This window comes from Balearica regulorum, chromosome 5, assembly GCF_011004875.1.
Source record: "Balearica regulorum gibbericeps isolate bBalReg1 chromosome 5, bBalReg1.pri, whole genome shotgun sequence".
NCBI classification, from domain to species: Eukaryota; Metazoa; Chordata; class Aves; order Gruiformes; family Gruidae; genus Balearica; species Balearica regulorum.
This window is the reverse complement of record NC_046188.1, coordinates 60,274,152-60,531,280: the sequence shown is the minus strand read 5'-3', so window position 1 is coordinate 60,531,280 and position 257,129 is coordinate 60,274,152. Positions and strand designations below refer to the sequence as shown.

The 257,129-nt window shown below is 41.2% G+C and overlaps 2 protein-coding genes and 2 long non-coding RNA genes across 12 annotated transcripts; 1 reads left to right on the top strand and 3 right to left on the bottom strand.

Moving 5' to 3' along the window:
• Nucleotides 1–33,304: 33,304 nt before the first annotated feature.
• On the bottom strand, nucleotides 33,305–104,499 carry PARVA (parvin alpha). 3 transcript variants are annotated; one of them, XM_075755203.1, is made up of 14 exons: nucleotides 70,302–70,331; nucleotides 64,271–64,430; nucleotides 60,837–60,926; nucleotides 60,668–60,738; nucleotides 59,927–60,029; nucleotides 57,880–58,020; nucleotides 53,605–53,720; nucleotides 48,097–48,155; nucleotides 47,043–47,062; nucleotides 45,624–45,685; nucleotides 44,881–44,949; nucleotides 43,157–43,258; nucleotides 42,323–42,395; nucleotides 33,305–38,333 (listed from the first exon to the last, which is right to left on the bottom strand). In XM_075755203.1, exons 1-14 carry the CDS (start codon nucleotides 70,314–70,316, stop codon nucleotides 38,257–38,259), a joined length of 1,158 nt encoding a protein of 385 aa, XP_075611318.1. In that variant the 5' UTR covers nucleotides 70,317–70,331; the 3' UTR covers nucleotides 33,305–38,256. The 3 variants fall into 3 exon arrangements, with proteins under 3 accessions (XP_075611318.1, XP_075611319.1, XP_075611320.1); XM_075755204.1 differs by lacking the exons at nucleotides 64,271–64,430; nucleotides 70,302–70,331 and adding an exon at nucleotides 104,195–104,499; XM_075755205.1 differs by lacking the exons at nucleotides 64,271–64,430; nucleotides 70,302–70,331 and adding an exon at nucleotides 72,028–72,073.
• A 1,244-nt stretch (nucleotides 104,500–105,743) lies between these two features.
• LOC142601931 (uncharacterized) lies at nucleotides 105,744–109,684 on the bottom strand. Its single transcript, XR_012835507.1, has 3 exons — nucleotides 109,425–109,684; nucleotides 106,364–106,409; nucleotides 105,744–105,840 (listed from the first exon to the last, which is right to left on the bottom strand). It is a non-coding gene; the product is annotated as an uncharacterized LOC142601931 (long non-coding RNA).
• Nucleotides 109,685–110,035: 351 nt separating this feature from the next.
• On the bottom strand, nucleotides 110,036–242,465 carry MICAL2 (microtubule associated monooxygenase, calponin and LIM domain containing 2). 7 transcript variants are annotated; one of them, XM_075755184.1, is made up of 36 exons: nucleotides 241,916–242,230; nucleotides 218,387–218,744; nucleotides 198,254–198,461; nucleotides 197,477–197,593; nucleotides 196,294–196,395; nucleotides 194,327–194,482; nucleotides 193,278–193,378; nucleotides 191,323–191,580; nucleotides 190,424–190,539; nucleotides 189,087–189,213; nucleotides 188,799–188,889; nucleotides 188,556–188,703; nucleotides 186,152–186,351; nucleotides 185,534–185,643; nucleotides 181,217–181,288; nucleotides 180,482–180,631; nucleotides 179,217–179,321; nucleotides 177,472–177,690; nucleotides 177,125–177,226; nucleotides 176,386–176,517; nucleotides 168,187–168,294; nucleotides 167,676–167,756; nucleotides 166,062–166,248; nucleotides 164,960–165,048; nucleotides 164,539–164,638; nucleotides 144,636–144,828; nucleotides 141,023–141,195; nucleotides 139,936–140,010; nucleotides 135,879–135,976; nucleotides 132,323–133,676; nucleotides 125,272–125,366; nucleotides 123,112–123,204; nucleotides 121,092–121,185; nucleotides 115,583–115,682; nucleotides 114,272–114,345; nucleotides 110,036–113,359 (listed from the first exon to the last, which is right to left on the bottom strand). In XM_075755184.1, exons 2-36 carry the CDS (start codon nucleotides 218,648–218,650, stop codon nucleotides 113,175–113,177), a joined length of 5,877 nt encoding a protein of 1,958 aa, XP_075611299.1. In that variant the 5' UTR covers nucleotides 218,651–218,744; nucleotides 241,916–242,230; the 3' UTR covers nucleotides 110,036–113,174. The 7 variants fall into 7 exon arrangements, with proteins under 7 accessions (XP_075611299.1, XP_075611301.1, XP_075611303.1 ...); XM_075755186.1 differs by lacking the exons at nucleotides 176,386–176,517; nucleotides 177,472–177,690; nucleotides 179,217–179,321; nucleotides 241,916–242,230 and adding an exon at nucleotides 242,330–242,465; XM_075755188.1 differs by lacking the exons at nucleotides 168,187–168,294; nucleotides 176,386–176,517; nucleotides 177,472–177,690; nucleotides 179,217–179,321; nucleotides 241,916–242,230 and adding an exon at nucleotides 242,330–242,465.
• LOC142602110 (uncharacterized) lies at nucleotides 143,525–146,688 on the top strand. Its single transcript, XR_012835805.1, has 3 exons — nucleotides 143,525–143,871; nucleotides 144,028–144,435; nucleotides 145,808–146,688. It is a non-coding gene; the product is annotated as an uncharacterized LOC142602110 (long non-coding RNA).
• Nucleotides 242,466–257,129: the final 14,664 nt, after the last annotated feature.

Genomic DNA, 257,129 nt, shown 5'->3' with positions numbered 1-257,129 from the left:
CATATTAGCAGTCACTTCAAAAAATACATACCTGGAATCCCAATGAATTTCTGACAGAAAAAAACTGCGTACTGGGGAGAGAGAGGTCTGTGCATGGTGACAGAAGGTGAGGATGAGGAAAGACATTAGTATCATCCAGCCTGTTCAGCCACTGCCTTCATGCAAGGGTAGGCTGCTTTGGAGGCCCTGTGGATGAAGAAGGAAGGAACATGTGAGACACATTCATACACAGAAATTGGTCTGATGAACTGCCTACCCTGTGTTTATTGATGGATGGCTTCTTCAGGCACACAGGTGTGCTGAGAATTGCAAAAGCTGAAGAAAACAAAGGGGCATTGGGACAAGCCCAGACAGGGGCAATTCCTGGGGACAAATGCTTATCTCAGCTAGAAAGGAGACATACAAGTGGGGAATATGGGAAAATATATCAAGAAAGAGAAAGAATGAGATTCAAGAGACGGACACCTCTCTTCAGGGAAAGAGACTGAGGAAAGAGAAGAGACACAGAAAAGAAAAGAGAAGAGAAAGGAAAGTGAGAGAAATATTTGTGACTACAGAAGGAAAGCAGGAAGAATAAAAAAGAAAGTTAAAAAAGGAGGATAAAAATGGAGAAAGGGAAACTTGCAGAAGAAAAGGAATCAATGGGGCAGAAAAAACAGCTGAAGGGAAACCAGCTGGGAGAGCAAGGGAGATTGTAGTTTATGAGAATAGAAATGGGAAGTAGTAGAAACAGAAGGCAGTGAGGAAAGGGAATTAGCTTAACAATGAAAGGAGTAAGGTAAGGAAGGGTAGAAAGAACAAGCAAAAGAATATACGATCAGAGAATAAAGGTCTGTAATACTATCAAGTCTTGCATTTGTCAGTAAAATACTACTTTCAGTGCAAGTCTTATTGAGACTGGTGCAGAAGCAAGTGTGACCATACTTAAAGATAAGATGGAGGCTGGGTTGTGGTTTACATATAGGAACCACTTTTGTCTTCATTAATGAGACCACTGATAGTAGGGGGCATTCCCTTTCCTTTTGCCGTTAGCTATGCCAGGTACAGGGCACATAACTTAGATGTTTCATCCCAGCTACCTAAAGACAGATGATGCTTTTAAGTCTCCCAGAGATTAAATGGTACCCAAAGATACAGGGTTAACAGAATTCTTAGCTTACTCTAGGAATAAGTAAACTCTCATCGGTCTAGAGAGTATTGGCAGATGAAAACAAGACGGACTTTGCAAATTCTAGATCCAGAGCCCCTTTTGGACTTGGAATGAACCTCAAAGCTCAACAATGCTTGGATACAGCATTTTGGTTACAAGCACTGAAAGAATGTTACAACTTTGAATTTGGATTGCAGTTCAGATTAGGAAAACCGCTAATCTTAGGAAATACTTAAAAGCAGTATGTAGATTAGGGTTAATCTATAGTGTGCAGAGAATGAAATACCCAAATCAATATGTAGTTGAACATGCCAACAAAAATACTATGAGGAAGCTGTAATGTAATGGAACAGAGCTCTCCATATTATAAATCTAGCTGCCGAGCTTTGTAAAGCAGCAGAGAGTGTAAAGAATGAAAACAAATAATAGTTTAATAATGAATTACAATAATTGAGTCAAGAGGAAGCCAGGACATGAACCATGGCCTCAGAGCCCAACTGAGTTAAAATAGTACACGTAGTGGAACTATATAATTTCAGACAATTCTGGTTGTTTATTTCTAAAGGTGAACTGAGAGCTTTCTAAAATTACACGACCAGAGTCCAGGGCTGTGTATTTCTCCCATTGATGAAATCACTAACATCAAAATGGTGTGGCTCTTGTCCTGCTTTAGAGCAAACAATATAAGCACAGCAGCCTATTCCTTCTACTGATAGCAATAATTCTTAACACCACTGATTGAAACAAATTGCTGTGAAAACCACTTGGGTGGTTGGGCTTTTAAAAAATATTTTTCACTACAAATTTTATTGTGTTACCATCATTTTCTGCTAGGGAAAAAGTAGAACAAAAACCCCTATTTGAATTCCCTAAGAATCTCTTCTCTTTGATTCATCAAAATTTCAGTTTTCTGAGCACTTGTCAGTCTGCTTAATATGGAAATGGCATATTTTGTTCCCTCCCTTTGCTTTGGCCTTCTAATGGCATTTGGCTGCTTGAAGTTAGGTGTAGGTATTTTTAATCCTCTTCAGTACCTAAATGGCTAATTTCCTTTGATTTCAATGTTTTTTAGGTGGCTACATATTCTGGAAATCTCAGTATTTATCTAGACACCTGAATAATAATAGTAATAGCAATAAAAATAGCAATAATGATAATAATAGTAAAAGACACCTTAATGTTTGTCTTAACCACCTAAGTAACATTAGAGGCTTCCTTTGGATGATGCTCAAAATCTACATCCAAGGAATAATTCAAGGCATTTAACAGTACCATTTGCTGTCTGTTGTACAAGGTCATTCACAAGCATTCGTTTAGCTCACCAAAATGACTCCACGGGTGGCTTCTACAGGGACACACAGGGGCCAGACTTTCTTTTTTCCAAAATGAATTATTTCTAAGTAGGCCTTTTCCAGTCACTGAGAAGGACACAGAAACAAAATGGCGTCAGTTTGTCCCAGCACACCCCTGTGGCAGCCCAGCCAGCTCTTCACTGCCTGCCTCCACCTCAGAGGCTACGGCGTGTCCTTTCATGGGCAGGCCTTGCCTTTCTCCCCTGGAATGCTGCTGCTTCCAAACTATCCCGTGGCCACTTTGCCACCACCACAAAGGCAGCAGGTCTCACAGACCCGGCTCCCTGCTAGGCCTGGCTTAGGATCTTTCCACACAATTTGTAGGGAAAGAAGCATGTTGTGGGATGGTAAAGTCATTAACCAACCTGACAGCCAAATTTCAAAGAGCAGCAGCAAACGTGGGAGTCGTTATACTGTCTTAACACATGGATCTGGGCAGGCTGGATGGATGGGCCAAGTCCAACTTCATGAGGTTCGACAAGGCCAATTGCTGGGTCCTGCACTTGGTTCACAACAACCCTAGGCAATGCCACAGGCTTGGGGAAGAGCGGCTGGAAAGCTGCCCAGTGGAAAAGGACCTGGGGGTGTTGGTCGACAGCGGCTGAATATGAGCCAGCAGTGTGCCCAGGTGGCCAAGAAGGCCAACAGCATCCTGGCTTGTATCAGAAATAGCATGGCCAGCAGGACCAGGGAAGTTATCGTCCCCCTGTACTTGGCACTTGTGAGGCTGCACCTCGAGTACTGTGTTCGGTTTTGGGCCCCTCACTACAAGAAAGACATTGAGGTGCTGGAGCGTGTCCAAAGAAGAGCAACGAAGCTGGTGAAGGGTCTACAGCACAAGTCTGATGAGGAGTGGCTGAGGGAACTGGGGTTGTTTAGCCTGGAGAAAAGGAGGCTGAGGGGAGACCTTATCACTCTCTACAACTATCTCAAAGGAGGTTGTAACGAGGTGGGTGTTGGTCTCTTCTCCCAAGTAACAATTAATAGGACAAGAGGAAATGGCCTCAAGTTGCGCCAGGGGAGGTTTAAATTGGATATCAGGAAAAATTTTCTTCACCAAAAGGGTTATCAAGCACTGGAACAGGCTGCCCAGGGAAGTGGTTGAGTCACCATCCCTGGAGGTATTTAAAAGACGTGTAGATGTGGTGCTGAGGGACATGGTTGAGTGGTTGGACTTGGCAGTGTTAGGCTAATGGTTGGACTCGATGATCTTAAAGGTCTTTTCCAACCAAAATGATTCTATGATTCTATGAAATGGAAGAAATTTCACTAGAGAAAGTGCCAGGCAGCTTCACCAGAGATAGCAACGCCTTCTGCAATACGACAAATTCCACTTTCACAATTGACTTTGCTGAGACTGCAAAAGGTGCAAATCAGTGCAGCAGTTGGACCTATCTGCTTATAACCCATTTAGGGCATAGGCAGACACTCAGGTGACATGGAGCCATTGGCGGAAAGCTGAGCTGCATTTACTGCTGAAGCTCCTCGGCCTCAGGTCAGGAGTGCAAAGGCTGCTTCCCCTGTCACACCAAGGGCAATGTGCATCAGCTCCCCTGGCTGCTGCTTTACCTAATCCCTGGAAAACCACATGCTAAGGGAGAATTTGCCAGATATTGGGAAAGGCTACCAAAACCAATGAACCACAAGTGATAGTGTCTAAAGCAAAAACAAACTGTCCCAGACAAGGAAGAATTGTTTAACGCTCCTTATCCATGCAGAGTCCAAAGTATCACTGGAAGTTCGATAAACACAAAACCAAACCTCATCTGAAGTGGAAGGGATAGCTGGGATATGATCAAGGCAGGTAGGGCAGATTGCACACTGAAGGCCCAACTAGATTATAGTTACCCTTATTATACACTGATTTTTCCATTCCACCATTCATAATGCAGGTAGAATCACACGTGGTAAATAAAATTGGGAGAAAACCAAAGTGAGAAAGTCTGAGCTTTGCAGAGGTGTTAAGGGTGATGTTGCTAAAAAAAGAAAAATTTGGAAGAGATACGTTGTCTTGTCATGCTGTCTTCTATGTCATCTGCATAATGTAACCTGCAAAAAGTACCTGAGTTCCTCTTGCCTCATTATTTTCCCAGTGCATATTCTTCTGGTATAATACAGAAACTTGTTCCACATGCAAAGCTCAGGGATTGTTCAGGGCAGAACTGGGGAGCTGAGAGAGCACAGTACTATTTCCAAAGCAATGCAAACCTAGCAGGTTTCAATCTTTCTACTTCTGAAGGGAGGAAGCCAGAGAGGAGAGGTGAAGGAAAGGGACTCTCAAAAGAATGTTTCCTGTTAAACTTGACTATTTGGATGTTGAAATGAGTATAAAAGGAAATCTAAAGAGAGGTAATGCATTCCTTACTGCAACTAATCCTTGAAGGCCAGGCTTACATGGCTTTTTGGTAGGAAAATTACAGTCATTTGGAGTTGGTTGGGTAATGAAAGAAGAAAAAGTTACCTAAAGCTGCCGGGAAATCATAATGGTGTATGGGTATGTAGTTAGATGGACTCAGTTCACAGGGATGAGAACTGCTGAATCAAGTTTCTGGAACGGCCATTACAGAATTCGTAGTAGTAAATATCACCATGTAAATCCTGACCTTTCCTCATCCTTCCCAGAGGGAACCACAGATACTTTTCATCTAGCTTGTATTTAGGAAGACAGTTTTGGAAACAGGAAACAGAAAAGTCATCTGAAGATGTAGGAGCCACTGAGGCTAGCTGGTGCTCTAGCCTATCAGAATAGGATCTCCACTGTTAATTTTCATATTGGACTGTCTCTTCTCTCACTGCTTCTTCTCCACCATGTTTCAGTAATGACAAACACGGAACTGACAGTGTTACTTACTTGAAATTAAACTAACTGTTTAATGCTCTTAAAATTCAGAGTTTTGCAGCTTTGCAAGCTCCAGTGGATGGACTAGATGCTGTGAGGCTTAATCCTGCTTGCAAATGCTCTTTTCATTCTGTTTTTTTCTGCTCATATGCTCATGATGCGTTACATCCCATAGAGAGGCAGCCAGGACAGTTGCCAGTGTTTGAGATGGTCCATGGAAATGGAGGACCACCTCAAACAGGTAGCTTGCAGGAAATGCAATGCCTCCCAAAGGTAGGGGAACAGCTGTACAGTCTTAATGAACAGGCATTGGCAGAAGGAAGACAGGGACGACTGCAAGTCACGCTAGTCAGTAAGTGTTCACGGCTCAGGGCTGTGCGCCACACAACACACAGGGCAAAGTGCTCTGCCCACAGTAGGTGTCACAGGTAAGTGGGACACATAAGGAACTGTGAATCAGAGGTCCTGTAAATGGTCATTAAATAGTTGGGTAGAAGTGTGTCAAACAATAAGATGATGTAATGGGCAAATGCTTATCATAAACATAGATAATCCTGACCTTATTTCACATATGATTTCATCTGAGGTGACCTCACAAGTGCAGTTACTCTACCACCTGCACAGCCTTGTATGTTTTATGTGCTTCTTTTACCCTCTAGATCCTGAAGAAATTAGTTAATTTGTTATTTTCCACAATCAGTCCCAGATGGATGATGTCTGTCAGCATTTCCTGATTTACATAACATTTATCATTTTCAAAGCACTTTATAAACACTAAGCAGTTGATCCTCACACCACCCCTGTGCCCTAAGCATTAATACTTCTTTTTTACCAACTGGAAATTGTGATGGGAAGTCAAAGCAATCCTCACAGTAGCTAAGGTAACAGCAGAACTCAGTACCATCCAATTTTTTAGCTGGTCTTTACGCCTCTAGCACATCACACTTTCCTAATGCCAACACATCTACCACACTGCCTTCCAGTAATTCTTTTTCCTTTTTTATTTACATATAAAAATCCTCTCCCCAGCTCTGTCAGGTCTTGCAACTTTTTGGTCTCTGGTATAGTTGAAGAGCCAAGCCCCCAACTTGTCCACAAGTCAACTTCCAAAATACTTTAAAGCAAATAATTACAACTTTTGTGCCTTAAGATATTGGTAACCCAAATGTCTATCAGGTACAATCAATAGTTTTAGAAAGTCATCTTTTTAATTTAGTCACTTAACATTGTGTCACAGATCATCTGAATTCCTTGTGAGTACAGAACTGAGGTTCACTGAAAATCGGGGTCCAGCTGAGCTTCTGTGAATTTTTCAAGTAAGCAATTAAATGGCTTATAAGATAGAGGCATTTCAGAACTGACATCAGTAACTGTTGGAAAGAACTGAAACCCAGAACGGCTGCATTCTTAGCACAGTAGAGCATTCACCAATGGTAAACTCCTTCCAAGCATATACAAAGGGAAGTAGTTTGATTTATTAATAATAATACTTAGAGGCAGGTGAAGGCTTTTGAGTCACTTCTAACTGCCGAAGGCAAATAAAGAAGAAACACTGGGTAGTAGTTAGACAAAATTAGAAGCCTGTAACCCCTTCCTTGGGCAGTGTTTCTTCATCTAATCTTGTCCGTACTAGCAAAGAGTAGTGGTACATGGCTGAACTCTGCTAGTACACTACCACCTGCCAGCCCCTCAGCACAAAAAGGCTCTTTGAGCCCTCCGCTCATTTGAGTCATACCATTTGCACAAAAAATTACCCGAACAAAAACACAGTGCAAGAACTTTTGTTTATGATATTGTCTTTTCCTTCCTTCCTTTTTAAAATGTTTTCCCCATACTGGCATAGGTGACCCCAGCCCAGACGTTCTTAAGGATAAACTCCCCCAACATTCAGTGTTGCAGTTCATGCCTTATGGGTTTGCTTTCATGTTAGATGCAATGGACAATCCATGGGAAAAGCCAGGTGCCTAAGATTCACCAGAGGTAAGTTAGAGGTACCTAGAACTAGCTAAAAGGAAAATCCTTAGGAAAGGAGTTAGAGGTCTCCCCCTGTCAGCACGAAGACACCTTGTTTGGCATAACAGGGGGTGTTCTCTTGCAATTCAGACCCTAGCTGCCTCTGCTGAGGGTGGCTGTCTCTGCTCTTGCTTTTCAAACTGGCAGCTGGCCTCCATGCTTTACAGCGATGAGAGGAAGAAGGTGACATTGCTATTCACTGTCCTTCCCTAGTAGCAAAGTCCACCAAAGCTTCAGTCCACTCAGGACTGAAAGAATTTGAGTTTAATGTCCATCTCTGCCTGAGATAAATACAACCCCCCAAGCCCCAGGGAGAAAGCACTGTCTGGTAGGAGGCAGCTCAGTCAGAGAGCAGTAGGTTCTCCTTCAGAGTCTGTTCCAGCTTTTCTCGGCAAGCCATTAAGTGGATGTAGCCCTCCAAACTGGGAACTGAAATGACACATCATCTCTCCTTTCCACACAAACCAGGAGCATGGACACCAGTATACCTTCTCAAACAGGTAAGCGGGCTTCATCAATTTTGTTGCCTTGGCATAGCCTGAGCAAAATTTACTTGTTGGCGATATCTGGACTGGAATTAGCCATTAAGATATCTCTGCATTATAACTCCTGCTCACTCTGTTCCCTTTTGCAATAAAAGAATTAAAGGTTGAAAATGGGCCAGAAGGAATGGGAAATCTAAAGCTGGTTGGAAGGGCCACCTGCTCAGGAGGAGCGTTCATTGACTTTACATTTTATATGAGTCGGCTAAGCATGCATGCTCCTTCTGACCATGCATTAGAGCCAAAGAACGGGGAAAATAAACTCGCATGAGATCAAGTTGGCTTAGTAATATATCAGTATAAACATTCTGCATGTATAAAACATTGTCCATACCTTTTTGTTCTGTTTTCTTTTTTCTAGGTGACTGTTACCTAGCCTGTAGGTGTCTCATGAATTCAGACCAGTGGAAAACAGTAACTAAAAACTGTTTCTTTGAGACATGGGTTTGTTCTGCTGCCCAGGTTTGAAGGGGGTGAGATATTTACCTGCATTTCATTCCAACATTGGCTCAGACACACAAGCTAGTTACAGTGGCTTAGCAAGGCAATGCATTATCAGTTGCTCAGAGCTCTTCGTGGCATATATGTGAATCTTACATACAGAATATGAATTAGACATCCAGGCTGCAGCACTGGGAAGGGACTTTTTTACTCCTGCTTATATAGTTTTTAATCTCCAAAACCATGAAACGAACTGTTACAATGTGGCAAAGGAATGACTGGGTGACACGTGTCATGCTTCTTCTATTGCACCAGTATGAACAACTGATGGCTTTATGTTATTGGTGAAAAGGAGAGTTAAACTATTAAAAACCCAATTTATGTCTCTTTCTTCACTGTGTGACTCAAACCAGTTTTGCAATCTGTTACAGGTTAACTAGCCAGCGTTAGGCAGGGTGGGGCCGGTAGCAGATTGCAAAACTGGTTTATTCAATTCAGAGAGCAAGAAAACATCCTTAAAAATAGGCATTCTAGAAGAAGACCAGATAGCTTCCTGTCAATTATGGCACATCATGCAACAAAACAGATTTTTCAGGCCCTCAGCTTTTGCTGCTGTGTTGAGCGAGACACTGCGTGCAAGTCACGTGCAAGCGGAGGCCACCCAGTAGTGTGCTGCAGCTGAAGAGCGTGCCTTTCTTTCAGCTTGGGGCTATGCTCAGAGGCACACCCTCACCTGCAGCCTCTCTCCTCTCCTCCATAACTCTGTGTGCCAAGTGCAGCTGGTTAATAGATCACAGATCAGACCGACCAGCTGCTTCCAGCATATGGGGTCATGGAGGAGGGGAAGCTGCAGGGCTGCTCTGCAAATGTGTGCGATGCAGGTCTGGAGCTGTCTGGAGATCAACAGGTGATTTCAAGTAGGGAAAGAAATGGAAAAGAGCTGTACTGTTTTCAGCAAAAGAGAGAAGGAATGCAATCTGTTGTCTCCCGCAGTTTTACTCTTTTTGAGAGGGTAGGGAGAAATGCAGATGATGAGAGTTGCAGGCTTACCTTTTGGGGTATCTTGTACAGCTTCATCTGGACATGGGATGTACCACACAAGGCAGCGACATAGGTGTATACGAAAGCTCTCCTTCGATGTTAAACTGAGGAAGATGGAATACACAAAGCATAGGAAAAAATTATTAAATTGCATCAAAGGTCTATTGTATATGTGTTAAAATATGTGACAGATGGTTTCAGAATCTTGCACCCTTTCTTGTTATCAATGCAGTTCTTTTTTATTGCTTCCAGACAATTCAAATTTTGGCACCATACAACACTATCAGAGAAGAGATGAAGTATATGATCTACTTTTCTTCATGCAGCCAATACCATAATTGTCCTAGGGAGCTTTCCTAGTCTACAGCCATAGAAAGATCACCAGAAACTGAGCACCTCACTTTCACATACATTAGTGGGCTGTTCATATTGCTCTGGCAATATAAAAAAGTCCTAAAGTTTAAGCTAAACCTAATGTGAAACTCACTTTAGCAATCCTTTACATTGTCATGGCAGTTCAAATTTGTCCCTACTATAACCATAGCACATCCATGTTCTGAATCTATGTTATGATATGTTACGTTATGTTGCATTATAATGGTGAGACACCAGAACAGACCAACTGGGGAGCCAGAGAAGCTTCCTTCATGGGAAGTTTTGGAGACGTTAGGATGTGCATGTGCCAGGGTGGTCTGGGAGTATCTGATCCTGCCTCAGTGCAGGGCTAGACTGAGTGATTTTTTTTTTTTTTTTTTTAAATCACTCACAGTTCTGCAGTTCTAAAGGTTTATGTTTTCTAAAGAGACAATTTCTTGTGTCAGTCAGTGTGGTCTGGTCTTATCCCCAGAATGTTACTCCATATTTTTGCACAGGCTATCAGTTTACCCACTGTAGTAGTGAAAATTAAAAACTACATTCCTGAAATTGGTCCATTTCCTAACAACATACCAAAGAAAAGCAAACAGAAAAGGTATCACACATAATTTAGTTAAGATTGCTTCTTTTATATTTGCTACAGTGTAAACATATATTCCCTTCTTGCTCCCCCAAACTATCCAGCCCAGCTGAATTGTGAACTGTGATTCTAAGGACATCCAACTTTTGTGCTTTTTAAAAATGTAATTAAAACTTCACCCTTTCATCCATAAATTCCCCAAAACTGCTTCAAGTCCTGCTCTGTCTAGATGGAAGACTGGGGGTTTTTTCTCAAAAGATGTCAATTTTAAAATGAGGCTGTTACCTTTGTTTCTGAGCATAGTAGCCCTACTTGTTGCACACCCTTATTTCTTTCACAGCAACAATTTTTGGGAAGGGACCCTCATGATGCCTCTCAGTGAAACTCCAGATTTAACAGCTATAACATCTAGAACCATAATCAATGATGTCAACTGTTAATCCACAGCTCTCCTGCCCCTTCTCCATGGAAGCAGCCAATTTCAAACCCAAGCTGTTACAGGCTCTTTAGGAAGGACAGACAGGGCAGGCAAGGAGGGGGTGTCACCCTCTACATCAATGACCAGCTGGAGTGCATGGAGCTCCACCTGGGGATGGATGAGGAGCCCACCAAGAGCCTATGGGTCAGGACTAAAGGGAGGGCTGGGGCAGGGGACATCATAGCAAGGGTCTGTTACAGGCCACCTGACCAGGGAGACGGAGCAGATGAAGTCCTCTATAGGCAGATAGGAGCAGCGTCACGTTCACAAGCCCTGGTCCTTATGGGGGACTTCAACCACCCTGACATCTGCTGGAGGGACAACGCAGCTGAGCGCAAGCAATCCAGGAAGTTCCTAGAATGCATCGATGACAACTTTCTCCTCTAAGTGATAGAGAAGCCCACAAGGAGAGGTGCCATGCTAGACCTTATTCTCACCAATAAGGAGGGCCTGGTCGGGGACGTCAAGCTCAAGGGCAGCCTTGGCTGCAGTGACCACGAAATGGTGGAATTCAGGATCCTCAGGGCAGCGAGGAGGGTGCGCAGCAAGCTCACTACCCTGGACTTCAGCAGGGCAGACTTTGGCCTCTTCAGGGATCTGCTTGGTAGAGTACCATGGGACAAAGCCCTGGAAGGAAGAGGGGCCCAAGACAGCTGGCTAATATTCAAGGGTCACCTCCTCCAAGCTTAGGAGTGATGCATCCCAACAAAGAGGAAGTCAAGCAAAAACACCAAGAGGCCCCTGTGGATGGACAAAGAGCTCCTGGGCAAAGTCAAACAAAAAAAGGAAGCCTACAGAGGGTGGAAGCAAGGGCAGGTAGCCTGGGAAGAATACAGAGAAACTGTCCCAGCAGCCAGGGAGCAGGTTAGGAAAGCCAAAGCCCTGATAGAAATTAGTCTGGCCAGGGGTGTCAAGGACAACAAGAAAAGCTTCTATAGGTATGTCAGTGATAAGAGGAGGATGAGGGAAAATGTGGGTCCCCTCTGGAATGAAGTGGGTGATCTGGTTACCCAGGATATGGAGAAGGCTGAGGTACTCAATGACTTCTTTGCCTCAGTCTTCACTGGCAAATCCTTGAGCCACACTGCCCAGGTCACAGAAGGCAAAGGCAGGGACTGGGAGAATGCAGAACCGCCCACTGTAGGAGAAGATCAGGTTTGAGAATGTCTAAGGAACCTGAAGGTGCACAAGTCCATGGGACCTGATGAGATGCATCCACAGGTCTTGAAGGAACTGGCGGATAAAGTGGCCAGGCCACTCGCCATCATATTTGACAAGTCCTGGCAGTCTGGCGAAGTTCCCGCCGACTGGAAGAGGGGGAACATAACCCCCATTTTTAAGAAGGATAAAAAGGAAGACCCAGGGAACTACAGGCCGGTCAGTCTCACCTCCGTGCCTGGCAAGATCATGGAGCAGACCCTCCTGGAGACTATGCTCAGGCACATGGAAAATAAGGAGGCGATTGGTGACAGCCAACATGGCTTCACCAGGGGCAAATCGTGCCTGACAAACTTGGTGGCCTTCTATGACGGGCTTACAGCGTCCGTGGATAAGGGAAGGGCAGCTGACGTCATCTACCTGGACTTGTGCAAGGCATTTGACACTGTCCCACAGGACGTCCTTGTCTCTCAGTTGGAAAGACATGGATTCAATGGATGGACCACACGGTGGATAAGGAATTGGCTGGATGGTCGCACTCAAAGAGTTGTGGTCAACGGCTCAATGTCCAAGTGGAGAATGGTGATGAGTGGTGTTCCTCAGGGGTCGGTACTGGGACCAGCACTGTTCAACATCTTTGTCAGCAACAGGGACAGTGGGATCGAGTGCACCCTCTGCAAGTTTGCCAATGACACCAAGCTGTGTGGTGTGGTCGACGTGCCGGAGGGAAGGGATGCCATCCAGAGGGACCTTGACAGGATGGAGAGGTGGGCCCGTGTGAACTGCATGAAGTTCAACAAGGACAAGTGCAAGGTCCTCCATGTGGGTCGGTGCAATCCCAAGCACAAATACAGGCTGGGCAAGGAATGGATTGAAAGCAGCCCTGAGGAGAAGGACTTGGGGGTATTGATTGATGAGAAGCTCAACATGAGCCAGCAGTGTGCGCTTGCAGCCCAGAAGGCCAACCGTGTCCTGGGCTGCATCAAAAGAGGTGTGACCAGCAGGTCGAGGGAGGTGATCCTGCCCCTCTACTCCGCTCTTGTGAGACCCCACCTGGAGTACTGCATCCAGCTCTGGGGGCCCCAGTACAGGAGAGACATGGAGCTGTTGGAGAGAGTCCAGAGGAGGGCCACGAAGCTGATTGATTGGCGGGCTGGAGCACCTCTCCTATGAAGACAGGCTGAGAGAGTTGGGGTTGTTCAGCTTGGAGAAAAGGCAGCTCCGGGGAGATCTAATTGCGGCCTTCCTGTACCTGAAGGGTCCTACAGGAAAGATGGTGAGGGACTGTTTATCAGGGAGTGTAGTGACAGGACAAGGGGTAATGGGTTTCAGCTGAAGGAGGGTCGATTTAGATTAGATGTTAGAAAGAAATTCTTTACTGTTAGAGTGGTGAGGCACTGGAACAGGTTGCTGAGAGAGGTTGTGGATGCCCCATCCCTGGAAGTGTTCAAGGCCAGGTTGGATGGGGCTTTGGGCAACATGGTCTAGTGGAGGGTGTCCCTGCCCGCAGCAGGGGAGTTGGAACTAGATGATCTTTGAGGTCCCTTCCAACCCAAACCATTCTATGATTCTATGATAAATTTCCTCATGCTGCCCCACAGAAGAGGCATGGGAATGCCTTCACTGCAACCTACACTGTAGCAGAGAAGAGCCACGTAAGCAATCTGGCTTGGGAAACAAGAGTCACTTCACTGTTGTCCCACAATGCTGCTTTGCAGGTTAACTAGCTCACGTGGTGTCTTGGCTTGCTGTGGCTGGGCTACCTGTGGTACTCAATCAAGCTCTGTCACCCCCCCTACAATATCAGATACCCCTACAGTGCCAGTGTAGCCCTGCTCCCAAGTTTCGATGATGAAAAAAACCCTTCAATTTGCATATGCATTAGTGTCAGCCTTTTGTAGTGCCACATTCATGCTAGAGATAACTGTCCCAAAGGAACTGGACTATAGCTAGCATTTCCCTTCCCTGGAGTCAATGAAGCAGCCCTTGGTTAGAGCTGTGGTCTGGGTGACTGGAGAAACAAGGTTCTGCAGTCCATAATTATGCACTGTGCATTTCCTCCCTAAGGAGTCACGTGGCTGGTTTATTGAAATCACACACAAATAGGTCTTAGTGCATTTCTTAGCAGTTGATATTAGAAAAAACTCAGATAGCCTAATTATGAAACACGCTCGTGGAACCTGCAGAAACACGGGCTTTATTTCTGGCTTTGTGACCAGTTGGAGGGCTGACTTCAAACACATCTTTTAACCCCTTTGTGCTTCACTTGCCCTCACCTGTAGAAGAGGGGTGCTCACCCCCTCTATGCTACTGCCATGTGCCAGCATGGGCTGAGCCCATTCTGGGAGCAAGGCTGGGCAAGCCTGTCCTGCTGCTGACCTCCAACACCTGTTCCCTGGATAACTTCAGCTCCAATGGCAGCCAATACAAGACCTTTACCAGCACTCCATTCACTAGACAAACATGTCTTTTTATTGTTATGATTGCAGTGGGTTGACAGAAATCCTATAAAACTTGATGTTATAAAAAATAATAGAAATATGTCATGTTACAAAAAAGTTACTTTTATACTAAGCATCAAGTTGGCATCACTAAGAGTGCAGCATCACACATAGCAAAACTACCAATGCTCCTTACACTCATGGAGAGGCTTAGGCTGCTCTGGCCAGGCTCCTTGGGTCCCCTCACTATACACTTTCCAGGTGGAATCTTCAGCAGACCCTTCTTCTGCTCTCAACCGAAGCTACTTTAGTAGCTTTAAAAGTGGCTCTGGGCTGTGCTGCTCAACTCCCATTTAGAAACTGCACTTAATTAGGCAAAAGACACTTCACTTCTTGCCACCACTTCATGCTCTGGACCACAAGAAAACCTCTGTCCACGTAAGAGCCGTATCTGGTCATTTTTGTAAGCTGAGGTCCTAATTTTTAAAATACTACTCTGCAGGCTAGTCATTAGATTTGATCTTACCTTGGGATGATCTTTTATAACATATGAAGTATTATGAAAGTTAGGATTTTTCCAGGGCAATAAAATTTGCATTTCAGAAACTTTTGAATAAATATTTAAGAAATAATATAAATAGGTTTAGTTTATTTTAATTTTTGTAACTCCTCTGGATGGCAGGACAGCTGTATTGGCTGCATAACATATTTTTTAGAGTTAGAAATACATAGCCATCTGTTCGGCTCATAACATGTGTTAATAGGTATCTCAAATTTCAATTCAAGAAATAACCATCTTAATAAATAACTTAACAGCAGGACACTTGGGTTAACTAATGGAGACCTAGCTGTAGTAGTACTCCATCTGTTTAAGTTAGTCATTACAGAAATATTCAGGTACAAAGTACTCAGCTTAAATGGGACCTTTAGCTAAAAAGCATTAGAAAACTGCATTTCCTGGAAGTCTGGGACTGAGAAAAAGATCTAGCCAAAAAACTTCCAGCTTTATGTTGATACTTGGATACATTTTACAGAGATGAGCGATCTTTACTAACAGTATACCCACCCAAGCTTCATAAATTTCTCCTATGAACTTGGTGTGCCAGAGGTGACCCTTTAGATAACTTCAGACCTAATGGCTTTGAAGTTCAGACCACTAACTCTAGAGAAAGAAAAAAAGGCCATGCAAAATGCCTGAGTTAAGATCACCATTAAATTAATTACAAATTGTGCAGCCCCTGTAGGACAGTATCCTAATTAAGTGGTTTCAGTGCAGATAATGGTCAGCTCTGAATTTAATCTGAAAGGTGAATTAGAACTGGATGATAGTACCCCATACTTGCATGGGTATGCACAAAGCCAGACAAATTCCAAAATAAAGTAAAAGTATAACCTTTCTTTCTTTTTTTTTTTCCTGCTCCAAAAGGCTCTTTCTGCTGCACAGTAACAGGCAGTGTAAAGGGTTGTAACTCTAGGTCTTTCGTTGCCAAGATAATGAAAATGTCACTCTCAAGCAGATGGTACTGCTGATGCAGAAGGTCATGGAGTTAGAAATTCATTTAAACAACCCAAAACAAAAGCAAGGGAATGGTACAGGTAGTCTGTTATTGTCTTTGAGTATTCAAAAGAGGTTTGAGCAAGCACAGCAAAAAAAGGAAGGCCGGTTTATCCTTGGATTAGCTATAGAAAATGCATTTGATTTCCTTAACAAGAACTAGAGGGGAACATAAGCCACCAAAAGAAATCATGGTCAGATACTTGGACTTCTCCAGATGAGGATCTCATCTGAGTATGGGGAACCCCAGAGGTCACAGTGTCACCATAATTGATGGTCCTTATCCCATTTTCCACTGCAGGGATGCATTCCACTCTTGCACCAACCAACCGGATGCTGGAGGGGCCTAAACACCCTAGCTGATGCTGCTCCTGGTTCAGCCCTTAATTTTAGGACTGAGAAGCACAGCGAGCAGTTTACATCTTCTTCTCCCATCTCCAGTCACCTTCCAACTATAGCTCAGCAGACTGGTGCATTCCAATCCTTTGTGGCTAGCATGGGGCAGATGTCATACTGGAGAAGTTACAAGAATATGACTTTATGATTTCATAAAGTACCTTCACAGGAACTAATTAGGGGGTAACTTACTAACAACGGAGAAACCACCAAGTTATGAATGAACTGTCAGTTGCTGTGCCAAGTAACTTGCATCAGCAATTACAGTCATAAATGTTCTGGGTAAAAGCACACTTAACAGGACCCTTTCATGGGCTGTGCAGTCTCTGTCACAGGAACAATTTAGTGATTCCTTTGTTTGTGTCAGCTACAGACGGCACTGGAAGATCTGTGATCTCTGTTCAATTTCTGTGACATGAATTTGCACCCATCTTTGCTATTCATTAACCACTCCCCTCCCCCAACACTTTAGCTCTTATGGCTGCGGAGAAAATTTGATTCAAACATATTTTGAAACAGCAAGACCTTCCTGAGTCTGTGGAGAACCTAATAAGATGCTTGTGAATATGAACTGCCCTGTTCATATTAATCTAGCGCTTCATTGGTCTCACAGCCACAGAACTGGTAATTTTTAACAACATACTAAAATTAATTGAAGTCTTCATGTGGGTTTTGCCAGACACAGGACATTTTACTTTGTTTCTATACTCTGCTGGAATCTCTCAGCAGCTGTTTCTATCTCAGCACTCTTCCTATAAGCAGAAAATCTGTGGGATTATGGTACATCACTCCCGTTCTCTCCCTTCAGTTAGGCAGCTGTATAACTCACGTCTGGCTCAGCCCCCGGCAGCGTGGCCACACTGAAGTGACACCAGTAACCTGGAACCCACTTCAACGTTGTATCTCCCACCACCTACACCATGCCTCTGTATCTTTAAGCTTGTTCACAAACTGGTATTATCACAAATTGCCAAACCATCTATCTATAAGAGGCAAAATCAGCCAGTATATTGTATTGTTTCATGCTCTCCTTATCACTAGGACAATTTGTAAACATCTGAGCAGCTTTAAACAGTTGCACACTAGGGCACGCGAATTTGACAAGTTTTCAAAAATACACAGCCCCAAACATAGAAATACTTCCCACACAAATAGCCTTCCATAGCTGAGCAGCAGACACAGTTTGAAAACTCTTGCGAAGAGAAAGAGACATGGCATCTGACTGAAAGAACAGCTTTATATCTTAAATTTAAAATGCAGTAAAATACCATTTTTATCTTCCATTCCTGACTTTCCCTCCCAGACTGCATTTTGTATCTGTCCCTTGTTAAGAATCACATTAAAAAAACCAAAACCAAACACTCACCGTAAAGTTTCCTAAGTAAGAAACTAGCTGTTGGTACAACATTTCCTGTGTTAGTATTCAAGGACTTCCAGAATATGATTAAAATATTATGAGCTGCTTTTATGAGAGCTGAAGTCATGTAAGGAGATTTATATAGGTCATTGCAACCTTCCTATCAACTGTAACTTTGCTTAAGGCTACTGTTTATGCTTTCAGAAAATACTGGAGATATCTACGGTCTAAGGCACCAGAAAAAAGGAAAGGAAGACAAGCATCTGTCATGGTACATAGAAAATGAATCCTTCTGGCAACTCCTGCCCAGCCCTAGATTAATATGGATTTACAATTAACATCATCAGTGAATCAAGCAGCGTTGTAATTGTTTTTGCAGCTATTCCAAAACTTTCTTCTGCACAGACATAACCTAATTCTAACTTAGTGAGACAGAACAGCTTGACACATTTGTTATCTAAAGACCACTTCAGCCAAAGAACATAATGAAAAAGCATGGGAACTTGACTCAGGAGCAAAGGCTCTTCTTTAATATTTGTTCCAAAAATAAAAAAGCCTCTCCCCCCTACATCTCATTATTTCTTATTCTTGAAGCTCTAAATTTGCCCCAAGGACTGCTTCAAAAATACATTCTCTTTGATAGGATTGCTTAATACTGCTCAGTCAAGTGGGATTAGAGCCTTCTGAGGGAAAGAACATATTTCTTATTAATTTCCTTGACTAATTAGTAAAAATGACTTTGGGAAACCTTAGTTATAGAAGTATCACTCACCTCTTCTTCACAGTGGGAATTAATAACCAGCGCAAGCTATTGTTCGATGCCCGAGTGCATTTGGCAGGCAGTTCTGTGACTCCAGCCCCGCAGCCTCACGGAGGAAGGTGCTGTGGCTGCAGTCTTCATGCAGCGGCTCAGCTCTCATGCATGCCAGGAGCAAACCTGGTATTCCCTCTCACAAGCACACTCTTACTGACTTAATCATTACAGTATCTAAGGGTTGCTACAAAGGGGGACTAACCAAGTGTAACCCTGTTCTGGAGTCATTCCTCCAACTAGTCTTTAGGGAGAATTGAGCGAATGCTCTGCTTATGGGTAGGGAATATACCTGTGCCCCAGATTCTGGAAGTAAAGTGGCAGCAAGATGAGCTAGAAAAGACTGGACATGATGATGGAAGCAGTTTCATGCCCTTCCTTCTCCATGCTATGGCCAGACATAGCCAGTCTTTGCTGAGAATTAGTTAGCTAGAGAGTCCTCCAAAAGCCTGTAAGTTTCTTTCCTTAATCTCAATGAATTTGTAGAGACACACATAGTAAATAAACAGAATGTGCCTGAATCATGCAAACATTGAAAGCTTACTCCAATAGTTTGTTCAGCTATGAAGTTTTAGAAGAAAACAAGGACTATCACTATGTGTGGTACAATGTTTTCACTGTGTATTACACCATCGATACTCTGAGGTATTGACACTTGAAACCATTTCCAGTAAGGCTGAGACAAGACAAAATCAAACCCACAGATACAAATCTACAGTCCTCAGTAAATCAAAAGCAGGATTGTTGTTGACATGTATACAAAAATAATGACTCAGACTTCAAAAATTCATGATGTCGACTTACATTTGTAAATTTTTTTTTAATACACAAGACTGTATTTAAAGTTCTTTACATGGGTCCAAGAATATGGCCTGGCCATTGCATTTCCTACAGTTGATTTGCTGGACTTTTTTGTACTCCAGTACGTAAAACTGTCAGGGTGTGATGCAGAAAAGCAGGCTTTATGAAAGAGCATGAGACCAAATTGAAATGAACTTCCCAGCAAAGGCAGAAAGGTTTTTTCCTTATTCCTCAGCACCACTGTCCACTGGCTGAGCTCAGCTGGAATGGCTGCACTACAGCCAGCCACCTCAGACATTTGGTTGAGCCATGAGGTCACAAAAGGTCTCCTGACTTCCATGGAAAGCTGTACCTCTTAAGCATCTCTCTCTGCCTCTCTGGGCTAACTGTGGATGTCAAAGCAATGCTCAGAGTTAAGAAAACACAGATCCTAAAAGAAGGGTTAATCTTTTTTGCTGAGAGAGAAAAGTATTCTAGATTAAAAAAAAAAAAGCCAACATGCTTTGGAGCATATCTTCCACTCTGTAGTTACTAAAGAAAGGAGGATTCCTTCCTTTGCCTAAGTGTCCAGTCATTAGGAACACACTGAAAAGTGGTCTTTTTTGTATAGAACCATCTGCACCAATCTAGGTAATGGCAGGGTAACAGGGTGGGAATTGTCATTTCCTCATACCCAACCAGCATTTTCACTTGCCGTTACAAGTCAATAGATTAAAAAAACCCCCAAACAACCAAAACACAAAAATCCCAACCCAAATAAAAAGAACCCAACAACATAATTCTTAAAGCACAGCCAGAGCTTTCACTTAGACAAGAGCAGTTGGGCCTATTCTAGCAGGTAACGAATTCCACTTCTCTGACAAAATGGGACCTGATCATACGATTTTATTGTTTGTTTCTCTTTATTGAAGTTCTGTCCTCAAAAACGGTCTCTGAGCTTGACAATGTTAATAATATTGATTCTGCTAGACAATATTTCCGGACTTTTGCAAAGACCCCTTGACTAGAGCTGAGCTATAAAAAAATCCTATTTTTTCAAAAACGTAGCAGAATATGACATGTTGCCATGTCCACCAACTGTGAACATGACTTTTCATCAGCTATAGGGATTGATTTAATACAGCTGTAACCATGAGGTTTCTGAAAAGCACAATAGGACCTCTGGGACTCTGCAAGACTCCTTGACACTTCGAGAGAGGCCCTCTATGTCCAGATTTCTCTCTTAGGACTAAAACTATCACACCAGGCAAAAAGGAATCTGTGACAGCTTCAGAGCAATTCTGTTCCTGAACAGAAGCACTGGCTCTGGGAGGGTGAAAGCAGGAACCACAGAGAAGAAGGGGCTGGGAATTACTCCCTTTCTTCAACAACGCACAGCAGTGACAACGTGTGCAGAGTGAGCACAGGGTGGAGTGCTAGGCATAGATGCTATACATATCCCACATGCCCAACAGAAGAATCACTTCACCTTCATCTTGCTTCACCAGTACTGTGGAACAGCGTGGGTAGAGAAAGACGGAGCCTATGGGAGAGGTGGCTTTAGGGATATTTCTGGGCAGGCCTTCAAAGCCTGTTTCTTAGCTGTATTTCCACGGGTGTCCATGAAGACTACAAAAAATAGTCATCTTGATCCTTCCACGAGTCAATGCAACAGAGCCCAGGGAGAAGGGACTCAGTTCCAGATTCTTTTTAGCGCTAATGGTATCTCACAGTTGTTCCATTCATCACACCCTGCCAGCATGTGTTAGGGAAACATATGACACTGAAGGCCTCTCTCCATCTCATGACAAGTCTGAAGAGATCAAGAGTCAGTCAGTCTGGGGTGGGAGTCAGTAACAGTGATTCAAGGAGATGACCTGTCTGCTCCTCTGTGTATGGCATAAAGAAAGGCAGTAAGGACAGCCCACAAAGCTAACAATCATAGAGTGCCTCTTCTGCTTCTGGTAGGTACAGTAGCTACCCACCTGTAATTTGCCTGGCCCAGCAAACTAATTCTGAGCATGCTGGGGATGGAGGAACCAAGATCTTACACAAATCTGAGAGATACAGGCGTGTATGCAGTCCACCATCTGTGCTAGTTCCATGTCTGAAAGATTCCAATGCAGCATTTTACCTTCCCCCAAAATATCAGAGCTAATCTGAAGAGGCTGATATGTAAACCCTTTGCTAATACACCTACACAGAGCAAAAGACCATCCACCAAGGACGATATTAGAAACGTCATATCACAGAGCTATTCCTGGAAGAGCCAGCACCAGTGGAAATGTGGCATGTTTTGCTCCGTTTGGTTGCATGCTCACCATGGATCAAGTGAATGGCTCTGAGTTTACAGTTGTGGGAGCACAACCAGCATCTTTGAAGCTTGCTACTGACTCCACTGTATCGAGGAAGAGGGTAGCCCCTTTTCTTGACAGATATCCTGTTGACATGAGGCTGCTGTGGTGCAGGCTAGCTGTGCTCTCTTGCAGGCTGTTGGAAGCCCTTGGCTGTCTGTGTATTAGCCAGACTAACACGGGTGCATTTGGGAGGGTGACAAAAGGGCAAGGGTTTTGCTGAACATCTTTTGAAATTTGTGAGGAGTTGAATGTTAGCAAATGTGCATATTCGTAGGGTTTTACCTCCAAAGATGCTAAAGTGACAGTCTAGAGGGTGAAGGAACAAAAGCCTAGTTCTTCACAGTATTTGGGCACCTAAATCCCATCTGTGTTAGCAGGCACTGGGCCTTTGCGGATGTAGGACAGCAGAGTTCAGATTTGTTTAGATCAGTGCCCACCACAGTCCTAGTGCTTCAAGCTCCTGGTTGACTAAGCCTTGGAACCAGACAATAAGGAAAGCTTGACATTGGCAGTGAGGTGGACTCAGACAGGTCTGAGTAAATTAGCCATGGTCATGGTGGAAAGGAAAGTGGCAGAGTAAGGAAAGGAAATAATCTTATCCCCAGAGACATGGTTCAATGCCTAAACTACAGTACTGTACTTCATTTCAGAAGTCACAAGCAGTCCTAACTGAAGAACTAAACCAATCAAACTCTTCTCAAAATATTTCACTGATAATAATGTAACTGGCTGGTTCTTTGCTGCAACCAGAAGCAGATCTAGGTAAGAATAATAATATGATGAACTGATGGTACAAACCAAAGTTACAACAGTAACTAAACACCGAACTCCATTTAGGAATGCAGGTTTGGTTATTAATCTTGCTGGGTTAACGTTTTGGCTGGGAGGCAGTCAAACTTTTGTATTTTGAATTTGACCTTGTTTTGTCATGGAGTGAATTAGAAAGTTCTGTAGGTGGTATCTATCAAAAAACCTGCAGTCTGAAGCGCATGATTAGCATAGCACACATGTTCTATGTTGATATGCATTTCTGATCACATTCAAGATTTTCCTTAAATCAAGACACTTTAATACCCACACATTCTCTGTCTACTGAAAAGCAGGTCCTGTGAGGTCAGGTAGACCACTCTGGACTATCTCATAGCAGAACAGTTAATCCACATCACAACAAACTGCCACACTTTAAGAAAAAGCAGTTCTACCATGGTATATTCTGAATTATAGACAGACCTCAAATGGTCTCCATAGATGCCAACTCACCAGTAGCCTGATTCAGATATCCCATCTGTCCAAATATCTATCACATTTCTACAGATACTTGCGTACATTTAAAAAAGTAGGCTTTGCTGCCTCTCTTCCCCCTCTCACCCTCCTCCTCTAACATCACCTCCTCTAGGATGTAATGCCCCCAAATGGCTTTGGGGCAGCTTTTACAAAGGAGTCCCATTTTGCATGCTGGTCTGACTCACCACAGAAAGAAGAGTCCTCTCCTCTCCTCACACAGTAGTGTGCACTCTCAATTTTGTAATGCAAAAGCCCAGAATCAAATCCATCCCTAGTGTAACTCTACCGAAGTCAATGAAATTACTCCAAAAATTGGTTTGTCTCTTGGTTTTAATACCAGAAAAGTCCCTCATTCAGCATAAAAGTAGAAACTTAGTACACACTTTGGTGTGTTAGACAGCCTTGTCATCACAGCACTGTATTTGCTTTTGAATAGGCTTATTATCTGTGTTACTTCTAAATCTGGATATTGCATTTGTTATGCAAAGAAAAAAGATTAGTTTTACCACTTGAGATAGGGACTGCTGAGACAGCTGAGTTTCAGCATATGTTAATAGTACAACTGTCCTCATTTTCAGAGATATTCAGACCTTTAATAAAATTTTCATTTTTAAAGATTTCCTCTACTAAAGTACACATAACTACCATGTACCATTGCCATCTAGTGGAAAGGTAAGTAAGAACACAGGTTTCCTTCACTTTAATAGCTATCAATGATGATCATTGATGATTATTTTGGCTAATTTGGGAAACCTCTAGAAGGTGTACTGTACAGCCCATACATCTCTCAATGCATACCCTCCTCTCAGGGAAATCAATAGCTTCCTGTTTATCTTTTGGTAGGGTAAAAAGCAGTGTTTGACTGCTGTTAGCGATCTGACTGATAAAGAGTTTTTCTTCTGAAACAGAGGAAACTTAGCTTGTTCCCTTATCTTTGATTGAATATAACATTCACTAACTTAATTGAACTACAGCATGTTAGTGGATTCACATAGTCAATAAGGATGTATTTCAGAGACAACTGCTGTGAAAGGGGAGGTGGTGGTACAGCAGAAATAGAAATAATGCTATAGTAATGCAGCTTCTCCTTGGCTTGTCTAAAAGAACAAAATTAACACAGCTTTTTGTGATTAAAAGCATACACAAGATTTGAGCAAGCTGGCAGATTAAGCATTAAATTGAGGAGCTTCTACACAAAAACTCTGGTCAGACTAAAAGACTTATTTCTTGTAGCCATTTGTTTAATGAGTTTACATCTGCTGTAACATTCAAAGAAGTGAGTAGAGCTCAAGTGTTTGACAGCTGCTCTTAAAAAAACCAAGGAGGATGCAGTTTGCTCATCTTCCTCACAGACTTTAGATAAGGATGAGAAATGTTACAGAGATCCACTGGAAAGCCTCAAAGGCAAAATACATGATATCTAGTTTTACTAGATTCTTGATCATTTACAGTTCACCCTAAAACTCCCACACATTTGTTTCTTAATGTCCCTCATGCTCCGTTAAACCTCACTGCAGCAATGTTCCCATAGGAATGTGGCCACTTGCCAGACTCTCTCATGAACATTTCATTAATCTTCTTGGCTCTCATACAAACTACAAAACATTATTTGTTAGCAATTTAACTGTTTTGCTCCCAAATGTGCCAGAAATGGGATCTTTGCTATGCTTTCATTGAAGAAAACATGAGGATAATTATATAGTAAATGAAATGAGTTTTTTTACATTTAGCAAGATACAGTGCCAAGAAAGGTAAACTGATTAGATCTTGTTTCTGGAATTAATTCTCAAGCTATCCTAAACACCAAAATCATTCTCAAATGTTAAGATTTAACTTATACTTTGCAAAATACATCTTTAGATACAGTTTTATTTCAGTACGTTACACAGTGATCTCTGACTTCTTTAATAATTCAGACCATACAATACAATCTACCTACTTCAGAGGATAACTTAACAGAAAATTCTGTTTTCTGAAAGTCTGGCCTGACCCATGTCCAATGATATCGAGAAAAGACTAGCACTGGCTTTGCAATAAATATGAAGAGTCTGTTAGAATGCAAAGCTTTGAAAGCACACGATTTGCTAGAGAGGAGGAAAAAGATTTAGAGAAAAGCAACTTCATCCTCTGCAAAGCAGAGAGGACTTCATTCTAGATATACAGATACTCAACTTTTAGTTCATAAAATGGGAAGCTTCAGAATGGTATCAGTGGATAAAGCTGTCCTCAGGTGCATATAACACTAATAGCATAGATGCAGATTTTATCACTCAGTTTCATCTGAGCTTAAAAAAACAACAGTATGACAGACAGACATGCAGATGCAACTCAACTTCATGCGAGAAGCGTAACCTCTTCATTTTCTGACTTGGCAGTATTGCAAGTAATAACCTTCATATGTGTCAACCCCATGGTTGGGTTTTTTTAACTAATCTCTAAGAAGGTCAGTTAATTCTTCAAATCCCATTTTCACTTTGCAACAATGTGACTGTTTTCAACAATTTGCTTCCATGGCACTGTATGCAAAGTGGTATGCATCTGCAGCGGAGGGGTGAAATGAAGAGTAAAGAGCGAATAAAGACTGTAGCCATTTAAAAGGACAGGATCAGAGAATTAAAGGGAGGGGAATGAACATTTAGAGGTCTTTCTGTTTTCTCTTCTGACTTCTGTAAGTGCACACAAGAAACTAAAACATTTGGGGTGTATCCAAACTCAGGCACTTTTGAGGTTTTCCCAGCCCTTCTCTGCAATGCAATGGGCAGAGACATGCAGCCATACACTCCGTATTGTGCAGTCACTAAATTGCAGTCTGTGTGAACAGACACATATTTGACCAGCCAGGAATAAAGTGACAGCCATAGGCTGTTTGCTGGGTCAGAATCTGGATTTTTTTTTCTTAGAATAATCCTTAGGGGAGAAGAAAAAGGTCTTGCAAATTATGTTGCAGAATGTGCTGGATTGTGGCAAAAATCGATTGATATATGCTCTTTCAATCCTACCTTTTAAAATTACAGCAGGGGGATGAGTGGAGAAGTGTTATGAGTGTGTCCATAGAACATGAGAGGTGGATGATAGAAATATGAAGCTCTATCAGTTGTGTGCAGCAAGATGAAGAAACCATTCAGAGATTTTAATGTTTCTTGGAGAAAAGGAACAGGAATGACATACTGCTTTGGGGAAAAAATAGGGTTTTGGTGAGACAACGGCGTGATCAGCTGCATGATTTTGATTGTTTGGATGTTGGGTTGATCGACTACCTTAACCAGGGAGAAGGGACATTTAGAAGATGAGGTAGGTCATAAGGTATGACTAGATGAAGGGGGGTTTGAGAGCTGGGCATTTTTGAAGGTTTAAAGTAGGCAGGAAAAAAATTGGTATAAAGGCTCATACAAGATTTCAGGAGGAAATAACCAATGGAGGGTGCACGGCATCCAGGAAAGTATCTATTGTTCTTAGATGGTGATGGGAGAGCTGATGCGGCTCTTTTAGCACTGGATCGAGACTACTCATCTGCAGTGTTGCAAGGGTTAAAACCAGTCCAGAGACAAGTACATATGTAATTTGCCATTTGGAATGAGCATTCCCAATTTAGCTTTCAACCGGTGGCAAAGTCTAGTCATAGCGGTGAGATGCCAAATATTAATTTAGGCAAAGCTACGCTGCTCTATACTCTTGGAAGCTGTATGATTAGAAGAAGTCAATAGAGTGTAACTGACCTAATTTCTTATTTTTATTTCATAACTAAAAGCAACTCAAGGGAACTCTGAGCACAGAGACTTGCTCAACCCACACCATAATTGGACTGGCTGATTGAACTAGCTGGTTGGCTAAAATTATATTCTGATTAAATTGTAAGACCTTTTTTCCAAATGGCAAAGCTTTCCTCCCTGTAATTCCTGAGAGCCCCATCCGAGAATTACAGCGTAAAGAGAAAGAGAGTGCACAGTGTCAGACAGCCTCTGTTGTTCCCCCCAACAAGTTATAAATAAAGATAGGATACTTACAGTGCTCTGTAGTAGAGAAAGCCAAGATCAAGGCCAAGTGTCACAGTCCTCCCTGAAAATAATTGCAGCATGCAATATAATCCTACATACTGTAGCAATATGTAGTCTAAATAGAAATGAACAGGATAGCACTGGATTGTGGGGAATTGTACCAGACCCTGGGAATTTTATGTTAATTAAGAAGTACTGATTAATAGAGAATGGTAATTTTTAATAAGCCAGTAATAAAAGAGAAATTGCATTTAAATAACAGGCATGCCTTGATTCCCTGGAACAAATCTTCTGATTCTTAATCGGGGGAATTCACCTAGTGGAAAATTTTGCCTGACTTAAGACAGCAGAAGTTTTCTGTTGGTGTTACTCACTGCGGTTTAACTCCCTATCCCAGAGGTCTGCCCGGGTAACTGAGCCATTGGGAAAGAGGTCTTAGAAACAGCAGAAGTTACAATCTTGATACCAAAATTACTGGGTGAGGTTGTGTCACGCTAGAGGACAGAATAGAAGATCACAAGACTTCTGACGTTAATGTGTTAAGGTACACGCAAAAGACTCAGCAACACAAGATAGTTCAGCTTATTTCCTAAAAGTGCTCAGAATGCAAGTTACAGATCTGCTAGGAAAGTGGTTACTAAAGGTGCTGGGACTGTGCTTAACCAGCAAGATCCATCCTCTATCTCACATCAGGATACAACTGCTTCTTCCCCCTTCTAGTAGTACAACTACACATAACTTCCTTAACCACAAAGTGAAGGAGAGCCCTGGATCTTTTCTGTTACTGAGCAAACATGGTGACAGGGGCATCCTGAGGTTTGATGCAGGTCTCCTAGTACATATACCCCAAAAGAAGGCAGAGCTCACTCAGACAAACTTGCCTCTTAGTATCCTATCTTTACATCATGTTCTGCACCCTGGTGGATCATACAATACTTTGTAGATTATGTATATAAAGGAGCTCTGTTCAATGGAGGGGCATTATTTTAAGCATAAAACAGGAATCCAGGCAGTTCTAGTAATCCAACCTCGAACAATGTGGACATAGAAAATCTTCTGTGGCTAATGAAAAATGAAAAGCAAGGTCTAGTTATCAGCAATGGAATTTTAGAAATTAACACTCAAACCTTTCAACTGAGGAATATGTTCCTGAAAAGCAGAGTAACTGTTCAAAATATTAATAGATAAATCTGTGCCCTAAATCTGCTTCCTACCAACTTGGTAACTTTCCACAGTGATTGGGATGTGCATATTGTAGCAAATTCATGGCCAATTTTTCTTGCATGGAAGGACAATGTCCGTCCAAGACAGAAAAATCTCCGAATCTGGACATGGAGCTCTGGCTAAATGAAGCTGAGTCTGCTACGTGCCTCTCATTTCTTTGCTTTGATGGAAGTCCTAATGTCATCACTTAGGCAATGAGAAGGCAAGTTAGGGCTTTATCAGGACTAACTGGTGGCAGGCAGAGCTGAAGGCAGATCTTGATTAAGTGCTCTAAGCAACTGGAATTAAACTGTGGGACTGCAGAGTCTGGGAAGTAGTGGTCCACATGCAAGTTATCATTTCAGAGTCCCTCAAACTAAGCCCCTTTTAAAACCTGACCTTTTTCCTCCAGCTCTCCTCTTCATGCTACAAGTAAACTCATGGAACCTGCCAAAGTAGAAAACTAACTTATTAGTCACAGGACAGTTGGTGGCACACAGAGCATACTCCTGATTAATTTATCAGTTTAGGTCATTTTACGGCCAGCTGGCCCACCCTCATTGTTATACGAGCATGTTGCAAACTATAAAGTGTTCACACAAAGATACATTTCTCTCTCTTCCCCTCACCCTCTGCTTTTATTCTGAGCTTGTTTCTTTAGAGCAAGTGGTGTTGTGGGAAGGCTCCACCAAGTATCTGTATGCCTGCCTCTTACTTGCATTAAGAATCCCTAAGGTGCCATGAAGAAAGTATAGTGTTAAGTAAGATTCAGGCCTTGATTTCTGTGAGGGTCAGAGAGGGGTGGATGTGTTTTCTTGTTTTTAATTTTTTTTAAATTGTGTAAATACAATTAGTATTGCTTCCATTTTGACAGGCTACACTCAGTAGGGGCTCAGATTACCCTCTCTGCAATTTGTATTTGAGGAGTTTATTTGATTTTGGTATTGCTTTATTAAGAGAAGGCACAGTGACCCAATTAGAAATACTGATAGGGAGCCTGACCAATTAAATATTTACATTTTATCTTAAAAAAAGAAAGAAAAGTTCCCAGATAGCAAAATTGCAAGTATCACAAAGGGAAGTGCCACCCAAGAGTACACTTCTATTGAAAACGTAACCACCACAAACTTATTTTCCACTCATCTGAATCAAGACTGGGACTAATTCCCAATGTGTTAGAATTGTGCATTTCTTTTTTTTATTCTCTTACAGTTTGCAAGGCAAACAAACAAGATTAATTATAGTACTTTAACAGTCTGTCAAATAAAGCAGTTTTGTTGCTTACTTTTTAAGCTAGTGCATTGATGGGAATCTTCTTTTTGTAGCATTATCTTATAAAAATACACATGTAAGTTTAGCACAAACCATAAAAGTGTATTGTAGACTTCAGCTAATCTAGTATCTTTCATTCGTAAGGAGGATTTGGGTAGAGGCCAAGTTAATTAAAACCAGAACAGAAATGTGTTCTATTCATATGAGTCATATATCTCTGACTCACAATAGAGTCTGTGCAGCTAATGGGTTAATTTGTCCCGATAACACAGAAAAAATGAAGCTAGAGGTTATGGCACTGTTTGAACTGAGTGCTGGTTTCAGACAGTAGATGTACAAGGTTTTTATGCAATTAAGAATACAGATCTGCTCTAATGATGTCCTTTCTGTCTATTCAAGTGCCATTACAAACAGTTCAGAAAGATCCGGATGTACAGAAGGCTTAGAAATCCAGGACTGACACCTTCAATACTCTATTATTGTAACAATATGCACATGAAAGCATTTAAACTTCTATCACATAGAGGAAAGTCTAAATCACATACATGTAACTTGTAATGCTGGCAATTTCCTCCTAGCCAATGGCCACGCAGCACTTCAATGGGAAAAATTCCACCCCAGGCAACCTAATAAACCCACCCACTTACTTGCCTCAGTGGCCTGACGCTGAGCACCTACATCTTCAGCACAAGAAGTGTGCTCATCTTTTAAGCTAACAGCCTTTGAAACTCTCCTGGTCCCTTTTCCCTTGGAAACTGGAATTCCACGCAAGCCTCATCAGTAACTTTTTAGCTCCTTGCTTTATACCACACCTTAAAGGCACAGATAGGGTACAGAAAGGGGAACCTAGCTCCTAATCCATACCTATCACGATCTTCTGCATAAAGTTAGAGAAGTTCACTTACAGCTTTCCTACTCCCACATTCCTGCAAGACTGTGAGCCTTTCAAGACCAGGACTGTATCACAGCATGCATGCATGGAACTGCTAGTGCAACAAACCCTGTAGGCATGGATATAAACCAAACAGCAATAATAAGCACACCTGAGGTATATCTGCCTCAAACTTAGTGCCAAGGTTGAGAGCAGACAGCAGCATTCTGCTGTTCTGCCGTTGATTTAGTTATCTGATCTCCAAGGGCCTCACAAGAGCAGACATAAATTATCCTCGTTTTTCAACTCTCATGCAGGTGAAACTCCTAATGAACACTAGAGTGGACAAGAAGCATATATCTTCTTATGAGGTAATTTACAAAGCAGCTATAAGGGATCCTTTGAGGAAAGCAGGCCTTAAAAGCAATGGGTTTGTGGATGTAATTATATAGGATTTAGCTAGGATGTGAAGACAATACAATGCAGGCCTCAGTGTAAATGTGACTGAGGCTTCCCACAGTGACATGAACATTTATCCATTTCTAGGTAAAACAGACTCAAAAAAACCCACAAGGACTTTTCTCACATATTTAAAGTTAATTCAGTATTTTGCTGAATTGAGACTACAGTCCTCAGCACCTTGCAAGTTTCAGACTGTGCATGGGAATATAGGTACTCCTCCCCTTACCTAAGTATTGCCTCCCAAAAAAACAAAAAAAAAAAAAAAAGGAAAATTACATTTAAAATAAAGAAGAAAAAAAAAAAAGTAAGTTCTGGTCACAGAGATTCCCCCTTCCCTCTCCCCCCCATGTAATTTAATAGACCTCATCTGTTCATCTAACATAACAGTTATAAATTTGGCATGTGATCCAATGGACTGATCATTCAGAGACATGACTCAGTCAGCACCGTTCATTCGTCCCAGCATCAAAAGCCCTAAGCAGTGGATGGGGCCGATTAGTCACAGCTGAAGACTTTAGAGCCTCAACATGCTAGTTTAGTATTAATTTTCACCTAACTGGAACAGTGCAAACATCCAGGAGAGGGAGGAATAGTTAACGCATGTTTTCAGGCTTATTCCAAATAAAATTAAACTGAGCCAAGTAGGAAACAGTCTGTGCAGTCTGCCACAGCATGGAGATCTCAGAAGGGAAGCAGATGATGCTCTTCTGGTTTTCTTCCCCAGCCCACGTGAGGGGCATGGCCCCAGGCAGATCTTCTGCTCTTCACACAACAGAATATAGGCACCAAGGTTGCAATCCTGGAAAAATCTGCTTGAGCACCACCTCCCCTGAAACCATCTAAATTTCACCCTCGATTTTAATTGAAAAAATCCCTAGCATTTTACACCCGCAGATGTTCAGAGCTGACCCAGTCTCAGTAGGACTGAGTAGTTCTAGTTCTAATCTGGTTGGGATCCAAAAATGAGATGTACCACTCAATCCAGTACTTGTGCTCACAGAAGACCCAAGAAAGCTCAACTGGTTTTACAGACAAAATGCAGTCGTGTCTGTTGTTTTCCTAAAACATAGCTTGCAGATGATGTGGTGCTCACCTTCCCATGTGAGCTCACCTAATGGCTAGAGAACAGGTAGGAAACAGGGGATGACACTATTACTTGCTTTGCGTCAGGAAATGCAAACCTAACTCAGGCTGCAGGTTGCGTCGGGTAGGAATACCTTCTCTTGGGGCTATTTTGACAGCAGAGTCCTGGAAGAGAGTGACCAAAACTCAGCAGAAACTTTGCACTGAAACAGAGGCGATGTTAGTTCTGGTTCCTCTTCAAAATGTGTTTTGGTATTTTAGCACCCTCTGATTGAGTTAAATACAAGAGGCCCAGAAGACAGGTTCTTCCCCCAAATCCTTTTCCACCTTTTCAACAACCTAACCACCAGTTATGCTCCCTCTTTTGTTCTCATTCTGTGTCAGTTAATGTGGAATTACTTTATACACAGAGTTGCAACTTCAGCTTATGAGTTGACGGTGCCCCTCCAACAACACTAAAAAAAGCATATTACCTTGAATTCATACTGCAGGTTATGGCACTCTTCTAAGAAAGAGGAGAAATAACTCCCACAGGTGCAGAAGGGCATCAAACCCAGATCCTTTACTTTCTGGGTGAACAGCGATGAAGAAATTGAGGTAGCCAGACTGTGACCTTTTTGTTGTACTGCAATGTTTGAAGAAGAGCAGGTTTACTTGCTTTTCAGGAAAAAATCCACAAAATTCAGGACAAAAGCCACAAGTCCATATGGTAAGGCTTAAGGATTAAGATTGTGGATCCTAAGCAGACAGAGATACTTCTTTCCAGCCCTGAGTAACAGGCTGGGATTGAAGAATGGCATTAAAACGCACCCTGTCCTTAGTGTTCCCTGTTGATTAGGCAGCTCTGCTTGGTGGTTTCAGCTTTACAAGCAGACCTAAAGATCAAACACCTGCTTCTGGATTCATTCCAGTAAGTCAGTGGCTAAAACTGTTGATCTGTAGCACTTTAGATGCCTATATTTTTGACTGGTTCCAAGTTCTGCACTGAAGCTCCTGCATTAAAGGGTCACAACAAACACAAGTTTATAAAAAATAGATATCAAAAATCTTCCTAAATGCAGTTATTTTCTGAAATGAACAGTTTAATTTTGATAATTTTAGCATTTCACTAACATTTTCTTAAATTTCAAATTAACAAAATTACTCTGCAGAAAATTGCATTATACCCAGCTGCAATATCACCACTGAAGTGTTCAGCACAATAATATTAAAGCAAAGGTATACTTTGCTATTTTGAGTCAAATACAGCATTTTCCTGATCTGTTGCTGTTAATCATTTCAAGCATATGTTTACATGGCTGTTTTTGCCAACCCACTTTCAGCTGTCACAGCCCCCAGAGAAAATAAACACCAAATACACCCACAAAGAATGGGTTAGATGCATAGAGAGCTCTGAGAACATAAACCATACAGCCTTCCTAATTTTTCATCATATATCTCATACTTTGACCCAACACAACATACAGTGTTGATTTTCAGGTGCAAATTTTATTGTGGATCATAACAAAGGTTTCAGAATAAGCACAGGGAAAAAATCAACAATAGAGTGTCTCTCGTTTACAGAGTACATAAAATATATTCTGTGAAAGCTACTAACCCTGCAGCTGAAGGCAATGCAGCTTGATTTAAACTAACCATTATTTTCAGATGGACATGTTAAGAAACAAATTTTGCAAATATTCTTTTTTCTCAATTAGTTTGATATTGAAATTGAAAACCAAATATTTGAATGACACTAACATTGTTGCAGAGTGTGTAGTATTAAACTGTTAGACAGAAAATAAAATCTCGTTAATGCAAAAAGATATAGTCACATAGAAAATATTGTCAAAATACGTAAAATTAGCCCTAGTAAATGTTAAATGACTCAAAACCTCTTTGGAAAATCTGTGGATGCTGAGGTATGCATAATTCTGGAATTTTGGTGCTGCTATCTCCATTTTTCATGCAAAACATCAAAACAAAATATCTTACTTTAAACTAATTATAACTCTCTACAAAAGATTTCTTCAGCCTTTAATTGTACTTTTAACTGTAAAGAGAAAACCCACACTAATTCTTATAGTAAAATGAAAAAAGTCTATTAGTAACAGTGTAGAAAATCTTGCAAGAGGTCTTCAAGGCACTGTTCTCTCTTTGGGTGCTTGGCACACACACAGGCCATTCATGAAGGCTGTTTTGATAGGAAGACAAGAATAACAAAACCTAGACCTAAAGCTAGTATCTAGTATATTAAATATCATATATATCTTTCTCTAATTAAAAAAAACATTACTTTTAAAAGACATTCTGCTTTACAACACTGTGGCTTTGCAGTAATGTGTCTGCTAAATTAATCTGAAACATGAATTTAAAAACATATTTTAAGAAAATAAGTAAGAACAAAAGTCAACCAATATAGTCTGCCTGAATGTAAACCATTCCTGAGTACTGTAACCCTCTGTAAAACAGAAAGGACCAATGCTCTGTTGATCTAATGCCACTGGTTTATATGGAGATATGCCAATCAACAACTTGGTCCACAGTCAGTTGAAGTAGATTAGGACCTTATCCAGTGCTCACTGGTCCACTTGAATTCCTGAACTACATAGCTGCAAGGGCTGCTGCCCCCCTATAACAGGAAGATATCTACTGCCTAAGAAATGTAAATAACTAGACATTCTGCAGTCAGCTCATTTAATAAGAAATTTGGTGCATCTGTACTTCATTGGGAATATGGAGCAATCCAATTCTGGACTTTATGTGTGTGTATCAGGTAAAATTACGCAAAGATTCCTTTAATACCTTTTTTCTAAGGCCTATTCTTTAAGGCAACTAAATGCCAGTCAGCTGGCAAAAAAATCTGAAAGGAGTTGACCTCAAGATCTTAGGATTTTAGACAATCATTTTGACAACATCTTTTTGACATACTATTAAGAATCTGCAGCTCCTCTTTGAAAAAATAAGTTTTGTGTGGCTGACAGAGTACGTCAGCATCCATCAATAGGGAAAGGATGCCTACCTCCAACCGCAAAACAAATCTGGTTACCATATTGCTGGATGCAATGGATGGATTAGAAGTCAGAGAAGCACAGAAAACTCTGTTCTTTTGGCAGTTTTATAATGCCTCAGCAGCAGCAATGTTTACTGTCTGTTACTCAGGGTAGGCTAATAATCTGCCAGTTGTTGGTGGACTCAGCTACCTATAAGTCTTCATGTGGCAGAGCACAATAGACAAGCACACTGGTCTGGTAGATGAGATCCAAATACCACCATGAGATCTTAACATTCATAGCTGGCTTTAAAAACCTACCCCACTGCTGATACAGCATCCTCAAGAACAGAGGCTTCCTCCGGGACCAATAGAGAAACTGGCCTCTCCAGATGACTGTATCTTACATGGGCTAAATCCGTTGATTTGGATCTATTTAATCATTTAAGGTAATTATAAATAAAACCAGGACTGATGTAAAACTTAAAACAACTTCTACCTGAATATAGACAGTGAGGAAAATTCTGCATTCAGCTGTACATCAGTATACCCCGCTGTGTATCAAGAATAAAAGAATCACAGGTGTCAGCAGAATTTGGCCCAGCTTACAATATTTCACTTCCGTAAAGGAAGGTGCTGGCCTACACTGATGGCTGAAGAGCAAACTGTCTACAGTAGTATATGATATTTCTATAATATTCTGTATCAAAGCAATAAATATTAGATATAATCTGTATATTATATTTCATAGTTATCTGATAGCTATTTAAATCTACACTGTCAAAAATATAAGCAGTGACCCACTCCTACATGGCACCATATACTATTTGTGTGAATGTGTTAAAACTATCATATGGGTCTATATTTACATAAGACACTCTTGATTATATAGCACATTTTAATTTACATAAATTCTTACCATAGGATAGATAATTGTGTAAAGGTTGGATATTGTTTAAATGTTTCAATGGTTCTGCATAACTGCATTTCAGCATGAGGATTTCATTGTTCTGTCTCAGTTTTATGGATTTTAAGGATGGAAAATCGAGTCTGACAGACTTCAAAATTTCCAGTAATGTTATACCAATATAGCACAGGAATACTTATTTTCAAGTCCGGGCAAAAACCAGTTTCACTGTTCCTAACCTTTTTCCTTTATATATGTAAATCTCCTCTCTAAAGAAAGTGCACTCCTGAAAACAAGGGCAATCAAAATGTTTTGGCATTGTTGAGCTGTAAAAGGTATTTCAGCTGAGCATGATATGCAGAAAAACCATCATACATTTTTTAATTAACAATTACTATTACTACAATCTAGGTGTGCAAACGAAAAACTTACATGTGAAACATTAAAATAAGCTGAAATTGTTGCTGGTATATAGGTGAGAAGTTCTGCCTCAGTTTGCTCAAAAAAAGTTTTGTTAATTCCTATCATTTAGCTTCTCAGATATTAAAGATATAATGAAAACGTTCATTTTCACTGAGGTCATAATGTCCGGTTATTTACCTGTGTAAAAGGCAAGTAATTGTTATTTTCTGCACCTCTAATTTCAGAAACTCGGTTAAAAATACAGAGATAAAAAAATACTTTAATAGAGATACTTAGAATGTTTATAACAATCAGATAACAATTCGAGTTCAGAATCCTTTGAATTAAATATTGACTTTCCTTTGCAAAAGTTGATATTTATTTCTCAGAATAATAATTTCTGTGGCCCCCTGGCAGAAGTCAGTATCACCTTGTTATTAAACATCAGTTAGTGTTCATCAAAGACAGAACGTAATTGCTTGTCTTTCCTTTATGCTAATGTTGCACTGGAAAACTCAATATTAATAATAAAAGCCCTGGAAAATTGAAAAATGTGTAATGCTTTATATACTAAGTAATACGTAGCTGTTATTGACTGTTCTTGCCAGCACTACATTTCTTGAGATAAACAGACTCAAGAGTTGACAGATTGCTTTCCCTTTCACCTATACCAGTTCTGCCATAATTGGATGACTATTAACAAGTCTCCTTCCTGCACTAAGCAGTCCAAAGATTTCTAAACAGTCGTCCAGTAATTTCTGCCTAAGGATTTTTTTCCTTACTGTGTAACCCAGGATCTCAAGAATCTGTGGTTTCATTGGAACACTTCTTTTAGAAAGGTATCTAATACTAACATCAAGACTTTTAGCAAATAATTTATTTACTCTTCATCTTATGCTAGTGCAGTTTTTGATGATTAACACTCGTGTCAGGCAGTCTCTGTCAGCTTTATGGAAACATAACTGGTGCTTGATATGAAGTCTAAGGGAAGAATCAACTCCCATTTCTCTTCTGTGTCTCTGTTAAAGCTAAAACCAAACAGGTAACAGCTTATACTTGGTTGTGATTAGAAAAAAGTACTCTTTATAGCCATGCAAAATGACCAAAGAACCTTACACCGTAACAGAGTCTTTGCAGATGGGAGCAGTTTTGACCTAAAAGCAGTGCTTTTGTATCTCAAAGGCTACAGGAATGTTTCTGGAAAATAAATCTTGTTTTTTTGTGTTGGACATAATGTAGCAAAATACATTCATCATAAAATCAACAGATTTAGACAGAGTCTAAATCCTATTTAGCAATAATTCTATACCTGCAACCTAGTAATCCTGTGTTTAAAACTACTAAAAGAAAAACAAGCTGTTGTTTTACTAATACTATATAATAATGCAAATATTATACGGAAACTGTATTATACAGGTGTTTTCTCCTGAAATGTGCACTTGGCAAAAAAGATCTCTTCCTTGCACAAAACCAAGTGACAAGCTGCGAAGTATGCCTATGTGGAATGCTCAATAACACATATTTAAAGCAGAGTATCACATTATAGTAAGTCTGAAGGAATGAGTAGCCACTTCAGTTTGTACCCATAAAATTCAAGCCTAACAGCACTGGAAATATAAATTAATTAGGTTAAGAGCTTGACAAAGTCTCTTCTTTTTAGCAGTGAACAAGAGTATTTAACTGTTTCTTCCCATGCACATTTCTCATAATTAGAATGCAACCATTTTATCATGGATAGAAAATCCTCAGATTAGAAAAGATATATGTAAAAAATATTAAAATAGATACTCAGTGGTGAATCTTCCTATGATTGGTTTCAAAGACTGATTTGAATTAAAGTTACTAAATCTTTTTTTCATTCTTGCTTCACCTAGTACAAAACAGTGTGAAGACAGTTGTTACTGAAACATGAATTCTCCCAGAATATACCCAAATACCTTACTCCAAACATTTTTCTTCATAATTTATATTAGTTTTAAATCTACTATGAAAATAGTAGTGCAAGAATAATCAATTAAAAATTCTTCAGATAAATGGTTTAGTGCCTTTTAGGATAAAGATGCAGAGGAATACCGATGAAAAATATGCTTAATGATGATGCTTGCTTTCGTAACACTCCTTTACATCCCAAATCAATTCTTCACTCCACATTCCTGTATGTAGTAAATAAATTGTACAGTACTCTCAGTGTAGACTTCAAGTCACAATTTACAATATCTAGAAAAAAAGACAAGGGAAAAAAACATTAGTAACTTCATTACCTCAAAACATTTTCGGAAAAAGTGCCTATTCTCTACTCCCTTTCCTTGCTCAGACCCATATCCACGGACATTCAAATCACAAAGATAGTAAGACAGAGTAGAAATAGAAATAATGCACAGTTTTTAAACTGGTAACTCAAAAATCGTTATTTCAAGCACTTTTAGTTAGTGATACAAATGGCTAATGCTGCTGATGTAGAAATGCAACCAAAGTCTCATGATTTAACCCAGCAGGCAGCTAAAACAACCACGTAGCCGTTCGCTCACTCCCCCCACAGTGGGATGGGGGAGAGAATTGAAAAGAAAAAAAAGGTAAAACTCGTGGGTTGAGATAAAGACAGTTTAATAGGACAGAAGAAAGACGAAGAAAATAAATAAATAAATAAACAAATGAATAATAATTGAATATACAAAAGTAGTAATGCATAGCACAGTTTCTCACTACCCAAAGCCCATGCTCAGCTAGTTCCTGAGCCATGCTGCCTCCTGGCCAAACCCCTAGTCATGACATCATACGGCATGGAATATCCCTTTGGCCAGTTTGGGTCAGCTGTCCTGGCTGTGTCCCCTCCCAGCTTCTTGCGCACTCCCCACCTTCTCGTTGGCAGGGCAGTATGAGAAGCTGAAAAGTCCCTGACTGCTTGGCAACAACTAAAAACACCAGTGTGTTATCAACATTATTCTCATCCTAAATCCAAAACACAGCACTAACCAGCTCCTAGAAGTAAATTAACTCTATCCCAGATGAAATCAGCACACAAGGTTTAGATGTCCATGAAACAAATTGTGTCTAGGATTACATGTATTTGTATGACTGAATCTTCAGTCAGTTGTGACTGAAAAGTAATTATTTTGAAAAAATCATCAGGCAGGAACCAATGGAACTCTTCTTTTATGTAACAATTGCAGGACTTGAGCCATTCTGGGCTGCAACATCCTTTATTAGGCCTAATTTCAGCAAGATAGCCAGAGGCAAGTTTAAATTTTCTAAAGGATCTAAAGAAGCTAAGTATACAAGTGCCCCTCGAAGACACTTCTGAAAATGCTTTGGGTTAGCTGATGTACATGGCTGAATCAGTCCTTAGAAACTCAACATCTAAAGTAAAGGATTTATATGAAACAAAAAGCTAATGAATACCTGCTGTTTCCAAGAGAAGTTGTTGAGAAAGTCAATATTATTTCACAAGAAATCTATAAAACAAACTGACAAGTACTACTGCAGCAGTCTACACTAGTGCTTCAAGGAATATTCAATCTCAAATAGGGACTTAGAATTGCCCTCTGAAAGAACAGACTAGACTAGAATTATAATTGTCCTATCTCTTTCTGCTGACTGTATAGGAACTCAATCTCCTAACTTTGGTTCTTGGAATTGGCCACAAAGGTGTAAAGCAGATAGTGTGCATACTCCTATTATCTTCAAAATCTCCAAGTAAGCCTAGTAAATCATGTATGTAATCATCAGATAGTTTTGCTATTATATTTATCTATACTAATGTTTCTCATAGATTGTGAATGAGTTATACTTTGAAGAATGAATCCAATCAAACCTACGCATGGTTTCCCAAAGCATGCAAACTCTGAAGAGCTAAATATACTAGCTATATGGCAAACTGACATCCACAAAGGGTGAAAACACTCAAACCTAGATATTATGCTGAGCCTCCACGTGGTCATGAAACTATGGCCATATGGTTTTGTGGCTCTTAATAAATCAGATCAAAAATACTTGGTATAAAATGAAGAGAAAATGCCAAAAGCTACAGGAAGGGAACATTGCTCCCACAACATCATGTTATACTCTGCAATACTGTTTGCATATAACTTGGGAAGTTTCCTCTTTCAGGCCAGCAGCAAGCTGCGTAACACCTTCATTTCCTAATACAGAACTTCAAATGAATAAAAAGGTAACTTTGACAGGTCTTTGCAAAGTTATCAGAAGACTCCATCACCACAACAGAATTCCACAGAAAGGTCCAAACTAAAAAGTAGCATGCTCCCAGAGAAAGATGAGTTATTTCCATTGCTACATGTGTTTGACCAACATGCATAACATTTTACTGGTTGCAATTTTCAAAAAGAGAAACTTGAGTTTGGCTTTGATGTACACATTTCAAGAAGTAATCTGAAAAAGCTCAAACTGCAAATGAATTCATTATAGACTCAGTAGATTAATGTTCCGGCCATTTTTAAAGTAAAAGGTCACGGAAAGCTTTTTAAACCTTTTCAATTATATTGCAAATAACCCAAATAAACTGTTGACCCCATAAAAATCATTGGTTTTCATACTCATTTATTTAACCACATTCTTTTTTCCACTAAATATGTTTTTCATATTCTAAAGCACTTTTCAGCATATTTTTTCCTCAAGAACCTCAAAGAAACAGTGTAGGAATTTAAAGAGTATTTAGTATACACATTTAGGGTAAGATCCTTTTCAATACTCTTTTGCTCACTGGAAATTTTAAGTACGGGCATTGTGCCCAATGTAACAACACATAAAACAGATGTGTTTTTCCATTCACATTGGGCAGGAAGTTTCATATTAAGCATTTCAATAATTGCACAAGAAATGTCTTATATATGCTGAAATATCCTTATGGCTTGATTTATACTGGAAAAATTAGCTGTCCCCTAGAGCAATAAATACCTGAAAAATTAAATGCCATAAGAATTTTAAACCTCCATGGGGAATAAGGGATCACAGATACTCTCTGTTTTACTTGGATCCCTAGATTTCACTATTTCCCCCTTCTCTCTTTGACTATTTCAAACATAAAAAGTTTGTGATACAGTCACCACTGGTTTAGTTAAGCATGATTGTGGATAAGAGTTCAAGCAATCAAAAGAAGTGAAAAATAGGCTGGGTAGGTCCAGATTAAACGTATAGGCAGCATAAGCTTGAGGCGTATTTTTTTGTGTGTGTGTATGTCTGCAGCTGTTATGATCTGGAAGTTGGGAGGGATGGAAAATAAGGAGAATGGAGCAGAACTTGATTCAGTGATGTGTGCACGAATCTCCAGAGAGCCCTTATTATTAGAAATAAAACTCTGAGCATTAGCTTATATGAACTCCTCAAGGAATGACAATCCAATATTATGGCAGGAAAAGACTGCACACCATAGAATGTGAATTTGCAATAGGTCTTGAAAACACATATATATATCAATTATTATGCTGGGTAACTAGCAGAAGCCCCACTACTACCCCTGTTGGGAAGAGTGGGGCAGAAGCTGCACATCCAGCTCCTGCATGGTAAGAAGCAGTAACTTCTCATGGGAGGAACCACAAGAGTACCCTATAACATGGTGAATCAAGGGCCCTATATTCAGCCTGAAAAGCTTAATTTAAACCCTGTATTTGTATGAGCAAAGAGGAGTGGAATCTTGGTCCTGCTAAAGTCAGCAGCAAAACCTTCATTTTCCCTGAAGACACATTTTACTTTCAGTTTCCAGCTCTAAATCTAATTTAAATATGCACGATTAGGGCCTGCATTCCAAGGCAGTTATGTGAACATTTGAAATTCTTCTTCCACAACATCCACTCCTTTTGTGAAAATCTTGTAAATTAAACTGGAATACTTGAGGTATAGTATGAAGATGTGGGATGGGGAAAAATGGAGCAATTGGAGCAATTCCCATCTGCCAGTGACACTATTTACAACTGTATTCGTCTTCTTTCAGTGAATATCTGAGTATTACTGCATATGCTTGGCCATGCGAATCTTACCCTGGTCATTCAAGAAAGGAAGCCTTGCAACATTTGAAAAAGGCTTATCTATCAGCCATTTAAAATACAAAGTTGCCTGAGCACTTCAAAACGTATCTTGCCTTTCGCTCTTGGATTAATGTTTTAATCTTCATTTAGCTATACCATAATCCTATGAGATAAGATCTGGATCCAACACAAATATTTAAGGTGATACAAAAAATGTAGAATAGATACCTTCTGGTCTTGGCTTTGGTTTTTCCAATCCACCATCTTGCATTAGCTCAAATGCAAAGGATACATTGACGACCTAGTAATATAATAAAGGTAGTCATTACTGTGAACTATATACAGTATAGTAGAAATGGTCAAAACAAGATGTATTTAAAGCTGCAGACCCAGATGCCTGGAAAGAAAAATTAGTCAGGGTTCCATATATCAATGGAAGACCTGGTCCATGGAATCCATTGTTTTGTTTTTTCTGGGTGGTGACGATGGTTTCAGAAATATAAAACTAATCAAAAAGTAATATGTGAACTAATATTACACATAGAACAATTACTTACAAGTAAGAGTAGCCCACCTTCCGCAAGTTTAAAAATTGGAACATGATAGACATGAATAGACAGCTGAATTGCCTGGATAGCAACAGACACTGGGATAATGGTTGGTCTTGAAACGATACATAGTACATATATGACTTTATGCTTCCAAAAAACATGAAACCTTTCAAATGTTAAATTCTTGGATTTTGGACACAAAATTCACGTGTACAATTCTTTATACACTTAATGAACAGTAAAGTCTGGTTCAATGACAGCATCACACAATGGCTGCCAAAACCAGTTAATACTTGCTAACCACCCCATCATTAACATAATTTTCCCTTTTATCCTGTGTAAGCATTAATATCAAGATCTTAAAAATGCTTGGAAATAGCTACCAGTACAGTCCTCTCTTGATTTCACCTATTTACATCAAGCTTATGCGGAAAAGTTTGTGTCATCCTTTTACTACTAGACATGTTTGTATGTTTATTTGTTTTTAACAGAAAAAAATAAATCTAATTACCTTTTGTTCAAAACTATCAGGGGTCAAGAAAAAGCTGTGTAGTGGAACAAAATAGCCTTCTAGAAGACCCATTAGCAGGACTAAGTATACACCATCTGCAAACTGTAAAAAACACATTTTTAGCACATTTTCTGAAGAATAACTCATTGCTTTGCTTAATGAACAAAATATATATTGTCTAATGCAGAAGTGTCAACAAACTCCTAATACAAATATTTTAAATTACAACTAAAACATCTCATCTCACTACTTTGGTTCCTTTTATTTAGTTAGTATGTTCTGTTATGTCTTCTTCAAAACCAGCCTAATGCTGAAATATACATTCAGAATAAAGTTCCTGGAAAGAGAGGTGCTCAGTGGCTTTGATCTGTTCTTTGCTTTCTGTTCTACTAGTTGTGGGGAATCAGAGCCGCCACCTTTCAGGCTCTCAAATGGCATGCGTTCCCTGAGCAGAACGAGGGTGCAATCTCATGACTGCACTGAAATTCAGTATATTGGAGGAAATAAAGGAACAAAGAATCACTTTGGTCTGTGCTCTCCAAGTCTGAGTCAATCTAATTTTAAGTGTATGTAATTACAGATGGAAGATATCTAATTGCTATGATATACGTTCATTTCTATCTTAAAAAATAGCAACATCCATAAGATTTTATTAAAGGCCTCTTACTTACCCCTGTGGCATCAGGTCTATCAGTGCACTGAGATATCCTCACAATCAAACTGAGTTATCTTAAGCAACCCCTCACCTTCCTGAAGTAGATAATTTTCTTTCAACTGACAGAAATACAATCTCTCACCTTAGGGAATACTGTTTTGGATAAATGCTTAAGGGGTTTCTAGGTACATTTAAATAATACATTTTTCCCAAAAGTAAACAATACAATAAGCAGGCATAGGGAACACTTTTCTGAAAGCCCTTACCCGCTATTTCCACCTAAATCTTAATTTTACCTTTGAAAAAAGCTCTATCAGATTGATAGCTATAAATCAGAGATTCTTAATAACGTGAATCAAGACATAAAATAAAGTCTACCCTGAAGACATTTGGGGGTTTTTTTTGATAGTGTGAATACCATCCTTCCTGCCTGACCTTGTAATTTTCTTATAACTGCTGCAATTGTATACATGGGGAGGTATTAATACAGCAGGATTAAGCTTTTTAGCTTCTGTCCAGCCAATTTAGCAGCTGAGAACAAGAAAGACGACCATGTACCACATTATTTCTGTGGTGCAATCAAGCCTGCAGCCCAACTGTACAGCTGCCTAAACACTTGAGTAGCTTTACTCTCAAGAACGTATCTCACTGAATAGAGTCATTGTAATCCCATGCAATTGCGAGCTTGTGTAAAGGTAGGCAGGAAACAACTGTTCAGCTTGACGTTGGATCAAACCAAGCGGACGCAGTTCTTTCCTGACCAAAACAAGCACAGGTTCTGCTTACAGCACTTGGCAGAGTCCGAGAGGTAACATCTGTTAATTAATTTTTATGTTAATAGAAGTACAATACTGTTTTAGAGAAATTTAGCTGCCCTCACGATTTCTCTGCTTAATTGGTGAGGGTCTTCTTCATACCAACATATTTAGAATTGAAGGGTTTCCTGCTGAAATAACATTTTAGAGCTCAATCAGTAATAATTCGATGAAATTTCTGGATAAAGTTGGGGGCATAGTGCAGAACATAGTGCGACTATCCCTCTCCTTTAAGAAAGGCTCTAAAATCCTACCTGGGTCTCCAGTTCAGTGACCTCCAAATTCAATTTATTCAGATGCTTGTTCACAAAGGTGATGAGAGTCTGAAATACGAAAACAATGTAGTGAAGACCTATTCAGTAGGGCAGCAGTTAAATGCATGCAGAATGAACCCCACTCAGAAGAGAATCTGCATGAGTGAAGAGACTGCAACACAATTCTTAAGTTTTAAAACTGAAATGTGACATAAAAAACCCCTTTTTTTGTCCCAACAATAAAGGACAGAAATAAAATGAACGTGATGTATATAAATAAAAACACACTGTTAAAACATAATAAATTGTTAAAAAAACCTTGTAGCAGACTATAGGGAAGTGAGTAATAGACTCCACTCAAATCTGACAGCGGCCAACAGACTCTAGATCAGACCCCTGGCAGTTGTAAACTGGATACCTCTTTGGCCTCAGTACACTCAGTCTAGCAGTTGGGTTCTACTCGACATACACTTGGTGAAAACTTCTTTTTGATGGAAACTTTGATAACTACATGTTGTTCTGTGTTCCAAAGTTAAGTTCATGCTGCTAAGTATTAATAAAAAGTAACATTATAGTAATGAATTTACGTATTTGTTTAAGGATAAGGCTTAATTGTATTTAATGTATGCAAACTATACTAATTATATATTACATACATACACGCTCGCTACATATGTATGAAGGGATACACACAAGCATGCACATGCACACGTTACACATTTTAAAAGTAAAAACCTTCCAACCTTTTTCACTACATTGAGCTTGTCTGGAGCATGGTCAAATAAAGTATCAAATGCATCTCTTTCTGGAAAACATTCACAGGCATTAATATACTAGCAGCAGTTGTCCAAATACAGAATAAACATGTATTAAGGCACATATTCATTTAAGACAACACAGTCAGCAAAAGGTTTCAATATAGTCTCTTTATATTCCAAGCACCACGTATTTTTGCATATTGCTCTCTTGCTATAAGCTGCTAGTAACTTATTGACTATTAGTTACAAAAAGCATAATTTTCAAGTAGGATCTGGATTATCTAATAACCCTGTTTCTCAAAACTGAACAAAGAATGGTATCTTTTATGCATAAAAACTTAAAACAGTCAGGTACTGGGAGATAAGTAACCAAATCATTTTGCGCAGAAGAACATGAGTTTACATCTAGAATCTCCACATCTACAGAGGAAGATTTTCCCCATGGGCCACTGACTGCATTGTGGCATTCTATAGTATTAACCACCTCAAGCAAACTTATGATTACACCGCTGCAATACAATCCTTTGTATAGATGTTTTTGGGCCATTCTGATATGCAATTTAGGACATTATCAGCATGACTGGAGTGCTACTGTAGCCATCTGCTGAAGAAAACAGGAAAAAAAAAAAAAATATAAAAAGGCACCAGAGCCTTTTCTGAGCAATTTCCATTTTGACAGTCACCTGAATGACAGTGAATGAGTCCACAAAAAGCTACATTCACATTGCTCAAGAAAAAATGCTACAGTAGATCCAAAGGCATTTGGAGAAGGCCAAAGGAAGACTCCTCAGGGATATCACGGGGAAAAGATGTCATGCATGTAGCCTTTTAAATCAGCTGTGGAGCAGCTATTGAAATAATACAAGAAGCAAATGCTAAATTCTTGGTGGGATTCCACCTAAGCTCCTCAGATGAGTGTTTTCTGTTGGCCACGCATTTGGCCAGTCTCACTACTAGCAGTAAGACAAACTAGGCACATGAACTTGCATGGTGTTTAGGCCTGCTGCATAATCACCCAAAGTCATTAAAGTGTAAGTAGGTAATGTATGCAAGAATGCCAACAAGTTCGCCAGCTGGTTTATGATAAGACATCATCTTCTATTATGCTGGGAACTTATGACCATTAATACTATTACAGTAATGTTCTGGAGGTTAAACCACAAAGCACCTGCAAATTAACATGTGCTGAAAAGCAATGAAATGTGTTTTAAAGATGGGCAGACTGATTTTAATGCTTTTTTCCTTTTGTAAACTGCCACAATAGCCTGTGGTGCATATATTTATATATTTGCCAGGGCAACTTGAAATCCTCTACTTCCTTGCAGTTTGATCAAAGTGACCACCCATTGCAGAACTAATGTATACTTTGGCTGCATCAAGAAAAGGATAATCAAATGAACTTACCATGCCTTCCTGATAATGCCCTATAAAAAAAAAAAAAAAAAAAAGAACAAAACACAGTTATATATAATTCAGTTGCAGACACTGTGCTGCAAAAGAAAACAGCCTACATGGCCAGATTTTCAGTTTGGTGAAAACTGGAGTAGATCCACAAATTAAGAAAACCTTCATCAAGTTACTCCAACTGAGAATCTGTATTAGTCTGGAGTCCATCAGTATATCTCCTGGCTTCACTAAAGTCTCATGGGAGGCCAGATCTCAGATTTCCTACTGTTGAACCAAATCAACACACCTTGCCCAAGCAAAGAAGAGTTTTTCATGTTGATTTAGTGAAAAATTTCCCCTTTACTTTAAAGATGCATTTACCACACCAACTACAATACAATTCCAGCCAAAACAATGCTCAGACTAGGTTCTTAAGAACTGTAGCATTTTGCTCCAGTTGATCCCTCATATAACTATTACACATAAATAAATCCATAAAGATTGATAATAAGACAATAGCCTGGCTTCTCTACATTCTAGTAGAAACTAAGATATTCTATTATTGCTTTCTGTTGGTTTGAAATAACTTTTTTATTATAAATTGCTTGGTAAGATGACATGTAGAGGGCTTACTACCATCATTTTGCATCCCCAAAGTCCAAATGCCTGGAATAGTCATAACGCATTCCTTTTTGAAAGAATCTAGTTCTCTATCAAATAAATACCAACATAAGAGAACGAGGCGTATCTTTCTTCTTTGTTTGAAAGACTTTTGAATGAAACAATAAGAAATATAATAACTTAATAAAACAGAGATTTTGTATATCTTCACTCTGTCTTCTTTTTTACCCTGGTCTCCTGCTTTTAGTTCCCCAGCTCTGTATTTCCTCACCCTTTTGTATTTTTAGATGCATGTTTGTAACTCTCGAAAAGGCTAAAATACAATCACTGGCTGATGCATCATCTTCCCTGGAACCCCAATACCAAAATCTAAATATCAGCAAATGGTAGAATTTCTGAGATGCAGCTGTGTTCAATTACTGAACTGCTGGCAAAAGTGGTGTTGACATACTCAGTGTTACCAGTTATTTCCTCTTGGATTTGTCGAGACTGGAGGATTCCTTCTCGTTTCTGGAAAAAATTAAAAAAGTGACATTTTTGTCAGTAAAGTTCAATGCTTAGGGTACAGTAAAAATGTATTTGTGATCAACAAACATAATTAGATAAGAAATCTGCAAAACAAGAACTTTTTTTTAAACAAACTTAGAGTAATATTATTTCACCTTGCAAGTATTCCAGAAAACTCTTTTGTACATTAACAAGAAACTTGAAACTCCACCTGTAGAAGGAAGTATTTCTTTTCCTTTCTCCATTGTTCTTAATTCACTTTTCTTTTAAAGGCCCTAATTCAGCAAGACATTTGAAACACCTACACCCATATGTAAGTATTTTAGTAGAGGTATGTCTAGGTGAGTTGAATTAAACCTTGTATTTCAATGAACAGCTTGGCAGATGGTGCCCATGCTTCTCTTCTGCAAAAATCCTGCTCCCAGGCTAGCTGTTCTTTCTGCCCTATCCATACACTTTCTTTTTTGCCTCAGTATTCTCCTTTTCTCACTTCTCTCCACATAAAGAGCTCTATTTGCTTGTGATAGAAAACCAAAATGGAGGACAATCCAGACCCTAGTCATCTTGGTGTTAATACACACATTGACTCCAATGTTTTTCAGACGCAGGAAGCCCTTCATACATGGTGGTGAGTGGCCTGTGTCTAGAAGCTGTACACAAAATGGCAGAAGCCAACTCAAATGGTTGCTATTTGAGTCAGCTGGGAAATGAAGGCGTTTAAAAATTTGACATTGTTTCCAGGATGCTGATCACAGTCAGCTGGTGGTGGTGTAAATACCGCACATATGTTTTGCCTCTCTTTGTGTTCTGTTAATTCTATTCACTGAATTAGTAAAATTTTGCAATACAGAAAGTCAGGCAAATGCTGACGACTGCATGTAAAGTCTAGACATTAGGCAATTATTCATGATTCTTCACTCCCCGTCATACAAGGAAATGAGAAAAATAAATTTATGCTGGTCCTAGATTTGCCTTCTAAGTGGAAAAGAGAAAAGAGTAATAACCTTTTGGAGAAGTCCTTCATGGCACGTGAACTGGGGCTGCTGCTATTCCCTGCCTTGGCAAAACCAGCTCATCCCTACCTGAGGCAGTCCTCAGCGTATGATGTGCTGAGGATTTGGGCAGGCCCGAGTCTATTACTTCTGTACTGCATTACTGAAATGTATGAGGATCAAACTTACTTTCTGCAAGAAAGCCATACATGGCACCCTCTGGGTCACACCAGAGTGGCACTTGCAGTAATAGAAACTGTCCTTTTAGCTACATGATAGTTTCAGAGGTTTTCCACTATACTTTTTAAAGCCCCTTAAACTAAGTATCTTGCATGTGGTTAAAAGCATATTGAGAGAGGACCTATGAGCATTAAAAAGAGAGAGTGGAGTCCAGTGTGTTACATACTGGAACAAGGGGCACAGAACAGCTGCTGAGACATCTTCTGTCATGTATCTTGAAAGTCTGAAAAAAACCCTACATCATTTAGGGCTATTTTCATTTCCAGTTTGTGCACTTGAAGTTACTATCTAGTTCATGCTAACTCAAGTTAGAATTCCACTCTGGGATTTTTCTTTATTTTTCCCCTGGCTGCAGAGTGAAAGGAAACTTTTATTTCCTCCTGATGATGACTCTGACATGCCAATGATGTCTTCTGGAGCAAAAGTCCTATCACTCTTGGCTCCTAGAGGAGTTGAGCTTCGTAGCAATGGCAACTGTACTTCTCAGTGCCCAGTCTGGTGATATGGGACAAGAAAAAGGCTTCTAATACCCTACCTTCCCTCTGCAAACATGCAAAAATAGCCTAAAAACATACTCCAGTACCAATATAAAACATATTTCCCTTTTTGATGAAGCACAATTAATGTCCATAGGAATCCTGCACATTAAACCTATTGTTGAACACACACACACACAAAAAAAGGCACCATCAAGTCCTAGTTTTTTGCCTGGCATCTGATAACTAACATTAATGGAATTTCCACACTGCCCAAATATGACATGCATCTGCTGGACACTTATTTGACCAGCACATGTCAAGATAAGACTTTCTTATGCTTTTGATTTGTAAAAACACTGGTGAAAAAGTCCCAACAGCAACAATCAGAATGGACCTTAGAAACACTAGTCTAAGCACCTTCTCTATGAAGGCTGCTTCCCATGCATCTTTTGCACTTTAAAAATTCTCCACCTCAAATTGACCCTAACACTGATGTCACCTGTTCGGAAGTTTGTTTTATACTAGACAAAGAATGACACAATATTCCTAAAAATACAAAGAAGTGCTACTGAGGACTGAAAGACTGACCAGCAATGTTCCTTAAAGACAACAGTGGCTATAACTGAAATAACAAATGATAAAAATGAATACCTACTATTTGAAAGTCACTGAGAAATGAGGCATGAATTAAGATTCCCCATTAAAAAGAAAAGCTGGGCACACATTCCAGTGACCACAGGTGACTTTATTTGGACACGCTTGGCATTTTCTTCCCTCATAGCTGAAAGACTGCACTAAAGGCCATGAAAGATCTTCCTAAATAACTTATAATTTTAAATTGGTGACTACCCTTAGAACAGAAAAATTGGGTAATATGTCTGGAAATGGAAAAGGTGTCTTCATCTCTCTCTTCACATCAGCTACATGTCAACAGTTTTATATAACTGAGGGTCAACTGCTTAATTTCCACACAAAGTCTCATTCTGAAAACCTTCCCACTATTTGAATGGGTTCTGCCTATGTATTGCTGCTACCCATTTCATCTGGAGGATCATGTTTTACAATTGCCCCACCAAGATGAAATTCACGAGCTTGAAAGAACAAAAAAATTTGTTGTAGGTTCAAAAAAAGACTTCTCGGGAACCTGGAGGCAATGCTGCTTGGAAACATTTCAGACCTTCCCAGGGTTTTCAGAGAGGCAGAGACACCAACGATCTCAGATTAAGCTTGTGATGTACACCTTCTTCTAATCTCATTAATTTCCTGGCTTTGCTTAACAGTAGTTTATGCACCCAAGAATTGCTGTCCCATTGCTCAGAATATGCTGCAGCCATTCTGGCTGCTCTGCCAATGCATTTTTACACTCTCTGACTTACAGCTCTTGCACACAAAAAAAATCTGTCATTTAACCATTTGTGAATGGCATAAATAAATAATTTTTAAAAAGAGGCAAAATGATGGCAAGATCCAGCTCTCCACAAAAGTTCTCACTTGTTTCAGTAGAAATGATGAAACAAAGCCTGGACTTTGTTCAAAGTTATTCATTATATTAGTATGGAAGGAAAAGAAAATAATATAACAAAATAGCTACAAAAGGTCCAACTATCACATTTTTTCCCAAATCAGCTTATAACCCAGATTTCATACTACTCTTATTGCTAACAGCTTTTGTACATAACAGCCAAAGGAAACAAGTTTTTGTAAGAACTGTGCTGATTACCTGTTGGGCATGAGCACATTTTTTGTTTCAGAACTATCTTTGTTTCTATTTCAATAAACTACACGCAGCCAACATGGCAACCCTTGCATTTTATGTGTTTCTAAGCCTAACAAAATCACAAAATTAATTAGGACAGTCTTCCCTAAAGACTTCATGAAAGTACTTTGTTCTTTTCTTTCTCTCTCCCTCCTATTCCCCTTATCAAACTGTATAGAGTAGAATTTAAAACCAGCTACTACGCAGTCTGTTGAGTTTCCCTACGCATGACCTTACTTTACAGAACGTATGAGGGTTTAGAACATGAGGCGTGCAAGTTTGAACACTTAAATTAGATTCCAGGATCTGCTGATTGTTGATTAAAACTTTCATTGAGTTCAAAGGGTACATGATGAATTATATAGAACCAATCCCACAGGACATGAAAGGCAGATTTAAAAAATAAAAATAAAAATCCCACCCACCATAAAATAAAAATGAAAAATGTCTCAAAGACAATTACAGTAAGAATACTGGCCCCCACCCTATGTTAATAGGAATCAGCATAGCCTTGGAGTTCCACTGATTGGCTTTCACCGAGAACTGCGTCTGCAGGGCGAAACCTTCTGCAACATTACTTGGATTTTATTCTAGTGCAACTGCTTTCTCTACAATTCACTGGCGCCTGAGCTACAGCTGTGTAGCTAAGAGGCAAAGCAGTGAGCCAGATTCTCCCACTACTTATTGTTTTTAAATTGGTTTATCTCTACTGACTTCAGTGGATTTGCTGTTGAACTGCATTAGCCTATTAAACAACAGGACAAGTACATCCATTGATTTCAACAGGAATTTTGTCTGGACATATGAGGCAACAGCAGAATGCAAGATCTGGTTCTTTATTTTAAGACTGTGTTCTTTTTCTGGTTTAGTTTCTCATCTCGAAGATACCCTGACCACTGCACTCCTGATTTCTTAGGCTAGTTTTGGTAGAACTTTGAGATAAACTAGTGTAATTAATATAACAGTCAAAGGGAAGTGCTTGAAAGTAATGTTTCTCCGAAGCCTTAGACACATAAGTGCAGATTTGCTGGGGTTCTCTTTCATTGTCTATAAAGAAACCTTCAAAGCAGAATCTGAGACTCAATGAGTCATTATCAGGCGTCAATGATACATCTACCAGAGACTCTCCCTCAGATTTCTCCCCAAATTACAAAACTTGTCTGATTTGAATGCTGGAAAAAGGAGTGGTTACCTTCTCAGATCTGTCCCACAGATTTTCAGTCACACAAAACCTGAGCAACAGCTCTCTGCACGAGAGACTTCAGGGTAACATCAGTTAAAACACATAAAGACAGTTACAGTGTGAAAAATAAAGGCAAAGTTAATTGGAGAGAAAGAAAAGCAGACTAAATGGGAAGAGGCCAAATAAGATAGAGCAAGCACAAGTCCAAGTGAAAGAAAAACGATGAACAGAGTAACATGAAGAGTTTGGATGGATGAGGCTCTACTAAGGAGACTGACTGACACAAAATATTCAGTTGACGGGGTTTTTTTGCATGCTTATGAGAAAGCCAATACTGTAATCAGACTAAATTAGCATGCACAAGGCTGAAAAAGAATATTTAGTCACCTAACATGAATCTGAATGTAATAAACAGTGACAATTCATCATTCAGCGCCAAGAATGATTTGAATCTCTACACAAGTGAGAAGACTGTCAAAAATGGGAAAAGTAATAATTCTAGAGATCATATTGGGTGATAAACAAACATATTCCAACAATAATAATGCTTCATATATTTTTAATGTCAGAGTCTGGCCACTTCACAAACAAAATAAGATATTCTGAGCCACAGCTCAATCTGGGAAAGCACTTCTGCCTTTTTCTGGTTGAAGCATTGTCAGCGGGGTAGATGCACGTGTGTTTCTTGTCAGCCAAAGAGACACACGCATGCCTGCCCAAACAGAAACTCTAGATGTGTTTTTCAAGAAACCACTCAGTCCATTTCACAACACTACCAAGAGCTGTTTAACACCTCTCTTACCTGCACAACAACCACCTGAATGGACACATGATCTGGGAGTCTGATTGGTGCTCGAAAATACTGTGATAATGCAACCAGAAGATGAAGTATTGCTACGAGACTTTTAGCATGAACAGCTGAAATAGATATTAAAAGCACAAGTTACAAACTGCAAAGTAACTAGGGCACATATTTTTACTTTTTAGGATGTAGGGATTGTGGGACTCTCTTCCTCTTGCTGCCTGAAGCCAGGGGACACTTTCAAGGCACCTCTCCTTTACTAGTCTTCTCCTGCTTAACAGGTTATGAGAATGCAGCCCAGTCAGTAACATAGGTCAGCACCAAAGCATTACTTTTTGCAACATGTCTGGATGCCATACGCTTGTGTAGATGGAAATCTAAAGCTAATCCGAAAGCCAGATTTCATGTACAGCAGTTTAAGTGCTGTCTCTGCATTCGCCTTTCCTTTCCTTTATTCCCTTTATTTCACTAAGGATTTATAGACTATCAGAAAGATATTTTTGTACTCATAACATGCACTTATTCATTTTTAAGTGTCACAATGTCTGCAGGATGATAAACGAGCCTATTTTGGCAGAAGCCTTAAGCAATAACTTACTAAACTCAATGACTCAAACATTCCTCATGAAGTTGTTACAGTTCTTGTTATTGAAGCTTTTTCACAGCAGGTTTCATTGGGTAGTTAACACTAACACGACTTACAAGATATCAAAAGCCATACTGTAGGAAATCCTTAATCAAGTATCAAACCATCTGTATGAAAGCGAATAATTTCTAGTTCTTATTTTGCCTTTCTTCTTCTATTTTGTTTTTGCATTTATAGTCTTCCCCAGAGCAGTATTTCTAAATGATCTTTGATAGCTACAGTACAGTGCACTTATGTTTTGTTGTACCTGAACTAACCAATAACTACTACCTTACTGCATTGGTAAAGCAGGATCAGATTCACTAAAATATCCTTCTTCATTATCTCCCAACGCAAGTCTCAACTATGCCATGGAGATGCCCATTCACATACAACGTGGTATTGCTGTCAAATTTTGCTGGGGTGCCAGTGGTCATGGATGAGGTGCTTTAGCAGAACACTAAAAAGATGTCTGTCTGCCTAGCACCAGTGTGCGCTACAGCTGGCTCCAGCTGCTGCTATCTATCTCTACTTTAGCTCTAAAACACATGTAAAACATTAAATTTAAACTAGAAGTTAAATTGTAAGGCCACTCCAAACACCCTGCCTCCAGCTGCACAGCAGAGAATGGAAAAAACCTGGGGGGAAGTTGAAAAGAGATGGGGACAGAAAGCTCAGTGGGACCACACGAAGGGGAAAGTCAGAGATGCCTAATGTTCACTCTTCCTCCCTCGAACTACTACTGTCCCTCTCACTAAGTTGTTGTGAATGGAACAGGATACAAAACAGCTCAACTCAAGATAGGTATAGGAGACAGGGAAACTGCTATATACTGGTCAAGGTATTCACGAGCGTGAAATAGTTGTGGATACCAAACTTAAAAGACATTGAGAGGCCAAATTTTCTAATATTGCTGATACCCTGCTTTCTGCAAGCTCACTACCCTGGACTTCAGCAGAGCAGATTTGGCCTCTTCAGGGATCTGCTTGGTAGAGTACCATGGGACAAAGCCCTGGAAGGAAGAGGGGCCCAAGACAGCTGGCTGATATTCAAGGGTCACCTCCTCCAAGCTTAGGAGTGATGCATCCCCACAGAGAGCAAGTCAAGCAAAAACACCAAGAGGCCCCTGTGGATGGACAAAGTCAAACAAAAAAAGGAAGCCTACAGAGGGTGGAAGCAAGGGCAGGTAGCCTGGGAAGAATACAGAGAAACTGTCCCAGCAGCCAGGGAGCAGGTTAGGAAAGCCAAAGCCCTGATAGAAATTAGTCTGGCCAGGGGTGTCAAGGACAACAAGAAAAGCTTCTATAGGTATGTCAGTGATAAGAGGAGGATGAGGGAAAATGTGGGTCCCCTCTGGAATGAAGTGGGTGATCTGGTTACCCAGGATATGGAGAAGGCTGAGGTACTCAATGACTTCTTTGCCTCAGTCTTCACTGGCAAATCCTTGAGCCACACTGCCCAGGTCACAGAAGGCAAAGGCAGGGACTGGGAGAATGCAGAACCGCCCACTGTAGGAGAAGATCAGGTTTGAGAATGTCTAAGGAACCTGAAGGTGCACAAATCCATGGGACCTGATGAGATGCATCCACAGGTCTTGAGAGAACCGGCGGATAAAGTGGCCAGGCCACTTGCCATCATATTTGACAAGTCCTGGCAGTCTGGCGAAGTTCCCGCCGACTGGAAGAGGGGGAACATAACCCCCATTTTTAAGAAGGATAAAAAGGAAGACCCAGGGAACTACAGGCCGGTCAGTCTCACCTCCGTGCCTGGCAAGATCATGGAGCAGACCCTCCTGGAGACTATGCTCAGGCACATGGAAAATAAGGAGGCGATTGGTGACAGCCAACATGGCTTCACCAGGGGCAAATTGTGCCCGACAAACTTGGTGGCCTTCTATGGTGGGCTTACAGCGTCCGTGGATAAGGGAAGGGCAGCTGACGTCATCTACCTGGACTTGCGCAAGGCATTTGACACTGTCCCACAGGACATCCTTGTCTCTCAATTGGAAAGACATGGATTCAATGGATGGACCACACGGTGGATAAGGAATTGGCTGGATGGTCGCACTCAAAGAGTTGTGGTCAACGGCTCAATGTCCAAGTGGAGAACGGTGACGAGTGGCGTTCCTCAGGGGTCGGTACTGGGACCGGCACTGTTCAACATCTTTGTCGGCAACAGGGACAGCGGGATCGAGTGCACCCTCAGCAAGTTTGCCAATGACACCAAGCTGTGTGGTGTGGTCAACCTGCTGGAGGGAAGGGATGCCATCCAGAGGGACCTAGACAGGATGGAGAGGTGGGCCCGTGTGAACTGCATGAAGTTCAACAAGGACAAGTGCAAGGTCCTCCATGTGGGTCGGTGCAATCCCAAGCACAAATACAGGCTGGGCGAGGAATGGATTGAAAGCAGCCCTGAGGAGAAGGACTTGGGGGTATTGATTGATGAGAAGCTCAACATGAGCCAGCAGTGTGCGCTTGCAGCCCAGAAGGCCAACCGTGTCCTGGGCTGCATCAAAAGAGGTGTGACCAGCAGGTCGAGGGAGGTGATCCTGCCCCTCTACTCTGCTCTTGTGAGACCCCACCTGGAGTACTGCATCCAGCTCTGGGGGCCCCAGTACAGGAGAGACATGGAGCTGTTGGAGAGAGTCCAGAGGAGGGCCACAAAGCTGATCAGAGGGATGGAGCACCTCTCCTATGAGGACAGGCTGAGAGAGTTGGGATTGTTCAGCCTGGAGAAAAGGCAGCTCCGGGGAGATCTAATTGCGGCTTACCAGTTTCTGAAGGGGGCCTACAGGAAAGCTGGTGAGGGACTATACATCAGGGAGTGTAGTGACAGGACAAGGGGTAATGGGTTTCAGCTGAAGGAGGGTCGATTTAGATTAGATGTTAGAAAGAAATTCTTTACTGTTAGAGTGGTGAGGCACTGGAACAGGTTGCCCAGAGAGGCTGTGGAGGCCCCATCCCTGGAAGTGTTCAAGGCCAGGTTGGATGGGGCTTTGGGCAACGTGGTCTAGTGGAGGGCGTCCCTGCCGCAGCAGGGGAGTTGGAACTAGATGATCTTTGAGGTCCCTTCCAACCCAAACCATTCTATGATTCTATATGCACTGAAATGTCTTGTGCTGGGCCAGTGAGGGCATTTCCCTTAGATCTTACTATGTTCATTTTTAATACACTAGAACAGGAAGGGTGTAATCCTAATCTTAAGGAAAGTTTTGTAATCAAAATCAGTAGTTCAGACTTAGCCTTAAACGATCAGAAATATTATTCATATTTATGTTGCAAAATTTTACACAAATAAAGAGTTCTAGGACCTAACTCTCCTTCTGACTGTCTACTACATTTATGGAGGTACTTGCCCATTCCAACAAACCAATTTAGTACCAGAAAACTTAAGCTGGTATGCATATGGACTTAAGAGCAGCAATACTATACTTTGACAGACTCTGAAAGGACAGTTTATTTAAATTGGAGGTTGAGCACCAGTAAAGAGCATAGAGCGTACCACATCTGGAAGTGCCCCGCAGAGGAACTCCTACCATAAATACCAAGTTTCAGCCTTCCCTTATCACTGGATATTTTAGAATTCCAAATAGCAGCTATAAACTCTTGGCTATCAACAAATGAGAACAGCATAGAAAACACACAACTTACAGTCAACGTTCCATTTAATGTTTCTTGGAGGGAGTTTAAGGGTTTCATTGATCTTTTCAAGCACTGTCTGTAGCTTCTGTTTCTGAGCAATTTCAGACTGAGTAACTTCAGCAACATTCAGCTTCTCACTTTCAAGTTTCTCTGAAGTGATAATAGATGAAAAAAGAGAAGAAAACCATTGTCAACTCCATGAAGAACACAGACATTCTGTGCACCCAGATGTACATTCAAGAGATATTAGACTTCCTAGTTCTAAAATTGCTTTCCTTCCAGAGCCACCTTCCCCCACACTTCTGAACTCCTAAAGATACAGTTCACATTTTCCCTTTATTTACCCATTGCCAAGGGGAAAGCGAAGTATTAATGAAAGCCACACTACTGGCTAACAAATATTTGCTACAACTCCCTTTAGGGAACACCAGACTCTGATGTAAGGCCCATTACTTCTATTGCTACTGGATAAAGGGTATTCTATATGCAAGTGGCTTGTACAGCAGGCATCAAACCTAGGAAACAGATACCAACTTTAAGAAGATTTGTTTCATCAGTCTCAGCCTCCCAGCTTCTCCCTCAGACTCAAGAGATTTGAAAATTTTACTTGGCCCATTCGCGATAAAAGTGAACTGACACCGTATTCACAGAGGCAGAGGATGTACCCAAGAAATGTTAACAAGTATTTCTGGAGGTATGAAACCAAGTAAAACCTTCAGCAACATGTTTCTGTGAAACCACAGCCCATTTCTGCACTCAAAATTTGCAGTAGATTTTAAAATACTTTATGAATTGGTTTGTTAATAATTAGTACAGATTGCTAGGTGTATACATACACAGCTTAGTGTTTACCATTGAATAGTAAGCAAAGAAAATTTAGCAGTAAAAACTCCCTGATAACATCACCACAAACAAAATGCTTGGTTGCCTATCAATTTACTTCTAAGAAAGAGTATCTTACTAAGCTTGGAAGAGCTGACCTTGTTCTCATCACACCCAACTGAATATCTTCCCAAAGAGAGTGTGCCTATGAGTCCTGCCTAAGAGACTGCTGTCTCCATGGGTTTCTTGTATTTCCACAGAAATCAGTCTGGACATAGCCTCACATCAAGACCAAAGTCTGTAGTTAGCACAGACCTGATCCATAAGGAATTAAGGGTAAAGGAAAAGATTCCACTGAAATCAGTAAGTACTGGATCACTATATGCATATTTAGACTCAGACTGTATCTGATATGCATTTTTTGGGTTTTGAGTGAAGTCACTGGAGGTCTGCCCACGAGAATCAAATTGCTCAGTCTGGAGCATATCCAGTCCATCACAATATATTCAATAGCTTAACCATTCATAGAAGGGCATAGTCTGTGTAGTCTTTATTAGAAGTGCTCACATGAAGTTTCAAGATTCATTTAAGATACTGAAAAGAAATTTACTGGAGACTTTATGAGCTGTAATAACTAAGAAAATGGCTTCCAAGCCAAGAGTTAAAAAAGCACATGCCAGCTCTGCATTAGCAGTTTCTTTTCTCTATCTGTTTCTCAGCTGAAGCTCAGTTTGCAGTCCACTGGGTACCATTACCTTAGTAACATTAAAAGCCAGACATCAAATTAGAAAGAAATTCCAACTTTCCAGAGGAACTTCGCGATGTGAATAAACTATAGTATGGAATCAGCAGAGATTAAAAACATCCACCGTTGTACTGAAAATACCCTTGCCTTCAAGCTTACTTTCCACTTGTAACACGGTTAAGTTTGTACAGCACATATGCAGATAATAAATTTAATTGGAGTGAATATTGTTGCCAAGACAAGAACCCTCCCTCTCTAGCACCCCAGGTAGGCTTTATGCTGTTCTCATCAACTACAGAGCACCACACATCGCACTGTAGCTATAAGGATTGTGCATACAGCCTATTGCTCAAGGGTCTCATAATACAATGCTATTTTTATATCACTTAGTGGCATAAATGTAAGATGATACCAAGGCTCCTAAGTAGGAACAAGTGATCCACTTACTGACAAAGTGCCCCAACGGCATGCACATATATTTTTTCTTACCAAATAATTTCTGCAATACTTGTCCATCATACAGGTCTTCAGCCAAGTCTTTCACAATAATCCTCTCTCCTACCAACACATCATTAATCCAGTCAATTAATACCTATATGGGAAACACAAATTTGGCAGTATTATACACTATTCATTTGCAATTTAAAACACATGTCATCTTGTACAATGATGAAAATATTTAGCAGGAAGAATACCAAAGCTGCAATGGCTCAAAATACAATCAGTCTGAAATGCCATCAGAAGAAAATACGAAGGATTTAGGAAGGACTTTTCTAAGGTGGCTGTGTCAATGCACCACAAGGTCTAGACAAATACCAGACTGATGTAGTGCCTTCTGGAGTGAAATCTGTCCTTTGCTTTCAGTGCTATTTCAACATTTTATTATGAAGCAAAAGGTGTTGAAGTTGATTCTAATGAATCTTCCTGCTAAAGTTCTAACCCCAAGAATCAGAAAGACTATGAGGTAAGTCGGTGTGATCTTAGATTGGTGGTGAGATGGGCCGAAGAATCTGGACTCAGGATTTTAATCCAAATTCTTAAGTCTCTCTTCGTCACATCTCGAGAAAGATACCACAACAAATGACCTGCCCATTTCACTGGGGTGTACGCACCACGTGGTTTTATTTAATTAGTATCTAAACAGTATTTTGACGTGTTCAAATGAAAGAGCCAGGGAGAGCATTAAAAATAGCTTCACTTTCCTGAAAGCGTTTACATGCTTTTCATTACCTTCATTAGTTCTTGTAATTTTGGGTCATTTCTTGAATTTGGATCAACCATTGTTCGGACTTCATTTTCCTCTGGAAGGTTTAAAAGAAAGATATTAAAACTATTACGGGCATGACACTTTATTTTACATCAAGCTTTTATGTTGAGATGTAAAATTGTTGTAAATTACCTAGCATAGTGTCCTCAGGGTCTAGTTCGAATGGAATTGGACTGAGAGGTAAATTAATGGCATTTATTCCTTCTTCCTGTAATTCGGATACTAGGAAAAAAAAAAAAAGAAGAGCGTGGTCAAATTTCAGTTCAATTTTACTTATTATTTCACTCTTGTTAAAAGTAGCATTAATTGTCCTAATTTCTTTATAAGAACATGACTCTCTTAGATAAGCCACTAGGTGTAATTACAGCAATAAAATATAGCTAACAAAAATGGGAGGGCCAGCCAACAAACCTTTACTTGTATGAGTACAGTTTTTTGTACTGGAATCAACACAAATTCCTCAAATCTCTTCCAGGATAAGGCCCATTGTCCTCAAATTTTAAAAGGCTCACTTGCATTATTTCAACACTAATGAATCATTTTAGCTGAGGGAAATGCTTACTGCTTTCAGCTATGTCACCCTTGCTCTGGAGATGCTTCGAGTTCAGCTACTTGAGAAGAGCTGGGTCTGGCTATGTATCCACACAGGAGCTATATATCCACACAGGAGCTGCCAGACTGATAAACTATTTAGGACTGAAGGTGCGGTTGCAGCACACGGCTGTCTTGGTTGCTCAGGTCAGAGACCAGCTACAGCAGACCGTGGGATGCTTCTGGCCTGTGTTCTTGGCCTTTCTTCAGCAGAAACCATGGCAGCAGAACACAGATATAAGATGATGAACCCTCAAAAGTGGGGATTCCTTAGTGTGGATTCCACATATCAGTTGAGAAAGAACGTGGACACGGGAATGGGGAAGTAATCCAAGATCCCATAGTTTGGAGATGCCCACAGTTGTCAGGAAATATGGACAAGTTCTTACTCAGCCAAATCCCCCTAATGCTGCAAAAATCAATGTTCTTGTAATACATGCTCTGAGAGCACAGGAACAGAGAGATCCAGAGAAGTGTAAAAGCAGACCTGCTGCTAGTTCTGTACTGTAGGGGTTCTGTACCTGGTACAGGTCAGAGCAATTTCATTCATTCCTCTGGGTGACTCAAACTTTAATAGTTTGCAAAGACAAAACCCTTCCTTCACTGCCCAAACATACCTCCAGAACAGAAGAGAATAAATACAAACAAGCCAATATACTAATCCTACTGCTATGGAAAAACACATAGCACTGTGCAGGGAGGGTACCCACTTTGGTGATCAGACCAGTTTGTATCCACTTTGTGATCAAGAAATCAGCACAAACCTGAATTACCACACCAGGAAAGAGGCTCGCTGTCTTATGAATGACAAGTAATATTGTTTACAACCACTCACTCTCCAGTGTACAGACCTTCAATAGAACTGGTGGTTAGCACAACTGTTGCAGAGTTTAAACTTAAATAACTTAATTCAACCATCGTACATGTGTCCTAAAGATTCAGGTAGCTGTATACACCTTCTGACATGAACTACAATATATGATTTACGTGCAGATGCAGATTCACTATCTACCATTTCAGATTTACTACCTGAAGCTTTCCTCAGATTATTTTGAAAATTACAGAAACAATTTAGGTTTGGATAAAACAGAAAAGTAGAACATGACAGTAGAGATCTTGTGTTTTGTTCCTGGCCCCGTGACTGCCTCCATAAGTTAGCTTTTGAAAAAGAGTTATACCTCTCTGCCTTAACTTCCTGTATGCAATAAGCACAGCTAAGTTTCACATGAACACTGTGATAATTAGTCTGTTGGTGTGATAACAGTACTTAATACTTTTCAAATGTTTTCTACACTTTGTGAAATGTTTTGTGCTTTGCCAGATGAAACGCCTGTGCACATTTCAAGTCTGTATACCTGTATTCAGGCATCTGTGTAAGGTTCATAGCTATAATGGCTGTCAGAATTCTTAGTACTTTTAATTGTATAAAAATAACTTTGAAAAATCCACTACCTTCAATAATGAAACACTAACTTCACTCCATACACTCACCCTGCTTGTGTATCTGTAAAATACAAATACTGAGCAGCTCTAAAGAGTCATAAAATAATGTTGACAATAATAGTTCCCTGGATTGCTGTATATCCTCTAAAACTGATAGCTGAGAGCAATGGACCAAATTAATCCCTCATGTAACTTCACTGAGTTCTGAGGAGTTATAACAAGGATGAATTTGGTCTAGCATGTACAATCTCAGGAACTGTTTACACTTAATGGCAATTTTTTGAACTGTTAGCACTCCTTAGAGAAAATTATTGTTGGTTTTATTAACCTCTTTGATTTTTTTTTCTTTTTTTCCCATTTTGGTTCAAAATGGTTATGGGCATAAAAATGTCATTGGATAGAAAACTTCCATGTGGAGGTCCTTCCGTTCTGAAATGTTTAGTTCATGGAGGACTTCCACACAAAGATTCCTAGGCAGAAAACATTTTTTTCACATCAATCTCAAGAGGGAGCATAGTAAATAAAATCTGTTCAAGCCAACTGGCTCCACTGAGCTTTCCACTCTGCACTGAGCAGAGCTGGATGCTCTGCTTGGGCAAGACACACTGGTGGAAGCAGTCAGCTCATTTTCCTAGTGAAGGACAGTGGGGAAAGCTTTTGGCTTCCCTCTCCAGGGAGTGACCCACTGGCAGAACTTGCTGACACTTCTGCAGGGAGACTGAGTCGACCTTTCAAGGCTGAATGTTTTGTATGGCATTCTTTACAAGGCCCACTGAACCTCCCTATATATGTCCTCCAATATGCACAACTATTACATTCTACATGGCCTTCATCATAGAATGGTTAGGGTTGGAGCGAGTCCGGAGGAGGGCCACGAAGCTGATCAGAGGGCTGGAGCACCTCTCCTATGAGGACAGGCTGAGAGAGTTGGGGTTGTTCAGCCTAGAGAAAAGGCAGCTCCGGGGAGATCTAATTGCGGCTTACCAGTTTCTGAAGGGGGCCTACAGGAAAGCTGGTGAGGGACTATACATCAGGGAGTGTAGTGACAGGACAAGGGGTAATGGGTTTCAGCTGAAGGAGGGTCGATTTAGATTAGATGTTAGAAAGAAATTCTTTACTGTTAGAGTGGTGAGGCACTGGAACAGGTTGCTGAGAGAGGTTGTGGAGGCCCCATCCCTGGAAGTGTTCAAGGCCAGGTTGGATGGGGCTTTGGGCAACGTGGTCTAGTGGAGGGTGTCCCTGCCCGCAGCAGGGGGGTTGGAACTAGATGATCTTTGAGGTCCCTTCATGTTATCAGACTTTCTGAAAATAAGAGAAAACAAACAAAAACCCACCATATCTTTGCATGGAAAGGGAACATCAAATACAAATAAAATAAATATATATGAGAAACTAATACATTGATCTGTTCTAAAATGCATTGCATTTATTAGCAAGGGATAAGTTCTGCTTTGATGTATGCAGGTATACACACACAAGCAGTGGTCTTGTTCCCCCAGGCAGATCACCTGAATTGTACACATTTCTCACACCTGCAGAGCCTAACCAACACACCTCCGGATGATCCAAAGATCCCAGATGGATCCAGTTTGCCCGAGAGGACAGCTCCTCCTCAGCCACTGCATTCTGTAGTGCACAACCCAAGGTTGGTATTAGTCCCGTAATAAAAGACTTCTCCTGCCCTCCTGTCCCCTATAGGCAGAAAAACATGATGGAGAAACTCTAAGCCTGATAGCATCTTTTTTAATTTCTTTCCCAGTACTGAAGAGAACAGATTTAACTACAGATAATACTATTAAAAGCAGCAGGTAAGAACACATGCATTATATCAAGTTGTATGCAAAGGGAGAGAAAATGTATTATGTAGTTTAGCCTCACTTTCTAAGAATTTCCATCAAAAAAGTTCCATGACAAACCACTATTCTACACTTAGGTGTTCATAGAGGAACGACAAAAATGTGACTGAGGTTTGCATACCACAGTTGCAGCAAAGGAAACCATTTTTCAGCTGCTTTTCATTAATTTCTTTCAATTAATTTTCATGAAAATTACTTTGGCAATTTAGTATTTTAATAAAAACAAAGCACACAGGTTTGGGACAATTTTTGCAACAGCTGAAATAAAAATAACATCATCTAATTTCTTGAAATACTTTGAAGTATCAGTAAGACCTCCATGCAGAGTCTTACAGTGTAAAGATCCAGGAAGGGAGGAGGGGACATAGCTGCAGCACTTCACCTATACCACACCAGTTGCCAGGGGCCCGACCAGTCTGCTGGGACCTGTGGCAGTTCCTCTGAAGGACGATATCCACAGAATTGTCTGCCTGACACTGGGCATGCTTGGCCACTAGACAACCCCAGCAATTGGAGTTTAAAGCAATTTTCTGTTCTCACCCTCTGCTGTGGCCCAGACATAGCCCAGTGCGTTGGCTACCATGGGGCTTGTTCTCATCATGCTTATATTGGCATGATTAGGGACTTTATCCTTTTGGACGTCAGAGGGAAATCCAGTCCTTCATGGTTTTTTTTTTTTCACAGTCACCACACTGAGTGAAACTGGGGGCTGAATGCACTTTTAAAGCAAGACCCTTAAAAGCAACAGTTACACATGGCCCAGACAAATCTCTGTGGATTGGCAATGTGAGAGTTCCAGTTTTAATTCTGGATAAGGGATGGACGCTTCTGCTCAGACTTCTGATTCAGCTCCACATGCCAAATTTGTTGTGATGTAATCAAGTGCAACTCCACTGCTATCAGCTGTCAACAGACTTCCTCCTATCATGCCAGCACCAAATTTGGCCCCAGAACTGGGGAGCCCACAAGCTTGTATCAACAGTAACTACAGCAGCTATTTTAAGCTGGATAGAGTTCTTACTGTTTTAGATGCTCTACGATTACAAGGTCATAAACCTATGCTATCAAATCCACACGGGTGCTCTGAGCCAGACTTTGCCCTTTGATGCATGCATCCAACTGCCATTGAAACCACTGGACGCCGAGCAGATCTGAAAGTGGAATACTGCCCATACGGTTTAAATTGGCTTAATTCTGCTAGTACATGCAGCTTGTTGCTCCACATTGTATTTATTAGACAGTTTCATTTGGGTTTTTTACTTGTTTATTTTGTGTGCTGAAGGCTTTTTGCTGCCCCGTTTAGTATTCAGGGTTTAATGTTATTCTGATTTGAATAAAACACATCATATTATTTAACTGAGCTCAGAAATGCCACATCACCCAATGCACTCTCTGTGGTTTAGACGTATTTTAGCATATCTATTCAAAGAATCATAAATTAAATACAGCAAGATGTAGTGTTAAATGGTCTCTCCTCTGAGTGCTACAGTCATGTCTTTCCATGTAATTGATTCTGTACTTACAAAGCTAAAACTACTCAAGTCCTACAACACTAACGGATCATTTCTGAAAGTTTGTGATTAACTAGAACCGAACTCTAATGTTGAAGGAGCATAGTGACACAATGCTTCTAACCTCAATCTTTCAAAATCAGAAATTTAAATATATGCACATATACCTACATAAATACATACATCCACACTTCTGCAGTTCTTTAACTGCCTGTCTGCCTTGAACGTAAGGGTTTTCTATTCAAGGTCTTCTCTGCCATTTTTAAGGTTGGAAATACTTTGTTTTGGTTTCATGGAAGCTGAGATTTGTTGACATTCATATGACTCCAGGAGCTTAAGATTTCTATAAAAAGTCAAAGGACAAACTACCTGATATTATAAACTACTATGGTAGACAGTAGCTTTATGTGCCGTGTCTCTATCTTAAGCTACTTTTTCCTGGAACAAGCACAACTTGGAAGGCTAGCTGAGGACATCACATTGCCAGAGTAACACTGGATATTTGTATATACACCCACATTCAAACATGCATGCATATGCTACATATGTTTACATATGTAGCCAGAAATTACAGCCAGTTTAAAAAACTCCTGATTTTCAATGTCTTTCCTGCTCTTGTACAGAGATATCCACTCAATTTAGTTCAGCCAAATTTAGATGAATTGGTTTTGATTTCATATTCTCTTTACTGGGTGCAAATTTCTGATAAATGCTCATGACCTTGACGCCTTGCTTTTGTAACCACTTGTGCACAAGAGCAGCTTTACTTCTACTGACTCGATAGTCTGCAATGCAGACTTGAGTGTAAATGACTGTAACTGCACAGATTTCAGTGGATTTATGCTGAGTTATATCTACTCACTGTCTCAGTGTGATTCCTATTCTCCCTCACACACTCCAGTTTTATACCCTGATATAATTCCAGTGGAGTAATTCTGAATTTGTAGTGGCAAATGTGAGAAGAGATCTAAATTACCTAAGATGGTCAGAGAATGAGAGAAAAAACAGCAAAAGCATTTTCAAAAAGTCCTAGTTTAAGCTTTTACAGAATGATACTACTTAGTCAAGCAAACTTATGCAATTGCTTTCGGGGCCATCCATCCAAAATGTTTTCTAATGCTTGTGTGTGTGCATCTTATAAGTCCACAAAGGGAAAAGAAAATATTAATCTAAAATGGTACTAATTTTCTTGAATACATAATTCATCCAATATGGATTTTGGCAGCTCAGCTTTAACTCCGAAACAAAAGAAATCCACACAAAAGACAATAAATCTGCATTACACATGGTACTAAAATGATCCAATGGATTTATAGATGTTTACAAGTTTGCAGAGTGTGACACAGCGTCCACCAGAAATTTGATATTCACAGCACAAAACATCATAAACATATGTCTGCAACTACAAAGGGGCCTTTTTATGTGGGGATCATTGTTACAATTGTCTTCAGAACATAAACCTTAAGTTGTAAATGCTACTCCCCATTTATTCTCCAAGACATAACAAATGAGGAAAGAAAAGCAGAGATATGTTTGTAATTGAAAATGTTTCTCAGGAAATGATCTGTACAGGAACATCATTCTCATTCCATTAACTGCTGACTCCAAGCCAACCATTTGTAAAAGCAAATAAATATGCAAACTGGCTGACAACAATGTGCCTGCCTTTAATGTTACTGCATTAGTACCCAGTTTCCAAAAAAGATTCTATTTTCTTTTCTCATTTCTCCATTAAACCAAACATGGCATACACACAAAAGAATGGGAGAAATGCTGTTCACAAAAAAGAATGGGAGAAATGCTATAATTTAATTTTCATATATGCAATGGAAATTAAATGCGTATTGCCTTGAACTTTCTTGAAAGTCCAAAGCTTCTCCAAAGTATCTCAGTGACTAGTTCGCTGTTCCTTTCTTTTTTGCAATTAGGAGGGGAAAAACCCTCCATAGATTGATAGATGTCCGGTCTGGAGTAGGTAAAAAACACCACCAAAACAGGGAGCAAACTCAATCCTTTTAAAGAGTACACGTGATTTTCTTCACCATGTCACAAGCAGCTCCATTAAGCCTTACACGCTTTCACATTTAATTTGCGATGAAGGTCCTTTCTCAGAATTTTCCTGTAGTTTCTAAGAGGTAACAAGTGGTACAGTGTCAAGCTAATACAGATGCCAGTCATTCCATTCATTCCTTCAACACATCTTTTAAAATACATAAGCAGTACTTGCAGATGTTTTGAAAAGCCTGCCACCCTATAGGAGTGTTTAAAATATCACTGAAAAAAACCAACAAGACAGCGTTGGGAACAAATGCAGACAGGAGTTCAAATGACACTGCTTTTTTTTCCCCACTGAAGAGCAAACCATGCATATGAGAAATGCTGTGAATATTCCAAGTCCGTATCAAAATGAGCTGTGCCGAACCTGATCACAGTCTGAAAACTCCTCAAACAGTCTCAGATACCTTTTGCACAAAGACCCTACCAATGTACCTGCAGGTTGTTAGCTGATCTGCACATGGTATCCCTAAATACAAAATTTTTTATTGAAACAAATACTTTTACAGCTAAGAATTCTGATTTATTGAGGTATGTATTGAGATATCTCAGAACTACATGGGGTGTTTGGGGCTATATGGAGACAGAAGGGAGAGCATTTGTATCCTCCTCACCAATATTTTGGTATGTCTCGAGTTATCTGTACGTCTCGAGTAATCTGCAGGTAGCAACATCCAGAATAAAGTCAGACAGACCTATTGGTGTAGTCCTAACCATGGTTCATCCTACATTCTCACAAGCTTGCTGCAACAGTTTTTTTCCAAATACTGTGGAGAAGCTGATTTTATAGGACTGACTTGCCTCGTTCTCTGAATCACCAACCAGCTAATAGTAGCTATTCCAACATCAACAAGAGGCGCTCAAGCAGAAAAGACAAAACCAAAGATCTGTTCCAAGAAGTCTTTCCCAGCTCAACAAGTTCTAGCTATTCCTAAGGGAAAACCCAAAAATAGTTCTTAGGAATGCGAGGGCACACTAGTAGCAAGCTGAGGATTTCCTGAATTTCTTGCTCTTTTCTTCTTGTGTATATAAGCGTTATATATATATGAGAAAAAAATTGTCAGATCCATTGCATCTGAACAATCTAGATGACTACTTCTTCTTGGAAGAATTAGAAAAATTACTACATTTACTGGAAAGTTATAGTTCCTTTTCAAGGACTGTGAATTGGTTTATTTATCACACATGGCCACTATTTTCATACTGTAGTTCCTAGAGCTACTTGTATTTTAATATAAACATCTGGTCATCTTCAAGGAATGACTTTGTGACAAAGGATCAAAAGATTTTTACTAAGTGGCCAAGTATTTCTACATCCCAGAAGGAAAAAACAAAAACAAAACCACCTTAATATCCTTCTGAGAGCTTCTCATGCTCCAAGAGCTTTGGTATCAAAGTCAACCAAGATAAAGTTTGAAGGTGACACCAAGGCTGGACAAGTAGCAAACATAAGTAAGATGGGTTAAGAGTGGCCCAGAGAAATTAATAATAATAGATACAAAAATGCAGATGTATTACTTATTTGCATAACCGGTAGCTTGTAGTCCATGCTTTGGTACCTTCTGCATCAATCCTGAGCATCTAACTGTAGTTCTCAGTTTCAGCACAACAAATGAGAATTGACCTGCAACATCTACTTCTTTTTTTCCACTCCATTTTAAAGATTTTCAATTTCTCGCTATGTTTAATATTTGTGCCTAACACAGAGATTGTTTCTAAAAGTCTCTGCAGCGTGTCCTAGGGAACTGAAGTTTCTTGTCAAGGACAGAATCAGGATTTAATTTGGGAACTGGGATCCAAAGACAGGCCTTCGACATGGAAAAACTAGGCTGTGGCTTTGGCTGAGTGAACAGAAACCCAGCTACATTCTTAAAGAAAATGGGCTGGATTTGGTGAAGGGCAGAAAAATGAAACCTTAGAATGGCAGAAATATATCTTCTAGTATACTGAAGAATAAACTATCCTTTGGGGTTCTCTTGACCAATGTGGAGGTTAGGGTGTTTAACAGCAGAAAAACTTCAGCCTTGGACTGTTACAGAAAGGACTACAGACAAGGTAAACTTGTTTCCCCATCCTTATTTCATATAAGTGTACATCATCAAGATGAACATCTGATGTGTAAAAAAACCTCCTGTTCTTACCCAGCCGTACAGCATGAAGGGTCATTTCAGGGACGGAGAGGAACATATTAGGGCTGTGGCAATCTCTGACTAGAGGGAGGACTTTGGTCAGCTGGCATAAATCACAGTGTGGTGTGATCAATAGTATGGCTGTGGTATTCTCCTAAAACACATTTACACAAAAGTGTAAGATGATGATGCAAGACAGGACTTTGGTAGCACAAACTGGAAACTATGTTTGCCTTAGGAAAGCAGAGCTAGTTCTCAATTTGCACAGGAAATAAATCAACACTTTCCAGCCTAGGTTCTCAAATCCCTTAATCAAAATTAATTACTTTAACATCCCACCACAGAAGAAAATAGCATTATCCCCATTCTGCAGCATAGAAAGTCACACACTTCTAGATTAAAGATACATTTACATGTTTCCTTTCCGGAGACACAAATTGCACTTGTAAAATGGAAGTTAGGCACTTAAAAATACAGCCTTAAAAACCTGTTTGTAATGTCACATGTGGCCTGACATAGAATGGACAGAAATACCCATACCTCTTGTTTCCCAAACCCGTACCATAGCAAAGAGAACACCCTTCTTTTCACATAATCGGTAGTAATGATTTTCATCCAGCCCTGTGCCCTGTCTATCAAGGGCACTGCCTGGTACCCTCGTCTGCATTCCTGATCTTGCTCATTTCCTTATAAAACTCAAACAGCTGCTCCAATGCCCCGTCTCAAAAAAATGACCTTACTAAACTGTTCATCTGATTATGGTGTTCACATGTTTCTTATGAGGAAACAGGCTTCAAGCAATGTAAGCACCAGCACTCCAAGGGTAAACCCACAGCTCTGAACTGCACGTGCATTGCAACCATCTTTTCCAAGAGGTCTCAAACAAGCTCTAAGTTGGGAGCAGCACTTGGTACCACTGTCAGACAAGGGAAGCACCTCTGTGCAAACTCCTACCTGTTAAATGCATTTCAGGGGTTCTTGTCATTACCAATGTATCAATTTCAGTGCACAAAACATTCATACCAATAGTAGCTGTGACTGTATTTCCTACTTCGCAGGTGAACGCACCAAAAATTGCAATTCAAGCATCCAAATAAATAACCTTACATGGGTTTTACTTCATAGCACTAACATATTCAGAGTTTCCCAGAAATAATCTGAAGCCTTCAGCTGTCGATGTCATAAATGAGTTTACGTTAATATTCCTATTAGAAAGTGTTTAGTAAGACAAAATTTTCATTTTAATAAGCACGAATATTAAAACTTACCTACTGCATGATACATAGCCCATTTCAAAAATTGCTACCTCAAGCATGCTTTTGACTACATATGACAATTCTCCCTGAGTGGAAATTCAGCTGATAAAAATCACTATTTTCACACTAGATCCAGTACTACTTAAGGACTGAATTTGTACCAAACTGAAGTTAATAGAAACACATACTAATATGAAATATCACTACGATGAAAGAGTTAATTCTATCTTACTCATAGTGCAGAAATATTTTCATGGAATAACATTCAGAATTAACAAACTACTGTATTTTCTTTCTCTTTCACACAGGAAAAACGAAGTCTGACAAGGGCAAGAAGAAAATAAACTCCTATTCTTACCTTCAAAATATTACAAAACAAAAATAACTACCATTGCAAAAATATAAGGTCAGAAAACAATACTTCTAAAGTATCACAGAAATGAAGATGAAAAATAACTGAATGAGTCGATCTAGTCTCCTACCTTTAGGGCAAAATGCTCCGCAGCCCATCATAGGGTCGCTGGGCCACCCTCATAGTGCATCGCAGGGAGAACTGCAATCTTCAAGGTGTTTGAAGCCCCTTGCTTTGCAGGCCCCTTTGCTGCTGCTCTTCAGAGAAGCTGTATTAGCTTTAGAGCCTGTTTTCCAACAGAGTGGTCCAGGCACATCACAACTCTCAGCTCAGAGCATCGCTTCAGAACAAGTGACTGACTGCCTATATAATTTAATATGATGCCACATGAGACTCGTAGACCATCTGCAAAATAAACTAAATCTGCTTTTTGCAGCTTGGTAAATTGCATTCTGAATGCTGGGATGCAGTTTTGACCGTGTGTTTTTCATATCAGCCATATAATACTGAATAAAATGCTCAAACAGCAAGTGTAAAGCACATGTTTTTACCAGTTGCAGCCTGTTTCTGCTGTAGGTAACTTGTACCTTTTCCCCTTACAACCGAATAAAGTCACAATTCCCCTCAAAGCACAGGAAAGGTCTAGGTACAGACACAGGAATATTGGAAGTGAAATTTCCTTTTTTTTTTTTTTTTTTTTTTTAAAAACAAAGGCTGGTCAACAAGAGCTACAGAATCCTTGAATCCTGTTGCCAGAATTGAAATGGACATGTGATATTATCAAATTCATCTCCTGCTCACATACTTCCCTATTGAAATAATTAGCAAAACTCACATGGAAGGAGGATTAAGCTCTAAAACAGGCAAAAGCATATAAAAAGCTAAAAAGCAGAGGAAAGGAGAGGTATGAGCCACCAAAAGAATAATAAACTACTGGTAAGAAATGAACTCGTTTTATGGGCTATGGGTACTTCCAAAGAGGGACAGTAATGAAAAGATAATATAAAGCAATTACTTGGGCTAAAAATCAAATTGCTACGAAGTTTTCTACAGACTAGAACTTTTCAGAAGCTGTAAAACGTTTAAGTGTCTGTTTTAACTTGGAGCAGGATGAAGGAAGTGACACATCCCTGGCTCATTTCTAAGTCATGGAAAGTGGTTACCTTTCTAGTTTCCAATTGAACTTAATTTAAAATACCAGTGCCAAAAGGCAAGTACAGAGAACTGAGAGGTATTTATCGTTTAGGGTTATTCAGCTGTGATACACAACATTCCTCCCCTAGGTTTCATATCAGATGTGATTCCTTGCAGAAAAAGACATGGAGCTCTCATCACTGTTCTGAAAACACATTCTTCGCCAGTTCTAAGGAGTCTCTGATACATATCAGTCTGCAGTTACTGGGTCACTCCTAAAAGCAGCTTTTCCCTGCCAACAGTCCTATTTCATGCTGTACTCACAAGTAGTAATGGGGCTCCTCATTCTGACTCCTGGAGTCCCATTGCTTTCTGGCACTGGGAAACTGGATTGCTGAACTGCTGAATAACAGCATTCAATTACAGGACAATACTGAGCTGGCAGTTCTTTACCAAACTTTCCTTAATTTCTCAATAGAACCGTAAGTGTCCCAGATACTTTATTATGGCAATCCCATTTGGGAGGTAGGTACAGCTAAAGGAAAACCACACTCCACTTGAAACATCATGGAGGATGCTGAAGATGATTATATGTTGAGAAAATTCACAAAGTCTGAAGCCACAGCAACCTGCATCATCAATTCAACCTATTTATAAAGTGGCACTTTTCTGCATGCACAAAAATAGCTATTTTACAAAAACAGTAAATTAAAGGGGTTTTTTTACGATGAGTTTTTGTACCTACAGTAGGAGCCAAAAAATCATGTCCAGGTAATCTGTTTTAATAGATGTAGTTACAATAGAATAAGAAAGCTGTAAATTAGCTAAAGCAGAGCTGCTTTCTTAAAGGGCGTAATGTGGCAAGGAGTTGACAATAGCAAGTCTGAAGTGCATAGCTTGGGGACTGAGTAGAATAATTTCTAATCATACTCTCTCTGTATTCCATTTTCACCTGCCACAAACATAAATTCAAGTGGGACTTAATTTCTAATTCCTGTAACCTAACAACAACAACACAACCATCATTCGAAAAGCCTGTGCATGTCCTCCTTCCCTTAGCAGAGATCACTGCAGGGAAAAACAGCACATTTGTAAGATGCTTTGGGCCTAGACTTCCCCAAACTGTTCCTAAGGGTTCACTTTCAACCCTGCAATTTTCAGCTTTGTAAAAACAAAAGTATAGCCAGGGAGGACTAAAGTCTTTTTCAAGCGGTTTTGGCCATTAATACAGGAAACAATTCAAAGGCAACATGACACTGATAGCTTAATTTGTGAAAATGGATAAATACCGTATCTGCCACATAGCACATTAACCCATGTAACAAATAAATATAGAAATAGCACTGCAATACTTGGTTAAAAGGTTTCAGTTCACAGAGGAGGAAATTTAATTAAAGCATGTAATGTCAATTACTGTCATTTGTAATTTTATTTTGCCTCTCTAGAAACAATACAGATGCAGGATTCTAAAGTTACCTGCATGTTTGATGCAAATGGGATAAAATTATCTAGGTACTGAGAAAATCCAGATAGTAGTAGGAAAAAAAAAATGCATTTTTACCTAACCTCATTCATGGATCTTCTTCAAAGTGTTGATTACATGAGTACTGACATACCTCCAATTTAAACATATAAGCCAACAACCCAGATCTGAAACAAGACTTTTATGTTTAAAAAATTGTGTTAAGTCATCAGAAAGGTTGGGAGGGGAGCAACAGCCTAATTCTCAGCTACTGCAAATGGGCACAGCCTTACTAAAGCCAACAGATGAGCATTGATTGATATCAGAAGAGAATTCGGCTTACTGTTTATACTGATTGATTTCAACTGGAAAATTACAAGACCAGGTCCTTAATGCTTCTGTCTCCTTTGCTCTGGTCTGCGTAAAAGTGACAGAGACCCAGGAGCCACGTAGAAGACTCCAAGTATCTCAGCATCACAGTAATAAACATTGCCAAATCTCATCAGTCCTTCCTCTCTTTTGCCATATGCAATGCACTGAAGTATCAGCATCCATTTCTGCTTTTACACAAACTGCTTTTCAGCAGTAGAGCTCAGTGCTGCACAGAGCATCCTACCCATATTGTATGCTGTTGAAGTCAGGAAATAATACCAGAAGTTGATGAATTAAACTTACTGCCAGTGAAATACATGTCAGATATATTTCTACCTTGCAAACTATCAGCTGAGCTACCACTAGAATCAGCAGGAGAAAATCTGCTGTAAAGACCTCCGAGCCATTTTCCTTTAAGTACCACCACTTCTAAATATGGCAAGCATCCTGCATTTGAAAAATCATACTTTCTTCAATAATGTAATGCTACAGTAAAATGGTGATTAGAATTATAGGAAAGAGCTAACAAAAGAAAGACAAAACCAATCAGATGCTTTCTTAGGTCTCTAAATGATACACATAAATCGTGCCTATCAGGTTCCCCCAGGCTATTTCAGGAGTATGCAGAACACGAAATGATGCAGATTCATTACAAAAAGTCTCAATCTAATCTACTTGAATTTAAAATGCCAGGAATCACGTAAATGGAAGATGAGAAGACAGAACTCATATGTTATACATAAGCAGAAACAAGAGTCCTACAAACTGGGAGTCACATAAAATGCTCAGTTACCAAGAAATCATAGGTCAAATCTCTGGCAGTGCTGAAGCCTACTGGAGTATAACTGCAGTGAGGAAAAAGGTGTCTCCAAACTGCCTTTGTGCCTTCCCCAGTCCTCAAAAGCATGACACAAGGCTGGCATCTGGGATTTCAGAGGTGGCTTTGCGAGCATGAGTGACGCTATTTTGTCATTGACAGTCTCAGAGGTCTGCTATGCTTTCTGAAATCCATCTGTGGAACTCTCCAAAAAGTTCATTACTTTCCACAGTCCACTTACATGACACACACAATATGAAACTTTTTGCATCCTAGGTCAAGATTTCACCATCCTGAGGAATCCTCAGCCGTTCCAACAGACCTGGTGTAAGGCCCCTCCACATCACTTTCACAACCAGCACAAAAGCCTACAAAGCAAAGCCGAGAAGCTGCCCTAGCATAAACACTGCACTAGTTATTCACAATTCACTTAGCAAAATAGAAATGTGAAGAGTTAATTGTGATTTTCAAAAGCACTTGCTATTGGGTAAGCTCTGCTTTCTTGGAAATCAGTTAAAAAAAAAAAAAAGATTTTAATCTTTATGCCTACCATCAATGCTCATGTAAACTTAACCTCCCCTCCCCATTCACCAGGCCTAAAATCCAGAACTGAATAATTCCAAAACAGACTGTGTAAAGCAAAGGGAGGAGGTAGATACCAGTGTTATATTTTTAGATGTGCAAATTATCAAACTGTGTCCCTCCTAAATAACACAGGTGAATGTTGACAAATGTCATTCAAAAGGGGCAATTCCAACTAGATCCAAGTGGCAGCTGCAAAAAATTAGACTGTTGACAAAAATAAAATACCATTGACATGACACAGTTCACCTATAACTGACAAATGGCTAAAAATACATTGCAAGATCCTGAGGGATTACAGCTCCCCCAGTATGTTACTACTACTTGTAGTGAGCACACCTTCAAGGTCCAAGTGTTACTGAACACAGGCAGGTCCATTGCCTTTTTTCCTAAACGCACAAGAGAAAGAATGTTATCGCTATAAATATACACATTTCTAAGTGTGTATATTTATAGTGATATTACACAAAATCTTCAATACAACTGGAAGCACACACAAAATCAGATCATTTGGAACACTCAATAATACAGCCTCTCTCTCCTAACTAGCAAGTCTCATTGCTTGCCATTAAATCAAGTCACGCTCGGGTCTAAAACTTTCACCTGGAGCCAGCCTTGTTGACTTGTTACGTGCTGACATTTTAAACTGAATACAGGAATTACTCTCCTCTCATTTTCAAAGGAACTTACACTGGATTGAAATCTAAACATCAGCAATGCTACTGAAAATACAGAAACAAACTCAAAGTCAGCAGAATCTCAGTGGCATAAAACTAGTATGCAGATCAGACTTAAATCACAACTCCTGCTGATTTCTCGTGGCACAAAAATATTACTCAGCAAGAGAAAAGGCAGCACAATTGGTTACCAAATAGCTTGCTCAGTGTTATCATACTGTTTCTCAAGTGAAAACAGGGTACTGATTTACAAGGATGTCAAAAATCAGCTCAAAGTTTGTGCCAGAGTAGGGGAAAAGCCCTTGATTTACAGACCTGCGCATTAACAAGCCACTCTTTCTTGTTACCTCTCTCTGCCTTCCACTTAGTCTTCACATTACTTGAGTTGGATTTCCTTTAGGCCTGGGTCCTATTCACTGAACTGCATTAATATACCAATTCCATCTTGAGATCTCCTTTTCTAGAATACTGCCAAGCTGGCAATATGGTTCCTGAGAGACTACTTTCCCTGACATGCAGTAAGCTATTTATTGACACACCACCGTTCCCATGCAGTTTTGCACCTAAGCAGTGAACTGGATAGCAGTTCCATATGTTGGAGCTGTTACACTTCTCTGGAAAACTGTATTACTTTGGGTAAATAAAAAGCTAAGAGCAGCAGGAAAAATATCATAAAAATGCAGCCGAATTTGTTTCATCCTGCCTCCATCAGCAAATTTGGTCTATGACCTCTGCATATGAGTCATGCAAGTGTTTTAAAACTTGCAGTGATTTATATTTTCAGGATAGGAAGTTCAAGGCTTATATTTCTATTCCCCAACCATACATTATTTTTCCCCATACACAATTTCTTGATAATTATCTATGAACTAAAATATATGGGCATCTTTTTTTCTACTTTGTGGTGCATATTAACCAAAACCATTCATCTCAATAACCAGTCTCTGTGTTCTTGGCAGAGTATAGCTGATGTGTAGGTTATTCCTGGAACCATACTAGGTTGATGCTCTCATCACAGTTTTAGTCATGGAAACAGGCTTCTACCAAGACAGGCATTGTTTGTGAAAAAGGAAATTCCCAGCATATCTGTCAGAAACAAGAAGTAGTAGGGTACACCACTTTAAAAATAAAAGTATCTAATATTTACATAGTGCTGTTCAACAGAAGACCTTAGTCTGTTCTACAAATCAAGTAATGCTTGTTAGAGCTTAGGGCTCACGTCCTGCTGAGAAAGCACTCTCTATTCACAGTCCCTCTGCAGCACCGCTTCGCTCCTTGAGTCCTACGCTTATAAACCGATGAAAAGCAACAAGTCAAAATACCACACAGGCACCAGAGAAACAGAGATCTTCTCACCCATCACATGAACACAGACTATTTCTGATTCCACTTTCAGTAACCTAACTTTCAATTAGTTTTTCAGATAAAATCATTAGTATACACACTACTGTTTTGCTGCCATCCTGCTGACCAGAACCAGTGACTAACTCTCACTGAGGCAACTCCAAACCAAGCAGAATTCAAGTAGAGCCCTGTAAGACACTCAGGAAAGTGTTAGGTCACTGACCACCAGATTGTTCCTTAAAAACACCATATGCTTTGAACCCCAGCACTACCATTTCTGGGATTAAAATCCAGATCTCAAAGATGTAGAATTGGTACCAGGTTTACACAGTGGGTTGTAGAGTTACCTTTCCAGAGTGCACCCACATAATATAAGCGTTGTGAACTCCTGGAAATAGGCTTCCCAGTTCACTGAGCCTTTCATGTAATTCTGTAGCAGCCTACAGAAGTCCAGACTGTATCGTGTGGCACTGTTGCTCTTCCTGTGTGCTCTCTTTAACTGGTCCTGCCCAGAAAATAAGAACTTTTCCATCTTATTTCTCTAGAGTACTAACAGTGATCAATAGTTCTGCTTGATCTAATGGGCAATTAGGGGTCTTGTGAATCATGTGTTGGCAGCTTGATCTAGATGGAAATCTGTGTTCATCCTTGGAAAGCCTTGCTTTAGAACTATTTTCTGAAACATTCTGACTTTAATTGATCTTGGTATTTATTTCTAGTCTGAATGAGTTAAAAGGCAGGTGAGGCTCCCCTGCTGAATGAATGATCACCTCAAGCATAAAACCTGATCTCTCTGACCAATCTGGATCAGTTTTAGAACTCTGCTGCAAAATGTTACATCTGTGAACAAGTTAATCTTAGTTTTTCCATTAGGTCTCCAGATACAACCAAGGACCTGAAAAGCTGCTGTTTTTCTTCAAATGTGTCTATTTTTATTAGTACTACAGGGCACATCAGGCAAATCCTGCCCTTTGTTATCTGTGCAGCCCAAGTGCAATTAAGTTAACAAGTCTGTTGTAGTAGCCAGGATGGTCTCCAAAACCTTTTCCATAGCTGTGGTTGCTCTATAGTGTTAACAGGAAGAAGAAAGCAAAACCTTAATTTGTCACGGAGGTAAGCCTCTATTGACTGTGGGCACAAACAAAGGTCAATATATCTCTGCTGTTTAAGAACTACAGTAGCACTTTAAGCCTCACTATATCTCACTGCATACTGCCTCAGAACTGAACCAGAATGAGCACTCAAGGGCTACTGGCTCCCAGACACAGGCACTTCAGCAGCAGTCCCCCGCCCTAAGCTTCACCAATTTGCCACAGCATCATTCTCCTCTCACCCACTTCATCCTGATTCAAGCTGGTCACCTCCTGAACACTCCTGTCACCTTGTCCATCTGTCCATCCCCCCCTCCAAGCCCTTGTTTATTGTCACCTTTCCACTCTCCTACACTAGTGCTGCTGCTGCCACTTCCTCCCTACCTGCACTTTCACAGCTTCCCCCTTTCTCCACCCTACAACCGCAAGCACAGAGCCAGAGCTGGTATGTCCAACACATCTTGTTTTCCAGAACAAGAAGTTAAACCACAAAAAACAGTGCCCCATGCTGCCAATCCAATTGATCATATTTTGAACGCAGGTATTAAAAATATGAAAAGGACTATTAACTCTCTCTTGTTCCATTTAGTGGCACCTAAAATTAACCATTGTAACTTTGCCTTAGAAGTCTGTTTCCTCCTCAGAAGGAGAAAGTGCTAACCGCTGATTTTACATTACATTCTAGATTGCGTAGTTCTCAGCATAATCTCCAACCCCCTGTGATTCACGTAAAACACTTTTTCCTGACAATTTTTTAAAAAGTCTTTAAAAAAATATTAGAAAGAGGATCTGATAGTCTATGCTTCTAGAAATCAATGCCATCAGAATTAAGTTTAAAAGCACTGCACAGGCAAAAGAAAATATTTCCTGGATCAATCAAGGCTTAGTGTAATAAAGAGAAGATGTTGCCTTTAATAGTCAAAGGAATCTACCACCTTGTTAAAGAGTACTAGCCAGCTAATCCATGCTGATGAACAAACAGGAGATTTTCAGTTTCTGGGCCCTCACACAGTAAACGTGTTGGTTTATAATTACAGCTTTCTTTGCTTTGCCAGGGCAGGGGGGAAAGGGCAGATGAGAGGCTGTGCTCCACCACAGTAGCACCTGCATGCAAATGCAGCGATATCAGCTTAGGGGCTCCGAAGGGAACCACTTGCCGTAAGTAAAGGCAGTTTGACAGCAGCTCCTAATAAGAGGAAGGAAATGAGGGAGAGAGAAAAGTGATAGGAGACAAAAGGACTTTATAAAACGGGGCTTTATTGCTTTCATTTGTAGCATTTTCTCTTTGTTCTGTTTAAGCACTGAGCTTTCCAATTCCAGATACTGCACAAAAGAGATACCTGTCTAAAAAAGTTTATTTCAATCTGGAACTGTCTTGCAAGGCGCTTCACAAACTCAGCAGTCCATTATTAGGAGTAAAAATGAGCTACCTCTAATTAATTTGGCACAGCCTTTGCTTCTGATACCAATCAAATCAATATTAATGGGGAGTTTGTGCTCTCTCATTACAGCACAAAATGGGTACCAATCTTCTCATGAAGATTTTTGGACTATAAACTGTGTTTGAGGTCAGTGTAGTTGGCTTCTTCCCACTCCCCTTTTTTCAACCAGGATGGAAAAAAATATATAATGATGTGCTATTTAGTACCTGGATAAAAAATCTACATTCAGTCTGCCTACATTGAGAGACTGAAACTAGTTCAACATGAAGAAATCTCAGTCTAAGAAAATAAAGATTTTAGTAGCTCACAGAGCTCAAATTAAACACTTAAATAGGTAACACTAGATATTTCTCATGCTGCCTCACATTTCTCTATTTATTTTTATCTGCAGGATCAGGCGTGTTAGAGAGGGAGGCCTGGTAAGAATTGCCTCAGCCATCATTCTTGGTTACTTACATCTGTGGTCAATTTTCCACACTTTCTTCCATAAAAGGTAAACGAGGCACTGTACTTGCAACAGGATAATCTAAACAATATGAACAATGTTACTGTTAAAGACCATCTGGCTCATCAAGCACAGCTCCAGACTTTTAACTCCTTGAATAAAGTGTGGAACCCTGCAGTGTATTTTTTATCCAAAAATCATTTTTAAAACGGTAAAAGTAGAACTGGAGACACAAGAGATTCAGAGTGCAAAGAAATTAATTTTCTGGTTTTATCCCTCTTGTTTCTTATACATGCCGCAATCTAGGCAAGAAACAAATGCTTAGACATCACATTTTTCTACAAAAAAAAGCCATCTAAAATCTTCTGTGAGAAGCCTCTGCGCGTAACTGGTATGTGTGTGGTTGACGTTTCAGAGAGGAGACAAGAGGGTTAAGTATTTCATAATTCACTTCAACTTAATGGCCTGATCCTGCCACTTCTTAAAAGTCAAAGCAGGGTCACCAGGAATTAGAAGGAAAAAAAGGGGGGGAGGGGTAAGGGTGAATGCAACCAAAGGCGGCTTTTGTTAATTGTACAATTTCTTATCTCTTTGATAAATTAACAAGTGGTTGGTTGGTGGGAGAAAAAAGTTAAAGCAACCCAGGAACAAAATAACCCGGAAGAAGGCAAGCCGTTAGGGAGTAAACAGAGTGATCCCGAAAGTCCAAAGAGCAGAGGAAGGTTTGGAGCTGGCTGTACTCTGCGCCAGAAGTCAGCTCATGGCTCTGTGCCTCAGTTTCCCCACCCACCCACGGGTAATCACAGCCCACAGAGGGCACTGCCAGGATTCACTTCAGTTCTGTGAAGCACTCTGAAATACAAAGCAGCAGCATGCCCCGTGCCTTGAAGCAAAACAGCTCCACAGACATACATGAGTTAAATATGCTTATACATTTAAAAAGCTATGGACTTCAAAACACACTTGCTTTTGAACTGAACAGATAGATTTAAATCTTGTCATCGGTCTTTGTTCAGTTTTCTCTCAGCTCTAACTCTGTGATTACTCTGCACAGAGTGGGTTAAACAGCTCTGCAGCCCAGTAAGTGCTGGGCTGTAACAGAGGGCAGGGTTTTGGTCCTCAAGAGTTTGGTTTTTTCCTCCAAAGAAGTCTTAATGGCACTATAAAAAAAAAAAAAAAAAAAAAAAAAGAACCCCAACTGGTTTGTTGAAATACTTTAATGCTTTTTATTTTGATTTCTAAACATATTTTTGGAAGGCTAAGCAAAGAAAATGGACTAGAGCATAGTTGGAGTTTTTCTTTTTGAGTAAACACAAAAATTAATTTTCATATCCATTGGTTCCTTGCTTTAAATTCAGCATCTTGCTTTAACCAGAAACATCACCCTATCTGGTTTCTAGGTAGAGTGCACACATGACTGAATCTTCCCCTACAGTAAGTTCTTCCAGCCACTCCTAGAAACATGTGCCCACAACCCTTTTTCAAAGTCTACTCTAATTTGGATCTAATTTTCATTGAAGCTATTATATCATAAGCCCACTGCAATATGTAGTGACACACATATGCTAAATTCTTACCTTACAAAATCTTTTTAAGATGCAAGCAGAGCTTTTTTTGATTTTTCAAGAAATTGTATTTAATATATGCTCATGACTCATCAATTAAAAAAAAAGCGGTGTTACAGTATGCAAGATAGGTCAGGCAGTTTTATGATTAATGGGGTCAAAAAGTTAGAATTCACATTTAAAACTTCGGTTGCTCACACTGAAACAATTAACCCTATCTACTGAGCACCAACTATACACCAGCCAAAAAAACCAACATAAAATTTGAGAAAGCAGCAATTATATCACAAAATATTTATTTTGGTATGTGTTCCTCCTCTTAAAAAAAAAAAAGGCAAAAAATTTCTCCAATTTAATCAAGAGATTTTCTGGGTGTACCTTTTTAAAATAAAAATAAAAATCTAGCTTTTAAATATGAGATGTTAGAGTACAATGTGTAAAGTAGACATGCCATTTTGCTTCAAAAGCGCCCTGTTTTCTGGTGTACCAACTTAAAGTCCCTTTCCTCATACTAAAGCTAATATTCAGATTTAGAAAAGGAAAACGAATAATTTCATCAACAAGGAGTCTCTTGCCGAAACCTCCTGTATGTTAATGATAACATCAGTTACAAATGCATCTGCCAATTATATTGTACCTCCAAGAAAAATCATGCTTATTTTAAATTTATTTTTCTGCTAACTTGACTGAGCACTCATGATAGTAAGCATCAAATGCACTGTAAGCAACTACTGGATTTTAATTAAGAGCATTCCACAGGAATAATACTAACACGTTCTGAGTGATAAGCGTATATGCACTAACACTGTTCTGTAAAGCCTTAAATTACATGCTTCAGTGCGTTAGATTTAAATCCTAGAAGACATTGGCACCAATTGCTGGGATTACAACTTTCAATTAAACCTAGAACTAAATTACTGGATTTCAAACCATTTCTTTAAGCCACACTTGTCCGCTAAGCCTTTCACCACATTCACATTTAATAACCCTTAACTTTCTTCATCTAGAAAGCTCAAACAGTCTTTCAAATTGAATCCTACTCACTGCACCGCTTCACATACCTGGAAACTGAGGCACACATTAATTAATATCCAAATCTAACACAGGAACTCGTGCCATGGCCACTGCTTTTGAAATGATTGATTGCACCTTGTTCCCAAACTTGTTGCTCATTCTTACTCCCACATGATCATCATCTCTCGCACAAGCATTCACATGGCCTTATGATAAATTACATCAGGAAAGAGCTTCAGATTAAAACTAAACAGGCAACAAAAAAGGTTGGTTTTAACCTACGTCAGTTCCCAATCCCATTCATTTCACAGCCACCCAAACATTTGAATTTGCTCAAGGGAGGCGACACCCCAGGGGTTACGATCAGAGTGAGACTCCATCTTTCAGTCAGCTTGTAAGAGTCATGAAACTACACCATTAATGCTGGAACTTTCTAATATCCTGCTGTGCACATGAAATCATGCACATTCAGGACCACGTGATCATTCTGCAAAGAAGGCAAAGAGGGAATGTGCACTCAAAAAACAATATTCCAGAAAATACAACCAACATTAAGGATCTTTGGAAAGCTCACGGTAAAACTGAGAAACTCCTTATGCAGCACAGTAAAAGGTCCGAAAAACTTCACATGGTCAGAAGCCAAATGGGAAAATTCACCCAAAAAAATATTTGGAGAGAGTTTTAGTAAATGTACATAGAAAGAGTTGCCAATGACAAATTGTTGGAGGCTGGCAGAGCATTCTGAAAAGCCATCATATGCGTCTTATACTTGCCTGCAGCTGTACATCTCTGGCCAGTAAGTGCTGAGCTGGTTGGGCCTTCATTTACCTGTTTTTATGTTAACTAGGCAGATATAAGAGAGAGAGTTGCTATTTATAAAAAAATGCTTATTAAATGCAACACTAAATTAACAAAAAGAGTCAAAATCTAACATTCCTATTTAGATTACAAACATTAGCAAAGTGTCAGATAATTATACCCACTGGTATAATTCAGCTTTTCTTTCAAGACCTGAAATGGTAACATTCCTCTGGAGCCTTTAGATGGTCTTCTCCAATGTTACACCCAGAGGAAATATTTCCCTTTTGGGAGCAAAGGGAATAGAAATTGCACCCTGGTCCATCCATGTAAATTAATACAGCTGAGTCTATAACCATTATTTAGGAGGCATGCTCTAGGTGGGCACATCTCAGGTTGGGATTTTCAGAGCCAAATAGTAGACTTGGCAACAGAATATTATATTGAGTCAGCGCAGCAAAATTCTCTAGCTGGCTTTGAAAACCTCAGTTATGTTTCTGTCTAACTGAAGAAAAAAGAAGGAAGGAGGGGGAAAAAAGAAGAAAAATATAAATTCTTTCCTCCTGATCCAGGACTATTCCCTATTTGAAAAAGTGGTTAATTACTCTTCTAAATAATGTTAAGCTTACTCAGACTAAATCTCACCAAGAAACATTTGACCAACTTCATATGAATTTCATATGGCAGCATACTCAAATTTTCTTAAAACCTCACGCCCATACTCTTGGCCAAGCCACAGCTGAAGAACTGCATGGATGTCGGGCATGGTGGTAAAGCAGGGGATACAGGGGAGAGATTTGCACATGCACTTTCACATGTGGAGTACCATACCCAGTTCTGGGCTCTCCTGTGCAGGAGACATAGGCAGTTACTGGAGAGAGTCCAGTGAAGGGCCACAAAGATGACAATGGCCTGGAATGTGTCTCATGAGGAGAGGCTGAGCTAGCCAGGACTGTTTAGCCTAGAGAAGGCTCAGGGAGATCTCATCAGTGTGCACAACTATCTGAAAGGAGGCTGTAAAAAAGGCAGAGCTAGGCTCTTTTCAGTGGTGCCCAGCCACAGGACCAGAGGCAACAGGCACACACCAAAACACAGGAGGTTCCACCTGAACATCAGGAAAAACATTTTTACTGTGGGAGTGACCTAGCACTGGCACAGGTTGCCCAGAGAGGTTGTAGAGTCTCCATCCTTGGAATATTCAAAAGTCACCTGGACATGCTGGCTGTAGGTAGCCCTGCTTAGGCAGGGGGGTTGGGCCAGACGACCTCCACAGGTCTCTTCCAACCTCAGCCATTCTGTAATTCTGTGACTCCAGTACACAGTGATCTTTGTAGCTCAGCAGCAACACTGCCACAAGCAATTGTGAATGAATGGAAACACATCACCTACCTCCCATCACACTGCCTATATGAACCCAAAGTCCCAAGGCTCTAGTACATTTAATGATACATAACAGGACTCCCACTGCAAGAGCAAAGAATTGAGCAAAGAATCCACCAGGCCATGCATGCCCTCAACCACTCTTTACGCACACAGACATCAAGTAAATAACTCACATTAATGAAAACTAAGCCATGTGCATATACAGGAACACCTCACTCTTTTCTTGAATTCCTCCAAAGAGTTAGATTCATTTAGTACCCTGGTAAAAAGCAGTATTGCACAAATATGCTCTGGGCATAGGATCTGTTACAAATCAAAACTACTAAGAATTATTTTGGCTTTTCTCTTATCTGATGTTTGACAATATACACACCAGGAAGTAAACGACCTGTGTTCTTTGAGATGAAAGTGCGAAGCTGACATGTATCACTTCTGAATAAATGATCCTCTCCTTTTCTGGAGATTGACATTACAAAACTGGGTCGTTCTTTTCTGCAGATGAAATCCCTGAAACTGCACATTCTAGCGCATACTCTGTAGTAACTGCTTTGAAGCAAAAATAAAAGTGGTTGGGTTGCTGCTGCTTCTGGAAAGGTTTCAATGATGGCAACAGCAATGTATGCTAACACTTTTAAAGCCTGATCAAGTAAAAGACAAGGAGGACTTCACTAAATAGAATCCTCTACAGTGCCCGGATGAATCAACTGAAGAAAGCTGCTGCAGCTGATTTTACTGTCTCTAGGTCTTGGCATTCATTATTTAAATTCAGTGGAAACTGTTCAGCCTTGAAGTAGACTGACTCACGCACTTTAACTTCCAATTTCCTGCAAACGATCCATTAGTTTTTGGCAAGTTTCATACTGCACAGTACTTCCATGAAAAGAGTAGCTTCCAAACTCTTCCGATTTCAACAGTGGTTTTTGTAACAGAGTTTAACGAAAGTAGAATTTGTACTCATGTCCTTACAAAACTGAATGTGATCCCCACCTGAAGATGTCCACCACACTTACTGAATGACTTTGTTCCTAAATGTTTTCTTCAAACGTACTTGTTGGGACAAATCCTACTGGGCTATACTATACTCTCCATATGAGGCAGTGGGCATTTATCAGAGAACAGAAGCTGGGTTTAGATGTGCAGTGTTAAGTTTTATCTGACAAGGAAAGTAAAAAAATATTTTCACACTACCTACACTTCTCCCAAAAGTGCACTACTTATTCCTATACTTCTCTGGGTTTACCACAGCTGAACGGAGCCACTTGATAAATAAATGCTAATTCCATCATTTGCAGCTACAATTGTTTTTAAATTTACCATTCCCTTTAAATATTTTGTCACCAAGTGGTATCTGAAATATGTCAGTTAGTCAAAATGGAAAATAACTGTGGTATCTCCAATGCCACCATTTGGTAACTGTAGATAAATGTGGTCTAGTAAACAGTGACTAGTAAAATTCTTCTTCTTCCATCCCCAGGATATAATTATTTAAAAATGAGAAAACAGATGAAAGCGTCAATATGCATACATTTGAATACAGCTTTCAATGTAGTTGGTAGGATTCCAAATCCATATGTGCTTCAGTTCAGCTAATGCAGTAGAAAAGCTTTCCCCTCTAAAATATTTTTAATTCGTGCATCTTGCAGAGTGTGGGGCTGGACTCTTTTGTTTATCCATACTCTAAAAATACTACAGTAAGCAGCAGCACAGATTTCCTCACCTCAGCATATCAAATCTCTATCTACACAAGGCAATCATAAACAGGTTGCAGAGTTTTCATGTTCATTCAGTTCCCTAGCCCTCTCTCCTGGGACTGTCAGCAAGCACAGATTATTAACTGAGATTTTAAAATTTGAACGAAGATGATGAGAGTACTGGAACACCTGTCCCAAGAGTTGGGGTTGTTCAGCCTGGAGAAGGCTCTGGTGAGACCTTTTAACAGCCTTCCAGTACCTAAAGGGGGCCTACAAAAAAGCTGGAGAGGGACCGTTTACAAGGACATGAAGTGATAGGACAAGGGGTAATGGCCTTAAGCTGAAAGAGGGTAGATATAGATAGACATGAGGAAGACATTTTTTACTGTGAGGGTGGTGAGGCACTGGAACAGGCTGCCCAGAGAAGTTGTGGATGACCCCTCCCTGGAAGCGTTGAAGGCCAGGTTGGATGAGGCTTTGGGCAACCTGTCTATTGGAAGGTGTCCCAGCCGCAGCAGGGGGGCTGGAACGAGATGATCTTTAGGGTCCCTTCCAACCCAGGCCATTCTGATTTGCAAGATATTCTACTCTGTGTAAGAACTAACTCAAAATCTCATTCAAATAATTTTACTTAATTGATACAACCATCGAATGGTAGTAGATTTTTGGCCACTATGAGAAAGTTTAGATGCAACAAACTAGGCAAGTTGGTCTAGTACCAAAAAAACTTTTACAAAATAGAAGCAAGAACCAGAATATTTTAAAAGGCTCCGGAATGTTTTTAAGTGTTTTAAAATACATTGTGTTAGATTGACAGGGGATTAGACATGATGGGAACTTAAGTAGCTATTTAGGCACCTAGATCTGGTATGTATTTGGGTGTCCAAAAGACACTTACCAGCTCGACAGGTGCCTGCATCTCAGCTGGTAAAGTCCACCAGATATCTAATTCCCTATTGCTGGACATGAACATAGACATAAACCTGATTCAAAAAGCAGGTGCTTATTTCCCAGTCTCCTTCGCCAAGCTAGACTTTACACAAGTATTTCCACTGTAAATCAGATATGCAAAGATGGCAGATCAAAGTTATAATAATTATTACCTACTGCAGAGGGTTACCTTATTTTCTGCACAAGCAATGTGGCATTTGATGTTTCATGGCAATGCTAAGTTTTCCTTACTTTCTTGGTATGTAAGTTGTTATTCTCCACTTCAGAAAGAACTCTTTCCTACCTTGCTGAAACCACTAGAAGTATCCCCAAAGACTGGTTAAATGCTCAAACAAGTAGCATAATCCTAACCCTTCTTTCTTTTTTTAATGGACTCTCATTTCCTCATTTTAAGAATGTGTAATTTCTTACAGCTATGCCTAAGGTTCAGTCTGACAGATCTGCTTCACTCTTTCTACTACATTTTCAAGTCTTAACATAGCATGTGCCTGATTTAGTCCTTAAGCTCTGCGCACTCTGACTTGATCCACGTATGCACTTCGAGCACATGAATGGTTTCTTGACTTGTCTACTTGACTTGTCTACTTGCATGCTTATTGTTAAGCAAGGAATTAAGTGGTTTGTCAGACTGATCCCAAGTGCTTAGCATCTGAACAGCATGAATTTTTACTCGGTTGAGTAAGAAAACCTTTCTCAGAGCTTCATCTCTCTATCCATGCTAACTGCCCACATAGGATTCTACTTTCCTGACAAAAGAATAAAGTTTACAGACATTCTTATCTCTCTGGGATTTATTACTGAAACTGGAGACCAGTGGTTTGAACTGGGGAATCAAAAGAAGCAGAGCTGATATACTAGTCATCTAGGGGTTAAGCTAATTTGTTAGTGCCCTTGCTGTTTCTTGCCATCAACCACTATGCATCCACTCTTGAAATTCTGAAAAGAACACCGACCTTTAATCTGTGGTATTAGTTCTTTTGACAAAATGGAAGATTATGTCTTTTTCCCACAAGCCTTCATGCGAAGCTTAGCCAGCTTCCATCTGGTCTAGCTAATTAAATGTAAGTTAACATTAAGTTAAGAGCCAGCTCCAGCCCACAGACCTTCTATTCTGCAACTGCAGATTTATTAATTGGCCAAACTATTTGAGTATTTAATTCCAATTTTTGATTACTTCTATTTTCTTCACTCTCTCATGAAAACAGGGAAATGTTTTTGAAGACACATTTGCATAATTTCAGCTCAGAAACACAAAACATTAAGACATGCTAATAAGATTCTGAGCAGCCATAAAATTGTCAGGTTTTTCCTTCCTTCTGTATTTGACATGTTAATAAAGTAACATAACAGTGTGAAGGATCTGCCTATTATGCACAAGATCTGGAATCACTGGAGCTGTACACTTTCAAGCTGGCTGTGACCCACAATCTGGCCCTATATGTACTAAAACTAGAACCACTTGTTGTATTCCTTATTCAGTCAAAAGTTTCTTTGACCTAATGGATGTTGTATCTGAATGAAGAACAAAGGGATTAGATTCAATATGGGGAGTTACTAATTGTAATCATGCTCACGGTTAACTTTTGATAAAATTCACTTAGAAAACCAAAAATACAGAGAATTTACTAAGTCAATAATTATTAACTCTACATAGGTCTTGTACCTAATCTGTTTTGCTGTATTTAACATTGGATGTTAGAGAGTAAAACTATAAGCTTCAAGACTTTTAAAATAATGTGGCAAAGTTAGATTTATGAATTTGTTTTAACACCTGACATTACTTTGATAAAGATTGTTATTAAGTAAAACAGCTTAAACCTCTTAACCAAATCCTCCTTCTTTGGGATAGGGGCAAAGATCACAATAAGAAATGCTATTTCTTCATATATTTATCTAATATAACGTCTGCTGCAACAGTATGTAAGGCAAATTAAAAAAATGCAAAACCCAGAAAACTTCTGGCCACTTCACACAAACAAAAATATGAAACACCAGATGAGCTGCTTTTAAAAAAAAACAACAAACCAAACACAAACCAAAAACCCCAAACAAAACAAACCCACAAAAAACCCAGTTAAAAGTTCAGTTTCATATAAAATTCTAAACCATATCAAGACATGCAACAGAGATTAAAATAACAGCAAAAACTGTGAATGGCACAAAGCCCTTTGAAATTAGGACACCACTGCTCATTTCCACTTCTTACCCTGCAGAAGATCACTAGTAAACCAACTAAATCCACCTTTTTCTGCCTCAGTCACCCCAAGCAGATGCTACAGATAGAAGAAGCATTTCTCTCTTTCTGTCTTCAATCAAAAATTCTCAGGTGTTTAGAAACACAAAGAAGATGATGTTCTGTGAAAGGGCAGACTATTAGCAGCTATTATTATGTTGGAAATAGAAATGGACAAGTAATGCACTTCTAAAAGACTCTGGAAACAAAAATGCTATTGTTATAGAGTGCATGACCTACAACAGACACAAAGCATTTTTGATTAAGTTTGGTTATAATATGGGATTTTCATATCAACTTATTCTGTTATCTCCCCTACCCATTAAATTTTAATGACCAGCTAGAGAAAAACCTTTGAATCTCTGTTTTATCCTCTGCCTAGCTTACTTTACATTTCTGCTCTTACTGTACACACCAGATCTGTTTTCTCTGTAGCTTATCCTGGGAATGCTGCTCTGCACATAAGAGTTGTTACTTTTTACTCAGACAAAAGCAACTTAGCTCAGAACATCTGATAAAATCCAGTGGGGTAACTCCTTCAAAAATTAAATACGAGAAGGAAAATGCAATCTAAATTTACTAGTCCTGCTCTAAGACTAGACACAGTCTTCTTCCAGAGATCCAGTAAGATTCAGCTCATATTCAAAATACCAGACCTGCAATACAGCAAAATGTTGAGCTCCATTCTGACACACTTCTAGCTGATTCCCGTGAACTAATTCCTGGCACTTACTCCACTCACGCCAACTTTCCTCGTGAACTGGAGCCACCTTGTGCCCTGTAGAGCACCTGCACCCTGCTGTCCGTTTAGGAAAATGTTTATTTACAAAGCATACTGGCATTCTGTGCATGAGACAACTCCGCCAAAAAAATATTTATTTGGATTCTATATAAATTGTTTCATTTGTGAGTAACTGTTTCAAGTCAGTTTAACATGAACAAAATAATAAAGATGCAAATCAACTGGATGCTCATTGATTTTTTCCAACCCAACCCCCACTCTAATGAGTTCTTAGGAAGTATGCAAGACACAAAGTCACTCTGAAAGCTTGTGGTATAATGAGGAACACCACCACTAATTTCCAGTTTATTATCTGTTCTTACCTATAATTGAGAATTATAACAAAGCAGTGACAAGAATCCAAGACCATGAGCTGCTTTGCAGTATGTTTTATTTTGCAGTAAAACAGTAAAGTCTCTTCCTCTATAGTAATGAATTTGAGTGCATAGCATACAGCCTTAAAATGTTTACAAGTGCTATAGTTCAGATTTGGCCTCTAGCCATAAAATTTAGATCCAGCTTTAAAAAATCCCCAAAACTCAGAGTTGTTGGGGGTTTTTTTCTGGTCTCATTATAAAATAGGGATCATACGCATCAAATAGATATAGACATATTTCCAGAGGCTACTGGGGCAAATTCTGACTCAGGGCCAAATCTATCATATTCATGTTCTTTTATTCTAATAGGATCAATATCAAGTGTGTTGTGGGTATGAGAATACTGAGCTGATACATGTTTCCTTTCCTTCTCAAAGCAAGGGTGATTTTCTTTATTCCAGGTGGGAAGGACAGATGTGACCATACCTTTTAGTAAAATTAATACACATCATTGAAACACATGAGACCTGACATTTCTTCTTAAGGCTGAAACCATAGGCCACCAAAAAAAAACCAAAAACAACCCACCACCAACCCCAAAACCCTGAACTACATAGTTACAACAAAAACTGTTCTAGCCTTTTACCATTCTTCTTCTTCATGTACTCTGACGACAAGTTAGGCATATCATCTTTTGAATCCAGTACTGCAATACATTATACTGCATTTACTCTGAGCACTCTGACATTATCATTATCTTCTTTTGTGCCCGACAGCAACTGCAGCTCCTATAATGCCATTATTGTAATTAAGAACAATCTGAACCATTGACAGCATTGCCTCGTTTGCTCTAGAATCCCCTGTGCATTAGTGTTCTTCTAAACCAATATTTCACTATTAATAGTTTGCTGGTTTAGAACCGCCTACGGTTAAAAGAAAAAAAATTATTAGGCCTCAGCCTAACTCGATGGTTGAAGAAGAAACTTGTTAAGAAAAAATAAAGGCTGTACACTGGCAAACTGTTAAGCTTTTCTTTAAACACACTGAAAATGGATTCACACCCTGCCAACCTATTCAGGCCGTTACCCAGGTGAGGAAGCTTATTTTGGCTTGCTTCAGAAGGACCACCTGTACAGATACAAAAGAAAACATACCTCTCTTCTCTCACTAAATGTACCCAAAGTACTTCTCTGTATAAACTCTCCCTTTCATTAATCCAGGTCACAGTTGGATAAGTAGGGCACAGCAATTTAGACATTCTTGTCCAGGAAATTCTGACCTTAACATCCACCCTCGCTGCACACGTGCTCTCTAGGCTGCCTGTACCCCCATCCATCTGTTTGCAAAGTATGATGCCTGCTTGTTTGCTGAGCCAGGAAGGTGGTCCACCATAGCCCTATGATTGCTTAACACCCAAGTCTTTGTCATTACAGGGAAACAATCAATCCTGAGCTAAAGAATTGCAGACACAACTGGCTGAACAGCACTGACAGACTAACATGCACCTCTTAGAAGCTAGGGCCAGAAAGCCCACGGCCAGGCAATGAGAAGCAACTTACATTTTCCCTCTGTAGTAAATGAGAAGCTGGAGTACTAAGTCCTAATATAAAAGAAACCAGCAGTCAGTATCTGCACGCTATCTGAAAAGGGCTACGTTGAAGTCTACCTATTGAACATCACTGGTAACATGGAGCTTTATCTATTTTTAGTAGACATGAACACAAGAAAACACTATACGAAAATGACCAAAGAAACACGGCTCGTGCAAGAAGCTGGTATCTCCAAAGGATAATACAGAAAAACACATATGAAAAAAAGGTATTTCATAACTCCCTTTCTCCATCCTCCTTCTAGCACAGTTAACTTCACCTAGATTGTTTGCTTGTGCACTGCTGCAGCCACCAAAGCCAAGAGGCCAGCTGTAATTAGAGCACTTAAAAGGTGTCTTACTGCATGGAAAGGCAGACAAAGACACTTCAGTACAAATACTAAAGATGTAGTAATGGATTTTTCTTCTTGTGAACACACATTCCATTAAAAAGTATGAACCCTATACTAAAGAAACATTCAGGAAATTATAATGTTTAGACTACATTTAGGATTTCTGAGGATTTCAAAGCCTTTGCAGTACGAGATTGTATTTTCATGTCTGGGACATCTCTACAATTCTGAACAGCTGCTTCTCACTCTACCATGCCCTTGAGTCTCTGCTCAGAGCTTCTGGAGGGGAGCAGTGGTCACTGACAATTTGCACCCCCTCTCCTACCACTTTGACTAAAGTCCCTTTTTCCAAGTGGAATTTCATAGGTTTCACTACGAATAAAGGTTAATTTCATCCACCACTGGTCAGTGCCATAGACTGCTCTACCACAGGAAGGGAAAAGAACAAGATCAGCTCTATGCTAAGCAGAAATCAGAGAAGACAAAAAGAGTTAACCATGACTACAACTACCAAGAATGACTCACAGAAATATATATTACAGGTGAGTTTTTTTGAAAAAGTAATTATCTAAGAAAAACAAGACGAGTAAGATATTGTCAACCATGGTACACTATGTGGTGGTTAACATAAACATCAGTAAGAAGTCATGAAGAGAAATTAAAAGGCTAAAAGAAAAGAAGTATCACTAACTCATGGTTAAGAAGGTTTTACAGCACCATATGCAATTATTTCACAGGGACTACTACAAAACTAAAAGCAAAGCAGAACATTTGGGAGACTGTAGAGCCTTGTTACTTAACCCTGCAATTCTTTAATATTTTGAGCAAGATCACCACTTGGTTGAATAGTGGCGCAGTCTAGAGCCAGGTGCAGGATTAGGGTGAACAGATGGTGACTAATCTTCCTAATACAGCTCTGCCAATACAACCCACTCTTGACCAGTCACAACCCTGGTTTTTGTTTGTTTTTTTTTCTGGTCCTTGGTTTTCTCTGGCCTGAGCACAGGTTATCAAGAGGTGGTTGCATGGTACGCTAAGGATTCACATAAGGCTGCTGATCTGATTTTGCTTTTGGTCCAAGACATCTTTTGTTTGTATTTCAGTCTGGTCACCAAAGTGAATTACCTCACTGGCACACTCAACACACACGTACACACCCAATCCCAAGAGGGACGAGGGTATTAAACCCAAGTAATGTTACCTATTAATAAGTATTAGCACTCCAGACAGAAAACTTATCACAATACACATAAAGAGCAAGGTTCTAAGTGCCTTGCTACTCAGTGCTCTGAGTACAGCTACACATTCAAAGAAACACAGGAACTACTACAAGCCGGTGAAGGCAGAAGGAACATACAGAGAGCAAGCCAAGCCTTCAGCCCCACCCCAGCATTTGGAAGAGCTGCAAGTGAAAATGTGAAGCACTGCAAAATATCCTGCCTTCCAGCTCATCCTCTCCACACAAAATGGCATCATACTGCTACCAGCACAGCACGAACTGCACCTAGTGCAGCGTTAACTTCCTTTCAAGGATCATCTTTTTGTATTTGGCTGCAGTTTAGCTAAGAAAACAGCCTGTCATTAGGGACACAAGTCAACAGCACCATACATTTTAACAGGAACTGGTGTGGGGAGGAAGAAGACAAAAGCAGCAGATGGGAAAGCAACAGTATTTTAGGTACACCTCAACCACTGCTTTTCTAAAGCTTTACTTTGCAAAAACTGTGCCCCTACAACTGCTGATTTCTCCTTCAGCAACAGCAGCACTGTGCTAAAAAAGACTGCAGAACTCTGGATTAAGATAATAGGAAGCACTTGATCTCAGAGATAGTAAAGTAACAAAAGAACTGGACTGTCCTTATCTTAATCTCAGTGAGAAAGGCAGAGAGCCCAGTATTGAACTATTCGGTCTGTAGGCAGGGCATGGTTTAACAGTTGCAGAAGGCATTAAAGGGAGAAAAGAAAAAGTAGGATATATCCCAGAAATACTATCCAAGACAGAGTCACAGAAGCATAGACCTTTAAGCTGAGGGGTTTCAGAAGATGTAGAACCCCACAAGCAGTAATCAAACCCAGCGACAACTTTTCTATTTGTCAGTCTTGGTCTTCTTTTACCTTCAGGACAGGTTCCTTAAATGCTAAGGGAAATGTTGGAGTTCTAAAATTACGGATTTGCTTGACAGCATGCTCACTTTACTGATGATGAAAATGAGAACTTCATATTTACTCTCTTCTACAGCTTCACTTGGTTATATCCACCTTCATGTTGAAGACTGGATGCACGTTTTTATGAGTCTGATATCAGGGACAGTATATTTTAAATCTGGAGATGTAAAGAAAAAGTTAACATTGAAATAAAGTTACATCAGTCTGAGCTGGTCTCTGGCTTTTTTCTTCTTTCCATGGCTCTGTCCTGTAATTTGGAAGCACTGGAGGCTCTTCAACTACTTGTTTAACGCTGATTTTACTTCGCCACTTTAATCTTTTTTACCTTTCATCTAGATAATTGCTATGCATCTAGCCAACTGCAGTAGATACTGAAAAGAACTGACAGAGTATGCTGTCACCATGCCATCACTACACCTGGCCAGTCAGAGGTACAAGCCTGGTGGACCAGATCAGTCCACCTTCTCTCAGTTGAGATCCTGAACAATCAGACACCTGAATCTTTATAGATGATCTCCAGAGGTCCCTTCCAACCATAACTATTCACTCATTCTGCAACCCAAGCTTATCAGTGTCTATGACAGTGCAGTCCAGCTGACAGCTTGCGGCCACCACCCCTTCCCCACAGATGGGGAACAGCTGCTGTAGCAACAAGCACTGCCAAACCATCAGCACCCTCATCCATGTCTGCTCACAGCACCCTAAAGAGCTCAGCAGTGACCACCGTGACCAATGGAGCACAAGGCGGGGGCGGGGACGGGACGGGAGCAGCTGCTGCTGAAGAGAGGAGAGGAAGGGATGCACACAGCCTTACGGGCAAACATCCTCCCTCCCCCTGCCCTCCAGCCCTGTCCCTCCTCCGTGCCCAGCAGCGCCTCAGAGAGCAGCTGCATTCTGCAGCCAGACCCCTTGCTCTGCTTCTCTGCTCCTCTTCACCACCACTCCTTCCTTTAACCCGTTCCATGCATGTTTAGTTTTATCCTGTATGAAACCTGTAGGCTCAGATGATGAAGAAACTGCTCATATGGGAAGAAACACAGGAAATAAAAGGCATACTTCTGTAGCAGCTGACTGGCCCACATAATCTAAGGCTGCTTTTGGAAGTCAAATGCAGAGACAGGGTTCAGTGGCTCTATGCCCATATGCAGGTAGTCAGAGAACAAAGGTATTAATGGCTGTATTGGGTCAGAACAGCAGATCAAAGCCCACGGTCCTGGCCCCTCGCACAAATGCATTCTTAACAATACAAGCAGGGAAAGGCAAACCAACAGGGGTTTTTTCCCTTGGTGTAAGATTCCTAATAGCTGTGAATTTGAATTATCTATGATGCCTGCACAATTCACATGTGGGCCACTGCAGACCTTTTTTTTAATCTAGAATCCACCCAGAACCATTTTTAGCCCACCCTCCCTTTTAAAAAAATATTTCTGGCATCCAAAACATCCTATAGCAGTAAGTTTCAGAACTTAACCATGCATGGAGTAAAAAAAATAAATTATGTGTCACTTTAGTTATTTCAAAAGCAACTGGATGGACTTAACAGTTGGGGGTGCTCTTCTGGGAACAGGCAGGAGAGCCTGGCTCTGTGTCCTCTTCACACACCTCCCCTGCTGCATGCATGGGTCCTCCTGCCTCCAGCGAGATGCCACCATGGGCTCCTTCACCTCCTCTCTGGCAGAGAAGAGGTTGGCAGTGCTGTGCTTTGTGCATTTCAGAGCTGTCGTTTCCGTATATGCTAAGAGTTGCATCTGGTGGACTACTGCCATCACAGCGTAAGCAACAGTTGGGTGTTCTGTCTACACTGACAGAAGTGTTTCAGAGGCAATTATCTCTCTTTCTACTGAGCAACCCCTTCAAGGGTCAGAGCAGAGAGGCCTCCCCAGATATCCCCTGACAATCTGGATTCAAAGGATGGAAACAAAAAACATCTCTTCAGTAGTTTCTTTTCCTTTCATATGCTGTAGATGTGCTCAGAAGGCTCATAGCAATGAAATGACAACAAACAAATCAGGTGAACCTTCCCTCTATTTTTCTTTTTGCTTTCCACGTTCCTTCCACTTAACAGAAGTATTTTATCTACTTAACAGAACTAGCTCCAAGGCAATAATTATGTCAGTGGTGGTACTAATAGGTTTTGTCCAGCATCAGCTACACAGCTGTCTATGATGTGCCCGTGGCAGTACATCAGGGACACGGGAATATGTAACGCAGTATATAGGGGAAAGATAAGTACATTTCGGTTGCTACGCACTAAGGTTGAAAGTAAAGTGCATTATGTCAGACATCAAAAACAGCTGTTCAGCTATTCTGATGGCATAAGGCAGCCTAGAGATGATGTACTGATGTGCTGCAGTAAAAGAGAGAAACTCAAAAGTACTGATATTAGAGTGACGATAAAGCCTTCCCCATGCCATTTCCTTTTCATAGAAAACACTATATGCTGTCTTTGAAGCACCACATAAAGTATGAAATTAGCATTCAGTGGCCCATTTTCATCCTTTGCACTACATACTAGCAAATACAATGGTAGGACATATATCAGTTCTTCCTTCAGCTTTGTCTGCATTTTAAACACAGCATCAGGTGAGAGCAGTAGAAAAGAAAAAGCCTGCAAAGCATTTAAGCTAGTCTGGAATCTCTCACATGAGAAACAGACAAGCAAAACAAAAGATTACTGATATAAAAATATAGTCCTTTGCACCAGTAGTGCACTACTGAAAAAGAAGTTGCAGAAATAGGTCCAAAGAAAACAAGTCAAATATGTCAATTAAAATTCAGCAGCACATTTCTTGTATACTAAGAAATACATTTCTTTCATAGTAAAATGCCCATAGCCAGACTAAGGCATGATGTCTTTGTCAGTGAGTTACTCAACAAGTCATTGTAGTCATGGATTCCAGAAAGACAAAATTTTACTTAAAACACCTCAAAAGCTCTCATCACCCTACACTTATTCTTAATTTGTATTTTTAATTTGTTCTAATTTCATATTATTCTGTGAAATGCATGATGGCAACAAAGTAAAGATTAAGAAATTAAAGGTTATTATCAATAGCAGAATCTACAATATTTTACACTGTTAACATACTCTTCCCTATACAGAGAATACAGCCTACTGTGACCTCATACACAAAAAATGAAATCAAGACATACAGAAGAAGAAATATCATAAGGTGAAGCTTGAAGAAAATTCATTCCTTCTCCTGCCCATCAACACCAAATAGACTAGGCAGAAGAGCAGTCAAATTACTGAAATTGATGTCATATCAATTGGAAAACTGACTGAGCCCGTACAATGAGCAGTAATTCCTCTCTACCAAATTCATGGGTCCAAGCTGTCTGTTTCCCATCTGCTCCTACGCAATTTAAGCAATTCCGAACTTTACTCTCTGTTGCCAAATGTGTCACAGATTTATTAGTATGTCATGGGTCAATTCTTAAGATTCTCCACTAAGGTAAGCTATCAGCAGGAGTGAAATTTCTGTGTCTATAATTGCCAGGCCAGGAAAATTCAAGGAGAGCAATCACACACGACCTTACTGAACCCAACATGAAAAATTCATAAGGTAACACAACGCACAACCCTACATCTAAAAAAAGAGATCATTCCGTTCTCTCCTTGCACTTCTACAGACATGTTCAGTACACAATGCAGACTACTATAAGGAGCTTACAAAAAATTTTAATTTGTTGTTGGTTTTTGCTAATACAATGAGCTACCCATGCATCTCAACTCATGCTAGATAAGGACCGGAATCCTCTGGTAGCATATATGGGGTAGCTCAATCTTTGAATGCTTTTTGGGAATGAAATGGACAGAATCAAATAATTTTTGCATATGACAGTTCAGTTGTAAACAGGTCATCAAATATGCTAGTATTATCTCACAATTTTCTCATTAGATAAAAAGCTAATTATAATTAATTCCAAATATACTTAATCATTTGTCATTTTTGTTACCTTAACAGAATTTATATACTATTTAAAGATGCAGCTGCTCATACTCTCACAGGAAAGACTTAAGTACAATGTTCTCATCCTTGAATTATATCAATGGTGATGAGATACCGTAAATGAAAACCAGGCTATGATCCTACGTGACAGATGATGACATAAGCAAATTTTAGCCCCAAATTTCAGATTCTATGAAATATTCTCTAATATTTAATGACAATGTATTTTCCAGATTAACATGTGTCTTAAGGTATGACTAATCGCTGCTTACATCACGTGTGATATCTCAAGTAACAGTATCTCGGGTTACTCTCTCTGTTTTGGTCAACAACTTGTATTGTGATATTACAGAATTCATTTCACTTGTCTAAAATATTCTCATCTCTAACATGGGTGGAATACCTACCATTCCCAAGAACTTTGAAGTTCATAAGGAAAGGCTTGCTATATATTTTTATAAATAGTTATACATATAAATAAATGTTATTACAGAGAATCCATTTTATATTGTACTATAAATGACTTTTGCTACATCTAAAACTACATAGACTTTATTGTCCTTATAAATAATCTGCATTACTCTTCACCATAATGTCACTTCAGTTCCTAATGGTTTGGTAGAGCATTTTGGCACTGGCTCTACTGTTGCAATATATAAAAGTATCATTTTGATTATGATCAAAATGCCTGTTGATGACATAAATACAAAAACCATACATGTATAATCATCTATCATCTACAACAGTTAACTACATATATAACACAGATAGAACTAAAATGTAATTAGTATACTCCATACAACAGATAAAACTTTTTTGCACTATTTAAAAACATTAATTCTTAGACCTTGTGGTAAAATACCAAAGTAAACCAGTAAGTTTCTGTCCTCTGTGTAACAGCAGAACTTACACCAACTGAAAGATAGGGAAACGTTCAGTTGTCCCTTATTTATCACAAGCACCCCAATTCCCACTGACTTTCTCAACCTATTGCTAAGCTGTAAGACCCGGGTATGCTCCTGTGTTTTTGATTCCAGGTGTGCATCCTGAGCATGGTCTGGCTTAACACAAACAGAGGGACATGCAGCAGAGGAACAAAACAGAGGTGTGTGTGTGCAGCAGCCCCTTGGTAGCCACCAAGGGTGCGCAGGTTGGAAAAAAGCCATAGCAGCTCTAGCCAGGTCTGTAACCCAGTTGATCAGGAGACTGGGATGAGAGAGGCATCTTCTGCATAGTCTACATTCATCTAAAAGAAAAATACTTGTTCTACCACCCATACATTAAAGATAACAATAAATTGGAATAATCAGAATTGTTGCCTCATGAAGACATACCGACATAGATGAAATCCAGAATATGGATTTTCTCTACTGGAATATTAAAATCACAAAGCACAAGACTAAGTAGGTAAAAGAGGAAATGAATACCCCATACAGAAAAAGCCACAGCATTGTTTCTAAAGAGTTGCTAACAGTTCATCATATTTAGAGACCTTACATGACCAGAGATCAACATGCACAACAAAATAGCGTATATCATATCAGGGATATAGATCCTGATGTTATACAAAAATTATGATGAGAGTAAAGGTGCCATCTAATACTACTTCATTCTAGTTTACAGAAGCTGAAGGTCTAAAGATGGCCAGGAGAAAAATAACATTGTTTTCCAAATGCCTATGACTTATACTTGAACATTTTCTAATATGCGTGTTAACAGTTGAATAGCTACATGCAACCCTATGACCAAGACCTGTCTCTGTAGGAAACCTGCCACTAGATAGGTCGATTAAAGCAGGGAGAGAAAAAAAATTTTAAAAATCAAAGAACAAGCAACCTGACCTCCTATTTGAAGTTCCTAGCTAGACTTCAAATACACCTGGATCCATACAAACTGTGGCAGCAAAACTTAAGATGGAACCCGTGTGTGTCACTGCCTACAAGAAACAAGGTGACTCATTAATAGTTTGCAAACTCGTATTTATTTCTAGTTGAGGAAAGATTAGAAAGCATGAAGAAGACAGGCTTCACAGTAAGGATTTACCAGCTTTGAATCCATGTGAATCTGCTAAAAACAAACACGCAAAAAAGGAAGATAGCATAGTATCAATCTCACCTCTGCATGTGCTTCTAACTAAGGAAATGTGACAAATATATGCAGAAATAAGAAGGATATTAAGGTGAATTTAATAAAATACTTTTTCTTCCATCAGCAAATAACAAACTCATCACAAAGTTAAAAAAAAAATTCTCCAAATCACTGTTATTTTTAAATAGACTTCAGAAAATTGGGAAACAAAAAGTTCAAGGACAGCACTAATGTTGTTCCAAAATGTCAAAAGGGTAAATATCAACATGATGAGATAATGAAATGGCAGGTGCAGCTTTTAGTTGATAAATTTAACACAGACATAGAAGTAGCAAGAAGAAATAGGATTTCACAGAATACTTCTTTTTGTGAGATTACAAGATTGTGGATAAAAGTAACTGCTGCCTTTAACAGTTTGCTGGAGATTTGTAACTTCCTATCTGTCAATGAGGAAAATAGCGTTACTTAATAATAATGGACATACTACATCTACTACAAATAGGCTAAATTAAAGATCTCTAAACATAACTACCATACAGCCTCATCACAGGAAATTTTTGCTAGTTCAATGTCGCTAATATTCATGAATACCCCAATGAATAATATAACAAAGTGGGTAACTAATAAAGTTTGTCATTACTTACTATTTCATCAACTTCTGGGCCATCTGCAATGACCAGAAAAAGCCAAATAACGTGAGCACAATAGTGCAACATGCATTTTAATTTAAAAGCAAGACCATGCATCTCAGAAAGATGACATGATAGTTAGAGTGACACACTATACTCGCCGAAGTTCTATCATCCTTGTGCTACTCTGAAATACCATGCCTGTTTTCATTACCCACGTACACATCAGAAGCAAGGGTCTGCTGAGCATAACATACCCTTCTTCACACTTGCAAGCAAAGAACGTTGCTTGAAAAGCCGTTTGGAAGTGACTTGTTACTTTGGCACTATTTGCATCACATTTAAATTAAGATCAGATGTGAAAATGATGGGTGAGTAAGGTTAAATTCCAATTCTCTGTCTCATGGGATTTTAAATAGGCAGATTCAGTAGGGGGTGGATATTAATTCACATGTACGGGCAAAGAACCAGACTGTTGTACACGCTCAGTGTTCTTCAAAGGTCCACTGTCGCAAGGCAAGGGTCTTTTGCTTAGTACAACAAAAATCAGGTTAAGTTTTAAGCCTTTGAGGAACGAATACTATTACAAACATTACATCAGTCATGTGCATTACACTGCTTGCTCACAGCAATATATACTGACCACACTGTACACCAATATAAACCAACACATTACGAGTTAAAGAGGATTTAAGCATCAAGTTTTCGGGGTTTTCACCGTAACTTGAAAGGCAAGCACTCCTGACGGGCTGCGAGGCGCGGCCAAGATGTGCACCAAGCCCCAGGCTCTCCCCAGCTGCGCGGAGCTGCGAGGCGCACGGGCCCGCAGGCCTGGTGGGCCCGCATGCCGCCGCGGCCCTCGCCCGCCGAAGCGCTTCATCTACTGCGAGGAAACACTCTCCTCCTCCAGCCCGGGCACCACAGTCCGTCCTGTCCCTCTCTGACCCAGTCCGGCACTACGAGCTCCACACTATCCCCCCGACGGAGGGAGGGCACCGTTCACCCGGCCTGACCTCCGCGGCTCCCCGCCGCCGCCGCCCGGCCCGCGGTGCGGCGGGCCCGCCTCGGCCGCAGCGCACAGCCTGCCCTGGCGCGGGGCCGTTAGCTGCGGTAGTGAGGGTGGGGTGTTTCCCGGTCGGCGGCCGCCCGCGTTCCCCCGCCGTGACGCGCTGGCACTGGGGAGCAGTACCGGGGAGAGGCGCCGCGGCCCCCTCCCGGCCCCGGCGAAGCCACGGGGACCAGGCGGCGCGCTCCTCCCTCGCCTCTCGCCTGCCCACCCCACCCCGCGCGTCCTTCCCCAGTCAGCCCCTTCCTCCCGCTCCCCAGAGCCTTTTCCTCTCCCCCTGTCTCCTCCTCTTCCCCCCTCCTCCCCCCCTATTTTAAGGTAACTCCCAGGAAACGTGCAAACCTGTAATTTTTACCTTCTTTGGCTTTTTTCCTCCTCGCCAGCGTGCCGCCGAGCTTACCCAGGAAGGAGTCATCTTTCTTTCTGGACGGGGGAGATTTAGGGGTGGGGGACTTGGGAGAAGAAGGGGACTTCTGGGGGGAAGTTGCCATGATGGCCCAGCCGGCGCTCCGGGATGGAGGAGACGGGTCCGAGGCCCCGATGCCGTGGGAGGCTGCTCCCGGCTCTGAACGGAAGCGGAATTATTTCAAGCATTTGAGGCAGCTCCTGCTCCGCTCTCCCGGCTCTCCCGCTCCTTCCCTCCCTCCCTCCCGCCCTCCCGCCCGCTCAGCGCCCGCCGGGGAGGGCCCGCTCCTCTCGCATGGCTCCCTCCTCAGCCCAACGCCCCCCCTCTCCCCAACCCAACGGCCTCTCAACAGCCCCGGCTGCTCAGCCCAACGGCCCCCTCCTCAGCCCAACAGTCGCCCAACGGCTGCTCAACAGCTCCCACTCCTCAGCCAACCGGTCACCCAATGGCCCCGCCTAGCTCAGCAGCCCCCTCCGCAGCCCAACGGCTGCCCAACAGCAGCCCCTTCTCAGCCCGAGAGCCCACTCCTCAGCCCAACAGCTGCCCAGCTGCCACCTCAGCCCAACAGCCACCCAGTGCTCTCCTTCCAACAGCCACTCCTTCTCACCCCAACACTCCCCCCCCCAGCCCCAACAGCTGCTCAACAGCCCCCACTATTCAGCCCAGTGGTCACCCAATGGCCCACCCTAGCTCAACGCCCCCCCCTTCTCATCCCAGTGGCTTCCTCCTCAGCCCAACAGCTGCCCAATGGCCTCTGAACAGCCCCTGCTACTCTGTCCCAACAGTCACCCAACAGGCCTCTCTAGCTCAATGGCCCTCTCCTCAGTCCAACAGCCGTTCAATACCTGCCCCCCCCTGCCCAACAGCCACCCCTCCTCAGGCCAACGGCCACCCCTACCTGCCCCTCTCAGGGTGTTCAGCCATGGGCCAAAGGTCCTCGTTTAACCTGCCTGCGGGATCTGGTCCTTCAAGCTCAGGAAAAGGGTGTTTCACACAGCCCCGGGAAGGAGAAAGCCTGGCAGCGGGAGCCAGGCTGGGCCTCGGGAAGCCTGCAGCCCCAGGGTGGTATGAAGGCCATGCTCCCTTCCTAGCTGTGGCACCCACCACTTTTTGGGTGGCCAGCTGTACACTGAGGCACAGGACAGTGCCTCGCTCAATGGCCCATCTGCCTTTGCATTGCCTTGCAGAGGAGCCGGTCACTAACTCAGGCTGGTTGGTCAAATGCACCAATGTAGGTGATCACACACGAGAGCACTAGTTAACACGGGTGCCAAAAGTTAAACACAGGAATAGACAGGCAGGACCAGGGCTCAGATGGCTCAATTAATCCATAACTATTCATAAGTGAAGGTTCTGGAAGGATTGGGGGGGGGGGGGTATCACAGATGCAGGCAGATATTTCTACACCCTGTGGTTGACACAGATAGAAAAGAACTAATGATGTAATAAAGCATCACCAAATAGTTTTATGCAAGTTAAAGTTCAAGCGTATTACATACACTTCAGTCTTGAGCACATTTTGCAAAGCAGCTCTTCTGCCCGTATGTTTCAGCTACATCTGTGGTCAGCGGCGGTGGGCATCGTCATATCCACTTCTACAAAAGAAACCAGCCATTGTAGTCAGACCAGTATAAAAGCTAGCAGGAAAGAAAGGTGACTTAGCATGATAGATTGCCTATACCAGCCCTGCTTTGATTTGCAGATGAGTAGCTTAAGAGAGAAGTATCTTTAAAACCAATAATTTGCTGTGACTGGTTCAGGAGGCACCCAGGATTGGAACAGCATTAATGTCATCTGGATGCACTACTTTCACTTACCACTTAATCACTCGATTAACAATTCAGGCAAAAAGCCACGCACACTTCATGCAAATATCTAGCTATCTATTAGGCATAATAAGTGAAATGAAATTACCATGAGGATATTTCTAAATCAGCTAATAATTGTTGTGTTTTTACAAGCCACTAACATTGGTTAGCTGATGAGGGGTAAACATCAATGCGTATTTGTTGCATGCAGTTAGTATATGCCCCGGAGAAAAACTTCATTCATCCATACTGCCATCAGTTAAAAGCAGGAATGAGCCCAAGCCGTTAGCACAATCTCGCATTTCCTTACGTGTGCTCTCTGGCTTGTAGTACCGATTGTGTCTTGGGGCTGTTGTCTGCAGAATAGTCCAAATTTCACACATTAATCTCTTTTTATACAAGTGCTGCTTGCTCACTGTATGGATTAGGATATGAACAGTTTTGAATAATTTTAAAAACATAATAACAGACTAGTTCAAAAGAAAGAGAAACAAACATGTCAAGCCATTTTTATATGTATGTGAATCTGCGGCATTTACAAACAGAGCAATACTCAACTAAATCTCCATTTGGACCCAAATGACCATACATAGATGTCAATATAGGCCTTTGTGGGCACAGCAGAAGAGGCAGCATTTTCGCAAACACAAGTGCACTTGCTTTTGTACCACTACGTTTTGTGGTAAAGACAGAAAGAACAAGCCAGATACCTCACGAACGGTAATGAAAGTCAGAATTCAACGTGTATTTGCCAAGTCTCACACAAAATAGCTGAAAAGAGCTAGCATCTTTCTTTCCTATTTCGCTACACTCAGCATATGTAAATTATGTAAATTAATGACAAATACAGTATTACTTATTTAATAGCCTCATGAGCTATGGGTGTTTCACATCACAAGGAGAAAATAAATTTTAAATGAAATGTAATGAGTTTAAAATCAGCTTTATCAGATCTGGAAACACAAATACTGTGTCTTGTAAGTAATAATGCTAAAGCAACAGACAGACAAGTTTACTGGGGTTTTTTAATGGGTTTCTTTCAGCACTTTTTTGCAGTTCTTTTGGTAGAATATTATTGCAGGGGTTTTCCACTTAGAATGTTTCTCTTTGAGGATAGTTACAACATTTTTTTTTACCCTGGATCTTAAATTTAGAACTACATATGCTACTTTTTTTTCTTTTGATCTGGGAATATATATGGACATATGACCTTAAATTAATGTTGCATTCAGCACAAAAGGCCTTACAGGTAGGCACAAGGTCTAAGTTATGGCAGATATAGGAATGTTGATTTTTAAATGCCTCTTATTTATACAGTATTTTAACCACAAATAAAAACTGCTTATAAATTCACTGGGGATTTTTGTTTGGCTAGGTTTTTGCTCTGCTTTATATTTGATAATTGAATATTTTCATGATCATGCTCCGTGATCCCATGCACAGGACACAGTAGTCAGCAGGCTGCCGTTCAGGCTGGCCCCGCTGCATCTGGCGTATAGAAACCTGGAGCAGACCATGAGAGCTCTCACCGGGCTCCCTGTCTGACTCTTGTTCTTACAGATGAGCCAACCAGTAGCTCAGATTAATTGTATCCTGATCTGTATATACTTTTGCCAGGCAATAAAAGAAGGTTAAATACGCATACTTCAAATAATACTTATTCACCTCCATATCTGCCCATGCACAACTAGGTTTTATTTCTTTTACTACAGGATTCAGAATGATCACAGAGTCTTACTTCCCAAATGAGGTGGAAGCGGCAGGATATGTGATACACTGATCATGGGCTAGGCGTGCACTGCAGCAGCCAAGCTGGTTAAGGCCATGCAATAAATTATTCATTTGTCTGAGTTTTCACCTAACATTTTTCTCCTAGGTGTACCTCTGCTCTAGCCTTTTGACCATTTGGTCATTTAAAGAGTGGAAGGGGAATTTTCAAAAACACTCTATCGACCTACTGCTATTGCTGCAATTGCCTATAGTAACACATTTCACAGACTTCAGGAAGAACAGAACTAGACCAAAGTCTACCCTCTTTATTTCACTAAGTACTTGTGGTCAGCTTTCTACTGACCTGACAGTTCTGTGTGGTTAACTGCTGAACATGCCCACCCCACCCTGAGTAGTAGTTAACAGCACATTAAAAGAACCTGCTTAGAAAAAAGGCATTTCCACACAGGTTACTTTGTGGATGTTTAATGTCTATTCCTTGACTGAGATTTTCCTGAGAGTGCCCCAAAATACTTGGGGATAACAGGTCTGGCAGGACCTGGTGCTTCTGCATGTGTCCATGAGCAAGACACGCCAGGGACCTGCTCCTCCGGTAAGGTAAGGCCATGGCCAACGATGGCACCCCAGGAGCATGGGAAGCATGAGCTGCATCCAGCTTTGTCCTGCAGGAAAGCTTTTCTGAATTTCACCAGGAAGACCCACTCCTCTTCACGTGATGGCTGGCAGCAGCCACCTCTGTGCGCTGCAGGAAGAGGCAGTGCAGGGAACAGACCAAAGCACAGCCACACCTGGCTGGCATTTGTACATCCACATCTCTTATCCCATATCCATACAAGAAATTTTATACATCCCAAAGGACCTTGCTGCACGTGAATTCAGACTCTGTAAGACTGCAGGGACAGTATTTGCATGCTAACATGGCAAACCCGTCATGCTAAACTATGCAAAAACTGCATGGTCCGTGCAAAACCAAGCAGGGACAACTCTAGATCTTAGCAGCAGCAAAATCTTAAAAGATATACAGAATCTCCAATTTGCTAAGCCGCATCCTGTTACTTGGTCAAGCAAGAAAGAAAACAGAGTGTATCCTTCTGGAAAGAGGCTACTAAACTAAAGAGAAATTCTTAGTTGAAATCAGATATGCATTGGGCTAAAAAGCAGAGGTTTCAAAACATAAGATCTCTAAGGTTGTTGCCTGTGCCCAGAGAAACCTGGCCTAATACCCTAAAAATCAGTGAGGCATTCCTTTACCTTGGGGGCAAATGGATTGATCTTGAGTCAAATAATGGCTTAGAAAATCCCTTTCCTGAACTTCTTGTTGAATTGAGTTTCTTTAGACCTATAATCTTTTGAAGAGGGGATGGGTGTGTGTGTGTTGTGAACAGGAGGAGAGGAGTCTCAGTAAATTGCTGGCATTTCTACCCACACCCTGCTCCTGGGCCAGCCAAGTCCGCCAGTCTGACCTAAGTACTACCAATAAACCCAGCAGGCAATTAATTCCTGTGCAGTTCCTGAGAACTGATGTGTGGTATTATCGGAGGAGTCACCACCACACCCATCTGCCTCTGAGGCACACAAGATGGAAGGGAAAGGACATAATAGTAGAAGAAAAACCTCAGATCAAATATGCCCCAAATTACCTTGACCTCTGAAGAGAAGCAGCTGTCCATCTATCCTCTGAAGAGAACTATTAATCAGTTCACAGTCATTGAGAAGGGGACAACGGTGCAGGCACTAACATAAGCCCAAATCTTGCTTATCCACTTCTCTCATCTCAACCAGCAGGTTGTCTTGCTCTGTAAGGGTCTCCCACTGGTAAAAAGCAACAAAATGAGATTACTTGATAGAGGTGAAGTTAGTGGAACTTGGAAATTGGCAATCAAGGTTTTGATCACCAATTCTTATTGATCCACATAGTGACACTTTTCCTTCAAGTCTTCAAGGAGCTATTATAATTTGTATATCATACCTAAGGAAATTAGGTGGTGAATTCCTATGCAAGAATGAGGAAGTTGTTGATCTCATGGAGTTCGCAACCTCTTGTGTTAAAGGTAGAGTCAACTGCCTTCTAACTTCAGGGTGTCATTATTCCTAAGCTATAAAATGAAACTGAACTGCAAGATGGTGTCATTTACTTACCAGTATACGAATTAAGAAACTGATATAATTTCTTACCTATACCTAAACACGTATTATTACATTGTAGATATAGGTGGAGAGAAATTACTATGGAAATGATTCAGGGACTTCAGAGAGTGAGATATAATTTTATTTTTTCAAATAGAAAATTGCTTACATCTAGTCCGTTTAGACATAGTCAATATGTTCCAGCACAGGACATTATACCCAACAATGACAGCGCCATGGACTTAAAAATGAACAAGTCTATTATAAGTTAGTGAGTCAATTTACAGAAAAATTGAGCAGCAAGAAGTCTCATAACCAAACCAGTGTTGAAATTCATTTCTAATACAAGCCAACCATATTAAATTGACCTGTGAACAGTGCACGTAGTTACTCTTTTTTTTTTTTTCCCCTCCTCCTCCACTCTTGCGATATATGAAGACCTGCTTTAAATGACTTAGGAGTCTATTACTTTTCTAAATCACTTGCACAGTTCATTTTTGGATCGAATCTTATGAGGTACTTAATAACAGGCAAGGTAAGAGTAGCCTGACAGGTTTTTCCATGCAAGAGCAGACACACAGTTTTGGGTGGAGCATATGTTATGACCACATGGCATCCCGAAAAGTATCATTTTAGCAAAGAGTATTTTTGAGGGCCTTACAATGCTGATGGCCCTCAGCTTCTGTTGACTCAGATACTCTCAAGAACTCAAATCTTTGGAGCTAAAAGGAAAGCACCCTTTCATATTTGATTTTACAGCCGAACAGGTATCTGCTGTAAACTGAAATCTCAGGGCTTATATACATCTCAGAGCAGCCTGAATCTGACCGATCGCCATGTGTGCACCTCCCCTGGGCAAGTGGGTCAGACTTTGGAAGAGGAGAGCAATCTCCTCCTCAAGACTAGGAGCATCATGTTTCTCTGAGGCTACCCTTTCTCTTCCTCTTTGTTCGGCAGCAACACTAAGGAGAATGGACTTTTTAGATTGTAAAAGTGAGGTGAAAAAAAACAATCTTTGACTGATATAACTGGAGGTTTCTGCCGAATTCCCCTCTTGTGCAAAGGACTAAGAAGTTTGCTTTAAAACTTTTTTAAAAAATACCTTGAAAGCATTATGACTCTCAGTTTTCTATGGAAAACTGTGATAGATGTTCTGGACAGTCTTGTTCTAAGGGATTACATAAGGCTTCTGGGAACAGTGATAAAATCCAAAAATTTTCTCCGCAAAACTGGAAATACCAGCAGATCTCAACTGAGAAAATTAAAAAATTTATTGCTGCCCTGCCTGCTCCTACTTTGTGTCAATCTTAGGTAATAGAGTTAGTTTAAGAGATCAATCAATCACTGCAATCCATCTCAATAAAAATGTAATCTGAAGATCAGGCATGCTTAGACTATGAATGACAGAAAGAAAAAAAGTCTGATGGTAATTCTGGAACACATTCAAGGATTCTGCTATGTCTTTCCACTACGATGAAAGACAAATTATATTGTTAAAGCCCTACATGCTATGTTTTAAGGGTAGCCCCTCAAGTAACGGTAACCAAGAGTGTTGTTTAAAAATCTTATTTCATATTTTATTACTAATTATTTACCAAATCAATAAAGCTATCTACTATGCTCAGCTTCACCTATACATAGCTGTTAGAAATACACATTTATCAGAGACAGCATCCAAACTCTTGAATGTAACCAGACACTCTTATCCTCTTTAAACAGTCTAATAAATAAATATAAATACATAAATATTGCAGAACAATAGTATATTCCTTGCAGCAATAGAGGTATATTATCTATCTATGGTCAATAGTAAAATTTTGGTTTTATCTTTAGAGAGAGTATTTTAATTTTCTTACAATACAGCAAAAACTTAAGATCATTCATAAATTACTGTGACAGGATCCAATGTGCTTGTTACCCTATAAATACTTACCAAGAGGTTTTTTAGTTTAAAGCTTTTGTAACAGGAATACTTCTAGCTTTGGCTGTACCATAGGCAACTGCTGCAAATTAGCACCATTCATGAAACAATGAGAACATCAAATCTTCTCAGAGCACGAGGTAAAACAATATTCAGAAAGAAAGAGTCTTTCAGATTCTCCTTGGTTTTTTTTGAATTTGAAAATGTAGTGCATCATACGTACAGCTGGGAATACCACCAATCTTGAATTGCAGAATTATCTCAGATTTAAATAAGTACTTAAACCACATTGAATACTTAGGAGAATTTTTGCACATCTGCTTTGCCAATATCTACAAATGAATGTGCAAAAAAAGATAGGACATAGTTCCTTTAAGCAAAAAATATGCATGTATATATTCCTGAGCAGCAAGATAAATGTAGTTTAAATATACACAACATTTTCTATCAAACGTTGACATTACAAACTCAACATTTTTTGCAACCTTTTTGAGGAATTATTCTCAGGGAGATCTTTAACTGCTATACCACTCATCACACACTATGATACTATTTGTGATGTATTTTATCAAGCAATTGTAAAGCAGTTAGTCTGGATTACTATTTAAAAATCATAATTTAGCATATTTTAGAGAAGACCTTAATCTTTGACACACAAAAGCTTTTTTGAGCATGTAACAGTCTTAAGGGTAGTCACTTCTTGATAGTCCCTTACCATTTTACAAAATGTAGGGATTTAATATTGCTCTTCTTATTCAAAAATACAGTGCACTAAAATGTAAAAATACTGGAAAATTAATTTCTGACATTGCATTTACAGTAATTTTAATGAGTGCTTACACATAGTTATTAGTCAAACAACCCTTCCTCCACCAGAAATAAAAACTAACCTCATTTTTATATGAGATGCTTGGTTTCTGACCTTTACATAGTTCACCATGGGTTGGCTGTGCCAAAATATTAACAAAACCAGAAACAGATTCAAACAGATGGAAAGTAATGCTGTCTCAAAAATACTAAATGATGTCATCATGTTTCTCAGGAACACTATTCTCAGCGTTAAAATAAAATTCCAAGAAAATAACAGAGCTCTAATTTCACTTTCACAGACCCTGATGCTCATCAGACAGGTAAATTCAGTCCTATTCTGTATTCCAGTGATCCTTTAAGCTGGTAGTGAAATGACTCCGGTACGAGCAAAAGAACTGCTTAAGAGCTGTTGATAACAAAATGACGTTTCCCAAATATGTTGATTTTAAATTTGAATTCCTTCCTTTTTCAGAAGATTGTATGTCCATGATTACAAATATTGCTGAAATCATGTTTATTTGCATGTGGCTGTTTAAATCCTGCTCAGCTGATAGCCTCTAGATAACATAATGCTTTCAAAGTGCTGGTCTTCTGCTTTTTCTTTCACTCTCTGCTCCTCTAAGGTAGACACGAGTTTGTCCCTTTCTTCAACCACTTTCATCATCTCAGTAAAAATTTCATCCTCCTCATTCAGATCCATCTCATCTTTAAGGCTGTCTAAGAGATCACAAAACAAGAGGTTAAAATCCAGATCACACTGTTGTTACACTTTGCCTTTTAACTGTTGCTGTACAGCTTGTATTAATATTGTAGTCAGTGACAAATGAAGTCAATAGCAGTTAATATTTTTCTTGTTACAGTTCAGGGAAAATTCCTCCTGCATTTGGGCCATTTAGGATTGATCATTAAGGCCTCTGATGTCTTGAGTAGATCTTTTAGCAAAACTTAGACTGAACAAGAAAAACACTATTTGTTTATTAAAACATTTAAGTAGAGTTTAAGTTTAGTTTATACTAGGTAAAAAGCCCAACTATGAAATGCCGTACCTATAAGAAAATGGAAAGTGTTTTTCAGGAAATGTATTGAAAACTGCTGCCTCTTACAATCCACATGCTTAGAACACAACAGGATATTGTGGGGTATTCAGTGCTATGTAACCCCCCTTCTCCCTGCATGCCTCCTCCCCATGCTCTCTTTTCTAATACCAAATGAAAGGACAAGCCCAAACCGTAATCCCAAGAACCTAAAAGCAGTTCCAAAATACTGCAGTAACCAGTAATGCTACAGTTATCATAAAAGCAGATAACATCTTTTGTGTTTAGGTGGTTGAAGAAATTACTTTCCATTGCTGCCCATCATCACATGTTAGCTGGATGTTCCTGCCTGCACAACACAATTAGTGGAATTACACGTGGAATCCTTCTGAGTTATGTTCAGTGTAAGACTGGGCAGGTTAGCCTAGCTGTCTTCACTGGAAGTCGGATGAGAAGATCTCAAGTTGCATTTTGCTGGCTGAACTGCACTCACAGAAGAGCACAGGAGGAAGAGCCTCAGCCACTCTGGTCCTTTTTGGAGCAAGCAGGGACTCGTATGGGCATAGTCTGCAGCGTACTCTCCCCTTTGACTTACCATCAATGGCCATTTTCTCTCTCAGCTTTTGTTCCAACCTGCTTTGGTGATCCTCCAGTTCTAACTCTTGGGCTCTGCATACAATAAAAAGTACATTAAAGAACAAGTTTTTTCAACAAAGACATATATGTTAATATTATTTCAACCAAGAGATTCTGCATTCTGTTTATCCGGTATTTTCTCCTCACGGGTTGTCAAGGCTAAAAGCTTTACCTGTGCCTACGTTGCCACTGCAAAGCCAGAAGTACCGCTGCCACCTTTTACATTAAGTATCACATTAAGCTCCCTCTCACATCGCAACACTTCAGGCTTTAACCAGCTGTGCTTTGTTTGGGGCACCCACAATGGAATTCTGGACAGGACTGGATGCTCTCACACACGAAGGACCCTGCCAGGCCCTCTGCACAGGAGCAGGTCCCTGAGGCAAGGGAGTTAATCCATGTGAACACATCCAGACAACAGCATTTTGTGTCCTGCAGTGATAAAAGCAGCCTGGTTTTGTTTTTTTAACTCTGCTTTGCAGACAGTGTGAGCAGGAAGCATTGCTACTACAACATCCAATGGTGATCGGAGGGGAAAGAAAAGGTTTGGCCCCTGATGGGATCAGCGCAGCTGGGGAGAAATTGGGTTGTGGCTGGAGCTAGTGGCTGGGCTGCAGGTCTGCACGCAGCGCTGGGGGCTGACTGAGCGATATGGAAATGATAAATGGCACCGAGCAGCCTGCACTGGTGTGAAATCCAGGGGTGAGTAATGACTGCTGCAGCTCTCATCGCCTTCCCACATTGCCCAGAAATAGTGGGGAAAATAGCCGAGAGTCACCTCCGCCTATCTGCTGAGCGCATTTCCAAGGAGGTGAGGTGAGGGAGCTACAGCCAATATTGTTTCCATCAACCACAAACAGTGGCATCCAAGACAGTTTTTATTTGCTTGGCGTATCTGCTTGTTTCATCGCTGTAGTGAATTCCTAGATCTTTTCTCCTATGTCCAATAAAATCTGAGATAAACTTGTCAGACTGTTTTTCTTCCACAGGACAAAGTGCCTCAGTGTTCATTAGACCCGCATCATATAAAGGCAGAGCATCTATATGCTAAACTGGCTTAGAGCATTGTATAAGATTGAAGTGATTGAATCACTGTGAGAGAGAAGGACAACTGGAAATCTGTGTTCAAACCAGATTGTAGCTACTCTGGGTATGTTTATTCCACGGCAGTCTCAAACTGCAGCTCGCAGTAAGGCGTTCAGGTGTAACATGAGTACACTTTTCCCCTGTTCCCTCCCCATCGTCAGCACTAATGCTTGTCCTTACGTACATAATCAGGAGCTCAGACTCGTAACGCATTAATTTATTCTTCTCCAGGACCAGCTCAAACCATTCATGTAGCATCTGAGTTTCATCCTTTGTGCCTGAATCTGTTTAAAATAGGAGAGTTAAGTGTGCATTACCAGATTTCCTTCCAAAGCTCTTACCACTTAAGTTCACTTTAAATAGTTCTCATTTGTAAGCCTACTTGAGTTCAAATGTAGATTTTAAATTTTTTTGCTGTATGTAACTTACATCAGTAATGTCTGGGTATAACAGGTATAACAGTCTTGTCTACATTTGGTTGAATATTGTAGCTGATTGCAGTTAGATGCATCATTTAAAAACACTATTGTTTTGGAAGTTAAGTTTTTCTTTCAAATAATCATTTAGACTTTCTTTTTTTTCATGAGCACTTTTTCTTTCTCTTAGTTCTGCCTTTGATAACATAGTTTCTCTGTTGATACTGGAGTCCAACAGCTGAACTATATGTATAAATGGATACCCTATTAACACAATCAGACTTCAGGACGTACATCCTGGCAAGTATCAACTCAGTCCCTGCTTCCAGGGGGCATCAGACACAATCAAATCTCCTACAAATTTCCATTCATTTGCCAACTGGCCTCTAAATCTGCACCTGCTTTAAATGCTGGGAAAGGCCTTGGGACAGGACAAATCCATTATTACTGGGTGGTTCTGTAACACTTTGGGCCAGGGTATCACTGGCAGGCACTATACAGACATGAAACACGAGATGGTCTCTCTCCCAGAGAGCTCACAGCTTGACTCTGCCTTGCTGAAGAAGACAACGGATTTCTCTTTCACCAGGTGAGGGTCTTTACTGCTGCTAAAATGCCGTCTGTACAAAAATCTGCGGCAATGGAGAACCCCTGGGTGTTTCCAAGTGGCAAGTCAGAGCACATATGTATTTCTTTTCCTTACTATCCTTTCTAACACGCTCATCGCTTCACATTTTCCACTCATTTTCTTCACAAAACCACTTCACCACCCTTCGATGCAGAATTACGGCAGCAGCGGTGGCACTGCAAATGCACCTCCCACAGCATCTGCTCTGCCCAGCCGCTCTCTTCTGCCACAAAATAGCGATCACTTGTAGGAAGCAAGTATTTCCAGGCTGAGACCACAATGTAGGTGGCGCGCTGACCCCTTTAGAGGCATAAACCCAACAGCCAGCCTGTGCTCCTGCCTCAGCACGTGGTAGTTGCACACCCCGTACGTGGAGGCAGGGGCAGCCGGACCTGGGATAAAGCAAAAGGAGGTGCCGCTAGCAGGCAGGGGAACGCTGCGCTCTCCTCCTCAGTCCTTACATCACGCTGCTGGACATCAAGCATAAAATCCCCGTAAACCAGCCTGGCTATTTTCTGTGGATGCAGACTTACATGATTTCTCCTGCTTTCAGAGGACTGCACCTTTATTTCAGAAACGACTGAGTGCACTGAAATTTAAGCCCAAAGGTTCCAGGTTCAAGCTCCAGAGATGACAGTTACAAGAGTATCACTAAACTAGGTTACCAAGTGGAGAGAGAGCCAGAGTCCTGGACAGCTCAGCAGCGTTTCAGATGCCTTTCTGTTGCCGTTTTGAAACGCACTTAGTCCTTGGCCCCAGGAATTACCCTCTTGCCTCTGCTCCTTCAGCTGTCCCTCACTTCAGTGTCAAAGTGGATGTCACACCATTCAAGAACAGCAGCTTACAGCCCGTCTCCCGCAGGCAGTAATGATCTTGCCCGATACGGCCCTTTAGCAATCTTCCTGAGCAGGAGGGAAATTGTTGGGTGTTTTGGGATCACCAGCCCATTTGCGTGCCCTCACCAGGCACTGTTATCCCAGAGAGCCCAGGTCACCTCCTGCCAGCATCGGAGGAACCGCACAGGCCCTCACACCAAGGATGGGATTCTGTGATTTCCCGTCAGGATTTGACCCCAATCTGAAGCTACCATAAAACGGGAGGATAAAGCAGCAGGAGAGGGCAGAGCAACATTGGTTTGATTTCTGCCTGATTCCATTAAAACACATGTGTTCCTGTGGGATCTTCCAGGTCAGGAAGTGGTGATAAAAGATGCCTTCTCCGACTGACTGCTGGAGCAGTTCTTGCTGGGACGTGCCAACAGTGGCTTCTCACAGATCCAATGCAGGGATGCAGCATTAGCATTGAGCCTTAAGTTCTTCGTATGCCACCATCAGAAATTATCACCAAAATTTGATCTATCTTACTGTTAGTAAAAACATTGCAATTGCAGGTATGCGTGTGTCCTGCACACATACAGAGGGTTACTGTTGCCTTTTTGCTGTTTTCTTGATTAGGCAAAAATATTCTTTTTTTTAAACATTTCCTCTTTGCACTTTAAAATCTCTCTATCTGTAATAAAAGACTGTGTATTATAGGTTGATTGAGGTAAGCAGAGACTAACGCACTTTGCAAAAATGCCACTCATTTTTGCAAAATCCTCAGTGCAAGCTGAAATAAAAACAGCCCTTGTTTTTCCTCCTCCTCCATCCCACAGAATGCCCCCCCCCAACTGTCCCCAGGGGCATTTTTTTCCCTGAGCTTTTCAAAAGTCTGTTAATGATAATGTTAATAGTTATTTAAGTCTTATGGACAGCTTTATACCTTCCAAAGGCAGAACAAGCCAGCGAAGTCTTTTGCATAAGACAGTACGACAGATGTTTTTAAAGGTTAGAGGGAAAACAGTTTGTGTGCTTGTTCTGCGAGCCATGCTGGCTTTTTCTTACTGCATTGCTAAAGCAAAACTTTCCTTCTGGTTTACCCAAGTCTCCTTTAACCTGGATCCCATTTGAAAGTCAGATATTCTTCTAATTATATCATGGCTATGTCTATATTAATCAGTTTTGAGGGAACGACAGAGGAGCATTTACTGAACACTCTTCTCAAAACCTCAACCTTCTGTTCTCCAGTGACGTTACACTGTCCATCCGTACAGCAGTCACGCAGCAAAGGGGACTCGGCCAGTTTGTGCCTTTTTAGGACCAGCTAAACCTCATATTCCTTATTCCTACAGCTTTTCAGCAGATCTCTTTTGACCCTGTGGAAAGTTCTGAGAAGCCTTGGGTATGCTCCTTCTGAAATAAAAAACTAGCTGCAACACATGCAGATATTTGTTTACCTTCCAAAACACGGAAAGATTTCTTAACATTCTCTCAACACAGACTTTTTTCTTTACCATCATTCTTCATGATTTGTTTAGTCAACTGATCGGTTATGCTAATTTCAGTGGAAAACGTGTTTCGAGATTTTTATTTCTGTATTTTCTTGTAGGCAGAAGATCTCCATAAGCCTCCACAAATGTCAGTGGAAAACAAAGTGACGGTACATCAGTGATTTATTATTTGGTATTTAGAACCAGAATAAAGGGAATAAGGGGCATGAAAAATTATTCATAGGACTGATTTTTTTTTTTTTTTAATGCATGAATTGTTGTCACTACAATTAGAAGATCATCAAAGCCTCATTTTGCTCATCAGTCTTCATGGCAGTTGTTTCACACCCACGCATGTTCTTTTCTAATTCAGTTGAGGAGCTAATGAATAACTCCCCCTAACAAAGGGCCATTCATCCCGGGCTTACAGAATTATTAAAGGAGAGTTGCGTAAATGTCACTGAAGACTAGTGTTTGCAGGCCTGTCTCTAAATTTGGTTATTCACAACCTTTGCAGCTCAATATTATTGCTGAACTGTGATCGTTTTCTAATTACCTTAATAATACCTATTAAATCACTTGAATTGCATAAGCGCAGACCTGCTTAAATACAACTTAACCTAATAAACACTGGTCATTCATTAAACAATAATGCCCATTATTTTTAAGACGGTTGAACAGAATATTAAACTCACCGATTCCTGCATCATTACATGTATGTTATTACAAGCAACAAAGCACTCACGTTTTGTTTGGGAAACTTATGGCTTCATGCTTTTGCACCAGAAGAGTTATTAAGACACAGTAACATCCTACGTTTCAGTATCTGCCCTATTTGTAACTGGCCACCTACACACAAACAATCAACAGGGAGGAAAAAAAAATAGTACTTTCACCTTAATGAGGGCAATCCAATTACTAAGGATGGGAAGAGAATGAAAAGCATCAATCTGTTGGCAGACAGCCTTCTTTAGGAAATGTGATTGTCAAAACAGCAAAAACAAGAGGTGGCTCTAGGCCATTTATCCTGGTATTCAGCATCTATCCCAAGACCTAGAAGTCTCTTGTCCTTCTGTATTTTTGATGTTTCCAAAAAACATCCACCCTTATACAAATCAGCAGTAAAGAAAAAAGCTAACACTCCAAATCCTCAAAGTCTTTTTTAGCAGACTGTCTCATATACGGTAAGGTGGATGCCATTTGGTAAACAGTTATGTTTTCATTTAAGAAAAAAAAAAAGATGCCAGCCTTTAAAATAACATTTGAAATAGGTTGGCACTATCAATTATAGGAAATTAGTTAATAAATATAAAAGGTTGGACAAACACTCTCTTGGTGAACAGATTAGTTCAGTGTTAGAATAGGGGTGACAACTGCTACGAAATATGGCATTAAAAAGCCAGCATGTAGAGATTTTGCCAGTTGCCTAGCTAAGGCAACAACAAGATCAGGTGACAAAACATATCTAGGTTTTCAGCATTGTGCAACTGCCTGTCACGAAAGCATGAGGTTCAGCTTTCTAAAACGGAGGTAGAGACACGTTTGCAATCGGGCTGTCGGCTCCCCAGAGCCCTTTCAGCACAGAACCGCAGCCCCCTCAAGTGCCTTCTGTGCACGGTTCACACTCCCTTCCCTGTTTTGTGCCTGGCAAGAGCCCCCGGATTCCCGTTCATATGTGGGAGGTCTCCCCAGCTTCACCCCACGCACGCTGGGGAGCACTGGTAAGGCTGGGCTGGTGGGAGGACACCGCAGTCCTGGGTGCTTGGGACTGCTCATTCGGGTGAGTGAACACCTCGCCACCGACCGGGGCCAGGACAACATCCCCGTTATCTTCCACCTGTCTGGGGGAAAGCTGTGCGGTTCGGGTCTCCGTGCCTGCATGCTGCTGTTGCTATAGCATGGCCACTGGCTCTAATTGTATTAATGGCATTTCACACTCTGGGAGAAGTCATTAAGGACTCTGTTACTAGGCACGGGCTGCTGCTGGCTTGGTAACTGAGATACAGCTCCTGGAAACCTCGCTGGTTCCCTCCAGAAGACAAAATGAAGCTCAGGATGGGATTTTTAAAAATGGGGGGGAGGGGGGCGGAAATGTAGATTCAGGTTCAATAGCAAGGCAAATAATTCCAAATCTGCTAACCAATAGAGAATTAATAGCATTCAGCCTAAAAAGTGCTTGAGCTAACAGTTTGAGGAAAAGGGTAGACAATGATTTTTCTCGTTTCGTTTCAGATTTTGCACCGAACTCTACTTCTATGACCATCATTAAAACCCCTCCGCTTTGAAAAAGATTAAAAAAAAAATAAATAATCACCAAACAAACAAACACTGCTTCATTTACCTGATTCTCCTCTTAGTTCTCTCTCCAGTTTGACACCAAAAATCTCCAGAGCTTTTTGTCTTTCCTCCAATTCTTCCAGTTGGCGCTGGATTGCCTGCAAGATTGTATATTGTGATATAAAAGCTACAAACATAGCTTAAAAATTCAGAGACAAAAGATGGTGGTTTGAGAAACAGCTTGAAAAGGTCTCGAGGAGTCACGGGATGTGCAAAAGCGTATTAGGCGCATAAGCAATTTAATAATTCCACTAAGTATCTATCCACATTTTTATGTGGGTACGTATCGTAGGTACTAAAAGAACCTCAGTTTTTCTGAACCTTAGCTCTCCCGCTGTAAAACAGAGACCATAATGCTTCTGTGTCCTACAGGGTGTGAAAAGTCAATACCTTACACATTCAGAGGTACATATTCTGAGATGCTACATGAATAAAGCTCATGTAAATATTGAAGGTTTACAGGTAGAAAGCTTTACTAGCTATTTTGTTGTCCAAGGGGTTTTGTTGTTTGTTTTGCTTTTATAGTTTACAAGCTTTTGACGCAGGGAGGAAAGGGTCTAACAGCTAAGAAGTGATAATTCAGTGGCACTTCAGGAAGGACTTGTACATTCACTGGTCCATCCCCTTTTCAATGGGAATTTCAGAGGTTCCTTGTGGATAATAGGCATGCAACACCTTAACAGGTTGAATTGTCAAAGAGAGATGCTCAGCAGTTCCCATTTCAGGCTATGTGAGGGCTTACCAAGCCAAGCCCTCAGGAACAGCCTAACAAACATGAAAGATGGTTAAAAAAGTTTGGACTGGGTTAGTTTGACAGAGCAGTAAAAGAAAAGAAGGCACGTACACATCTACTTTTACCTTGAGATACTTTACAATTCTCAGATAAAAACTATAACATTGTTGCTCTTACTTTGGATTAAATAAGGTACTGTTCTTCTTTCCCATGGGTTTTTTTCCCTGTCATGGATTTTATAGTAACAGCTAGATACCAGCATTTTCTAAAATCCACTGTCTGGTTCAAACACAAAATTTCTCTCCTTTTCAGTTATACATTTTGCAAAAGCAGTGATGTCTACAAAAACAGAGATTTCAGATTCACATCTGAAAAACAACTTATTAATTTTCTTTTTTGAATTTAGTATTGGTACAGAAATACTAAGCGGAAGCTCCATCCAAAACCACCCACCTGCTGTAGTAATACAACAGAAGATGATGGAGAACTCTGCCTTCAAAAAGCCTGCTCTCCCCACTACCATATCTTGATTACCATTATAACCTGAATTAATGAGATTAAATCTAGCTCACGTTTCTCTGCCCTATGCTACAGTACAGACACACACACAAAAATGCTAATGGCAGAATAAGCCATTAATCTGTGCGTGTGTGTATGCCTAGAGATGTGTAAGCCAAAGAGATAAACCTGAAAATTCTGACACCTGAGAGAACACAGTCTGAGATCAAGCCATGCAGAAGTGCCTTCCCAAATCTTTGAACTGTAATTGGAAACAACAAAAGATGAGCAGAGTCCAGAACTCTTCCAGCATTTTCCAAAGAGCTGGACCTGTATAAAGTGAAGTGACTTTCCATCATTAAGAAAGAAAACGGTTGACTTTCACTGTTATGGCAGAGAGAGAACAAAACCCATCACTGCGTTTTTGTACCCCCCTGTAGTACGTAGGGGTAACAGCTGAGTTTCTTTCATTCTCAGGGGCTGATATGATTTCCCCTTTCTATCTCTTTCCCTCTTCAGTGTCGTCTTCTCTTTTTGCCAGTCACTATTCTCTCTTGTTCTTCATACACAATTACGAAATTGTGATGATCTCCTGGGGCACACGTGGAGTTGTCACATATAGAGATGCAAGGCCCTGCCACATACATCTTCCTGCTCTGGATGTTTTGGGGGTTTTCAACACAGAAGGCAGCGGGCCACAGCGCAGGGAGGTGCAGAGCCCACACTGGGTACCCCCCGGCCTCGCTAGTCACTCTTGGGAGACAAATGGGACATCTGTGAGCTATGTTTTCACCTGTGCTTTGTGAAGCCTCTTCAGCTCCTCTTGTTTAATTAATTGCTTTGTCTCCTTCTCGAGCTTCCTTCTCCTTCTGAGAGTCCTTTTTGCCTACAAAAGAGAGAGAGAGAGAGAGAAATGCAATCAAAGCATAAGTATGCCATTACAGGTTTTCTCAAACCTTCCGCAGAATCAGAGAGTCGTTGAGATTGGGGAGACACCTCTGGAGACCGTCTAACCCAACTCCCTGCTCAAAGCGGGGTGAGCTACTGCAGGATGCTTGGGGCAACCCTTACCGAAATGAAAATATTCACGTGGGAGTATTTTCATATATTTGTCTACATTGACTGTAAATGATTACAGGCTCTTACTGCAATCCTAAGAGAGTGTGAATTGTGTCTATCAATAAAAAAATGTCTGAATCACAAAGTTGACTATATACAACATACCACTATACATGGCTTCTGCAGACATCCCCATGATCAGGGAAGAAGCCAGGCACAGGGGGTGGGAACCACCAGTTTAAGGAAACTCAACCCGTTTCTATTGCTGTAGCTGCTAAGCAGTAAAATTCACTTTGGATCGCTTGTAACACGGTAAGAGAGATGTATCCAAAAGAAACAGCCATCACAGGGCATTACCTGAAACCCTGCGAAACCTTCCCAGTGCTGTTTCTCTGCTGCCTTACAGAGGTGTTTTGCCTTGCCCTGGGGCACCTGTCGCTGCTGCCGGAAAGTGGGGCAGCACAGGCAGGGCTGCCCGAGGGCATCGCCTGCGCTTGCTCCGTCTTGCTCTTGACCCAAGCTATCTGGAAGGGCTTCAAGGCTGTGGCTTTCCCATTTCAGAGGAGACAGAATATATGAGCACCGTAGACAAGACAATTAGAAAACTAACAAGGCAAGAAGCAGCTAAATTTTTTCCCACCGAGTTTTGCCAGAGAAAAATGGTGGTACTGGCAAAATAGCAGCCAGAGCTGGCATGAAAAGAGGTGCTAGGAGATAGCTGAGAGAAACAAGCCGAGCACAGAATGTGCATCAAAACTGAGTCATTGCTAATGCCCGTGTGCAACAGCTGCTCATTCACCCCATTTCTGGCAGCTGCCCCAGCAGTGCTGCCTGCTCCTGCGGCTGCCTGACCTGCTGGGAGTCGCTCCTCTACAGTTCTCTCCCACATCTCCCATTTTTTCTCAATTTTGTTTAAACTTTATTTATTTCATCATAACATTATCTTACTATAGATTGTCTTTCCTGTAATAGGAAAGGTGAACGATGAATTCTGACATCTCAGTGCATCCTGACACAGACACCGGTGGGACGTGCCACCACACATTGCTGCATTTCTGCCTCGTGGCACTTCAGTTCCTCTGGAGCTTTGCAACTGGGTTTCCATCCAAAGTCCCACTTAGCTTTCAGCTCGGCTGTTTTTTCAGTGTACTGGGCAGCCTCTTGCTTTGCTTTCTGTACCCCCGCAAAGGCAACAAATCAAAAGGCCACCTCATACTATTAATTCCACTTACTGATATTCCTTCCACAGGAAAGAGGTAAACACATTTCTGATGAGCTATGCAGGCAATAAAAGCTCTGTTTCTTCAAATCAGAGCTGGGTATCAAGAGTTCACTGGTGCTTTAACCCCATGACTCCTGCAAGGCACAGGAACTGCGTTAGGGCTCAGAGACCCCCGTGGCTTTTGGTGTACAGGGTCTGGGCACAACTTTGTGGCTCATGCAGCCATGTTGATTAGGATAAACACAGCGTTTTCCATGCAATCTGCCTGTAGCGCCTCTCAAATGAAGTTGTATTTCCCCAAGGGAAACCTACATCTGTTTGGTTTAATTTTTTCAATAGTTTGCTTGTTGGGCTACATATTAAGGCCACTTAAGAATGGAGCTTCAAAGTGGTTTCAGTGAAACATGTCTGCTTGTCAAATTAAGACCTTCTCTGTCAACGCTGGTGTAACCTGGGGGAATTAAAGATCCAAAGAGGAAACAGAAATTTTGATTTTCTTCTGTCTGTAAGAGTTTTAAAATTCATGTTTCTCCCCATGACACAAACTCCACTGATAAAGCATTCCCATCCCCACTTTGAGAGACTATGGTGTGTTTTAGATCAAAGTCATATGATAAATCTTAAATGCAGTCCAACTGAGGAAATATCTTTCTGTTTCCAAGTCAAAGTTACCTTGTGTGTTAACGAAGGCTGGGATTGAAATTCATCATCGGAGGAAGACGTAAAATACTCGGTAGCTTGTTTTCTGACAGGTAGGCGTTCACATCCTAAAATGCAGGAACAAAGTAGTGAAGCAAAAAAATACTGTTCTTTAACTTAAACAGACACTTTGCACCTGCCCTGAGTTCTAATCAGCAGCACCTAAAGCAATTTGGAAATTTGGCTGACAGCATTAATTAAATTTTTGATCCCTGTGAAAAAACTCTGTCTGGGTATATTTGATTTTTTTTTTCCAGGTATGACGTACAAATAAATTAATTCCTTGAGCACCCCGCATGTAGCATGCTATTCTGAACGCACTCAACATTCATTAAAATGTATATCTGAAGTTAGCCATATTACCCAAATGATTGTATAAGGCTTACTATACAGTGTAATTGAATGCAAAAAGTCTGAGCCAGCTCTTAAACAAATTACCCTTATGTGGCTTGTAGCATCTGGCACCCATTTTTACTACATGACATCTGCTCAGTGTAAAATAGTTGGCGTCAGAATGTCTGGTCATATAAAAAAATCACAAATGTAATCAGAAGCAAATGGACTAAGAGAACAAGGCTTTATCACACAGCCTCATGCAACATAAATATTTCATTAATTATGTCTAAACAAACGTCACTTATTTTTCTGCTTTAGGAATATTATCACATCATTGAACTGTTGATTAAAATGCCATAATAAGTCAGGAAAATCCATACATCACAACAATGCACTCCATAAGGAAAACTCACAGGCTGCCTTTGGAAGAAGCATGCTTTCAGAATTATAAATTAAATTACATTTAATTGCAGCAATTTTATCATGCCTGTTTTTCCAGCATCTTGTTTCAACTGGGTGTAAATATTTGAATTTCTTTTTAATTTGTCTAATTCATAGCTTCATTTTCTTTATTTCAGAAAATAAAACCGCTTTTGGAACATCTGTCTCTACCCTTCAACCTGCTATAGGGTTAATGATTAACAGCTGGGCAACATCTTGGAAACGTACGTTATTTAAAGCTAACAGTGCCGTTTTTCTTTGTATCTGCGAGGTAACAGTTGGCTTTCTACGTGCAAGTTGTATTCACATTAAAATCACTTCCCATTCTCCCAGTGTAAATGTTTCTTCTGTGCCTTGTCCTGGATCCCAGTCCTGAAGTAGGTCTTCTGTCTCAAAACCTAATTTAAAATCAGGGTCCATGAAACACATTCATCCCAGGTGGTAAAGCAATGAAAACAAATCCAAGTCATTTGAGGCAGAAATTCTGATTTTTCTCCGCAATCGCAATTTTAGAAGCACCCGGTCCTTGTGTCAGTGAAGCTGCAGGCTCAGAGGGTCCGGTGGAGCAGACCTGGGTTTTGCAGGACAGGTCCTTGGGCAGCAAGAGCTCTGCCCAAAATGCCAGGTGGGTCTCCAGCTTCCAGGTGAATCCTGTGCTCTGGAATCGCCCAGGCTGCCACCCCACACCTCTCTGCCTCACCACACTTGGAGTGGGGACACAGCTCCTGCTCGCTGACCTGCCGGGGACTGTCCCGTGGCTCTCAATTGCTGGGGTCACACCGGTGCCACACACTGCCCCACGCTCTGCGGACGAGAGTGCAAACCCAGCTCTGCCCCTGGCAGGGACACTCGGCTGTAAAGCCCTTCCCAGTGCACGAGATGGAGGAAGGCACGAGGGTATCACAGTTACTGTTTCTTTTGCGGAGTAAACTCTCCTACCTTGCTTTTCACTGTGCAATCAAAAGTTTGCAGTAACTGCCCTGCAGTCAGGCCGCTGGTGGAATCAAATTCCATAATATGCAAGCGGCAAAAACCTTACAGCCTGGCAGGGCTGGAAACACAAGCAATTACACGCTCCCTTTCTTCTCTCAGCTGTGGGAATAAGTGACTGCTTCCCCGTGTCCTTCTCTTGGAGTGGTATCAATAATTTAAAAAGCATTACAAGGTCTAGAGGAAAAGCAGCTTGCTGTAACACAAGGGCACCTGTCTCCTCCTTGGCCGTGTGACTCGGGGGCTGTTCGCCTTCCTGGGACAGAAAGGGGGTCAATGACTTCCCCAAGGACCATCTCATGAGCACAAGGAAGCTGATGGAATAGATTTGTAAACTCCACAGTCCTCCCAATGCCTATCTGCTCTGGAGAGCCACCTTGCTCTGCAGAGAAAAGCCATTCAGATTGATCCAAACCAGCTCAGCCTTTCTAGGGATGTGGTGCCCGCAGCCCTGTGTGACAACAGCCACCCGACTGTGATCATCAGCATCCTTCATCGTGTCCACTCAAGAAGCCTACAGGATGAAGGACCACGTGAAACCAGTCAGTGATGGGGCATCTGATGAATCTACCTGTGCACGTTTACAGTTATGGTCTCTGTCACATTTATTGCTTATACATTTCACAGCACTAATGTTCTCTGCTAATATAATGTGGATAATTGAAGCATGGGTTGCTCCAAGGAGGTGCCCAGAAACACAAAACAAAGAGTGACAGAATTGGGGTGAGAATATAGGTTTTTGGCTCCCAGATGCGTGGTTCTGCCGCATTTCAGGGATATAGAAACAGTGGGAGAGTACATTTCTTTCAACATTAAAAGGGCAGCCACTCGGTGCTCTGCTCAACTATTTTTGGCTATTTCTTTGTGGAAGAGGCCAGAAATATGCTCTAAAATGTACCCCAGAAGCTAATTTCAACTTCAAGACAACTATAACAAGCATAGTAAGAAATTACCTCACTGAATAAATTTGCTTTATGCAAAGCTAGAGAAAAATACCACAAGTTTATTCTATTTTTGAAAAAAAACAAAACCAAAAAACCACCACCCAAACAACAAAACCCAACACCACTACCACCCCACAATCACAAACCCAACACTATTCTGTATTACAGCATCTATATGTTCTACTATAGATGACGGAACATTAATCTTTCCCATCTCCAAAGGAGTGGGATAAGCAGAATTTAGCTGCCAGCTCTGAGGATCTGGACAAAGAGTTAACACAAAAAAATGTTAAAAACTTAGGGACTTTTACACTTACTGGGTCATTTAAATTTGAAACTTAGAACTACAATAGTAAAGTTAGGTAATAATAATTTTTCTGCTCCAAATATGCCAAGTCTTAAAGCTCAATAGGTACAGAAAAGATCTCAAAAACATATGTGTTTTTCCAAATATTAACTCAACTCTTCTAGACTTGGGTTTTCTCTTTCCAGCCATCTCATTCCTTCAAAATGGGAGTTATTTATTACCTATTTCTTAAGTACTGTAGCGTCTCCCTAACTTCCAGAATAACGTGCTATAATAGAACTTTTCCTCCACAGCTAATACAACTTCAGATCACTAGGAACGGTCAACCACAGCTTTAGTTCTTAATTATAAAGGAGAAATGAACAAATACTTCTGAAATCTCTATTAATCTATTCTTGATTTCTACCTCACAGTAGATTGCCAGCAATCCTTTTTAAATCTAAAAGTGCACGAAACCAGCAAAGTGGGTTCATAACACGTCTAATTTTCTCATCAGCTGACCTGGTAGTCCTGCATAATGAAGTGAGACATGTAAACAGTACACAGTCACAAACTGAGTTAGAACAACTCTCATCTAAGGATGTTTTCACATGATTCCTACTCCATCAGGGACAGAAATATTCCTCCCACATCTCCATCACTATCAAGAAGCAACTCCCGAGTCCCAGATGCCTGCCAATAACCAACCACCTTTGGGGGCTGGTCTTCAGCAGGTCTGCGCGTAAGCCAAAAGTAAACCCTGGACCCACTACTGCATCTCATTACAAACACTCTGCTGACTGCAAGTTTCTCATATAACCTGGCTTAGCTCTCTGTTTACTATTGGTTTTCAGTGGTATTAATGATTTTTACTATCTATAACTAACATAGCACTTTGGTATTTTTTTTAATTTCAAAAGGGCAAGTAGGCTTAGGAGAGATCAGTTAGCTATCTGATTGATAGATTTTATTGATCAAGTTTTGGGTTTCTTTCCTTTTTAAACTGTGGGTTAGGACCCAAAGAAGCAATCAAAGGACAAAGGCCTCAAAGATATTTGTGCAGCAAATCAAAAATCTGGAATTGCACCTAGACATTGCAGTGTGGCTATTTGGGGACATTTGTATATTCTACAGGCAAACTTTGATGGGATTCTACTTTTTTAAAAAAAACAATCTCTTACTGAAATCAGTGCACAAACCCCCATTACTTCAGTAAGATTTGTCCTAGGTCCCGCACAGGTTGTCTGTGCAGCCAGATCGTCGCACAGCCCAAAATTTCCAAGTGGCCCTGAGGAACAGCTCTTATAAAACAGAAAGAAAGTGTTAGCCAGAAAGCCTTTAGACCTGGTCTGGATATCAGCAACTGGAATGACCCATATGGGAGGTGTAACTGCAGGTGTAAGTTTGAGTGACAGGCAATCCAGCTGATGAGTAATTAAGATCTCTGCTTCCTTATGCTGAGCTTCAGCTGGTGGCTGAACACTTGGCAGGAGATGACAGAAGGACAGAATACAGTTTTAGTTTGGACAGACACCTAGGTCTGAAACACAGAAGTCATCAGCATAGGAAAGACATCTGGACATGTATTTGCAGATGAAGTAACTAAGATAAGGTGTGTAGGAAAAGATGAGCAACATAACATAGAAGTAGTTGCGTAGGGTGAGACTGAAGGTCCTGCTAGTCTGTCTCCAGCAGTGGATGTCTAAAGGAACGCTGTAGACACTGGGCAGTCCAGTGATTCCTCCCCTTGACACTCGCCCAGCCTCCAAATGTTTTTTCAGTTCAGGAGCTTTCTAAATTGGAAGTGGTTCCTAAGCATTTGGTTACTCCTCAGTGGATTTCTCTTCAATGAGCTTGCCCAGTCTCATCAAGCCCATGGCCTTTTATCACCGTTCTTCGGCTCCACAAGCCAACAGCCCATTGAGGAAGAAAACACCGGCATAACATGAGAGCAGCCGTACTTGCACAGAACAAGTTTGTCTGGCCTCAAATGGGATAGAAAAGCCCTACTGCAAAGAGCCAAAAGGAGAATGAGAAAGAGCCTCATTAAATTGGTTTCTGCAAAGTGCTGGGAGTATTTTTTTTCTTTAAAGATTTTCTTTCTGAGATCCATGGTAAATTTCAAGAGAGATAAAAAAATAACATGTGATGTAGGCTAAAGCTCATCATCAGTTCATGACTGAAGTTTGCCAAGCCTGGGCCTGAGACAAGTGCCAATGTGAGACAGAAATGCCATTTGAGAGAGCCAAGCAGGACTTGGCTTTTTACCAGTTTGATTTACTCAGATATGAATGTTTGAAAAAGTTCAGGGAGCTGCAGTGTTGAAAAAGACAGATTATTGGGCGAATGGCTACATCAAAGCTGCATTTCTTTCTTCTGAACAGACTTTACAATGCCTATGTTCAATAAATATAATAATTTAATAATGCCTCTTTTAGCTTGCACAGCAGAGGAACGCAACACATATTCAACCAACATGTTTTTCCAAAATATTTAAAATATAGTATTATTCAAACCTGACAAGAACTTTTCCCATTTTAATAGGAACACAACATACTAATTATTGCATTACGTCTAGTTAAGCGCAAGTCAGCTTGGCTTTGGTTGATGGGTGATGACAAGGTATAGAGTCAGACAAAGCCTGACTCAAAGCCCGTTTGAGACCACAGCGTGAGAAGCGTGACCACCAGCGACTCTCTGTGGCTTCAGCGCAGTCCTTAGCATCCTCTGCCTCAATGGCGATGCCTGGTTTTGCGAGCTGTTAGATAAAAGATGCTCCAAGAATCCAGCCCAAAAATTCAGGAACGAGAGCAGGAGTTAGTCTATCAATTTGAATGAATTTTGGATCAAGTCTCATTTCTACTGTATACCTTTCTCACAGTATGCAGTACTTCTGAAGCAGAAAGGATGCAAAAAGGATCTGGCAGCTCACTAGGAGCATTTCAGTGACTTCACATTTTACATGCAGATCGTTACTTTAGTACTGTAGCATAGCAGCAATTTGGGGGTTACAGTTTGGGTTGCAATTTAAGAAAGATAAGAAACAAATGGGTATGCCAATAAAAATCAATAAGGTTTTGAGTTATTTAACTGTGACTTTCTGCAATGGGCTAGTGGAAAGATAGATCGTGGAGAAAGACAGGTGGGTGCAGCTCTCATACATCATATTTTATACCTGAAACTGTGCTGTACTTAAGTCTTTGTGACCCTATGTTCAGATTACTCAGGTTGCTCTTTGTCTGACATCCATATTTCTTAGACTCATCTGCAATTTTAATAGTAACCTTGTTCTTGCAAGCAAAAATGAAAATTGATGCCTTTTAATCACTGCCCAAACAGACTCACAAATAGGTCAGAGTAGGTCAATAAGGTGCTATCTCCTCTCAAATAAAAGAACAAGGGGATATTAATGACACCACAAAGCTCCCAAAAATATGTCTACAGTTCGGTCACCTACGACAGCAGACAGAGCTGAAGAGACACCTGCTGAGAAAGCAGATGCACAGAGCAAAGCTCCTTGCTGTTGCCACTGTATTGCCTCAGTCTCCGAGCTCCTCATGGAAAGGGCAGCAAACGTACTCTACACTGCGCCGGAGTTTTCGGCGCTCGGCCTTCTGCTTGCCCGCTGTACTCCCCCTTCCACAACACGCTCAATGTCACAGCAGCAGCCGTTGTGCACAGCATCCCGCTCTGTCCCACCACTCCTTCCACCTCGGTGAGTACATTTTTCTGGCCCAAACACATTGGAACAGCAGCGAGCAGCAGAGCAAACAGTTCAACGAGCTGCGCTCTGCTTGCAAATCCGCTCTCCTCCTTTAAACTGAAGAAACTCCTGAACCTTAACCAAAAAATATATTTATGAAGTCTTCCTATGTAGAAAGTAACTATAAATTAAACATAACATACAACAGATATGTGTTTGCGTGATCACACACAGGTCTTTTAAATGTTAAGTGCTATTACTTAATATAATAGTAATAATAATGATTAATAATAATTAAAAAAATAATTCCATTCAAGTCCTCACCTGTGGAAGGATAACACAGCCTGTCTTCTGGAGAACGGTCCTTCATGAAAGGCAGAGATGACACAAAGGAATTCCCTTCTCTGTCACGAACTTTACTTCTCAGTCTATCGAAGAGTGACCCAAGACTACCCTTCTGGGCAGAGTCATCTAGATTGTCCTTGGAGGTGTTCTTGGGCTCTGGAGATGAAAGAAGGAGGTACTTTTCATTGCGGATATGCATGTCATCCATGGGAGTCCGTAGAGGAGTCTCTTTAAAGCTAAACTTTTCTAGGAGTCCTGGGACATCCTCCATCCTAGTGCAAGATGATTTCTGAGGTATACTGGTTGTCTTGGAAGGCCTGGTGTGAGGACTGTAGACTGGGAAGGATACCTCCTCACTGTAATCCCTTAGAGATCTCTCTTCAGAACCTACAGAATAGTTAGATGGATTTGAGAAAGGGCTCCCATTTCCTAAATATTCTCCTGCCCACTCCCCTACTTTAAGGTCCTGTGGCTGAGTGTTATTTGCTCTGTTACTGTTCCTTTGGCTTAGGGAACAGCCAGGAGTACTGGGGAAGCTGAAGAAAGCTTGCTCTGAAGAGGCTTTGACTTTGCTGTCCGAGTCCTGCTTTAGTCCTTCTGGAGATGAGGTTAGAGGCTCCAGAATGGACCTTTTGATGGCATTGGCTATGAGCCTCAGTGGTGATTTCGGTCGGCCAGCTGCGTGCTCCCTGGCAACTGCATCTGGACGCCTCAGAGCATCTTTCATGTCAACTGGCAAAGCTGATGGAGCATCATCTGCAAATAAGTGAGGCATGGGACAAACAGATAGTTTGAACACATCTTTTCTCCAGTCAGCATCCTCCTCTGAAGCCCACAGTGCTCCTTTGTTTCGATACCCTGGACTGGTTCCACCTAAGTTCGTCCTGTTTGAATCGTACGACAAGGGTCGCTGTTGAGTACAAAGCACCGGCCTCTTTTTTGCCTCCTTTAATCCTTGTTCAAGCTTGTCTTCTGGGTGCCTTGTATTTATGCCATCTTTCTCTTTCAAATCCAGAGATGACAGTACTTTTGTATTCCTATTAAAATCTTCTGGTTCAGACATATATTTCTGGGTTTTTTCTTTCCAGCTCTGGGCTGTGTATGTCCCAATGTTACTATCTATATCTTCAGGCTCAGAAAAATCAGCAGCCAGTGTCCCATTCGCAGGAGGGGTCCATGAAGAACCTCTTGTGCTGCTCTGAAGAGGACAATGAGGCACATAGAGACAGATGTCTTCAGGCATCTCTCTGTCTTTTTCTTTTCTTTGAAATACTGGGCTGTAGGGTTTGAAATGTCCTCTTGTAACTTCTGGTGGTTTCTTGTAAGAAGCCAACTGTGAAGTGCATGAAAAAAGATATTTTAGGGGTAGAAAAATACAGTTTAGTGTATCTTTCATTTCATATAATATTTTAATAAATTTTAATCTTAACACATTACTAATAAACATAATATCTAATTTATATATACACACATACATATGTAAACGATAATACAATAAGAATAAAAACTTTCTTCCCCTAAAGGGCTAATATTTCTCTAGGAGTAGAGATCTAATACTATTGGAAATTTTAATAGTCTAAAAATAATGTTATTCATGCTAAGAATCTCTCATATCTTTATGAATCACCTTTAATACTTTCCTTAGAAAGAAACAGTCCTACCTACAGGAAAATAAACAAAAGTAGATCTGCTCTGTTCTCCCATGTGCATTCCAGTTGTATCACCTTAGAGTTTCCAGCAAGCACAAGAGACCATCCTCTATGCTCTCCAACTGCTTTTATATAATTGCATGCTTACATAGTGCACACAGGAATGAGATGACCCAGAAAAGATTGTAAAATGCAACATGGTAGTTCTAAACAACTTAATTAGTTCTCTCTTATGATTATATTTGCTTTAGTGAAGACTTAAATTCATTAATCTAGCCACCAAAATCTTCTGCTGGAGAGAGTAACATGGATAAATGCCTTATCTAGCCAGCAGACCAAAACTAGAGGGTTTTTTCCTTCTTGAAAAGGAAGGCATTTTATCCTCAGTGCTATGTGATAACGGCTGGGGAGAAGATTTAATTCCTGCTTCCACTTATGTGCCAGATTCCCAAATTCACACGGGTGAAGCCATTAATCTGTCTGACTTCTCATTTCCCAGAAGCATCAGAAGTAAGGCAATAATGATCACTCCCTGTTTCACAGTAGTATTTGATGACTAAAATTCATATTGGCCAGGATCTCAGATAGAAAAACACGAGAAACACCAATAAACAAATAAACACCCTCTTAATCCTCTCTCTTTAGAGTAAAGAAAATGCCACTAAGAGCTGCTTTTAAAGTGGGAGCTGCCTGGAGTCACCTCTCCTTGCAGGCAGCACGGCCAGGCAGCATTGTGCAGCTCTGCTCCTCTGGGACGTTCCCTTCCTGGCCCTATTGTCCTGGACCGGATTTCAACTACCACCGTGGACGTGGAAGACTTGATTTTTTTCTAACACAGACCCTGAGGTCAAGCAATTTTAATCATGTTTAACCCAAGGGTGAGGACAACAGGCTAGGACACAGAGGACACGGGCTGGTCCCCACTCCGAGTCCAGAGGACACGCTGCCCTTTGCTTGGGACGGTCGGTCATGACTCCTGCTGCAGCACCACACTTACAGCAGGCCCAGGCCCACCCTTCCTCAGACTTAAAAAAAAAAAAAAAAAAAAAAAAAAGGCAGAAAATACTATGGAAATCCTAGGTCCTGAAGGAAGCTGAAGATGCTCCTGAGCTGTGGGAAGTGTGGAGCCGAGGGCCTGCTGCAAATAAAGAAGTCTTCTGCCCATCAGATGCAAGGTGTAAACATGAGACATGGGCACACCTACGTCTAAGGGCTGTAACGGCCTGAAATCCCCCAGCCTCCTACACCAGGTTTCCTATGGCTGGCACGATGCGAGCCCTTACCTCAGCTCCTGGATTCGCTCTCCAAGGCCAGTGCTGGCACTTGCCTTTCGCCCAGTGATGCACAGCGACCAAGCAGCATTTAAACCACGCAGATGTGATACTCTCTCACCCCACCGCTGCTGGCACATGGCCTTGCCCAACACGCCACACAATTCCGTCCAGCCCTACAAGCACACGAGCAGACCAACAGCCAGCTCGGGAGCACCGGGGGACAGAGGTTTGGGGGATTTCCTCCGCTTTGGGCAGAAACTGTGGCACAAAGGAAATCCCAGCAGCAGCTGAGCCCCATGCTGTGATGGACGGGCAGGGTGGTGGTGCCTCCACCTTAACTGATGCAACAGATTAGTGCCTAACTCTGAGTGGGATCAAGGTCTGAGTCCCACAGCAAGTGTGACTTAGCCACATGATTTGGGAATGGTTAAACCAGTCAGAGCATCAAAGTCTCTTCCATACATATAGCACAGGCATAACTCCAACTTTAGCTGGTTACCGTGAGGACCAAAACTATTTGAAAGAGCAGAGGACGCTCAGACAGCCTGCCAAGAGCAGACATGCCCCAAGAGTAGTTACACTCTGTTTGCTCTGCACAATTCTCCTTCGTACCTGTGTTTGGGAGTGATCCTCTCCAGAACTGCTTTGACAGCTGGCTGAGCTGTCCTTCCAGTGTAGCCCGGGTTTCTTGCTGGACAGTAGAGGGAAACCTGTTAAATACACAAGTTTTACTATCACATTTGTATTGGTTTTGTCTTAAAATTTACAATAAAGAACAAGAGTAGAAAGTTAAACAGTCATCTGGATGCAGTTGTACCTCAAGAGCTGACCTACAGTAATGAAGTTTATGGCCTCACTTACGTGTGTGTGCACGCTGTGCCAAACACATGTTCACATTTTCAGTGGTGGACCTGAACTGCTTCCACTTTTTGGCTGGACGTAGTGACGCAGCTTTTGAGTTCCAGGAAACTTTCTGGAAAACTATCCCTGTTTAGAGGGCTTTCAGGCCTTAAAAGCAGAGGCAGTTGAAACAACCAGCAACTTTTGAAGCTTTGGGTAGTTCCGAGAAATGAAGAAAATGGATGACTTCTGAGAAGGTTGTCCATCAGAGTGAGAAAGAAATGAGTAATGCAACCGCCCACAGGCAGGAAGGACAGAAGTTATCCTGCGGTCTCCCACGCCAGGCCAGCAGGCAGCGAGCGGGGGGGCTCTCCTAGGATCGGGCAAGGTAGATAACTGCTAATGGCCTTGAACCAAAACCAGCACAGACTTAGACCTGCTGGAAGAAAAAGTAAGGAGGTAACTTGCACCTGAAGGGAGCCAGGAGAGCCCTCTAATTTTGCGTCTGTGGGAATTTTATGTAATAAATAATCTTTGGACAGAACAAAAGTATCCCTGAGCCAAGATATTACTATGTCAAGCTATAACATGACAAGTATATTTATAGCTGAATTATTAACTCCCAAACCCAATTACTAGTTCCGAAACCCACGAAGGTTCCCAAAGCAAAACTTGGTGGTTCTACACGGGGATTAAAAGCTGCGTAAGGACAAAAGTAACACACCAGAGCGAGAAGACAGTTCCTGCACATGGACTTCAGAAAAGGCAAGCCAGGGACAAAGGCCAACTTTCCTTTCCCTCAGCGTCTCACATATTCGTTCCCACTCTTGACACAATTTGTTACGTTTGGTCAAGAACGGAAGAAAACAATGCAGTGGAGTTCATTAAGGAACAAGGGGATGACATTTATATTCTGCAAAGTGAACTGAGCCATGGGAAAACGTGAAAAACCAGAATTAGGATTAAAAAAAATCCCACTATCACTTGAATAAGTGAGCTAGGGGGGTTTAGCCTGATCGACTAAAGCCCTTCGCTTCCTGACACAGGCAAACACCATGGCTCAGCACACCAACGGGAAATTCAACCACTGCAGCAACAGCCGTAACACCGATGAGGGTGTAAAACCCACAGCCCACAGGTCTGCAGGGTGATGGCACGTGCCCATGGGGAGAACAACTTCCCGCTACAGTTCTCATGGACGTGCATTAGCTTACAAGGACTGCACATGAGAACATGGCTTCGCGCAAAGCCACAGCTTGCCGTCTTTCATGGAGATAATGGGCTTACTCCCGCCGCTGAACCCATATTTGCAGCTTCATATTCAAAACAGGATTTTTTTTTAAAAAAAAATCTCCTAGGGCACTATCATGATCTGCTTGGCCCGAAATATACTCAAATAGACCAAGACAAATTAAAAGCATGGTATTCCCTGTGGCCGTGCGATGGGGATTAAAGATTTTGAAAGGTAATATCCTGCTCTGAGCCTTTCAGCCAATATAACCATGACACTGATTTCCTTTCCTTGGCCGCATACCTCATGCTGTTGATGAAACATATGTGTTTTGGGAAATAAGTCTGAAAAAGAGGCAGATTTTTCTTTCATGTGACTGATGATCATATGAATTCTTGTAACCAAATTTTAAGTGGATTAAATATAGAAACTAAGATTTACAATGTTCCTCCAGAGAGTAAAAAATGCCTTTATTCTGTTCCCAGTATATGGTGAATGTGCTTTACACCTCATTTTAACAGCGTACTTGAGGGTCGGACAGATTCATGCAACGCATCATTTCCCTCTCAAAGGCTTTTAGCTCCCTCTAGAGCCCTTCGGAGGCACACGGAAGATTTTAATAAAATTATGGGAAAATTAATTGGCAAACGATTAAGTAATGCACTTGCTGAGAACAATCTGAAGATGAGTCAAAATTAAGAGTGACTCTTGGTCTTCTCTTTCCTTTCTCACAATCTTTCTTTTTTCCCCCTCAAACCTGGAATAAGCATCATTTTTTTTTGATCCTTTAAAAATTGAGATCAATTAAGGCAAGACTTTAAATCCAAGCCTTAGGTAAAGCGAACACCTGATTATAAGCCAATCCTCAAACGCTGTACAGTGCTCAGAGACAGCCCCTGAGACCGACACGGATGCCACGAGACTTTGAGGGCACCCTGCTCTGCCTCCCCATCCTGGGCAGGGGACAGCCGCCCCCTGGGTGGGACATCCCAAGCAGCTGCTCCAGAGGGGACTCGCAAGTGCGGTGAATCCCAGAGAATGCAGCCCCTTCACGGCCCGTCTGCCACAGCTGCCTCTCCGGGGCAAGCCCATCACAGAGGATGGTTTGCTGAAGTCGAGCTTGGTGGGAGCATCCTCTCAGGACTGTGAAATAGCCCCATGCATCCTCTACTGGGTTTTACTGGGTTATCCAGATGCGTGGCACCAGGGCCCTCCGAGGGACTGCAGGGTCGGTAGTGACAGCACTCACGTGTACCTGCAGGCATCTGACTCGGAGGTGAGCCCAGTACCAGGAAGAAGAGATGCAGCTTTTCTCCTCTTTTGACATAAAAATTTCTTCCTACCCCCTAGGACAGCGGGTACTAACAAATAATCTTGAAGTGTGTGCATTCAAACGAAGCAAGCCAAGAGGCCTCTGCTTGAACGCTGGTCCCATAACAGACATGGGGCTCCTGCTTGCTTCAGGAGCAGAGCCCTTAACTTCTCTGAAGGCAACTGGGACTCTGAGCAGCAGCAGAAATCCCTCCCCTCCGTTGCAGAGGGCAGCTGAGGGCAGAGTTAAAGAGTGGCTGTCACCACCATTCCCCAAAACCCGCTGTCTCCGTGCCCAGAAACTGTGGCGCTCGGTCACATGCACAAATCCCTTCTTTCCACTGCTGTACATTCATGTTTTGTACTTAAGGCTGTCAACACCCCAGTCTAACAGATACGACTGCATTTCTAACCCAGTTTTGAGAGAGTCTGGGATGTTGGTAAGCTCACCCGGCTCCCAAACTCATACGATCAATCCCAGCAGGTACCTGCGAGTCCTTAGCGGGGACTGGGCAGACACTGTGTGCGCTTGCAGTGGGGCTGTGCCAAGGTGGGCGGGCAACCCTGTGAGGAGTAGCAGAGGTGTGACCGAGGATGGCTGGCTTGTTTTGGGACCACAGCCCAGGAGGAAGATTACCTAGATGCAGCCTTAGCTTTGAGGGGGGACCACACCGCATTTTCAAAGTGAATTGAGCACAAACCTGATCGCCATTTAAATCATTGCATTCCTGTGCGATGCCCGCGGGCAGGAACAATCAGCCCAAACCAAGTGAAGCTGCTAGAGGACAAGAACTAGTCACGCTTATTTTCACCAGCTCGCCTCTTAGGATGGCTACTAGTACTTTTTTCCTTTCTGTAACCCAGAAACATCACCTGCTCTTTCCAACGAAAAAGAGGTGATAGAGCACCTGTAGGTGGGTGCAAATAGGCACCTCCAGGAGCATTTCTAATAAGTGATACTCAAAATGTCAGGCCCATCATCGCACCTAATCAAAAGCAATCGGCACACGCAGGGCTAGAGACAGGGGTGCATTTTCTTAGCTGGAGAATTACAGCAGACATCGCTTTGCTGGTGGGTGTAATAATGTAGGTAACAGTCACGTAAAATGGGAATTTGATCTTTTTAGGACAAGAAAATGGAAAATAAATATTTGTTGCATTTTAGATGTCTGTTTTCTTATCTATTGACTCAAAACCACAAAACTTTTAAAGGAAAGAAGGAGGAAACGTATTTAGGAGACAAGAAAACAAAACGGAAGAAACAATTGCTTCTCAGGCTTTACTCACTCGTTTGGAGTTTTCTTCTCCAACTCTGATACTTGTTTAATGCTGTCGAGTGAAAACTGTTGGCTCTCTGCAGTGCTGAATAGAAAAGGCACACGGTCAGCTAAGGTAGCAAAAACCAGAGAGCGAAACTAGAGGGGGGGAAATGAAAAAAAGAAGTAAGCCAAGCGGTGGGGGGGGGGTGTGTGGTGGTAGTTTTCCAAGCAGCCTCCGCTCCCCGCGATGCCGGGAGGGGGCAGCGCGCACCCGCCGGCGGCCCCAGCCCCGGCCCGGGAAGGGCAGCGGGGGGGTGGCGGGGGGGGCTCGAAGGCAAAGAGCTCATTCATCCTTCTCGCTTATCCCCAAACCAGCACCGGCCCCGTCCTCAAGTGAAGTCGGCATGAGCAGGCAGGCAGGCAGGCGGCCGAGGGGACAGACGGAAGGGGTAGAAACGTAGCGATGCTGTAAGGCGGCTGGGTGAGGATGCAGAGCTAAGAGACGGGCTGCTCGGGAGCATCTACGTAACCCGGCTGGCATGGTGGGCACGAAGGTGACATTAGCAGCCACGGGTGGGGAGAGCATGAAATTGGGGAGGAAAAAGGATAAAAACTCCTTCAGCGACCGCACGGGGTCACACGCTGCTGGGCACCCTTTGGGGCTTGCTGCTGTGCTTTTTTTTGCCCTAAACAAGGCCTTCATTATTCAAGAGTCAATTTAAATATTTGTATGAAATCCCCTCTTTTCCATTTGGATTAAAAATGCATATATAGATGTGGGGGTGGTGGGTGACAGGAAGAAGTGAATGCTGATGGCCTTTTATTTTCTGCAAAACTATTTCTTTGGCTGTTTTTAGTACATCTTTTAGTTCTGACCTTCTCCAGCTCCAAAAAAAGTTTCCATTTGGAGGCAGACTGTTCCTAAACCTCTCTGCACCTCCCCGGTAGCTATAGATTTTTCTCCTTGTGCTTTCACGGGATACAAAAATTTTATAAGCAGCTACTGATAGAAATATTGCAGGCAACAGACTCCACTTTGAAACCTCTCCCCCCAACCCTCACTTCAGCCCTCAGGAGAGGCTGCTAGAGCATCCCCAGGTCAGGATGCGGCTTACCATCAGCAACTCTGGATGTTTTGGGGCTTTCCTCTGGTACCACAGGGCTCCTGGTGAGTGATGCCCACCTCTGGATGGGGCTCGGGCAGACGGGGGGCTCCAGCAGCGAGGTCCGTCCTTCACTCACTTCAGAGTTTGACGAGTCGCCGTTAAAATCAGACTCCAGCTCAGAGCTACGGGGGGAAAAGGGCGAGATGGAAAGAAAACGGGACATCTCAGAAGACACACAGCATGGAGGTATTCATTCCCTTTCAGTGTAACGAGCACCAGTATCTGCCCTGACAGCAGTGCAGGTCACAGAGAAATGGATGCTTTGCAGCCAGAGCTGGTGTCTTCATTTTGCTTTTTTTTTCATTGCCATTATTACAGGATTGTAATTTGCAGTAGGTGCTATGCAGCTGATACATCCCTATTGCCATCAGATTTCTGCTGCCCAGATTTGCACCCACGACTGCTACGGTCAGCACCTGGAATCAAACCGCCATCAACAGAGACTTGGGGTGAAACACCACACTGCTCGGTTAGCAGGGACGGGCCCTTCCGCCCGCAAAGCTGTACATCAAGATGAAGAAAGGGGAATAGCAGCATTAGTAGAAGCAAGGCATGAAGGTCAAAACTCTACACTTTTCACCCTTTTCCCCACAGATTTTTGGAAATAAGGGACATGCTGTAGGCAACTTGCAGGAGGCTAAATGCAGAGCAGCCTGCTGCAACCAGGAGGCGGGCTTCACCCGTCTATTCAATACTGTTATTCAATATGGTATATTCAATACTCCTCACCTCCCATCTGGGACCTGGAACCAGGTCCCCTCTCCGGGCAGCAGTGGCTGCCAAGTACCCGACACTTGGCAAGCAGTGGGGGAGGCACAACCCCCTCCTGCAATGCAGATGCCTCTGCACTGGCAATGCCAGCAGAAGATAAAGCCAAGGACAGTGAGGAAATGCCGAGGGGTGGGAGGCTCTCCTAGCCTTCAGCAGTTTGGGGGAACCCATGCTGGAAATCATGCAGCATCAGCCATTTCGACCTCGAGGTGACAGATGATGCCATGCTGGCATCTGCAGCTCTGATGAGACCTCTGTAAAACTTAGGTATTTCGTTATTGCAAAACTTGGGTAATTTTGTTATTGTACCAGCATAATTTCTTATTGTGTGTCAGGCACCTCACAGAGCCATGGGGAGGGGTTTGGATCACAGGGAGCTGCTGCGCTTCATCCTGACCCCACTTCTGGGTGCTGCGATACAGGACGAGGAGAAGAGGGGTGAGGACAGCCACAGGCCCAGCAAGAAGTCGGAGGAAGTCGTAAGCATCGCTCTAGAGAGGAGAAGGCCAAGTGAAACTACGTGAACAGCCATCAGGACCTGCAAATGGTGCCTATAGGAAATAAGGAAACAAACTCTTTGGGAGCTCCTGGGACAGCCCATTGAACAGCGAGCGCAGTGAGGCACCTGAGCTGATCATAGCAGCAGATGTTGGCATCACCTTCCTTAAATGTAATTACAAATACGCCACAGAAAAACATGTGAAAGGCACACACATCGTGACCTCGCCTCTGGGCAGAATGACCATTTGAGGGGATTATTAGTCCTTTTTTCAATAATCGTGGGATTTCTTTCATCTCTAAAGGCCAGACTGTAGGGAACAGGCACTTTCAGGCCTTTTGATGTGACCACATTCCCACTGCCATAAATAAGCGTGCCACCATCCCACTCGGCCTATTTTTAATGCAAACAATACTGCTAACCTAATTCATAGATTTATTGTGATGATTAATAGCTCTACCTTAAAAAAAGAGGAGCTTACACTATGAGTAGTCCTGTTGGCGTGGCAGGAGAAAACTGTGCTTATATAGCACTGCCTTGTAGAAAGTAAAAATTTATTGTAACAGCCCAAGGCACAGCACAGGAGGCAGGGGGAAGAAGAGCTAAAGGCAAGGCTGCAGACAGCGTAAAGCCAGGGTAAATGCCATACGGGTAGTGCCCACCAGTCCTGCACCCCAGCTTCACCCAGATCAAACCAGCAGTGCTGGGAGGCTGGGGCCAGCAAGGATGGGAGCACAGCTCCAGGTGCGTTGCTATCTCAGTAGGCTGAATCAGAGTGGCCTTAAATTTCACCACTAACACATACTTTTTAGGTGGCTTTCAAGCTGTGTCAAGCATATAGATATATAGAAAATAAATACAAATATATGAAGTCTTTGAAAGTTGAGATGCTGTGTGGATGGGGAGATACCCACTGAGATTGGGCAGAACGCCACACAAAAGAAAGAGACCTGTCATTACCATTGATTGATATATTTCTGTTTTAAAGAGCAAAATGCTTATTTTCCTTGGCTGGCAAGGATGTAAGCGCTATAGTACGAAGCTTCTCCTCTGATCTCTGCTTGATAGGCAGTGATTATTCACAAGTATGTAAAGCCTGAACTGCAAAGCTGTGTCACCAAGCTGGTCATTTTCCCCATCCCACCGAGTGCCCCACAGCCAGCTCTGCAGTGTCGTTTGTAACGTGCTATTTCTCTCATCCCCCGTTTTTAGGCAGGGGCTGGCCTGCTGGAGCGGTGTGAGGCGAAGGGCCGAGGTGCCGCAGCAGCGGGAGGCTGACCTCAGAGCCGCTGGCACCGAGCTGGTGACAGATGCGGCGTCACCCCTCGCGCCGCGTCACGCTGGCGGGGAACCAGGGGCCTCGCCATCCAGCCACGGGGGCTGCCGCAGGGAAGGGAGCTGATCCCTCAGATCAGAGGGATTAGCTGACTCTCATCGCTGCCCGGGCGCCGCGGGGCACCACGAGCCGAGCCGGAGGGTATTAGCGAGGGATACGAGCACATGCTCCACAGGGGCGTCTGTCAGACAGGTAGAAACCCTTCCCCGAGCCCTCCGTCCCCTGAGGGAGAGGAACCCTGGAGAGGCTCATCCTTCCCTGGAAGAGCACCCAGACCCATGCGGCAGAGCACAAACCTCATTTAAAACCATTTTCTTCCCCCCCCCCCCTCCCCCTCCTCTTTTTTAGTTCTCAGTAAGGAAAACCGCCTTGCTCGGGAGCTACCAATCTGATCTTTACACAGAATGAACTCCCACAGAATCCTGCTCAGAAAGCCGATGTATGCTAATTTGCACGCAAAAATCGGGCTTCCTCTGACAGCTCCCCCAGGCTCACCAAATTCCAGATTTCTTAGGGGTGGGCAGACCCTCAAACGCCCCAGGAGAGGCCCGGGGTGCGGAGCTGCAGGATGATGCCAAAGGTGGGAGGTGGCCACGTCACAGGATGCACCTTTTGCCACAACACACCCACTGCCCTAATCCCTGAACCGACATTTTTTGGTGCACAAAGAGCTGAAGCCGGGCTGATCAGGGCAATGTTTTTCTCTTTGATTCAGGCCCCTGTGTGGGATGTGAATGTTTGAAGATTTCCTGCAAAGTGAGTCATGTGTCTGGGGGATTTATGGCTGCGGTAAAGAACAATTGTTATTCTGAGCAGTTTGTCTTTTTCTTTTTTTTTTTTCCTCCCAGTTTCATGTACATTCAGTACTATATTTTGTTATATTTTTTCCTTAGTGTTCCAGAGAAAACCAAGCTGCTCTTATGGGGGTTTTATAGGCTTAGTCGTATTTTAAATACCTGCTTGCATCACTGGTGACCATGACTCGGATAGCGAGAAGGTTGTGCTCGGTCATCTCCTCCTCAGGGATGATCCTCACGGTGGCCCACTCGGGGGAAGGGGGCGAGAACCAGCTCTCCAAGTCACGGCACTCGGGGACGCTCTTCACCTTCTTCGGGGAGGTGGGCTCATCGGCCGCGGGCAGGCAGCGGTCTGGGAAAGCACAAAGGCGATAGCAGGGCATTAGGGGAGGAGGGAGTCCACGGGGACCTCACCCCCATGTTTGGGTGGTCCTTGGCCATCGCAAGCAGTTTCCGCATGGGGCCTCATGCTGTCCCCACGGGTGCAGGCGAGGTGCGTGCACAGCAAGAACATCGCCTTCAACCCCGTACAGCCCTGCCAGGGTTTGTCAGCTTGGTTGCAGAGAGAAGGAAACTTCAGGGGCAGCCTCAGCTTTTGCAGCTGCAGGTCCTCGCTCTGCTGAGTGGGACGGCCATCAGGCTGGGTGCCTGGTGGCAGCAGTAAGACACGTGCCAGCCACACAAGTAGGGATTTACGGTCTCTTCTCAGGCCCCCGATGTACACGTGCGTGTGCCAGGAGGAAGATGGACCAACCTTGCTTGGGTGGTCAAAGCTTCAGCTTTTTATTGCAAGTTTAAGTCAGTTTAGGACAGCGGGAGCGAGCAAAACAAAGGCTCTTCAGGGGTTTTTTTGAGCGTGTACAGCAAATGCAAACACTGATTTGGAAAAGCAGCAGCATCACAGCAGTTAGACAGCACCAACCCTGAACTTCACGTTCAGGCAGGAGGAATAAAGTCAAGCAACCCTTACTCACCCCAGGTGATGCAGATGGAGCGAAAGACAGGAGATCATCTCTCCCTGTGAAATCCTTAATTCCTGAGCAACCTCATCTATCCACAACCTCCTGCACAAGCAAATACAAATGTAGCAGCTGCACAAGTTTCCCTGGGGCTCAGTACAGAAGGGACAAATGACAAGCTCTGGGACAGTGACTTTGCTTGGGTCACCTGCCATGTGTGGTGCTGTCGCCACATTTAATTCAATACTGTTGCTTCTAATTTACAGTTGTACAAGTGGAAAAAAAAAATCAGACCAAGGACATGGCTTATTTTCTCATCAATTAGAGCAAACTATCTAGTAAACACAAATTAAACTCCTCTTTAACTTGCAGCTCCTCCACTTATTGCAGAAGTGCACTCACCCCTGTCCTCCACCTTCCAAGTATTTTTAACTCGAACGCCAAGCATTGGCATGGATTGAACGCGGAAAACAAACCTGCCAGGAGCAAGAGTGCTACAAGCAAATCCCAGCGGCATCAGGAGGATTATATACGCTGCAGAGCCTGAGCACTGGCCCACGGGACCCTCCAGAGCAGCAATTCCTGCCTGCAGTCCCTGTGCCCATCCCTGGGCTGTCGCACACTGCTGCTCACTCACACCCGAGAGGCAGCGGCCGCCGGGCACTGCTGCTCCTGGGAGCAGACACAGCAGGGACTGCAGGTGCACAACCCGCACACCAAGCTCTAACCCCATCTCGGATCGCTTGGTCCGTCCATCACTGCCCCTTCCTGCTGCTACCATTTCTGTGGAGCTGTGAAAGAAGGTCCTCAACACAAGCTGTGACTGCAGAGCTACAATTCCAGTAGCTCCCAGCTACTAGACTGGTGTTCTGAGCTTCTGCACCTCTCCCAGTTAGCAGTTGTGCTCACCCCCTTTCTATGTTTGAAAAGAAGCAGCACTGGGGAAAGCCCAGCTGCTGGTGGCAGGGGTGACTGCTCTACAGGTACGACTCTTGTGCTGGCCAGGTGAAGGTCCCTGACTTGCACTCACAGACTAACATGGATTTGGAGTCATTGATTTTTTTAGTAGTTTTATGGATTATGCTTTTCCTGAGCAGCACAGAGCATTGCACTTTTCAAAAGGCTGGGGTGAGCTCTGGTTTTTCACCCTTCATAAAAGTCAATGTATTTTCTTGGCTTGGAAACTCCTCAAGACTTTACTGCTCACAAGAGATCTGTGTGTGTGTGGGAGGGGTTGTTCGGTTTGGGGTTTTTCGTTTAATTCTTCTACTCCTCCATCCTCCTTGGCTTCTTGTACATAGGAGCGGCTCACCGCTTCTCCAGAGCAAGATGCTCCCATGTGAAAACGTGTACTCAGGCTCTACGTCCAGCTCACTAGCACCACAGCAGCCTCACGTTTCTTGACCGCAGAGATTTCATTTCCTTTGGGAGATGGAGGAAATTCATCCCTCTCTGATTTTTATGTCTGACTTCTACTTTGACCAGGCCACTCACCCCAAAGCCACTCGCGGGCAGTGCACAGCAAGCCCAGCGGCATTCAGGTGACAGCTTGGGAGTCCACGGGTCAGCGGGGCACAGTTTCCCTTCCTCGCATGGGGGCACAAAACCCTCCTGGGAACAGCCCCCTCTCCCCCAGAGCTGGGCTGGATCACAACATGCCATATCTACTCTCCAGAAGCAAAGTAGAAAGCAGTACTGTGAGCCAATTTGTAAACCCTAAGTCCTTCAACTCAACTCTCTCCCTTAAAAGATGCTGCATTTTATATGAAAATCAGAGCAAGCAAAACCAAAAAGTTTGCCAGCTCTGTCTGTAAACTTTGTACCCACGCTGGCAATAAGCACTGCCCGAGGTCACTGCGAGAGGCTGTTAAAGTCAGTTTTGCCATTTGCTTGCACGCTCAGTACGTATTCCCTTCCCATCCTGTGCCACGCTAACAGGAAAGAGGAGAAAACATGATTATGACTAACAGACACACAGCTGGAGAGCATCGAAACCCACAGACAGACAGACTACCTAAACCAATTCCCAGAATGGTTCCTGAATGCAAACAGATTTCCAGTCAACAAGTCCCTCTGCAACAGCCTGTTGCACATCCAGTTTTCAATCATTATAAACATAATAGTCAGAGCTGGTGAAGGTCCTCAGGATGTCATCCAGGGCACTGGATGACGGTGACGGATGGCACCATCACCTCTCTCTGAAGAGTTACATTCCTGTGCTTGCTTTTTTTTTTTTTTTAAACCATGGTATCTCCTTTTCTTGAATTCTGCACCTAGAAGCTGACCCTCTCGGGGATCTGTTAGACAGCCATGGACAGCTGAGTCTTTTCTGACCAAGATAAGTCTGCATTCACAACGATACTAATCAGGTTTGAGATCAGCATCCTGCATTAGCATCCACCTGGATCTAGTGAAATATGGCCCTGCCCATGGCAGGGGGGTTGGACTAGATCGTTAAAGGTCCCTTCCAACCCAAACCACTCTAGGATTAGAAAGCAAACCCATTCCTTACTAACATATTTAATCAATATTTGTCTTGTGACATATAAAGTTGAATAAACTACATTGCAGAAACTGGACCACCTTGGTGTTTCAGTGCGTGGGACGCCCACGTGTGTGCGTTAACTCGAACGCTGGGTTACACATTCTGCAGGACATTCGAAAAGGTTAAAGTTAGTATCGCAGCTGCACCTTGGGTAACAGGCTCAAACAAGAGGCAAAGATGTCCCAGACGCCCAAGTGTCAGGGGTTTTTGTAAGCTCTGATGACATTACACAATTTGACTGGTCTCTCCCAAAAAGCAGCCCTTTCTGCAGCGCCGGACCGAACCCCCAGCCCCGCAGGCAGGCGCTGCATGGTGAAACGCAGCCCAGCACAGCACTTCGGGCTCCCGTGAGAGAGAGATTCCGATCCCCAAGAACAAGAGGGGTACGGACCGAGTGCAGAGAGCAGGGCCAAGCTGCGGCTGGATTCGTGTAAACACCACGGAGGAAGAACGTGGCCAGTTCAAACAAAAACCTGGAGGCTCCGCAGGCCTGGAGTTCGCCTGGCAATTACTACCTGCCTCTCCACAGCAATGCAAACGAATCCCATCGGCCGTCAGCGGTGACTTCACCGCTGGCCATTGCTGCCGTTAGTTTTAAAGGAGTATCAATAAGAAGAAATATGATCTGATACAAACAAGGAATTTAAAAAGCAAGCTAGAACTTCCTTAAAGCTCTTATTTTGCACAAAAAGATAAGAAGGGCTGTCTGAACCAATTTCTCCTGAATCAGCCCAAAGGCTGAGTACTTACCCAAAGGTGAGGCATACATTCATGCTCCTGAACAGATGTTAGGCTAAATAAGAAGCAGCCCTCACACCTCTCCATTCCAGCTGGGAGACTCGCAGCTCTCCCTGCATCCTGGAGAGCCACCCATCCTTGGAGCACCAGCAGTCAGATCCTCAAGTGAGATGTCAGCACAGTAATGCTGAGCGGGAGGACACAGATTTTTTGGAAATCTAACTCCAGGGTGTAAACCAGGCTCTAAACCCCAGTGCCCTGATTCCCATCACACCGCAGGTTAAGCACCTCAGACTGGCACCTCTAGTGACCATTGCAATTAACTGGTCACGCGCCGGGCTGGCTGATACAGCAGCCCTCGTGGAGGAGACAGGCAGAGCCTTGCTGGAGGCTGAGCTGGGCTCAGGCAGGGGAGAAGCCCAAGTCGTTTGGCACTTCTGGGCACGTGCAGCAGCCACCCCCGCTCTCTGAGGAAACTCAAGCTCTTACAGAAGGATTGAGGTGGATATTCAGCTCCTAAATCCAAGGTACCAATTCCCACATAAGCTATCTAATTTTGCTAGTGGTTGAGCCCTTTCATAAGTCTGTGCCTGGCTCTATTTACCACGTTATCCCATTTCTTCACCAGAAGACAGAGAAATGGCCATATTGCGATTCCCAAAGGGTAAGGGGCAGCGGGTTGACCAAGCCACTTATCTGGGATTACCCAGGCAGCCGGTGACGCTGCAGGCACCTCAGTGGCCAGCCGGCACGCTCGCTCCGCATCAGGTTTCCTCCCCAGGACAGGAGGTTTTCTACCAGAAGCTAAGAGACTGAGTCAGAGGAATTGAACTTTAGAAGATAAACACATACACTGTAAAAGCTACAGAGGCATCCGGTCTGCAGGACAGAAAAGGGCACAGCCCCGTTTCCTGCTGATGCAAACTGGTGCCATGCCACTGACCTCCGTGGGGCAGCACCAGACATTATCAGAGGAGAACCCAGGCCTCAGGAAACAGTCACTCAAAATAGCATTTGCGTAAGATCTTACTTAATTTCCATCATGCTCACTTCAGATTTCCTACTATCTATGTCTCAGCGTGCTAAAGACCTCCCACAGTGAGTACGCCTGCTCCGCAGCACAGTTTGGACCAGAGTCCCTACTAATCCTTTGCCAAGACGTTCAAATAATTTACCCGAGGGAGGCATGGGCAAGCCGTGCATGGGAAGGCGCTAATCTTAGGTCGCAGTCAGCCGACCAGATCTGTCACGCGAGTACGGCTGCAGGGACAGGCAGCGTACGCCACAAGTATCTGGCAGCACGCTGCCAGCCAGTTAAAGTGGAAACGTCCTAACAACAACTGACTTGGGTTTTTTAGCTGCTGAAGTTTCCTAAGCTAGTCAGTACAAGTCAGCCAAGGAGCTAACGTGCTAATTTCCAAGTCCTCCGTATCCTTCGGTGCTTTCCTGCGCAGGGGTGAGGGGAAGCGAGCAGGCGGGGCAGCCCTCCCGGCTCTGCTCAGCAAGGAGCAGCAGGTCCTCCGCAGCCTGTGCAACCCAGTGTTTATGCTGTCTGTTTTATGGACTACGCTCACACAGCTGTAACTTGCTGTCTGAAGGTCTGGTGGGATTAAGAGAATTTAAGTTTTCCATTCCTTAAGTTGTTGTTAACCTCCTCCTTACTCCGCTGTCATCCACATATGATGATCCTTCCTCATCCATCACGCTGCCCCAGTGCTTTGTTGTGACCACAACCATTGCCTTTTCCATTAATCTCCCGATTCTCCTCACTCCTCTCCCCTGCCAAGCTCACGGTGCCTTGCCTAACTGATCCCTGACCTCCCGGTTGCCCTTCCCCAGCAGCCCTTCTCAGGGTGATGTCCCTGCCAGCCAGCAGGCTCCTGGGTGCTCCCTGCCCTTCCCTCCTCTTCCAGCTCCAAATCTCAACAGCCCTCACCCAGGCACAGGCTGGCTCCAGGATGGAGCTGGGCAGTTTCTGGGGCTGGGAACATCTTACTGGCTCCACAGCAGGTGGACCTGGCCTGAGGTGAGGGGTTGAAGGAGGGTCTGCAATAAGAACAGCTCTGCGGCACCACAAAACCAGCCCTATGTTTCCTCTTCCTAAACCAAGTGACAAAACTGCAGGTCCCAAATTGGGAGCAGGTTGAAGCACGCCAGCTGGTGGCTGCACTTCACCGCCAGGCACAGCATGAGGAGGAGGAGGTGAGGTTGTTCTCACCCTCGCTAGCCCAAGGGCGCCGAACACACTGACGAAGGGCGCGCTGCACCACGGCGTGGTGTGAGCGACCGGCCTTCAGAGAAGGCGCTGCCTGCCCAGCCAAAGCCTGGAGTGAGTCTGTTCGCTTTAGTACCAGACTGGCAGCAGCATTTCCACACAAGCTCCACTGCCCGTCTCTGCAGTGCAAGTGTCTCTCCTCAGTCGGAGCTCTCCTGATCAGAGTCCTTGACTGACTTGCACCGACAGCAAACAACATGGCTTTAGGATTTTTTGGGTTTTTTGGGGGTTTTTTTGGGTTTTGGTTTTTTGGTTTTTTTTTAAAACAAGCGGTGGAGCTCAGCTGCCTTCAGTTATTTAAACAGCAGCAATACAGCCAGTGATTTCAACAGAACAATCCTGTATTCATCTGGCCCTCCCACTCAAACACAATGAAAAATTTGGATAAACAATTTCTCCTTTGTCTGTCTGTATTTCAAAACCCACCTCCATCCTTCTCACACTGGGAGAGAAACGACTGTTTTCTTTACAGGGCAAGGATTTAGCTAAACCGCATGGTAACTGAGAAGTATCCCTAAAGCTTCATCTGCAGGGCTCTCATCTGGGGCGGCGCTCACCCGAAGGTCAGGGCTGCTCAAAACTTGCTCCAACGTACGGGCTTGGCCAAAGAGCCCCTGCAGACCCCACAGGCAGATGCAAATCTCTTTCCAGTAAAACACACTTTTATTCTCTGTTGTCATGCCACGTTTTCTCAATTCAATATTCTTCCACTCATCAAGAAATGCCCTTGCATTCGAGACACAGCAATTCTTGTGCCATCAGTGTCTCAAACAAGTCAGAGGTGCCGCCAGTGAGGGACAAAGATGTTACAAGATCTCTGCAACACTGGGAGGGTTTACAAAACTTGGAGGTCTATGGTTAAGTACAAATCCTTGGTTTCTCCTGACGGCACCAATAATCCAAACACCACGATCATTTACTCACTAAAGGTAAATTAGCAAGAACACTTGGACAGCAAGACCATCTTCAGCCAGTTTGTGGCATCTGGGTGGACTTGCAGGAATTCACCCAGCAGAGACTGTGGCTGAGCAGACTGGATGACTCTGGGAAATTTGTACCAAGGAGCAGAGAAGGTAATAAAGCGACCCAAGCCTTTGGGATGACACAGCAAGGTCATGTGGTGGACTGCCAGCCCGCACCCAGAGCCCCAGCCCTTCACAATCCCTCACCGGGCTTTAGGGGAGGACGGGCTGGACGAAGATGCTCCCATGTCAGCACGGCCGCCAAGCAGGAGCTGGGCAGGGCTGGGACCTTGGCATGGGCCTCTTTCAAGCTGATTATCAAATCTGAGAAACAAACTGTTTACGGCTCAGCAAAGTAGCAGCCTCTAATTAGGAATATAATGATGGTATTTGGAGGTACCTGTATTTACAAGTCCAGCAGCAGCCCTCCTGCAGGAGTTTTTAAGAGACCTTTCCCTTCATCTCTCTGGAAACGGTCTCCATGGCTGAGCCCTGCAGAAAGCGCACAGGCTCAAGGCAGCTTCATACTAGCAAAAAGCATGCAAATTCAGTATGGTTCTTCTGCTCACTGAAAGATCATTGCAACTGTGATTCGCTCAAAGACAGACTTGTAAAATTCACACGCTTACAGAATAACCCCGGTGATGATCCATCATCACCTAAAAAGCATTTTTGCCTTTTTTTTTTTTAAATAACTTTTTACACCAGCATCTGCAGTAGCCTGGATGTATTTCAGCATCCAAGGTGGCCTTCAAGCAGCACTACTCTCCTGCAAAGGCTCTGTGCCCAGCAGGAATGGCCAAGGAAGGAGCATGGCAGTGAGACCATGTCTGCAGAGCCAAGACCCAGCTCGGCAGTGGGGCCAGCCCCACAAGTCATCCTGAAGCCCAGAAACAAGGAGGGAGAAATCTCTCAGCATGCAGGACCAGGGACTTGGGGATCTCAAGTGCTTTTGTGAATACCTCAGTTTGCCTTTCTCCCTCAGGTCCAGGGGCAAAGCTGACAGCCAGACATTGCAGTGGAGAGGTCTTTCTTGTCTGTAATATGCTGCATATTACAGACATGAGCTACATGAACATCCTTAAAGCCCTGAAAGCTTGCAATTAGTTTTGTTAGTCATTTTCTCCTGGAGTGATTTTAAGGCAGTTTATACCCATGGAAATACAGGGCAGGTCTCCCCCACAGCTACCAGACACTTGTGCCAGCCTTGCTCAAGCTCAACAGGAGCAGCATGGCTGCACGGGCCTGTCGGCCTCGCGCTGGAAGAGAGCAAACCCCTCCCTGCATCGCAGGGCATCACTGCCAGTCCCCGCGGGGACCCAGGGAGGGTGCGCACAGGGCACCGGGCTGCACAGACCCAAATCCGGGACTGATGCCGTCTCCTGCTCTCGGCACCACCATGCACTGCCCGGCGTGGCGGGGCCATGCCGGCTCTACTAGGCTGCTCTGCCAAAAAGCTCAAGCTCAGAATTTTGAAAGCTCAAGGCTCAGACCTGTTTACTGCCCCTCCATGACTAACAAACTGCTAAATGCAGTCTTCCAGCCAGCAAGCTCCCTCTGCTACCGCAAAACAGATAAATGCATCATCGCATCCCTCCTCCTGGTCCCAGAGGCTTTGCCAACACACCAGCCCGATTTAATGAGGGAGAGGTGCTGAGTTACACGCTGGTGTCTCTCACACACTGTGCCAATTCAGCGCTGCTCAGGGAAGCACTGAAACCTATTTCCATGTTATGCCATGCTTGGCGGTGCGATTGCAACGGGTTTTGCTTAGCTGATGAAAACACCACGGTCCCGTGACAGTCCCTGGCATGGGTCCCCTTCAGAAACTCACCCGGGAGCAGCGTGCCACCGCACACGTGGCAAAGGAGAGGCCCTTTCCAAAGGGGCTTAGCATCTACCCACCCAGGGCTTCGCAGACGGCTCTCAGCACCTTCTATGATTACCATTTATAAGGCGTTGATCGCTCCAGCATCTGAGTGCCCCCACCGATAACACCAGGGCCAACGAACAGACGTAAGCAGGAGATATTATTCATACTGACGAGTCCCAGTTGACAAGGCAGCCTGACTTTCTGTACGGGCTGCTGCTGCTCCCGAGTCATCTGCCAAACCAGCGTCAAGCAAATCACATTACTGTGACCTGACAAGGAGATGACAAGGGCTCAGGAACCAGCCAAATTTGGGCAGAGCCATGCCCCCGCCGGGGCAGCTGGACCGGCTTGGCCGTTTCCCCCCCACCTTGGGCAGAGCACGCACTGCCCACAACAGCACAAAGCCCGAACTCTGCCAAACAACGTCCCTCACCCCACCGGGAGCGCTGGGCCAAGCGCCTCGGACACCAGCTGGCTCAGGGCAGCTGTGTTTTATCAGCTCTGCTCAGGAGTGGCTGCTCTGTGTGTGCCTCTGCCCGTCTTGGACAAAAATGGTCAAAGATGCTCCACTGAAAAATCCTCAACCAAGCCAGCTGCAGCAGCCTCCCCATCGAGTCAACGCTGCCGTGCCATAAGCAGCCAGAAGCGTTCACGTTCATCCTCCCTCCTCCTCTTTAGCCGGTTTTAAGCCATGAGAGGAGAATTAATTTTTAAGCAAGGTACAGTAAGAGCTCCTGCAGTATTTCTTGGCTAAGGCGAGTCAGACCAAACAGGAACCCTGCACAGGCAGAAAGAGGGAGCGAGCCTTGCCGAGTTAACCAAAGTATGAAAACTTAAACTAATTTTATAACAGTATCAACCTTTCTGCTTTGGACCACAACACACCCAGCATACTGGTGGTCAGGAAGAAAGTTTCTGCTGGGAGGCTGGGTCAGAAATCACCCCTGAGAGCATCCTGATCCACCCGGCTTGGGGTTGTCCCCTCCCCGCCAAACACAAGGTCTAGTGGCTGACCGGGTGGAGCCCCCCCCAGCTGGGCCCTTGGAGGGGGTAAGAAATTGTTCATACCTGCTGCCGGCAGTGGCCCCTGCCACAGCTGCCCTGCCCCAGGGGTGGACAGCTCGGCACCCACCCTGCAGCTCAGGAAAAGCAGACAGGAAGTGACCAGTTTCTTACAGCTCTGCCCGTGTTGCGTATCTGCATGTGGGCCTTGCTCGGGATGATGGGGGGGGAGGAAGAAGGAAACCTACTGGAATTAGGTGTCGCGACCTGCCTTTGGGACGTGATGTTTTGGCACGCCTGACACATCATGTTTTTGTGAGTCCCTGACGGCTGTGAAGCTGGAGCAGTACTTACCCACAGCTGCCTGGGACTGGCAAAGGGCTGTCAGGTCCTCCAGTAAAAGACATCACCAAAATCCCAGGTGCTGCTCTCATCAGCAGGACACAGGTGCCCGGGCACCCAGGGCTGGCACAAGGTTCACTTTCCCTGCTGTGCAACTGGCCCAATACAACACAGTGCCCCCCCCAAAGACCCCAGCCTAACTTGTGTCCCGAGGCTCTTAGCCTGCCATTAACCCGTGTCACCCCATAACTCATTCACAGGATGAGTGGACTCTGTCTGGCCTTGTATGGAGCTGCTGACTAAGGCAATGACAGGAGCGAACAATTTTAAAGTGGAGTTACTCATAAACGTAGGCAGCTCTGATGGTGAAAGCAAACACCAGCTGGCATCAAAAACGGACCCTAAGAAATTCAGTCAGCAGACCACAAATGGATTTATAGCACACCCAGCACACTTCATTGTCTCTCTGACTTCTTACTGTGTAACAAACAAAACAAACGAAAAAGTTTGAGTCCTGCTTGTAATACAGCAGTGCTTTAAGAGAGCTCGGGGCAGAAGAAAGGTGTTTTCCCACCAGTGCTGCGGAAGCAGAGCCGAAATGAACCCTGCGAGCTCAGGGATGAGACAGAGAGCAGAAAGCGCTTGCCGGGGAAGCACAGCCCACGTGGGACTGTGAGAGGGGATGGGGGAACTACAACCCCTCCAGCTTGGTTAGACCTTGGTCTCGCTGCCAGACACCGATTACCAGCCCACACTGGAGCGAAACTGGGGCTCAAACCTGTCGCCTGAGCTTCCAAACGTGAGGCTGCATGGGAGGATCGCCTGCATTAGAGTTTGAAACTGAGACATCCCATTAAGGTATTTCACAGATCTGCCTTAAGAGGCTATAGAGCTTCTAGCAGCATTCCCCAACTGATGTCCTGCCCAAACTTTGAGTCTTCATCAGACCCGAGAAACTGCCAGATTTCTGTCCTTGAAAAAGGGCTCCTGTAAAAGATACAATGTTTGACACTTCACGGATTTCAATCCTTGCCACCTTTCTCCTCAAGCCTCCTTCATACATCTACAGAAGTCATTTCCATGTTATGGTGGCCAACAGGGCAAAGCATAAAGACAACCACGGCTCCCATTTCCATAAGGTGGCACACTGCTCCGTCTGCAGCAGGGTCTGAGTGCCTGCCCAGATTCCAGCCAGCAAAAGTAAATGTTTTCCTGCAGCCCCTTCTCCACCTGCGGCCCCTTCTCCACCCGTGGCCCAGTGACGGGCTCCACCACGGCCTGCTCCTGTCCCCACGCCAGGAGCCCACCTGCTCCCGCTCTCCTGTGGGCCCATGCCAGCACCTACACAAGTTCTTCAGCAGCAAAACACTATTTCAAAGTATCCATTACTTACTCGATGAACAGATACTTCTGAATTCAGGCACAAAATATAACCAGGGAATTTGAAGTTGGCAAAGCAAGATAGAGCCCAAAGCACATGGCTTTTGAATGCATCCAGGACAGCGCACATTAATGCTCTAGTACAAACTAAACAAAAATTAATAGAGATAAAGGAAAAGCAGCCCAGTGAAAGTCTACTAGATATACTGAATGTATATCTTCATGGAAAATTGCTTCTCAAACAAAACCTGCTATGATAACACACTATTTCTATAACTTTAGAGTACTATATATTTTATGAGAGCAATCTGCATTAGTCTGGTATATTAATGCATGTAGTAATTGCGATTCTGGAGCGCGGTGACAACAGTTTCAGTCTCTAGAGTGATCAGTGTCTGTCAAAATAAGTTTTGCACACAGACTCAAAGCACCAAAAACCTTAAAACAAAGACGTGAATAAATGAACCGTAAAACAAAGACCTGCAGGATAAATGCTGAAAGAGCAAGTTCAAGACTATAGCAACATGCAAATTTCTTAGTAATTTCCCATTTCAAAAAAACATATCAGAAATTCCATCCGTTTCAAACAAGTTTGGAGCCCACCACCTGATGAGATGAGAGCAAAGCCTCCCTTCTTTTTATGTTCACACAGTTCATGAAGGAAAAAGACTTGGGGAAATATTTACATGACTAATATGTATACTTGGATCAAGCATTAATACATAATGTCTTCTGATCTTCAGCAACATGGTCTTTCATGCAAAAAAATCAAGTCATCTGCAAACATGTCATGCCTTCGAAAACATAAATATTAATGCAGAATTCAGTGCATTTCAGAACTCATTGTTTTGATTGGAATGTGAGGAGTGAGTGAGCCAGAAGTGAATTAAAGCCAATTATAGTAACTAATTGCCATAATGTTGTGGGAAGACACAGACCATAGCCTTTGCTTGAGGTTGGAATACATACAGAAGCAACTTTCACTGGCATTTTATAGCTGTAGCAATCTAGAAGAAACTGAGAGGAATTGAAATGACTCTTCTTGGTAGAGTTAATGAAAGGCTGATGTTTGAGCAATTTTAAGAAGTTTTGTCTGTGCTCTTTTTTTCAAATCAAGTATGTTTAAGAACTGCAAGATCTTTTTCATTAAAAAGCATTAGCATAATTATAATAAAAGGTTTCCTTTACAGAATCCTGACATGTTTGATTTTCATTAACAGACATCTAGGCAGGTAATGCTGCCTTGCTTTGAGAATGAAAGATTAGCCTGGCTTTTAAAAAAAAAGCAGCACATCTGTGTGGGTAGTTCCAATCCAAACAGCCCTAGTGGCAACAGACAAGTTCAGAACCCGTTTGAACCAGTACAAAGAGGAGGGAAGAGCAACTCCTGAGCCTGCCACAGCAAACGTCACCTCTGCACTTCCAATGCTATAATGGCATCTATAACGTCGACTAGCTTTCAAGTCTTAGAAAGCATTAACTATGTAAAGAGGCATTAGTATCATCTGCTCTGAAACCATGATTTTTGGAAGCCAACCAGCTCCACGGCAGCTTGAGACCAGAGTAGCAGTCTGTTTGCCTTTCGAACAAGCACTGCTGCCAATTCCAGCCAGGCAAAGGGACAAAGCATGACTGCTTTGGGGTGCGTTTAGAACAGCATGTGCTTGCTGGAGACTGAGAGCGCTGGAGTGTTCGGAGAGAGCTCAATGTAAGAGCAGCAGGAGGATTCAAGCCTCCTACTGACGGAGGTCTGCTCACGTGGCCAGAGGACAGGAGTCCCAAATTAGGCTTGTTATGTTCACACAGAACTTAACCTACTAGTCTCTTCCTTTAGCAGCATTACTGGGAGCAAAACAAGGAATATTTAGTTTTATTGTTTAATGATTTTGACTGAGAGCGAGGGAACTAACATGAACTTGCTCCCCTCACGTTGCTCATTTTGTCTGTCGTCTTTGCCGTACACTGCGTCCTGCCTTGTCCGCTAGCATTCCAGGGCACGGACTGTTTACTGCTAGGTATATCCCTCTAGTGATAGGATTTGCTAGCAATTTGAGTTTTTCGGGCCTTCTGCGCCACCACGAGAAACGCAATTACAATAAATCTAGACTCTAACATTACCCAATTCCAAGCTATTGTACTGATATTTTAGCAGGAATAAGTGAAACTTTATGAGAACAGCATGAACATCTGATGCCTCTCAAAGCTTCAGTGCCAAACAAATCATCACCTTCTGCCGACACAAAAACCTCTTCTGATGTTTCCATGCCACTGACTCTGCAAAAATGATCAAGTAAAGATGGCAGAAATGAGCCTGCTCTGAAACTGTAAACTGTGCAAAGAGTAAATTTAGTTTTACCCAAATTGCTTTGTCCATTGCAATTAAGGAAGTGCCAAGTATTGTCTTAAATAGTATTTGTTGCCCTATGTTTTCATTATGCAAATCATCTCCCCCTTGGACAGCAAACTTTCTACTGAGCTTTTTCTTTGGCAGGGAAGATGGAATAGTTCGTTAGGAATAACATTTGTTGTTCTTTACCAATGTTGACTTTAGCAACACTTTCAAAAAAATAATTTCTGTCATTCAAACAACCCTAGTGAGGCTCAATTTGAATTAATTTAAAAAAAAATAAAATCACACAATCTTTCCATTAAATTATTGGGACTATTCTTTCTGGGATTTTTTTTTTTTTCCTTGAAGTACAAAGGAAGAGATTATAGCTTAAGAATTGCAGAGCAAGCAAAAGAAAGATGAATGGGAGGCAGACTTAGGAAAGCTCTTTTGGAGAACCTGCTGTTTAAAAAGAACCATATCATCAGCTTTAAAAACAAAAATGAAAATTAAAAAAAAAGCCACGACAGATCAAAGGAAGGCTAAATAAATAAATAAATAAAACAAGGCCACTGTTAACAGATAAGAGGTCACCATTAGCTGCAGTTTCCAGTGATCCAGAAGATACAGGTAATACTGTATACTGGCAAACAGCATGCCAGAGCCAGTAGCAAAGGTAAAGCTTTACCCATAGGTATTACCTACTTTTCCCGTACACGATATAGGATCCCAAACACATTAACTTAGCATCACCTTTATGACATTTGTTAATATGTAAAATAAAAACATAAGGAAAGGTAACGGAAGTCAAAGAGAAGAGGGCAAGTACCATTTGTGCGTGCAATACAAGCAGCCTCCATGCTCACCAACACCAACTTATCATTCCCAGGAAGGATAAATCCCAACACCAGGCACCTCCTGATCTGCAGCGGATGGGATAAATTGTCAAGGACCCCAATGTATATCCCTTTCCAAAGGGACAGACATGCGATTATACCACCACAGTGAACCTCTCTGGCCTTTGGGTCAGGCCACACCAAAGATAACACAACAGCATCCACCAGAAGAAGAATATGCAAAACGAGTGTGAAGTCAACTATTTAGTCTCTGTCCTCAAGAAACATTTTTAAAAGGAAGAGATGAAACAAGGAGACTTATAAAGAACTACATTTATTTTTGTTTACAGCAGATATCATAAATAAAGCTAAAACAATTTTCACTGTGTGCAAAATACAGAATTTCCATGTGAAAATTTAAATACAGCATTAAAAACTATTTAATAAAAATATTCAGTTAAGATTATAAAGTAAAATGAAGACAGAAGATTTAGGAGGAGGAGGACAGAATCCTCAAAGGCTGGGAAGAGCTAGGAAGACTCTGCAACAGAAGGTAAAAAACACAGCAATGGGAAGTGATTTGAAATGACAGACCTTTACGTCACGACCTTCATCTCAAAGCGTGCTAAACTTTGTAACAAAACACCATAGCCCTGAAATACATAGGAAGTCATGTCCTAACCATTTGTGCAGGAAGTGTCGTTTAAAATACAGAGGGGTTTCTATGTGGGCACAGCGTGGGGACTTTCAAAGCTATCGAGACATTTTAGGATACCCACACAAATAAACACTATTGCTTTAGTCATGCAAACATACGGGTCAGCAAGATAAGGAGCGTGGGGCTCTGACCCTGCAGCCGTTCCGCATTCCTGGCAGAGGCAGGTGGAATGGGGCAAGTGGCAGAGGATGTTCATCCTCTCCTGAAAAATCACTGCTTAGATCAATTCCTGAAGGCCCTTCCCTTTGAGAGGGATCCGCAGCAGAGAAGGCTGGGTCACGGCCATGTCAACCAAAACCTTAGTGCGCTTGTTTGTCAGATTGAGCCCTTGGTCCTTGTTTGGATTAATTTCCCCTTCTAGGTTATCAACATGTGATTACGCATACTGGAACTTATATAAAAAATACATACACAATAATCACACAAATTTGTCATGGAGAGTAGCGGCCATGTCTCATGCAGCAAGACAAATCCATTCATCAGAGTGGCAAATGGGGCCTAGTTAATTAGTTAACAAAACAATTCAAACGAAAACACTCCGATTATATAAACTCGGCAGTTTGATATTACAGACTAAAAATAGCATGCACATTTATTGCTGTTAGGCCTGCCTACTATGTTACTTGGGGTGGAAGACTGGAATTGGCATCACTTTGGCTACTTTTTCCACAGAATCCTTTTATATTGTACTTTCCCAATATGAAAGCAGAGACGTGCTTAGAAAGCACCACAGCGCTCAAACGTTGCTTACTCGTGGCATATTTGAGCTCAATGGAAATAGGTTCTCACACTAACCAGGAGAATTAGCTGGCTAATCTTGTCCTGACCTTATTTTAAATCTTTCCTTCAATACTTTGAAGGAAGTAAGGCTTTAACTAGTTCTTTCAAGAAACCGTTTACTTGCCTAACTTACCTTAAAGGCACAAGGAAGTGTACATGCACAGACACAGAGAGAAAAAACATTCTCTACAGAGAGCGCCGACATTACCTTTTCTAGAACTGTGAACTCAGCAACAGGTTAAATGATCATGCCAAAGCTTGCATCCATTAATATACCAGACATGCACACTTTGCTCCAAAAGTCTTAAAAAAGGCGCAATAAAATGCTGTCAAACAACAGTGTTAGTCACACAATTTTGGAACTGGCAAGCGGAAAAAAAGTCACCTGAGAGCAGAAAGGCTTCAGCCAGTGAGCGGGTGCAGCACCGGAATGATGAATTGGACTAAAAGCAATGAGGGAGATTGACAGACAAGACAGCAGGAAAAAAAACAGAACTTAACTTGGTTGTATAAGAAACCATCAGAAAGATTACATTGGCACAAAGAAGAATTGACCAAAATGAAAACGCCTTTTTTCATTAAATCATGAACGAGGACACAAATAGGTGTGAATCTTACTAGCAGAATATTAAGATGAAGAGATTAAAAAAAATAATCTACCAATTAGATTGATACCAACAGAAAACCTTCCCAACAGAACTACCTGCAAAATCCCAGTGGAATATGCAGTGTAATTAGGATACCTCAGGAAAATGTTTTCATTATGCAAGTTCCTGTATTGTGTTCTGGGAACATAGGGATTTTATTCTCCGTTATATAAATCTGTATAGAGCTAATATCGTCTTTTTTAAATTTTTTTTTTAAACTTTCTACTAGTAAGATTCATTTGCTTTAAATTCATTGGACATCAGAGATTTCCAAGTTTCTTACTATATCACCATTTTCTGTAAGTTTAGCATTATGCTCACTCGGCTGAAAAGCAGAAAGATTCCTGTAGTAAACAGCAGGAGAGAAGTTCAGGAAAAAGTGTGTCTAAAGACTGTGCTGTTGACAAACTGAAATCAAAACTGATGGCAAGCCAAATTTTAAAACTTTGCCACTTAGCAGTTTGCTGTGTTGCAGGAGTAACATGGTAAATTGCACTGCAGATTTTTCACTCTTTAGGGTGAAACAATTACTATCATTAGCAAATAATTAAAAAGTATACAGTGTTCCAAAAGTAGTTTGGTTTGTTTTTTTTTAAATGTTATAAAAGGTACAGATACATTTCTTCACATACATACAGACACCCACATTACTATAATTGTCACTGTGTCCAGTCAATATTCTAGCAAAGTTTTGCTGAATACATGTTTGAACATTAATGGCAATTTATTTCAAACAAATGCTACCTTATACCTAAACAATTTTCTTCAAGCACTTTTTCAAGTTCTGTGCATATACTTAACAAATTTTTCCCAAAATACACGATCACTCTAAAATGTGAAAAGCTTTATCCTTCTAGTTTGAAGAAAGTCAAACTATTTGGAAGAAAAATCCAGTTTGTCATTTATTTTAAACAGAAGACACATTTCCTTTTAATAACTAAGAAACAAAACAATTCAAATCATCTTTTCCCAAACTATGTTAAAAAAAAACCAAAAAAAACAACAAAAAACCTGCCACTCTCTAAGCAGCACAGTCATTTAAGACCACTGGAAAGTGATCATGAACTTTGGTGCTATCTGAATGAGACATTATTTCCTATTATTTAAGCCACATTCTTTTGGCTAGAAATAAATGCTACAGATGCTTTTAATTTTAGGCTATACATATTATCATGTTTATGTATTTACCTATTTCCTGGTAAACTTCTGAATTTAAACATTTAAATATTTGAGAAGCAGGGAGCATGCTTACCTCACTGGCTAACTAGGCTGAAAGTAATCAGAATTTGGGATGTTGGTGTCTCCTTGCCATTAAATAATTTATTTAACCTGTCCCAACACCTGATTAAGGCAGACATTGTTGTGAGACATCTGAAAGAAATTTACTTAATGGCTGCTCCAGATAATATAATTTCACCTTTCTTGCTATCAGCTTTACACATTGAAATGAATGAAATACCCAACTAAGATATAATCTCCTTAGAATACGTTTGTAGGTTTTTGCTGTTTGCTCTAAACTTGTATTTTTAAAAAAATTCCAAAAGACAACAGGAGCAGTGCCTACCCAGAGGCACAACAGCAGTGATTTCAGTTACAGATGAGTGCTCCATAAACTGATATTCCTGCAATCAGCCACCTAATTAGGAAGCCTCGACTTGAGGAATAAGTCAGGTCTAATTACAGTTTCAATCAGGCCTTCACTCAACTAAGATTTGCTCTTCAAATTTATTTCAAAACTTTCAATAAATTAGTAGTACAGATTATACCCACTGTCAACAAAGGGTATCTATCACATGTTAGAAATGTAAAAGGCATGACTAGGAGCAATGTCAATTAAGTATTTGATTTTTTTTTTTTTAAAGCATTTTCATGCAAGTTATAACCCTCATAACCCAGAGGAAAAGCAAAAGCAAGAAAAAAAAAAAGGTATGCGCCATATTCAGGTTTCAAAACCCAGTCATTTGTCATAAATATTCCCCAAACATCTGAAAGAACACATATTCTTTCTTGGTCTAACGAAAAAAAAAAAGGGGGGGAGGGAAGGGGGCAAGGAGAAGAATGGTTTCAAAATGTACCACCCTCACAATGGTCTGATCACAGGATAAAAATGGGGTGGAAGGGAAAATCTACGAAATATCCTTCATCCGTCTCCGTGTTCTGGAAATGTGTCTGGACACTGCCCTTCATGCTCTAACACACAGTACATTTTATATTGCAAATTTTGATTGCACCTCGTTTATATCAGAAGGAATCCACCGTTCATTTAAATCACACGTTAAATTGTATGAAAAGTAAAAACAAAAAAATGAACAAAACCCCTCAAGAAAATAGCGAGGCTGTTAATTTTGAAAATCTGAAAGGCACAACTGAGCAAGACACGTAGAAGAATTTAAACCCTATAGAATTTTTTCACCCATTCAAGCACATTTTCAAGTGATAGCTCTGCTTCCCGGTACATATGAGTAAGTACCTCTAGAAGAGCACAGAGGAGTGGCACACCAAGGCTCAAGAGTTCGTACAAGTAGGTATAGTTATATGCATTGTCCCTGAAATGAAGATTGGTAGCGTGCAGAAAACCATGCATCCAGTTAGACAGGCGTCTGGGAATGTCAAGCAGATCCCTTGTCACCCGAAGGGGCCAGCTTAGCGTGCCCCTAAAGAAGGAAGTCAGGATACCTGGGGACCTGTCCTCTGGACTGCTAGCAGTGGACAAAGTGCTTTCTGTGGTGGTCGCTGTGGGTTTGGGTTCCTCTTTCTTCCATGCTTCTGTTGCCTCCTTTATATAAAGCATTAAAAAAATGTTAAACATACTTCTAAAAATGGACAGTCCAGTTTCTGTTACTGTTTTCAAGTTTTTATATATATTGTCATTTCCAATTGTTCTTAAGCTCAACTTTGCTTTGTATAGGAAAAGCCAGTTTCCATTGAGAATCAGACTATAAATATGCCAAATTCAAAGAACCAGGAGGTTCTATTTTAGTATTGATTTTACTACTTCTGGACATTAGGTAGAAAACATCTCACACAGAGTATTGCACCCGGCTCCAGATACAGCTGCTTCAACATTTCCTGCATTAGTAATATAACCAATACATACCTTTCCTTGGATCTGTAATGTTGCTCTTCTCTTTCTGTGTTTAGTGCTAATTTTGCAGTGCGTAAAATGAGGTTTACAGTAAAATTTATCTACAAGAGAAAAAAATAAATGATATTTATCTATATGCATATGGACTAAAAACCCACTGTTGCATCTATAAAAAGAGATGAAATCAGGATAATTAATGGTTGGGCAGCAAAAGGAAACTTGCCATCGACTCTGACACAGATTTGCATATTTGTTAGATAAGGTGGGATCATTTATCTACCACACAAGTTTAAAATTAATAAACAGCAGGAAAAAAAGATTCTATAAATACCAAGTCACAAACCAACACAAGACATCAAGCATCAAAAAGTCAAATAATCAGTTCAAAAAGTCTTTGCAGAAGATTCTCTAAACTGCAAAAGAACCACTTTTGGCCTTGAGTCTTTAATCCTTTTGTAGGAGATCAGATCTACTCAGATCATTTGGAAGTGGGAAGGGAATTTCAATTCAGTTTAATAATTTCCCACTAAACTAAAAAAAAAAAAAAAAAAAGGGGGGGGGGGGGGGGGACGACACGGACAAAAAATGAGAGCCCAAGATCTGAATCTCCCATTCTACAGCAGACTGGAATGAATGACGCTGTTGCTTGGCCAGTACTATTCCTTTCAACTTCTGAGGCATAACATCTTGAAAGAAATAACATATACTCGCCCCCATCCATGTAAATCTGCCAGTATCTTGGTTTATCCCTAAAGATCACATTATTTAATGGCCATCTGTAAGTGAGAGATGAGAATAATTCTGTATTGTTGGAGAAAAATCACCTTTATTGCCCCACTCTGCTTTGACCTGTGATTGGACAACCTGTATTTTGGTCACTTGACTATTTTCCACTGAGGATTTCTTCATTTAAAGCTCAGGTCTGTCATAACTGGATTCTTTTAAAAGACTAGAACTGCACGTAAAAGGACTCAAAGATCAGCATGGACGCAAACAACATACTTGGCAGACCTCCTCCTGACCGAGCTACTTGGCCAGGTCTTTTTCCCCTAGTTCCATTAAAAGCATCAATACTTGGACATTTTAAAATATTCTTAAATAGTTCCTATATTACCTTCTTCAACATCAAAGGCATAAATTCCTAAACGGAGCGTTGTAGAACATATTTCACACTTGAAGCACTCCCTATGAAAGAAGTGGCCTTCTGCACTCAGCCGCTCCATAACATATACCCGTTTTTTGCAGAAATAACAAATGTCACTCCCCCCGACAGACTGAGGAAATTCTTTTCGCAGAGATCCCTGTTAAAAGATAAAAATAGAAATGCACATAAAGCTGTTGCACTACACCCAGATATAAATTCTTATTAAGTGGGCAGCTGCTTTAGTTGCTTGAAGTGTTACACAGCCCCCTCCACACATAATTCAAATAACCATCAGTCAGCTTTTTTATTACTCATTTGATGCAATTCTGTAGGTTTATGCAGCAATTCATAAATCAGACATCACAAAGACTTTAAGGGGTGAGTTTTCAGCTGGACTTGCATCCAGCTTCCCTCTAGGAGTTCACCGACATTTTGTGTTTACTCAGGTACCAGAGCAGCATCAGCCCCAAACGCCCATTTACACCCCTGCTCCGCGCTAGCACAGGCACTCGGGTCTCACGGCTGTGGGCATCGGTGTTTCTCCAAAGAGGGCAAAGGCAGACCTTGCCAGCCTCGAACAACAGACATGCATTTGGAGCTAAGAAAACAGACACCCTTGGTTCATACACACTCCTGAGGAAAATGCAGGCTCATGGCTCAAGGTCCAGGAAGAAAAACTGACACCATTCGATGCTGGTGACTGAACCACCATCTACATCAGCTGCAGACACGCATCCCCTCTCAGTTCCTCCTGAGACTACAGCCCAAGCTAGTACTTCGTTTGTTTTAAAAATCAATCTCATTCCTACCACACACATACAGTATATTTTTAACTCATTAGTCTTTACAATAGGATCCACATTAACAACTTGAAACTATTTTGAAAATTTTTGTTGCATTTGGGCTGGCAATTAACATTCTTTAATCGCCGCAAATCTCATTTTCTCTGGATATACATGAAAAAGTACAGAAAAATAAATTCTAAATGGATCAGATGCCACTGGGCTTCCCTTTTTTTATTAGGGTCAAGTATGAAAGTGTTAATTGGCATTATTGCATTCTGTTTAGTTATAGGTGGGTACAGATGAGCATCCTGTCTCTACCACAGCTGCCCCACCAGCTCCCTCCCCTTCCACCATCCCCGCTGCCACAGGAGATGTACCACGCATGGGACAGAGGAGGCACGGGCTCGACAGAGGCCAGGCACGTTCAGACAGCAGCACACAGTCCACACAACTCATCTTTAATTTGCCACCAAAAGGTGGCCTCAGAACAATTTTTTAATGTTAAGTGCAAGTCACAATTGTCATTGTCACAAGTCACACACTTGCGCTTAAAAGTTGAGAATCCTATTCCAAATCTGCCATTAGTAATCCATTTTGCTGTAATGGATCATTTCAGAGTACGAAACTTTCCAAATGAACAACCATGCAAATGGAAAAGTACACAAATGCATTTTTAAAAATATGATGTTAATAGAACAGGTCACATAGTTACAATGAAGCGGAAGCAATTGGAGTTTAGTGCTGGCTAATAATTTAGTGTCATCACCACAACACAACACCTTACTTTGCTTCTCAATACCTGACAGCTCTGAGCAGTGGAGGCAGGAGATGGAGAATGAGGAATAGGGCAAGGACCTGTAGCTCTGTCCAGAGACCGCTTCTGAATTCAACATAGAACAGTGTCAGAGTTTAAAAACAGCTCTCTTCAAAATGAGGCACGGTGATTCAGCATTTGCGTGTTAAAAATAACTGCATAAACATGTACTGTACAAAACTTTCTTTAGAAGCCACCCTGATTAATAATTGTCTTCTGTTACTAATTGTACCAGTAATTACATTTAATAAAAGCCTCCTGAAGTTTTAATTCATACAGACAAATAAGAAAAATATAAATAGAAGACAGGGTGAGCAACATTTCTAGCACATCCACACATCAGCATATTTTGCCAATATGCACTTGATTCCTTATTAAGCGTTAGACTAAGACCTTTCACAACGCTTAAAGTGCTCCACAACCAGGATCTTAAGTCAGGATGACATTCTGGAAACACCGCTCTTAAGTTATCGTTTCTTTGTGGGTTTACTCTTACCAGTTCAAGGGGGGGAAGCTGTGGCTTGGGTCTGTGATCATTCACATACAGATTGACAAGAACTTCAGCCACAGCTCCAATTGCACGTGAGACCTTTCCTACAGTCATCTAACCAGAAAAGGGGAGAAGATGAAGAACAGAAGGAAGCGCTTTAGTTATTCTTGAAAAATAATTTAATGAGAAAAGGACAAGAACGATTTGAAAACATGCAAACAATGATAAATAGAGGCTAGGAGAAAGAGCAGAGGCAAAGTCTAGCAGAGCACAAGCATGTTCATGCATGATCAGTGTGGTCCAGCTGGTGGCCACAGAAGGCTTCCATGCAGCCCATGTGCTTCTCCCTGTGGATGATGGAGAAATAGCTCTGCCTGGCTATCAGGGTTGGACCATTCTGATAGATTAAAAATCCCCTATTGTTCACTTTGCTTTCTTAGGACTTTGTTGTTATATTTCAGAACAGGGGGTGGGGACTAAACTTCACATCAATGGACCACAAACTGTGGCATTTCAGGAAACATTCTATGAAAACGTACTAGAAGTCCTGCACGGAAATGCTTTGTTGATGCTCACAGAGCAACCATTCTCCTTCTCCCCAGTGACTCATCTTAACACCAGGGAAAACTGGATAAACTTTGCTCACAAAAGGAAGACATCGCCTTTGATCTGCTTCATCACACTATTGCAGCCACGATTGTTAGGCTGTTTCTAACCAAGTTTATCAAAGGCAGGTCTGCAAGTGCAGCTCCTTAGGCTGTGGTTGCAAATGCAGACCACTGACTGCATAGTCCAGGCTTCCTTGCCAAAGCACACGCCTGGGGACTGGAAAAGAAGGCAGGCATGTGTGTGGCAGGCAGGTAAGTAGGTCATTCTAGTTCTCTGTTCCTCAAAAAGAGACTGTGAAGACTTCACAGATTTACAGAAGTACTTTCTACCCTAAACTAAATTTCCTGCAGTGATTTTTGTTTTATAGTCAATATAAGATCCCACCACCTCTCTGGTAGCAAAGGCAGCAAGGGCCATCCTGGTATGGCCAGGGATCTGATACTCTGCTTCTGAAGCCAGGACATATCTTCGCTTTCAAGCCATCTCGTACCTTACGCTCCATTTGCCTCCCACAGAGGCTAAATTTTAAGTGTTTCACTTCTCAGTGAAATGGTTTTTCTACTGCCACCGCTCTAAGTCTTGCTAACAGAAAGGTTTTAAAATATCAGAAGATTACCATGAAGAAAGGAGAAAAATATAAATGCAATGGTATTCATCATACTTTAAAATTATTTTAAAGCATTTTCTATCAAGCTTAAAAGCAACTATAATGCATTGTGGGTGTGTTTTCAAAAATTACTATGGTTAAAAGTATTCTTGCTAATAAAAAAAAAAAATCAAGTTCAGGAACTTGGGAACATGTCCAGCGCCTTACAGCTCCCCTTATCTTTTGAGAGTTATCCCATAATTAACTTTATATCCAGGCAGATACAAAATATGTATGTTAAGTCAACAAAGGGCATTCAAGGGACAAATTTCTGTACTGCTTGGTTTTGTTTAATATAAAAAGACTTTTAAATATTATTCAATATCTGCACAACTTGGGTAACAACAGCAAAGTAAACTGTTAATTACATACTGCAATGCTGTCCCTAAGTAGTACATTAAATTACAAACCAATACTAGCAGTGAGATGGCTTGCTACTACAGAAAAACTACGTTCCTTTGTAGACAAAATTTTCCTCCCCAAATTCTGCACCTCTGAATATGCTAAGCAATATTTAGGCCATACACAACTTATTACCCAGGAGCTCCTAGGTAAAAGAAAGCATTCAAAGTCAGTTGAAGCAGAAATTTACCTTGAATTAGTTAAACGCTGGAGCAATCAGTTAAACAATAAGGCTATGCTTAAAGTGCAAGTAGCTGAATTTCAGGTAAAGTATCCTTGAGCCTGAACTACACCTTGCAAGTCATCGGGTTGGCTGATTTCTGTTCTACACCCATTGGAGCTATCTGTGTCAACATTAAAGCAGTCAAAACAAGAAAACTGCGTGTTTATACATACTTTTGAAATGTTATTAAAAGGAAATGTTCTTGTAATGAACATGAATTCACAGTCCAGGCAAAAGCAAATAGGATTTCAAGTTAATCTAGCAACCGAAAGATTGCTGACTGGTCTCGTCTCCTAATCAACAACCACCAACACAAACATTGTTGCTACTCACCGGCAGGGAGGGCAGGAAGCAAGTGGGCTTGAGGACTGATTAGATCTCATTTTAGAGAAACTGTTTAATAAGGACATAATACTAGGGGAAGATCTCTACTGAGTCTCCTTACTGAATCAGCTATGCAGGCAGTCAAGAGGAGATCAATTTGCTACAGCCTTAGAACTGCACCTTTCAGATGCCCTGCAGAGGGATCCAGATAGGTTGGAGCATTGAGCAGTGATTAATGGGATGAAATCTTAAAAGTCCAAATGGCAGATCCTGCACTTCGGATGGAGTAATGCTGGGCACAAGTATAAATTGGGAAAGGAACGGCTGGAGAGTAGCTGTGCAGAAAGGGATCTGGGGGTACTGGTCAACAGCAGCTCAGTATGAGCCAGCAGTGTGCCCTGGCAGCTAAGAGAGCAAATCCGGGGGTCCATCAAACATGGTATAACCAAACGGTCAAATGAGGCAATTTTCCCGCTGTATTCAGCGTTGTGCAGCTTCACCTTGAGTACTGTGTGCAGTTCCGGGCCCCACAATTTAAGAAGGATGTTAAGGGACTTGAATGTGTCCAGAGGAGGGCAACAAAGCTGGTGAAAGGGCTGGAAGGAATGTCCTATGAGGAGCAGCTGAGGACTCTGGGTTTGTCTAGTTTGGAGAACAGGAGGCTGAGGGGTGACCTCATGGCTCTCTACAGCTTCCTAAGGAGGGGACGTGGAGAGGGAGGTGCTGATCTCTTCTCCTTGTAGTCAGTGACAGAATGCATGGGAATGGTTCAAAGCTGCTCCAGGGGAGGTTCAGACTGGACATGAGGAACCATTTCTTTACCGAGAGGGTGGTCAAACACTGCAACAGGCTTCCTAGAGAGGTGGCTGATGCCCCAGCACTGTCAGTGTTTAAGAGACATTTGGACAATGCCCTTAATACCATGCTTTAACTTTTGGTCAGCCCTGGAGTGGTCAGGCAGTTGGACTAGATGATCATTGTAGGTCCCTTCCAACTGAAATATTCTATTCAAATGCCACTCAGTCATTAAATAGAAATATCCGGGCAGGACGAGAATCCACCAGCACAGCCCTGTGAGCACCTGCCACCATCAGAAACCCATAGAAAATGGGAGGAACAGGATGTGCAACAGCAGTGCTGCCCTGCAAGGCTCATAACTTCTGCCCTCGTGTGACAACAGCACAACCACCGAGCAACCCCTCGTGTCTCCTCTAAACCTCACCCTGCTTACGGACAAGTACTTCAATAATATACCCATCCATTAAATCGTAATTTAAGTGTAATAAACTCCAGCTGCAGGAGAGAGGGTCTGACCCCAAGTCTGCACACATTTCTTTAGGGAACCTGTCAGCTCTTACACGGCTTAGCTTTGGTCAACAGCACACAGATTTCTGCCTGCCTGATGCTGCTCAGGTACCCTAGAAACTCAGTATACACATAATAGGTTTTATATTTTGCTCATGCACTTACTATCCTTGAGGCTACTGGTGTACGTGAAGTCCCACACACACATGCCATTTTGTAGAGCTGAGGCCACTATCAATATTTAACAGGCTACTGCTCACAATTCAGGCAGGTTTATACCAGCAGCTTTAAATCCTTTGTTGGAAAGGAATCTCAAGGAGTTACCTTACATAGTGAATTCCAGGAAACAACCAAGAAAACACTTAAAAATCCCACAAGAGTTTGCGATTTACTAAGACTACTGACCTGTCAATGACATGTTGCCAAAGCTTTTCAGCAGGTTGATCAGGGCGGTTATTCATGTGGGAAGAGAAAGTTGCCTTCTGCATTTCCCCGCGCTATTATTTGTAACACCACAGCCAACCAACAAGTAAGCCTCAGTAGTATTTTCATAAAACAAAGGAAATATGCTCTCTGCCTCCAAAAAGCATAGACTACTTCCCCTTTGTTGTTTCATATCCTTAATGATTTTCCTGGTCTTATTTTGCTTTGAGGGTGATTTATTTACTTTTCATACCACCTGCTACATACATTTTACCTCTGAGATAAACAACATTTGAGTAGTAAGTTACTGTGTGTAGGAAACACCCAAGCCCTGCTTACTGCTGGTAATTAGAGTCACATCACTGAAGGGAATTAGTTGGTCCAAACTCTGCAGGCAGCAAAGCCTACTGATTGCAACATCTTCATAATTCTTATGACGTATTGCGTGGATTCAGCCATGCAAAGCTCAGATGAACACAGCTTTCTGAAGGTCAATCCAACTTAAAAAAACCAAACAGCAATAACCAAAACCCAGCCTGTAATCTAGTATTTGCTCATTCATGATTCTACCTATGTGAATTTTGACAGCTGATAAAAGCTAGAAGGTAGTTTTAATTATTACAGGCAACTTCCATATAGTATCATATAGAAGTTAATTCTTAATAAGTTGTAATGACTGTATGTCTTTTAAAGAAACAATACGCTTCCATAGCCTTCCTTTCAAGTGCTCTTTTCAGGACTGAGGCTTAATAACAGGTTTCTATAATAAGACAGTAAGACTTCGTTGCCACCCTTTTCGCCACCATAACTAATACTGTTCCAATGAAAATTCAGCAGATCAACATATGGATAACAATCTTAGTACTCACTTGAAATTAAAATGACAGTACTCACTTGAAATTAAAATGACAGTACTAACTATTTAAAGGATCAGAGAGTGCTGATATTTATAGGTAATTTCTCATGTAGTCCTACAAAACTCAAAGACTTCTATTATCTTCTGGTTTTCTGCTAGCAAAAAGCAGAAACACCGAGAGCAACATGAGGGTGCTCTTTTGTTGACTTATCAATCCTGAAGTGCTTTTTCTTAGAAGTCTAGGCTTACCTAGTGAGATCTCAGAGACCAGAGTCCTATAACCCCACCCTCTAGATAACACACACAGGCAATTACCAGTACGTATTCACAGCAGACAGGTATAAACATATTGTTAAATTATCATACACGGTACTTGAAAATGTGTACTGCACACCTGAAATATTATCAAGTTTTATTGATATAGTGCTGCACTTTTAGACAGTGTTTTATAGAGTATGATGAAATTTTCCTCTTCTGAAAAGTGTGCAATCTTAAAAGATAAAACACTGGGACAACAACTTAAGCATGGAAGGCCACAGACTGATTGCCTGCTATGGAATCAAGGCAGCAGCAGGTGTTCCTTGAAGATTTAATACTCTTACAGTAAAAACAACAGTAAGAAATCTGCTTCTTGGAAGAATTTTGCTTGAGAAATAACAAAAGGTAAGCCAAAACATGGTCTGTGTAACTTGAAGAAGAACAGAACTTAAGTTGCCAGAGAGGTAAAGCTAAGGCAACAGGGGTGTCACAGGACTGAATCGACCTCACAGCACATGAGTACCTATGGAGAACAAGTCTTGCACAGCCATTAACCCTTCACCAGCACATCACCAACACCAAGAACAGTCCTGGACATAGGTCCAAAGGTCCACTGAGTCCATGCCCTGTCCCCAGGGCAGGATCCACCTTACTTGTGCAAAGTAAGTGACATTGGCGTAACCTGCTCCAAAAGGTGTCGGCGCGGCAGCCTGCAGGTCTCCCCCAGCACCCTGCTCCTTACCATTCAAGGGTCCCCTTTTCCCATCCCCAGGCCTGACCTGAATCTCCATTTCCATGGTGACTGTCCATCACCCCTTACTGTGTGACAGTGAGCATGGAGGACAGGCACCCTCCCCTTCACCACAGCCACCTTGTGCGGACACTATGGATGACTGACCCTGCCTAACACCCCCACTCCCTTTCAGTTACCCCTGTAGCAAGGGCAGCACCAACAACGTCACTTGTACTAACTGGCAGCCCTGGAAAGGAAACTCAAGGGGGAGGTTTTGCCTCCTTTTCTGTTTAAAAATCTATTTACTACCTTTCCCATTGAAATATCTGCAGTAATCCATCATCACTTGGGGTTCATTTGGATCAGCTTTCTATTACCGCAGCTGTCTCAAAGGGGAGGAGAGTAAAAGTTTGCCTGTTCATTATCAGACCTGCTATTAAAAATTCTCAAATATGCCAAAGAAAACACGTAGTCCTATCTAACCAGCCAAATATTTACCAAATGAGATGAAGTTATATTTACTGTGCTGGTGACAGAACAAGATTTTCTTGCCTCAGCTGTGCTGCATTCTGCCATTACCTCTGAAGAGATCATTTTCAATTAAACTAAACTCAGCCTGAGTGAAATCAAGTCACAACAAACTATTACTTCACCATTTAAATACAATGGCAAACTAATAAAAGGCTGTGAGTGCACTTTAAACAAAATGCAGTTGAATTAAAACATCCAAAAATGATTGCTCAGGCCAAATGTTCTCTACAAAAAAATGTTAAAATCCCATTAAAATTATCGCTCACAGAGTTTCCAAATGATGAAGAGCCCAGTTCTCATTCTAAAACTTTGCTCACATTGTTGAGGTTTTTTTGGTTTTGTTGTTTTTTGTGGTTTTGGGTTTGTTTTTTTTTTAATTCTCTTTGCACTGTCACAATAGTTCTCCAACTCAAATGAGCAACAGGCCCTGATATTTTGGAAACTATTACTTAGCTTAAAACCCATCACACACTATACCTCCCCAGGTCATAAAAAGTAAGAGGTAAATCCAGGCAAAGGAATTACTTTGAAGCTGAAGAGAATTATGGGATTACCACAGTAAGGCACCTGCTGGGCTTGCAGTGTCCTTGAAGGGCTGTGTAGCCTATATTTTCCTGGGGAATGAGAGGAAGGGAGTCTTTTCAGCATAGCTCTATCTTAACCGAAGAATGTGCCTTTGCAAACAAATCAGCTCAGTATTTACCTGCTCAGTTCCTGCTGAAGCTGTGAGGCTGAACCAGCATCAACAATATGGTGCAAAATAACCTGCAAAGATCTAGCCCAATTCCACTAGATGATCAATGCTGAATGACCACCAAGTGGGAAATTACCTTCGGCCATGGCTTACCTCAAGTTGGGCAATACTCATGAGTCTTTCATGAAACTACTGTTATTTAAATACAACAAAAGCAAGCAGAATGCTTTGCTCCTCCTCACAGTAAATGGAGACGGTACCCAATTTTGCCAAATAGTACTTCTTTCACCTGTCAGCTCCAGCAACACCTGCATTGGGTCACAGCAGTCGCCTTCAATACCTCTAAAAACTTGATGTTTCCACTGTTTTTCCACACCAATCCTATTCAATACTACAGTGTTCCCAGACTGCTGCTACATAATCTGTGGGTGAAGGAAAGGGAACCTGGGCCTTTACCTGCCCTGAAAAGTTGAAAAATATCAAATTTTCTTCAATTAAAATCCTTCTAAAACAAAGGGAGTTAGAAGCCAATGTCATCTTAACTTCCTCAGATAAAAGTACAGCCCATTGTAACATCAGCGTAAGCAGTAAAAGCTGAATAATTCTGATTCAAGTGTTATCTAATTGTTTTCATTTAGAGCATGCGTGTCCTCTCTGTAAAGTTTGCTCTTGCAAAGAACTGTATTCTAGCAATTAATGTGCAGAAGCAAGTTTAAAGTACAAATAAGTAAACACAAACCAGCAATAATTTCTCTATCAACAAGTGCTCATACAATTCTAAGATGTGTCCTCTAGTTAAAATAAACATTATGGTCCAGGTTCTTCCCCTGCAGTCCAGATGGATATTCTTATGAAAAGAAACACAAATGCCACCCAAGAACAACTAACCGATCCCATAACATCCAGTTCGCTATACAATGTGAAGCTTGCTCTCTGCTAGGCATGTCTGTGGTATTATCCAACAACAGAACATTTAAGATAAGCAGTAATGCAAAACTTTCAGAACTGAGGCAAAAATTTTGTTAACTATTTGCTTTGTTCTTTAGCTTTATATGTGAACTATTAATGACAGTGAATAAAATAAAGTTTGATTGAAATGTGAATCACAACAGATTGCTGGCAGCACCTTCCATCCAAGCCATTTCTTAAGCAGCTTTAGCACAAGTTTGGATTTTACAGGAAAAATCTGTTAATAGAGTACCTGTCTAGAAGGAACAGCAGGGGAAGCTGAACCGACAGATGATGCAGAAGAAGCAGCAGCTGAATCATGAGGTGGAGGGCAAGAGGGAGTTGGGGGCTGAGAATGGGATAAGCCTTTAGTAGGTAGCTTATTCTGTGTAGAGCAGAAACAGGAGAGTTATCCAAGAGACAGTGGCATTAGCACAGGTTAAGAGAGTAATTTCATAGTCATGCATCAATAAAATAGACAGATAATAACTACAATTCTGCTCTTTTCTCTATTTCTGCACAGTGAGGAGCCATGGAAATCATCACAGCAAAACCTTCACGGCAAATGGTATTCAGTTTTCTTACCAAAAATATTTACAGTGGGCAGTAAGGTAAGATAGGGCTGGGAGAAAGCATAACAAAACATAAGAAATACCAGAATCTACTAAGAGCTACTGCTCACCAATTCATTAGAAACCACGAGCTACCAGTGTATACATAAGCACAAGACATAATTTATTCTAACACATTTCTCTCATGCTAAAGTACTCTGACTAGCTTTATGATTTAGATTGTGTTTTACCTCAATTAAATTATGCAATAACATTTAAACAAAGCTTTTTACCAGTTTCAGTGGAATCCACATTAACTTTCATATCCACCCAGGATGAAAGGAAAGTTAAAAACAAAACCACTGCAGTTTTCCCCTCCCCTATGAATTCTTATGTGTCTTCTAACTTGGCACTTCTTCAGGTACAAAACCTAACATTCACCTTTGGAAACTCCATGTATCCAAACATTGAGGCAAGATGTGCTGCTTTCTCTTTAATGTTCTTTTTATGGAATTCTCTATTTGCTATGGTCTGAGCTCTTTTCTGCAATAAGAGCCAGGGAAGGAAAGCCAAGAAAAGAGAGAGAGAGAGAGAGAGAGAGAGAGAGAGAGAGAGGTATTTCAGTTAATGTCACATATACCATCAGAATACAGCAAGTTTGTAGAAAGAGTTTTTATTGTCTTAATATAACCTAAAGTCAGCAGAGGAAAAGCCAGCATATCCAGAGAAAATACAGTATACAGATTAACACATGCAGTTAAGAGAAAGGAAAAGAAATTGCTTGTCACCTGTTTCATTTTTTCCTCCAGGTGCTGAAGACGCTCAAGCACTCCAGAAAGTACAAATGCAGCAGAACAGGCAGATGCGAGATTTTCAGAGGTTTCTGACAGACTGGGCTGGGTATCTGTATTTTGTACAGTCTTTGTTCTCCTGGCCATATGATCAGAACCATTTAAAGACTGTTTGGGTTCCCTGACCTCGTGTTCACTCCTAGCTACCACCTGAAACTGGGAAACACTTGAAGTGAAAAAAAATCTGCTTTCTGCACTACCATGCAGTATATGCAGTTTCTAAGGATGCTTTCAAAAGCGCGGCAGAGTCATGCACATAACTGGAAATAAAACATTCTCACATCACTCTTTGCACACTATCTACCGCATCCCTGATGCGTGTGTCCATGCACTGAAATATATCAGTCCTACATAACTTATGCAGGTCTTGACACCCTTCTCTAGGTTTGTCTCAGTTTTTATGAATAACCCCCAGGTAGCATCAGTGCAGAGGAATATGACACTACATCTCCTTCTGGGGTTTTTAGCAAAGGTTTTGGGGTTTTTTTTGTTTGGTTTTGTTTTTAGCATCACATCTGCCTGGAACTAAACTTACAATCAAATTCTAAGAATATCAACAGTAGGTCTTGGCATAATTCTAGATTTAGTCTGACCCAAGTCAAGCTATAATATATATTTCAGATGTAAAGCATTTTAGGAGGAGTTCAGAATGGGACTCTGAATTTGAATTTTCATATAAAATAGCTTTTGAAGTAAATAAAACATTTGAACTAGTTCAGCTTTATCAAATTCAGTCTGACCTTCCAGTTGGTCTTTTCATGACAGTTTTCATGACCGTCCAATTCAAATAAATACACAAACTTTCCAAATTTCTCAGAATTAAAGTAAGAAAACCTAATGCCAATCAACTTGCAGTGTGCTCCTGATTTTTCATGATAGCACACTTGCCTTTAAAACAACAATTCTCAACCAGTTTATGAATCTGCATTTTTCATCAAGCTGATCTGCAGATTTCTACATGCAACGCAGATCTCATTTCACTGCAGACTACTCTTGAAATGCCACTACAGGATATTTACTTCCATTTAAAACTCTAATGTAAAGTGAATGTCAATACTACTTGATATGAGATTGCTTTCATTGGAAGTACTAAGAAAAAAATTTACAGAATGTATTCAAAAATTGCCCCATCTAGATGATGCTGCAAAAGAGCTTTCAGCAGAAATTCTTATCACAAGTTCTACTTAAAGAAATAAAAAAACCTGGGCATCAATATCAGCTTTTCAATTCTTAAGCTTATCTTAGACATTTTTGTGAGGTTTATCAGGGTGGAAAACTCGCTTTGCCTTATCATTACAACAGCCCAAAGCATCAAGTACATGCGCAGACAAATTTTCAGGTACTGCTGTAGTTTTCTCGCATGTTAAATGTAACTACATAATTATATTTATACAATTTGGAGTCTAGTTGTGACACCACAGAAATCAACATCTATGTTTTTAGGGGTTTTTTTTCCACACAGTTAATAATTCTTTCAAATAGTTTTCTCATCTGGTCAAGCAGGTGTAAAATAGCCTTAAACTTGAATGTGGTTTTCACAATTCTCAGCTAAATATATCTGTTAACTGGGCAGATTACATCCAAATATTGTTTTATATATTCTGTAGTTACACAATAACATTTTGTTCCTAGCAGTAAGAGAAATGGTGTGCTTGTCAGGTGTTACCCATAGGAGTTCCTACCTGCCTTTTTGGTTGAGGTGGAAGAAGACTTGGATCCTTAGGTTTCGCAAAGCGAGGATTAACAGGAGAGTCAGAAGACAGCAGGGCTGGTCTATCTATTAGCTCCTTGTAAAGTATTTTTAAAAGTATAAAGACAGAGTGGGGGAAACAAAGAGGAAGGCAGTAAATAGGATTCAAAGAGACAGAAAGAAATAAAAGCTGCTTTTAAAGATGGGTTATTATGGAGCTTAACAACACATTTTGCAGATTTTTGTTATGTACCCATTTTATTAACCCCTTCTACCATCAAAGATATACTTAAAATTCAGCACATTCAGTATTCTTTACGAGAGCTTATGATTGAAGCTTCCTACGACATGGCCAAGCAAACCTCTGCACGCGTATCATACACAGAAAGCTCAGAGCGTTGACATGTAGGCCAGGTAGAGCGCAAACAACAGTGGTTCATGGATTGAGAAAGCCACTTGACATCTATAAAGCCTACACTTCTGGAAGACTTAAATATGTATGGAAGACTTAAATATGTAAAATAAAAACATGGATACAAGCACAAAGAATTAAGAAAGCCACCACCCTTGACAGAACCTCAACACCTTGCTCATCCTTCCTTCAGATCTTTTAGGTGACGGATCCAAACTCAGCTGACTCAAACCATCTCACTGGCTAAAGCATGATTTTGAGCGTATCATCCCTACCTTGACAGCATGAGATTATTTTTAAACCACCACCAGTCACACTAACAACAAACCATGAAAATGCTGTGGAACATACAAATATATTCCATTATGCCTACTTGAGCAATGGAAATGGCAGTCGGACACATCTTGCAAAAGATTAGGTTCCCTTCTCATGCTTTCTAAATTTCCACAAAGATTCCACTGGATATGTAGTGTACTTTATTCATAGAATATAGGGGAAGAAAGTCCTTGCGCTATAACATATGTGGCCAGCTTAGACTTCCACACAAAGCAAAAATTCTACAGACTGGCTTACAAGATATTTCTAGACATTGCAACTCCAGTACATTTTATTAATATAATAGATATTAATACATTATATTAATATGCATTAGTCAGTCTATTTAGTCATATTTGTTCACTAAGTATTGAGAGGCATACCTTTAATTTGCACAAAGCGTAAAAGAAGACAACCCACTTCAAAACACGTAACAGATCAATTTTTTCTCTTTGAAATCTGCATTGCATTCACAAGGAGGGACTATCATTTAATTTCAGAGATTACCTTTACGTTCATCCATGACCTACCTGCCTCCGAAGAATTGTATTTGGAGCATTCTCTTCAAACTTTGCCAACAGTTGAGTTGCCATTGATTTAACTTTATTCTGGTTCATTCCTTCTCTGCCATCATTCTGTTCTTTCCCAGCATTTGCCCCTTGGCTTGAAAAGCCTGAAGCCTGCAAAGAAACAACAAACTATGTTTTTCTCAAGTTGACCTACAACGCTCATGAAGGGAGAAAAGGAGCAAAGGGTGAAAGGAAATACAGTCTATGGTTTATTAAAAATGACACTGTTTAGCATGAAATGACACTGTTTAGCATGCAAATGTCACAAAAAAAAAATTTTCTTTGGTCCCAGAGTACACTAAAAAGGGAACATTAATCAGTGTTGGTGACGATAAAGCAGAGTCAGAAAGATAACTAATCAGAGGCTGGGCACCAAGCTGCAAACTCTTCAAACAAAAATTTGTTTAAACAACTGAGTTGGGAAAAGGAAAAAAAAAAAAACCAGACCCCAGTACCTTAAATGTTCTTGGGTCAGAAAGAAGACTAGCGCAATTTAGGTAATGCTCTCCTCCTACCAAATGATTTAAATAAATTTAGTTGTTCCTTAGTGTATAAATTCAAGGTTTTAAGGGGAGATGCTTTTTTGTTCCCATCAAGCACAAGATGTCAAGCCCTGCCTCCCCCAATTCCTGCTGCTTCCTCAGCTCTGGTGCTCATCAAGGAGCTGGGTATGTGTGGGTATGACTGAACACCAACCTCCTCGAAGACACCAAAAAGACCTTTTCGACGTCTTTTGTTAGTCTCATTTTCTTCCGTTTTCCCTTCAACCTGAAACGGGAAAGCCAAAACAAGTTCTGTGGATTACTGCAGCAGTTACCAAATTCACCCAAGCAGTTCCTCGCAGGATATTAACTTCCATAACCAGGCAAGTGTGGTCTGGCCTGTGTTAAACAAGGCAAACACAGGTGAGCAATGCCGGCGTGCAGAGGTCCCCACTGCACTGGCACATCTCAATAGCTCCCCCAGCTCAGCAGGATCGTTCCTCGGAAGGATGGCCCTTGTGGCAGTCATCACCTACGTAAAAGCTGTCCTGTAAGCCCTGACTGGGAGCTCTCGCTGGACTCTGATGGGTGAAAATACATGCTTACACATTTCGTTGAACGCAGGCCCTACAACATCAGTGTTTACCTTTTCCTCTTAAAACTCTGAAGAGTTTATAATTCATAAAGTACTAGCACATCCTTGAAGAAAAAGGCATCACAGCATCAGTTATTCTGTGAATTTTAATCTAGACTACACTAGTTTCCAGATAAGTAATAAAATCCAGAAACCCCTCACTCTTTCACTATGACCTCCACATCTCTCTTAACCTAGATATCTGCATGCAGATCACGTGTTCATAGTGCAGACACATCTCTTTTTTTTGGAGAAATTATTGCTTGCCTTAAAGGTCTGTCTCCCTTGTAAGGTTCATCTCCCTGACTACGGCTTTACAGTACTTAAGCAACAAAAGTGTCTATTTTGTGCTCAAGCTATGCACATATTTAATTATTTTACTGAACTAGAAATTACACAAATAATAAATAATACTTCATGAACTTGCATGAACTTGCAAAATACTCAATGCTTAAAAATTTGAATCAGTTCTTATTCAATTCAGTATTGAAGATTTGGTACAATGGAAAATCTTTTTTGCCTAATAAATGTCACGTTAGGTTATACTTTATGAACAATAAACTACATTCCACTTATTTGCATTTGCCCATGCTGTAACATAGTGATTGCTCAGCCAACTTAAAATAAAGAGAGAAAGATCAAAGAATACAGGCTTCCTTTTTACATATACACTGTAATAAATCATTATGCAGTGAATAGAAGTAATCCCAAACAACTTCTGAGCAAACACCAGAAGAATCAGATGACAATATTTTGATTACTTTCTGTGCTTTGGTACATTGTCTTTCAAGCCCCAGCTCTCAGTAACCAAGCTTCACACTACCTATAGTCATTAGTCTACCAAAGAAGAGTGAACAACATAACAGCACAATGTATTCTGCCCAATAATCTGTACCACATAAAAGCAGAATTTGCCTAAGTGAATGGAGCAAACAAGATGTTGCCTTTCAAAAAACTTACATAAAGGATTTTCATTAACTTATTTACAAAGAAGTGCAAGACAAAGCAATTTAATTGCCTAGCACAACTTCGAGAAAAAGAACTGTGCCCTTTATTGTGTAAACACCTCCATTCATTTATTAGTCTGGAGCACAGGAAATCTCAGTTCCTCTCCAGCCGGGCTGACACTTGCAGGAGAATGGAAAACATTATCCAGCCCAGCAGACGTTGCCAGAACCGCCGCACCAGCTCCAGGCCCCCGCTTCCTGGTCTCTCAGAACCTGTGCCCAGATAAGGATCCCTCTTCCAGCCAAATCAAAGGACAAACTAGATGGTATGGAAAGTTTAGTAAGCGACACTGTTACCCTAGCTGGTTTTTGCCTCTGTGATACGCGAGTGCTCTCACTGTCATAACTTGATAATGCTCATCACTACTTTTTGCAGGGGGAAGAACCATAAAACTGAAGCCACAGCCAAACTGCTCAAGCAGTTGCTTTCCAAGGAGCTTCCTTTCCCAGCTAGTTTCACATGGTTATGGTACTCGCAAATGTGTCCTAAGCAGAGTACAGTGGTTTTTGCCAAGTTCCATGCCCCATCTATGACAAGCCTGCAAAGCCTCATACAAAATAAGGTCTTGACAGTCCTGCTCCCCAAGCTGATTTGGAAAATATCACTTCCACTCTCCTTTCAAATGAGCCCGTCATGTGAAATCACAGGGGCCCATCAAGCAAATCACCTTGTGCTTTCATGTACTGCCAAGAACTATACCTCCTGTTATGACAGAAGGATTGTTTCATGACAGGAGGTTAGTCAGAGGGCTGTACGGCTTAGTAATGCAAAGCTCTCCCAACTACTAAAAGTCCATTTATTTCTGCAAATAACTTATGGAAAAACAACAACATTTTGGTCATGAAAAAGGTTTTTCTTCTAAAGAAGTCACCCACAAGAAAAAGCAATGTTTATTTTGCCTGTTTGGTTTCTCACTGCTTGGTTAGCTGGGAAACATGTCACTTGGTTTTGTGTACATGTGGGTGGCAGGGAAAAGTTATTTCCTAACAAGGATATATGAAGTTACTGGGCAACTGACTGTGCACAGGTTTTGAAAATGTATTTGTGGATGGAAAATATTCAAGTCAGTCAGTCAGTCTAGGAAATAACTGGAAATTCTGGAGTAATTCTTAAGGTGAAAAAAGAAAAAAAATAAAATCCACTTTTCTACCCAAACTTAGAAGATAGCAACAAATTCAAAAAGCAATATATTAAAATAGTGAGAAAAACAGTACGTGTACACTTGAACTTTTAATAAGGACACTGAATTCCAAAAAAAGTAGGAAATCTGTACTTTTGCAAGCAAAACTTAAAGTCTCTGCATAGCTGGAAATGAAACAATACAGTTAAGCATTAAGGAGGTCTGTTTTAAAAAATAGGAAAAAAAAAGAAAAACAAACAAAGAACTTGAGAAACATCATAGTCAATATACAGTTTTCTGGCTAGCCCAGGAAACTCAAAACGTGGAACGGTTTTGCATTAAGTTATGTTTCAGAAAATGCAGAAGTTAAATTCATTTTGGTAGATGCTGCTAACTTGTGCTGGTTAATCTGCAACAGTTGTACTTGAGACACTGCTGCCTCTGAGCCAGGTTGCGCAGGCACTCCCCATTTAAATAGAAGTTAAAATGAAGGTAGGCTTGGCTGTGAAAGCAAAGCCCCATCTCAATTCTCCTTTCAGAAGACAACCAAGTTAATGAATAGGCAGAAGGTGAAACAGTTTATTACTGAGTAATTTCATCATGTAACTTCGAAATTAAATTATATAAAACTTTTGAAGTTATAAACCACTCAGAAACACACAGACAATACTCTCACTGCACACAGTCCTATGTCAGATGGTCTTGGCTCAGGTCTCCATACCCCTTCCAGGCCCTGGAGTCTTCAATTGCAACATGTATGGGCATGAATGTGTTTTATACAGGGACATTAAACAGGGCATGTCAATAAGTTTTCATTAATAAGTGACCAAGAAAGAAAAGTATATGGGTATGACTAAGAGATCATTATCTCAGAGTCATGCTAGTCAACCTGCCCACTGTCACCGTTGCAGGCTTTATACATCTATGAGGGTTTGAAAGCTTCCTTCCAGAACCTCGACAGCATCCACAAACTGTTCAAATCACTGTTTTAGTTAAAAACCAGCACTCCCACCCAATCAACAAGCATTCTAGCATACCAGTGATTACTTGAAATTATATATAATATTATAGCTGCATATTTAACTCTAGGAATGCAGAACTACAGTACTATTTTTCTTAAAGGCAGAAATAGCCCAGAAAAATTCCAGACTTTCCCATCTCAAAAAAAAAAAAAAAAAAAAGCCAAACAAAAAAACCAAACAAAAAAGTCACCAGCAAAAATATAAAACTTAGCATCACATTGCACAAAACCTCCTAAAAACACCTTTTCAAAAATTTCCAAAAATAAAAGACAATACAGGTAACAGAGCCAGAATCTCAAATATTTCAAGATGAAAAAATCACAACTTATAAACACACCAAATAAAACATCCTCCTCTCCTCACTTTTACCTACACTAAAGACGACTGACACGGACAATGGATATGAATTCTTTCCAAGTACACCCAAATTCTCACTGTGATTTGACATTTTGCATTTAGAGAGAATGCCAAACTGGGACTATTATTAATGCTTCAGCAATTTGACACTGACAATGCTTCAGTTTTATCACTACAAACATCATAATGATTGAGTGTGTATGCGTGTGTTAGCTTTGTTTACTGTGAAATCTTCTTTTACTTTCTACTATGCTCAAAAAAAAAAAATCTCTTTCTACTGGTATTTTAATAGTAGGATATATATAAAACTCTTATTTCCAAGACTGATGGTGTATTTTCATAGTTTTAAAAGAGAAAGATTTATAGGGCAAGTCTTCCTTCACAACTTACCTTTGGTACTCGTTTTCTTGGTAAAGTTAAATTGATGTAATTATTAAAGATGAAGTTTGATGATTTTGCTGAACAAAGATCATTTTCTCCATTTTGCTTGTCCCCAGCACCTGTTAAAAAAACCAACTGCTTAAGATATTTATCCAGATTTGTTTTTTAAATACTTTGATTAAGCCAGAACTTAACAGTTGAGTGTTGGTAACAATTATGTATAAGAAACCCAGGCAAATAAAAGTAAATACATAAAATGTAGGGTGACTTTTTTAAAAAGGAAGAGAAACACCCAGGAATGAACATACTGCATGCAGTCATCCTTACCAGAGAATCACTCTAACAACCTGATATATGAACTTCATGATGTCAAGCAGCAGTTATCGAGCTGCTGCTGTTCTCTCAAACCACCAAGGACCCACAAAAAGTTGGTCCTCAATCAAGTTTCTCCCCCTTTCCTTTTTTAAGCCCAAGGTAACTATCACAGACAAGCAGGCACGCTCGCATGCCAGAACAGCTCAGCTGGGAAAGGACTCCGGGCTCAAGAGCAGTGCTCGTAAGCAGCCTGGATGAAGTGCTTCTGCTCCCAAATTCGCAAGAATTAGGAGCAGCTTGGGTTCAGCTTACCTACTGCCCGCAGAGGTGTGCCCCTGAACAGTTCGTAAAACTTGGAGAGGTACATGACCATGCTGAGCTTGTCGGGCTCCCCGGCTGACCCCACCTCCTTCCCTGTTGTCACAGGGGGGATCCCAAACTCCTGTTCAGCAACATCAAACGCCAACTGGTTGTTTTTGACAACGTCCTCTTCATTCAGAGCATCAAAGTCGCTGTGGGGACAACATGCTGGCATCAGTGGCGGTTTGCTCTCTGCCCCCCTCGGAAACAGGCAGTGCTCCCTTGCCCATCGGAGAGGTGCAGAATAGCACCACGAATGAGGGCACAGGCATATTTCACTGGCTCAAAGCTGGAGTCTACACAATGCCAAAGGTCAGAGTCTCATACAAATCCCATTATTACAAATCCTGGCTTTGCCAGAAATGCAATTTAGAAGCTATTTCACTGAACTGGATTTTGATGTAGTCCCATGAAAAAGGATTCCCTTATTGACGAAAAAATGCAATTCCTACTCAGAAGTGCTAAGAAACCTTTTTCCTCTCCAAATACAGCTGTACTACTACAGATTTCACCTGTTAGCAATTGACTTTTTAGTTTTGATTAGTTCTATAAATCATCAAAGCCATGAAGAGTAAATTTAGGGTAGCATTTTATGAAACAAATGCATTATATGTGTGCACACACACATGCACAGGCGCTACATTTCTTTTTAAGGTGTTACACACACAGTTTGAATGAGGACCTCCTGTCCATGTCATAATGTCATAACCAGATTTAGCAGTGCACTAAATAAGTCCATCACACATCTGGAACCGCGCTATCCATTCTCTAATCCATTTTCTATGGGACCTATTCTAAGACTCTGATCCCTTGAACAGCTTCCAAAATTCATGATTAAAATAAACATGTGAATAAATTACAAAGCTCTAAGCAGGGTAGTTTCTTCCTCCTCATAAGGAATGTGAGTTTTTGAACCCCCAAATAATTTCTCTCTCCCCCCACCCACACGCTCTGCCTATTTCTGGAGCCCAGGGGGCCGCAGGCAGCCCTCCACCCCAGCCCTGCCCGCAGCCCACAGGCAGCCGCCTCTCTTGCCTGCCTGGCTTTCACCTGGCCAAGTCCTTCAGCAGTCCCATTTAATACAAAAAGCCAACAAGATCCGAACACAATGTTAATTAAACAGCAGGAGGTCTGTTAGCTCAGGAAGATAAACCTATCAGCTTTCTCGAGAGAGCTGTGCTTAAAAGACATGCCTTTCACAGACAGCAAAGATTACTTTGCTTTCTACACTCTTTCTCCCCCCTTATATCCACAAAATCATCCATAATTCCCTTTTTTCTTTTTTTTTTTAAACTAACCCAAGACAAAATACATCTTATTCTTACAATGTTAGCTCTTCCTCTGGCAAAGCTGTACAAACAAGCACCCTGGGTATCGCTCCTATTTTTTCCAACTTATCACACCTCATAAAAAAGCTCAATCATTTCTTTCATTTATCCACAGTAAAAAGGAGTATGACAATAATTCATTCATGACTCCTAAGTCTGCGTAGGAAGCAAGAGAATGCATCTGCTGCATTTTGGAGATTGGTGAGAGGACAGAAGAGTCACCCCACCGCAGACTGCATCAAGCACGCCCAGTAACCCAATACCAGCAATTGCCATTTCCTGACACCCATTACGCACTGACTCTCTTGTATCTAACTGAGGAACGTTACAAAATACTCATACATGACATGTTGGGTCTCGTAGGGTTAGGACCCCAGAAACACTGTCAAAAGGGGAATGCTGGCTTACATTCAATCCCTAAAGCAGTTAATTTTCAAGGGCCAGCCCTTGTTGCATAGCCCATGTGCAAGGGCACCGTGCTCTTCTGGACAAAGAGTTGTGCAAAACCACTATCTCCCGTGCACCTCCATGGCTCAACACTTCCCTACATGACTGTCACAGCAACCACTACAACACACCGAGGATGGCTCCTTTAAGGCTCATCCAGGTATTTCTGTAACTCATGACAGTGCCATTATGGCTGCGGTTTTAAACATACATTAGAAACCTGTCTCCAGGGACCTGGGAACGCAACTCTCACATTCTCCAAGCGCTGCAATTTTTGTTTTAAATAGCTATGTGACTCCCAGAAACACAATCATAAGTCATAAGGTTCAAAGCCTTCCTAGCTCTTTGAAAGCATATATATTTTGTTTTAAATGGCATACAAGGACATACAGAAAAAAACAAAGCAAAACCAGCCCCACCCTTTTCATTCCCCAAACCTGGCAATGGTGTGCACCTTCTTGCAACAACCAGCAACAGAAGGAGACTGTAGACTATCAGTGTTGTTCTAGTTGGAGTTACACTACACTTTGGTAAATGCTTAATATATCCTACACTCAACAAGCTCTACAGATGTCACTTACATGAGGTCAGGTCTGAAGCGATGGATAATTGCACACAATGCAAGGCCACTTTTCCAGGAGGTAGTCAGGTCTGTGACATTAACGTTACGGTACCCTTCTGTTTGTTTCTGACACCAGGTCAAAAGCTTGTTAGGTCGAATATCTGACTCTGCAGTTACAGTGGAGAGCAAACGTTTCGATTAGTTTTTGTATGCTCAGAAGGCTCCAAATATTAAGCCACAGCAAACATGAAATGTCACATACCATGTCTGGAGAGATTCACTGATCTTCTAATAGAGCTTACTCTTTCAAGAGGACATTGTTGTAACTCATTGGTAACATATAACTGTCTCACCTACAAGTAAAAGCAATTGGCAGCATAATGTTAGAATTGCTTGGAGAGGAAAAAGAGTTTTCTTTCTATGTTAACTTTATCAACAGCTAGATCTAAATTAAGGAGCTTCTTGAAGATTTTGTTTATGCAGTACTTGTGGCCCTATTTCTCCTGGACAAAAGCTGAACTGTGATTTCACAAGCAACCCTTTTAAATACCTGGTGAGGTCGAACACAGCTTGAGTTCAAGTTTGGGTATCTTGTTCCTGGGTCAATAGTATATTGGTCAAAGTTCTTGTTAATATTTTCAGGGGTAGTCTGAGGCAAGAGTCGATAAATGCTCTCCCTTACAGAGAAAAAAAGACGCAAGAGATATTGATTAAAATAAATATTATATAAAGAGTATTTTATTTTTTTGCAGCTACCTGCACCTTGTTTTGATTCTGCCAGGACAAGTGTTATGCACCAAATGCATCCATCTCATTTCTTATCCCCACTCAGCAGAAGGATGCCAGACAGAAAAAGGACAAGACAGACTCTTAGAACATATGCCCGTATTTTCCTGAGGCAGGAAGCGAGCAAGAAAAAGAAGAAGAAAAAAAAAAAAGGGGTTACATCATTCAGTCATCTGGTTTTGCTTTAACCTCCACCCTGAGTAACTTCTTTACCACATAACAGCACTAAATCCCGTCATTCTGCAATTCCTATAACCACCACAGCCTTTTTTATTATGCTGTTCAATTTTCCATTTGGGACTATGCCGTGTTTGAGTCATCCCACAGGCTTCTATCTTAAAACTTCTCAAAGCACTGTGCTCAGTAATGCTTCTACTTGGATTACCACAATGATGACTGTTTCTATTATGTATCTGCCCCAAAACAGCCTGGGCAGCTGTAGCCGAGCAGAGCAGTTGCCATCAAGACCAAAGTCAGCAACTTCAACCATCAGACCATGGCGACACCAGGATCGCTGGTGTACTTAACAACAGATTTTTTGCTCTGGTCAAAAAGACATTACATAAAGCAGCTTATGATGCAGTATTGTAGCAATTCTCCTTTGCCATACATTTATCAGTCTAAATACAGGGCATCAGGGCTACTAAGCTAAAATGCAGAGTTAAAATCACAGATACCAACTATAAAAGCTGTTAGTGTTAAAGTCATTATTTAGACTTGTTTCAGGATTTTAATTTTTTTTAATTAAAAAAACAGGTGCTGAGATCGTTGACGCATTGGTCTTTTGACACAAGGTATCTTTAGGTTATTTCCTTGAGGATCACACTTAATTCTAGTCATTAAGTGACTTACATTAGTGATTTAAACCCATGTCATGCATACTGCTGGATCTCTGTATTAGTGTGCAGAAGCTTATAGAGCAATGGCCTACTGCTATTGTAAATTGTTCAGTAACCTGAAGGAATGGATAATTTCAACCCAATGCCATTGCAGCAAAGAAGAATATTTCTCCTGTTGGCATTCTGAATTCCACTGCCTTCTACCAATACTGCAACTCTTTAAAACACTGGAAACGATGGAGAAGACAAAAACAACACTCACCGTTCAGCAAGGATTTCTAATGGGGGTTTTCCTTGAGCCCAGCTCCGCACCATCCATGCAGTATCAAAAGCAGCTAAGAAGCCTCTTGCACAGCCAGTACCCATTGGCCAGAAGGGCTGTAAGAAGCATTTACATTTTAATCCCTTGTATTTCTTAAGGTCTTATTACAAAAGTAACTTGCAATGTGAATTTGTAGTCTAGGGTTTCATACTGTAAAAAGTAGCCCAGAAAGAGTTAAAACATAGCCAACTCTTGCAGTTTTTAGACGTTTCTCTCCTCCAAGTCTTAGGTAATGAAAAAGACTGCTTTCACTTTTTCTTAACTTCTGTATTTAAAAACAAATTCGCTTAACCTCAAAAGGTAAAGGCTGAGGAAAAAAAGACTCAATACTCAAAAATTAGTCAAGGAAAAAAGGGGGGAAAAGATGCCTTCCTTCTCATCTCCTAATTTTGCTTTAGACTGATCTTTTCAAATGCTTTGGGCTGTCAGTATGAGTTTAAAAAAATAAATTAGTTGCAACATACACTTTTTACTTCAGAAAGAGAAAAAGAGAACATATTAAGGCAAAAAGACTGCAATAAAAATTTGGACCAAGTTTTTCTCTATGATGGAAGTCAGGAAAATTATGCCATGCACCCAAGCTGAGGACACGCAGCTCACTGTTTTTAGACAGAAATACAACTACATAACAAGATCTCAGCCAGAGACTGCCAGCCAAGCATTAGTTATGACATAAACTATAGCATTAAGAAAAAAAAAAAGGATTAAAAAAAACTATTCCAAAGAAGGTACCATTATTTCAGGACATGTAAGAGAAGACAGTTTGGTTTAGAGGGTGGATTGAATAGCTGGATTAAGGAAATAAAAAAAGACTACTTGGAAGACACTCCAAGATATACCTCAAGCAAACTATCTCCAACAAGCGCCACCAGGAGCTGATGCCTGTGCCTCTCTCTCACTAGCGCAGCATTTTCAGATGCATACATGGAAGTAAAATCAAACATCGCTACATCTGGTTGCCCATAGTGATTAATTGCAAAATCCAAGGAAGGCAGCTGGTAATTGGTTGCAAAGTCAGCAGCTTCTCTGGCATAGGACAGCAAATTGCCCTGGTTCACGTTTTCCCCACAGAGGAGCAGCTCAGTATCAATATAGTCCTGCAAGGAGAGAAGCATACACGATTAGATACTCCAACTATTTTCTCTGTATCGGAACGTTGCAGTCTCATAGCATCAGAGGGGCAACTACACATCTCACAGCATAAAGAACCGAGCGAGATTTGTCATCTCCTCCAAAAAGTTAATACACAAACATAGGTTACTGTACTGCCTTAAACAGGAATTCTCTATGCCAACACTGAATAAGCAGCTTTATTTGCAATAGAATATTATAGTGCCTCCCAGTTCCTCAGTTGTATTATTTTCATAACATTATTTCCCTCCCACCAAAAGATGATATCATCATCACTGCAATGCTCTTCTGCACGCGGGCACCCCACACCTGAATCCACACGAGAGCAGAAATACCGATGTACCAATGACATAACATGTGAGTCTCAGGCAGAAAGTTTGACTTAACAACTCAGTAACGACACATTCAAACTTGGATTGTAGAAGCTTTTCTGTTGTCCTGTTTTGGGCTGGGTAGGTTTTTTTGGTTTTGGGGTTTTTTTTTTGGCCAATGTGGTGAAGGACCCTGCCTTTACAGGTCATCCTACTTAAAGACAGTGATTATTAATAAGGCAGTTTCTATTTACAGCTTAATCGCGGATGAGACCCCTAATCGCGGGGATGATACCACAGAACCGCTATTAGCCCAGTTGTTTTAGACAGACTGTTGGGGTTTTTTTCCACTCAAACCGGAGCAGGTCAGGGAAACAGCTCTGACGGGCCACAGCCGCTGCTCCTCTTCTCCAAACTCCCCACAGATCTCCTGGGACTGCCCCCACCTACAACCCCAACCCCTCAACCCCCAGGGTCCACCTCACACTTCCCCAACACACTGCTGGGAGCTGCCGCCCTTCCCCTCTCCCGCCCCAGCTAGGCGAGGCCAGCTGCTCTGCCATGGGAGCCCCTGTCCTCCAAGAGGGCTGGAAATGGTGGCACTGAGCTTAGCGGTCCCACCAGAAAGCCAAGAAGCTGCCTGATAGCTCCACACAAGTACTTCCTTCGGGAAATTATACTCGACTGTTTTGGCACTGTCTTTCTCTGCAAGAAAAATTGACCTCTCTTGGATTTCCAGGAAAAGAAATTTAAATGATGCCAAAACACTTTCTAGAAACAAAAGAAAACAAACCCTCACATCTTACAGATGAAGGAGGGAAAAGGGGGAAAAATAAAAAGGGGGGGAGGGGAGGAAAAAAAAAAAGACCTCAAAGTCCCAGAAGTACCTTTGAAAGTTCAGGCCATCATGTTTATAGCCTCCTTCTATCACATTTCACTCACTTTTGAGAATTTGCAATTTAGCCTGGGGTAGGTTTTAACACTTCCCTATTTGCCTGATAAAACTAGATATAGCTGTGCTAAGTCCTCCTTTAAATAAATGAGGTTTGTATTTTTCTGGTGTCATGACCACACCACGCATTTCCAAGGTGAGTCAATATCCCATTTCAGACAGTTTCAGAACAGACAAATTTAAGAAGTATTGTTTTCAGTTCTCTGCAGAAACTTTGTGCTGACTGGAAGGAAAAACAAACAAAAGAGTCATAGTAAGATCTAAGTGATCTGAGCTTTAATGAAGTGATCTAGTAAGTCTATAAACACCCTCTATAACATGCAACAACGTTTATGCAGATATTCACACTTATTCTTTGCCAAGTAAATAAAATAGGGTTTTAGCCAGCATTTTTACATACATTAATAATCACTCCTTTGTCCAGAAGACTCTGCTTTTTTGCTGTCATCACAAAATAATGAGTGCTATCTTTATAGTAAACAATATTCTCCAGGTCAATTCCTGAAAAGAGATAATACATTTGTTACGTAGTATAGTGCATTGTCTGTGTCATTGACTAACAACACGCAACTGATCCCCACAGGTGTGTTTCCTTCGTGGGACACATTCACTTCCCCAGCTGGATGAAGCATTAGTGGTCAAGATACTCTAAATCAAAACAAAACAAGAGAGGAGATCAGCTTTACCCCACAAGAGTTTGTCTCAGCATCATTTAAAGTTTTTTAGCATCCTTTTAGGGAACAGCCAGAACATTAAGGCTGTAGTTACCTGAGGTAGAAAACAGGAGCCAAAGGAACAAAGTGCTTTTTAGGTTGCTAGGGCTCTGGCATTGGGTCTAACCAGGATTTTTGGTTTCTATTGTAATAATAATTTTTTAAAAAATAGCTGTAAATCAAGAATGGAATTGCTTGTACTGACAGTGGATGCAACTATTGTGAAACCCCTTTTCATACAGATGTATTTCATGGTTTATATTTGAAGTATTTATGGCAGATTCCTGTCTAGTTCTTTTCAGTTTATCAGACCTACACATCAAAAAGCAAGAATAAACTCCTCTCAAAGGCAGAGCCTTTTTCACAGGGTTTAAGCTGTTCAGTATGTGAACAGAGACAAACAAAACAAACCATGTCTTAAGGGAAATCTCTGGGCACTGAAAATGCTCTTCTAAATTTGTTCAACATAGCAGACATTTTTACAGTTGAGAAAAATTTAAACATTAAAACAAGCTATGATGGGGCAACACCCAAGCTAAAAAAATAATCTCACTGTACCATAAATGGACAGCCCCATCTGCAAGATTCTGACATCAACAGCATTTTATCACTTGTTTTTTTTTTAATACAACATATTTAAACTGATGTTAGTAAGAATAGGAGGGTGGCCTGGCAGATACAGAGCTCTTCTACTGCCTCTTGTATTTGGTTGTGGAAAAAATGAGGATGCACCCACCCGTTTCCTCTTTAAGATCCTGGAAGAACTTCTGATTGAAGATGAAAGCAACACCGCTAATTTCTTCTACCTTGGCTTCTGCAGTTGTATTTCTGTTTATAAAATTGGCAGTGATAGCTATAGCCAGCTTTCCACGAAACTCCTTCCTCCTGAAACCTGGTAAGCAAAGAAAAGAATTAAAAACACTGGAAACTTCACACTGGACTTTCAGGGAGGGTCAGCTCAAGGCAGCTCGGTCCCTTTCCTACATCTAGTCCTACACTTCATCAAACAACACACCATCAGCAGATTCTGTCATTCCTCCAAAATTCCCTGAATGCAAAGAGCCTTTTCCTTCTATTCCCAGTTGCAAAATTGGAGCTGTACTGCATTCAAGATAAAGTCTCAATTTAAAAAAAAAAAAGTCTGGAAGGGAACTACAGGAAGAAGCTGAACATGGGAAGAATTTAAGGACAAATGATGACTAAAGAAAAACAGACTGGAAATAAAGCAGATCAAATTTAATGGAAGGAAACATTTTTAACATGCTAAATATCAAATAAGATTTTTGTTATGTAGGTGGTAAAACATGCAAAAGATCAGTCAAAATTAGCAGGGAGAGATCTGAAAAATAGAAACCTCTGTAACAGTGCTTAAGTGCACACACTACCAGCTAATTAGGTTTTTCAAAGATATTAGGGGTTGAAAAAATTCAGTGGCTCAACTGTTAGATTTCCAAGGTGAGCCTGTCTGGGAAGTTACTTGCTCTCTCACTCAATCTTAGCTTCCTCATTTCACAAACAAACCCCACTAAGCCACAATCTTGCAATCACACCTTTAAGTTTTTCCCTCTGCTTGTTTCCCTTAAGTAAATTCTGAAGTAGGACAGAGGGTCCTTGGAGTATTTTTAGCAAGTTACAGATGACTTTTCAGAGAATACATGTATTTTCTAAGAAGAAATAAATCAGCTATCAATTTTTGTCTCTGTGCTTCTTGATATTCTCTCATTATTTTATTGGGATAAATTTAATATGACAATACCAGCTTCCATATGTAAACAATCTTCAGTGCTCCAAATAGTCCCTTAGATTCTGGGAATACTACGATAACCATTACCTTCTCAATAATCTGCAGCTGAGGTAAGAATAATTTCGTTTTGCTGATATCTGACTATTTAAACAGTCTTTCATGGGAGACAGCTGGACATTAGTGTGGGTAAATTTCTAATACAGTATTATAAGGAATGAACTCTAAGCATGTTGTGGTTGGCAGATATAAGAATAACCAGACAAACTACGAAGCTAATAAAAAAAAAATAGTGTACCTAGTGAACTGAAACTTAACATGGATATAATTAAAGCTACAAGGGGAATATATAATTAACACGTTTGTTAATGTGATATAGGAGCAGCTTAGCCAGTCTCGGTAAGGCAGACAGCTCAGGAGGTCTGAATTCTCAGCAGTGGCTCAAGTTCATGAAACATTTCCCTCTCTTCACCCATTACCTTAGAGTTATTTATTATCTTTTGGTATCCAGAGTAACTGGTTCTGAAGTTAAATCACCTCTATAAAGAAGTGATACCTCTGATGTCTTCATTAAATACCTGGCAGTCATGTTTCGGTCATTAGTTCAAACATATAGTGCAAATTTACAGCACAATAGCAAAGACTATGCAATTCCTGACACGTATCTTGTCAGCCTCCTTAAAGTTAAATCATCATATAATTACTTAACCTTGAAGCAAGCCCAGTGGCATCATGATGCATTTCGTAGGCAATGCAGATAAACAGTGCTCAGAATCAGTAATGACATTAAATGTCTTTATTTTGAGCTACAACTTAACAAAAAAAGCAGAGGATACTACATAAAAATAGTTTCCACACAGACTGCAGTGGATTGAAAAGGTAGCCCATTGCTTTGTGTTCTCCTCTGACCTCCAAAATACCTAAAAGATCATTAATAAGGGTAAAAGCACACATTCACCTACCTTCTAATGTGTTCCTGCGGCCATCTGCACCAATAATAACATCAAATTCATACTCTGACAAAGGGTGATCCACGGGGAGAAATTCAGCCCTCCAACCTATCTCTAAAAACACAAAGAATAGTATTTATTCATTCTTCAGTCATACAATGGAGAAGTGCTTTCAGACTCTGAAGAAAGGGCATTAAGATAAATGGTCCATTTCTCATTCACACAGAGCTGAATTCTGCTACGTTCAGGCTATATTAACAAGGTGTCAAGCTCATAAACTGACAATAAAAAAAAAATGGAACCCTTCATTTGGATCACCTAATACACTAAACTTCCTCTCAGACCCACATCACAGAGTATGCTTAAGCACTTTGTTCTCGCAGAAATAGCCCCACAATGACCTCATCAGGACGGTACATATATGTGGTTGCAGCAAGGAAGGGTTGGGTATTAAAAGAAGAAACATAGCATTCAGTTGTCAATACTTTTGTCTTCTAAATAAAAATTAAACGGAAACATACTCGCAAAGCTAAATTTAATCTTTGCATTAACACAAAGCTGAATATGTGAAAATGTTTGTATTGTCCATACTTTAACTATTTAAAAAATATATTTATTCTACTGGCACTATATGACCATTTAAAGAGAGATAGTGCAGTATTTTAATTAAAGTAAAAATTTTAAATATTCTATTGCTGCTACACCCTAAATACTAATCTTAAAAAAAAATTAGAAAAAAAGAATGAGAAATCTTTCTCTATTTTGTTTAAAAATCTAGCATAAGATGGCTGATAAGACTGTGCATGCCAGTGGGAGTTATATCAAATCTGAAAGCAAAATGAGGCCCAGAGAGCTTAATTCATCCTCAATATTTATATTATCAATCAAAAATTGTTTTTGCAAGACGACACCAAAAAGCCACACCAGACTCCCTACACAGCCTGAAACGCGTGCCAGAAGGCATAGTGCAAAACTTCAACTTCTCAGACTGAGATCATATTTTAAGAATGATTAGTGCTCTGTCACAATGATACTTATTACGAATATGACTGCATATAGCAAACCTAGCTTAGTAAGTAGGGCAAAAGACTCCCACTTCTTTAAGCAGAGTTCAATTGCCTTGAATGATTTCAAATATAAGGCTTGACATAAAAAGAAGTTACTGTGTACAGAACCACGTGATGGTAAACAATACTTTGATTTTCTTGATCTTCAGGAGGTTCCAGGACTTTCACAAATTCTAGATTCACATGGATTTCAACTCCTAGTATAAGTGCAACTTTGAAGAGGATAAGTTGAAGTTGTCGAATACCTGTAGACAGCGAGTAACAAAGATATATTTAATATGGAAGCAAGCAGAGCTGCTACCAGCATGCCACTGAACTGATACGTGTTGTTAACACAAGCCTGCAGCATTATTATTTCCCATACTGTGACGAATGCAAATGTAGCAACCACCACAGGATGTTGTTCTCTTCCATCTCATTTTTCTCTTGCAGCACAATCTCGTAGGTGATAAAATTTATTTCAGTGATTCCCTTAGAATACTTTTTTTAGAGCTTTCCTTCTTAATGATATTTAAAGGATTTGCTAACCAATATGTTGATCATTTTAGGCCAGAAAATTTTACAGCCTACTTCCCTGTAAAATATCCCACTTTTACATATTTTCTCATTAGATTAAGGGCTGTGTCTACCTTTAACATACTAGAATGGATATCAATAGTTTTCATACTTCATAATAAAACCCTATTGTTTGATAGGCCCAGACTTACAAAAAAGCTGCTCCACAAGATCATCATTTGTTCAATTGCCATTTTGCTTAAATGAGACCATTTTTTCTCTGTGTGCATGCATGTGCTTGCGTATGTTTAAGGCAGACAAGCTTTCTGCTAAATCAAGAACGCCTCCATTAATCTTCCGATCCCTGTGCACCTCTTACCTGAAGAGTGCCCATGCCCTCAGATACTTACTGATGTGATCAATGGATCCAGCACAGAATTTTCCATAAAATTTCTTTGCTCCCAGTCCCCGGAGGTCGTGGATTGTAAATGGCCAGAGATGCAACACATTGTTTCTTGAAAAAGTATCCCGCTTTTCGACGACGACGACTTTGGCTCCCAGGAAGGCAAGTTCTATGGCAGTCCGCAAGCCACATGGGCCACCTCCGATAATTAAACACTACCAGAGAAAAGAAGGAACCTTACACAGGGTTGTGTATTGACTTCCACATAGTTTCTGACTTACTTTATTGGGATGACTTGATATTCAACCAGGCTTACGCTACTGAGAGTGTATTCAAGTCATCTATTCAAATTTTGTTCACATGTGGTGTTAAGTCAATTTATAAGAGGATAAACTGTACTTCATGCAGACATAACAAGCATCTGATAAAAAGAGGTAACAGAAGAAACAGCAAAAAGCCGAACGCTATTAAGCATCTGCTTGTACATTTCTAACTCACATTTAGTGTTTCAAGAAGTGCTTGCAGTGAACAGGATTATAGCTACATAAAAAGGAGGGGAAAGGAAATAAGCGGTCTTGGTGCACGCTATTTTTGTTTTAAAGAGGAAATCGGCGTACGTTTGCTAGGCTTGTTAGACAGATCTATAAGCTAGTAGTCTTACAGTATTAGTTACTCTCAAGCGAGAGCGTATCCTGAGTTAACGGCCGAGTTCACCCATTGCTGTAAAGCAGGGCACGCCAAGGGAAGTCAGCACACTTGTCCTGCTTCACCAGAGCTGGGGAACTCGGCCTGTCCTATTCCATTTCACCCAGTGGTCAACATCCTCACCTTCAGGTTAATCACATTTTAGAAGATTAAATCTAAGTTTGGGCATCCTCAGAAGAAGCCGGCTTCAGAAACAATTATGGAGAATTCTCACCCAAATTTTAGTTGACAGCTGTACGTTTTCACAGACTAACAAGCAAAGGATTTCCAGAAAGCAAACTAATTAAAACCCAAAGATATCTAATGCTTACATTTCCCTGACTGATTACTAAAAACTGATTAGGACCAGTCTTATAGCTGGACAACGTTGCTGTTCCACACAGCCCCCACAAAACCCATGCCACCAGTTCAAGCCCCGGGCTTGGGCAGGGAGAGACGAGGTGGGCTGGAGGGGAGAGCTCTGGCCGCGATGCCGAGCTGTGCCGCGTTACAAATCCAAACCCATTATCTCACAAGCCAGACATGCTCCTGTGCGTCCCGCACACATAGCCAGACAGTGATACAGTTTCAAAGCAAGCACGGACTGTATCTGGAGGCTCGCGGGATACGAGTCTGGTTCCTATTACATTTCAATTTTACGAAATAGAGTCATTTATTTATTTTGGTTTGTTCATCATTTGTTTTCAAATTTAACAACTTAAGCAAAAATTATCTGGTGCTGACTTTTGTCCAACCCAATCATAAAAGACAAAAATTTTTTTTTAAATTGAATACATAATTCAAATAAATTCCCACAGAAAGAAAAGCTCCTATGAGGTGCTTTTGCTTTGCTTTAGGCAAGTGTTTTGTTAACTAGATATATTCAATAAGTTAAAGTTAGGTTGTTGCATTAGCCACTTGGCTTTCTTCCTCCTAAAAGAACACATTCAATTCATAATTTCACAAGAACACTCCTCGCTGCATGCTAAATTTTAAGAAAATATCAACAGATGTAATTATATAAAGGAAGAAAATGGAGTGCAGATGTTATCCTGACTGAAGAGGATGACTGGTGGAGTCGGGGTCAGCTCTTTTCTGCACATGGCTGTTGTGATTAACATGGGAACTCGGAGCTCTGACAAGTAAGCGACTGCCTTCACAGCTACACTGTTTCCCAGTAATGTTTAGCAAGCAGTTAGAAACAGTTTACAAGTAAAGACCATACATGGTTTCATAAGGTGGGGTTGTTTTTTCGGCTAACAAACTGTATTATATATAAATAAATGCAACTTTAAAAAAAAAAAAAAAAAAAGCAGGCCTTTGAGATTTAGTCATAGTGGATCCTGCCAAGTAATAAAACCCACACAGAAAACTGTCAGTCCCTCCTGATGCTCTGCAACGTTAAAGTTTTAAAGAGGATTCTGCCCTGTCCCCTCCTCCTATCACCATTGACAAAGTATCTTCCTAATTGCCTAGAGACACTGTGAAAAATGGTTGTATATTTGCTATCATCCATGGTTACCTTCCATAAACACATTTATCTGTGTCCCAGAACTATTTGTTCTTTGATTTATTAAGGACGCTTCCTGCTGGTGTAGGACTTACTCTTGGCACTTTGTCATCTTTTTTGAAACTTCTAGGGTTAAAACCAGCACAAAACCCTTGCAAAGGTAATTCCTACGGTGTTTATGTTCCTACCTTTATTAAGTAAGGAAAGGGACCCTACCGCCGTCCTGTCCCTGCCCTCCCTCCCCACCTCTCTGCTTGCAAACCAAGTCACAGGAGAAACCTTCTTGTACTCAGCCTAGAACAAACCTTGAATGCCTTCCTATTTTCACCTCCTATTACCCCAGACTCCTGGCTTATCAGGGGCTGCTTTTAAAATTAATTTCTTGCAATTTAATGCAGATCACAATAACTGACATCACATAAGGAAGTCTTGAATAATCAATCCTGAAATCTAACAAACCGAGTTGGACAAACACCAAGGGTTTCTTGACATCCAGATCGCCATTCACAGCTCAACTGTCTTTTAATGGTGCCAGATCATCTCCTAAAAAGGTAAAGAGTAACTTGACTTTTCAAAGCATCTTCTGCAAATTAATCAAAGTAACAGTTACTGAAGGGGACTGACAAGGAGCTTTTGCATTCCTTGTTCAGGCTGGAAACGAAGGGAGAAAGACTTGTATAGATTACAGGGCAGCTTATCCAAGAATAAGATCACAACTAGACTTCTGTGCCCTGCCTGAAGAATCCGTATCACACGTTGGATGTTATATGCTGTTTTACTAGGAGAGTATACCATGGTAGTGCAAGATAGCAATACCGAGAGAAGGCATTTGTCTCAGTGAAAACCTCATACTCTAAAGGGCTGATCTTCTGCCTGCAATTGTATATAAATACGAGAAGCTTCATTAAATTTAATACGCTTCCCAAGAACAGGACCTATGTTACTACAAGACAGGAGCAGGGAAAGTAACAGAAAGAATAAATGAGGAGGGAGAAAACATCACAGTTTTGCATTCATGTGACAGATTAAAGCATGAGATTTTAAAATGCCAAGTTTCCTCCTTTAAGAAAATAATTTATCTTTGCACATATTTCATCCAAAGATCTTATAAATGCTTGAAATATTACGCACACATTCTCTAGAAGAGGAAATGCACACACAGAGAGGAAGCCACAAGAAGGACTCCCAACCTGGCCGCTCCCCGTCCCTCAGTGCAGCCCGGCACTGCGCCCACAAGTTCCCCAGCCAAGGGGGGAAAAGCCGGGCACCGCAAACGCCCTGCACCCAGAGAACGGCTTGCCCCGCATGGGCACACCTGCGCTCCATCACTTTGTCAGCAACAGGACCACGTGAGGTTACGTACATCAAATTTCCTGCACCAAACACCAGCTACGCAGTAACTGGCAGTACTGAAGAGACTGCCCATAAACACTCACTCCTATGAGCAACGGTCACCACGAGTACTTTTCACGAGAATTTTATGTGAACTAAATTCATCTACTCTTCTTGCAAATATACCAGATATGAATGATACTAATTACTGATTACGAGAAACACAACAATGAAAATTTTACACTTGCAATAGAAATTATCATAAATAGACACGCTGGTTTCAACTTCTGCAAGAGCATTTTTAGAATACCAGTTACAAAATTCCCATTGAGGAGAACTAATGCAAGTTTACAGGCCAGTGATAGTTGCCTAGTGACAAACTTAGGACTATTTCAATTTAAAATTATAAATGTTAAGTAAAGCATGGAAATTTTTGTACGTCAAAATAAAACACCAATAAGCCCGTGCATATTTTATAAAAGTTGTCTACTTAAGCTACTCAGTAAATACTATGTTTCTACGGTACTGTTAAAAAGTACTATAGTTTTCCCTAAAAGATAATTATTTGTTTGTGTATAAATCTTGTCTCACACGATAACCAAGCACACTACTCATTGCATTATTTATCTTCAGACTGAAATAGAGCAGAAACTTCATGTATGTTTTTCCTGGTACAATTAAAAGATATCAGAAAGTTTCACTGGTAATAATATAAACATACACAGCATTTGCTAAGTCTCATAACCTTGATTCCACTCCAAGGTCGATCTGAATGTAAGAGATGCCACTTTCTCTCTATCAGTATGTTTATTGAAAATCTCCAGAAGATGTTTCTATACTAAGAGCACTTACTGCTGAGCTAACTGGCAGCATAGGTTACCTCTCCAAAGTAGAATGACTTTTGGGCTGGGCAGAGGTTTTCAGCATGCTCTCCTGTATACAATGTACAAATATACGACTTACAAAATAGGAGGAGAGGAAAGGGAGAGAAGGATGCGAAGTGGAGGCCTCTTGCAATCCCTCCCATCCCCCACTATTAAATCTGCAGCCTGTGAATTCAGGCACCTATATCCCATTCTGGAAAAAACATACGCAGTTTAACAGCTGAGAATTCGCAGAACACCTCCATCGGTTTTCACACAGTAAAGTAAGCTTACAGAAACAACTGCGATGTTGAGAGAAAGATGGGAGAAAGCAAGAATACTAGCACTATGGTTCACAAAAAACAAAATAACATTCCACAATGACCTAGTCACAAAAATCTCATCCACGTTAGTAATTTAAAGGCAGAATCTACTCATTTACCTTGAAAAATGTAAAAAAAAAAAAAGTTAGCTCTCGGTATTTACGTGCTTACAGCCAAGGAATCTACTAGTTGGTAGCAGCATGTGGGTGGGGTATGTAACCAAACAGCATCTCTTTGTACAGACAGGAATCAACAAATCCCCTTGTAGCTCAATGTATGACACTCATCATCCAACTCTAAATCCCTCACTCGTCTCCTGCCCAAGGTACCCAACCATTAGTCCTGGAAAACAAAAGCGTGTTCAATTATGATCCACTCCCCATGTGTTCTTGGGATGCAGCTGGAAGTTACAATCACTCCAGGAATTCAAGTTTTTCTCATTTCTGCCTTTCAGTGGTTTGGGAGGTGAAAAAAAAGAGGAGATTAAATTTAGACTCCAACTCAACAGCAACTGGATAGACACAGAGACATCTTTCATTGCCCTAAGGCACGCCAAGTCAGAAGCACCACTTCTACTCTTCAGTGGAAATGCACACATATACTAGTGAAAAACTAGAGAGAAACATCTGCCTAGATTATTTAACTTCCTTAAGCTTATATGTCATATTTACCCAAATCACCACTTGGAAATCAAAACCTATAGGAACAGATCTTGCTGCTAGAAACAAGCACCAAGGGGTAGCTTTCCTCACGCACCTCGAAGCTGCTGCCTGGTGCTGGAGGTGCCTTCAGTGGCTGTGAGCCCCCCCCATGCAGTGATAGGAGGCTCTGCCTGTGCCCAGACAGCCTGCAGGACACAGAGGGACAGAATGCTTTGCCTTTCCAATGGCAAACTCTTCCATTGTCTGCTCTGGGCCTCAGGTGTGTTCCTTTCCGTAGCCACCAGATCTGGGACTTCACACCGGCCCTGGCCTTCATACAACATCCAAAGCAACTGGGATGCCCCAAGGATTAATTTGACTGACTCCACAGAATTACATCCTACATGGATTCGGGCAAGTGTTTATTCGTGATAGAGCTAAATGTGATGCAACATGAGATCGGCACAAAATGTAATGAAACAACACATTTTCTGGATCAGCAATGACTGTTTCCCTGGAAAGGCTCCAAAGAGAAACAGCTGCATAAGCAGCTAAGGCAGACAGCTACCAGAAGCTGCAGGGGGAAGCTCTCTCCACCACAACGCTTTTCACTTCATCCCCTTTACTAGACATGAAAATGCTTCTGGCAAAAATAGGACTGCTCAGTAGGACATTCCTGACTTACAGTTCACCTCGCATTTGTAGTCTAAGATTTTATCACATAAATTCATTGACAGCCACTGGATACAACAGCGCAGTCAAACGTATCCCGAATCCACTAAATAGTCAATACAGTTTTTAAAGTTTGAAACATTATAATTGAAGTCACTGAAAAATAAAATTCTGTCTGCCACTTCAGACAACATTAAAAATGTCAAGAGCTAAAGCTTTATTTAAAAAAAAGAATACAAAAAAGAAAAAAGGTCAATTTCATAATAGGCATGATATGTTTTGCCAATCCAAGATGCGAGTCTAATCTTGCTACAGCCCTGGTGTACCAAAGCACTTCAATATATGTTTGCTGCCCCAAACTCAACAACTCTACTCAGATACTCGCTGTTTCTCTAGACGAAGACCCCCATACAAAGTGCTTGCCATCTCCTTTTCAACAAATCAGCCCAGCCACTGGCACAAACCAAGGATGTGTCGCTATGAAATAGCTCGGTTACCAGACACATTGGAGCTATACGAGTATAGTGCTCTCTTGACAGTAACGTGCCCTGCATTGCATGAGATGCTTGTTACCTGTTGTCTGACTTGTTCAACGCTGCCATGCCTATACAACTGGTTTTACTAAAAGGCAACAGAACATGACCCTGTCAAGAACAGTGATGATAAAAGTAGCTAAATATGACAGTGATTCGGAAGGTGTCCACTTGACTACATACTTATATAGAAAAGGGACAGTGCTGACCTAAAACAAGAATTCTTTTCTTCATTTTTAGTAAGAGGCCAGATACCAAAACATATACCCCAAATTTCTGTGGTTAACAGATCTATATGACATGCAAATATTAGAAGGAAAAAAATAAATTAATTCTTCCATCCAAGGAAGGGGAAGGAGAAGGTATAGGAGCTAATTAAATTTGCCCTACAAAAATTAAATCTTTAAAAGCATATTTTCCTCTATTGACCTGTTTTATGAGCTCCTTATAAAATTAGTGAGGTTAAAAATGTTTCATTTGACAAAAATAATATTCAGTTAAATGTATTTTAATGAGAGATCCTAACTCTCCAAAGGGTTATGTGAACATTACTTAAATGCACTACAGATAGTTCCAGAATCTACCTTAAAATATTATTAAGACTAGCTGGATCTTGCTGAACGGACATTTTTTGAGAGTGAACACCACAAATACCACTGTTGGGGAAGTTCAAAGGCAGCTGGGAAATGCGAGGCTCACGCACCCCTAATTGCCACAAACTGCACCAACAAAACCCTGTGGTGCAGGAAGCACAACAGGACAAGTCCATTTCTGCTTTCCATCCCACCAGTATTTTACCCTTTGTACCCCCGGCTGAGCACCTCAGAAATACGCAGTTTTGTCATCTCCTGCCAAAAGCACCCATATCAGCAATCAGCAATAAGGGAGACACTGCTATTTTTCTTCTTAAAAGACTAACATGGATTTGAGGCTACCTAATCTGGGATGACTTTGGACAGAGCTCTTTCCCCAGCACTGTGCCCTGCAGTTGCTGCACTTGCAGCTGGACACGGCACAATCCAGGGATCAGAGGATCTATCTTTATTGCCCTCCTGTTTTATTGGGTTGAAATGCCAGAAGTGAAACATTAGTACATTTATTACATTCATTTGGCTCATCTTTACTGGGATTTTTTTCTCTTTTTTGGAAGATAAGCTTCTGCATGGAAAAAAAACAACACGTGCCCTCATTTTTCCTGGATGAAATCTGGACACACTTGTCCATCCATCCTCTCTGTCTCTCAGATATATGTACTAATATTAGATTTGCGTATAAAAACCTTCCCATAGTTTGAAATTACAACAATGGTATGAAAGACATTTGAAACTTATAGTCTGCTATGCAACACATTAAAGAAAGGATATATGCATTCAGTGTGCTAGAAGGTCAGGAGTTCCTTCGTTTATGCACCAAAGCTGTCAGGACTTTGTTATTTAGAGCTTTTCTGAAGAGCTCTCTCAGGTGGCATTGGTCATATTTAAATACGTTGACTTGATCTCAGAGCTTTTATAGAGATTTACAAAAATAAATTTTTAAAAATTGCAATTGGTAGATATAATACAGAAAAGAATCTCTAGAAACTTTCAGTTCCCCTGCACCACAGTTACAGCTATCTGAAGAAAACCTGCACATCATCTGACAAGAAATGTAATACTATTTCTAATAAACAGATTAACCACTTCTGGTGGATAATCCACCAAGTGCTTTAATCCAAAAATCTCCTCAAATAAAGGACAAAATAAACCCTCCAAAAATCTCCTCAAATAAAGGACAAAATAAACCCTCTAACATCCTTTGGAATTAAGAGCATATTTGCTGTTTTCTTACCTTTCACTGTAATCAAAACAGGGAAAAAACCCCACACCCAAAACCCAGAAGAGATTGCTTTCTTTTCTGGTTGTTTTTTTTTTTTTTTTTGGCCAGCTGCTTAAACAATCAAAATGAAAATGAGATAAACCTTGCAGAAAGAATGTTGACTGACTATTCCAGTCATGAATATGGTTGGCAGCATTTAAGTACCTTGCCTTTTTTTTTTTTTTTTTTTTTTTTTGGTAAGCTTATGCCTGTCACACTGAGATAATGCTTTAAGGCTATGCTTAAAAACTTAGTAAGAAAACCCAAAACAAAACCATGAAACAAAAAAATTCATCCAGAAACAGAGAAGTGGTGAACAGAGATGAATACACAAAGGCACCAAGAGCCTCACCTCCGAGCACAGCAGAGACCAAGCCGGGAGTCTTGGGAGCCTTGCAAGTAGTGACACTTGTGAGATTGGGATTGCAAGAAAATAATCTATCCTCTACATGGTTTCAGGGTCAGGGGCTGGCCAGCTAGTAGAGGACTTGTCTACAGACCCAGAGGAAGGGATTTCTCATGCTTTATGGCATCCAAAGCATGTAGACAAGTTGGTCAACAACCATGGCTTTGCTACAGGAAGAAGTTGGTAATATGCTTTTAAAAACAAAACGAACAAAAAATAGAACTCTGTTGCTACAGCCTGGTCTGTCTACAGAGATGAAATACTACACTGAACCTAACTTTTTTTTTTTAACTAAACAACAACAATTACAACAATCTAAAAAACTGGCTAAGCTTCCACTTAGAAACTGGCTTTTTAAAGTAAGTGGCAAGTCAAGTTATTTCAAGGTCATTTCACAGAATATTTTAAAATATGTTCTAAAATACATTTTTTTATTGGGTGAATCCTTAGCCAACAGCTAATTAAGACTTTGCTTTTAGAAGCCAGTACTGGGTAAATGAGCTCATATAGAACTAGCCACCAGATCTGGAGTCAGAATCCAGATTTTTAAATTATTATTTACTTTTAAACTGCTGAATCATTTAATCCCATAATTTCTGACTTTCCTAAGCAGAACGACTGTACAGTAGTGTATGGCAGCTATAGCTCAGCTCAACATGCAATGTTGTACAAGAAGGCAGCAATTCTGGGCTCAAGAAGGCAGCAATTCTGGGCTCCTGGACAATATTATTTTCCAGCTCATCATGTTATGTTCAAAGCCACTGCATTTTCCAGTGCTAGCATTCACAGCCAAGTAACTAGTAAAGCCAAATACAGCTCCAAAGAGTCATAACCTGTTTTTTTCCCCAGTTTGTTTAACTGGTCACTTGTACATACCAGTTTACTATAGGCAGACAATGCTTTTACTTTTTAAATTTTTATTTATGATTTGAATACACTAGGAACTGACCAACCAGCACCTCTTTGCAATATGGCATCCGACAGTGTCAACAAGCAAGATGGACTTGAACAGTTCACACAACTACAATTAGAAAATGTATCTTTAGCATAACATTTTTTAGGAAGGTTTCTGATAGCGGGGAAAGTTAACAGCACTCATACAGAACTAACAAACCAGGCTGCTGGCAGCATATCACACAACGAAAATTAGATTTTAGCATAGCTAGTTCTTATTTCCAAAGCCTTTTTGGCTGAAAACAAATAAAGTACATAACAGCCCTTATTACTGAAGGAAAGAGTCTTGAAACATAAAAGTACATAGGTGAAAAAATATGAAAAGAAGCGTGCTTCAAAGAGAGGGGCAGAGAGTTGAAGGCATAAAATTTGGCAGCAAATTGCACATCATGAGGTCTAATAGTCTATTTTACACCAACATCCGACACAACAGAAGGGAGATAAACATAGAGTTATTTACACAGCCACATAGTAATGACTCTGTTTTCACATTCCAGCCAGGGTGAAATTCAGATGAAGGCACCTGCCTGAACAACACCGGCTGCGCTTGTTCTGCCACTATCAGGGCTGTACCTGGGCTGACAGGCAGTGACCTTCCTACCCCCCATGCCTACAGCCAAGCAGGCCGGCCCAGCCCTCGCAGCCCCGCGGCCGGCCGGACAGGCAGGGAGCAGCCCCAGCAGCAGCCCCACCAGTCACGACAGCCCTCACCTGTCAAGAAAGGCTTCCCATGTATGCAATTATTTCCTACCTCGCTAAAAACAACAAACAAACAAGAGAAAAAGGAAAATATAACATGGGAGAAATGCCTTTGCCTTCCACTGAGCACCTGGTGATCAGCATAACTCGTTATGAATGATCTGGGCGTGTAGTCCTGGGCAGGAAGTTCACTACCATCCCTTGCAACGTTTTCTAATCTCAGTTGCAATTTACCCTGGGGCAGTTGTTTTATCTCAAATGTAAATCCAGCAAGGATGGCAGAGAGCACAGGCAGGATGGGGAGGCGGACACCGGTCACACAGAGGTTTGGGGGTTTTTTGCTGTTGCACAGGCCCTCTTAAAGCTGCTCTTATGACTCATTCAAAGGGGCAGTGGAAACAAGCAACACAAGACTAGTTCAAAGTGTGACATAACCACATGGTTCCTTTTAAGCATCTTAGTCAAATGAACAAATCCAGAAAGTGATGCAAGACAAAGAAGGCAGTATCTCTTGGCTGGTTTCTCAAGAAGAAACAGGCACAACCTTGGGAAAAAACAAGCTGTTATTCAGGGCTGAAGCAGGAGCAGCAAATGCCCAGGGCAAAATGCAAACTTTGAAAAACTAATCAGAATTTGATCTAGCAGTGTTATCCAGATTATTTGAGAGAGAAGGTGAAACGAGTAACAGTTCTGGTTGTATTCCAGGTAACTATGTAGTATTCCTCTTTGGGTCTTCCCTAATGTAGATTAGGTGAAGGTATTTAAGCCTCTCCTACAGGTCACATTCTCTAAAGCTCTGACCATTCTTGCTGCTCTGCTCTGGACTTCCCCTAGTTTATCTGCCTCTCACCTATAACAGGTGAAACTGGGCAAAAAATTTTAGCCAGCATTTCACCTGCATCAACTAAATGATTGGGGTGGTTGCCCAGTCCCATGGGACTCAGGCTTAGCATGTGCTCCGTTACAAGCACTAGATAGTTTTCTGCAGTGTATTCCAAATTTTCTCTGGGTGTTGCACTCTCTTAGAAGGGTCATAATTTTCTAGTAGCTTTTAGAAATTTTATCCTCTTGATCTCAGACCATTTCTCCAACTTTTCAAGATTTTTTTAAAATCCTAATCCGGCACCTCAAAGTGCTTACAGCTCATTCCAGTTTGGCTACATCTGCACCTCCTTGATCCAGTACCCAAATTTTTAATAAGTATGACAAGTATCAGCCTACCACAGGAATCGCTGAAACCTCAGTTAAAGTGTTTCCCCAGTCTGGCAGCAAACTATTGCTAGCACCACTGCAAATACAGTTCTTTAGCTGCGCATGTGACATAACTTAATGTAAACCATATCCACAAGTTCTCTCATTAAAGCAAGGGCTCTATGAGGGTCAAGTCAGAATTGGAACTTCTGCTTCTCTCAGACATGCTGGGCCAATTTCTTCTTAGAGGAGGACGATACCTATATCTGGCTGTAGTGTTCACCATCAATGCAAGATGTCACCGTTACACACTTCATCCCTCTCTCCCAGGCGGTTAGAATAACAGGCCCACAGGTCTCATGTATTTCTAATTTAAAATTTGTGTAGCTGTGAAGTATAGCTCTTCTGTTAGTTGAAATGATATAATGCTTGTCGTTCTCTCTGCCATCACCCAGGACCCAGAACGAAGCCAAGGCCCATTTGGGTGCCTGTCAGACTCTCACAGTTCTGGGAGATTTGAGGAAGATTTGATCAGGACAGCAGGTCTCCTTGCGAAGGCTTTTTCACCACAGAAACACTTACAAAACTGTAATGACATCACATTATGGGATAAACTCAGATTATTTTTCAATAAGCACTTTTCATCAGATATACACGTTAAGACACAAATATCCTAGAAACCTGAAATGGCAAATAGGCGCCGACCTTAGTCTGCAGAACCCTGGCTGTATGCAGACACAAACAGATTTTTTGTGTAAGTCTAGATGTGTTAGGGAATGTGGGAATTTTGAGAACTGACTGACACAAATTAATCCACCTTTAACACTGTAGCAGCAAAAGTAAAGCAAATTAACCCCATTTCAAGGGCATTAAAGGGGAATTTCTACTTTGTCGTGACACCAGATCCCAGTTAAACTTTTTTTCTTTTTACCACAACTCCATCACTGTTAAGGCATATTAGAGAGACAGTACAAATAGAAATTCCGTTATCAGCTTCTACTGAAATATTTTACATTTTCACTTCTTATACAGAATCTCTTAGAACGGTGGTATTTTACATTCTACTGAAAGTGCCTAAACCAGAAAACAACATAAAATTAGATTTGTCAGCAGAAAGACAGCAACCACATCCCCAAAAACCTAGTTCTCAGGACAGACATGGGAACCTCAGGAAGGATCTGACCTGTGGGAGACAGGAAATTGCCTTATTGTCTGAAATCTGGTTTTTAGCAGCCAAGTTTTTAATCACTTCTTGGTAGCAAAAGTTATGCGTTTCCTCACTTATCAGTACACAAACATTACCAAAGCGAAGCTGGAAACGTAGCTAACAACAAACCCGTAACAACCATATCTGGCACCGTCGGGGCTTCTCTGAAGCCAAGAGAAAGCCCTGACCGGAGCAAAGGCCGGGTAAGGGCCGTGTGCCGGGGGCCACCAGGAGCACCCCCGCCCCCCCCCCCACCACCACCCTGCCCACGGATGGGCACACAGCCCCGCTGCTTCACTGGTCAAACCCAAAAGCACTACAAAGCCACAGTTACGGAACTGCACCCTGTGGAACCTTTTGTTTCATTCAAACTTAGGTAAACCACTTGTGGTGACAATAGTAGCGTTTTGTGTGAAAGTAACTGGGTGTTACTCCCTGTGGGAATCTTTATAAAATATCTAGGAAACCAGGTTCGGGTGGGACAGTTCCCTTCTGTGGATTACTTGCAAAGCCATTAAGCAAGGGACAGAGGAACACCACAGTGCTGTTAAAGTACAGATGTAAAGCTACTGTTGCAAGCTAAAAATTTTAAAATTCCCAAATGCCTGAAAAAGTCCTATTTAGGCTGTCTGATTATGTTACTTTGGCCGGGCTTCATTGCTTTTCATGACCGATAAAGCTGAAAAATCATGTGTTTGTGGAAACGTCTGTAGGATAATAAAGTGATTTCATTACCAAATCACATGCCAAACATTTGCCTTTGCTGATGTAATTTGGCCCAATCTCAGTTTAAAACACTGCTTAAAGAGTCAAATACTTTGTTTTGTTTTCAAAGAACCCTGTCTGCTGTGTGTCCTGTCACCACCCAAGCTTCTCCCCATCCCCTCTCTAAAAATCCTTAGGGAAACGAATGCATAGACAATGTTCGACAACTATGGTTTCACTGCATGTTCATAGGAGATTTGCTGCTTCTCCCCTCATCTCAAACAAATCTTCCTTACCACTCATTCCCATTAGTCCTATATCTTTTACTACTTTGAAAGAAGTCTGTAAAAGTTACTTATTACAATTACTAAAAATAAAATTACATTGGAAATCCACTGCAAGGCTTTAGATGCCCTGTCCTAAAAGGCAAAAGCAAAGCATAGAAACCAAAATAAACAGCTCATTCTTAGGTATACCAAACACACATAGATGCCACTTAAAAAGTCAGTAAAATACGTGGCCTTAGTATCCCCAAAACCTCAATAGCTTCTGGATTCTGCTATCCAAGCACAGTGCATTTGGATTTAAAAAAAAGCAGCTGAATGTCTTTTTGTGAAAAGTCACAAACTTTCATTCACAAAACTTCCTATAAATATGGCAGTCAACTGCTAGTTTCAAGTTTTATGACCTTCACAGGAATGCATTTTTATTATGATAAGCAAGTTAGCAATGCTATCTAATACATCTAAGATAAGTTTGGTGTGTTCATTATAAACCCTGATTATCAGGTTTGGAAATCTCCCCATTTCAATTATTATTTTGAAGAGATTAGTAAATCCAGCAAAAGGGATGTGCCATCTGGATATTCGCTCTTCATAGAATAAACAGGTTAAAGTTTTCATTATAATAAGGATATTTTTGAGTTGGAGCACAACCACCATTCCCTTCTTTCATCTTACAATTCAATTACCCACTTGAAAAAACAAGTATGTCTCAAGGGACACAATCAGTCACGACACTCGAACACACAAACTCACTGGCTTCTGTACCAATATATACAGAACAGGAGAAACCTAGTTGAAAATCCCAGTTGCCTTTGAAGAATCAACAAATGCCAGCGCTTAGGAGGAAATTTAGCCACAATATCAGCAGGTTTATACATGCTGGATGATTTGCTTAATTAAGAGACAAGTGTTGGTTTAGCACTACAGAGGAAAGTGGAGAGAGGGGAGAGGAAGACATCTAGAACCCAACCTGCCTCACTTACCACGAGGGGCAAGACTACAGATTAGGATGTTTGTAAACAACTGAGGACTGGTAGGAAGCCAATTTCTACCTAATAACAAGGAGAGAGACCTGGTATCCACTCCTCATCCTGCTGATTACCCTACGGCTACCTAACGTGGCAGCACCCAGCGTGGCCTGGGAATACCACTCCCTTTCTCAACTCTGGGATAGAGAGCGCCAGGCAAAGTAGGTTTTATTAACTACCAAATCATTCATTTGACAGTCTTTGGAAATGAAGACAACATGAAAAGGAGCAGAAGGGGTTTGGCAGATAAAGACCATCCCGCTTCATCATTCATGGGTACACAAGTGTGGTTAGTACAGGGAGATGAGGCTCAGAGCCAGTGCTGAGTCAGTCACAAAACCTCCAGCCTCCGTCCTCATTTCTGACCCAGGGCTTCTCTTCAGCTGACTCACACCCTTGCCCCCAACCTTCCTCTAGTCCTATCCTCCCTCAAGCCCACCCTCAAGCCACACCCTGTCTGTAATGCTGCCCCAGCTAAAGCAGCACCCTGCCAGAGGAGCTCATGGAAGCCTCCCTACAGCAGAGACGCCAATGCCACCGAGTCCAAGTAGGAGTGATAGCATATGGCACTACTGAAAAGAGCCACTGTGTTTTTATGCAAGCCCTGGAAATGTGGTCATGAACAATTTTAGAGTCATTCTCTTGCAGCAAGTTTCCCAACAGGAGTTTTTGGAAGGGAACCTAATCTATTATAAAACAAGCTTTGAAGGGCCAAGTCCAGAATGAGGGAAACAGGAGAGGCCAACAGGATCTGAGTTCAAGATCACTTCATTTGTTTTTCAGGAATCTGTATGATATATATACACATATACCTACAAATGCACATATGTATGTATTATATACACAGCACTCAAAACTTCTTAGCTCAATTTTATTTAGTTGCTTTATGCTAATGTTGTCCAGTTAGGCCTTGAAGCCACAGCTCAGACTGTACAAGTCCTCTGCCCAGGAATCATGCCCAAAGTGGGATCTACAATAGAGACAATGCTCAGAAGACCAAAACCGTGCACAGGAATTTACTGCTTCCCTCCCCACAACATGCAACACCATCATCTGAAACCAGGTATATCCAGACAGAAATGCTGGAGTCTACCAAGGCAGCTGATAACTACACATTAGCACTTTAAACAAAGTCTCCTTAGTTCTCCCAAGTGTAAGTACGTGTTTTGAAAAAAACCAGCGTATGTGTTTGAGGGGGACATTTGCATGCTTTAGAGAATCAACACCTCCCTTCAGAGTAAGTCTGGGATGTTTTCATGTGCAGTGATCTCTGCTGTCCTCAAGCATGAGTCTTCAGTCATGGGAGAGCCAGAATTTCAGGTGTACAGCATGAGCCAGGTTCTGCCCTCTGATACATACACATATCTCAAACATCAGTGGGAGCCTCATTTATATGTGCACACATATCTGTATCATTTACACAGGTAAACTGCCAGTAAATCAAGTAAAGAATCTACTCCATACAGAGAGGTTCAAATAAATCTTTAGAGAACACTCACATGTGTCTTAAAAAGGCTATTGAATACACTCTGCAACTAGTTGGATGAACTCTTGTTCATCACTGTATTATGTTTTGCATGTTCGAAAATTTAGAGAGACATTCAAACTGCTAGCATGGTGAACAACATGTGTGAAGCCTTTAATTTTGTTCAATTGTCTAGCTATGTTTCATTCCATAAAGAAACAAATAATCATTACAGATTCCAAGCACGCTACTCTGCATTGATTAGTAAAAGATAAAAATGAGAGAGAAACTTTGCCAGGAGAATAAAACTGTGCTCTCTCTCTAGACACATTTGCAAAAAATCAGAGTATGATTTCTAGAGTTTTGGCTACTTAGGACAGACTCTGTTTCTCTCTAATACTGGTGAACTGTGCAAATGCCAGCTCCAGAAACAGCTCTTCTGAACAGTACTCATTCCCATTTTACAAGTGCGTGATGGAAGGAAGAGTATGTTTGATGCAGATTTAACACACATACATATAGATGGCCTCCTACAGTTTCAAAAAGTTTGTTTCTGCCCCATTTGTGTGCATGTCTTTCTGCAGCACTTTGGTTTGGGGTTTTGTTCTTCTAAAGAATTAAAGGGAAAATAAAGTCTGCAGTAAGGCAACTCTGAAATAGCAGTGGGTTTGAACTTGAAAATTGTTCAACTGGTTTTATTCATCCAGCTTAAAATCATATCATTGTAGAAACTTTGAAAGCCATATTTGGCAATGTTCTTCAAGAGCAGTTAAGACAAGGGATTATTGTTATTTAGTTGGAGTGGAACGTTCTGCATGTATAAAACTTGTGTATATTGTAATGAGTAATGTAAGTGTAGCTGAAGAGTTTATAAGCACAAAAATCAACAAATACAGCATTCAGCTCAAATACTGTGAAAAAAATGAACAGTTTTTAGGTGAAGCAGCAGGTTCTTGGTTCGTAAAAAAAACCCCAAACAACCAAATAACAATCAAAAAACCAAAACAGAACACCTACAACAGTAAACCCCCCCATAAGTAGTTTAGATCCCGATTGCGGTTTATCTCCTTTCTCTCCTCCAAAGATTGGGAAGATTGTAAGAAGCCAGACAGATTGCTAAGCCGTATCTGAGAAGAACTGAGAGCTGCAGACTCAGCTACAGAGCTCATAGCCACAACCTCATATAAAGCCTTCAAGTCATATATTTTTTTTTCAAATGATGCCTACTAGCAACCTTGGCTCTGTTTACAGAACTGCAATTGCAAAAATCCACTTAGCTCATTTTGTGACCCTGGTTTAACAAGTAGGATTTTTACTCCGGGCTGATCTACTTCAACTAGTCCCCAGGCAACTCCACAGAGGTGAGCACTGGGCACTGCTGTCAGGATTTAGTTTGCTAACTCCTGTTTGTCCGCTTCACTGCTAAAAACGGTAGCTGGCACAACATGCAAGACAGAAACTTAAAATCACCAGTTGCACTGAAGTAAAATCATGGTACGTATATTGTAGCCTAATCTCTCTGCAATGGCATTTTGGTTGGACTGCCAGCATTTCTGAGAATTCCTTATCAACAAGTGGGGCTGTCAAAGCACACCACTGCAATGATCAGGGAGTCCGCAATCTTCTCGCAATGTGTCTCCTCTCATTCATGCTGCATAGATAGGCTTTCACAGCAGACTGTGATTCACGTGTGAGGAATGTTTGGTAGATATCCCCACAGAGCCCACAGACTGCAGTTACTGCTTTCATTTGCAGCAATCTGAAGATTCATGTTTCTCTCATTAAATCAGTGATGACACAATGAAGTGCAGGTCTGGGCATGATCCACATTCAAAATGAACATCTACAAGTATTTCACAAAATATCTGTACATACACTGTTCATATCAGACATTCTATATTCATTTGCAATTTGATCATACGTGCATCATAAACATGTCCATTAATTTCTGCAAATACTTACACTATGCCACTAAACATAAATCTTTACTCTCAAAGAGCAGTAATACCATACATTCAACACTGCAGAAGGTGTTGATTAGCCTCCTGCTTGGCAACCTTGTAAAGCATTACACAGGCTGTATTTTATGTACCAACCGATTTCCATGAGTCTTCTCACTATATATAAAAATTAATCACTTTGCTTAAGAACTTTGCAGAACCAGGCCTTGGCTTTGTAATGTCACACTTGAGAGAAGTACTTCATTTTTATATTTCATAGGGCTCTTAAAACTGCTTTTTTGTGTTGCAAATACTTCCTCAAACTAACCACGGAAATCTGGACCCGAGGCTGTATGTGTAGGTGAGGTGTATGTGGAATATCTCCTATCATTTGTTAATCATCAGACACTTTCTCATCCCTTTCCTGTCTGTTTTCATCACAAAGATGCTCAATGACATATGTTCAAGGCTTTTTCAAAAGAACAAAAGGGGGGAAGGAAGCACAGGTCAAAAAGGGAAATGAAGGGAAAAAGGAAAGGGAAAAAAACCAGAGGCTGTCAGCAAAACGTGCAAATAGCTGTAATGGCACTCTTCATTTTCTCAATAAAACCGTCATAAGGATACTTATTACCTTAGAAAAAGTTAATAATAATTGGGAGCTTATTAAAAATGAATAAATAAAACCAGAGGCCTCTATATGTACTGAAGGTAACATGGTGGTGTTCTCCCTGGCGCTTTTGAGAAGCTTCAATGCAACGATGCAAACAAGAAGAAAGAGACCTTCAACACTGCCTCTCTACTGAGTCCACAAAACAACACTTCAGTGATAGTTTTGATGAAGAAGTCCTCCATAGTTTGGTGCCTAGTTACTCCCCAGGGTGCCCTTCCTCGCTGTTCTATAGAGTCTCTATTATAGAGCATTCTACTTCTTGAAACTTACCCTTCTTGGGACAACTTTTAGCTATCACCTGCAGTAAAGAAGTGAATTGCTCTCAGACAAAGCTATTAAAAATACTCTGTGACAGCCAGATGAAACAAATGGCAGAACCAGAGTATTTTGTAAAGTTCTGTCAGCAGGATTTATCCCAACATTCGGTGGTTCTCTCTATCAAAATATGGTATTGCATGCTCTGCTGAAGAGAAGATAATTTCCTGTCCGTTCCACAACCAAATAGACCAACTCCTTCAGTAAATACCACATAGCAATTATCCACATATCTGCTTGTGAAAAAGCTGTTACAGGAAAGTATTTAAAATCCCTAAATAGTGAAGGATTTTCTTTTACTGTTGTTTAGTAACTAGAGCCAATGCTAAGTGACAAAGACAGATGCTCAGGCCTCCAAGTAGCACTTTCCAGACAACAGCTTAGGAACTACTGTTGAAACACATTTGGCCAGCCCTGGTCTCTTACAGCATGCACCAAGCAGCAAATAGAGGAACCTGCTGAATATACTATGGATTGCATCTTGCAAAACCCTGTTTAATAAAGCAAGTAGTTCTTGTGATCCTGGCGTGAACAAAGCCTACTGCCTCATGAGTTTGTCTCATGCCTGATTGACATTGATGTCTGAATAGGGCAGAAAACTTTTCTGCCACGATTGAGGCAGATTGTAAAGCAGGGTGCTTTTAGGACCATTCTTACATGCTGTGTGTTTACACAAAACTTGCAGAACAAAAATTCCTGAAAATTTGTCAAAATAGTTGGTATGAGTCAGTTTCAAAAGGTATATTAAAGGGAGAGTTACATGAATGGACACATTGCATGTGATGGCATAATCCTTGCTTCTGCAGAAAAACAAGTTTAAAAGATTCTAAGCTATGAAATCCAAAAATTAACTTCTCCACTTACCTTAGTGTTCATACAAGATTTTCCTCGTTTATACTCTTTGTGACTTGCTCTTTTATCAAGCTTGTTCCACAAAGCTTTGGCCTTCCATGTGGTCACTCTTGACTTCAGTTTGGTGTAAAAGTTTCTATTGTCCAAAGGATCTAATTCAAGTTGGCGAGTGAGAATATTAAAGGCCTGAATGGTACCTTTGCACGTTGATGCTTGTACAAAGTTTTCAAATATCTGGCCAGCTTGACTGTATTTTTCATCATCGTTTTCCCCCATGTTCTGAGACACGTGTTTGAAAAGGATTAAGCTGGAGCTCTCGTGCTGGGGTACAGGTGATCAACACTACCAAGTACTTCCAAGCATGTTATTCCTAGAAAAGACAAACACAGGTCATGTTAAAGCAGGTTCTGCCTACGAAAATTAAGTCCACAAACCATATATCCAATACGAACATAAAAATACAGCATATGGTGACTGGATAACCAGGTACAAAGAGTTAGTAGCTGCATCCAAGATAAGTGTTACAAGTAAACATAACATACTTGTGCTGTCATGACACGTACTTCACAAAGACTATCATAAAACCCCTACAAACTCAAGCCTACTGCTTCAAAAACAACCAGCTGCACTCACAGCCTTTAATTTTTCTTTAATTTTTGTTCAATGATAAGTGCCAGATAACAGATGAAGAAAAACCAAACATCCACATGCTTTTCCCAAGCAGAATTTATGTCACAGCAAGTACATGTCCAGTAACGTTTTGGTCTTAAGACTTCTTAGAAACCTGCAGCCAAAAGTCAACACTATTTGAGAAAATTTTCTCCCATTGCACAAGCTAGGGCCAAGAGCACAGCTTAGCCAAAGTGATTTAGAATTGGCACAATCACTTGCCACAAGCAAATGCACAAAACAGGCTAAGCAGAAATATTATCACAAGTTACACCAGAACTGAAGAAACAGAAAACAAGTAACCACAGAGAGTTCCCCTTTTTCTCACTCTCTTGCCAAAATGAGAAAGGGTTCAGTGCTTTAGTGCATAGAAAGGAATTTTATCTCCACGTCTCCACATGTGAATTGCTAAAGTTATGCATTTGGAGTCTTACCTTGTCATGTGCTGATGATATAAAGTAATGATGTTTGGCCCGTTAAGCCCCATTGGCTTTTCCTAGTAACATGATCACAGTCAAACTGTGCCTGATTCCAGATAAATATCCTTACATTCTGTAAGGGCAATGCTATTCTAAATTAGCATAAGTTCGCAAGAACTAAAGTACTTTCATTGCAGCACTCCCTTATCCTTCTTTAACCTTGCTCTCAATTTCTAATGGGGAGCAATGAGAGTCAGCCCAGGTCCATAGAAAATATCCAAGTGGCTTTCACATTTTCCAAGAAAATTGTTACAGGTTATGTATATACTTGTCCTTCAGAAGAGGGTCTACCCAGACTTATGTCCAGAGATTTAAGTCATGTATTCTTTTTCCTGCTATTAAAGAATTAACTACCGGTCCAAGAAATCAAAAACTAAATCAATGCTTGCCTGACCTCCCACATAATTAGTTATTTTGCTTGGAACATCATCTGTTGGGTGATAGTTTTAGAATAAGTTGTTAGAAAGGCCTTTGAAGTTTTGCTTTTTAATTTAACACTGTTCACAAACTATTCATTCTCTGCTTGCATTTCCTTCAAAGAAGAAAAGAGAAAACAATCAGTGTATTTAAGTAAAGAAGAGACCTACCATGTCTATCTTACAATCCTCTAATACAGAAAAATATTATGCAACTTATTAAAGAGATCCCATGGGGAGATACAAGGAAGCATTTGGAATACTCACATTCCCCGGCTACACTCAAAATAAATAACCTTTGTGTGCACATCATCAGTCTGTTGTTGGTTTGTGGGTAAAATAAATTGGCAATGTTGAGAGTTTGTACATTTTCTTAGACCAAATGTCATGATTAAATATTTGGTGCCAAGAATAAGTCAGGAAATTTCTGTTTTCCCCTCTGAATACTTCATTTATAATATGCTCCATGCCCTTTTCTAAAGAGTTTTGTAGCTCTGTGAGGTAAAAGCACAAACATTTTATATGCCCTGAATTCCAGAAGGTCTAATTTTTCAAGAAACTGAGTGCTGTGAACTCCCATTGACTCAAAAGGAGTTGAGGACATCCAGCACCTTTCCAGGTTCAAGTCCTCAATGATTAACGAGCAAACCCCTCCAACAACTGCACGCTGGCAGGAAGGAGCCCGGCCGCCTTGGCTGCCCTGGTGCGGGTGCGAGGCAGGCCCAGCGCGACGATGCTCACCAGCCCTGGCTTTGGGAACACAGAGCGACACAACGGGTTTTGGGTCAGTCCAAAACTGGGCAATAAATCCAGAAGTTCCTAGGGGAAGGGTAGGGTACTGCCATGCGGAAAGGCTGATGTATGTCTGGGCTTAAGCTTTACACACGAGTGCTATTACAAGTGGGAGGCAGCACAGGTCAACTAAAGATAGCAACAGCACGGTGTAAGGTGCTACAATGCAGCTTAAACAGCTTGATATACAGGGCTCCCCAGGATCTGAGACCCATTGAAAAAAAAAAAAGAATTAAAATCAAGGATAAGCACTTACTTTACCCAACTTCCATACCTGCTTGAGATATTTTTTTTATAATAGAAAAGCCAAAGTATTTTTCTTTTCTCTCAAAGTAATTATGAATAGCTTCCTGGGGAGTGGGAAAGTGTCAGTGATAAATGTTCCACTTTGGACATTTCAGCTAAGGGAGTGGCAGCCAGATTAGATTTTCTTAATCACTCCAAACTCACATCACTACTGCCTCAGTGCTACCAAAGACTTTGATCATTTATAAAACAATACTTCCTCTCCGTTGTTTTCATTAGCTCACCGCAAGACAGTTACAACGTTCATGTAACACAAATATCTAACTCTGGCATAATTGATAAATGAATCTGATCACAAGCTCTTTAATATATTTGCTGCTCACAGAGATGACATTTTTATAGCCTCAGCTGTTTCCATCCAGCAAAGAGGAGGAAAAGAAAAGCTAAAAGAGTAGAGCCATATCTGAACCAACCAAGGAAGAGAAGCAGCGTGTGCCAGGGCTGATAATGGTGAGGAGAAGGCAGAAGAGATGGTTGGCAGGAGCCACTGCAGCCAAAGGGAAGGGTTAAAAAAAAAAAAACAAAAACATTTTTAGTGTGATGCAAACCAGTGGAAGTAGGTGTTGCACATGCATGCACATACGCACAAACACACACTGCAGGGCCTGGGCTTCCTCTGCCTTTCCACTGGGGAAGAGAGCAGCTGGGAAGCACAGACAGGACACCTTTCCCAGCCTTAAAACATCCCTTCTCCAACACCACAAAGCTAGGACTGAGGCCACTCTTTTGGGGCACAAAATTTTCTCCTCATGAACTTAAAACACTCCCATCTTGTCCAACACTGAAACGCTGTGGAGTGGCATCTCCGCAGAGACATTTGCTCACCAGCAAAGCATTTCTCCTCGCTGTGTCAGAGGTCATGTTCTCCAAAAAAGCCACATTTTGTGGTCAGAAAGGCAGAATGAGACAGGAGACACTGGTTACTGGGGTTTCTGGCTTGCTGGAAACACCACTTTTTTTTTTGGCATGAATACTGTTGCCAGATGACAGAGAGGACAATGGTGCTCCAAGTATATGCAGCTCATGAAAAAGTATGCATTTTTTTCTGAGAAGTCACCAGTATTTCACTGCAGTATTGTACATAACTCATTAGAAACAATGCAATAAGGACAAGAAGTTGAACAGAGTAATTCTTAACTATAATTAAAGTTTCCTGTTCTGTAACTGTCTCAAAGACTTAAGAGGCAATGCATGAACTGCTTACCTGTAGTGGGGGAAAAAAACCAAAACGACAACAATCCACAATAGTGTTTGGGGAAATACGTGAGTTAAAATGCTATCATTTACCCGTTTTCTTCCTTCATCATGTAGATGACTAGGGATGAAAAAGTCACATCAAGGTGAGTATTGATGCTGAAACTGCAAACTATGCTTTTCAAAGTGACCACTGAACTTCCTCTGGAAGCACAATTGAAAAAAAAAAGTTTACTTGAAACTTTACTGAAGTGCTGCAGAGCCCCCAAAAAACTGGGCCACAGAAAGAAAGAGCATTAGAGAGCAGGAAATAGCCTGCACAAACAGTTCTTTTAAGTCAGAACTGAAGCACCCATGGGTTAGATTCACAGTTAACAAGAACTGTCATTTTAGGTCCCACACGTGACGTATTAAGCACATACAAGAATTTGGCCTTCCACGCAGCTTCCCTTAGTATTACAGGAGTCTCTGGAGAGCTCCCAGACACAAAGGGCAGACACAGGGAAGAAGAAGGGTTGCATTTTGATGATGCCTTCTACTGTAATGTTAGCTCAACCTCTCTTCTGCCTCCAGTCAGGGGCAAACAGGAATGTCAGATAAGAAAATCTGAGAAGTGCTGTTCGTGCCTGGTGGCTACCCAAGGAGAAAGTAAAGATCTTGTTACAAGTTAAAGGAAAGCAGTGCAAAAGGGACAGAAAGTAGAAATTAAAGCAATGGTGCATGTACAGATGTATACGTATGAAAGCAAATGCCTCCAGTCTTGGCTGATATTTCCTGTCAGTGAAACAAACTCTGGTTTTGAGAATAGTGAAAAAATGCCTCCACTGTCAGGATAATTCCACTAATTATCACTAGTTAAAAGGATGTACGGAGCTGGTTCACACCTGCACATGAAGCCTTTCAGCATAATACAGAAAGCAATAGTTGACATATAGGAGTCATTAAATTAAAATAACTTAAATTTTTGATGGCAGTACTGCATGTATTGCTTGTCAGCAGTGTTTTGAGGTACTACACTCAAAAATTAAAAACTCTTTTTGGCTTAGTTGCCCCACCAGAGAGAGAAAAAAAATCTGATTTTAATTCAAACTTGCAGCACTTAAGTCCTTCCTTAGTCCCTTAATGCTCTGTTTCTAATATTTGAGAAATGTGTTCCTCAGGGAGATTGGAAAAGAATTAAATTCCTCGCATTTCAATACCACTAATCCTGATTCCATTTTCAATACAGCCCTAATTCTGCTATGTTTCCCGAGAATAAATTCTTTTATTAAGACTCCAGTTTGGCATGCAGGATACAATACATTTATTGTTTGCTTAAGGTTAGTAACGTCAACAGAAACAAAAGACTGGATTCTGCAGCACCTGCAGTAATCATTTCCTTTGGCCCTTCCTCATCATCAGTAAAAACTACAGTATTTCTGCTGTCTCTTCCCTGTCATAACCGTCTACAATCTCAATACCATTACAATGAGTGAAATTTGCAAATGAGACTGGCTGTGTTACAGGACCTTCTCGGTTTTTCGTCTTAGTTTCTACTCACATTAGGCACTTTGTTTTCATGGTGAAATATAAATATTTCTATCTGGAGGAAACATAGCTTTTTGGTGGTTTGGTTTCTTTGCATGTTTTCCTAGAACTGACATAAAAGGGAAAAAAAAAAATTAAATGTGATTCTTGTAACAACTGAAGCACTCCCTTGCTTTCTTTGTACAAACAGTTAAAAAACCCACAAAAGTACATTTGCCTAAAATACTTGTTTTCTATTGGTGACAAACAGAAAACACATTTCTTAAGATGCACAATCCTAACAGAAACATCAGTAAACAGAAATGGTTTCTGAACAACACCTCGCAAACAGTCTCTCTTTATAAACAGCCAGATTACTTTTCTGTATTTTTATAAAAAGCTGACTTCCACAGAACTCCTGCAAAATAACTTTTCAGGCCAAGTATGGAATTCAAAACAGCTCCTACCAAGACACTCTGTGCCTATGAACTTAAAAGGTTACTGTACACACTATCAGCTTGTTTTGCTGAAGTTATATGAGACATTTCAAACATAAGCCCTCCAACAAGTGCTGCTGTGCTGATTTAACCTGCTACATCTGGAATCATCCCACAATAAAATATAGCTGGAAGCATATAATACACTAACACTTTGCAGTGTATATTTTAGATATGTTCACAGGAAGCACAAAATAAAATGACCTATCTGTAGGATTCTCTCTACCACACAGACTAAGTCACATTCCACACATTTTAAAGTTGAAGGCTTTAAAAATAGTCCAGTTTGTTTCTTGATGTTACTGGTCTGAGCTTTCCAGCTTTACTGTGGGAATACGCTGAGATGCTCAGAAGTAAAATGAGATCAATCACATAAGCCAGCAGCTTGCATATGCCTCCACTCATGCAAACATATAGGATGCTGCCGGAGAGGCCACACGTATAATCCCAGAGATGGGGGCTCAAACATCTGCCCCTGCCACAGCTGCTGGTGGGCCCAAGCTGCGCCATCTTTGCCATACGGCCGCTCTTGCGACCCAGATTTCAGACAACACAAAACTCACAGGGTTCACACCGTTCTGCTGCCTGCACAAGAAGTCCTGTCCTGTGAGCATCGCTAAAACCCCCAGATGCTCATTTTGCAAAGCACAGGCACAACTATTTCAAATTAATTACAATGCATAGTTATCCAGGCATCTGTATGCAGCATATACTTAAACTACTCATCAGAAATACTGATCAGAAATACTAATGCATTTCTGAGAAGTGAGTTCTAAAATAAAGAAAAATAAAGAATTTTTTTTTTTCTATTTCCTATACCACTGGAAATTGTAACTCAAAACTTTTAAGTCCAGTGCTTTTGAGGAAAAAAGTCTGTAGCCCAGTTATTGTTCTGTGCAGGTTACAGTGAGTAGTTTAAATTTATTATTTCTAACAGGGGTGCTAAAAGCTCTATTACAAGGTCCCAAGTTTCCATATAGTCTGCATCTTCAAAGCTAACTGTAGATGAATAAGCCACAGTCATTAGGGGTTAATGTTATGCACAAACAAGAAATTAAAACCCGACTCTTGTTTAGACTGGTTACAAGAACAAACATTTTTCAGCTCTGTTGTAGTAGATTAGAAACACAATATAAACAACAGTAGAAACTTTATGCTGATGTTTTCCTAGGTTGAGATCACAAGAGTAAAGGAAAAAAGTATACCATAAGGATAACATCAGCCAGCAAGTAAGTGTACCTCTTAAGAAAAGGCACCTGTTAAGTTAGAAAGATGTTATGAAAATACTGTCAGTGAAAACAATTGAAAGGACAAACTTTAAGCTCTTTGAAAATCCTGCCTTCCTTTCCCTATGGTGACACTTATAATTTCAAGCTCACAAACTGGAACAGCTGAGATATAAGAATTAATCGCAGAACAGGCAGTGGGTTGGTTGGTTTTTGGTTAGCACAAGATTTTCTTTTTTCACTAGGATGTTAGGACATTGGGCCAGACTAATTCAGAGAGAAAGTAACATCCTATTTACTGTTTCTAAAGTCACATCCAGCAGGGAGGCAGGAGAGCCAGGCGCGTAGAGCAGGGGCAGATGACACGAGAGGATGATGGAGAGCGAGCTCCAGCACCACTCCTGCCTGGCTGCTAGTGGGAGCTTTGACATCCCACTCCCTTTCACAGCCTTGTGTCCTCCTCTCTGCTCCTCTCCCCCAGGTCACAGGAAAAACTTAGATGGCACAACTGTGTCTCTGAGGAGCATGAAAAAAATGCATACCCACCAGCTGACAGAGCTATGTCAGCAAAACCCCTGGTATAGATGCAGCTATACCAACAAAATTGAGCCACATTTGGCAGCAGTGGTTCGTCTAGTATGGCTTTCCCTTTGTATGCATGGGGATATAACTATGGAGGTAAATACACCATGAAAAAAGAACAAACGCATGGACCAGGAAAAAGCAGACTCTCTTAGTCAGCAATCGTGGAAATAATGTCAGTTTGTGTCACTTCGAGAACAGGGATAATCCAGAAGGATGGGGCAGCGAGACAGGCTATGAATTCACACAGCAATACAAGACTGACAAGGCTTGGCAGTACCTGAGGAGGTGCCACCACATTTTTAAGCAGCTGGCGGCCCCCAGCACGGGGCAGAAGGGGTCACCAATCTCGGTGCCTTCCTGCTCTCTCCAGCTGGGAGTCACCCCATGCCCTGATACAGCCTGTCCCCTTACTGTAGCCACTCTGGACCCAAAGGGGCTATGGAGCACAGAAAGGTGATCAGCACTGCTGCTACTCAAACTGCCCCAGCACATCAGCTGGAGACACCAGAAAGTGCCTTGCAGCAAGGGACCAGAGAACAAGGGATACCAAAATAAGACTGTTTTTTGTTTCCCATCAGGATTTCTGTAAGAAAGGAAATTAATGTCTGCTTAGGGTTTTTTTTTTTTAAAGCAAAAATATTAAACGATGGCTGTGCTGAAGCAAACTGCCCAGGATATGTCTTGGGGGAAGAAAAAGAACAGCACCAATGTTAGCTTTCACAGAACACATGCCAAAAGCTCTCCAGAATATGTTTCAGATTGTCTTTCCAAGTGTGGATCTCTGGTTATATATCTTCTCTCCAGTATGTTTCCCTCTTGTTATTGGGGCTGCGGCAATTACCCAAGAGCTGAACAGGAGGATGAAACAGTCAGCACGAGGGCTGCAAGACCCCGAGGGCTCCAGGCTGCAATAATTCATTTAGCAGACCTGCCCTCATCTGTAGACATCAAACTTCCAGATCAGTAACCAGGATTAAACCACTGAAAACACAGACAGTATTGCATTACCAATCATCAAAGAAATAAAACATTCTGGGCAATATTTCATAGGTATACATGCTTTTACGAATCGATGCGTTTGGTTATGATTTTTTTAATGCAAGATAGCTCACAATATTTCCTGTGGCTCATTGAGATATTAATGTTATCAGTCACACTGAAATCCACAGGAACCACAAATAAGTTAAAGAAAGAAAGGAAAGAAAGAAAGAAAAAAAACTGAAAATAAACCAACAGCAGTTTTGAGTTGTGAATGATAGGCTCCTTAGTCAGAATAATGTCAATTCACCACCAAATATCAGCCACTGAACGACTATGGAAAACTGTGAAGCCACACCCAGACAAGTCAGCCAGAGGGTGGTGGAAAACCAGAACATTTAGGTTAAACACCAAACTCTGCTCCAGGGAACATTTACATGAGAAGACCAAAAAGAAAGAATGCTACTGGGATTGCTTTATATCTGCTTTTGGTTTGGTTTGTTTGTTTTGTTGGGTTGTTTTTGTTTTGCTTTTTGTCCTTGTAAACTGGACCCGTAGTTACCAAAAGAGACTAGAAAAGACATCGCTTCTGAAAGTAGAAACAGTATTTTTGGAAGAAAATGTGCAGGACAATTTCTACCCTCTCTCAGCCTTGACTTTCAAAAATTGAAGAAAAACAAAGTACAAAAAACCCAAATAAAGATTCCAAGAGAGTTAGAAAAACATCATCCATTACTGCTGCAGAAAAATCCTCTCAGTCAAACAGCAAAATACATCTCAAAACATTATTTTGGGAAATCCATCAGCAAAATAAAAAAATTAACAGTGGGAATAAAATGTTAGGAAGCAGCCTCGTCAAAAAAACTCTGAGGGCAGAACATCATTAACCAGTAATAGGAGAGATGACAAATGCATCACTGTTTTCAAAAGGCAAGCTGAGATGAATCATAATTTAACTCCGACTATATCTTCTCCAGCACAGAAAAGTTTACTAGAACATGTGAAGCACCAAAAAAAGCACTTCTTAATAGTAATTGTTCATCTCATAGCCTGGTTCCAAAAGCCTGGGGTTTAAATCCTTTGTGTTAGTTCTGCCAACAACACTGAAGGTCAGAGGTGGATGTTCCTTCTCATACTAAAGTCTTTATGCAACACTGGCCATTTATTTCCAATCATCTACCAAGCAGAATGATCTACACTTAAATATGTAAAAGATATTACCACCAGGCTCTTCATTAGTCATTCCTTCATTTGGAAAATTTACTTTTCCACATACCTGTACTTTGCTGCATGTAAGTGGGCAGACATCATAGGCATGTTCTCTCCAGTGGGCATGCACTTCGGAAGTGTCAAGGGAAAGAACAACATCAATTTTTTGTAAAAAGTTACTTTTATCACTGTCCTCTAGTCCTAGCATTTGCTTTACTGTATAGAAGATCCAACATTTCTTACTGAAAGAACACATCTGTAGGAGGTTATGGCCAACATCAACACATACATATCTGAAAATCAGCATTAACAGTGCTTTTAAAGAGCCAAGCATGTGCAAGTGCAAAAACATTGCCGGTGCAATAGACATATCCACAAAGTTTTAAGACACTGTTACTGTTTCATTCCCATATATTACCATGAGGTTACATGTAACAGCTACAACTGTTTGGGGAGCCTGAAATGATGCCATGTGGTGACTATAGGTTGCTTATTTGAGCATAATGTTTGCAGCACCAGAGTAGACTAAAGGCATTACATTTCTCCCCCTTCCTACAGCAAGACAGAGCTAAAGCTGCCCTGGTGCCTCAACTCTCTAACAGTCTGTAATTATCAGAAAGAGAAAGGATTAACAGGTTCTGGGTTTGCGGAGCGGCTGGTACACAAGGTCCTGATTAAGGCTGGCTTTGTTAGAGAAAACAACAATTCAGGAAGGAAAGTGGTTTACGGGAACACCTTGGGTCAATTCAGTTTTGCTTTAACACAGCCCAGCCTCTGCCAGCCAGCTGGATGCCCGCTGGCCCATGCCTCAGCACTGCCAGCCCCCCCAGGGCCACAATGGGGGGGGGGGGGGGGCGTGGGGTGGCTGCGCCCTCACCCCAGCTGCCGTGGGCTGCCCACGGCCCCTGCCTGGTCCCCGAGGCTGAGCCCCCCGAAGCACCGTGCTCCCCCCTCACTGCGCCTGCTCTGCGCAGAGCTGGAACCGGGGGACAGCAACTGTCGGAATACTGAAAGTTTTTACTCAACTTCTGATCAGAAGAAAACCCAAATTCCGCTCATCCAACGTGCTTACGTGAAGTGAACCAACTGAAGACCTGAAGATGTATTTTGTTGTTATAGATCCTTCACATATAGTTCACACAATTTTAATATCCCCCAGCTTATAGAGACCAAGAAGTAAAACAGAGAACTGACCATCAGAAAAAGGATGGAGAGAAATATTTCTGGATGTAAGATATTCACAAAGGAAACATTGTTAAGTTCTCCACTTTACAAATATGGTTTAAAAAAAAGTTTTGTTACCGAGCCCAAGACCTCATATTGGCTTGGGCTTTGCTCCAGTTTTACATTAGCACAGATTTCTCCCTCTCTTCTGCATACAGGTAAACACTATTGCTTTTATTTCACTAAAATGTGCAACCAGATCTTATCTACAGTCCAGTTTTCAAGCTTTAGTTTGCTATGAATAAAGAGTTAGCTAATGCCATAATACAGTGGCTGTATTAATACTGTGATCAGACTGAGTCTGACTTTTGGCAGAGGCATCAGTGCAGAGGTGGCTGGCGATGGGCAGGCGCAGACAGAGGAGGGAGATCTGTGTTTGGACCAAGCCAAATTCTGTCATTGCCTTCGTCACAGCACAGTGATAGGCACTGGTTCGGAATGAGCAGCTGAAGGATGCCGATGCAACACCACTCACTGCTCTGCTGCAAATAAAACCCTAATTGGCAGAAATGCCCTTAAAGATCACATAGTACCTTTCAGCTTTGTAAAGCATTGGGGTGGGGGGAAAGAAAATAAGAACGAACTTCAGATGTACTGCTGGACACTTTTTGCTCCTCAGCTTTTCTTTCCAGCTGGGACTTTTTTTTTTTTTAAAGATACATGAATATTTTTAGTTTATTTTTTCTCCCCCCAAACAGTTGCTTGGGACTGCTGCTTGGATTATGAAACAGAATGAGCAAGCAATAAACTGCATAAAGGAAAGAAAAGCAATGATAGTTTCTGAAGTAACAGCTGAATTATAATGCGTGTAAAATTGCAGTATTTCCCCTTTCAATTTTGAGCTGAAGTTAAAAACAGGTTCTTCAGTACATGCTGCACCCACAGGCATGTGATCACAATTGAGTTTCAGGTATTGTGCAGTTATTGCATGGAGAGAATAAATAAAGAAGAAAAAAGGCATACACCAGAAGTTTTGGACAGTTCCAGGTCCAAATGGATACAATTTGCATAGTATGAGCTCACCCCCTCAAAAAAAAAAAAAAAAAAAAAAGTGAGTCAACATACAAACTAAACCTCAAATGAAATAATCTGGAGAGGAAGAAGTATGGAACAACTTTAAAGGGAACTTGTATCAGCTCTGGAAGCAAAATTTTCAAGGAACAGTGCTTCCTTTTGCATGCAAGTCACACTACAGACAGATACTACTTAGAAGAAAACTCTCAAACCAATAGCCAAAGGAAAAAATGAAAGAAAGAAGAAAATGTAAAATCCCAGCAGCATGAAAAAAAGCTCATATACCAGTCAACAGATATCCATAGTGCATTTCTAAATTATGCATTTCCATAATGCATTTCTAAATGAAAGGGAGCTGGGAAGTGACTTGCAGCAGTCAGAGAATCAGTCCATTTCTTTAAGGTTCAACATGGGAGTTTTTACTCCTGCCTTCATTCCTGCCAAGCGCAGATCACTCTGAAATACGTTAAGTTCAAATACTCCAGAACCTCCCCTGTGCATAGCACAGACTATCATAGCAAAGGCTTTGAACATCAGTCTCTGGTGGTGTTTCTGGTGCCTGGTGCAGCTAGGCAGGATGAGAGGGCTGTCTGACCCCATGTTTCTGTCAAAGCTAGACTGAGCCTGACTTCTCCACTGATGCTTTCAACTTCAGAGAATTCCTTTCAAATGAGGTCCATCAGACATACCAATGTCTGCACCAAGGGAAAACGGGCCCCTTCCTAGCCAGATTAACCTGCTACCTTAAACTGCCACATTTAAAACCACACACATGCACATCCAAGGATACATTAGTGATTTGGCTTGTGAGCACATATCCCAGGGCTCCTGCTGCCACCAAGGATGTGGAGCCTTTCATGAAAGGCTCTTTTGCCATATTTCATACAATGGTTTATCTCTGCTCCATGATCCAAAGTCCTCCTCACCCCACCACACATAGCTGGGGCTCTTCCACCTCTGCCCACTGCTGACCACCGGTCCTGCCAACGGACGTGACTAGGAGAAAAATTCAAAAGACTTCACAATGAAGTGTTTGCTTACCAGATGCCCTAATGCAGCAAGTCAATGACACCCAGAACAGTTTTTTCCTAATTTTCTATGATTGATATGATAGGATTCTTCAATTACTAGCTTATTTTTTTCACTGTAACAAAAAATGCCATACATTTGCATAAAAGAAAGAGACTAAAAACACCGTGAAGAGTTCTAAGTTACAAATGTTAAGTTACATGAGTGGTCACTGCAGTCTCTCCTGTTGTTGTCCGTAGGGTGTGCACGTGAAATGCCACTTTGACTATATGAATTGGGTCTGAGAGAGATTGCTAGAAAAAAAGTGCAGAAGGCAGCACTTCACTGGACTCCTAATATCCAGTGTATCAATTAATTATGAATCAACTTTTACGAAGCATATTTCTCCAAGGCATCTTGGCAGGCAGTGTATGGCAACACGTGAACAGTTCACCTCGGTATTTTCAGGTCAGACTATATCCTAAATGGGTCAGTGCAACATCAGGCAGAAAGCACCCTCCTTTTCTAAAAACAGAAGCTGACAGCTTTGCACAAGGCTCTCATGGCCCATCTTCTTGCAGTTGGGGCAGCTGTACTTACTTGGTTACTCCTTTTACCTCATGGCAGACCTTTACTGGCAGGGCCACTCCAGAGCAACCACGTCTCATAGTGCTCTGGCAGAGGTCTATTAATCATCAGCAGGTTAAAAGGTCAGATTAGTAAATCTGCTTAAGGCATACGCCCGACAGGCAGAGGCAAGGATCTCAACCCAGGACGTTCAGCACAGCCACTGCTGATGTGGCTCCCACTTGTCTGGATGTACAAAGTGCCAGAGCAGGCAGAGGAAGAGCGCTGCGCTCGCAGGCGCTACCTTCACACAGTAAAGGGTCTGCTCAGGCTCCGACAGCCTGCTGTAACCTTATAGGCACAGGTACTTCATGCATCAAGAAATACAATAAACCCAACATGCTTATATTTCCCAGAGAGAAAACCCAGATTATTAGCAAAAAACACAATTACCACAGGAGTCCCCAGATGGATTTCTCTACATTGTTGCCTACATCCTATTTTCTGATCCCTACGAGGTTGCACACCAGCACGTCTCACAGCTTAAAGCTGAAAATTTACTGCTGGAATTTTAATCAAAAGCAATAGGAACTTAATCTAGATTATAGGCTTAGAAGAGAGAAAAAAACAGCTAAAGGCAAAAAACCTGAGCAACTAAAACACAGTTGTGGTGGAAGAAAAAAAAAAGAACCTTTGGCCCGAGTCTCATTGCCATTGGTGACACTTTCTTACAAAAATTCATGACAATTTTGTAAACAACATCAACCAAAACCTTCAAGTCACACTTTCTTGAGTGAAACTTTTAAACATGCTACATGAGCAAAAAGTTCAGCAGTTTCCACCTCCCCTTAGCATTGGCAAGGTTATCATTGCACTGTGGCACTGCTGTAAAACAAATCCGGTCATCTACAATTGCACCACAGAGAAGATGGCTCTGCTGAAAACAGGGGAGGGACTGCATCTGCTGGGGTGTGCCAAGCGAAACTCATCAGCATCACAGCACATGACTAAGCATGTATTCAGGTACGTCAATACTCACCTACCAATTTGAAAATAAAGGTAGTATCTTCTTATCTCCTCCCCTCCCCCAAATCTGTAAATATGGGAAAAGACAGAACACAGCAAAGGAAGTTTAAGAAACCTTAACAAGACAAAACCAACACACCACAAGATATGAAACAACTATTCACACAGGATAATGACTGTTAATGTATCAGGTAAGAAATATTAGAAATTAGGATCCTATTTCTAAAAATAGAAAGGTGACTGCAGATACACTTGACAGAGACTATTCATGTGCATACAGACCTGTAACATAAATAAATATTTAATTATATGTTGCCTTTTTTGCTTAATTCTAATTGAGAGAGGTAATTACTTATGTTGTCAATACTAGTTTCTAATGACTGGGTCCAGAACAATCAATTAGATTTCATTTTAAATTCCCCAGACCTGGTAGAAAAGCAGAAAGCTCTCTCTCTTCTGGATATCTTCCCCCAAGAAAACAGAATAATCATAATGGAATCATCAGCCAAAGGAAGAAAATACCATTTGGCTTCTCCTCCTCCTCCAAAATTAAACACACACATTAATTTCAGCCCTGCACGTGGCATAATATCCCATAAGGAAAGTAGAAAATTTGGATTCAAAACACAAGGTGCTTCTTAGTATGACAAGGGTGTATTTTTCATATTAGAGAAAGTCATGAAAAATAAATACAACGAAGGCTTCACGAACTCATCAGAAGCACTGATCTCAATCTTACAAAGTCTGTTGATACCTAGTAGGAAAGTCAGATGAAGTTTGCTTTCTACTTTGTAGGAGTACCGATAATTCTCTCACACACATTTTCAATAAACTTTGCACGCAGGTTGGTGTATTAGCTACATGACAGCCGATGAGGCAGGCAGATGAGGAAAGCCTTCCCATTCTTTGCTTGTCTGTATGTCACTTCAGTAGAGCAAATAAAACTGAGAAGTAGTGGTTCACAGTCTCTGTGCACGAGAACTATTAGAGTGAAAAACCTGTGATACATCCACACTGATATTTACTTCTAAATTAAATCTTGTATGCAAATGCAGACCTCCTACACTATATATGCAATTCCTTTATTTGTCTTAGAAATTAGTGAACTAAAAGTGACACTTAAATAATTATACAGCTGTTTTCCAGAAGCCAGTGTTTGTAGTTATATAGGCTTGAGATTTCAAACGAGGCAGATGACCTTAGGAACATGTATCCTATTAAGTTCTGGGTCAGTTATGTCCTGGTGAATGTTTTACCCATCAAAGAACCCACAAAGCTTTACCTCAAAGGGCAAGAGAGTTTCATATTGACATTACTTTGTAGAACTACCTGCTTTACCTGACCATCTGAAGGATGCAAACAAATGCTCCGTTAGAAAAAGCTGAGTCAAGAAACTCTGTCAAACACAGTATTAAATCATTCGTGTATTTTATTGAATGTCAGGTTGAACTTTGGATTTACCTTTGTAACAGGAAAGTGTTGTGAAAAAAAAACCACAAAAATGTCTTGCCTTGCTCCGAAGTAGCCACGTAATTCTTTTTGTTCTGTACTAATGCATCATAAATATAAAATAAATGGGAGACAAACATTTTGATTCCATAACTGAGCTTGAAGATGCTTCTACACACAAGTTATTAATAATATCAATCCATTAATTCAGATAGTAGCTAAAGAAGTAGCTACATACAGGTTTCGTGGTATATATTTAAAGGCATGCATAAAGAAGGCCTTAAGATATTATCAAGCTTCTGCATTTGTCATGGAACAGCATTAGAAATATTGCTGGAGCCCTCTACATGCATGCATGCAGGAAACAATCACAGTTGTAAAAAAGAAAAAGAGAAAGGAAATAACCCTGCCCTTTGCATTTTTGCGTAAGGCAAGTGTAAGATAAAGACCTTGTGGATCTCCTTTCCCACATAACTACACAGAAGAAAACCCCATTGTGGGGTTTCATTCCCAGATCAGAAGGAAACCCAGACAGAAACCTTCTCCCTGAGCAAGGGGCCAGCATCCACCTCTGGCACGCACACCCAGGCCCCTGCCGCGCTCCCGGTGCCTGACACAGCTCCTCCTTCCTGTGCCAGCACCCGCTGCTTCGCATCTCCCAAAGCCATCTCCCTCCTCGGGCTGCTTTCAGCCCCAGGAGACCCTAACTCTTCGGTGAGACACAAAATGTGCTGAACTGCCTGAGGTCAGCATCCTGCTGAGTCCACCTCCAGGGGACAAGTGGTGCTCCCAAAGGAATAAAGCCATTCCCCTCTGTATGCTATTCTATATTTATCTTGAAAAATGATATGTGAAGTATTAATTAAAATTACTCTGCAGAGGGTACTACAGGCAATTCTTTTTCCCCACAACATGCACAAAGCAGGTTGGGCTAGTGCATATTAACCTATTTTCCTGTCAGCTTATCTAAACATCAGTTACAAATAAGATGCAGCTGACCTGTAGCACTGGTTGTGTCTTACAGTACCGTACAGAGTAGCTCTGCAGTATGTGCTGGGGAGCATTACATTACTCATTACCCCTCTGCTGCAGTTTCAGCTCAGATACCTAGTCCCAAATATATACCAGGTACCCAGGACAAGACCCCACGCTTCATTAAATATTTGGCACATTGTCTCAAATTACCTTTGACACACAGGGTTATTTATACATCATGGCACATTGCATGCCTCTGCGACAAGATAGCATCACACAATACTGTATGTCAGGAATGCAGGCAACAGATTTAAACCAATCCCCGCTTCAAGACACTTTTACTAGGAAGCAGGTCACAAACTGAGTAATATCCGTTTTATGCACTGAAAAACGTATGCTATTCATTTCCAGGAAATAAAGTCAACCACCCTAATCCTTCTTCCTTCTCACATACATCCCCCCATCAGAACAACAGAAAGATGGTTTCTTTTGTCTTAACAGGTTTGCTGTTGAGATGTAGTTAGTTCACTATGCCAGCCTTATTCTTCCTAAAGCATTTGCTAGGACACCTAATGTTGACTTGGTGCAAGGGCAGTGTTTCAGAGAGTAATTAAAGCAAGAGGTATTTGGTTACATCCACTGAATGCAGTTTTGAATACGCACCAATAGTTCATATTTATGGAGCTCATTTCCAAGCCTTAAGCATGTGCACATTTCTGATACTCATTCAGCCACATTAATGTTCTGAACACAAATACTGTACAGAGGGGTGTCAGCTGTTACTTTTAAAAAATCCAGATAGAAGTGGGAGGAACCTACATTCCGCGTTCATCTTACGAAGCAAAACTCTGAAATCTGAAAAATGGCTACCATCTTCAATATTCTTCTGTCCCTACAGCCATGCAATTACTTAAAGAATTTTCTGAACTGATAGAAACAGCTGGTTGCACAGGTTGCAACCATAGGAATCCTTAGCACTCAGTGAAAGGGGAAATGCAAACACTGGGCAGAGGGCTAGGAGTCTGAATCCGAAAGAGAACTCATTTGCATAAATTATCCGACCCCAAATATCACATTTCATCAGCAGTTCCTTCAGTCCAGCTAGGATGGAAATCAGACCTGAAGAAGTTCTCTTCTCAGGATGCTCACTCCTTTACAACCTCTAAAAGGAGAAAAGCAATGGAGATTCAAGTGTACAAGTATATACTGTGCCAGATCCACAGCTGGGATGAAATGACAATATTTAAAATAAATAAATAAAATCAGCACTGACTATACACTTACTACCATGAAGTCAAGCCCAAGTACTTCCTGCCATACAAACCCTGAATTTTCTTCTCCTCAGTTCAGATTGCTACTTAAAATTATTCCCCAGCTCAGCACAAGGTGACACAGCATAAAGAAAATCCATAATGAACAGCGTGATAACAAGCATATACCATAGATGGTCCTGTAAGAGAAACAAACGATCTCATGAGTAAGCAGAAACCAAAACCTACTCACTGTCTTGTAAAGTTCATTAACGTTTAACCAGAGGGTTTTTATCAGCTGGAAACACCATCAGCAGAGAACATCGCGTTGCATTATGAATTTCTTCTTTGCTTTTAGCAACTGCCTTCAGAGACTGCACTTGTTTCTCTAAATCTTTCTGTGCTGCTCCCTGTGTGCACAAGTTTAGAGACCAAAGGTATTGCACATCCCTAACACCACTAACAGATGGCACTCACCTCAGCCAATAACATAGATTATAGATATTGCGATATACACTCATCCGATTACGTGCAAAAAAATTCCATTATCTGCCAAACCTGTCTTCTCAAAGAGAGGGGCAAAAAGTATCTTCTGCTCCTGTTCCACTTTCTGCTTTGCTTTTTTTAAAAACTGCTAATATTTTTTTGCTGGACTCCATCAAATATGATTTGCACATGATACACTAGGAAAAAACATCTTGGAAGATGTAAAAGCCTTCGATTGTCTATTGGAGTTGCCTATACAGGTTAGAAAATGCAAAAACATGTTATCTGAACCAAGTAGTCTTTTGATGTACTCATTTTTTCAAAAGTAACACTATATAAAAAAACCCAACATAAAATATGCAGAAGAGTTAAGATAAGTGATTGAATTACCAAAGACTATTTGAAGTTTATTAAAAACATGGCCACACATCCCAACAAAAATTTCACATGGCCTTAGAAATTCTATTTTGATGCTTGGCTATGGCAGTTACACAGAAGGATAAACTGTAACACCCCCTTGGGCATTACTACAGTCTACACAGGCAATAAGCTGCAAGCTTAAAAGGTCTGAGAAGGATTTATTGTGGACTAATGATTCCAAAGAACCTGCTTTTTAAGAAGCCAAAACTGCACAACACACACTTAGAATGCCAGGCACAGTAATTTTAAAAACTAAATTGGTAATGTCCACTTGGCTGAATGTAGCAAGTAGAGAAACTGCTGGCATTATTTGTCCAGAGCAATGCAGGTGAGATGCCAGTGACAAGAACAAAAGTTTAAATCTAATCCATGTATTCCCATCACACAACTTAATAAATCATCTGCCTGAAGGAGTCAGGCCCCAAATAGGAAGCTTCTGAAGACCAGATAACAAAATTTAGCAGTGTCCAGAAACAGACAGGCAGGCAGGTGATCTCTGAACCCATGGGTTGTCTTCAGAATTATTCCCTCCTCACCAGGTCTTACCATCACAGCTCTAGAAGGAAAACAGCAAGAAGAAATGAACCCAAGTTCAGGCTCTCCTCCTAGTTACACGAGTGTTACTGGAACACTGAAATAAAAATAATCAGAACATGAACTGAATATAAACTAGGGCAGTAGGGTCTATGATAATTTGTGCTGTGGTAGGGTCTACCTTTCCCAACAAGGAACTGGACTTCTATTCCCCGTGTAGTAGATTGCCAACAAAAATTTGGAGGGGATAATAAAACACAAAACCAAACTCCCTCACTGAACAACAGTCCAGAGCAGGAAAAGGGGTTGATAGCACACGCAGCTCAGATTTAAGCACAAGTCAGAATTTTTTTCCTTTCATGGAACTAAGAGTCTAAATATGACTAAAGATCATTTTGGGGAAGTTTTTACATGCTTGTAAAATGTAACTATGCATAGATGAAAGAGTTATTCTTAGTCATCTCCTCCATGTCAAAAATAAACCCAGCAATTTCCAGAATGTGTCACAATACAATATTAACTATGTATCTGCATGGTCACTGAATCAGTGGACACTTAACAGCCTTAATTTAGAATATCTATATTTTCTGGAAATGGTCTAATGTACCATGCTGGAATACCCCGAACTACTAATACCACTTCTGAAGGAGTCAATTTGCAGCATAAACACCTCCAAAACTGGTCCTAACAATGAGCAAAGCAAACAGCGTGCCATCCCTTAGCAGCCAGGGTGCCAGACAAAGAGCAGAGGCTGCATTTTTCAAATTAATGGACTCCTCAAACAGAAAGAGCTTGAACAGAAAAGGTGCGTCAAAGAAACAATTTGCTCACATGCAAAATACACAGGCTAAATGTATATTATACAGGTACACATGTATTATACAGATACACACGTGCCAGGCTGCCTATACAGACATACAAAGCAACTCCTCAGCCTTCCTGTAGCTCGCTGGCTCCAGATAAAACACGCGAGCAAGCTGAGAAAACAGAAAAACCGTACAGGGAGGCAGACCTCAATTTTGGTCATCTGAAATTGTCTTCATTTTAAGGGAATCAAAACACACCATGCCCCTAAAAAGCAAAGCCTCTTCCACTAGAAAACAGAGATTTTCTGCTGACACCAGGGGAATCAAACTGAGACGAAGGACTCCTGAGGAACAGATACACGTTACCAAGGACTCACAACAAATGTTAAAGCCACATGGAAGAGTCCCAATGGGAAATATATAGCATTTGAAAGTTTTCCCTTGAGTTTTCAAGATGCTAATTATAAAATACCAGAGCAGTGAGACAGCTGGAGCAGATACAAGGTACGTGCTAAAAGAGGTGAAAGACTTAAAGCATACACATGGAGAAATCGGATAGCAATCACCTCTCTTGTTTTATGGTTTCTTACACTTAAAGAACATCTCCAGCCAAAAAACAGGCGCTCTCATGTTCACAAGGAATGGGACAGGGACACCAGACAAGAAAACTCTGCTTCAGAATATCTTTGAAAAAACAAAATCTTTTCAGATCTTACTTACTTCTAGATTCTAGACAAAACTGAAGAAAACTTGAACTCATCACAAACAGCAGTGCAACCAACACCCTGGTATCAGGGATATTTTACTACTGTGCATCTTCAGGGCAGCCTTAAGGCAACTAAGAACACCACATAAAAAAAAAAAAAAGAAGAAAACAAAAGAAATTCAGAGTTTCAGAGATGACTTCTCCTTTCTGTATACTTCGCTGGTTTGCTAAGAATTCACCTAGTATTAGAGATAGGGCAGGAAAAGTCACATCACTTGCTGCAGGCCACATGACAAGAGGAATTTGGATGCAACATCCTTCAGTTTCCTATCAGAACTTCATTTCTCCACCACACAGTATATGCTGCATCTCCAGTATCTTTTTCTACTACTATGAAGAGAACAGCACTAACCGATGTCAAGCAGCATTTTAAAACCTTTATTTGACAGGTCTATTTAACACGGGGGATAATATACATTTTGCAGCAACAATCTTGAAAAAAGAGAACTGAATCAAATGCGTGGGACAAATGCGCCTGGTACCTGGCTAGCCAGCCTTGTATTAAAGCAACCTCCCAGCACACAACCTTGCAGTATGGAAAACCCAAGATGCAGGAAAAGGATTGAGAATTTCTCAACCCAAGGCTTTAGCTGAAAAAGATCATCATGCCTGTGCTGTGATTAGGTGTGTCCACTTACACCAGCTGATTTATGGAATACTGATGTCTTCTGGACAGTGACCCCATGGCACCAGCCCTGCGAGCTCTGCTATCTGCCTGAGAGGGAGGCAGCAGTGATAAGGAGGAGGTGGGGCGAGGTTCAAGTCAGGGGACTGAAGTGGCTAATTACTGCTTTGGACAGCAAGTAAAATGGTTACGCTGATAAATGCACTACTTGTATTTTGAAGACAACTTGTATTTTCAAGCAGAGAATTGTAAAATTGCTGTACATTTTTTCAAGTTGCTAAAGAAGTCAGACATGAGAAAACTTGAGACTGAACATAAGATTCAGTCTGAGTAAGACTACGACCAAGGACGTGTTGAGTGTTAAATGAGTCAACATAGTTTTAAGAATTAAAACATTTACTGACCTCATAATACACAGACAAAAACTGTATAATATCTCTAGACTTTGGAGCATAAGTTTGCTGATGCTTCAGTACAGTATTTTAGAAGTACCTTTTTCAGATGCATCTTCCAGAAAGCATAAACCCCACTCAATTTAGAGAAATACCCAGATAACTTCAAACTAAGCATACATGGACACACACTTACTTAGAGTGCTTGTGTAGATGATAACAGACATGAATCCCAGTTTGGTTGTTGGATAATCTGTGTTCCACCCACGCAACACAATTAACAACCAATATGGAATGGCAAAATGAGGGAGGGAAGATGCCCTCTTTTCTCCCAGATCAAGGCACTTCATGAATATCAATTAGATGTTAATATCCCTAGGAGGCAAGCGTGACAAGACTTATTAAGTCATTTTAAAGATTAGGACACTGAGTCACAGAGAGATTAAGAACTTCCTCAAAACCAACAGCAGAATCAGAGAAGGGGCAAGCTGCACCCCAGCCGGGCCTGGCAGCACGAGAACGCACTGCTCCACCTCATTCCAAGATTTAGAGTCTCTAAGGAAAAATAAAATAAAATTTAAAAAAAAAATCCACACTTGTATGAAGTTTCCTGCCCATGCCAACGCGCCTCAGTTTTGACCTGCAGGGACCATCTTTAGATACAAGAATGCAGTCTGGTTTCCACGCTCAGATCGCATTTTGGCTGAAAGTACCAGCACGGTTGCCAATTGTAAACGGTTTTTAAAGTCGACAGAAACCTCCAGATCTTTTCTGATAAGCTTGAGAGAGAACTTAAAACTTTTTGATACTGGTTCAACCCTATAAGCCCAGGGGCAAATAAATCTACAATCATCAGTCTTCAAGCCAACTCACGCCAACTATCTGAATTCAAGTCACATGTTGAATTTACACATTAAAAACGTAGTGAACATGACAAGACAATTACTATCGCAGGTTAACACACACTTCAAAGCACGAAGGAAAACCCAACAGATGCCACATTCAACTAGCCCGCAAAGGTGAGCAGAGAAGGATGTTACGCTGATTAACACGCTCATTAAGACGCGTCCAAACTAATAGCCCACTTCAGTGTTGAAACACATTCGGAAAGCACTTTGCCGTCTTAATCGCAGGGTACTTACGAAACTAAAGACTATTTTTACTTTTCCAGCGTCGCCCTCCGCCACAGCACGAGAGCGAGCCCACGGAGTCACCCTTCGCTCCCACAAACGCGCAGGGGCAGGTACAGCCCTCAGCTCTGAGAGCGCCACGGCCGGCAAAACCCCAAACCCGCCGAGTAAAGCCCAGCCCGTCGGGCCCAGCAAGCTGCCGCACGCCCCGCCGGCACCAGCCGCGCAGCCCTCCGCGCTCAGCCGGGCACCAGCCGCCTGCCAAGGGACGGCGCGGCCCCGAGCGCCGCCACCCGCGAAGGGAGAGCCCGGCTCCCGGTGCCCTCGCCCGCGGAGGGACCCTCCGGCCCCGGCCGGCGCCACCCGCGGGGAGTCCCGCTCCCACCGCACCTGCTCCGCCCGCGGCAGCGCACCCCGCGGACCTACCGGTGGCAGCGGCGCCGCTCCGCATGCTGCCCGCCGCTCGGCACGGCACGGCGCGGTTCCGGGCTGCTCGGGGCGGGGCCGGCGGACCGGGGCGGGCCGAGGCGGGCCGGCCGCCCCAGCCCCGTGCGAGCCGCCGCCGGGCGCCCTTGTGCTTCGAGCAAGGTGCGTTTCCCCAGCCGCCCCCACTCGTGATTTCATTTCCCCCCACCCCCTCGTGGCTTTTCGGAACCGGCCGTGGAGCTCACCTGCCGGCGCGGGTCCGGGCCTCAGCGGCGTCCCCGGCTGCTGCTGCCCACGGAGACACCGACGGGGCGGTGGAGAAGATGCCACCTGTAAATTGGGGAAGCGTGTGTGTCAGCACATCCGGCAGAGCGTGAAATAGGGAACTCAAACGATTTCTTTTGTCTGTTTAGGTTCTGTATTTGAGGAAGCGTAAAGGTCATCATATACTCAGGAGATAGAAGAAGCTGTAAGTCAGCAAGCAAATGGAAAACTACTGGAAAGAAAGTTCAAGGTTGATAGGTAATGTAAATAACAGTACTTACACTACAACTCCTTGACTTTTATCAACAGTAACAACATCTTGCTAACGGTAGAAGTAAAGTTTTATGAAAAAAGAAAGAACAAAGAAAACTAGTTAGGATTCACTTAACTGCTGCAACAGGGAAGGTAAAATGTTCCGCAGCTAAAGCTCATATCTGCTAACCAAAAGGTTTGATAAAACCCTCAGCAGGCCTACTTTTAGGTAACTTAAAACATTCATAAATATTTTGACATGTGCCACACAGACGCTATACCTTAAGTGACCCTGAAGAAGGCTGAGCAGGACCCCAGCCTGCCATGACATGAGCTACCTGACCTTTTTCACACTTGCCTGCTCTGAGCCAAATTTAAAGCTGCTTCGGATAACATGGAGAGAAAACAAGTGTGAATATGGCCCTATTTATCCATGCACAGCTGAACGTAACACAATCTCTAATAAGCCAAGCATTTAACCAACTCTCTAAAATAATTTGTTGACGTCAAGGTAAGCATTTTGTTGTGGAAAATACGCCTCATTTGGGTTGAAATGTGTCTTCTAGCTTCTTGCATCGTGCTTGGCCAAACCCAAGTTTTACGCAATCATTAACTTTTGAATTGCAGTATGTTTGTCTGCTTATTTAACTTTGGGAGATTAAACGTACATTTTTCTCAAAGTGATTAAAGCTAGAATATAGAAATAATGGTGTGTACCGTTTTCGTTATCTAAAACACTATCTTCTTTAGCAGCCTTGAGGAAGGCAAGAACAAGGAATGAGAAAATGCTCTTGGCAAACTTCCAGCAAAAGTGATCTGTAGTTAGCAAAGGGGGATGTATGTATGAAAGAAGTAATATCTGTGTGATTTGTACAAAGTCTTCCTAGTTTCAGTCCAACATTGAGAGCCACATGAAAGCAAGATTCCTCCACAGAGAACCCAGAAAATACGGAAGAATTTATCCCCTCCTGGGAAATATTTCAAAACTTCCTTCTTTAGCAAGGATGTTCCTTCTTGGTTAGCAAAAACGCTTATAGTACAGGCCTCCCATATGTCTCTTCACCTTTAGCAGCTGTCCTCTTCCCTCCACTCCTCTCAGAAAAAGTTATTAAGTCCATAAAAAGATAACCTCCTACCAAGTCCTTCTAAAAATTTTATGCACTCCCTGTAAAAGGGAGACATATCGGGGGCTGCATGAAGACCACCAGGGACCTTGTTACTCTAATAACTATAATTAGTATATTTACTGATTGCCCTTAAATATTTGAGCTTTGAAAGCGGCCAGAAGATGAATGTATAGTTCACATTCGCTAATCTTAACTGTTATCATATCCATCTTTAAAAATTATGTTTCATTAGATGTTACTTAACAAGAATTAAGAAATTCTTTATTCACAGTCACGCCTACCTCTCTCCAAAGGCAAACATAACTAAGATACAGTCTAATCACTCTGGGCTAAGATGAACAGACTTCAGTAAAGATTAGATTAATAAACACTAATCAAGAACCACAAATTTGGCATTACATGTAGCTCTGTTGGCTACCCTAGCCCACCCTCCCTTACGTGAAGCGTGGGACACACAACCACAAAAAGAAAGAGCAACTTCCCTGGGTGCTGCGCAGCCTCCCCCTCCAGTGAGACCAAGTTCCTAACCCATTATTTTTAACAGCGCAGCTGCTTTGTAATTTTTTTTTGTTCAGCCCTAGCCTGTTCTCCCCCGTCAAAAGGATAGGAAAAAGGAATAAGAATAGCCCTTATGAAAACCAATCCAGCCTTATCAACTAGTATAAAGCCATGCCTGCTAACTCCACTGGAGGATGTTCATCCCCTCACTGTGGCTGATTATGTAAAGCACTCCCTTCCCTGACATGTGCAAGCCTATCCAAATTCTTGTAAATGTAATACAATCTACATATCCAACACAATAAAAGCTCTTCTTGTGGTAGTTAAACAACCTGTCTGATCTTTTCTGATTAATTGTGGATTTCTTCAAAGTTAACTGAACTTTTTTATACAAAAGAGACAGTCTGGTGGTTATGTCGCGGCCTGGGTCTCAGGAGACCATGCTGAACTCCCTCCTCCACCACTCATCTCCTTTATGAGTTTGAGAAGTCACGCATACATGGTGTGCTATCAGTTCATGATCTATAGGGTTACGGTAAGAAGACTTCCTTACCTCATGGGGGCTTATGATGGTGAAGCCCTCATATGAGGGTAAAACCTTGACATTCTACTACATCACATGAAAGGCCGTTATGGGTAGCATGGGCATTTTCCAGCTCTTGGTTGAAGGTTGTCATCATATTAATGCCTGGTGAGAATTAGTAGTTAAATACAAATTTTCATATTCTCTTCCTTCAGTAATGCTTTTTTGGTTTAAATGAACATATAAAGCCATTAGAGTAGTTCTTTTAAAGGAATTTTGCTTTATAGATTGAAGAAAAGAAAATAGATCTAAGGAAAGGAAGCTGAATTATTTACGTGGGAGCATATAATTTTCCTGAAGCCTGGAATAGCTGGATTTTCTTACCACGTGTGCAGGAAATAGCCCTTCCTACCCGATCCTGGATGTATCACATAATACCCTTAGCATATAATGGAACCGTTCTAGTGTGAGACACCTTCTGAACAACATTCCTGATCAAGTTTCTAAACACATTAACAGATTTATACATGTCTATTGAGAAACAGTTCAAAACACTTTGGTTCATTGGTAAATAATGAATATTTAAACTATTCCACAGGATCCTTGTTTCTTAATTAAAAAAAAAACAAAAACAACAACAAAAAAGCAAAACAGACTGAAGTACCAACAAAACACACCTAGCTAATTTTCTAGACTTCCCCCTAGAGATGACTACAACTTCATTTGTTAGGGAAGTTTGGGGATGGGTCCTTCATCACCCTACCTTCCTCATATTAGCAATTTCTCATGCACTCACTGCTTCTGCTGCAGTAACAGTAGCAGAACTCCCCCACACCAGCACAGAACTGCCAGGATTCATATTTGCCCTCTGTTGCCTCTGTCCTTTAAGAGGGCAAACTCTAACAAACAATCCTGCAGCACACCTGGCCAGTAACACATCCCCAGGTGAGTAATATTAGTCCTTCTTTCTTCAACACTAATATTCTGGTGTTTGGGTTTTGGGTGGGTGTGGGGTTTGTTTAGTTTTTTTGTGTTTGTTTCTCCCACTATATGTGAATATTTTCTCTGATATTTTTGACAAAAAGGAGATAGACCTTGGCTGATGTGCTTTACTGACCCAAATCTAGGAAATGTCACTCTTTGGATCAGATGTCTTTGCTGGTTAAATCTCCCTGAAGCTAAAAAGGATTTTCCTGATATGAAATTTCTAGTAATACACGAAATCCAAGCACAGGTAGATGTCTTGCTCCCAGTATCATTCAATATTAAGTGATTCAGTTCCTAAGACACTTTAATAACTGAAATCTAATACAGAGAGTACCCAGCTAGCCAGCACCAGCCTCTTCACAATCTTCATTAATCCAAAATTTCTTTCTTTGAAGGCAGATGAGCCTCACACTCTCTAGGATAACTCTCATTTTAGCAAGGCATAAAATTATAATCCCATATTTATTCCTACAATAGAGTCACATCTCAGTGTCATTTCACTTCATGTAAGGGATAATGTCAGATTTGGTGATGTAATTGTAAATCATGGAAACATTTTTTGAGTTCTGAAAAGCAATAACAAGAACCTTAAGAAGTTTGAAACTTCTCTTGGGGCACATATGATTTTGCAAGGTATATTTGAAACTTGAGAAGACTTGACAGATAATGAAATAAGGTGGACATTATGAAAGGCAGAATAAATCATTATTATAAAGAGTTGGATTTTCTTCTTTTTTTTTTTTTTTCTGTCCTTGTTGTAGCCAGTCTTTTAGTCAGCTGTTAAAAGATTTAGTCTTCCAAAGGGATATATTTGGATATTTTCCCTAAGGAATATCATAATAATTGCACTAAAAGTCTTCATTAATTCTGAGTCCTCAGTGCCCTAAGGGCTTTATTCAATAGATATTTTATATTTTCATTTCTGACATTGGGGTTTGTGTGCTCAGATAGTTTTGGTTCTGCATTGATTTGCAGGAGTCACTACCCTGAGTAATACATATGAGAGAATATCAAAGGCATAGAGCTACTTCTCCTGTTGAAATAAATGTCAACATCTCACTGACTTCAGAGAGAAAAGGATCAAGTAATTAAACATTGTTTTGCATGGATTCCAATAGGCTTTGGATCAGACCTCATTTTCCTAGCTAGTACTTGCAGCTTTGCTGCTTTGGATTCTGCTGACAAATGACTCTGTAAAACTAACCAACCAAGCTCAGCAAAGCTGATAAGATTTCCTTCCTGCACTGCTGTGCTAACACCTTCCCTGAAAATGTACTCTGAATTTGGTCATACTTGATTTCAGATTAAGACTTTGCAGAGCACAGTGAAAATTAAATGTCAGCTAAAGTGATAAAGAAATTTAAGTTAACACACAGTCTTTCAAGCCAAATGATTCCAGGCTGCGTACAGCTGGTAAATAGATTCTGCTTTGTTAGGGTACTAAAACAACTGCATGAGGCAGTAACTGTCAGCTGCTTAAAGGATGTCACATTGCAAAATAGTCGGCTAGATAGCTTCAGATTATATCAGACGAAAAATATAGTGATCTGTGATTGAGATGTTGCGGAAATTTTGTGGGGAAAAAAAAACCAAACAACCCAAACATGACAAAAGCAACACAAAATACTTGTGTATTTAGCACACACTTAAAAAGAGTTAAGAATTCCTAGAATATGACTGTCAGTGAATAAAGGGAATCTTCTGTAAATACAGAAGCTTAATACAAATCAACCATTCTGTATGTGTTGTCAGCAAGAACCTGAGATTATTTCCTGTCTGTGGGAAACCTGCTGTCAGAGACAAAGATCACTTTCCAGATGCTTTGATGTTAGCATATTACATCTTAGCAGAGACTTTATTTAATTAAATGTTATTTATGTTTTGTGGGTGTTACTGAACAAAGTCTTCCCTGAGTGTTATTAATGGAAGAATGACAGACAGTTCGAACCAGTGAGGACCATCGTGATAAGTCCGAGTGCAGAGATAGTCTATGGTGATATTTTAGGGAAATTACTGTTTCTCAGACAGCTGAACAGTCAGACATACTTGCCTAGCTCAAGGATGAAACCACAACACTTCTAATTGCCATGCTTCCAGTTTCACAGATTCTCATTCTTCATTTTTAAGTTAAACACTTCTAGTTAGTCTGTGCTATTGTAATAGTTTCTTTAATGAATGTGACTCCATATGCATGAGCAAACCCATGTTAGAAGTTTAATGTCAAATCTCTTTTTGCTCATTCTCAGGGAAGGAGGTACTTTCTTTGGCAATTCCAGAGTTTACTTTGGGAGATTCTAATGACTGATCATTTGCTGTGCTGCATTATGCTGTATTAGAGAAGAGATGACCTCGCTTCCCATAGTTAGCCAGGAAGGAATGGCTAGGAAGATGTAGTCTTTTTTTTAAAATTATCTAACACAAATATTTCTAGCTTGCTCTATGGAGATAATAGAAAACAATCAGCAACTGCTGGGTATCAGTTTTGTCTGTTATACATTATTGTCTGTCTTGACAGCATAAAATAAATAAATTATATGTATTCAATCCCCCTTTGTTTAAAAAATAAGGTTGCTAAGAAACAAGAGTTAGGCATGTTTAATGCCATTTACAATCAGCATTTATATAAAAACATGAAAGGTAGCCATGATGCACTTGGAGACTATTACAGTGCAACTAAAATGCAAACTTGTGGTCTGGGCAAAGAAGAAAAAGAAATGTGAATTTTACTGTCACATCATAATTAGGACTCTGGCCAAAGTATAATTACAACTTTTAAAGTTCCTTTCCATGTTCTGGATTCTGTAGGAAATGTCAATTAATGTCATTGACATTTTTACTCTCGTATTTACTCTTTCTTTAAGATAATGTTGATATGGATTTCCAAAGGATACTGTCAATAAGAGTGGAATAACTAAGGACCTATAGGTTCTACAGAAATTGTGCATATGATGGTTATATATAGTTCAGCAAGAAAAGGGTTGATGCATATAAAATTTGGTTGATCTGTAGGTTTGCATTTCAGTCTGATTCGTGTGTCTTACAAATATTTGCATATGTAAACTTTGTTTAAAAATACTCAGTTGTTGCCATGGCTCATGATGTAAGTGATTATGCTCAATGAAATATGCATATTGACATTTTTCACTACTATGCTTATTGGTAAGAAAGAAAATTTCATCCAGCCTCCTGCCTTTCAGCGGAGTCAATCCTATGCTCATTTAAACCAATAACCAACTTTTCTTCTGACCTCACTCAACTGCAAAAAACAAACTAACAAACAAAACCAGAGACATCTGTTAAAAGCAAGGATTCTGCAGTCTTCACCAGAGGCCAAATAGCAGCACAGCAACACAACTGCTAAAGCTAAAGATATTCATGGCATTGATAGCCTACCCACACTACAGACAGAAAAGACACTTTTTCCTAAACCTGGTGCTATAAAGTTGAGTTATAGGTCTCTAATCACTACCTTAACCTTAGGAAAATTATCCTCAAAAGTTTGGACTTCTTTTTGGGTAAAAATTACATCAGTGTTCTCAAACTGCTACTCAGGAATATGTTCTTGAAAGTTTAATTGCTTTATAACTACCCACTGCAACTTCAAGTTTTTTATTTTATATCCAGCTACAGCAGCACTGAAGATTTCTCTTTCTTATCTGATCACATTAAAAAAAGCAGCTTATTCCTGTTTCCATTCTTTCATCCCTGGCTTCTTAAATGGGGCCTAAAGCCATTTACCTCTTTAACCTTATGTGATGATTATGTTGTTTAAGCTTAGTCAACTTCAGTTTTCCCAGTTAAACTGGCCCCCTTCCAGCATTGTCAGTTTTCCATAAACCTATAGGGAAGAGCTCAGCCTTACATAATGCCTCCAACTCCCAGAGGAACTCAACATTGCTGTATGGACACAGGCCACACACAGACATCAGTGCCACCGAAACCCATCTGCCAGATTCAAAGTGGCTCAGGAGGACACAACCCTCTTCAACACTGCTTATGAGAGGGAAGACAAGTACTATAGCCCACCCGGCAGAGCAAAACAAGTTTTACAGCAAGCATTTGACATGCCGAGACCAGATGTGGAATAAGGCCATGGTCATTCTCCTCCCTGCCATAAGCTTTGGAGATTTCAAAGACGTTGCACGTAATTCAGTCCCCAGTGCTGCCTCCCCATGAGATGGCAGGCTCTGCAGCGCCACATTTCCTACCACCACTTGGCTATTGCCTTAGCTCTGGACAGAGAGCCGCCACCTCACAAATTGCCACCAACTCCCAGGGTATCACTAAGGCTTGTCAGATAGCCTCATTTCTTTTGCTTGCGTTTTCTTACTTCATGTGATCTCACTGGATCACAGCACAAGTAGTATTGCCCTTGACAACCTGTAAAATATTTTTATGAACTCTCTAATTTAGTATTTAAACATGTCATGTTAGCAACTTTAAACGAACAAGCGTAGCCTAAAGAGAGACCTTTTCAGAGTTACACCATCTGCCAATAGCTTTCCAGTCTCACTGCCAGCATAAAAAAGGAGGTATTCTTTAATTAAAAAAAAAAAGGGTCCTGTGCATCTGCAAATTTGTCAACAGGGCAGTTGGCATCCTTCCACCTCTCCTGCTCATGCATATACAGAGTTTGAAATATTACATTTCAGCTGGTGAAGGAGGAGCCTGAACACACAGAGCAAAACCACTTTGAACTCTCTGGAATGGTAACAGCAGCACTTGGGGAGAAAACAAAGCCTGGGCACAAGCGCATTTTGACAACAGCTGAAATAAAGACATCTAACAACTGCCACATTCCCAGAGGAAATCCTGTTGAGCAGAAACTTAGTCCATCAGCTTCTTGTATGATTGCTCCATGTTGTTCACAGAACTTAGATTTCGAGTGCCCTTCATAGGTTATTTAAAATTCATACATGAGATTGACCTGTGAACCTCAGCACAACTGAAAACTCTTCTTTTGCCATTCAACCTTCCTGAGTTGAAAGCACTTCTTTCTGCATGTGAAGTGCTTGTTTTAGCTATATTGCATCTTTGCAATTTATTAATGAGCTCTTTTATGCTGCTCTTTCAAGATATGCATCTGGCATCACTCATTCACCAACATACTATTTAACAATGTATAAGCTAAAGACTAAAAGGTATTTTCAGTATTAAAAAAAAAGTAAATTTGAAATAACTTCACAGGATTCAAATGTTTTCTCTATTTACAATAGTGCAATACTTCCTGGTGATCTAGACATCACTGTCTTTCACTGTTACCCACACAGCCAAATATTTGTTGTCAGACAGTAAACAGAAGTTTAGACATACGTGTATAACTTACTAAATTTCAATAAAATACAGTCACTATCTAACGGACTAGTTTGGACAATGGTTTACTGTCAAACTTTACAGATGAAACTTCCTTAAAAAAAAATAAAATTCTACATTTCAAGCAGATGTCCATCTTTAATTAATTGAATTAAATGGCTGGTTTCCTTCATGAGCCCAGCAACTTCTCTTTATCATTTACTCCAGGCAGTGACAGAGTAGAATATTTTTTTTTTTTTTTTTACTGTACAGTAGTAGGATTTTTAGCCAACACGTACATTTCACTGTGCTCTCATGGAGACAAAGCTTATATGTACTTTTTTATTTCACAATATACCCAGACGTTGGAAGCTTGCCCACTCTTGCCTTCTGTTTTGGCTAAAACATTAGACTACAAAGCATCAATAAGCATCTTAAACTAAACTAATGTCTGCATGTCATTATTTATAAATGTGTAGGCGCTTGCCTGGAGGCAAAAGGACCCATAACACTGCTACCCTTTACTGTTATTTATATTTAACTTTTTCTTTTTTAGTGCGAGTTTTCCTGCAGCATTTTTTTGTTTCAGGTTTTAGTTCGGCCTGCCCTCGGTACCATACATAGTACCATTTTCACCCTAGCAGCTCTGTACGCCGGCCAGAGAAGGTCAGCTGAGAACAAGGGGTTGGAGCTTCTCCCAGGGCCTGGCTGGGCTGTATTACTAGCACTTCTGTGGACAAATATGCAAAGTTTAATGAAGTCAGTGGAAAGACTCCCACTGGCTTTGGTTAGCTTTGGATCCAGCTATAAATTAGGAAAGTTTGATTTTAGTTCCGTTACTTGTCCACAATATTTTTCTTTTCCTGTGTTAACAACATAGCTCCTCTTTAAACAATGACAGAACTGCTCTTTTCAGTCAAATGGTGAGTTTGTCAGTGAGTTACACTGTAATATGACCAGATAGGGATCTTAAGATTGCTGCTAACTGGAGAGGGGTAAAAAGATACCCTTCCTGGTTTTGTGGACAAAGTCATTGTCTTCAAGGGAATCGTACAGTATCCTATTATGCTTTGTATTCAGCATGTAGTAAAATACCATTCTGAAATGTTGGGGTAGCTGTTATCCTACCTTTCCAGAAGAACAAAGTGAAGAAAAATCACAGTCCTAGGAAAAACTAGGGAAATAATAGTTAAACTCATCAAGGGTGACTCACTAATTTAACAATGGCAGAAGCAGTATTCCTAGCTTCTGTGTCCCATTCCTTGCTCCCTCCGTATGTATGACATATGGCATATACATGCTGTATCACAGAAGAAAACACATAGGAAGTGCACAGTAAATCGGGATTTTGTCAGTTTAACAAGGGTAAATTTAAAGAAATATATATTCTTGGAATCAAAAGCATAGGCCCTGAAAACAAGAGGGCAGCTATCAAGGCAGTTAATTTGAAGTTTAAAAGTGAGTACTGCCCCTATACATTCATGTGAGTAAGATAAAGATGTAAAGAAAGAATATTAAGTAATTAAAGTATTTTAAAAAAAAGTCGATTAAAAAATACTGGTCTTATACAACAGACAATATCTATGCAGTCATGTACCAATAGAATCTGCTTTCTGGGTAACGATTTTCCCTCAGAACATTTTCTATTTATAAATCCCCTTAAGCCTTTCGCAGTATGTTTCCTGTTCAGACATACCGCTTAATCACCAGAAAATGACTCAGCCGATCAGTCCAGGCACTTCCCAAACACAAGGTTCAAAACTAGTGAGAAAATGATGAACATGCTCAAAACTCAACTGATGAGTCAAAATACTGTTTAAACTGATTCTTTTTTTCTAGGTAAGGAATATGTTAGAAATTGTTCACCTTGTCACTGGAAGCACTTAGGCACTTGTTCAGCTAGAATAAGAACATTTTGCTCATTCATTCACTCTGAAATGCTTTCTATTTCTGTAATTACTCTACCACAGTATTATATTTCAAAAGCAAACAAACGGGCTTATGACTGAGATTTGAAACATAGATAATTCTCCTGCTGCTCTTCTTTGGTCTGGGGTGGGCATTGTTATGAAGAACTTTAGCTTACATAAGAAACCAGCTTAGAAATACAAAGACATAACTGGCTAAAATTGTCATTTCCAACTAATTTACTAACTTGCTCCTAATTTTTCAGGTCTAGAATATCAGAGAGCTTGTTACATTTTCTATGCACAAAAATTAATGTGCATAGATGTTTAAATATTCATCCATAAACATCATTCAGCATATTCATTTGCAAAAAAAAAAAAAAAAATCAGAGATGGAACTGGAATACAGAGCACAAGCAATCTCAATTGTCCTTTCAAGAGCAGGAGCATTACCAAAAACTAAGAATGGAGTTTCATCCTAAAACATTAACTACTGCATAACTACTATCTGCATGATTCATCATAGAAACAACCACAGAAATTCTTCCAGAGTCCACAGTAAAAGAAGAGCAGTAGAAGTATTTCCTTTTGTCTAGATGTAAAAGCACCAAATTTCTGGCATTTCAACCATTTAGCTTAAAGACACCTGCATACGTTGTCCCAATCTGTATGCACCAACAAAACCCCCAAATATTCCTGACCCTTTGAAATATCCTGAGGGACACAATCTGCAAATAAATCTCAAATCTGTAACATCTTAGAAATAGTACCATAGAAATAATAATATTTTGCATTACAAAGGACAGGTTTTTATTTTGAGGACTCTTGAGTCTTACCCTGTTTTGTAGCTGTAGATGTTGTGGCTTAAGGAAATAAATGCTCGCAGCGCAAGCCAATGGCCAGGCTGAGAATGGAATTGACGTATTTTTACACCTAGTCGCAGCTTTCACCCTCATAGTCTATCCACTAAACACTTGCCTCCATTATCTTCAACTGCAGATAGGGAGAAGGAAGCTATGAAGATCACCCCCAAGTAACGTCATTGATTTAAAATCTATCTTTTACATAACAGCTTCTGTTCTGTTGTTTCAGGTACTTCCCACATCTGAGCCAGGAGAGAATAATCACAGTTTATGAGACCTTGGTCTATTAAGCAGAAGAATACCCACAAACTACAGCAAGAAAATTATCTTCATTTGATATTTATTTTAATTCATTTTCAGAGAGAATAACCAGTCTTTCTCTAATCCCAGTGGTTTCTTTCAAGCAGACTTTTAAAACAGGTTGGAAGTGACAGAGGAACACATTAAACATCTACATACAAGAGAGGACTTTTGAAATGAAACCTATTTCGTATTAACTAAGCTTATTCCATATTAAGAGTCTTAATATGCCATTTATGGGTATATGCATGGCATGGCAATACATGCCCCCATCCTGAACTGACCTGATTCCATGCCAAAAGTGGTCGGAAAAATAAGAATGCCGTATCATCTGACAGACAATGTCATTCTGATAAACGTCCGAGGTCACATTCCAATGCTATCATTGCTGGTCTTTCATCTCCAGAAGCTGTTCTCTCACATTCACAGCCAGCAGTACAGCAAAGTGACTCAACAGCAGCTGAAACACATACAAGGATAACTACCATAGAAACTTCAAGGAAAAAATCAAAATACTAGAATGCATTCAGCTACAAATGCAGCTTCAAATGTGTTAACATCTATTTCTACCCCAAGTTTTTTTCAAAGTATCTACCTTTCTACATCATTACAGGTGTACTGTGGGTTCAGTATGGCAAACTGACAGAAGGTGTGGACAATGAACTAGTGCTTACAAAAGCTTTGTATATCTCAGTATCCACAAAATGCCACGATTTCTCCCATCTCTGAATGGCATTTCAGGTTCCACCTTTCTCTGCCTTCGATATCAAGTTATATTATTATGGTAACAACGAAGCTGTTCATCAACACCGCAAAATCTACACATGCTTTGCTAAGTCTTCACTGTTAATCAGGAAAAAAATTAAGGTACTTAGGTAAGATATGCCTACCTTCCCTCTTTTTTCTGAGCCAAAGTTCTTTAAACTGGTCCTATAAAGGACAAGGTAACCTCAACTTCTCCTGAAAAATAAACGTTTTTATAGCTCTACTTTATGCATATATTTACTGGGAGAGGAAAGAGAGATGGGTCTACAATGTCACCACAAGTTTTCCTGCTGACCCAGGGAAAGTACATGTGACCCTCGCCCTATAGCTGCAAAAAGCCTTGATTTAAAATTTTGTTTTAAAATAGATTTGGACAACTGCCTAAGTCTGAATGCCTGCAGCTGTGTTCTGCAACAGAGGGGAAAGAGGGACAGAAGGAGGAAAGGGGGGGGAAAGAGGGAGGAAATTGGATTAAAAAGAAAACTCCCCACATAAACATAGGTGAAATAATTAAACAGAGACCTTGGCAAACTCCATCTCCTTTAAAGTTATCAGGAAATAATACAGCCAAAGTATAATTACACAGTTCAACAGTGTACCTTTTATTTAACAAAAATTCATTATGCAAATGCAGTTTTTAGATTAGATGGAGTGAAATGAGATATATATAGTACAGAACAAAAAGTAAACTAATACTGGGCACCAGTATTACTTCCAAGGCCTCTGTTTGTATTGTGTTCTTAAACAGCTCCTTCACCCTCTTCTGTGGAGGGTAACTTGCTTAGTTGCACCTTCCCCCTTGCTCTGATACAGGAAGTGGATGCAAAGAGCAAACTGGCTAGTGTTCAGCTTGGTCACAACCCATCCACAGGCAATTCAGTCTACCTTTCCAGGGAGGTCACAAAAACCAAACTTCATCAAGACAAGGCAACTTAAGAAACAAAACAAACTGGTATTGATATATATCCTGTCAGACAGAACAATAAAACCACACACTCACCAAGGAATAATATATCAGTTGGACTTTGATTAAGAAATGCTCAAGAAGCAAAAATCTGTCAATTGTATCAGAAATAGTTCCAAAAGAAGGACCAACACCACATAATCAGAGGCTCTTTCTTAGGTAGTAAATTGGGAATCTTGTCACCATAGGCTGCTGATTTACTAAGGAGGGAGAGAAGACTTCCCGAAGTGTCAAGTCAGAGTAAAGCTTCTTCCCTAACTTGGCCCTGAAAAAATGTCACTAGCCCCAGAGGAAACTCTGTCTCCTAACCTGAAGGGATGCAGCATGAGCACATTTTTGCACATACTAAAAGTTCACAGGACTAACACTCATTTAGCTTCATCCCACTTCCACTGACTTCAGTGGTGCAGGATCAGATCTGCATCTGGGTGATAAGAAATTCTTACAGCAAATTATAACTATATTCTTCAATGCTCTTTCAGGAAGTGCTCACATGACAAAAAGGTAAGGCTGTAGATAGTACAGGATAAGTGATTTCTAAACTCAGTTACGTCCCGTTGGCTAGGAGTTACTACTCGCCCAGATGCAGATCTGATCCTGTCCTCATCTGACAATAATGCCATAGTCATGCAAAGTCAATGGATAATTTTAAGTCATGCTTTTTACTGAAACTGAACATTAAAGCACCCAAAGTATTGGCTTATTTTAAAATCATTCACTACTTTCACTGGTTCTGATGAACTTCTGTGTGAATTGTTGTATATGTACATGGAAATAGAAAATAACAGGAATGTAGCCATGTCTTCTGCTGTTGCAACACATGTTGAATATACACTTGGTAGAAGAGATTACTGATACTCAGAAGGAAAATAACATTCAAATGAAGACATATACATCGATTAAGACCTGAGGAACTTTATCATCATTTAACTTGACTTCCTATCTAACACAGGCTTTTAATTTTCAACCATATACTTTCTGCTTGCATTATAGTACCCATTTTAGAAATATTTTAGTCTTTATGAAAAAGGGTCAAGTATTAAACAAGCTTCTGCATA

What these genes read in the sequence shown, in the direction of transcription:
- PARVA (XM_075755203.1), bottom strand. An exon ending in AATTACAAGAACTAATGAAG is followed by an intron (nt 60,030 to 60,667) that starts GTAATGAAAAGC and finishes TTTCCCATATAG; the next exon opens with GTATTAATTGACTGGATTAA. An exon ending in CTGATAGTTTTGAACAAAAG is followed by an intron (nt 42,396 to 43,156) that starts GTAATTAGATTT and finishes TTATATTACTAG; the next exon opens with GTCGTCAATGTATCCTTTGC.
- MICAL2 (XM_075755184.1), bottom strand. Translation starts at nt 218,650, where the DNA reads ATGGGGGAAAACGATGATGAAAAATACAGTCAAGCTGGCCAGATATTT. An exon ending in TTAGAAATCCTTGCTGAACG is followed by an intron (nt 189,214 to 190,423) that starts GTGAGTGTTGTT and finishes TTTCTCTGTAAG; the next exon opens with GGAGAGCATTTATCGACTCT. An exon ending in CTGCTGTTCCTTCTAGACAG is followed by an intron (nt 168,295 to 176,385) that starts GTACTCTATTAA and finishes TTTTCTGGTTAG; the next exon opens with ATGACTGTAGGAAAGGTCTC.